The sequence below is a fragment of the Apodemus sylvaticus genome, chromosome 7 (assembly GCF_947179515.1).
Source record: "Apodemus sylvaticus chromosome 7, mApoSyl1.1, whole genome shotgun sequence".
In the NCBI taxonomy this organism is placed as follows: Eukaryota; Metazoa; Chordata; class Mammalia; order Rodentia; family Muridae; genus Apodemus; species Apodemus sylvaticus.
Window position 1 is genome coordinate 13,633,951 of NC_067478.1, and position 242,500 is coordinate 13,876,450.

General features: G+C 44.1%; 5 protein-coding genes, 2 non-coding genes and 1 pseudogene across 20 annotated transcripts in view; 3 read left to right on the forward strand and 5 right to left on the reverse strand.

The window, feature by feature from the left end:
* Scap (SREBF chaperone) overlaps positions 1 to 33,864 on the reverse strand; it is a 52,825-nt gene extending 18,961 nt beyond the window's left edge. The window contains exons 1-3 of one of the 2 annotated variants that reach the window (XM_052187136.1): positions 33,809 to 33,864; positions 12,801 to 13,019; positions 820 to 949 (exon numbers count right to left, since the gene is read on the reverse strand). In XM_052187136.1, the coding sequence (XP_052043096.1) occupies positions 820 to 949; positions 12,801 to 12,922 (252 nt within the window). In that variant the 5' untranslated portion in view covers positions 12,923 to 13,019; positions 33,809 to 33,864. The other variant, XM_052187135.1, reaches the window with a different exon arrangement.
* A 9,597-nt stretch (positions 33,865 to 43,461) lies between these two features.
* Positions 43,462 to 59,481, reverse strand: Elp6 (elongator acetyltransferase complex subunit 6). Its single transcript, XM_052187137.1, has 7 exons — positions 59,325 to 59,481; positions 55,097 to 55,175; positions 53,229 to 53,299; positions 51,722 to 51,840; positions 49,802 to 50,003; positions 46,144 to 46,290; positions 43,462 to 43,988 (listed from the first exon to the last, which is right to left on the reverse strand). The coding sequence occupies exons 1-7, from the start codon at positions 59,376 to 59,378 to the stop codon at positions 43,863 to 43,865; spliced, it is 798 nt and encodes a 265-aa protein (XP_052043097.1). The 5' UTR covers positions 59,379 to 59,481; the 3' UTR covers positions 43,462 to 43,862.
* LOC127688482 (tropomyosin beta chain-like) lies at positions 56,160 to 56,988 on the forward strand (annotated as a pseudogene).
* A 17,717-nt stretch (positions 59,482 to 77,198) lies between the features above and the next one.
* LOC127690244 (U6 spliceosomal RNA) lies at positions 77,199 to 77,305 on the reverse strand. Its single transcript, XR_007978984.1, has one exon. It is a non-coding gene; the product is annotated as a U6 spliceosomal RNA (small nuclear RNA).
* A 21,820-nt stretch (positions 77,306 to 99,125) lies between these two features.
* Positions 99,126 to 112,531, reverse strand: Cspg5 (chondroitin sulfate proteoglycan 5). 2 transcript variants are annotated; one of them, XM_052187139.1, is made up of 5 exons: positions 112,251 to 112,531; positions 110,566 to 111,658; positions 107,091 to 107,279; positions 105,025 to 105,100; positions 99,126 to 99,696 (listed from the first exon to the last, which is right to left on the reverse strand). In XM_052187139.1, the coding sequence occupies exons 1-5, from the start codon at positions 112,345 to 112,347 to the stop codon at positions 99,535 to 99,537; spliced, it is 1,617 nt and encodes a 538-aa protein (XP_052043099.1). In that variant the 5' UTR covers positions 112,348 to 112,531; the 3' UTR covers positions 99,126 to 99,534. The 2 variants fall into 2 exon arrangements, with proteins under 2 accessions (XP_052043099.1, XP_052043098.1); XM_052187138.1 differs by having other exon boundaries at positions 104,944 to 105,100.
* Positions 112,532 to 118,242: 5,711 nt separating this feature from the next.
* On the reverse strand, positions 118,243 to 215,621 carry Smarcc1 (SWI/SNF related, matrix associated, actin dependent regulator of chromatin subfamily c member 1). 2 transcript variants are annotated; one of them, XM_052187141.1, is made up of 28 exons: positions 215,322 to 215,621; positions 211,925 to 212,044; positions 207,264 to 207,349; positions 201,763 to 201,844; positions 198,608 to 198,700; positions 197,050 to 197,119; positions 193,807 to 193,876; positions 189,194 to 189,269; positions 187,043 to 187,168; positions 184,298 to 184,419; positions 182,143 to 182,267; positions 181,061 to 181,120; positions 176,461 to 176,498; positions 172,420 to 172,541; positions 171,190 to 171,261; positions 168,741 to 168,854; positions 167,784 to 167,937; positions 167,198 to 167,311; positions 164,104 to 164,163; positions 158,754 to 159,012; positions 157,236 to 157,397; positions 151,327 to 151,382; positions 149,366 to 149,480; positions 147,710 to 147,861; positions 139,948 to 140,082; positions 133,314 to 133,575; positions 122,687 to 122,863; positions 118,243 to 120,566 (listed from the first exon to the last, which is right to left on the reverse strand). In XM_052187141.1, exons 1-28 carry the CDS (start codon positions 215,511 to 215,513, stop codon positions 120,472 to 120,474), a joined length of 3,309 nt encoding a protein of 1,102 aa, XP_052043101.1. In that variant the 5' UTR covers positions 215,514 to 215,621; the 3' UTR covers positions 118,243 to 120,471. The 2 variants fall into 2 exon arrangements, with proteins under 2 accessions (XP_052043101.1, XP_052043100.1); XM_052187140.1 differs by having other exon boundaries at positions 147,710 to 147,864.
* Positions 215,622 to 227,249: 11,628 nt separating this feature from the next.
* LOC127690345 (small nucleolar RNA SNORA43) lies at positions 227,250 to 227,387 on the forward strand. The gene has a single exon (XR_007979066.1). It is a non-coding gene; the product is annotated as a small nucleolar RNA SNORA43 (small nucleolar RNA).
* Positions 227,388 to 231,702: 4,315 nt separating this feature from the next.
* The window catches only part of Dhx30 (DExH-box helicase 30), a 31,031-nt gene continuing 20,233 nt past the window's right edge, over positions 231,703 to 242,500 (forward strand). For 2 of the 11 annotated variants that reach the window (XM_052187143.1, XM_052187152.1), the window contains exons 1-7: positions 231,724 to 231,794; positions 232,166 to 232,254; positions 232,373 to 232,486; positions 233,519 to 233,610; positions 233,939 to 234,064; positions 236,110 to 236,164; positions 240,637 to 240,732. In XM_052187143.1, the coding sequence (XP_052043103.1) occupies positions 234,023 to 234,064; positions 236,110 to 236,164; positions 240,637 to 240,732 (193 nt within the window). In that variant the 5' untranslated portion in view covers positions 231,724 to 231,794; positions 232,166 to 232,254; positions 232,373 to 232,486; positions 233,519 to 233,610; positions 233,939 to 234,022. Of the gene's footprint in view, positions 231,795 to 232,165; positions 232,255 to 232,372; positions 232,487 to 233,518; positions 233,611 to 233,938; positions 234,065 to 236,044; positions 236,165 to 240,636; positions 240,733 to 241,830; positions 241,860 to 242,500 lie in introns of those variants that run through there. The other 9 variants (XM_052187153.1, XM_052187154.1, XM_052187150.1 and 6 more) reach the window with 8 other exon arrangements.

The following is a 242,500-nucleotide window of genomic DNA, read 5'->3' on the forward strand; positions in this document are numbered from 1 at the left end:
GGTGCTATCCTGAGAGGTGGAGAAGAGGCACTCGCCCCAACCTTTGCTTTTCCTCAACAAACTAAGCACGCCTGGCACCAGCTTATGGAGCCAAAGAACCAGACGAGGAGCTAGGCACACTGGCCTGGCACGGTAGGTAAGACCCAAACACGAGCCCTCAAGCTTCTGCGCTTCACATAGCAAGTATAGACACCACAGTGAGTGGGGTTCCAAGTCTCGGCCTTCAAGTAGACTCATATCAATGCTCAGCTCAGAGCTCCTCAGAGCCAGTAGGGCTGGGGGGCAAAGAGTCCTAACCCAGTACTGACCCTCATAAGCTAAGTAACTGAGGCACTCAAGTACTTGGGCTTCAACTTTCCTTCTAGTTTAAAAAACAACAACAATAATAACAAAAACCAAACTTTACTTTTAAAACTACCTGACTGGATTATGAATATTGGAAAAAAAGTACTTACTGATCTGAGAAAATTAGGCTCAGCCTGGGGATGCGCTGCTGTTCGCATGACTACCTAGGACCAAAGACTAGATGACCTGTCAGCTGGTCTCTGCACATGGTGTGTGAGCAGGCCCGGTATGACCCCAGGTCCAGCTAGTCACACCCTCGTTTTTTCTAGGACACCCACATTTCTGTGTCATTGTTTTCTTTCAATAAAGGTTACTCATTAAGTGCACAACTAGACACTTCGGTGCCTTTGTTAAGCAGGTAAGCACATGAGCTCACTAGTCTGAAGCTGACCACTCTCGCGGTCACTTGCAGAGTCTGCCTCCACCAATCAGCTCTCTGCTTGGGCTCTCCTCAGTGAGGAGCCGAGCACCTACCCACTCCGGCTGCTCACTGGGCTCTCCTTGTTTGTGGTCAGAGTCCGCAGGCGGGGGCGAGTAACCCTTCACAGGCGTGGAGAATTCCACGGGTCCCGTTCCAGGCAAGGGGAGCTTCAGCAGCGGGTAGCTGGGGGGAAGGAAAAGGAGAGAAAGAATGAGGACATCTGAGAGGCAGGGTCTGTGAGACGGTAGCAACACAGGAGCCACTGCAATTTCAAGTGCATCCCCTCTGCCAGAACTGTGTAAAAACATATCATTCACCACAGAATTTCAGAGCTGAAATTCAGACATCATGGAGACCAGAATTTTTAAACATATTTCAGCCACAAAACAAAGAAACCTAACTAGTATAACAGGCTGGTTGGCTGTTCTCTGAGACTTTAGACAAGACTCTAAAAACAAAGTCTTATCAATCAGACAGAGGATTAAAACTAGGGGAGAGGACACCAATTCAGGTTCAGACAGTGAGGAACTGCTCTATTTGAAGGGACAAATCATAAAGGTTGTGAGGCTGGGGATCACACAGGCCACATGGAGCAGAAGTTAACGGGTCCATCACATGTAAAAAAACTGTCCTCATGTCAGCAAGATATGTAATACATGCATATTTTGTTTATTTTGTTTCATGTATCACTTAAGTTTTTTTTAAGATTCAGACATAAACTGTGTAAGAGAGTGGCAAATTTGAGGCCTTCGTGTGGTAAAATGATGAGTCGGTACCCTGAAAACAAGACAACAGACAAAAGAAGAAGCGACCTACAAACAGTACGACACATGCACCTCAGGTGTACAGTTTTCATCTGCGCATAAACCTGTAGGTAATCACCACCTAGGTCAAGCTACAGAACATGTGCAGAACCTCAGAAGACAGCCCTGAACACAAGCCGTCAACACACCCTCTCCACAGGCAGTGCTGCAGTCTCTCCTGCTACAGAGTCATTTTGCTTTTCTTTTGTTTGTTGTGCTGAGACTCGTTCATTGATGTGCAGCCACACATCGACCACAGTTTTCTCTTTTATTTTTTACATCCATTTGTTTATTTAGTGTAGGGGTGCACCGTCCAGGCATGTGTTGAGGTCAGAGGACAGCTTGCAGAAGCTGGCGCTTTCGACCCTGTACTACGTGGACTCCAGGGACTGAACTCGAGCTGTCAGGCTTAGCAGCAAGCACCCTTACCACTGAGCCATCTTGTCAGCCCAGCTTTGCCTATTTTTGAGCGTAATATAAAGTAAATTATCTATCCTATTTATGTACTTTATTGTAAATGGTTCAATATATGTAAGTATCTGGTATATTCATATATGTTAGTACATGCAGAGCCACTAACTCTTTGTTTTTGGTTTTTTGAAGCAGGGTTTCTCTGTAGCCCTGGCTGTCCTGGAACTCTCTGTGTAGACCAGGCTAGCCTCAAACTTAGAGATCCACTTGCCCCTGCCTCCTGAGTGCTGGGGTTGGAAGCAAGTGCCACTGCTGCCCGGCAGTGAGGCTCTCCTGTTTATGCACACATATTAGAGCTGGAGATGGGGTCAGTGGGGAAGTGCTTGCCGAGCATCTCCAAGGCCTGTGTTCAACACCAGCATTACAATAACACCCCGACATCACGGGTCTGTAGCATCCCACTTAATGAATGTATTATAGTACACGGTGTCTACTTCTCTGCCAAGGGACACTTGGCTGTTTACAGTTGAGTTATTGAGAATAAAGCTATGAAGACTGGAGAGATGGCTCAACAGTAAGGATGTTTTCTGCTTCCCAAGGATCCGAGTTCAGTCCTGGCACTTACTGGAGCATGTGCGTCTGGAACTTTCACTCAGGGGGTTTTCTGGCTTCCTTTGGCACTCAAACATGTCGCAATCACTCATGCAGACAAACATATAAAAATAAAAATTCTGTAAATAAAAAAATCTAGAGGTAATCGTATAGCTTCAGAGGAAGGAAGAGAGGGAGGGAGAGAGGGAAGAAGGAAGAAAGGAAGGAAATAAATTATAATCATTGGTTATTTGAGACTCAGTCTTCCTATGAAGTCCAAGCTGGCCTTGAAGCCACATCCTTTAGCCTTCCAGACGCTGGGATTTCTGGGTGTGTAGCTGGGATTTCTGGGTGTGTAGCTGGGATTTCTGGGTGTGTAGCTGGGATTTCTGGGTGTGTAGCTGGGATTTCTGGGTGTGTAGCTGGGATTTCTGGGTGTGTAGCTGGGATTTCTGGGTGTGAAGCACCCTGCCTGCTTGGATGGGTGGTCTGGGTTGTTTCATGTGATGCTGATGTTGTCTGTAGTTCTTGAGTTTTGGTTTACACACATATATTTTTCCATCTACTTTTAATTTCAGGCGATGAAGGCAGAAGCCCAGGGGACAAGGTAAATATAATAATAATGGAACCTCTTACATGAGGCTTAATACACGAGGCTAGAAATGATTTTTTAAAGACTTATTTCTATTTTGTGCACATGTGTATTTTATTTTGCCAGCATGTTTGTCTGTGCACCCCATGCACAAAGTGCCTGCAGAAGCCAGAGGTCACGAGATTCGCTGAAACTGGAGTTACACATGATAGGTGTGGCCATGTGCGTGTGGGAACCAAGTCTTGTCCTCTGGAAGAGTAGCAAGTTCTCCTAACTGCTGGGCCATCTCTCTAGCCCCGTGCCAGGAACTATTCTAAGCATTTAAAGTGTATTAGCTATATGAATACTTCTCTGTAGGAGGCAAGCACCATGATCCATAATAAATGGAAGTCTCAATTTAAAGAGAAGACAAAGAACGATTAAGTTATCATTCAGCTACCAACCAATCCCAAACCAAGTAGTGAGCCTCAAAATGATACACCATTTAAATGGAACTATAAACAAAGACAATATGAAAGCATATTTGGGGTTGAGTGTGATACCAGATGCTTGCAATCCCAATACTTGGGAAGCCAGATTATAAATTTGAGGCCAGCCTAGGCCACATGGTAAGCTCCAAGACAGCTTAGGATACACAGAATGACCTGTGTCAAAGACACAAATGAGGAGGAACGCATCTTTGGGAAATGAAGACTGCTTTCCTTTCCAGCTGCTATGCTACGTCCAAGACATGCCTAACCTAGGGGTGTGCGACTGGCAAGAGTGACATTTCCTTGGCAGAGAAATCTGCACGCTTGCTTCCGCTTCCTTTCTGGACATGGCTTCCTGACCACTCAGGTCTGGCAGTTGTGTTACCACTAATGGGCAACCGGACTGGTTGTTTTCTCAGTAATCATTCTTTCAACAAATATTTGAGCATGAACTCAGGGCCAGACATTGTGCAAGGCCCAGAGATGCACAAGGTAGACAAGATCTCTGCTCTCAAAATTTACATTGCAGTCAGAGAGCAAAACCAGGCCAGGTGGGCTTCAGATGACATTAAGCAAGAGGGAAAGAGACTCACTCAGGAAGCAGGGAAGACCTCAAGCAACACCTGAGGGTTTATGTGCAGATTCAGAGCTGAGATTAGGGCCAGGTTACTCCATGCTATAAACTTCCCTGACAACTTCCTGTTAACTTGATTTCTACACTCATCATTGTGCCTGTCCATCACCTAACCACCACAGTCCTATAGGTTACCAATCTCATGGTCACCTTAGACTCAAGGGTCATCCTTTCAGGGGCACCTTAGCCGGTGAGTTTGTCCATTTGTTAGTTTCTCTTGGGCACCCTGGCAGTCAGGATGCCTCAGCCTTGCCTCTCTGGCCTGAGTGACACACTTTGTTGTCTCCCGTGTGTGAAGCCCGTGCTCTGCCTGTAGGTACCCAGGAACAGGCTTTCCAAGCACTGCTTCCTCTCAGATCTAGGCATTTCCCTACCAGTGTAAGGTGACAGGGCCACCCAGGGAAGAACTGAGACCCAAGGAAGACCTGCTCACAGATTATTGTATTTTTGGTGTACTGTAATTTTTTTCTGAATATTTGAGATAGGGTTTCTCTCTGTAGCCCTGGCTGTCCTGGGATTCACTCTGTAGACCAGGCTGGCCTCGAACTCAGATCCGCCTGCTCCTGCTGCTCCCTCCCGAGTGCTGGGGTTAAGGGTGTGCACCAGCACCGCCGGGTATCTAGTAAGTTTCTAAGCCTCTGTTTTTGTTTGGCAGTGTGCTGTGATTTTTATTTCCATAATCTCAAGGCATTCTCTAATGTCTCATTTCTTTGGCTCGATAGTTTTGATTTCTACAGATCTATGAATTTTCCTGTTTCCTTCTGCTGCTGATCTTATTTTGACTTTCCGAGGCCTCGCACCTGTGGCAACAGGTGCATTCTGGCTGCTGGGTGGGCGCTGTCTATGCTTACTGCTCTAACAGTTGTCTTGAGCCTGTTTCCTTAGTGACCTTAGCTGGTTGTTGCTTTTTATAGTTTGAGGTTTTTTGTTTATTTCGAGGTAAATCTCATGTAACCTAGGCTGGCCTTGAATTTATTACACAGTTGAGGATGCCTTAATCCTTGGGATTACAGACATGCACACACCTGGCTCCTGTCTGGATGTCATATCCTTTACTGAAGTAGATTGAAATTGCCACCATTACTGTAAACAGTCTGTCTGGGGTTCTGTGGTCTGCTGTGTGTGCTGACAGCTATTATATCATCCTTTCATAGAACGTTACCACTTTTTTTTTTTTTAAGATTTATTTATTTATTATATGTAAGTACACTGTAGCTGTTTTCAGACACGGGAAGAGGGCCTCAGATCTCTTTTCGGGTGGTTGTGAGCCACCATGTGGTTGCTGGGATTTGAACTCATGACCTTTGGAAGAGCAGTCGGTGCTCTTACCCACTGAGCCATCTCTCCAGCCCCAGAACGTTACCACTTTTATGTCCCTTGCCTTTTATAACTTTGAAGTTTGTTGTATGATTAAAGCCCTTCTGGGTCTCCTTCAGTTACTATTTGCATGTGATATCTCTTTCTAGCATAGCATTTTCTGTCTCTTTGTGATCTTATATTTAAACTATAGTGCCTATCCATAAGGTAACTTTTTATTTTTAATTTTTATTTATCTATAAGGTATTTTTATTTTAAATTTTTTCAAGATCTTATTTATTTTTATGTATGAATGTTTGTGTGAACATATATTTTGTTTGTATTTCTGTGCACCACAGGTGAGTGCTGGGAATTGAACCCAGATCCTCTGGAAGAGCAAGCCAGTGCTCTTAGCCACTGAGCCATCTCTTCAGCTTCCAGGCAATTTATTTTTATCTTATGTATGTGTTGTTTTGCCTGCATGTGTGTCTACACATCACACATGTGCAGTCCTCATGAAGACCAGAAGAAAAGAGAATGTTAGACCCCTTATTACAGACGGCTGTGAGCTGCCTCGTGGGTGCTGGGAACTAAACCTTGGTGCTCTGGAAGGGCAGCCAGTGCTCTAAAGTGCTGAGCCATTGCTGCAGCTCCTACAGGGCTGTGTAAAGTGCCCTGGAGACAGCAGTCAGACAACTCTTTGTGTTTAATCTACCAGTCCCGCCTCCTTTTTAAAACTGATTTTATTTTTTTAATCATTTTTATTTTATGCACATTGGTGTTTTGGCTGTATGTATGTCTATATTAAGGTGCCAGATTCCCTAAAACTGGAGTTAAAGACAGTGATAGGCTGCAATGTGGGTGCTGGGAATTGAACCCAGATCCTCCAGAAGAGGAGCCAGTGCTCTTAAGCACTGAGCCATCTGTCTAGTTCCCAGTCCTTCCTTTTAATAAGAAAGCTTAATTGATTTCATTTAATGAGATTACTCATAAAGAATATACTTAGGCCATTTCATTGTTTATTTTCTATATATTACTTGGTTTTTGTTCCTTAATTCTTCCATTATTAACTTTTTGCCTTAAAAATTATTTAACTGCACAGTGCTAGCACACTCTGGAATCCATGGGGAGACAAAGGCAGGTGGATCTCTGAGTTAAATGCCAGCCTAGTCTACAGAGTGAGTACCAGGACAACCATGTCACACTGAGAAAATCTTCCTTGAGAAAATACTATTTAGTCACTGACTTTCAGAGTAAGCCATTCTGATTCCCTTCTTTCCTTTTTTATAGATGTTCATTTGGACTGAAGGGGGTTGAGAAAGGGTCTCATAGCCCAAGTTGGTCTCAAAATTGCCACATAGCTGAGGATGGTGCTGAATTTTTTTCCCAAGATTTACTTTTATTTGATGTGCATGGACTTTTTTGCTTGTATATAGATCTGTATAGCACATATGTGCAGGCCTGAAGAGCAGGTAAGACAGCATCAGATCTCCCAATACCTGAATTACAGACAAACAACTGTTAGTTGCCACATGGGTGCTGGGAACCAACCCGGGTCCTCTATAAGAACAACTACTTTTAAGCACTGACCCATCTCTTCAAACCGTGGTCTTGAATTCTTGATCCTCCTATCTCCACCTCCTGAGTGTAGGGGATTATGGGTATACACCATCACCATATCCAGCTCAAAAGGCTTTAGCATTTGTAGACTGGAGACTGAACCCTGTTCCTTTCACATGCCTCTACCTGAGCAACGTCCTTCTCTCCTCATCTGTTTACAAGTTGTTAGGAGTCACCTAGAGACTTACAATCAGCATTTTAAGTATATAATGGCCTACTCTGAATGATGTTTTATAGCTCTACATTTATTTGTGTGTGTACCCCACATTGCGTGTGTATGTGTAGGTATAAGTCAGAGAACAACCTGTAGGAGGTGGCTCTTTTTCTTCTACCACGTGGGTCATGGGGATTAAATAGGGAGTAAATTCAGGATATTAGAGTTGGTGGCAAACACCACTACCTGTGGAGTCATTTTGCCAGCCCAGAATAGTGTCTGTCTGTGTTTTGAGAGAGGCTCTCTCTACAGAACTCTGTCTCCCAAGTGCTGGTACTGAAAGAGTATACCGTACACCCAGGCAATAATAATACTTTAAAACAGGGATTCAATAGCAGATATGGCGGGCATAAGAAAATATCACCTGACTTAAAGGTGAAATAACTGAAATCAGCACAAGTAAGGCATTCCCTGCACTTTTGTTTATCTAAAAACTGTCTTTGCCTCTCCTTCACTGTTGCCATGGCAACTGACTTGAGCCTTGCCCAAGGTAGAACAGGGGTCAACGCTAAGCTATATCCTCAGTCCTCTTTTACCTTTTATTTTGAAACAGGGTCTCACTAAGTTTCCCAGGCTGGCCTTGAACTTTTGATATTCTATCAGCCCAACTAGACTCCCTGATTGTAGAGTTCAAACCTCTTCCTTGTATATAAGCAGTTTTGGACTAACGTTCAAACTCCTCTGTGAGGCTTACAGTGTCCTATTAGTACCTGAGCCTCCCCCATCCCCCCCTTTTTTTAAAGACTTATTTATTTCATGTATATGGGTACATTGTCACAGTCTTCAGACACACCAGAAGAAGGTATCAGATCCCATTACAGATGGTTGTGAGCCACCATGTGGTTGCTGGGAATTGAACTCAGGACCTCTGCAAGAGCAGTCAGTGCTCTTAACTGCTGAGCGCCTACCTCCTCACTCGACCCATTCTCACTCTCCAACTATCTCTATTGAGATTAGGAGACACTGGAGACACCGCAGCCAAGAAACAGGTCAAAGAAGATGTCACATGATACACCTTCCTAGAGATAAAAAAGCTGGGAGATTCATGTTCTCATTCTAGTTTTTTGTTTGTCTTTGTTTTTCAAGTCAGGGCTTCTCTATGTAGTCTTGACTATCCTGGAACTTACTCTGTAGACCAGGCTGGCCTTGAACAAGAGATCTATCTACCTGCCTCTGCCTCCCAAGTGCTGGGATTAAGGTTGTGTGGCACCAGTGCTTAACCATCTAGTATTTTAAAGTAACTAAAATTCATTTTTTGCACAGGCGTCTGCCTGCCTATGTGTCTGCAGGGCTTGCATGCCAGGTGTTCACAGAACAGAAGAGAAGAGGCCCTGCAGCTGGAGTCACAGATGGCTGTGGACCGCCACGTGAGTAACAGGAATCAAACCTGGGTCCTCCGGAAGAGCGGCCAGTGCTCTTAAGTGCTGACCTTTTGCTTTTGTTTATGAGACAGGTCTCACTGCACAGCCCTGGGTGGCCTGGAACTTGCTATGCAGATCAGGCTGGCCTTGACCCACCTACCTCTGCCTCCTGGGCACTGTGACTGCCAAGTGTGACCCCAAACCCAGCTCACTAACTCACCCCCCACTTCCCAGGGTGAATGATATGAGGCCAGGAGAGCCGGGGAGGAAAGCCTGAGGGTTTTCCTCCAGCTTTACCGATCACCTTGAGTAAACTGTGCGTGACAAAGCAGTCTGTGATTTCCTACAAGCTTTGGCGAGTTGTTGTGGCTGTTTTTGTTTTTTTGTTTTTGTTTTTAACAGAGTCTGTAACACCAGAAGAAGAGGAGATTCTTGCTTTGAATGTTCAACTGGGCAGTGTCAGGGAATGGTCTAAGGAACTGGCCTCTGGGCCCCTCCAGAGTTCAGGCTTTAGAGCAGAGGTCAGGGAGCTTTGAAACTTTGATCTCAGCCACTCTGGCTGACCTAACCAAGAGCACGGACAGGCTTAAGTTACTCTGATTTTCTTTTCTTATTGTGAAAAGACCATAGACAAAGGCAAGCTGTTACATAGCTCATTGTGTGACCACAAAGGTAATCACAGAACCTGAGGTGTGGATGGAAAGGGACCAAACGGTTGAGTACAGGTCACTACAGCTGAGATACACAGCCCAGCTGAAGGGACCAGTAACTCTCTGAAAGGAAGAGCAAGAGGGAAAGGGACCAAATCGGTTCTCACATTCCTGAAAGACTGCCATCCTCAGGGGGTTAATATGCCTTCATCGTGATGCCAAATTCCTCTCTGAGTGGATTCTATGTCATGTACCCTTTCCTGCCTATGAGTGTGCATACACACACACACACACACACACAGGGAAGGTCTAAGGTAAAGTTTGCCTCGGAGCTAGGCCACCCCCTTGGGTCCTAGTAGCCTAACCTCTAGGAAATATAACTACAACTTTGCTACAATGTCTATTTGCTACAAGTTTCATCAGCTTTTCCCAGGGGAAGGAGTTAACATTTACTACCTTTAGGAGTCAGGCAGGCGAGAACTTACCAAAGCCACTCACAAGGCTCAGCACTCAGGCTATTTGAAGGAGTAGCCTCAGCTCTCCATCACTGACACCTCAGCACCAGCTTAGAGAAGAAAGTCAGAGCCTGGTGCTGTCTGAGCAGCCTGGCTCCTGTAGACACAGCCTCTCAGCCTCAATGCCCTTCAACCAGATGGAGAAAGGTGCATTCGTAAGCCCTCATTAGTCACCACCCCTGAGTCCTGCTCTGTGCCTTTTAGAGGGGACTTGGTGATGAACAGGTAAACACAGCTGCACTCTCTAGCTCAGGTAGCTGCGGGATCTCAGCAGGGAGAGTAAGCGCAGCTCCTTTGGGGCCTAACAAACCTCATCTAAGGAACAAAGAGCAACAGTTAGGGGAGCCTGCCTATCTAGCAGGATCACTAAGTGCTGGCTGCTTCCTCCAGGCACCTCAAGGCTTTGACAGAAAGGGAGTTGTTCAACAGAAAAACTCCCCAGAATAGAAAATGACATTGAGACTCCTGTCTCCAGCCTATATGCAGCAGACGATGGCCTTTTTGGACATCAGTGAGATGAGAGGCCTTTGGTCCTGTGGAGGCTCGATGCCCCAGTGTAGGGGAATGCCAGGACAGGGAAGTGGAGGTGGGTGGGTTGGTGAGTAGGGGTAGCGGGGATGGGATAGGGGAGGTTGGGGGGAAACCAGGAAAGGGGATAACATTTGAAATGTAAATAAAGAAAATATCTAATTAAAAAAAAAAAAGAAAAAGAAAATGACACCGGGCTTTGTGTGCCTAGGTCCAAGAGCTCAATGAGTTCCTGTCAGGGAGAAGGGACAGACATAAGGTCATGTCCGTGTCATGGCTCAGACAAAGTGGACTATCTCCAAATTCCTACATGGCACCCCAGGAAACTGACTACAAAGCCACTCCTGGAGTGCGTCCTATACTACACGGGTGAAGAAGCCACCATTCATCCCCCACTTCCCAAGGTGAACAATATGAGGCTTGGCAGTGTGTCACTGCCAATGTAAAAATAGACACCACCAGCAGTCCACTGAACTTCTGATTCTCAAGCTCCCCTTCCGGTATCAGTATAAGAAATTGCCCAGGACTTCAAAACAGATCTGTGCTTCCAGAGTAGAGATCCTAGCGCTTGACAGGTCTATCTGGTTAGCCTTTCAAAGGCACCAGCCTGTGAGCTATTCATGCGAAATGTGTTAAGATGACAAAAGACATTCAGTTAAGGCTGTTGAGATGGCTCAGTGGGCAGGACACCTGCTGAAGGATGGACTTGACTCCATCTATCAGGCCCACATAGTGCACAAAGTTTTCTTCTGACTTCTACACAAGCATACAAACTGAAAAAATAAGAATGTAGTGAACACTTTCTACAAATACCCCAGTAGCTTGCAATACAAATAGAGAAGCTGCTGAAGGGCCCACAGAAGTAGTTCGTCCTCAAAAAATAGTTTTTGGGGGCTTAGTATGGTGGCACATACCTTTAGTCTCCATACTAGAGAGGCAGGGGCAGGCGATCTCGGTGAGTTCTAGGCTAGCCTGGTCCTTGTAGAGGTCCAGGCACATACAAAAGCTTAGTGCTTCCCAGTGTGTAATCCCCAGGCTTGGGGACCTGTCACAGCAGCAAGCTTTTAGGTTCACCAAAAACCTCATCAATGAAAGCCCACTGGGTTTAGCCCACCTTCCATATGATTCTGAGACTGAGACTGAGACTCAGGCTGAGAACCTGCCGTATCCTGTAAGATTCCATACAGTTTTGATACCACCATATGTCTCAAAACCTGCCCAACCTCTAAACAAGACCTAGAGAAGTAACCACTGAAGAGGTCAGTTAACAGAGAATTTTGACTTTTTGCTTGTTTTTTTTTTTTTTTAAAACAAAACAAAACAAAACTAGCCAGCATTTCTCACAGTACTCCTAATTCATCATGGGGCATGTGTGTTTTATAATATGCAATCCAGTCAGGTAGATCTTAGACACCAATGGATACTGAGTCAGAATGAAAAGAGGCAGGCAGGCAACAGAGACAGTGGCACAGACACAGCGTGTCACTAAACTCCGACACCCTTTGTGGAATGAAGAGATAACTGGACCGTTTCCTAAGTATTGTGAGGACAAGTGAGAAATTTAATTATATTCCTGACTTGGCACCAGGGAGGAAGCTCTCATGAATGATACTCATCTTTCTTACCGTAAGTTAGTGGAACATCTGGGATCATTTATAACAGATCAGAACAGGAGGGTCAGTCTCGAGCCAGACTTAGATCATAGCACTGTATACAGTGAATCTGGAAAACTTTTTTTTCCATGCTAGGAACTGAACCTAGAGCTTTGAGCACACCAGACAAAGCTCCACCATTGAACCACACCCAGGCCTGCAAAATACATCTTTTTTTCTAGAGAAAATGATATTAAGGTGCGTTCTTCACAGGGCTGAGAATGTCATATGGTTCAGAAGACCACCTTACATCAAGCCCCTCGTTGTACAAAATCATAATCAGCCTTCAGGCTTCTACGAGGCCTGTGAAAGACAGGCAAGAGACACAAGTATCCATGGCTTTTACTACAGACCTTGCCACACTGCAGGCCCCAAGAAGTACCAAGGAATCAGAGGGCGGCTGTACATGAACATGGGAAAGTGACAAGACAAGCAAGTCTTCTGAGCCAGCTTATAGGTGTCCAAGGAGCTGTTCAAACAAGCCCACACTGCCTTGCAGTGCTCAGACTCTTACTATTAACTGACACTGAAGGGAAAATGCCTTAGAACTCTCCTATGCAGCTCCAGGGAGTATCCTCACTAAGTCCCCTCTACATAAAAACACCCAGCATCTAAGAGCTCCACCACAGTTAGGTTTAGTGACATCTACTGTCACCCCACACTGTTCTACCACATAAGGGGCAAACTGAAAACATACCAGCAGGCTAAGATGCAGAGTCCTGTGAAGAGGATGATGGGAATGGGATAGGATGCACAGAGCAGCCCATGGTTGTAGAAGGCCTGAGATATCTTCTCACGAAGCCTTTCAGTCAGGGTCATCCTCAGCTAAGTCACCTTGTTGCCATCCCGGGAAGTGACCATGGATCAGCCCGGAAGATGCTGGATACCACTGACAACAGACATCATCTGCAGGCACCTGACCAGAAAGGAGAAAAGTAAAGTAACATTAAGGACTTGGGGAATAGAGAGATGGCTCAGCAGTTAAGAGCACTGGCTTCTCTTCCAGAGGACCTGTGTTCAATTCTTGGACCCAAATGGAAGCTCACTCCAATTGCAGGGGATCCAAGACCCTAACACAGACACACATGCGAGCAAACTGCCAATGCACGTAAAAAAAAAAAAAGTACTTGGTTCTATACACCAGGACTGCCAGGGCGTCGGGGCAGTTATGTGGCTAGAGACTGGTTTCAGAATATGTAGGGTCTAGAGATGGGAGTCTCAATATAGGCATATGTACACATACAACCTTGGTTCCTTTGCAAGTGACTGCTCTCTTGATGCAGGACATAGCTCTCTGTAGGTACTAAGGGAAAGGAGCTCATGGTAAAAACAGCAAGTTCCTCATTTACTGTTGCAGTGAGAACAGAAGCTAGTGTTAAAAAGCAAATTAAAGGTTAGCACAGCAAGATCTGGAACAGTGAGGAAGTTAAGTAAGTGGGCTTATAGCTGGGTATGAGATAACCAATCTAGACAGATAAGAGATGGGGCTCTTGGCCAGCTTTCCACCCCAAGCCCTGGAGCAATTGAGAAATACAAGTGGGGGGGGGCACGCCTTTAGTCCCAGCACTTGGGAGGCAGAGGCAGGCGGATTTCTGAGTTTGAGGCCAGCCTGGTCTACAGAGTAAGTTCCAGGACAGCCAGGGCTATACAGAGAAATCCTGTCTCGAGAGAGAGAGAGAGAGAGAGAGAGAGAGAGAGAGAGAGAGAGAGAGAGAGAGAGAGAGAGAGAGAGAGAGAGACATACATGTAAAACACCACGATCCTTCCAAATGTCTTGTTTCTAATGTAGCTAATCATAAAAACAGACTACATTTTAAGTAAGGATGGCTTCTAACAAGAAGACCCTGCCCAGATCACCTCAGAGCACCCCACAGACAAGGAGCTAAACACTAAGAAAGACTGCAGCTCCAACTGGTGGCTGGGATAAGAAGCAACACTCTGCCATCCCCTAAATGTGAAGTCACAGCTTAGTTAACAGTGCTTAAGACATCTGTGAGGGTGGAGGGTGGGAACGCAGGCTAAGTGACTAGCAGGAAGCAGTCATTCAGCCTGAGTAACTGAGAGCTGCTGATGGCCAGGGCGGGGCTTCGGTGGCTCCCGACTAAGAGCAGCACGTGTACAGTGACTGCACACCTACCTCCAGGTTGGGCCAGGGGGACACTGTGGCTCCACCCCCAGAGAACTAGCCAATCTCACAGCAGTTCTTTTGGCCTTCATCTAGTCTTCCTCATAGCCCTGTAAAGCTTTACTATGAAGTTCAGTGGCTTCTTCCTTTCTTGAAAACCCTTCCCTCTTTCAGAAGTTTCTATCACTTTTCCTAATTTCTCATATTTCTTCAATTTCTTACTTTTCTGTAATAATTGCTAATAAAGCTTGTTTCTACTTTGCAAACTCCGAGTCCACCTCTTTAATTTTCAACAGTGTGAGACAAAGAACTTGGAGCCACTGTCTCAAGTGATCTTTAGTAGCTGTTGAATGTCCGGCATCACAGGTCACTGGGTCACAAACAACATGGCTGTGGGGTTCTGTGGCTCCCAGACACTGAATCTTTCAGTCTAACCAAACAAGCCCAGGAGCTTCCCGTCTAGCCCAGAGTTCTTAATTCTCAACCGTTTTCCATATTAGGAGTTTTGATTTTGCTTTTTCAGACGCTCAGTATCAAACCCAGGGCCTTACAAGTGCTCAGCAAATGCTACCCATGACCCACACCTCCCAGCCCCACATTAGGCATTTGTAAAAGACCACTCCCCAAGGGCATATGCAAGCATGCCTATACAACAGACAGCACCTTCAGCTGCTCTGCCAAATGGGTGTTCTGAACATCTCCCTGTCCTCTTCTGTGCACAGGCCAGAGAGAGAAAGCCTTAGAAAAACCTTGGCAAAGAAATGCACACCCCCAAAACACATTCCTGAACAGATTACTAATAAAGACTGTTCAGTAGGATCTGTCCTCAACATAAAACACCAAAAAGCTTAGGACCCTGAAATAACAGCCATCAAACTAAACTTACTCAAAGGCAGTGGCACTGGCTTGCAGTCTCCGTTCTTGGTTCCACAGTTGCTCCTTAGGAGCAAGAGCAGATAAATCCTACTGCTCCTGCCTGCTGTCAGCTGTCTGCTTTTAAAGTGACAGCAGCCCACTGGACCTCACAGGCTCCTACTAGGTCCACAGGGTCTGCCTAAGAGTCAAAGTCCACCACCTTGACTCAGGCCATACCAGCTGGGCCTCACTCTGTGGACACTAGCTTCTGAACACAACGAAGGAGGAACTGGCTATTACTGGCAGTTCGTATTCACCCCACAGAGATTGTTGCTCCCCAGATCCCCAGGCTGTTTTGGCTTCAGTCCTTTCTGAAGACTGGCTCATCAACTTTTTTTTCCAGTCTATTAGCCACCCCACAACCTTCCAATAAGTCCTCTTTCTCATCCTAACTTAAAGTTAATTTGCTGCTTGCTACAAATTTTAAACCAATCAAAATAGAAAATTCTTACAGAAAGTCAAAGCATTTAGAATTCTCTTCTTAGTATAGTTCTCTTGTGGGTTTACAGTTCAAGTTCATGTCTGTTCCACATTGCTGTTTCCTTGGTCTGTGCAGTTGGGAACTTGCTCAGACATGTGTCTGGGCCTGATTATGCTCCCTGATGACAACCCAGGCTATTAGGATAACACCTCAAGTGCCACAACCAGAAATCAGAAGCCAAAGGAGCCAAACTGTAACTATCTCACAAATCAAAGGGATGGCCACCATGCCTTCTCCTGTCCCGGAAGCACTACTTAAGGACACACTGAGTTTCTAGTCTAGGAGCCTTCTCTAAAGGGATAAAATGAAGTAAGTCTCTGTAAGTCTCTTTACTTGGGAGTGAATGGAGGCAGCAGGTGAGTGCTGCTGAGAGCAGAAAAAAAGTGCTCACAAGAGCTCCACTATCAAGTGGCTTACCCTTACATGACAGTCACTGACGTCTCCAGCAAAGGACCTGTTCAACGGTGGGGCACATGCAGAGACCCTGGGGAAGCAACTTCTTGAACAGCACAGAGACGTACACCTGTCAGGATGCACTAGCAGGGGGCTCCCTGGAGACAGGCTACCTTACCTAGCTGCCCCAATCTCCTCCCTTAAATGTTTCCCAAGACCAAACCCTCCTGGATATTCTACTTCTAACCCTTGTCTCCTTCTGTGGCCTCTCTTCTACACACATCAGCTACCCAGGAAAGGGACCTGCCTCTGCAGTGCAGTCTTAGGTTAGTGAGATAAACACTAAAGCTGACATTCTCTGCCATTCTGGAGCCAATACAAGTCTCACTGGCATCATTCACACTAACTGCTAATTCTCAGACACCTGGAAGACAAACCTGAGTTCTAGCTCATGGCAGTCCCCCTGCCTGAACCTAAGGAGAGGAGAGGCCATGCATCTTGACTACTCAGCAGAAATGTTAACACAAAGCTATTCCAAAGCAAAATGTTCCCAATCTGAACCAATAACCTGTTTTTCCTACATTGCCCCAGAGTTACAGGTTGCTTCAGATAAAAATCTACAGCTCTTCTCCCTGAATTTAAAGAGACAGTCTTGCCCTGGGGGCCTAAGTAGACCATGTTACATAAAAACTTAAAAAAAAAAAAAAAAAAAAAAAAAAAAAAAAGGCTGGGCATGGTGGCACAAGCCTTTAATCAGGAGGCAGAGGCATATGGATCTCTGAGCTCCATTTCTGAGAAGATACTTCTCTGAGAGAAACCAGACTGGCCTCGTCTAACAGAGCAAGTTCCAGAAAGGCTAGGATTACACAAAGAAGCCCTGTTTTGAAAACAAAACAAGACAACAACAAAAAAACATAAACAATTCTGCCTGTGCCTTTGGGGAAGACCATATATATAAGCAAAACTAAAGGAGCCTGTTATTAGAAGCCCAAATTAGAGTTGTTTATGTAAAGAAAAAAGACAGTGCTAGCCCAGGACAGAACTGCCCAGGAGGCCCTAAGACGAGCAACCGAGATCAAGTCACACTGAGGGCTCAGAAGACAGAGTGCCCTATGGAAAGGGTAAGGGTGTGAGCAGAGCGCAGAGACAGGACGCCCCTGAACTCATCCCATTACCAGCCTTTACCACTATCTAACCCCTGAACATCCCCTTACTCCTAGGGAAAACCCTGTGCCTATCTGCTTTGTCCCCTTAGCACTTCCTTCCTGACACCCACCAAGCCACTGCCAGTCCCCACACATTCACCTGTTCTAGACATTTCAAACAATGAGAACATCCAGTGTCTATTTGTGAATGGCTTCTTCCATCCAGGGTTTTCAAGGCTGAACAATGCTATTAAATTATCACGAGTCCATTCAGTTTTAGTTGAGTAATACATCACTAAACGCAGAAGTCGCATATTGCTCATCCATTCAGCAGTTAACAGACCCGAGGTAGTTCCAGCCTCTTCCCCACCCCAGCTATTGTGAATAGTACACTAATGAGTATTATTTCATGCTTGTTGTTTGTTTGTTTTTTGGATTTGGCTTTTTCGAGACAGGGTTTCTCTGTGTAGCCCTGGCTGTCCTGGAACTCACTCTGTAGACCAGGCTGGCCTCGAACTCAGAAATCCGCCTGCCTCTGCCTCCCAGAGTGCTGGGATTACAGGCGTGCGCCACCACCGCCTTGCTCTTTCATGCTTTTTAAAAACTGAATTTAATTTGGGGGAGTATATTGGTTTTTAGAAATGGTGCTACTTGGTTATAATGTAATTTTCTCCTAAAATGTGTATGTTTTACATTAAATCTGTGTGGTCTATCCGAGCTCATTTTGGATAAGATGTAAAGTTTAAATCTAGGTTCACTTACTCATTTTCTCTCTGTCTCTGTCTCTCTGTCTCCCTCCCTCCCTCCCTCCAACTCCTCACGAGGATAGCAATTTACTTTATCATCTGTTGAAGACTTCCTCCTTTCCCATTGAATTGCCTTGGCAGCCTGGCTAAAAGATCAGTCAGATATATGGGCAATAGTCTATTTTCAAGAGGCAGAAGCCAGCCAAGGCTACACAGAGAAACCCTCTCTCTGGGGAAAAAAAATCAAGAGGCAGAAGCAAGATTTTTTGGGTAAGTTCAAGGCCAGCCTGAGCAACATAAGGATCTGCCGTACTGCCTGCCTCCCACCAGCTGGCTGTTCCAACATCTACTCTCTTCTCCACTACATCTACCTACCGGCTTCTCTGCTTCTCCAGTGATCTGCTCTTCATTACTACAACTATCAGGTTTTTTGCTTGTTTGTTCATTTTCTGAGGCAGGATCTTGCTGCATTGCTTTGCGGGGCTGGTAGCCCAGGTTTGCCTCTAACTCACCTTCCAAGTGTGAGGATTAAAGGCGTGTTCCACCAAGCCAGATGCAACTATCAAATCTTGAAAGGGATAGTGGTTCTTCACATTCTCCTGTCTATTTTTGGCAATGCTGGGATTGAACCCAGGACCTTGGCCATACCAAGCAAGGATCCTACCACTGAGCTACAGCCCCAGTTTTGGTTTATCTGAGGCAGTGTCTTGCCATATAGATCACACTGGCCTTGAACTCTTAATCCTCCTGGCTTTGTTTATCTCTCTTTGCTTAAAGCACATTCTTTTAGCTATTTTAGCTTGTTTGCCTCTTCAAACATTAGTATGTTTTGGAATAATTTTGTCAACAGTTTATATCCATGAAAATAATTTCATCATTTTTTTTTCCAAGATAGGGTCTCATTAAGAAGCCCAGATTGGCCTTGAATTCTCAATCCTCCTGCCTCAGCCTTCCAGGTGCTGTGATTATAGGCCTCATGCCACTGTGCTTGGCTTACAGGACTTTTTTTAGGTTTTATTTTTAGTCACGTGTGTATGTATGTGTTGGGGGTTACATGTATGCACGTGTAGTTACCCATGCAGCCTCGCAGCATCAGAGCCACCTAACTCTGGTGCTAGGAACTGAGCTCTGGTCCCCTGGAAAAGCAGTACGTGCTCATAAGCACTGAGCCTCAGATTTGGGTACAAGTTGTATTAAAGCTGTACATCATTTTGGGAGGAGCTAACATAGTCACTACATTGAGACTTCAAATCCAAGTGCTTCTCCATTGGTATTTGTTTCCTTTCTTTAGCATTGGGTAGTTTCTAGCACACAGGATTTATACAATTCCTGTATATATATTTTTTAGATTTACACCTAATATATCTTTCTTTTAGCAACCGCAATTACAATTTGGTTTGCATCACTTGTATATACTGGCTCTTCTATGATGACCTTTTAAAAACTGGGTGCATGCCACAACATGTGTGGTTAAAGGACAAGTCTGTTCCATAACAAAAACATTTTAAAGCATTATAATCTTATTATTATAAAAATGATGTTTTACGGGCTGGCCAGGGGAGAATACTTGCACGGTCCTTGCGATGATGATGATGATGATGATGATGATGATGAGTTAGATCCTGGGATACTACAAGGTGGCAAGAGAAAACTAAATCCAAAGAGATGTCCTCTAGCCTTCATTCAGACTTACACTCACATGCATTCCTGTGCTTGCTCAAGAACAAGTGTATACACACATTCACACAGGCATACATATGCATGCATACACACACACACACACACATGCACACGCACACCTGTGTACACAATTTTTAGGAAATGTTGTTGAGCATGATGGCTCATGCCTATAGCTCTACACTTGGGAAGATGGTGGTGGAAGATGAGCTCTAGGTCACTTTCTAACTGCACACAGAATTTGAGACCAACCTGGGCTACATAAGATGAAAAAAGAAAAGGGAGAAAAGGAAGGAGAAAGGGAAGGGAGGAAAGAGAAGATTGTTTAACTGTATAAACCTATGTTCCCAATCTTATGAAAAGAAAACTTTAAATTTCAAAATATGGACAGGACTTATTCCTGGGTAGCGAGTGAGTGATTTTTATTTTGTTTCTTGAGTCCATATCTTCTCCCCAAAGTAACTTAATACAGAGCAGCAGCAGCAGCAGCAGCATAGTAACAGTAGTAAAGTCAGAATAACAGAGCTGCAGTGCCCGGGCTGCCGCTGCTTATTAGGTGATTATCCTGCACCAAGTACCAATGGAAGCATGGTACACACACTGTTTTCTTGGTTCATCCCATTAGCTAGGTCAAAACAGAGCCAGATGGGTTAGACCCAAGATCCACCTGACTGTCTCCATAGTGGTAGAATTACAAGCACTAACACCCAGCTTTTTTACATGGGGCTAGACCTCAGGTTCCCATTCTTATACAAGTACTTTACCAACTGACCTGAGTCCCTCCCCTAGTTTTAATTCCGTTTATTTCACTATCTATATCATTTCAGCTATGTAACCACACACACCCCTGAGTAAAATTTACATGTTGCAAAATCAAGCACGGAAAATACTGGGCAGAACCCTACAGAACCCAATGAATAGCAGAATAACTCAACAGTGGCATCCTAACTGCAGACAGCACCATCTCACCATATTCAGTGTCAATCAGCAAACTCAGATATCTGCAATTTTCCTAGAAGGCACTTAGAGATAATAGAGACCAATTTTTTGTTTATTTGATTTTTTTAAAAAAAGATCTATTTATTTATTATATAGTACGCTGTATCTGTCTTCAGACACCCATACAAGGGCATCAGATGTCATTACAAATGATTGTGAGCCATCATGCGGTTGCTGGGATTTAAACTCAGGACCTTTGGAAGAGTAGTCAGTGCTCTTAACTGCTGAGCCATCTCTCCAGCCCTTATTTGTTTTTTTTTTGTTTGTTTGTTTGTTTTTAGCACTATTTGGTCTTGAATGTGTCTCAAAGGCCCATGTCTTAGTCTGAGGACAGTGCTATTAGGAAGTGATGTAACCTTTAAGAGATGGGGTCTAATGGAAAGTCTTCCAGTCACTGGGGCAGGTTCTTGAAGGACATCGTGGGACCCTGGCCTCTCTTGATTTTCTTTTGTTTCTTGGTAATAAACAGGTGTGTTCTTGCACATGCTTCCACTATGATATGCTGCCTCTTTACAAGCCACAAAGCAACTCAACTGTGAAATGGGACCAGTCAAAATGGGGGTGGAACATGGTGGCTGGTGACTGTAACCCCAGTACTTAAAGAGGCTGGACCAGAATGATCCAGAGCTACTGAATGAGACTGGGGGGGGGGGGGGACACTACTTTCGACTTATAAGAACCCTGATCTTCTGGGCAGGGTAGCCACACTCATTATACTCCCTGTACTAGAGAAATTTACTTCTGTAGAATGCTCAGCTGTTTTTACTCTTTCTCTCTACTGCTATGGTTTATGAGGCCACATGAACCTTCCTGATTCTGTCCTCTGCAGCCTCATTTCCACCAAGGCCTTGCCCATTCTGGTCTCTCCAATGCTCTGTCTTCTCTTTATAGGCTGGCTCTTTTACATTTACCAGGTCTCAGGTCATTATGCCAGAACAGCTCACCTGACCACATGGTCTCCATACAACTGCATACACCTCCAGTTCTCACAAAGCCTATTCTCTTTCTGACATTTTAAACTGTAATTATGAGTGCTCTGTGCCCTGACAAGACTATAAGAAATTCCTGTCCATGACTGTACACCAGTGTCTAGAACAATTCTTGGTACAATAAGAACTTACTGTGCTAAATGGTACACAGCTATAATCCCAGCATTTTGAACGTAGGAGGAGGATCAGGAGTCCAAGGGCCAGCCTCAGTTCAAAGCCAGCCTCAGTTACACACTAAGTTCAAGGCCAGCCTGGGCTATGTGGGAACCTGTCTCAAAAAACAAAAAACAAACAAACAAAAAAAGCCAAAATGGGACACAGGGATAAAGATGTATAATACCAGCACCTAGAGGTGGACTCAGGAGAATAAGGAGTTCAAGACCAGCCTCCTCTATCTAGTCAATTTCAGGCTAGTCTGGTAGGTTATATGAGACAATGTCTCAAACTGAGACAAAGGCTTAAAAACTTGCTAGCTAGTGGTCTGTGATGGTGCACACCTTTAGTCATAGCACTCAGGAGGCAGAAACAAGAGGAAGATCTCAAGTCAGCAAGGTCTACAGAGTAAATTCCAAGGCAGCCAAGAATATACAGAGAAACTGTCTTGAAGAAACAAAAAATCAAAAACAAATAACAGCAACAATAAAAGACCTTTCTGGATAACAAATGAACCAAAACAAGCAACAATCAGATACTAATTATCCAGACTTTCACCACAAACCTGCATCTCACCTCCCAGAGTGACACAAAGCCGACCAGAAGCTCTGGCAGCAGACAGGCACCAATACCTTTTTAGAATAAAGTAAAAAGTAAGGAACAGTGAGATGGCTGGGTGGGAAAAGTATCTGGCATACAAGCTTGACTGAGTTCTATCCTCAGAACCCTCCCCCTCTGTGGAAGGAGAAAGCCAGCTATCAAAAACTATCCTCTGACCTCCACATATGCACTATGGGGTGCGCACACACGCACATGCATGCATATACACACACACACACACACACTACAATAAATTGAATAAACAAACTAATAGAGGGAGTGCTTCATGCATCCGGGTGAAGCTGGGACAAATGTCCCAACCTAAAATCCCCTTCCCCTGGTTTTTTGTTTTTTGGTTTTTTGGTTTTTTCAAGACAGGGTTTCTCTGTGTAGCCCTGGCTGTCCTGGAGCTCACTCTGTAGACAAGGCTGGCCTCAAATGCAGAAATCCAACTGCCTCTGCCTCCCAAGTGCTGGGATTAAAGGCGTGCGCCACCACTGCCTGACGGGTATTTTTAAAATTTATGAGTACTCAAGAGTATCACATGATCAGCACAGGAGATGGACACGGACACAGACACAGAGCATGGATCAAATGAGGAGGTCAGAAGTCAACTCTGGAATCAGTTCTGCCCTTTCACCTTTGTGTGGGTCCTCAGGCTTGTGAGGCCAGTGCCTTACCCACCAAGCCATCTGCTGTCCACACTTCGTTTACTCCTTCCCTGTATCAATGACATTTTAGAGAATGGTCCCTAATCCAACAGCAGCACCCAAGAGCTTCTCAAAAAGGTAAATCACAGCGGGGGTGGTGGCGCACGCCTGTAATCCCAGCACTCTGGGAGGCAGAGGCAGGTGGATTTCTAAGTTTGAGGCCAGCCTGGTCTACAGAGTGAGCTCCAGGACAGCCAGGGCTATACAGAGAAATCCTGTCTCGAAAAAACCAAATCCAAAAAACCAAAAAAAAAAAAAAAAAAAAAAAAAGGCGCATGCCTGTAATCCCAGCAATTTGGGAAACAGAGGCAGGCAGATTTCTGAGTTTGAGGCCAGCCTGGTCTACAGAGTGAGTTCCAGAACAGCCAGGGCTACACAGAGAAACCCTGTCTCGGGGGGGGGGGGGGGGGGGGGGGGGAAGGTAAATCACTGGGCCTACCTGTATCTGGTGAGAGTCAGAAAAGTCTAAGAAAGGCCCAACCACATGCTCTTGGGGAAACACTGCCCATCAATCTGAGAGACCTAGAGTTGCCAAACTAAGTCTGACGAAAACATCTTTACCATATACTAACTGGCAAATAGGGCAGCAAAATCTCTACAACCCCCATCCTTCACAATTCTAATGGTTATTAATTTTGCTGTCCAAATTTGCACGGCATCTGGCTCATTTTCCAACCATAACAGTAGGGATCTGCTTATGTCAGACACCCTGTATACAAAAGCTTTAAATGTCTGTCTACTGGCTGCACATCTTTTTGATGAGGTCACACTTTTTATTACATGTTCAAAATATACTGAAACCCCTATGTCAGATCCCTTAGAATTGGAGCTATGGATGGTTATGAGTCACTAAGTAGCTGGGACTCGAACCTGCACCCTATGCAAAACCAGTAAGTACTCTTAACTGCCGAGCCATCTCTCCAGCCCCAATATTCTAAAAGGGAAAAACTGTGGTGCAGAAGAGGAGAGCCACATAGCAAACCCTGAAGCGTCAAACCAGGAAGTGATTTGGCTTTAAGAACAACTTGCTTCTACGGTTTGGCTGGCCACAGCCCAGAGACTTGTCTCTCAGGCTGGCTCTGCTCACTTCTGTGACTCCCCTGGGGAGGTACTTGGGGTTCCTGGCACCTCTGACTGCCTGGGGTCCCCACTGCAGCTCTAGCCCCACTCGCAGCTATACTCACTGCACCCTCAACGACAGCCATGGGGTCCTGACCTGACACACGCTCCTTGGTCTTTCATGCTTTCCTGTTTCGTTATTATTTGGGGGTTTATGGGCTTTTGGATTGTTTATTTGTTTGTTTGTTTGTTTTGAGACAGGGTTTCACTGTGCAGCCCTGGCTGTCCTGGAACTCAGAGATCTGCCTGCCTCTGCCTCTAAGTACTGGGATTAAAGGAGCAATGGCTCAATGGATAAAGGCTCTTCCTGCCAAGATGATGACCAGAGTTCAGTCCCTGGGAGCCACATGGTGAAAGGTGAGAACTGATTCCCACAAACTGTCCTCTGATTTCTATGGCAAGAACCCACAAAATAAGCAAAGAAAAGAAAAAAAGAAAAATTCAGGTGGAAGCCTCCACTACCCCCATGACTCATATTCTACATTTCTGAAAAACTATATCACATGGGTATCACCATGTAATCTGCCAACTCAAGCATTTGCTAGGGCCCCTCAAACCACGGCTGCAGTGACCTGTAACTGAGCCCAAGTAAAACTCTAGGCGGGCTGGAGAGATGGCTCAGCTGGTAAGAGCACCGACTGCTCTTTCAAAGGTCATGAGTTCAAATCCCAGCATCCACATGGTGGCTCACAACCATCCATAAAGAGATCTGACACCCTCTAATGGCGGCTGAAGATAGCTACAGTGTACTTACATATAATAAATAAATAAATAAATAACTCTAGGCAACCCTGTGCAGTAGGGCGTCCCAGTGCTCTCATCTCAAAGCAGTCTCTCAAACGAGCTACAACCTTTACATTCTTTTTTTTTTTTTTTTTTTTTTTTTTTTTTTTGGTTTTTTGAGACAGGGTTTTCTCTGTGTGGTCCTGGCTGTCCTGGAACTCACTCTGTAGACCAGGATGGCCTCGAACTCAGAAATTCATCTGCCTCTGCCTCCCAGAGTGCTGGGATTACCAGCGTGCGCCACCACCGCCCGGCTAAAATCTTTACATTCTTGATGCTATCGGTGGAATCTGGACAGTTTCTGAGATGTTCTCAGTGTGCCTTTGCTACTGCTTGGCTGCAACGTATTCTATCTGGCTTCTTTAACAGTCCTAACTGCTGCAGTAGCCAGGCTGTCCTGTTCTTTCCCTGAGTATACTACAAGGTTTGCAAACCCTTCTGTTCTGCTTACCCTCCCACGCGCCACTATAAACCACCCTAGCTGAATTCTGCAGTGCCTCGAAACTCTCTCACCAGATAAATTAATCTTATTACCTTGGAAAATTTTTAACTTTTTCTTTGAAAATTTCACATATGTATCTAATGCATCCTGTTCTTCTTACCCCACACTCTCCTCCCCTACACACCACACACCTATGGACCACCTTCCCTCTGCCTTTTTTTTTTTTTTTTTGAGACAGCATTTCCTACAATAGCCTCACACTTGCTAAGTACCTGATGGTGACCCTGAACTTCTGATCCCCCAGTCTTCACCTCCTGATCCCTGGAATGACAGGCATTTGCCACCATAATCAATCTATGTAGTTTGGGGATCAAATCCAGGACTCTGAGCTTGCTAGCCAAGTGTTCAACAAGTTGAGTTACATCTCCTGTCACTAATCTATCATCCTCAAACTTAGTCTCACAAAAACCTCAGAACCACACAAAACAGAAATAATTCCTTTTTTTCTTCTGGTACAAAGACGGAACCTAGGCACCACGGCACTAGACCACTAAGCCAATTCCAAGTCCTCTCTTTACTTCTTTAAAAGACTTGAGACAGAATCTTAGTGAGTTGCCTAGGCAGGTAATGAACTTGCCATCCTCCTGCCTCAGCCTTCCTCAGGAGCTGGGACTATAAGCCTGCACCAGGCCTGGACAAAATGTAGACATTTTCTGCTAGAATGTTGCATAAACGACTTCTAGTCTAATCTCAACAGAGTCCTTGCGCCTACCCAAAATCTCCCATCACAGTCCTTACTATCTATATTTCTATCAGTATTTTCGCATGTGCTCCTATTAGAATCACCGGCTAAGTTCTGTAGACAGCACTATAGGACTTCCCTAGCACACAGCTCCAAATCTTTTTTTCTTTTTCTTTTTCTCTTTCTTTTCTTTTCTTTTCTTTCTTTTCTTTTCTTTTTTGTTTTGTTTTTGTTTTTTGCACTATCCTGGAACTCACTCTATAGAACGGGCTGGCCTTGAACTCAAAGATCCACCAGCCTCTGGGATTCTGGGATAAAAGGCAAGCATCACCACGATTGCTAGCTCCTGCATATCAGTTCCAAAGGCTTCATACCCAGAAGGCATGGGGTCACAGCAACTATGTTTAAGTAACAGTGAAAATGGGTTCTAGAGAAATGAGGTTGTAACAAAATATGGACATAAAGGAATCATTTATTTCTGCTCAGTTTCAGAGGTCTTAGTCTGGAATGTCAGAGAAGGAAGGAACACTGTAGTTTCATCATGTTGACCAAGAAGCAGAGAGAAAGAAGAAGATGCCTGACGTAGCAGGCTTTCTCCTTTTCCGCTTTGGATTCAGCTGGGGCCCTGTCTTCCCCAGCCAGCCCCTAGTTGATCCTTACTGGAAAGAAACCTCACAGACACAGGCAGAGGTGTTTTACTAACCCAGGTACCTGCCTCACTCCAAATGGACAAAATTAGCCCATCCTGTAACTGAAAAGGAAAGGGCGTATGTTTTGTTTTGTTTGCATTTTTATTATTGCAGATGCTGCTACATCCTAGAAAATCCAATAAAATCAACTGAAATCTTTTACAGTTGATAAAAGAATCACATAAGTCAGTGAGAACTGACATTTAGGAGCTCCATGCCAGGGCTGGCACGATGGTTCTGCCGTGCGCTTGCTTGCCACTAAGCCGGTGACCTGAGTTGGCTTTCACCTGGTGAAGAGAGAAATTGTCCTCTGACCTACACTCAGCAATGGCAGCACATGTGAGTGTGCACCCACAGGGCAAATCAGCAAATTTTAAAAATAAATCAATGCTTTCACATCTACAAGTACATGTGGCCAAGTATACCACATATAGAACATGACGAGAAATTTTAAGCATCTGAGAGAGAGATGGCTTGTTCAACAACAGGTATTCTGCAAATAGATACACATCTGGAAAAAATTAAGTTCAAACTACAGTTCACACTAAAATGAACCCCAAGTGTATAACAGATATAAAGGCAAAAATATATAAAATACCTAATGATAATTTTAAATATATATCTACAAGACAGGTCTAGCAAGACAGCCCAGTGGGTAAGGCACTTGCCTGATGACCTGAGTCTGAGCCCCAGAACACACTTCAAAGATAGAAAGAAGCCAGACCATGGTGGTACACACCTTTAATTCTAGCATTTGGAAGACAGAGGCAGGTGATGTCTATGAGTTCAAGGCCAGCTTGGTATAATGAGTTCCAGGCCAGCCAAGGAACCCTAACTCAAAAAAACAAAAAACAAACAAACGAAAAAAAAACAACAAAAAAACAAAAAACACACACAAAAAAACAACTCTGTTTGTCTGTATAGGCATAAAATAACCCTGAACGGACACATGAGAAAGGCATTCCGTCACTAGGGAGAAGATCTGTAACAGGAGCAGGACAGAAGAAACACTTTCCTGTGCACACTTTTTTTTAAAAAAAAGATTTATTTATTATTATATCTAAGTGCACTGTAGCTGTCTTCAGAGACACCAGAAGGTGTCAGATGTCATTACAAATGGTTGTGAAACACCATGTGGTTGCTGGGATTTGAACTCAGGACCTTCGGAAGAGCAGTCAGTGCTCTTAATTGCTGAGCCATCTCTCCAGCCCCTGCCTGTGCACACTCTTACAACTTTGAAATTTTATGTTCTGTAAATAAATCTCTGCATTTTAAAAGCTAAGGTTGTAAACTAATGAAGGAAGCTTTCCTGTGGGTGCAGCGGCCTCCACCTGAGCTCTGCAGCTGATTGGCAGCTCTGGGCGCTTTTAGACCTCGTCGGCACCGTTTACTGCCTGCCATCCTCAAGAAGAAGGTCATGGCAGAGGCACCTTGTGCGCCCTGGGTGCACCTGGTACCTCTTTTGGACTAGGGTGGAAAGTCACTGCAGCTTTGTCCACCGAGATAAACTAGTCCATCAGGGCAAAGAATTAATCTTTGGGGGGGGGGGGGTTGTATTTTTAAGTTATTTTGCAAAGCAGCAATTTGGGCAAGAATGCTTCTTTTTTTTTTCTTTCTTTTTTTTTTTTTTTTTGGTTTTTTGGATTTGGTTTTTTTGGAGACAGGGTTTCTCTGTGTAGCCCTGGCTGTCCTGGAACTCACTCTGTAGACCAGGTGGGCCTCGAACTCAGAAATCCGCCTGCCTCTGCCTCCCAGAGTGCTGGGATTACAGGTGTGAGCCACCACCGCCTGGTGCAAGAATGCTTCTTGAAGCTTCAAAACAAGGCAAATAAAGTGGAGGAATTTTAAACAGACCAAGCTAACTGTACTGAGAATAGAAAGGAATTTCCTTTTATTTTACTCAGTGAATGAAGTGGATTTCAGGGACTCTGAAGCACAAACACTAAAGAGGATGATTTCCCACATTCTAGAGCCATGCACAGCAGCACCTCCACTAAAGGAAGAACTAATCCATTGATTATGATTGATCCATTGATTGTGATGGTTGTCATAGCCAGATACGTCATCTCCTCAATCAAGTAACAAGGGTCCATTTTTTATTCCTTTGTGACCAAATCAATAATTATTAGTAAGATGACTGAACTGACTTACCACTGCTAATGAGGAAAAACTCTATTCCAATGGTTTAGATGTCCCCTTAGATGTGTGTGTATGCATCTGCATATGTGCATGAGGACATGCATTCAGGTGCACGAGGAGCAAAGTCCAAGGAGGTGCAGTGTCCAAGCCCCTGGAATTGTAGCTGTGAGTACCTGATGTGGACACTGAGACCTGAACTCTGACCCTCTACAAGAGCAACAAGTCCTCTTAAGCACTGAGCGGTCTCTCCTGCTCCCAGAGAATCTATTTTAAAGCCAGAAAAACCACCCAGCCAGGTCCTTATGGTGCCTCAGCGTCAGCTCATGCTAGCAGAAGCAAGGCCACCCCCAACCCCACACACATAGCAACATAATCAAGCCCACTAGCTGAGGTCCTCTAGCCTGACTTCCTGATGGTAACAAGCTCTGATAGAAGACACCAGGACTCTAGACAACTTATATAACCGAATCCCAAAATGGAAGATGTGATGAGTCCTTGTCATTACCACTTCAAGATTCCTTACTACAAATGGTGTGTGGAAGGAACGGTCCGTTCTAACCACAAAGAGCTGTCTCCGAGTGGAGAGTGACTTGGAAGACACAGAGCAGCAGCTCGCCTGGCGTCCCTTTCTCGGGGCTGGAGTCCTCAGAGCTCTCAGCACCGCCGCTGCAGAGTACAGTGGCCCTTTCCAGTAACATCCGTAGGAGAAGACTCCATAGCACACATGTGGAGGGCAGAGGGCAGCTCTACGGAGTCAGTTCTCTTGCTTTACTTTGAGGTGGAGTCTGGAGTCAAACTCAGGCCACCAGATTTGTGGACAAGTGCTTTTACTCTCTGAGCCTCTTCTAGTCTAGCCTCTTCTTTTCATTTCTTTCTTTCTTTCTTTTTTTTTTTTTTTTTACAATTTTGGGTTTTTTGAGTCAAGTATGATGGCACATGCCTTTAATCCTACTCAGAAGGCACAGACATGCAGATCCCTGAGTTCAAGACCAGCCTGGCCGGGCGGTGGTGGCGTACACCTGTGGTGCCAGCACTCTGGGAGGCAGAGACAGAAGCAGAGGCAGGTGGATTTCTAAGAAACCCTGTCTTGAAAAAACCAAATCCAAAAAACCAAAAGCCAAAAAAACCAAAAAAAAAAAAAAAAAAGGCCAGCCTGGTCTACAGAGTGAGTGCCAGGACAGCCAGGCTAGCCAGGCTATACAGAGAAACACTGTATTGAAAAACTAAACAAAACAAAAAAAATTTTTTTCTAATTGTGAGTGTTGGAATCAAACTCAGGTCCCTTTCAAGAACACAGGACAGCCAGGGGAAAAAAAGGGGGGGGGGGGGAATATCTGTAATTCATTTATCTAGCAGAGGATTAACATCTAGAATATATAAAGAACTCTTATGACCCAACAAGAGAAATCAGCACAGTTCCAAGCCACACAGAGGGCTGCAGAGCTGTGCCAGTAGCTGAGAGTGCGTACTGCTGAGTCCCCACGCTACATCAGACAGCTTACAAACACCGACCTATAGCTCCAGCTCTAGCGTCTCGCCTCCTTGAGCCTCTGTACTACGAGAACATACCCACATACAGACAAACACCTACATGTAATTAAAAACAGTATAAATAAGCCCAGGGGGTGGAGAGGTGACTCAGCAGTTGAGGGCGCTGGCTGCTCTTCCAGAGGACCCCGGTGTGTCTCCAGCACCCACACGACGGTTCACAACCACCTGTGACTCTAGTTCCTAAAGATGCAGCAGCCCCTCTGCCTCCTCAGGCACTGCATGTATGTGGTGCACAAACATACAAACAGGGAATACACCCATGTACATAAAACTCACACATTTTAGTGTCTAAAGGGGATCCTGTAGCCAATCTCCTATAGATACTGATAGACAACTGTATATCCAAATAGCATGCAAAAAATATGCACTGAACTAAAAGTAAGAATTCAAAGATCTATCTGTGCACTGTGCTCCTCCTGGTCCTGGTCATCAGCCTTTTTACTAGGACTAACTGTATACTCCTGTTCCTGACATCACCATTCCTAATCGCCAAACGGTAGAAACAGCTCCAATCTTCACTGAAAGATAGATTTCTTTTAAAATGTGTAGATATAGAGCAGCATCCTTAATCCCAGCACTCGGGAAGCAGAGGCAGGTAGATCTCTGAGTTCCAGGTCAGCCCTGGCTATAAATAGAAACCCTTGAAAAAAACCTGGCTAGCTGGGCAATGGTGATGCATGCCTGTAATCCCAGCACTCTGGGAGGCAGAGGCAGGCAGATTTCTGCGTTCGAGGCCAGCCTGGTCTACACAGTGAGTTCCAGGACAGCCAGGGCTACACAGAGAAACCCTGTCTCCAAAAAACCAAATCCAAAAAACCAAAAAAAAAAAAAAAAAGTGGCTATACAAACAAAATAATGTAATAAACAATAACATGAATGATCCTTCAAAACAAGGTGAAAGGAACCAGACACAAAAGAAAGACACAGGCTGGAGAGAAGGCTCCGCAGTTAAAGGCACTTGTTCTTGCAGACCATCAGGGTTTGGTTTCCAGCACACACATATGGAAATAGGGAAAACATCCCTAATTTCAGTTCTCAGGGATCTGACACCCTCTTCTGACCTCTGAGGGCACCGTATACATATGGCACACATACAAGCATGCAATCAAAACACTCATACACATCAAACAAAATAAAGTAAGATAATCTACAAAATATAGTGACAGCTCCCCTCAGACGAGAGGATTATCACAAGCAAGCTCACTCTCGGAAACAAAGTATGACAGAGGTTGCCTGCAGTAGGTGACATGGGAAATATGGACGTCTAATGGGGACGGTTTCTGCCTGCAATAATTGAGAAGTTCTGGAAATGGGTAATAATGGCAGCTAGACAACACTGTGAGTATATTTAATATCCCTGAGTGCTCTAGTTAATCATTAAAACTGTAAATTTTATGTTATGTATTATTTTCTACCAATTAAAATAAAAATTAGAAAAGTCTAGCAAGCCGAGTGGGGAAGAGGGATGAGACACGCCATCTTGGATTCAGCTCCGTGACACAGGCGCTTCCTCTACCATACCACCTCCTCAACCACCTCCCATTTGTCAACAGAACAATAGAGAGACTATGAAGCCAGCAGGCACATCTGCAGGAAGGCACGAACTGTTGTCCGCCACACACAAGTTTGCACACAGGCGCAGCCCCTGACCGGCCACTGGGAAAACTTGCCTGAGATTCACCCACAAAGGAGTTACCACTGTCGCCTGTCTTGCCTGTCCATTATGGAACTTCAGATAAGCTAACACTGGAGCCCAACAGCCGAGCCTTGACAAATTCCATTAAATATTACCCACAAGTATCACTTTAGGTGGCTAAAGTCATTTAGATCTTGTTTCCTTAGCCAACTCAGGACAGTAGTAAGTCAGCAGCTCATATGACAAAATCTGGAAGACATGGTTTGAAGGTCTGACTCTCCGTATACGAGCTGGACGACCCTGGACACTGGTTCAGTGGGAGAGATAACGAAAACCACATACACAGTACTTCTCGCAGCCAACAAATGGATGCTGACTGTCAGAGTAAGCAGACAGCACATGAATTCTAGGCTCCCTGAGATGACGGTCTGAACTGATCCTGAACTATGGCAACCCTAACCAGCCACATCAACAAATATAACCGTACGGCAGGCACAGTTCCTGTCCCAACTGGGCAGTTAGGCAGCTTATATATGACCTCGGGCAAATCACGGTTTTTATGGTTCTGTGTTCTAGCCACAAACTAAGAATAAAGTTTTTGGACCCACCTCAGGACAGTAATCTAAACTGGTGCTAGGGTTCCCAAGCCAGAGCTTATAAAGCACATGGAAACATCTGGAGAGGTACTGTCTCTCCCCCTCCCCTGACCCCCACCACAGTAACAAGAGAGAGAGAGAGAGAGAGTATTCAACAACAAAGGAGTTTTAAGAAAGTGAAAACCAGCTCTGACCAAAGAATGAGTGCTGCGCAGGAGCAGGAGCAGACACATCTGTTATCCCACATATTCAGGAAACTGAGGCAGGAGGATGAAACTGTGGTCCTTCTGCGCAACGAAGCCCAACTCAAAATAAAAAGCCACAGGTGTTGCCCAGTGGTAGACTACTGCCAGAACCCCACTCCCACCCCTCACCCGCCGCCGCCTGTGGCTCACTGCCCTCCATCTGCACAACTTTCGGTGATGCAGTGTGGACCCGGGGCTCCCTGCAGCTTGCACTATCACATTATAAGCCTGATGCAACAAAACCGCCTGGAAGTAAAATAAACACGAGCAAAGTTTAGGTTTAAGCAACACATAAAACCAGAAACCGAGCACGCCCAGCAGAGAGAGTCTACTTGCTGCCTGGCTATCGGATCTTCGGAAAGAGGCAGGACTGAGTCACCCTGGGAACCCCAGGCAACCCCAAAGCAGGTTCCAGCGGCTAGGCTGCCGGAGCTCACCGAGCCTGAACCCATCGCGACCCAGGCCCGGGCGGGGGGCGCGGTCGGGAAGGGGACGCGCAGCGGTCCGGCCCCTGCTCCAGACTGCGGTCTCCGGAGCCGCCCTCGGGCTGCTGGACAGCGCCCACGCCCGCGCGCCCCTGCCCGGGCTCGCCCGCATCCCGGAACTCCCGGGCACGAGCGGCGCGAGGCCGGCGCCGGGGCCCTGCCGCACCGAGCCGACGCGCGCTGAGGTACCTGTGGCGGCGCCGCAGCTCCCGGGCGGCGGCGACCGAGCGGCGGAGAGCGGCCTGCGCGCTCCTGGCCCGCGGTCCAGTGTTTGGAGCCCGCCTTCTCCCACCCGGCTGCCCGGCGCCCGCGCAGCTCCCCGCCCCTTCACCTCTCAACTCCTACCTTTCCCCTCCCGCTCCGCCGCCCTCCACACGTGCTCCCAGCGGCGTGCGCATGCGTAGTCCGGCAGTGCCGGCGGCTCGGGTTCGCCCCCTGGTGGTGCCCTGCCACACAACTGCGGGAGGAAGTACTGGAGCTGGCTGTGGACTGGAAAAAGGTGGCTAGCAACACTTCGGAGTTTTGACAGCAGCACGGTCCCCCAGAAAGTGATCAAGAACGTCTACAAGAGCTCATGTTCCAAGCTTTATAATGCCAAAGGATTAGAAACGGGGCTGGGTGTGTAGCTCAGTGGTAGAACACTTGCCTGGGACTCTCTCGGGGGCCCTGGGTTTGATCCACAGCAAATGTATGCAGCTGATGAATTAAGTACAGGAGCCTCCTACACCAAGAATGTTTAATGAGCACTTACTGACAATGAAAGCTAATTCAAAACCAAGCCGGAGTATAATTCCATTTTTGTTAAAAATACAACGCATGGGGTAAAATGGAAGGTATATACTCAGTGTTTATTCCTGCGTGGAGGAATTACGGGTGTTCGCGATTCTTCCACCTTCTGACCTGCCACCATTGGACTTGCACGTGTAACAGATTATGCTGAGTGATTGCCCTGGTAAGTGCTGAGTCAAGCATATGCTGTGTGTCCCCTCATTTGGCCTTGAAAATAGAGGAGACTCACAGAAGGGGAAAGTGAGGCAGGTCCCAGGCACCAGCAGCAGCCCCAGCCCTGGCTGCATTGCTTCCATTTGTCCTTAGGCCCACCGATGGACAGATCGTGACCACACCCCCAACACCCAGCTCTTGGCCCTCTGAGTGTGGCAGGGCAGAGTCGCCACCTACCCCCATCTTGCTACCTTAAACATGCTTCTCCTGATTCACCGTTGCTCACTCTCAAGGCATACCTAACAGACCCCGTTCCTGCCCTCAAGGGCACCAGTGGTGGGGGAAGAGAAAACCAAAGCAGATGAGGTGGCCGCTTCAGCCTTTGGAATAAGATGACGGTTATTCTATAAAGCATGTTTCCAGCAGGGATGTGGCTCAGTTGATATACTCCGTGCCCAGCAAACACAAGGCCTTGGGTTTGAGCCTTAGCACCTAGTAACCTGGCAGTGGTGGCTCACACCTGTGTCAGCCCTTAGGACAGACAGGCAGGAGGAACAGAAGTCCAAGGTTCCTAAATTGAGGCCAGTGTGGCACACAAGTCCAGTCCCCACAAAGATGAGGACCCACTGGTGGGACACTTGCCTAGCATCAAGGCCTTGAGCTCAAATCCCTGTAATAAATTTTAATGTTTTTACCTGGTGTACCTGCTCTGATTCTTGGAGAAGGACATGGAAATGCAAACTCTTTGTTCCCCGAGTTGATTTTTTTTAAAAAGAGGTATTTATCGTTTTCTGTGTATGAGTGTTTCCCCTGCTGGTATGCCTTTGTACCATATATGTTCCTGGTTCCCTTAGGAGGGCTTCGACTCCCTCTAACACTGGAGTTACAGACACTTGTGAGCCACCGTGAAGTTGCTGGAAAGAACTCCTATCCTCTGATAGAGCAATGAGTGTCTTTTACCACGGAGCCGTCTCTCTGACCCCACCTCACCTCCAGGTTGATTAGGGCTTTATCATAGCACAGAGAAGCAAGCTGAAACACCTGAACAGATGGCAAAGGCCTGTGATCCCAGCACTCAGGAGTCTGGGGCAGAACCGATGGGAGCTCATCATAAGTTCCAGGGCTATAGAATTCAAAGGCTACCTAGTCTTAAAAATTGAATAAAAGATTTTTCTCTCTCTTTTTTTCTTTTCTTCTTTTTTCTTTTCTTCTTTTTTCCCCCCAGAAATGATAACCATCAGTAGAAAGCAGGGCAGGGAAGCTTTTCTCCCCCTCATCCTCAGATCACCTCCTCTGAGCCTTATCCTTTCAAGCACCACGCTGCCCTCTCGGAGGCCTGGGGTGGGGATCTCCCTCTCTGTCCCTGGTTTCTCCAGCTCTCGCCGGTCTCTGTCTTCTGTTTTGCTTTGTGTGCTCAGTTGAGCCCAAGTCATCTGGTGTGTGAATGCTCTCTGACTGAACCGCTTAGCTTTTCAGGGCTGGTCCCTTGCAGTTCTGGAAACCCAAGTCCCAGGCCTCAACTGTGAGAAATGCTTTTCCGCTTGTTTTCATTTTTATCAAAGGCAGTCTTGCCCTCCAAGGACTAATATTCCATAAATCTCCCCACCTTGTGAAACTTTTACGTAGAGAATTAAAATCTTTTAATCCTCTCCATCTGGTAAAACTTTTATTTTCACAATACAGACACACACACACACACACACACACAAGTTCTTGAATGTGATAGCCAGGAACAGAGAACCCTTTCCCCTTTTCTTAATTTCCTTTACACGTAGTCTTTTAAAAGTAGTTAACCTCAAAAGACTCTGGGGTTGGACTTCAGCCAATGGGGAAAAGACAGTCACCACCTGCATTCGAATAAAAACCAAGCACACTTCCTGCCCTGGTACACTCGCCAGCCCATCCTCTTTTTGTGAAAAGAAATTGCCTTGCCGAGTTATTTTCACTCTGTCCATGTGTCTTTGTTCAACACCAAGTATTTTTGTTTCCAACCCCCTGACTGGTGGACAAGCTCTCTACATCCCCTGCCACCCCTGAACCCTGGGCCAGCAGGACTGTCTACTTTCCAGAGAGGAAACTGCTGTCACTACCACACCCTGCCCTTTCCCCACCCAACCTTTTGAGGTATGTTGCCATGGCTAGCCTGGGACTCACAATTACACCAGGCAGTCCCAGACAAGGAATCTATCAAGAGATACAAAGTAGTTTTTCTGCACAGCTGCTGACTCCTGTCCTAGGCCTTGGGTCTGTTACGTAGCACTGGGGTGGAAAGTGGTTTTTCCTAAGACTGCCTGAGACGTCAAGGTTGGGTCTATTAGTCACACAGGCAGGCAGGGCAGCCACAGAGCCCACAGCCTGAGGACAGACACAGGCAAGAGATTCTGCATTAAGACTTTCTGAGGAATGAGGGGAAAGGAGCATCAGTGTGGAAGGGAGTGAACTATGTCTCCCCATATGCTGACAGAGCACACACACACACACACACACACACACACACACAATTATATTTTAAGAGCACTTGCTGCTTCCACTAAGCCACCTCTCTAGCTCCTTTTGTTATTTTTAAAGATCTTATTTTAGCCATATGTAGTTTAATCCCAGAACTTCAAAGGCAGAGGCAGGCAGATCTCTGAGGTGGAGAGACCAGACCAACTCCATCTTTGAGAAACTGACCTAAAGTTGAACTTGCTAACCACCAAGCCTGCACCTAGCACTGGTCCCCAGGTCACTCCCTAACAACCACCAATCAGCAGGAAAGCAGAAGTTACAGTTGCACCTAAAATATATACTTATGAAAGTTTAAGGTTTGGCTCCCAGCACCAGTCAATCATTTTAAAGGGCAACAAATTCTATAACAGCCTCCACTCTGCAACCAGATGTGTGCCAAGCTGGATACCCCCTTGCTTGTTTACTTGCCTCATAAATGCTTGCTTGACACTGGGCTCGGGTTTCACTCTCCTGTCCTGCTGTATCAGTGACAAGGACAATGACGATGGTGTGACCCAAGCTCAAGCCTGAATAAAGACCTTAATGAGATTGCATCAGAATCTGCTCCTTGATGGTCTTTTAGGGCTCACGAAATGAGCACAACAGGAGGCCAGCCTAGTCTACATAGGGAGCTTCAGGCTAGCCTCTGACCAAAAGCCAAAAGCACCCCCCCCCAAAAAAAGTATTACAATTTCAAAGCATAAAAAATATTGAAATTTTTTTTCCTTAAGTGTTTAATTATCTGCTTGCATGTGTGTCTATAGAAGGCTATGAATACATGCGCCTGCTGAGGTCTGAAGAGAATGTCTGTCTCATCCCTGGAGCTGGAGTTAGTCAGTTATGAACAGCCAGGTATGAGAGCTATAGATGAAACTCAAGTTCTCTACAGAGCAATCCAAGCTCTTCACTGCTGCGCCATCTCCCAGCCCCTGGCTCCATTTATCTGAAATTGGATCTATAGAGACATTCGGAAGATTAATAGCTGTTTTTTAAAAACTTGAATTTGTCTTGTTTGCTTATCTGTTTGTTTGGTTGCTTGGTTAGTTGCTGATGATTGGTTGGTTGGTTGGTTGGTTGAGACTGATTGAACCCTGGTTAACCTTGAACTGGCATCTAGCTTGCCTCTGCCTCCTGTGAGTGGGAATTTAGGCATGAATCATTATGCTTGGCGATCCATTTTATTGCTTATGCATTTCCAATCAACTCCAGCTAATCTGATTATAGTTAGTGCATATAACAGTTCAGCCAAAGTTCAACCTGACTTCAGGTTGGTCTCCAGGAGAAACAAATCCAAGTTTTTAAAAGCTAAATGGAAGTTGGGTTGTGGTGGTACATGCCTTTAATCCCAACATTTAGGTCTCTGAGTTCAAGGCCAGCATGGTCTACAGAGCAAGTTCCAGGATGGCCAGGGCTATACAAAGAAGCCTAGTCTCAAAAAACAAACAAAAAGCCAACAGTTACTAAATGTAACAAGAAATCATCAAAAATTTAACAATCCCAGTAGTTACATTTCTCTCCTGTGCCTAGTGTTACATTTGATCTCAATTAACAATCTCAGAACAATCTTCAAAGTTAGAGAATAAGTCTATCTAACAAATGCAGATATCTACCTCTAAAGCAGTGGTTCTCCTCTCAACCTGTGGGTTGTGACCCCTTTGGAAGTTGCATATTGGATATTTACATTATGATTCATAACAGTAACAAAATTACAATTATGAAATAGCAAGGAAATAATTTCATGGTTGGAGATCACCACAACATAAGAAAGTGTATCAAAGAGTCACAGCAGTAGGAAGGTTGAGAATCTTGGCTCTGAAGAGAACGTGAGCTAGATAGACATGAGGATGCAAAAGATTCTAGTACTTAGAAGGCAAAGGCCAGCCTGGTTTACATAGTGAGTTCTACAAGGGCTATATCATGAGACTCTGCCTTTTAAAAAGAAAAAAATATGATTGCAGTTGGCAACATGATTAAGCAAAAATGGCTGTTTGGTTTCAATTCCATTTCCAATATAAGCTACAGCTCTGCGGCTGAGAATCTATTTAACCTCAGGAATTCTCAGACTACAAGCCAAGCCCCAGGACATGATGAACACTGCCCTCTGAGGCTTTTGAAAGAAATTAAATCAGAACACGAACACATAAAATGCCTCGATTCCGGTAAGTGGCAGTCACTGTAATTACTGTCACAGTCACTTAACATATTCAAACCTTCAGTGCCACATTGTTGGTGTTCATTTGGTGTCCGTATTTTCTAGCAGGATTTCACCATCTGACGCACAGCAAGGATACAATACAATAATTTCCAGTCTGTGATCCCAGCAGTCAGTCAGTAGAGGCAGGAGGATCACTGTAAATTCAAGGCCATTCAGACTATATAGCTCTCTAGGGCTATAGCTCCTTGGTAGAATGCTGCCTAGCACTGTGAGGGCCTAGGTTCAATCACCAGAACTGCACAAATAAACAACTAAAAATACTGCTCTTCCAGAGGACCCAGGGTCATTTCCTAGCATCCACATGGTGGCTCATAACCATCACCACATCCCAGTGCCAGGGAATCCAACACCCTCTTCTGGCCTCTGACACATCAAGCATGCACAAAGTATACACACATACATGGACTTATATAAGTACACTGTAGCTATCTTCAGACACACCAGGATATGGCATCAGATCTCATTATGGATGGTTGTGAGCCACCATGTAGTTGCTGGGATTTGAACTCAGGACCTCTGAAGAGCAGTCAGTGCTCTTAACCACTGAGCCATCTCTCCAGCCCAAAAAGGAACTTTTTAAATGAGGGAAGTAAGGTCTAGAGAGGTTAAATGAACTCCCATTTCCTACTCCCAGACCCCAAATATGACTAATCCATTGTCTGTCTCTATAGATCCTATCTTTCTGGACATTTCAGAGAGATGGAATCAGGGCCTACAAGATGCCTCACCAGTTAAGAGCTCATGTTGCTCTTACAGGAGACCTGAGTTTCGTTTAGAGCATCCACCTCAGACTGCTCCCGTCTGACTATAACCCCTGCCAAGGGATGACTTAAACACCCTTTCCTGGCTTTAGCAGACACCTGCACATAACACACGTGCCTACGGACAATTATGAGATAAAAGAAAATCTTTTGAGTTTTTATTTATTTGAGATTACAATATATGTTTTGGTTTTCTGACGCAGGGTTTCACTGTATGGCTTAGGCTGGCCTAAAGCTCACTAGATCAGTCCAAACCTAACAGATCTGCCTACCTCTGCCTCCCAAAGGCTTGCACCACCATGCCCAACTTGAAATAAGCTATTTTAAAATAATAAAATAAGCTACAGAGGCGGCTCAGTGGTTAAGAGCACTCGCTGCTCTTGCACAGAACCCAGGTTTGTCCATGGCTTATAACCATCTGCAACTCCAGCTACAGGGAACTCAAGCCCCTCTTCTGCCTCTGCTAGCACTAGGCGCTTACATTAAATCACATAGCTGGATATGCACACAACTTTCATCCCAACAACTGGGAGACAGAGGCAGGTGGACCTCTGTGAGTTTGAGACCAGTCTGGTCTAAATAGAGAATCCCAGACAAGCAGAGGCGACATCCTAAGACTCTGACAATAAATAAGCAAGCAAATGAATGGGATGAGAGCTGAGTGACGTGAGCCTGTTAGTCTGGCGTTCAAGAGACTGGACACAGGATTGAGATTTTGAGACCATGGACGATATGGTGAAATCAAAGCCATCCATGACTCCATGGAAAGAAACTGTCTCAAAACCAAAAGAAATAAGTAAAAATTGTCTATAATCCCAAGCTTGATTCAAGAGGCTGGGATAAGAGCGCTGTTATGAATTTAAGGCCAGCCTGGGCTACAGAATAAGATCCTGTGTGTAAACCAAAGCAGCTTTCTCTTTAGCTGCCAGGACCTTGCACATATTCCCTGAAAAATGGAGTATCTTCAAGGGATGCTGATTATTGCAGGGGCGTCTGTCCACATGCTTGCTACAATACGCCACTTCCACTTGAGACAAGCCGACCACACCACTGAGCTTCTCCAGCAGTCAGGGTGATGATGGAGTCTTGTTGAGAGCACGGCCTTTGTGTGCTGTGGTGAGGAGCTTTGGTGACATACTTCTGAGGCACAAGTATCTGGCTGGTAGGGAAAGCTGTCCAGCCCTGCTTTTCCTCACCTGTGGTGGTTTGAATAAGAATGGCCCCACAGGCCCAAGTATTTGATTGCTTGGTCACCAGAGAGTAGAACTGTTTGAAAGGATTAGAAGGATTAGGGGGCGTGGCCTTATTGAAAGAAGTGTCACTGGGGGTGAGCTTTGAGGTTTCAAAGCTTTGGGGTTCCTCCCTTTCCCACCCTACCTCCCTATATCCCTCTCCCTTCTACTCACCCCTTGAACACACATGCACATGCACACACCCACCCACACACATGCACACACACACACACACCACTTTGCCCGTGGATTAAGATTTAGCTCTCAGCTCCAGAGCCAAGCATGCCACCATGCTCCAGGATAAGAGAATAAGCCAGTGAAACTATAAGCAAGCCCCCAGAAAGCACGTTCTTTTATAAGAATTGCCTTGGTCAGCTGGGCAGTGGTGGTGCACACCTGTAATCCCAGCACTCTGGGAGGCAGAGGCAGGCAGATTTCTGAATTTGAGACCAGCCTGGTCTACAGAGTGAGTTCCAGGACATCCAGAGAAACCCTGTCTCAGAAAAAAAAAACAACAAAAACAACAACAACAACAACAAAAAAAACAAACCAAGAGTTGCCTTGGTCATAGTGTCTCTTCACCACGGCAACAGAAGAGGGACTACAGACAGCAGGAACCACAACAAGCAGGCCAGTGAGAACACAGAGGAGGCCACAGAGGCAGCTCACCAGGTGCTTGCTGCCAAGCTCAGCAACTAAGTCTGGATCGGTGAAACCCACAAGATGGAAGGAGAAAACTGACTCCTGACAATGTTCCCTGTCCACCACCCCATGTGTGACACACACACACACACACACACACACACATACACACATACACATGTATATACACATACATATATACACACATATACACAAACACACATACACATATGCACACACATATACATGCACACACATACACATATATACACATATATACACCATACACACAATACACACACAATACACACACACACACACACACACACACACACACACACGAAGTAAATGTAAGTAAATGTAATAACTGTTTCTGTTTTGAGACACTCTGTAGCCCTGGTTGGCCTAGAACTTATTGTGTAGACCAGGTTGGCCTCAAACTCATAATCTCTATCTCATTCTGCCTTGGGGTTAAAGGTATATAGCCCACACCAGCTTTATGAAAACACTCACGTCTAACACACAGGGCAAGGGAAAAGAGGGTGAAGAGGAGCCGGACGGTGGTGGCGCACGCCTGTAATCCCAGCACTTGGGAGGCAGAGGCAGGCGGATTTCTGAGTTTGAGGCCAGCCTGGTCTACAGAGTGAATTTCAGGGCAGCCAGGGCTACACAGAGAAACCCTGTCTCGAGGAAAAAACAAAACAAAACAAAAGGTGAAGAGGTATACTACTTTCACCTTTCAATGTTATTTTGAACTAGTTTTTAAATTAATAATTATATAAAGACTATGGCCATGATTTAGTCACAGAGCACTTGTCTAACGTGTGCGAAGCTGTGAGTTCAACACAGGAACACACACACAGTCTATAAAATTTTTAGTTTTATTAGTAGATTCATTTACATGTAAAAACAACACACTAATTTTAAGAGAATACTCCTTGTATTGCCTCTGAGGTGACCTTTACTAAGGAGCTAGTGTGACCAGTGGTCATCTCAGGATGCTGGGATAAAGATTCCTTTCTCTTATCTAGATGTGCTACTATAACCTTTAATCCCAGTATTCTGGAGGCAGAGGCAGGGGAATCTCTGTGAGCTTGAGGCCAACCTAGTCTCCATAGCGAGTTCCAGGCCAGCAAGGGCTACATAGAAGAGACCTTGTCTAAAATTGCCTTCCAACACTCACTCACACACATACACACACACACACACACACGCACACGCACACGCACACGCACACGCACACGCACACGCACACGCACACGCACACGCACACGCACCAAAACATTGAAATACTGGTTCCGAGGCCTCCCTCCTCTTGCCTCCACTGTCTTCAGAAGTGCATACCAGTAACTCACCAAGGCCCTTCTAACCAGGCAGCAAAGACACTTCCTTATTCTTCTCCCCTGTGCCTTCCTCACTCAGGGTGCCAATGCCATGCTCTCGATGGTTAGGACTCCGGCATATAGCCAGGCTGCAGGTTTACACCTTCAGTGTGTGAGGGGCGGGGACCTGCCGCGGTCTCCATGAACGCAGGCCCCGCAGGCCACGCAGGCCGGCAGGTATGACTTTGGACTCCAGCTCCAGCTCAATGGTCCTCAGCCTGCTCTAAGCCTCGACTGTCCTCACCTCCTTTCCAAGCCCATCGCCTCACTGGACTTCAAGGAAAAGCCCCTTTGTGGAAGGGAAGTGAGACACAAAAACGACAGCCTCCAGGAAGCCTGCTGTGGGAACCTTCTTTATTCCAGTCATCGCTGTCCCTGCTGTCAGCCAGGGTGGCTGCATTCAGGACAACTTCCTGACTGCCTCCTCCTCCCTACAGTGGCTCTTAATGGCACAGCCTCCAAAACAGGCAGGTGAGGCCGAAGTCCCATGGGACGCCCCAAAGGACCGCCCCAAGGACCGCTCTGCTGGGGTTCACCACCTCTCTGCATTTCCGTTTCCGAGCAGAGCCCTGGGGAGGGCGATGTGGGCACACCGTCTCAGCACCATCCTCCCTGGTCACAGCGGAGCTGCACTCAAGCCTGAAGAGTGTGCCCAAGGTCTGAAGGACCATTCTGCCCGCATGCTGTATCCTCCACACCCAAAACTGTCCAAAGTCACTTTAGTTGTCCCAAATCAGGTCACAGAACAGCAGGAGACAGTCCTTTGGCAAAAAAGGACACGTTCTTATCCTGTATCTTGTATTGGTAAGTAAGACTTCGAGCCCGCTGGGCTGTGGGCCGCGGCCTCCTCCAGAGGATGCTCAGCTGTGGGAGAGAGAGAAGGATTAAGGAAGAGGCAGCCACCAAGGACCTGCTCCACAGTGAATCCAACTGGGTCTCCTGGTCACCTTCCGCAGAAGCTTCCACGATAGCTCAGGCAAACGTGCCGTATGGTAATGAGACCTTCTACAGTAAATGTCATCAAGGCTTGCCTCTCTGTTTCGGCAGCCATATTGCTTGCTTCTCAAAGGAAAAAGGTCGACAAAGTCCACCGCTTCCCTCCCTCCTTCCTATTTAGCTTTATCCTTGAGCACTGGGTTTGAACCTGGGGCGCTGTACTGGCTACTCACTTGCTTTAACACTAAGCTATACAGAGATCAGCAGCTACTTTGGTTTTTTCCAGACAGGGTGTAGCCCTGTGTAGCCCTGGCTGTCCTGGAACTCACTCTGTAGACCAGGCTGGCCTCGAACTCAGAAATCCGCCTGCCTCTGCCCTCCCAGAGTGCTGGGATTACAGGCGTGCGCCACCACAGCCCGGCTCAGCAACTACTCTTTAGTCTTTAAAAAATATATTACTTTTATTTTATGTGCATGGATGTATGTTTCTCTGCATGTGGACCATGTGAGTGCCTGGTGTCCACAGAAACTAGAGGGCATGTTAGATGCCCTGGAACTGGAGTTGCAGATGGACGAGCCACCACGTGGTGGCCTCCTGAAAGAGCAGCAAAGGCTTGTGACTGCCATCTCTCCAGTGCATGCGTTAGTCTCCTCGCTAAGCGTGGCTTTGTTAGCAACACTGATTCTGAATATCAACATATTCCCCGGGGAGGTGACGGCACATATTTTTAATCCCAGCACTCAGGAGGCAGAGGAAGGAGTTCAGGGCCAGCCTGGTCTACAGAATAAGTTCCATGACAGCCAGAGCTACACAGAGAAGCCCTGTCTTGAAAAACAGTAGCAAGGTCTCTCAGTGGTTAAGAGCACTGGCTGCTCTTCCAGAGGTCCTGAGTTCAATTCCCAGAAAACACATGGTGACGGTTTATTATTTGTAATAGGATCTGATATCCTCTTCTGGTGTGTCTGAAAACAGCTATAGTGTGCTCATATAAATAAATAAATACATACATACATACATACATATATAACAGAGAAAAACAAAACACACATTAAAAAGTCAGAGGGCAACTGCGGGAGTCCTCCGCTCCCTTCATCGTGTAGACTCTGAATCCAGCTCAAATTGTCTGACTCCACAGCAAGCACCTTTACCTGCTGAGCCATCTTGTGAGTCCCCAAGTCTTTATTTTTTAAAGGAATTGAACAGAATATGCAAATACTATAAGAATAAATAATATAAGAATTAGTATAAGAAAGGAATTCTATTATTACAGTATGGCTATAATCCATTCTAGACAAAAGTCTCCTTTTCTTTTTTTTTTTAATTTTTTTTATTTTATATATGTGAGTACGAGTACTGTCGCTGTCTTCAGACACACAAAAAGAGGGCATCAGATCCCATTACAGATGGTTCTGAGCCACCATGTGGTTGCTGGGAATTGAACTCAGGACCTCTGGAAGAACAGTCAGCACTCTTAACCGTTGAGCCATCTCTCCAGTCCCTAACGTCTCCTTTTCAGATCACCACTTTGGTCATAAAAGGTCCAAAAGTTTTTTAGGAATAAAAGTTTTCAATTCCCTGGAAAGCATACTGGACTCCTCAGAAGACTCCACTGACAGCCCTGACTTAGGGAGGCAGCTCCTGGGACACCTACGTGGAGGTAGCAAGGCCACAAGAGAGCTGGTCTCCAAAATTCAAGGTCTCACTAAATAATAATGAAACGACACAGCAGCCAATTGTACTAATATCACTGCTTTGCCCTTACCAATCACATTAGAGGTCACCTAACCCTTCTGGAAAATTCCCCTAGCCCTGCATAAAAAAACCCCACAAGTTCCTCTAATGGTCCCCATTTTGATGGTGACCCCTGCATGCTGGTAATTTCCACAGGATAAACTCTCTTTGCCTTTGCATACTATTTAAGTCTGGGGTCTTCCTACAATGACTCTCGGATCCTAACACTCACATATGAGACCACCAGAAAAAAACATTTTCTGCTCCAGGAGTCTCTGTGCGTGCACACAACTGGACATCCACGATCCGCCATCTCCCCAAAGCAGCCCATTGTTCAGCCTGTGCACCTACCTGCCCATGCACGTCCTTGCAGAATCCAGTCGCCAGGCCCTCGGCCCGCAGGATCAGGTGGCTTTGATGACAGAGGCCATTCAGCAGGATGTCATTCCCCTCATCCTCAGTACCCTCAGTGTCATGCACCAGGGCTACCACGTTCCCCTGCGTCACATACAAGAAGGAAACCCAGTCTTTAACAAATGGATCCCGGGTCAGAGAACACCAGGCTTTCCATGTCTCCATGCCCGTCTCTGTGTATCCCCCGAGATCTCCTTCCCTGCTGCTGCGCCAAGAGTTTCTTCATAAGACAGAGCCCCAAGGGGCTCCAGGACCCTAATTCCAATCGGCTACTGCACTTTCACCTGCAAGTCCAACCTAAACGCCCAACTCATTTCACCTAAAACCAACCTCATTCGTCCTAGGAGCTCCATCTCTGTTCCTGAGGATCGTGCCACCAGGGGCTAGCAAGACAGCTCAGCAGGTAAAAGCACTTGCCATCAATCCTGATGATCTAAGTTAATCCACAGACCTCACAGAACAGCAGGACAGAGGGGACACCTGAAAGTTGTCTGTGGCATGTGCCCTCCACCACCAAATTCAGTATCTTAAAATTTCATTTAGCAGGACAGTGGTGGTGCATATCTTTAATTCCAGCACTCAGGAGGCAGAGGCAGGTGGATTTCTGAGTTTGAGGCTACTCTGGTCTACAGACAACCTGGGCTGCACAGAGAAACTCTGCCTCGGGAGAAAAAAAAAATTTTTTTTTCACTTAATTGCCACCATTCTGCCAGTCAACGGTTCCTGAGAACTCACTGTATTCCAGATAATACCGGATGGAAAAGAGAGCTAGGCTCTAGAGGCAGAAAGGTGCTGCTAATCTAGGGTGACAAGTCCAGCAGAGAGAGAGGCATGGGGTAGGAAGTTCACAAAGGAGAGACAAGGAGGACATGTTGACCTGAGACCTGATGGCCAAGCAAAATTAACCAAACAAACGGACGGTCTACCCCACTGAGGGGGGCATCCTGGGGTATACAGTTCAGCCGGAGAATCTACCCCACCAAGAGGGGGCATCCTGGGGGCATCAGTGGGAGAGTACTCACAAGGATGCCTAAGGCCCGGGGTTTGGTCTTTGGAACCATAGAGGGGGAAAGTGAAAGGTTGAGATTAAAGGTACAGCTTAATTGATGATGTGTTCAGCATATACAAGGTCCTGAGTTCAAGTCCCTGGACCGCTAGGGGCCAGAGAAACAGCTCAGTAGTAAAATGCACCTTCATACAGAGGCAGATGTGAGCTAGGTACGGAGCCCACACCTCTTATCCTAGTACTCAAGAAACAGAGGCATCCTGGTCTACACAGTGAGTTTCCAGGATAGCCAGGCTACATAGTAATACCTTGTTTTTAAAAGTAGGGGGAAGGGGGATGGCAGCTGGAGAGATGGTTCAGTTGTTAAGAGCACTGACTGCTCTTCCAGAGGTCCTGAGTTCAATTCCCAGCAACCACATGGTGGCTCACAACCATCTGTGATGAGATCTGATACTCTGTTCTGGAGTGTCTGTAAACAGTCTCAGTGCACTCATATAAACAAACAAACAAATAAAAAAACTTTAAAAAAAAGAGCACTAATTGCTCTTCCAGAGAACCCAGGTTCAATTCTCAGCACCCACAAGGTGGTTCATGTATGTCTGTGCCTCAGACCCCAGGGGATCCAGTACTCTCTTCCAGCCTCCATGGGCGCCAAGGTACTAGGATACAAAAAGAATTCTTAAGTTATGAGGGCTAGAGATGGCTCAGCAGATAAAAGTATATAACTGATCTCGCAGAGGACCCAAGTTCAGTTCTGAACATTTCATGTTAGACAGCTTATGAAGGCATGGAACTCCATCTCTTCTGGTCTTCAAAATTATCTATGCAACATGTACGTACACATACCTACACACAATTTAAAAGAATCTTAGGCCAGGCCATAGAGGTGCATGCCTATAATCCCAACACTGGGGAGGCAGAGACAGGAAGAGCTCTATGAGTTCAAGTTCAGCCTAGACTATAGAGTGAGTGGCAGAGAAGGCAAGGTTACAGAAAGAAATTGTCGAGGCTGGAGAGATGGCTCAGCAGGTACGAGCACTGAACTGCTTTTCCAAAGGTCCTGAGTTCAATTCTCAGCACCCGCATGGTGGCTCACAACCTTCCGTAAAAAGGTTGACATATCTGATGCCCTCTTCTGGTGCATCTGAAGACAGCTGCAGTATACTCACATATAATAATAAATAAAACTTTAAAAAAGAAAAAGAAATTGTCTCAAAAAACTAAGTAAATAAACAAACAAACAAACAAGAAAATCTTTAAAAAAATAAACAAAAGGACAGACTTGAGAGGTCAGCGTGGTGTACAAATTTTGTCTAGTAGGTGGTCTTCAAGCCCACTGCCTTTTCTTCTTTCAAGGGAGGCTCTCAAGCCTCCCTATCCCTCCCTTCCTTGTCCCTCTATCTCTGGATCCTGGTTCTGTGACTGTAGCCAAGACGGTCTCAGCAGTTGTCTGACCATAGCTTCCAGGCAGGACTGCGTTACACGATTGGCAACACTCCTGCTACTGCATCTAACTCCTCTCCACCGACGCTCTGCACCCTGAGTCTGGCCCCTCCACACAACACCCATTAGTTCCTGTAGCCCGTGTCCTCACCCACTGAAGAGGAGGCTCTGTGGGCCAGGGGCTGCAGGAGACAGCCAGCTCACTCCACTCACTGTCCTGTTTTGTTGAGTCGTGGTCTTGCTACATCATCCCGGCTGGCCTGGAGCTCTGGCCCAGGCAGACCTCAGACCTGGAGTTATAAGGATTATAAGCATCAGCTGCCACATTCAGCCTGTTATTTTGCTCTCTTAATTTTTTTTTTTTTTTTTTGGTTAGTTTGTGTAGGGGGTGTGAGAGGGCGCTGCTGCAGGCACACAGCGCACGTGTGCTGGACAATTCTGTGACGTGTCCTGTCCTTTCACCTTTATGTGTGCTCTGTGGCTCACACTCAGGTCACTAGGCTCGTGTAGCCAGCACTTTTGCCTGGCCTAAAACTCACTACCTTCTTTCAACAATGTCCCAAGTGCATGGTTACAGACGTGTGACATCATGACAGCTGCTGCACACACGTGAGAGACAACCACTGCCCTACCACACCATTTTAAAAAATGTTCCGGCGAAAGGTTTAAGGTTCAGTCCTCAGAACTTTCACCCATAAGGGAAGAAAATATAAAGCGGTCATGAGTCATGACTTCAGCTAATCTTCACGCCTCACTGAGGAACCCACAGGGCACATGGGCAGGGACTCCGGCACTGTCTCCCGGTGCTACTCATGCTTTAATTGAGAGGTTCATCATTTAGCATTGCCAAGTAGGGTAAAGCAGAATGGGTGGAACAAAGAACTTCCGAGATTACCAGAGGAAAGGGAAACTTTCTTTTTTTGGTTTTTCGAGACAGGGTTTCTCTGTGTAGCGCTGGCTGTCCTGGGCTCACTCTGTAGACCAGGCTGGCCTCAAACTCAGAAATCTGCCTGCCTCTGCCTCCCAAATGCTGGGATTACAGGTGTGTGCCACCACGCCCAGCTGGAAAGGAAAACTCAAAGTGGACAGACAGAGAAGGCAGAGCACAGTCTGGGCTCTCGGGGACCACCGCAGTCGCGTTCGTACCTTCAGTTCGCAGCACACGGTGGCTCTGCAGTACTGCATGAAGTCCAGCACAGCTACTGGCCCCACGCCCAGGCTCAGCAGCACACTGAGGTTGTCCACCAACAGCACTGGGTACTTCCAGGGGGACTCCCCACCGTCCACAGGCTTCAGGGTGTCCTTTACAAATGTATACAGCGACTGCAGGTTCCCTGCACCAGCCTCCCTGGAAACGCAGGAAAAAGCCACCAAAGCTTTTGTCAGTCTCTCTCGACAAATGTGGTGGGGATGTCTTGTTTTATTTTGAGACAGTGTCTCATGAACTCCGAGTTGGCCTTGAACTCAGTATGTAGCCCAGGATGACCTTGATTTTCTGATCTTTCTGCTTCTATGTCCCAAGTGCTCTCTAGCATGTATGACGGCTGGTTTGACAGAGTGCTGGGTGTCAAACACCGGGCTTCATGCACACTAGGCAAACACTACCAACTGAGCTACAGCCCCGGCTCTCCTCTCCTGTCCGAGTGTGACACTTTAAACTGACCTGGAATTCATTATCCTATTGTTCCCACCTCCCGAGTGCTAGGATTACAGGCATGTACTGCCATGCCCAGCTCTACAAATGTTTATCTGGGACAAAGTGGCACCAAGGAAGGCTGGAGAAGGCAAAGAACTGTATGACAGTCTTTGTCAATCTAGAAAAGAACACACACACACACACACACACACACACACACACACACAAAGTAAATTTTACTTAACTCCGAATCAAGTATTTTCTATGGCCTACCAGGTACTAAGGTAAAATGTAGGGGCTACAAAAATTGAACAAGTCTTGAGTTCGTGGAGAGACATGATAAACCCAGTATGGTGGTCCATAGCTATAGTCCCAACTACCACAGAGGCAGAAGAATAGAAATCTGGAGGCCAGCCTGGGGAAGGCAGTGAGTCTGTCTCAAAAGAAAGACTTAAAAGACTAATAATAATAAAGTAAAGAGAACCACACAGCCCCTCAACCCAGGCGCTGAGGCACCTAGATGAACAGGCCAAAGAGGCCTCCTCTGCAGATCCTGAGCTGAGAGGAACTCAAGCATCTCGGTGAGGGGCGTGGCCTATGGGTTGCTGGTATACACGCAGAACTGACATATTTCAGACACACGGGGACTCACCTACCCCCACCTTCCCTGGGGCCGTTGCAAGCTGTCATTTCCCAGCACTGTGAGGAGCTGTGGGGCACAGTGCCCAGGACAACCACCTTCTCCCTTGGCAATGGAGAACAGCTCCCCACACGCTGGGATCAGGTGTAACCAGCCCCTGCAGTCAGACGACAAAACCTAGGCCAGGGTGCTAGGGGATATGCCACACACACAGACCATTCTAGCCACTGCAAAAGGGTGTCTGGAAAAGTAGGGCGGTGGGGACTCCTTTGTGAAAGAGAAAGAATAGCAGCCAATTATGGGGCTGATGTTCAGACAGGCCATGGGGCACAGCGTAGCCAGGCTCACACCTGGGACAATTTCCTGTGGCTGGAGTTAAAAAGCCACGCAGAGATATTTAGGCCTGCGGGTCATTTTTCACCCCGGTCTGTTGCTATAAAGTCAAATATCCAGGGACAATCAATGACAAACAAATATGACTATGTTCCAATAAAATTAAAACAACAGGTTTTTAATCCTTAGTTTCTATATAAAGGCAAGAAAGAGCAAAAGTAGGCGCACGTGGAGTCTGTGCCGCCATCAGAAGCAGCAGCAGAGCAGGTTACCGCCACCCTCCCAGCAATCAGTGCGTTCCACAGCTCTGGGGACCACCACAGACCATCGGGTTCATGATGGCAGCCAAGGGCTGTCTGACACAATGGAACATGGGGGAAGGGTCTGACCCGTGAAGCCACTTCTGCCTTCCAACACAACACAGCCGCCCTTTTCTTTCCCCACCCCAGGTTCTGACCTGAGAAACTGCAGGGGGTGAGGCTCATCCTGAGAGTGGAAGAGGACTTCCAGAGAGGACTTGAGGCCCTCCAGGAACACAAGCTGCCCTCGATCCCGAGCCGCAGTCAAGCTGACACCCTAGACAGACGAAGAGCAAAGTGACTACACACCGGCTAATAAGAGGGTACAAGACATATGCCGAACCCTGCTGAAGTGTTCCTGTGTCTTCCCACTCTGCTTTCTGATATTTCCAACAAGGACTTGGGCATCCTCCCAAGCAGGCTTCCACCAAAAATGCAGTAGAACATGACATTGACCTTTTTTTTTTTTTTCAAGACGGAGTTTCTCTGTGTATCGATAGCTGTCCTGGAACTAGATTTGTAGACCAGGCTAGCCTGTCTCTGCTTCCTGAATGCTGAGATTATTTTTACTTTTTAGTTATGTTTAAATGTCTCTGTATGCACGTGCAGCTGCCGCAGGAGGTTGTAAACTGCCTGGCAGGGGTGCTGGGAACCTAACTAGATCCTCCGCAAGAGCACTGACCACCGAGGCACCTCTGCAGACCCAACCCTGATCTTTTGTTCTGCCTTTACCTCCTGGTGCTGGGATGAGAGGCGCGAGCCACCAGTTTGGGCAGTGCAGTGCTTCAAACCAATAACTGATGCTCTAGAGGAGAGACTCCTGTTTTGTTTTGGTTTTTTCTGTTGGTGGGTTGGTTATTTGAAGCCCTGACTGTCCTAGATCTCACTCTGTAGACTCAGCTGCCCTTAAACTCACAGAGATCCACCTGCCCCTGCCTCCTGAGTGCTGGGATTAAACTCAGCTAGGCAAGAAGACCTTAACTGGCCACAATCAGGAGAAGGGTTTGAGTCACTGACAACTACAAACGCTAGGTCTAGATCAACACACTTCAATAAAACATGCCCAGATTCCGCTTTAATCCTTTGGAAAAGGGGTTCAGGGACCCAAGATATCCTCCGTCCTTCCTGTTAGATTCTCCACAACCCAAATAAAAAAGCCCAGCCCAGCTGCAGCCAGGCAGTGGTGGTATGCACCTTTAATCCCAGCACTCAGGAGACAGAAGCAGGGGGATCTCTTGAGTTTGAGGCCAACCTGGCCTACAGAGTGAGTTCTAAGACAGTCAAGGTTGCACAGAGAAACTTTGTTGAGAAAAAAAGCAAAAATAAAAACCAAAAACAAACAAAAGGGAATGAAAGAGAAAGAAAGAAAGAAAGAAAGAAAGAAAGAAAGAAAGAAAGAAAGAAAGAAAGAAAGAAAGAAGAGAGAGAGAGAGAGAGAGAGAGAGAGAAGGAGGGGAAAGGAAGGGAGGGGAGAGGAGGAGAGGAGAGGGGAGAAAAGGGTGGAAGGGAAGGGGAGAGGAAGGGGGAGGGGAGGGGAGGGGAAGGAAGGGAAGAGAAGGGAAGGGAAGGGAAGAGAAGAGGAGGGAAGGGAAAAAGAAAATCCCAGCCCATGCATGACACATGCTCCTTTGAAGGGATGTTACCACAGAGGGCTGAAACACTTACCAGTTTCTGTCCCACAATATTGTAATGGCTGAAGGACTGGACAAATGCCACAAAGCAGACTTTACAATTAGCTAAAAAACAAAATAAATTGAGTTTTTAAACAAGTCCTCTACTTACAAGCAGACACAAACACTTCAAATCTCTGGAAAGAGGAACACTAAGGAAGGCTTAGACGAGCCGTGTACTCTGATGTGACTGTGCACCCCCATCCTCTCTCTACGACACAGAGTCTCAGGTAGCACAAGCCGGTCTTCAACCCCCATATAACCCAGGACAATACTGAACTCTATGTTTGGTTTTGTTTTGGTTTGGTTTTTGAGATGGGGTTTTTCTGTAGCCCTGGCTATGATACTGGAAACTCACCCCTGGGCTTTATGTATATTAAGCAAACATTCTACAAACGGAGCTATGACCCCAAGCCCCTAAGATGCATTAAACAAGTTACCGTGTGTACATGTAATGAGTATGCACAGAAGCCAGAGAACAAGTCTGTGAGTCGGTCCGTCCTTCCACCTGCACAGGTTCCAAACACCAAACTTGGGTTGCCACGCCTGTGTGACAAGTTCTTTTACCCACTGAACCATGTTCCCAAGCCAAAATGTCCTCTTCCCCTTTGTTCTCTAGAACTGGGGATTAAACCCAGTCCCACCACTAAGTCACAGCCCCAGATTTTGTTTGGTTATTTTGTTTGTTTGTTTGTTTGTTTACTTGGGGGAAGGAGGGCTGTACATGTTTGGTTACTTTATTGTTTATTTACGTGGGGGAAGAAGAACCCCTGGTGTGAATATGAAAGACAGAGGACAACTTGTGGGAATGAGCTCTTCCCTCTACCATGTGGGGGCTGGGACTGAGCTCAGGTCATCAGGCCAGTGCAGTCAACACTGTTTACCACCTGAGCTATCTCCCTGGCCTCTCCATACTCTGTGTGTGTGTGTTCATTCATGTTTGTGTGACTCTGTGCATGTGTGTTGTGATGGTTCGTATATATGCTTGCCCCTGGGAGTGGCACTATTTGGAAGTGGGGGTTTGTTGAAGTAGATGTTTCACTGACCCTCCCCCAGCTGCCTGGAAGCCAGTCTTCTCCTAGCAGCCTTCAGATGAAGATGTAGAACTTTCAGTTCCTCCAGCACTGAGCTGCCTGGATGCTGCCACGTTCCCACCTTGATGATACTGGACTGAACCTCTGAACCTGGAAGCCAGTCCCAATTAAATGTCCTTTATAAGACTTGCCTTGGTCATGGTGTCTGTTCACAGCAGGAAAACCCTGACTAAGACTTGTGGAGGCCAGAGATCAGCATCAGGTGTCACGCTCAACCGTGCCCCACCTTATTTATGGAGACAGATCTCTCACTGAAGTGAAGCTCACTGACTCAGCTGGGCTGGCCACTGAGCTTCCAGGAATCTACCTGACTCTCTCTCTCTCTCTTTAGTACTGTGGTTACAGGTCGGGACTGCTGGAGATCTGAACTCAGGTCCTCAAGCACCCTACCAAATGCACTTACCTCCACAGCTCCTAGGTTCTTTTTGTTTTGTTTTGTTTTGTTTTTTGGATTTGGTTTTTTCGAGACAGGGTTTCTCTGTATAGCCCTGGATGTCCTGGAATTCACTCTGTAGACCAGGCTGGCCTCGAACTCAGAAATCCACCTGCCTCTGCCTCCCAAGGGCTGGGATTACAGGCGTGCGCCACCACTGCCCGGCTAGACAATTACTTATTTTTGTTTTATTTTAATGTTACAGATGGTTGTGAGCCACCATGTGGGTGCTGGGGATTAAACCTGAGTCCTCTGGGAGAGTAGCTGGTGCTCTGACCCACGGAGCCATCTTTCCAGCGCTGGGGCTCCTTTTTGGTACACCAGGGAGTCACATACCCTTCAGGTAGAAGGAGAGGAAGTGATGCACAAGGAAGCTGCCGTCTGTCTTGGCGTCACAGAGAAGAGTCAGTTTCCCCTGAAAGTAGAGAAGAGCATAAGGTAAGTTAGACCCCTGTAAAGGGGGGAGCCCCGCCAGAGAAAGCAAGTCAGTTCTGCACATTTCAGTGTTTGTTAATGACATGTATACTAAATTAAATCAAAGATGAATAAACTCAGGACCGAGGAGATGACTTGGTAGATAAATCACTTGCTGTGCAATAATGAGAACCCGAGTTTGAATTCCCGGAACTCGAGTAACGTCAGACCCAGCAGTAGATCACTGTAAGCTCAGAGAGCTTATGCACAGATGGCCAGTTAGTGTATGCAGTGAACAACAGGCTCAAAACAAAGTAAAAGGAATGACTACCACATGCACACCAGGGCATGCATGCAACTATATTCACACACACACACACACACACACACACACACACACAGGAACACACGCATACACATGATAATTAAAAACTGAAGAAAATCAAGGCTGGAGAGATGCCTTACAGCTAAGGGTATAATCTACTCTTACAAGGGACAGCATTTGCATCAGGCAGCTCATGCTGTCTGCAACTCTTACCTCCAGAAAGACCCAACGTCTCTAACCTCTATAGACACCTGTGCTCACATGCAGACAAACATGGGTATACATAATTAAAAATGAAAAAAACAGCCAGGCAGTGATGGTGGCACATGCCTTTAATCCCAGCACTTGGGAGGCAGAGGCAGGCGGATTTCTGAGTTTGAAGCCAGCCTGGTCTATAGAGTGAGTTCCAGAACAGCCAGGGCTACACAGAGAAACCCTGTCTCAAAACAAACAAACAAACAAATAAAAAAACAAAAAAAATCCAAAACAACAAAAAAAGAAAATCAATAATTAGAATCATGAGAGAGCAAAGTCGTGAGCCCTGCTAGACATGCTAATCACACACAGCTCAGCCTCTTAAATCAAAGTAGGAAAGAGGCCACGTATTCAGTGCTCACAACCAGCCCAGGTTACCCAGTCCTCACAGCCTGCCCACCCAACATGGAGGCCATCAAAAAGAAGATGCGGATGCTGAAACTGGACAAGGAGAATACCATCACCTTGCTGAGCAGACAGGCCAACGAGAAGCAAGCTGAGGAGCGATGCGGGCAGCTGGATGAGAGCAGCAGGCCTTCCGGAAGAAGCGAAAGGGGACGGGGGGTGAGGTGGGAGACTCCGAGTCTGTGAACAACACCCAGGAGAAAGTGGAGCAGGATGAGAAGGCCACTGAGCAGGAAGCAGATGTGGCCTCCCTGACGCCCCGCTCAGCTCCTAGAGGGGGATCCGGCACAGCGGCCACTGCCACAGCCCCGCCAAAGCTAGAAGGGACTGGGAAAGTGGCAGATGAGAGCGAGAGAGGAAGGCCATTGAAAGCTGGGCTACGAAAGATGAAGACAAGATAGGAGATGCAAGAGGTTCAGCTGAGGGAGGCCAAAGTCCACCACAGAGGTCCCTGGCTGCAAATATGAGGAGGTAGCCAGGAAGCTGGCGATCCTCAAAGGAGAGCTGGGGCGCTCAGAGGAGAGCTGAGGAGACAGGGAGTCAAGCCTGGCACCTGCAGGAGGAGTCTTGAACCCTGAACCAGACCCTCAAAGCGCTGATAGCCTCAGAGGAGTATTCCACCAAGGAGGGCAAGCACAAAGAAGAGATGGAACTTGTGGAGGAGGCGCTGAGGAGGCTGAGGCCCCAGCAGAGTGTGCTGAAACACCTGTGGCAAAGTTGGAGAAAACCATTGATAACCTGGAAGAGATTTGGCTAAGCACCGTGGAAGAGGATGTAGAGACTTCACCAGACCTGGAACCAGACCCTTCTGGAACTCAATGACCTGTAAGGGCTGGTCCTGCTCCTACCACACTATAATTGTACTGAATTGATGTTACTGGCAAAAAGAAAGGTAGGAAGGAAGGAAGGAAGGAAGGAAGGAAGGAAGGAAGGAAGGAAGGAAGGAAGGAAGGAAGGAAGGAAGGAAAAGAAAGAAAGAAAGAAAGAAAGAAAGAAGGAAGGAAGGAAGGAAGGAAAGAAAGAAAGAAAGAAAGAAAGAAAGAAAGAAAGAAAGAAAGAAAGAAAGAAAGAAAGAAAGAAAGAAAGAAAGATTGATTCTTTTTGTCTCACTGCTGCTTGGCTTAGTAACTCAGGAACCAGTCTTAAGGAGAATTAGATTTAAAGAAAGTATGCCTTTATCTCTAGTTTCCAAAGGGTAGAAAGGGCCTTCAGAAAAGGCCTTCCATCCAGAACTTGGAAGGCTGAGGCAACAGAATTGAGTCAAAGGCCAGACTGAGCAGAGTGTGGTCCCTTGCATCCCAGCACCTGAGTCAGAGGGCGGCCAGACTCTGAGTTTGAGACTAGTCTAGTCTAGTCTAGTCTACACAGTTGAGTTTCAAGCCAGGCAGGGCTACACAGTCATAAGAAACAAAAGAGAAAACAAAGCACACACACACACACACACACACAAAAAAGCCAGCCCGATATGTTCAGTCAGACCATCTCAAAACAGAGTTATTTTGTTCTGTTTGTTGTGAGGCAGGAACTCACCCTATCGTCCTGGCTGGCCTGGAACCCACAGAGCTCTGCCTGTCTCGGGCCACTGCTACCACACACCTAACTGTAAGATGTTTTAAGTAAAGCCTGGCAGTGGTGGTGCACGCCTTTAATCCCAGAACTCTGGGAGGCAGAGGCAGGCGGATTTCTGAGTTCAAGGCCAGCCTGGTCTACAGAGTGAGTTCCAGGACAGCCAGGGCTATACAGGGAAACCCTGTCTTGAAAAACCAAACCCCAAAAAACAACAACAGCAAAAAAGATGTTTTAAGCAGTCTTTGGCCCCAAGATCCTCCCTGGTGTCAATTTGTAGCAGTGAATGAGGAGGGGGAAATGGTTTTTGTTTTGGGTTTTTGGATGTGGTACATGGGCATGTGTGTGTGGGCATGTATGTGCGGGCACACATGTGGGGAGACTTGAAGTTGGTGCTAGGTGTCTTCTCCAGCCCTTTTCCATTTTTCCAATTTATCAAGGTGGGGACTCTTGATGACTACGCGATTTCAGCTAATGCAGCCAGCTGGCTTGCCCCAGGGATCCCATCTCTGCCCCTTTAGTGTCCTCTTGCCTACCTGGCTTTGACACAGGTTCTTGGAACCCAAACTCCACCTCTATACTTAGTGCCAATCCCTTGATCCACTGTTCTGTCCCCTAGCCCAATTCTTGACAAGGCCTCTGATAACAAAGATCTCCCAGTGGCTGTGGTTCAGTCTGGATTCTTATCACAGAGACCGCTGGGAAGCCCTATGAAGATGGTCTCTGCATGATCTAGCTACCTGCTGTAGTTCTGTAAGTAAGAGAGAACATCAGGTCAAGGGCAGTCACATGCCACCTCAATGCTGCACCAACTTAGAGAAAACCTGCCTAATGTCTCTGGGTTTCAGTTGTTTTACCCCCTCATATAAAATGCCAAATCACACTGCCTGACCTTGAAACACCTTTCCTACACAGTGTGGTCAATTCCTCTTGTCACTCTGGGCGTGGGAAATGCCGTAGCAACTCGAAAAGTAGCCAGAACTGGAGGCCTGAACAGTCAATCACTGTTGGGCAAAGAAAATCCACAAGGATCTATTTAAAGCTTTCCACATATGGTACATTTGCTGCAAATTACAGAACAAGCCAGGTATACTCCTGGGAGAGGTAACTCCTATGTGAAAACGTAAAAGACGTCGAGGTTCTGTGGAGAGTGAAGAGGCTGAGAAAAACAAGAGTGGACGGAATATGCTGAAGGCTTAACGCAACCAGATGTTGAACTGTGAACAGTTCTTAGACGGCATCAAAACAAGGAAGAATGCAAGCAGTGTTCCGTGCAACCTGTAAAATGTTCCAGGGTGGAAGGAAATTCAGTGCAGGTAAGAGGCTATGCTCTAGGGCCTGCTCTGCAACCATCTCTGGGCGCCAGTGTGGCACAGTGTACATGGTCCTGGGGGCTGGAAATGAATTCGCAAGATGGTCCAGAAACCCATCTTCCAAAGGCTCAGTCATGCAATTACACCCTCAGCCAGCCCTCTCCAGACTACAACTCCCAGATGCCCTCAGTTTACGGCAGACGCGCCTCCTCCACCACGCAGCGTCCCGGATGCAATCCTGCACGCTCCCGGGGCCTGCCCTCTTCCGGTCCGCGCGACATCTTACCTGTTCGGTCCTGTCTGGGGTGATGCTGAGAAGGTTGTTGAGTTCCGGGAACATTGTGAACTGGGATAAAAATTATGGTTCTACAGAAAGAATGAAGGCACAGGAACAACACCCACAAGACCCTGCTCCCGCGCGAGAGAAAGTGCGCATGCGTGATCTCGCTGCTAAATTCCCCGCGTCAGCCAATCAGGCTTGGGGTTGTGATGCTGCTGCGCAAGCGCATGAGCACATATACCCGTAAAGCTTGGCTATAGAGCGAACCCTCATTCGGGCAATGGACCATTGTGCTGGGCTCAGTAGGTGCGGATTCACGATTTAGCACGAGCGGGCGAGCTTTCTCTTTTCATTGCTCCCCCTCCCTCCGTCTTCCTAGTGTATTGCTCACAAACTTGGGCTATATACATGGAATATATTATAGGGAAATGCTGGCAAGATCTCCGCAAAAAGCGGAAACAAAACTGACTGGCACAGATTTATATCCTGACGAGTTTGTTTGTTTGTTTTTGCATAAAAGCAAAAACCAGGTGGCTCGGAAAAAAAAGCCAGGGAGCTAAAGAGATGGCCCGGGTAATTAAGCGCTCTAGTTCCTCCCTCGGAAGACCACCCACATTGGGTTGCTCCCGACGCCTTCTTCTGGTCTCTGCATTACAAGCACACACAGCATACACAGAAAACTTAAGGGGACCCAGCAGATTTTAGAGGACCCTAATTTGAGCCTTATTATCCGCTTGGCAGTTTATAACCGTCTGTAACTACAGTCCCAGGGAATCTGATCCCCTCTCCTGTCCTCCAGGGGCAGCAAGCATAAAGGTGCACGCATACATGCAAATAAAACATTCATATGCATAGTTTTATTTTAAATGAACAAGGCCCTTCCTTGGCCTTCTGCGGGGGCGAGGGGGGTGAAGAAAAAGGACAAAAAAGCTAGAGGGCTACAGGTCAGTCGAAGAGTGCTTTCCTAGCATCATAAAACACGTGTTGCCAACATCTGTGATCTCAGTGCTCCAGAGGCTCAGGCAGGAGGATTGCCAGCAAGTTTGGGGTTTATGAAACTACCTCTAAAAAATAAAAATAATGGAAGTGGGCATTATGGGGGACACACCTTTAATCCTAGTCTTCAGGCAGCAGAGGCAGGCAGATCTCTGAGTTCGAGGCCAGCCTAATCTACAGATCAAATTCCAGGATAGCCAGATCTACATAGAAACTCTGTCTCAGCCAGGCGGTGGTGGCACACGCCTTTAATCCCAGCTCTTGGGAGGCAGAGGCAGGGGGATTTCTGAGTTCGAGGCCAGCCTGGTCTACAGAGTGAGTTCCAGGACAGCCGGAGCTACACAGAGAAACCCTGTCTCGGAAAAAAAACAAAAAACAAAAACAAAAAACAAAAAAAAAAAAAAGAAAGAAAGAAAAACCCTGTCTCAATAAATAGATAAATAAATAAACAAACAATAAAATAAAATAATGGAATATATAGAGGTTATATACAGAAACATATATGTATGTAATAACATGGCAAAAAAGCAGCTATGAATGGTGAAAGAGAGCCAGGAGAGGAATATGGAAGGGTTTGGAGGAAGAAAAGGGAAGGGGGTGGTGTAATTATAATCTTGAAAGGCGAAATTAGAAAGGAATAAAAGGAAACACTACAGTACCCATTCTCGGTAGGCACTGTAGAGAAAAGCAAGCTGGATAGGAGTGCTGAAATTAAAGCAGTTGTCAGAGGTTCCTTCACTAAGAAATTGTGGTTAGGGCTGGAGAGCCGGCTCCAGTAGTTTCCAGGGTCAGAGCACTACTCACTCTTCCAAAGGACCCAAGTTCAATTCCCAACACCCACATGGCAGCTCACGACTGTCTGTCATCCCTAATCCAGGTGTTTGGGTGTCCTCTTCTAGCTATTTTAAGCACTAGTCATGTAAGCAAAACACCCATTTATATATATTTTTTTTTCTTGAGACAAGAGTCTATGTAGTCCTGGCTATCCTGAAACTTGCTAGGTACACCAGGCTGGCCTGTGATTTCTGGGTGCTAGAATTAAAGGCATGTATCACTATGGTATGCTGGGAATCTGCCTGTGTGCCTATCCTCATGGTGTGTATAGAGAAGCTCTTCTTCCTGGAATGATTCTTCCCCCAAGGGATCTAGCTGACGTGAAGCTACTCCAGGTCTTTGATTCAGTTCTCACTTTATCTTGGTGGACCTCCCTGAGGGTCCAGCTTAAATCAAGTAGTTTTGTTCTAACCTAAGGAGTCCCTCAGATCGTAAGGGAAAAAAAAATCATTAACCAGTGTCAAGCTTCCCGTATTTGCAGTGCCTGAACTATCAGGCTTAGGGCCTGTTGCCAAAAGAGGGTTAAGAGGATTTGGGAAAGGTGTGTAGAGTTTAAGTGAAATTTCCTTTTTTCCCCTGGGGGTTTGTTTGTTTGTTTCTTTATATTTAATCAGGTAAAATGTAAATGAAGCAATGTTTTTCTATAAACTCAAAACTAAACACAGCTGTGTGGGAAAGGGTCAGTAATTGGCCTAGATATTTTTGCAAAAACTACAAGATTAAGATAAGGGACGGGATGACCGCTCTGAAGCTCTGCACATGGGATGGGAGTCAAGGCTGACCTCTCTGAATCAAGGTGAGTTAGGTCTTACAGCTAAACATGGGCTCTTTGAGCAGGGCCTAGTGGAGCACACTTTGAATCCTAGTACTCGGGAGGCAGAGGCAGGAGGATCTCTTGTGAGTTTGAGGCCAGCCTGGTCTACAGAGTGAGTTCCAGGACAGCCAGGGCTACTAGGCAAGATCTTGTGTCAAAGGAACAAAACAAAAGGGCTGTTTGGATTTACAGGTAGTGAGAAAGAAAAGCAACCGCTGGGGCTGAGACAGCTCCTCAGGTAAAAGGGCATGCAAGGCCGATGCCCTGAGTTTGAGCCCCAGATCAACAAAGGAAAGGGGATTTGGTTTCTGAAAGTTGTCCACAAGTATGCCATGGCACAAGGGCACCCACATTCACATTTTCGCAAACAATAATAAATGACGCTTGTGATTAAAAGATTTATTTTATCTCATACGTGTGGGTATTTTGCCCACATGGATGCCTAATGCCTTTGAAGTCCAGAAGAGGAGTGTGGAGCCCTGGGCCTGGAGTTAGGTGGCTGTGAGCACCACGTGGTAACCCCTTGTTCTTAACCCCTGAGCCGCCTCTCCAGCCCAGAGAGAGAGAGACAGACAGAGAGAGACAGACAGAGAGACAGACAGAGAGAGAGACAGACAGAGACAGACAGAGAGAGAGAGAACACTGACCCCAGGAGTTGGCCTGATGCTCACAGCTATGTGTCTGTTTTGTTGAACATAAATACTATCACAAACTATCAAACTAATCTACCGGTTTTTGTTTGTTTTGTTCTTTTTTTTCTTGTTTTGTTTATTTATTTTTATTTATTTTATGTACATGAGTACACCATCACTGTCTTCAGACACACACCAGAAGAGGGCATTGGATCCCATTACAGATGGTTGTGAGCCACCATGTTGTTGCTGGGAATTGAACTCAGGACCTCTGGAAGAGCAGTCAGTGCACTTAACCGCTGAGCTGTCTCTCCGGCCCCTTTTCTCTTGTTTTTAGAAGTTGTATTTTTATATTTTTAATTATGTGTATGGCTATGCACACATAAGTGCCAGCACCCTCAGGAACAAGAGTCGGAGTCCCTGGGGCTGGAGTTACGGGCAGTTGTGAGCCCCACAGTGTGGGTGCCAGGAGCTGAGCCCCGGTCCTCTGTAAGAGCAGTGCTCTCTTCTAACTGATAGACCATCCCTGCAGCCTTGCTCGTGTTCTCCTTTTACTTATTTCTTGGCTTTTGGAGGCTTCGTTGACGTGGCTGATTTGTTACTCATTATGTAGCTCAGACTGGCCTTGGACTCGCAACCATACAACCCGAGTGCACCCTGTACTTTCTCCGCCCAGCCCCTCTCTCGTGTTCCATGCATTGAGGTTTTCTTAAATATTTTGTAGTTCCAATGTTCATGACTTTCACAGATTTGTCAAGTTTATTTGTATTTCTAGGCTATCATAAATGTGTGTTTGTTTGTTTGTTTGTTTGGGGACAAGGTCTCACTGTGTAGCCCTGGCTGGCTTGGAACGTTTATATAGTGTAGACCAGGACCTCATAAAGAGCCACCTATCCCCAACTCCTGAGAGTTGGGATTACGATGTCCTACCATAAGTAGTACTCTTTATTTTCAATTTCTTTTACGTCATCAACAATACACAAAATACAATTGCCTTCATTTTTGTTTTTGAGACGGTCTCACCAAGTAGCTCTGGTTAGCCCGGAAATTGTTATGTAAGCCAGGACAGCCTTGAATTTCCCTGCTTCTTCACCTCTAGTACAGTGACTAAATGAATTTGATTCTAGGCCTGGCACAATTGCGATGATGATGATGATGATGGTGGTGGTGGTGGTGGTGGTGATGTGGGTGTGTGCCACCAAGTGCATGTGAAGGTCACAGGACGACTTGATTCTCTCAGCTCTCTCCTACCTTTCCATGGGTTTGGGAATTAAACTCATGTCACCAGACTTTCATTGTAAATATCTCTATCCAGTGAGCCACCTCTCCAGCTCTGTTTTGATCTTTGTATGTGTGCTGCTTGGGAGTCTCACCTATGCTAGGCAAGTGCATCCCCGGTTACAGTTCATTGGTGTATTTTGATTTACCCCTCATCCTTGCTAAACCCACTAATTCCTGTAGCTTTTAAAAGATTCCATTGAATTTTCTGAGTAAATGACCATCGTGTCAGTGAGTAGAATAATTTTATCTCTTTCTTTCTCTCCTAGGTACCTTTTATTTGTTTTCTGACTTAAGGACACATTCTTATCTTGTTTCTTATTTTAAGGGAAAACTGTTAGTTTTTCATCATGAAATATGATGTTAATTGAAGGCTTTTCATGGCTTCAGTTTATTAGGTTGAAAGAATGTCCTCCTAGTTCTGCCCCTTTGGTCTTTTTGGGCTTCTTTCCCTGGCCTTGGGGAGCATCTTCATATTCTGAACCCTTGAGGGTGACCCTCTGCAGACTCCAGGTTCTCTCTGTGTCCCAATGTCTTCTCTGGTATGATGTCCTAAGAACTCTAAGTGTCAGCTGGGCAGCAATGGCACAAGCCTTTAATCCCTGCACTCAGGAGGTAGAGGCAGGAGGATCCCCAAGTTGGAGTCCAGTCTGGTCTACAGAGTGAGTTCCCAGAGAGCCATAGCTGGACAGAGAAATCTTGTCTGGAAAAAGAAAAAACACAAAACAAACAAACAAAAACAAATGTCTTCGTGTCCCTGTCCCCTTAGCTCCAGTCTTCTGGGGGTGGGACAGGGAGCTCAGCAATTCAGACACTAGCTGTTTCCCAAGGGTGGAAGCTCAGTTCCCAGCACTCACACCTGCATGGGACACCTCCTCCAGGGGATCTGATGCTCTTTTCTGGCCTCTTCAAATGTCTATACACACAGCAGACACGTTGACATATGCAGACATATTAAACAATAACAATGGGGGCTGGAGAGTTGGCTCAGTGGTTAAGAGCACTGACTGCTCTTCCAGAGGTCCTGAGTTCAAATCCCAGCAACCACATGGTGGCTCACAACAATCTCTAATGGGATCCGATGACCTCTTCTGGTGTGTCTGAAAATAGCTACAGTGTACTTACATATAACAATAAATACATCTTTGGGCCAGAGCCAGCAGAGATCCTAAGTTCAGTTCCCAGCAACCACATGATGGCTCACAACCATCTACACTGCTACAGTGTACACAAATACATTAAATATATAAATAAATCTTTTAAAAATAATAAATGGGCCCAGGTGACAGTGACACACACATACAAACACACACACACTTTTAATCCTGGTACTCAGGAGGCAGAGGTAGGCAGATCTATGTGTTTGAGACCAGCCTGGTCTAGAGAACAAGTTTTAGAACAGCCAGGGCTGTTCTAAAAAACAGAAAGAGAAAACAGAAAGAGAAATGTTGTCTCAAAAAAAACCTCAAAAAATAAATAATGATGATGATGGTAATGATGATGATTAAGGAGACGGCGCAAGGTATAAGAGCTGGATGCTCTTCCAATAAGACGAGCATTCACATGATGTCCAGGGGCTCTGACACTCCTGGTGTCTCCTTTTCTGCTCTCCACAGGCATCAGGCACACATGTGGTACACATACTTAGATATGGGCAAAATACTCATACACATAAAACATTAAATCTTAGCCGGGCGTGGTGGCGCACGCCTGTAATCCCAGCACTTGGGAGGCAGAGGCAGGTGGATTTCTGAGTTCGAGGCCAGCCTGGTCTACAGAGTGAGTTCCAGGACAGCCAGGACTATACAGAGAAACCCTGTCTCGAAAAACCAAAAACAAAACAAAAAAAACAACAACAACAACAACAACAAAAAAAAAACCATTAAATCTTCAAAAAACACAATAGCCAAGAATGCCTTTAACCCTAGCAGTGGAGAGGTAGCACCAGGTGGATCCCTGTGAGTTTCAGAACATCCTGGTCTACATAGAGCGACAGATCAGCTGGAGATACACAATGAGACCTGCTCATGTTGGAAAGAATGAGGAGAAGGAAGAGGGGGAGCGGGAGGAGCAGGAGGAGTAGGAGGAGCAGGAAAAGCATGAGCAGGAGGACTACTAACAAAACCGTTCCAGGCCTTGGGCCTTCTCAACTCAAAGCCTTTCGTCTCAGGACTGTGCCCTTGGATTCACCTCTCTGACAAACACTCGGTGTTGTCACTGTCACGTTGTTTGCCTCCTGGGCACAGCATTTGCTTCTGCCATCTGTCTGGGATGGAGCTGAAGGTGAACTTATAAACCACAGCTGGCTAAGGGAAAGAACTGGAAGTTGGGCCATTTCTTACATGCCACCAGAGGGCAGCAGACACTGGCTAATGCTGCCGGGTTAACAGATCCTGAGACTTGGTTAAACAGATGTCATGTGCAGCTGGGGGCTGAGGGAACCACACAGCTCTCTTAGCACTCGCCTCTTTTTAAATAAATATTTGTGTGTGTGTGTGTGTGTGTGTGTTATGTGTACATGTACACACATGCACGGGAACAGGCTTTCTGAGAGACCAGAAGCATCAGTAAATGTATACAGGCTGTTTAGAGCCACCTGAAACCACGGTGCTGGGAACTGAGCCTGAATCCATGGGACAAGTACTACATGCTCTTAGCCATTTCTCCAGCCCTTTAGCTCTCCTATTAAGAACCTGAGGCAGGGTCTGGAGAGATGGCTCAGTGGTTAAGAGCACTAGCTGCGATTCCAAAGGTCCTGAGTTCAACTCCCAGCAACCACATGGTGGCTCACAACCATCCATAATGGGGTCTGACTCCGTCTTCTGACACGCAAGTGTACATACAGATAGAGCACTCATGTACACAGAATAAATAAAAATCTTTAAAAAAAGAAGAAGAAGAAGAAGCAGCTGAGGCAGGAGGATCTTTGTGAGTTCCAGGCCAGCTGACACACCAGTGTGCCAGGGTCTGTCTCAACCCACAATTGCCCATGCCTTTGCAGAAGCCAAGGACGTCAGGTGGCCTCCGGTCTGGTGCCTGCTGTCCTGCAGCTCACCTGTTCTTTTCAGGGTCACATGACCTTTTCGTTGGCCACACTGCTTGTCTTAAGCCTTTTTCCTCATAGGGCTAGCTTCCATCAACTCCTTTAGTCTAGTCCACAGGCCCTTGCTGAGTACACTCCATGATAGGCACGGAGTTACCCAGCAGCATCTATGGGGATATCGATCACCAAACAACCTTCAACTCTTAGTTTCCTAAAGCTCCCCACAGACACATATCACCCGAGAGCATGCTTTCCATCTGGTAACTGAGTGGGCTGTGGGTACAGGATTGACTATTCCCACTCCATGTGGATCCTGATAGAATATCATAGCTCCAGAAACCCTTTCTGAAGCTGTGTTGGGTTCCCATCACTTCCACATTCTTTCTGCATCCAGGGCCACCTCTAACCCCTTTCCTTCACAGATGTTGGCCCCATGCTCTCTCTCTCAGCATTTTTTTTTAAAATTTATTTCTTTAATGTATGTGAGCACACTGTAGCTGTTTTCAGACACACCAGAAGAGGGCATCTGATCCCATTATGGATGCCATGTGGTTGTTTGGAGTTGAACTCAGGACCTCTGGAAGAGCAGTCAGTGCTCTTAACCACTAAGCCATCTTTCCAGCCCCCTTTGGCATTGTCTAATAGATAACCTAACCTGCAACGCCCACTGCTCATGTTATTTATATCCACAGAAATTATCACCACCCAACCCACAGTTTGGATCAGTTCCACTGCCCTTCTTCCCTGCAACACAAGCTGGACGAGGGCATGGATTTTCATTTTAATGTGTGTGTGTGTGTGTGTCTGTGTGTGTGTGTTTCCGGGGGAGGGGTGTTTTGCCTGCATGCATGATCTTGTATGATGTATGCACCTGATGTCTTCAGAGGCCAGAAGAATGTATTAGATCTCCTGATTTCCTAGAGTTACAAATGGCTGTGAGCTGCCCTGTGGGTGCTGGGAATAGAACCTGGGTCTTCTGGAAGAGTAGCTTCTCAACAATCTCTAGTCCCAGAGATTTTTTTAAAAGACTTATTTTTATTATTTTAAATGATGTATAAGTGTGTGGATTTTTATTGCTGTCTTGAAGAGACTCCATGAGCATGACGACTTTTATAAAGGAAATCATCTAATTGGGGTGCTTTATAGTTCAGCGGTTTAGTTCGTTATCAGCACTACAGAAAGCATGGTGGGACATAGACACGGTGCTGGAGAAGGTGCTAGGAGTTCTACATCCGGGTCCTCAGGCAGCAGGAAGCATGCCATTGGGCCTGGCTTAGGCTTCTGAAACCTCAGAGCTCATCCCCAGTGACACAGGGCCTCCATCAAGGCCACACCCACTCCAACAAGGCCACACCTCCAATAATGCCGTTCCCAAGTCTAAGGAGCCTTTTCCAGTCAAACCTGCTGAGCATCTCACTAGCCTAGGACCTTGGTGTTTTTGTTTGTTTCTTTGTTTGTTTCTTTCTTTGTTTGTTTCTTTGTTTGTTTGTTTGGTTGGTTGGTTTTTTGGATTTGGTTTTTTCGAGACAGGGTTTCTCTATAGCCCTGGTTGTCCTGGAACTCACTCTGTAGACCAGGCTGGCCTCGAACTCAGAAATCCACCTGCCTCTGCCTCCCAGAATGCTGGGATTACAGGCGTGTGCCACCATTGCTCGGCTTGTTTGTTTGTTTTTAAGACAAGGCAGCTTACCGGAGTCAGTTGTCTCCTTTTATGATGAAGGTAGGTCCTGGGAAATCCGACTCTGGCCGTGAGGCTTGGCAGCAGGCACCTTTATCCACTGAGCCATCTTGCCAGTTGAGACGGAGTTTCTAACAGGATCTTAGGCTTGCCAATTAGCGTAGGCTGGCTGAAGAGAACTCCGCTTACCCAGCACTGTGGTCACGTGAACGCTGGGGCTCGAACTCAGGTCCCTCATTCCTGCAAAGCAAGCAAGCTGTCTCTCCAGCCCTGGAATGCTTTCCCTACCTTTTTTGTCACATGTGGCGGCAGCGGCAGATAGCCCTCAAAGAGGTACTGTCTGCTGCAGCCTGGGGGCTCACTGCACGCATGCTGACCGGAGAGGCAGAACACACAGTCACTGCTGAGATGAGAAGAGGGTCTGAGGTAGTGTGGATCGGAAACAAAGGCAGGGACTTGTGTGTCCTGCTGCAGAGGAGATGGGAGAAACGGAGTGGTTGTGTTGTTCCGAGGGCCTTGAAGCCAGCAGCGGGCGGTCTACCTTGCTTGAGAAGAGGTGGAACCGGAAGCCAGGAGGCTCTGACTCCTGCCTGGCAGTGGAGAACAGTGAAATGTTCAGAAAACCACAGAATGAATCTTAAGAAGCACTTGGAAGGCTGTGAGTGGCGTTCATTAGTGGCCAGCGGAGGTCAGGGAGGAAAGGCACAAGTGAGCCAGTGAGTTTGAGACCTGCAGAGTAAGCCCACCCACCCACTCATGCTCGCAGGGAAGGTGGGAGGGAGGCTTCACTGCGCTGGCTGAGAGGAGCGAGCTTCGCTTGCTTGGGTCTCGTCTGTAAGGCAAGAGTGTTGCTCTGTAACGTGCCCGTTAGCTTTGGGGTGCTGCCCTGCCCGGTTCTGGCTAAAATGGAGTACCCTCATCTGACTCCTCAACACCACGCAAGGACAAAGCACATCTTCCATCTGGGCTGCCCTTTGCGGGGTTTATGGGGCCACAAGAAAGAGGAGCCATTATGTACAGTTTCAACTGCCACCTGGGTCCCTGAGAAGAAAGGCTGGCTTTGTGCAGACAGGGAAGTCAGGGCTGAGATGAGACCTTGAGAAAGGAGGCTATGAATGGGCTTTTCGGAAGCAGGGCTCTGGGGAGCTTGTGGCCACTGGCCCAGGCGCGGTGGAGGCAGGAGGGGCCGGCAGCTGCCAGAGCATTTCGAAGAACAGTGCTATCTAACATCAGATGCTTCTTAAGCCCTTCTGCGCTGTGAGCCTGCCACCACTCTAAGCCTTGAAATAAAGCACGGCATCTGTAGAGGCCTCTTAGGAGGAGTTTGGACATTTGGAGGCAGAAGCTGGTAAGGGAGCTGAAGGCTTTGGCTATCTTGATAAGAGGCCATGATGACACTTCATAGGGGCTTTTCTGACTCCTGAAATAGTTCTGTCAGAACATTTTCATGGTCTATTGTCTTTTTTTTTTCTTTCTCAAAGTCTAGGTGTTATTAAGCTATGTCTAGATAGCATTTGACCATATCAGACTCCCAGGCTTGGGGAAAAGCTTCTGGTAAGCCCCTCCTGCTTCTGTTAGCTTGGTTGACCCAGGACTTTCTGTGTTGACATGGTGGAAGACCAGAAAAGTTTTTGAAACTTGAGCTACAAGAGTTGTGTTTTCTATAACCTCAAAGCGTTTCTACAAAGTATGGAAATATGAAAATACAAATTCTGTTTCCAGGGTCAATGATGGCCACCTAGCAATTCAACATCTTATACAATGGTGCACACCTGTAATCCCAGCACTTGGGAGGCAGAGGCAGGCGGATTTCTGAGTTCTAGGCCAGCCTGGTCTACATGAATGAGTTCCAGGACAGCCAGGGCTACACAGAGAAACCCTATCTCGGGGGGGGGGGGGGGGGGGCGGAAACAAAACAAAACAAATACAATGGTAGTGAGCCACCATGTCATTGCTGGGAATCAAACTCAGAACCTCTGGAAGAGCAGTCGGTGCTCCTAAAGTCTGAGCCGTCTCTCCAGCCCCCATTCCACTTACTTTTAATAGTCAAAAAGTGTATCACATGTGTGCATAATTACTCCCCACTCAACCTCATGACAATTAGAAAAGCCTGGTCTTGGGGTGTAGCTCAGTTGGTAGACCACTAGCTGAGCATGTAAGAGACTTCCTGGTTTGATTCTCAGTTCGCCACAAAAACTGAATTTAGCACTGGGCACATGTAATCCCAGTACATGGATGCTGAAGGCAGGAAGATCTTTTAGCAACGTAGTGAGTCTGAGGCCAACTTATGCTAGATGAAGTCCCGTCAAAAGAAATAAAGACATCTATCTATTCTCTTGAAATAGGCAATGGTTCTCAACCTTCCTAATGCTGTGACCCTCATTCCCTCATGTTGTGGTGACCCCCCCACACAACTATAATGCTATTTTGTTATTTCTTCATATCTGTAATTTTGCTTCTATTATGAATCATAATGTCAATATAATGCCATATCTGATATGTAGGATTTCTGATATGAGACCCCCCCAAAGGGGTCAAGACTCAAGACCTGATGGTTGAGAACTGCTGACCTTAAGACCTAAGGTCATAGAGCAAATAAAATATTATTAATTCAGGAAAATCTATTTAAATTTACTAAAACAAGCAAACCAATCAAAGTTGTGGGATTTCATCATTTAGTTTTTTTTATTGCTGTTATTTTGTTTTTGTTTTTCAAGACAGGGTTTCTCTGTGTAGCCCTGGCTGTCCTGGAACTCACTCTGTAGACCAGGCTGGCCTCAAACTCAGAAATCCACCTGCCTTTGCCTCCCAAGTGCTGGGATTACAGGCATGCGCCACCACCACCTGGCTTCGTCATTTAGTATAATGTTGGTAGATTGTCTCAAAACAAAAAACAAACAAACAAAACACACACACACACAAAAAAAAAAACACTCCAGGGTCTCATTGTGTCACCCTGGCTGGCCTAGAACTTGCTAGGTAGACAGACCAGTCTAGCTTTGAACTCACAGAGATCAGCCTACCTCTGCCTCCTGAGTGCTGGGGTTAAAGGTATGTGCCCACATGCCCAGCACAGTTGGTTTATTGAGACAAGATCTTACATAGATCAGGAATGGCCTCGAGTTCACTATATAGCAGAAGGTGGGCTTTGAAATATCTTTTAATTTCATATTTTAATTTTACCTACATATTTATTCATGGGAATGGCTGTGAGCATGCTCCTGCCAAGGGCGTGTGTGTGTGTGTGTGTGTGTGTGTGTGTGTGTGTGTGTGTGTGTGTGTGTGGAGGAGAGAGACTAGCTTGCTCTCCTCACCATCATCTGAGGATCAGAGGAGAACCACAGGTGCTGTCTGCCTTTGAGACAGAGTCTCTCGCTGCCTGGAACTTCACCGGGTGGGTCAGGCTAGCTGGCCAGTGAGCCCCAGGAGCCCCTTATTTCTCCCTTGCTTCTTGCCAGCACTGGGATTACAAAGCATATCCCACCATGCCTGGCTTTTTGTGTAGGTTCTGGAGTCTCCACTCCAGACTGGTATGGTGAAGAATACAGGGCTTAGCCTGCTACAGTAGCATACATCTTTAATTCCAGAGATAGAGACTGGCAGATCTCTGAGTTCAGGGTTGGCCTGGTCTACACAGTGAACTCCAGTCCAGTCAGGGATACATAGAGAGAGGACCTGTCCCAAAAAACAAACACAAAATTGAATCAGGGTCCTCCCAACTCCCGCCCAATGCACTGTCTTCCAGGGACTTCCAGGTTAAGTGCTCTTAAGAGCTGAGCTATGTCTTCAACCTCAAGAGAGGTTTTAGCATATATTAGGAACAGGTGTTAGCCTGGCGGTGGTGATTACATGCCTGTAATCCCAGCACTCTGGGAGGCAGAGGCAGGCAGATTTCTGAGTTCGAGACCAGCCTGGTCTACAGAGTGAGTTCCAGTACAGCCAGGGCTACACAGAGAAACCATGTCTCGGAAAAAGGCAAAACAAAACAAAAGGTATTTCTAGGTATAATCTAGATATAAAAACAGAGTGTGCCAGCAGGCCAGACAACAATCCACGTTTTTGTCTCACAACTTCACATTGACACCTCATTGAAAGATTATGAATAGACACATGTCACACACACACCACACACACCACACACACACACACACACACACACACACATTTCATTAATGGAGACTGAGTCGGGGATTCCCCCATGCTAAACAAAGGCCCTAGGGTTGAGCTGCTGAGCTATTCCTAACCTTTCTTTTAACTTGTTATTTTGGAAAAGAGTCTCAGTATGTTGTCTAGGTAGGCCTTGAACCTGTGGTCCTCCTCAGCCTTCTGAGTAGCTTGGATTACAGACTGCACCACAGTGTGGCTACATTCTCTAAGTGCTTAGATTAAAGCAGGGCAGAGGAGACACAAGTGATCTCTGAAGCTGTGTGGGAAAGGCAATCAATTCTGCTTGGTGCTCTCAGATGCATCAAGGTGGAGCCCTGGTGGCTTGGAGAAAAGTCTGGCCTTGAATCTGCTCTGCCAGAGAGATCTCTGTAAAGACCCTGGGGAGAAGTGAGAGATACCGAGGATCTCTACTGTGCTGATTGCCAGTCCCTGGTCTTGTGATCTTCAAAGTGAGGATCCCAGTACCATTTCTCCCGTGATCACAGTCTCGGGGAGATTCCCCAGCTGAGGTTCCCCACAGGGCACTAGGATGGGTAAGAACTGGTTGTTGTGTTTGAGCCAACATGTCTGGGAGTTGTGTCTTATGTAGCCATAGAAACTAAAGCCTTTTGTTTGCCCTGTCTCAGACTTCCAGCTGTGCAGTCACCTATGACCCCTATAACAGCTTCTCCGCTTGGTTTCTTTGTAAGCATTTCTCACCTGACAGCACTATACAGTCCAGGTTCACTGCTGAGTCCCCAGTGTATACATTGTTTTGAACAGAATTTGTTAACCACAAGAAGGATCAACCCTAAGGTCTGGTCCCTGGTTAGAGAGTGGACACGAAGCATCAGGGGATTTAAATTCCTGTGTGTCTCCTTCCTCCCTCCGTCCCTCCTGTGTTAAGCATGTACTCTATCACTGAGACGTACTTCATATTACTTTCTTTAAAAACGAAAACAAGGGACTGGAGAGGTGGTTCAGCAGTTAAGAGCACTGACCGCTCTTCCGAAGATCCTGAGTTCAAATCCCAGCAATCACATGGTGGCTCACAACCATCTGTAATGGGATCCGATGCCCTCCTCTGGTGCGTCTGAAGACAGTGACAGTGTACTCCTATACATAAAAATAAAAATCTTAAAAAAAAAAAATCAGTAGTTCAGATCCCAGAAAAATTAAAGTTTAAGAAAAAAACTAAAGCAAATATAAAAGATGGTAATTAATTATTTTATTTATGTATCATTGTTATAGGACTGGAGAGATGACTCAGTGGTTACAGGTGCTTGCCAGTAAGCATTCTGACCTGGAATTAGATCCATAGATACTATACAGAAGAAGAAGAAGAGAACTCACCCCTGAAAATAGTCCTCAGATCTCTGCATAAGGGCTGTGATACTCACAAACACATGTACACGTAAACAAACAGATAAATGAAACCTTGCAAAATGAGGTGTGGTGATCCAGCAATCAGGAAATGAAGGCCAGAGGATCAGGGCTTCAAGTTCATTCTGGGTTACATATAGTAAGTTTGAGAGGCAAGCCTGGGCTATTTGAGATCCTGTAACAAGTCCAGGGTGGTGGCATACATTTAATCCCAACACTAGGGAGGCAGAGGCAGGTGGATCTCTGTAAGTCTGAGGTCAGCCTGGTCTAAAAGTGAGTTCCAGAACACTCAGGTCTACACAGAGAAACCTTTTCTCAGAGAAAACAACAATGACCAGGCATAGTTTCTCATACCTTTAATCCCAGTATTCAGGAGGCAGAGGCTGGTAGATCTAGCCTGGTCTACAGAATGAGTTCCAGGACAGTCAGCTCTACAGAGAAATCCTATCTCAAACCACAACAACAGCAACCTCCCCCAAACAAAAACAAACAACAACAACAACCACCCCGACAAAACAACAACCAGAATAACAAAATCTTTTTGTAGCATAATCTTCTGTACTTCTACCATAAAAATTTTATATAAGATTTGTATGAGGCTGTCCATAACATTTGTTTGTAGTAGATAAAAAGTGGAAGCAAATCAAATATTTGTCAATTGCTTCCCAGAGCTGTGGATACTCAGCAATAAATGGTGCATCCAACACTCACAGCCATTACGCAGAGAGAGATTACCCATAAGCACACGCGGTATCGTTCTAGTGTTGAGAGCCGCTAGGATAGGTAGCGCGCCCACGCCCACGGAGGACACAGATCACCCGCGTACCAGGCAGGGGACAAAGGCCGCTCCAGGCAGCCACAGTTCCTTCCCTTCCTCGTTCTGGTCCCCTCTCAGGTACTCAAGGTACAGAGGTTTCCCAATCCCATTCTGTAACTCATCTTTCCGGGACAAACATTCAGAAGAAGGAACAGTGGCAACATGCCTCCATCTGCCCAGATATGTCAGAACTCTGATTCCCTCGTGAGCCACTGTTGACTCGGGGAATTTCCTGCCAGTGTGTAAATGGATGTTTTATGGCAAGGAGAGGTTGACCCCCTGGGCCCTGAAGCTTTGGCCTTAGACAGAGGTGGTAGGGGCTAGATGCCTTTATCCATCGCTGATGGGGGCAGGGCTCCCTGCTTCCCCAAAGAGACCAGAGGTCAGACCCTCCCCATTTACTTGGGTTTTGCAAGCCAATGAAAATTTAGTCCTAGGAATAAAAGCCCCTTGTCCAGAGTTCTGAGCCTAATCCTCTTACATATCCCGAGCGGAAAGCCGGAGCGGGTGGCAGAAGGGACCGTCTGATTCCCTGGCAAACTAGCCCTTTGTCCCACACTCTGGTGCCAACTGCATCTCATCACAGAGAACTGCTGCCGTGCCAAGCTGCCCCGCCACCAAGGATGCTCGTCCCCCAGTCCCTGCTGCTGACGCGGTCAGAGTGTGCGCTCTGGATCACGGCTTGAATGGCACAGGTGGGTCTGAGGACTCTTCTCGTCCCAAGAGAGAGCCATGGGATACCTCAGGGGCCCAGCCACACCCAGTGTGTCCTGGCCAAGGCTTCTGCCTCCCTCTCCTGGAACCCGGGGTTTTTTCTTTAAGCAACAAAGGAAGCTAAGTTGAATTGGGTGCTCATAGGGTCCCTCTTGTCTCATTGATTCCTTTAGGAAACTCCAATAAAACCCTGCTTATGACGGAGTCTGGCAGGTCCCATCAAGGGGACAGACATCCCTGTAGCACGTAGAAATACCACAGTTCCATTGTGGCCACAAAGAGACCCACTTCCCTGCCAGACCCTAGGGAGCCAAGTTACAGGGTGTTGGTAGGTAGACAGGAGAGGCCAGGGGGCTTGGTTGGAGTGTAGAGGGGGAGGGGCGAGTGGGATGTAGCATCCTGAGGCCCTGCCCGGAGCAGCCTGCATGGAAAGTAAAGTAAGCATGAAGCACCTCAGGCCTACACATCTGAAATGGGGTGTAAGTCGCCAGGGGTCAGGCTTCAGGAGGCCTGGGACAAGCCAGTGTATTTAGTGAAGGAGGAGTTAAGTCAATGAATTAAAGGGAAAATAAAGTCAATGAATTAAAAGGAAAATAAAGGGGCTGGTGACATGGCTCAGCGGTTAAGAGTACTGACTGCTCTTCCAGAGGTCCTGAGTTCAATTCCCAGCAACCACATGGTGGCTCACAACCATCTGTAATGAGATCTGATGCCCTCTTCTGGTGTGTCTGAAGGCAGCTACAGTGTACTTACATATAATAATAAAGAAATCTTTTTTTTAACAATTTATTTATTTATTTATTTATTTATTTATTTATGGTTTTTTGGATTTGGTTTTTTTTTTCGAGACAGGGTTTCTCTGTATAGCTCTGGCTGTCCTGGAACTCACTCTGTAGACCAGGCTGGCCTTGAACTCAGAAATCCACCTGCCTCTGCCTCCCAGAGTGCTGGGATTACAGGCGTGTGCCACCACTGCCCAGCTATAAATAAATCTTTTAAAAAAAGATAAATATGAGACACTCACTTAAAATCCAGCACTCCAGAGGAGGGGACAGGAGGAGGGAGGGTCAATAGTTCAGAGTCACCCTTGGCTACATGGCAAGTCTAAGATCAACCTAGGTAGGTTACATGAGACTGTCTCAAAAAAACCAAGCAACCAAACAACAACAACAAACTATTTAAACTTGTTTTCCAGTTCCAAAGGCATTGGGAGCCACCGGTCACTGTGACTACAAGGTCCAAGTCTTCATACCTCATACATTCAGTACTCAAATAGCACAGAAAAGGCATCAACCTTGGGAACCTACATAGCCAAGGGTTTCTCTCAGGCTTTGCTGCCCACAGGCCAAGGCTGGGGCTACATCTCCAGTTCAGGCTCTAAGTGAGGACCCAGTGAATCCATGGAACTGGACAGTTCTAGGGTAGAAGGAAAGGTTTATCAGGGATCAAACTGCCAAGGGCAACTCTCAGAGGGCAGAGAGAAGCAAATGTCAGAGAAGCAAGGAGATTGTTTGTTTGTTTGTTTGTTTGTTTGTTTTTGTTTAAAAAATTACGGAACACTCCATAAATTTGCATGTCATCCTTGCGCTGGGGCCATGCTAATCTCCTCTGTGTCGTTCCAATTTTAGTATACGTGCTGCCGAGGCGAGCACAAGCAAGTGGACTTTATGACAGCAGGTTGGGGATCATGCTCATGGGCTGGAATGACCGGGAACTAGATGCTCTTACCCGAGGGAGCAGATTAAGGGAGGGAGGTCTTGGTAAACAGAATCAGGTTTCTGAGATTTCTGAGGAATGCTGAATTTAGGCTTCTGTTTGCCTGATAACTACCCTGTTTATTGTTTACAGCACAGCTGTAGCCATTTTGTTCCATGCCCACCAACAATTTCTTATTGTTGCTGTATGATGGTCTGCCAGTCACTGACACAGAAAAATGACTTGTCTCAGAGCAGGGCCAAGCTGACCACCTACCCCGTTATGTTTGGTATGAGGTTTGTTAATCTTACGACATTCCACAACTATAAACTTCATGTAGGACCCATCAAACTCAAGGCCAATATGAACTGTTATGTCTAAAGTGGCTTGAGGCGGGCAGCATTTCCTGTACCTGCGTACGAGCTCACTCTGGCTTTTGTGTTGTTTTCTGTTCCCCCTTTATAAGACATCCCTGAGAACAAACTGATACCACAAGATTAGGCCCCAAGCCATTTTTGTGGCCCTGATTGATTAGTCTTGGGATGTGTGTTCAATAAACTACTCTTGCTTAACTGTGAGATATGTAGCGTGTAACTATTAAAAATAATCCATGCTAATTATTAAAAAAATCCATGCTCGGACTCCCCACCCCCAAGCTGCCCAAGCTGTCTGCCCAATTTCGCTTGTGTTCCCAGTCATCCATCCCCTGGGGCTCATCTGCCAAGACTTGCTCTAAACCTGAGCTCTGAATAAAGAAAACTCCAGAGGCTTGTAATTTATCAGTCAGAATTATGACAGTAAATTCTCAGTCCCCAAAATGTACACACAAAGAACTCAGAACTGAACTGATATAAACACAAGCTGCACCTAGAAGGGCAAATGCTCCCTACATTACTCTATTGTCCTTCTCTGATATCCGTAGCTACCCGTGACTCTTTCAAGCCACATGGACCAGGTTCATCTTCCTCTCCTAAAGGTTCTAGCTTGTCTCCTCTTCTCTGTCTCTCCTCTCTGTCTCTCTGTCTCCCTCTCTCTGTCCCCTCTCTAAACCTTTCAACCTGCTTCCTTTTCCACTGCCCAATCACCTGCCCTTGCCTGCGTACAGACAACAGTCTATAGAGTCAGTATGTGTACGGCTTGTGTGGCAATTCCTGAACCCCAACATTTAGGTCATTGTCACTAGCAATGCCATTTTGGGGCCTACATTGGACCTAAAGCTGGCTCTATCTAGCTCATGCTCCCAAAGGTTCCCAGGCTCCTGAGAAGGCCGATGGAAAAGGCATCTGCCTGCCAATGTGAAGACAGATGCTCTTTGACCGTGTCTCACTGATTGCAGATGGCTAGGGGTCTGTGCTATTTCTATAAATAAAATGAGACAAAATATTTTTTTGAGCTAGCTATGGTGGCACATACTCTCAGCACCCAGAGGCAGAAGCAGAAGGATGAGGAGGGCAAGACCAGCCTGGTCTATAAAGTAAGAAATTGCTTCATGAAGCATCCAGGCATGGCAATGAAACCTTTCATTCTAGCGCTGGAAAGGCAGAGGCCAGCGGATCTCCGGGAGTTCAAGGCTAGCCTGGCCTACATAGGAAATCCCAGGCCAGCTAAGGCTATATAGTGAGCCTCTGTTTCAAAAGAAAAACAAAAATCCAATAGAATAAACAAAAAAACGAAAAACAAACAAAACCAAAAACAACCAACAAAGCGAGATGGTGGGTGTCTTAGTCAGGATTCTATTCCTGCACAAACATCATGAGCAAGAAGCAAGTCGGGGAGGAAAGAGTTTATGCTGCATACACTTCCACATTGCTGTTCATCACCAAAGGAAGTCAGGATTGGAATTCAAGCAGGTTGGGAATCAGGAGCTGATGCAGAGGCCATGGAGGGATGTTTCTTACTGGCTTGCTTCCCCTGACTTGCTCAGCCTGCTCTCTTATAGAACCCAAAACTACCAGCCCAGAGATGGTACCACCCACAAGGGGCCCTCCCTGCTTGGTCAATAATTGAGAAAATACTCCACAGCTGGATCTCATGGAGGCATTTCCCCAATTGAAGCTCCTTTCTATGTGATAACTCCAGCCCGTGTCAAGTTGACACACAAAATCAGCCAGTACAGTGGGGCTACACACCTTTAATCCCAGCACTTGGGAGGCAGAGGCAGGTGAATCTATAATTTATTTCACTTTGGTCGATGTCAAGTTCCTGGCAGGTGGCATGGCACCTCAATAAGGCTTTCTACACTTGCCCCAGCAAAACGCCATCCAACTGACTTTCCAAAGAAACCTTAAGTTTCCACTTCACCCACAAACTCCTTCAGACCCTCTTTACCACAGAGGAACGGGACCACATTGGATGGGAGGTCCACAAATTAGTTCCAGGAAATAATTGTAGATACTCTGAGGACCCTTGAGATCACTGACAGCGCGTTTCCAGCCTAGACTGGCACCCCAATACCTGAAGGTATGGAGGCACTCAAAAGTTATCACCAGGTTTTAATGGGGGGTCTCAAATGCTGGATTGACCCACTATTACTCTGTCTGACTTAACCACCCGAGTATCCTTTACTCCCAGGACCTCTTTGAACCCTGCCGCACTGCTCCTTAACCCAGCCCTGGAAAATTTCACCAGTACATGGCTGGAAACCCTGCAACACATACATGGGGCACAGCCATAATCCACCAACCCTGGCCCAATGTGGACATCACCACGTTCACTGACAGAGCAGGTTCATGGAAGATGGTACCAGGTATGCAGAGGGGCAGTGGTGGACTTGAACAAGCCATTATGGGCGTTTCCCCTCCCAAGTGGGACGTGATCCCAGAGGGCAGAGCTAATAGTTCTCACTGAGGTGCTTAAATTAGGTAAGGACAAAATGCCTAGTATCTACACTGACAGTCAATATGCATTAGCCATTGGGTATGTTCATGGAGCAATATACCATGACAGGGGACTGTTAACTGCTGAAGGAAAAACAATTAAAAATAAGAAATCTGAAACCTCCTGGCTGCCCTCTGGCTCCCAAAGAAATTGGCCATTATACATTGTCCTAAACATCAAAAGGGACAAACCCCAGAGGGCCGCAGAAATTGAAAATCAGACCTGAAGGCTGAATGGCAGCCAAGCAGCCTCTCCCACATTTGCCAGTGGCCCTCCCAGACCCACGCCTGCCTGAGCAACCCAAAGAGAACAATCAGGGCCATCAACTCCTGCCCCACACCAAGGACTGACGGTGACACACAGCAGGTGGAAGGAAGATTCTACTAGTGGGCAGAATTTTGATCACAAAACTCCACACCTACACACACACCTGGGAATAAATTTTAAAAAAAAAAGGAGCTGATACCTCCAAGTTATATATCCCAGGCCTGACTAAGGAATCACAGGATATTGCCACCAAATGCCATTCTTGTCAACTGACAAGCCTGGATCCTAGAACTATGTTTGCCACAAAGAAAAGCGGTACCTCACCAGGAGTCTATTGGGGAATGGACTTCACAGAGGTAAGACCAAGGAAATTCAGTTACAAATATCTTTTATAGATACCTTCTCCAAATGGACTGGGGCATTTCCAATCAAAAGGGAAACAGTGCAAACAGTAAATAAAAAACTCAGAAGAATTGACTCCTCAGTTAGGGACTTCAACAATGCTGGGCCAGACAATGGTCCAGCATTCATCTCTCAGGTCAGTCGAACCTTGTCTAAGGCATTGGTGATAAACTGGAAACTTCCTGGTGCATTTTGTCCCCAGAGTTCAGGTCAGGTAGAAAGGATGAACTGTGCCCTTAAAGAGACCTTGACTAAATTGACCCTGAAAACTAGCAATTACTGGGTAGCCCTCCCTCCCTTCATCCTTCTTAGGGTTAGAAATACCATTACATAGATGGAGTCATGCCCTATAAATTACGTTTGGGAGGCCCCCTCCCACCCTCCCAAAGGTCAAAGCTGAAATCTCTAACCATGATATTCCTAAATCAATCCAAAAGCACTCAAGGGGATCCAAACTGGTCTCAACACTTCAACACCCAAACGTTTGAACTAGACACCCTTACCCCCACCCCTACCCTGTCATCCCCTTTTTGGTCCCAGCCCAGTGACCTGACTCTGGTCAAGAGATAGCAAAAAGGTGATCTTGGGACCACACTGGAAAGGACCACACTTCCATGATCCTGACCACCCCGATGGTCGTAAGAGTGGACGGGATCTGAACTTGGATTCATCACTTCCATCTGAAATTTGCCCCCTAACAACACCAGGACCTGGACCAGTGATGGGTCACTTGGGGAAGGGAGTATTTGGGAGCAGACACAGAAAAGAACAGACACTGACCAGAGCTGAGAAAGGGTTAAATTAAAAAAGGAGCTAAGACTGCCCCAGAAAAAGGCCTAAGCTTTAAACTATATTAGAAATCTCATGTCTTTCTTCTTCTTCTTCTTCTTTTTATCGATATTTTCTTTATTTACATTTCAAATGTTATCCCCTTTCTCAGTCCCCTCCCCAAACCCCCATCTATCCACCCCCCTGCTTCTATGAGGGTGTTCCCCCACCCACCCACCCACTCCTGCCTCCCTGCCCTCGCATTCCCCTACCCTGGGGCATCTAGCCTTCCCAGGACCAAGGGCTTCTTCTCCCAATGATGCCCGACAAGGCCATCCTTTGCTACATATCTACATATGTGACTGGAGCCATGGGTCCCTCCATGTGATCATAAATCTCATGTTTTATTTATACATCTGGCTGGTTGTGTAAGACCCTGACTCTTGGTCAGTGGTACTTACTTCGAGATGCCCCCAAGTGAGACACTGAAATGCAGATCATTGCAAAAGCAAGAGGTTTATTTTTTGGTGTATCAGGGTCAACCATCAATTAGTACCTCAAGTCTAGTGACAGCTCATGAGGTTTTTTTTTTTTTGTTGTTTTTTGTTTTTGTTTTTGTTTGTTTATTGTTTTTGTTTTTGGAGACAGAATTTCATTGTATAAACCAGGTTTGCTCTGAATTCACAGAAATATACTTGCCTTGACCTCTTGAATGCTAGGGCTGAAGGTACGTGCCACTATGCCAAAAGTAGATTTTAAAATAGAAATTTCAAAGCATTGGAGAGACAGCTCAGTCAAAAGAGTGTGAGGATCTGAGTTTGAGTTCTAGAACTCAGATAAGACCTCAGCAGGTAAAGGTGCTTGCTGCCAAGCTTCAGGACCTGAGTTCAATCCCCAGGACCGTACAGGAGAGAACTCTCACCTGCAACTTGTCCTCTGCATCCACAAGTGTGCTGTGGCACATGGGTGCACATGCACCTGCACACATAATGCAATATAAATAATGTAACAAAATTTGAGTATATTAGAGGACACATTTAAGTTATATGCAGATACTACCATGCTTTCTTTTGTGTGTATGAGTGTTTTGCCTGTATGCACATACTCCACATACATACCTGGTGCCTGAGAAGGTCAGAAGAAGGAATCAAATCCCAGGCATGTACCTGGTGCATATGTATGCATACAGGCAAAACACTTATGGACATTTTTTTAAATAGAGAGGGGAAAAAAAAGAGCCAGGAACTTCACAGTTTACAAAGGGCTGCTCGCACTCCAAGCTCCCTGCCACCATTAGCTGCCTCTGGGCATCATTAACTAACAAGCACTCTGGGGACAGAGCTGGAGAGGAATGTGACACCAGGTGAACCAGCCAGGCTCTGGGGCTTGCAGATATAAACTGAACAAAGGGACAGGTGACAGGTGGCAGGCAGCACTTACAATGACCTCACAAGTGATTGTAGAAGACAGTTTGGGTCTTGAAAATGATCTTAATGTATTAGAAATAAGATGTTTGGTTTTCATAGGCCAAGTCCCAGCCTTGGACCTCAAAGCCCCACAGAACAAAGAGAACAGTACTTCTATGACATTGGCGACTCCGTGGGTATCAGCTCAGATGGAGGCAATAAAGATGCCACCACCCAGCCGCGGTTGTTTAATGATTGGTGTCCTAGGGCCAAGCTCACTGAGGGACACCTAGGATGCTCAGGGGACAGTAGAGTTGTCCCCCGAGCAACAGCCCTGGATGGCATAAGAAAGCAGGCTGACTAAGTCATAGGAAGCAAGTCGATAAACAGCATTCACCCAAGGTCCCTGCCTCAGGTCCTGCCTCCAGGTTCCTGACAGGTTCACGTTCCAGGTCGTGCCTTCCCACTGTGATGGACTGTAACCTGTAAGTTGGTGTTGGTCTTGCTGTTTTGTCATAGCAATAGAGAAACCAAACTAGGACATCCACCCACACCCACATAATTAAAAACAAAATAACACTCCCCTCCCCCCCACAAACACACACACAGAGTTTTCCAAGTCATTGTGAAGGTTTTGGTAGAAGTTTGTTGTGTTGAGATATTCCTTGTTAACTTTCAGACATCAACCTCCATATGCATTCCAGTGGTTTTTGTTTTTGTTTTCTATAAGTATCCGGGAGGGCCACATGCTCCTCTGAGCTCAGAAATCAGAGTACTGCAACCTCGTTTGAATTCAAAGTACATGAGGACACTTAAGATATTGCAGGGGTCAGTAGAGTTGTCCCCTGAGCAATAGTTGGTACTTAGCCAGGAGACATCCTTGTTTAAGAACAGGGTAGAGAGATGGCTCAGTGGCTAAGAGCTGTTGCAAGCAGTGTGGCCTGGGTGTGCACCCCCAGTACCACATGACAAGGTGTGGCGCTGCCCACCTGAATCCCCAGCACCACATGACAAGGTGTGGCGCTGCCAACCTGAATCCTGACACTTGGAGGTGAGGCAGTCAGAACTCTTTTACTTTAAGGCCAGCCTGGTCTACCTAGTAAGTTCCAGGACAGCCAGGACTTTGTAGTGAGACTCTGTCTCAAGAAAAAAAAAAGCCAAGGATGGTTATGAAAGTCTGTTAGCCCAGTGCTGTGAGAAGTTGGGACAGGAGGATTGCCGGCACTTGCTAGACAGGCAGTTTAATCAAAATAGTAAGTTCTAGGTTTAGTGAGAGGCCATGTCTCAAAGGAGTAAGGTAGAGTGACAGAGTAGGATCCCCTTCTGGATTTTGTACATGTACACACATGTGCACATGAAAACACACACACACATATGTACACATACATATACATCTCACACAAACATGTCACAATAGAAATAAAAAAACCTGGGCTTTGGATGGATGACACTGGTCATTTTTGCTAGAGTAAGTCCAACTGAAGCAGGCTCATGAATGTTGGGGACTTCACGGCAGTGATGTGAACCACGAACAGGTGAGCAGGACCAGCTCATCCTTGCTCTGAGAGGCTCTTGGGGTCTGGAGGGTGGACGACATGATGTCAGGCACTCTGAAATGAAGCCCCGATGGCTTCTGACACTCAGTTGTACAGGAAGGGAAAGGTAAGGGGCAGTGCCTAGGGGACACAAGTCTGCTCTGTTTGGACATGGTCACCTCTGGCTTGTAGGTTTGCAGGGACTCTGGAGTATGTGACGGTTTTCACATGGATAAATCTTGATGAACACCAAAAGCCAGAGTCCTGTGTCTAGGGTTTGGCAGGGCCTGGGTGGCCAAGGGAGGAGAGGGAAAGTCCTTTTTCCTGTGGGAACTCGTTCTAGTTGCCAATGAGTAGTGAGCAGAGCTGTGTCATTCGTCTTTCTGAAGGTTACTCCTGGCAACCTAGCTTGGCCTTGTTGTGGCCTTGGGCGAGGACCCAGACTGCCCCAGGGTTTCTGTAGAATAAGAGTGAACTCCTGCCCAGGCTGGCCCCAGAACCAGCTGCACCAGAAGCATGCTGTCCTCCTTGAGAGGGTGAAACTGTCGCCAGAGTAAAGACAAGTGGGACCCAGGGTCTGCTGCCTCCCAGGAGAGGGCCAATTAGAGCAGCGAGCGGTTCCCACCAGAGCTCTGGCTGACCCTCAAAGCCAGCCACGTGGACAGGCCCCAGAAGGCTGTGTGATTAACAGCAGAAACCCAGCCACCCGCTGGGCCTGGCCTCCAAAACATCAAATGAACACCAAGACTGCCAAGAAGGAAGGCCAGCTCTGTCTGCTCAGGGGACCCAGCTGCGGCAGCACGCAGCAGGAGAAGAGTGAGCCCAAACAACGGGCTCTGGAGACCTCAGCACAGGCCTCCGCCTGGAGCCCAAGGGAAGGGGATCATCGGAGACCCAGGAAAGAGATGACCCACAGGTCCCTAGCACTGCCTCGCAAGGAAGGCTCAGCCTTCTTCCAGGATAGGGGTGATGGGTGCCAACAAGCAAATCTCTGCCTGAAATTCATCTGTTCATTCGTTCATTGATTCATTAATTCATTAATTCATTCCACAAAGACTGCCACCTACTGAATACCTAGTGAAGAATTCAATCTCAAAAACCATTCTTCTATGGAAATCAGCTGGAAAGCAGATTAGATTAAACAGTGAGGAAAACAACCAGAAAGAGGCAATGGGGGTTTATGGGTACCAACCTGAACCCCAGTTCTGAGACAGGGTCTCAGGCACCCAAGGCTGACTTCAGTCTAGCTCTGGAACTGAAGATTACTTCGAACTTCTGATCCATCAGTCCCTACCCACTGAGTGCTGGGATTATAGGCTCATGTCGCATGCACAGTTGATGCTATGGTAGGGATGGAACCTGGGGCTTCGTGCCAGGCAAGCGATCCTCCGTTCTCGGCCATGTGCCCCCTGAATGAGATGAAGGTCTCTCTCCTTCCCTCAGCTGGTCTCAAACTCCAAGGTCAACGGCTCTTTCTGCCTCAGTGCCCTGGGTAATGAGGATTGCTAAGCATGAGTTACTGTGTCTGGCTCACAAGAAACTGTCTATGTTTGCCTGGCTTCTTCCTCTGTAAGGTAGGGGTGATTAAAGTACTTGTCACACTCAGTCAGTAGGTAAAAGGGCTAAATGAGTTAGTAGTTGCAGATTATTCTAAATTGTGTCTGCCATATAGTAAAGATTCTATTTACTACGTGTTAATATTTGTTAAAATGTTTTAAAAGGACTTTAGAGCTGGGTAGATGGCTTAGCGGGTGAACTGCCTGCTGGGCAGGCGTGCAGGTGTCAGTTCAGATCCCCAGCACCCACATAAAGTCTGGGTGTGGGGTCTCACATCTATAGCTACAGGAATAGGCATCTGGCCAGCTTGTTTAGCTAAAACAGCAGGCCCAGGTTCAGTAAGACATCTGTCCCAAAAATAAGGTGAAGAAGGACATCGGGCATGGACACATTGACATCTAGCTTCCGTGTGTTCACTGAGGGGAGAGCCTCACACATACACAAGCACACCACACAAACACACACAGGCACACGCAGACATCCAGTACTGATAAAGTACTGGGAAGGAATCTGGTTGGGGGGAGGGGTGGGGTGGCTAAAGAGAAGGCTCAGTACTTGAGAGCCCTGGTCGCTCTTCCAGAGGATCCAGGGTCCACTGCCAGCACCCACGGGGCAGCTCCCAAGGCGCTGTAGCTCTAGTTCTAGGGGGTCTGACACCCCCTTCCGGCCTGCTCCGGCACTGCATGCATGTGGTGCACAGACTCTTGTCACAAAACACCCTACACTTAAAAGTAGACTAAAGTTTAAAGAAGCATCTGCTTGGGAGAGCCTATGAGTAGCAGAGGGAACCTGAGACTCATGGTAGTTAAGATGACGTAGCGTCAAGTAATAAGAAACCTGGGAACAGGGCTGGTTGGACTCATTTCTCATTTAAGAACAGGGCTACTTAATTATGTTTATGGCAAATCACTAGACGAGCTGGCTGTGGGACAGCTCAGTGGGTAAAGGCTTTTGACATCAAACCTGAGTTCAATCCCTGGGAGTCACGTTGTAGGAGAGAGCAGACTCCGCAGGTTGTCCTGGGACATCTACTTGTATGTATGTGCGCATGCAAACATGCACACACATAAATAAATATAATTAAAAAAAATTAAAAGATCTAAACCAAATCACTGGCAAGATATGGAGAACTGCCTCCATGGCCCATGGACAATCAGATGCTGACAAGAAATGGGGGCATAATCTCTAGAGCTATGCTATGCAATATGGGAGCTGCCATCTGCACGTGTAGGTGTAATTTAAGTAAAACTATTTACAGTCCAGGCCTGGGCATGGTTGAGCATGCCTATAGTCCTAGAATAGGGTGACAGAAACAGGAGGTTCAGGGATTCAAGACCGTCTTAGACTACGCAGTGATTGATGACCTGAATCTAAATAAATAAATACACAAATTCAGTTGCTCAATTGCAATAGTCACATTTTAAATGTTCAGACCTGGGCTGCGGCTGTAGCTCAGTTGCTAGAGTATACAGGAAGTTCTGGGCTCCATCCCCAGAACCTCATAAGCCAGATGTCAGCAGTACATTCTTTAATTCCTGTATGGGGGGTGGGGGAGGCAGAGACAGGAGGATCAGAAGTTCGAGAACACCCTCTGCTACATAGGGAGGTTTGAAGCCAGCCTTGGCTACCTGAGATCCTGTTTCAAAAACACCAAATGCTCAAGCTGTTGAGGCAAAGCTGATGAACTGAAAGCATCAGCGCGTAACAGTCCCTCCCATGCCTCTCAGAAAGAGAACTTGGCCAGAGGTGTTCTAGGTTAGCAGTTTGTTTGTTACTCTTTGTGAGTAACTTTCAAACTTCACACCTGATCTTTGTCAGAAAACTGAGAAACAATAACTTTCAAACCCACAGTGGAAAAATGTGGAATGATTTAAAAATACCATTGGTGTGTGTGTGTGGGGGGGGGGGGGGGCTGGAGAGATAGCTTAGCCATTAAGAGCACTGGCTGATCATCCAGAGGTCCTGAGTTCAATTCCTAGCAACCACATGGTGCCTGGCAACTATCTGTAATGGGGTTCAATGTTCTCTCTTCTGGTGTGCATGAATAATATATTTTTTAAAAAATACCATTTCCTTCCTTTTCTATTCTGTCTCTTCTTCCCCTCCTTCCTCCTTCCCTCCTTCCCTTCTCTCTCTCCCTTTCTCGTTCTTTTCTTTTTTTCTTTCTTTCTTTCTTTCTTTTTTTTTTTTTTCCGAGACAGGGTTTCTCTGTGTAGCCCTGGTCGTCCTGGAACTCACTTTGTAGACCTGGCTGGCCTCGAACTCAGAAATCTACCTGCCTCTGCCTCCCAAGTTCTGAGGTTAAAGGCCTGCGCCACCACCGCCCAGCCTCCCTTTCTCTTTCTTTCTTCCTTTCTTTCTTGCACCACAGCAAGAGTATGCATATCAGAGGACAAGCCCCGGGAGCAGGCTCTCTCCATTGGAAGCTTCTCAGCGCTCAGGCTCAAGTCCTCAGGCTTGGAGGCAAGGACCTTTACCCACCGAGCAATCCTACCCAATGACAACATTTAAAACATGGAATTAAGGAAATCAATCCAAGAAATGTTGTAAGAGAGAGGAAGATTAGGAGCCCAGAAGATAAAGTGCATAGCAAGATGAGTATGCAAATCCAAATCTATTAGTGGCATAATATTAATGATGGAATGTTTCCATTAAACAAAAAAATATTTCCACACCAGTAAAACCAGCCATATGTTGTTTACAAGAAAAATGTCTGCAGTAAAAAGATCCAGGAAGGGCTGAAAGTTTAAAAAAAAAAAAGACTAGAGGAATATACACGTGCAGACACTAACCATAGGAAAGCTGATGTAGCCATAGCAACTGGAGATAAAATGGGCAAAGCCACGATGCTTGACAGTTTTTGGTTGCTGAGATCAAACACCTGAGAAAAAGGAAGAAAAAAACTGGGGATGTGGCTCAGTCGGTAGAGTACTTGCACAAGGTCGGTACTCAACACTGCACCTGCTGGGCGTGGTGCCGCACACCTGCTTCCAGCACTCAGAAAATAGTGGCATGGGGATCCCAGTTCCTGGTCACCCCTAGCTACGAGTCAGGCTTGAGGCCAGCCTATGCTACATGAGACCTTGCCTGTTTCAACTACGGTGGCAGTGCTGTCCCGAGGAGACGGCTCAGTTGGTAAAGTGCTTGTTACATAATCATGAAGACCCAAGTTCAATTTCTGGCACCATCTAAAAGCCAAGTACTGTGGTATTCACCGGTATATCAGCCTTTGGAATGCAGAGACAGGAGAATTCCCGGGGCTGGCCGGCCAGCTGATAAATAAGGTGGAGAACAGTCAAAGAAAACTCGACATACGTATGCACGCACGTGCATGTGCGCCTGTATTCATACATGCTCATATACGAGTGGACGCCCACAAAGCAACTTCTTTCATGGTTTCAGAGCTTCCGGTCTGTGACCTGGAAGTGTGGTGGAAGGGCAGGAGTGGAGGCGTGGCTGAGCTGCCCATTGGACGGCAGCCAGGAAGAGGCAAGAAGAGGGCAGAGGGTATACCTTTCAGAAGCTCACCCCAGAAGGTACTTCCTCTAAGTCCCAACCTAGGGCTGGGCAGGTGGTTCAGAGGTTAAATCTTCTTGTAGAGGATTGGAGCTAGGGTCCCAGCAGTCACATTGAGGGGCTCACAAGGCTGCTCTCCACCTTTCTACCACCTTCTAGTATTTTCACTAAATTAAGACTACTGGGGCCAGAGAGATGGTTCAGTGGTTAAGAGCACTGGCTGTTCGTCCAGAAGTCTGGGTTCAATTCCCAGAACCCATATGTCAGTTCATTATCATCTGTAACTCCAGGCCCCCACAGACAGGAGGCATGCACATACTGACCACATTGTGTGAGACACAACTTCATAGAATTAGGGTTGGTTAGATGGCCTAGTGCATACAGGTGCTTCGTGTTAAACACCACAACTTAGGTTCAATCCCCAGGTCCCATACGGTGGATGGAAAGAACCAACTCCCACAAAATGCTCACCACATGTGTGCTCCCAAATAAATAAGTGTAACATAAACATTTTTTTAAGAGTTATTTATTTATTAATTGTAAGTACACCCTCTTCTGGTGCATCTGAAGACAGCTACAGTGCACTCATATAAAGTAAATAAATCTTTTTTTTAAAAGATGTATTTATTTATTGTTATATGTAAGTACACTGTAGCTGTCTTCAGACACACCAGAAGAGGGCATCTGATTTCATTACGAATGGTTGTGAGCCACCATGTGGTTGCTGGGACCTTCGGAAGAGCAGTTAGTGTTCTTACCCGCTGAGCCATCTCTCCAGCCCTGTAAATAAATCTTTGAAAAAAAAATCATTAAGGGCTGGAGAGATGGCTCCGTGGTTAAGAGCACCGACTGCTCTTCCAGAAGTCCTGAGTTCAATTCCCAACAACCACATGGTGGCTCACATCTGTAATGGGGTCTGATGCCCTCTTCTGGTGTGTCTAAAGAGAGCAATGGCGTACTCATATACATAAAATAAATAAATAAATCTAAAAAAAATCACTGAATAAAGCAAACTAGGCAAATCCACCATCATAGTGATTCTATTTATTTTTTATTTACTTATTTTAATTTTGTTTTTATTTATGTGATTGTGTGTGTCTCTATGGGTGGAAGTCATGTGTGTGAAAGTACCCTTGGAGGCCAGGATGGAGCATCGGATCTCAGAGCTGATGTTCCAGGGAGGTGTAAGCTGCCCAACATGTGAACTGAACTCAGGTCCTCTGCAAGAGCAGCAAGCACTGCACCATCTCTCCAGCCCCCATCATGGTGATTTTAAATCCATATCTTCTACAATCAATACAAAAATTAAGCTAAGAGCCATATATATATATATATATATATATATATATATATATATATATATATATATATATATATATATATCATGGTTAACTACCATGACTTACCTGGCTGAGTCATGTGGGACACAGAACTCCAAACTGCATTTTTCTCATTACAAGTCACAGAGGATGTTGTTTTACTACAGCCCTATAATATCAACAAAGCCAGTGTTAAAAGCTTTAAAGAGTTGAAATTAGAGAGAGTATGTTTTTGTTTTGTCTTAGGACAGTCTTACTATGTAGTTCTAACGGCCCTAGAACTAGCTATGTAGATGAGGCTGGCCTTGAACTTACAGAGATATACCTAACTCTGGCTCCTGTGTTGGGGTTAACGATGCATTCCATCTTGTACTGTGAGAGTACGGTCTTTAATCAAGATATAAAATCTACCACACCCAGTGTGGCGATGCATGCTTTTAATTCCAACACTGAGAGCTGGAGGCAGGAGGAGCAGGAGTTCAAGGTCAGCCTAGGCTCCTGGTTGGAGATTTGGCTCAGCAAAGAGCACTTGTTGCTCTTGCAGATGACACAGGTTCAGTTCCCAGCACCCACATTAGGTGGCTCATAATCACCCCTCCCCAGTTCTCGAAGATCTGATGCCTTCTTCTGGCTTCCATGCATTGTGTGTGTGTGTGTGTCCTTTCTCAAAGAACAACACAAGTTAGCTAGAACATAATCAGTTACAAACTCAGACAACTCATAGCTCTGGAGGGAAAAAAAGCACATACCTAATAAACAGAGGATCAAAGAAAAACTAAATAACAAAGTGCTTTATTTTAAAATTCATGGAGGGCTGGAGAGATGGCTCAGTGGTTAAGAGCACTGACTGCTCTTCCAGAGGTCCTGAGTTCAGTACCCAGCAACCACATGGTGGCTCACAATCATTTGTAATAGGATCTGATGATGTCTTCTGGTGTGTCTGAAGACAGTGTACTCATATACATAAAAACAAATCTTAAAAAAAAAAACCTAGTGGACGAGCTGGGGCTGTGTCTCTGTCATATTGTTACAATGCTTGCTCATTTGCTTGTCCAGAATGGGACTCTGGGTCTAATCCCCACTAGCGGAAGTACAATGAGGATAATGTTTCACATTCACAAGGATGACTAGAATAAGAATGACAGTAGGCTGGAGAGATAATGGCTTAGCAGGTAAGAGCACTGACTGCTCTTCCAGGGGTCCTGATTTCAAATCCCAGCAACCACACGGTGGCTCACAACCATCCACAAAGAGACCTGACACCCTCTTCTGGTGCATTTGAATACAGCTATAGTGTACTTACATATAATAATAAATAAATCTTTAAAAAAGAAAAAGAAAAAAAGATACACAGTAACTATTGTTTGGTAGGTGAAGTTAGGACACTAATACACTGCTGGTAGGGACATGAAATAGTGCTTCCATTTTGAGAACTGTCTAGCTGTTGCTCCCAATGTCAAACATTGGTGCAACCGCAGACTCACTCACAAGGTAACTTCCCTAGGGACGTTCTACAGCCGCAGAACTTGGGCCTCTTGCTGAGGCTCCTTGTTCAGTCCCCAGCACTGCAAGAATAAAATCAGAACAAAAGCACTGCATGTGAATGCTCACAGTAGCATCATTCAAAATTGTCCCAAAGTGGAAGCAGCCTGTGGTGGCTTGCATAGGCAGGGCTCCCACAGATTCGTGCATTTGAATGCTTGGCCCATAGAGAATAACATAGGTGGTGTGGCCTTAGGGAGCAGGGGCCGCAGTGAGGGCTCAGCAGTCAAGAGTGTTCTGTTCCTACAGAGGATCAGAGTTGTTTCTAACTCCTACATGAGGCAGCCCACAGCTACCTGTAACTCTAGGAGTCAACACCCTCCTGGGCTCCCATGGCACTGCACTAAAGCACAGCACATATCCATGCATACACATGTAACTGAATATATAATCTTTAAAAAAGGAGAAAGACTTGGAGGCCAACCTGACCTTGGTATTTTTGTTCTGTCTCTGATCCTCCTGTGTCCACCTCCCAAACGCTGGGACTATAGGCATGCTCCCCCATGCCCAGTTTTATGCAGTGCTGGGGATCGAACCTGGGTCTCATTCATGTTTGGCGAGCATTCTACCAACTGAGACTGAGCCCCTCTGACAATGTTTTTGGGGAAAAAATGAATTTTTTTTTACATGGTGAGTTGATATTTTAAGGTAAATTATGTCCTTAAAAGATATATTCTAGGGCTGGAAAGGTGGCTCAGTGGATAAAGCCTGCTGACCTGAGTTTGATCCCCAGAATCCCCAGAATAGAGGGAGGAACTGACTCCGGGAAGTTATCCTGTGACCTCCATGGGCTGCTACACACATATGCACACTCAGGGCACATGCATCAAGCATACGCGCGCACACACACACACACACATACACACAAACACTCGCATGATTGCACACATGTACACACACACAAATGTAAAAATAAAAAGCGATGTCAGAGCAGCTTCTGGTAGCTCTGAAAACTTGTTCTCTGGCTGCTTTGTTTTCTGCCCAGCATCCACCTTGAACACACATGAACACGGGCTTACTGGAAACAGAGTCTGTAATAGCTCGTTCTGCATTCCAGTGAGCAGAAGGAATTTCCGTCCACCACGGCGTAGAAGCGTAAGCGTAGGAGCACACGGTACTGTTCTGGTATTGGACCAAGAGCCAGCGGTGGATATGACCTTCAAGGGCCACCCGACCAGCCCGGCTGCACCTCTCAAGGGCTCCATGGACCCATGGTGACTGTCTCCCACATTCCAGGCTCTTTTTCTTTGTTGTGGCGTGTGTTTGTGGGTATGGATGCCTGTGGATGCAGCTGCTGAAGCCACAGGTCCGTCCTTCAGGTGTCTTCTCTACCGCTCTTCCTCTTTGTTTGACACTGTGTCTCCCACGGAGCCTAGAAACTCACTGAGACCCTGGGATCCTCCGGGTTGTGCCTCTCCTCTGCACGCTGAAAATGTGCACTCCCCACAGGGAGAAATCACCCCCACTCACTCAGGAAAGTAAGGAGACAGTTCTTTCAGCTCTTTACTGAGGCTCTCTGTGAGGCTGCCTGTGCCTGCTGCTCAAAGGTGAGCTAGCCATGAATAGAAGAGACTTCATTAACTTGTGGTCACTGTAGGCTCATGCGTTCCCCAAGTACTGTCATCCTTAAAGCGCTTTCAGGTCCCTCCCTCCCTCCCTTCCTTCCCTGGAACTCATTCTGTAGACCAGGCTGGCCTGGAACTAACAGAGATCCACCTTCTTTTGCCTCCCAAGTGCTAGGATGAAAGGTGTGTCCCACTACTGCTGACACACACACACTCTCTCTCTTTCTCTCTCTCTCTCTCTCTCTCTCTCTCTCTCTCTCTCTCTTCCTTTTTTGAGGCAGGGTCTCTCTATGTAGTCCTAGAATTCATTATGTAGACCAGGTTGGCCTTGAACTCATAGAAATCTACCTGTCTCTGCCTCCAGAGTGCTGGGACTAAAGGAATGCATGTCACTCTGAATAATTTATGTGTGTGCTGGGCCCCAAACTCGGATCCTCCTGCTCACACAGCTAGCATGTTCCCTACAGCCATCTCCCAACCCCAGCCCGTCTGTTAAAAAATTGATTATTGTTGTGTGGTTGTGTGTGTCCATTATACACCAGTGTGGACAACCGTGCTGTTACAGCACAACTGTGGAGGTCAGAGGACAACTCTGTGGGACTGGTTCTCTATTTCCACCTTTGCGTGAGTTTTAGGAATTGAACCCAAATTGCCAGGCTTGTCCAGGGAGCTCCGTTACTGGAGTGAGCCAGCTCAGAGAGAAGGTTCAGGACAGGCTCCAGTGTGGAACCCAGAGAACAGAGAGAAGCGGGTGCTGTCTGAAAATGCTGGGATGAAGTGTAGCTGTCCCATGACTTAAGTAAGCTCTGTGCGTGGGCATGGATTCCCCAGAGACGGAGCTGGCCACCTTTGGATCACAATCATTAAGCGACACAAAAACCTTGGCAGGAAAAAAAGGCAGGCACAGATAGAAATCAATACATCCGACTCCAACACTCAGTCCCTTCCTTGCCACACAGACTCCTGGCAGCAGCGTGTGGTGGCCCTCGGGAACAGGCCTCTACTGTTTCCTGATTCCACTTCAATCTGGCCCTCCTGAGGACACAGCCAGGTCTTTGAGACACATTTCCTAATATGGTCATGGGAAAAGCACAACAAAACGCAGTACTTACAAAGTCTGGATTTTGACTCACAAGGTTCTTTTACATACACTTTCTTGTCATTAACTTGTTTCTTTGTGAAAGAAACCAGAGGTGTTTAGCCTCAGAAGGAAGGTCCTCTAGTTCAGAGACTACTCCATAAATAAATCCCAGACAAGCCACACTGGTTGCACACCCATACCCACCCTGGCCCAACCCAATTAGAGAAGAAATATGGTCAAGAAATTGTTACATTCGATACACAGTGCTATCTGGTAACGACAGCAGACTTCACAGAACTCTATCTGGGCAGGAGTTCAAGTTGGGAACACAGGACTTCTGTTGCTGGTCAATAGGAAACTAGGTAATTGGACCACCTCTTCCTCTAAACACAAAACCGCACACCAACAGCAGATGAGTATCAAAGAGCAAACAGGGTGCTACAGAGATCCCAGGCTGACATCCAGAGAGGTCAGGTACCAGACAGGTGGACTTGGTCATCAGGCCTGCCCGTGGGGGTCATAAGGTGGCTGGCACAACCCAGAGGTTTTCTGAAAGTATTGCAGGGCCGCCAAGATCAGCAGTTGAACTCAGAGTCTATGAAAGGTAGAGTGCCGGTCAAAGTCTGTTTAAGGGAGACTGCAAAGACCAGTCCCCGAGGGCTAAAGAGTTACCCAAGATAATCTTGCATAGTCTGATTGGCTTCTTAAAACACACCCACCGGGATTTAATGTGAGCCCACTGGGTATCTCAACAGAAGTGACCAAAGAGCCAGGAAGCAACCCTCCCAGGTCTAAAGATGTTTTAATCAGTTTTTCAAATGCAGTGTCTATCATTAAATAAAAAGTAAGGCTGAGTGTGGTAGTGTACACTGCACTGCTAGTACTTGTTTCTATTTGTTTGCATTTATTGTGAGAAAAGGTCTCATGTAGCCCAGGCTGGCTCACTATGTAGCTTAGGATGGCTTCAAACTTCTGAGCTTCCTGCTTCCTTCTGCTTTGTGATAGGATTATAAGGACCTGACACACATAGCTCACAAGGTATTTAGAATTGCACCCTAAGCTTTGTATATGATATAAAAGAACAATGTATTCCACCATCAACATCACCAGCCCTATAATCAGGAGTTCTAGTCTAGTCTGGGCTGCATGAGACCCTGTCTCAAAACAGAGACAAAACCAGATGAAATAGAAGCAAGTAGAAAACCTTAAAATGTATCTGACAGGAGAAACCAAGGAGAAACAACCAGAAGTAGCAACAGAAATACACTTCCAGTAGCTGAAGTCAGATTGAATACAGGCAAGAAGTTCTAGAAAATTCCACTTGTCAATAAGCTTGTCTGTTTAAACTGTTCATTTTCTTAAATTTGTCTCCATTCAGTGCCTGAATCGATTGGCAGCTGGTCTTCACTCGCGCCAGCCTCTGTCAGCTTTTGAAGTGTTGGGGACTGAACCCAGGGTCTGGTGTGCACTCAGCACGTGTCCCGCTGACCTGTATCCCTGCCTCCTTTCACTGCTCACGAGGGTTTCACTAGGTTGCCTAGGCTGGCCTTGAGCTCGCTCAGTAGCCCACGAAGCTCTGGGCCGTGTGATCCTTCCTCTCCTTCTGCTTACTAAGGAGCTGAGATTACAGGCCTGTGCCTGTAGCCTGGACTCCAGTTAAGTTCTTAAGAAGCAAATCAGACTGACCAGCCCTGTGATGACTGAGTCTTTGCCATTTGTCCTAAGGGGCCCTTTTCAGTCCTGTTACCTGAACTCCTTCCCACACAATCTGTTTAGACAGTGCTGCTTTCCTCAATGGCTTACCTCTGCCTTGGTGTGTGTGTGTGGGGGGGGGGGGGGGGCTCTTCTCTTGTTCCACTCTGACAAATGTCTCCTATTCCTCAAAGTCTACTACTCACAGCGACTGATTGGCTCTGCAGCAAGCCCCTTTACCCACTGAGCTGTCTCACTGGCCCTTCGAAGTCCACTTTGAATCTCTTTCCTGAACTCTTCCCAAGAGTCTCTATTACAGGCAGACACATTGTTTCCTGCTAGACTGGCTGGCCAGTTTGCCTCTGGGACTGTCTCCTCAGGAGGTTACAGAACCACTCCCATGCCTAGCTGTTTACATTGGTGCTAGGGATTTGAACTCAGGTCTTCATGTTTGTGCAGCAAGCACTTTACCAACTGATCGCAACTTCCCAAAGTAGAGATCTTGTTAATTTTTCATTGTTAATTTCATTCATGCTGCTCAGAACAAACAAGGCTTATTTAAGAAAGAATAAGTAGTTTTGTTCAGTTTATTTGTTTTGTTTTGTTTTGTGTTTGAGACAGGGTTTCACTATGCAGTATAGGCTTAGCCTGGAAATCTGGCTAAGTGTTAGGATTACAGGTATGTGCTGGGATCAAAGGCTTGCAACACTATGCATGACTATATGCAGTCTTCAACAGTAGATGGAGCAGAACGCTATGGATTAAACTGTCCCTCTCCCCACAAAAAAGGTCATATACTGAATCCTCAACTTCCAAAGTGAAGGTAGTTGGAGGAAAAGCTGTTAAAGAGATATATAGGGTTAAATCCAGTGTTCACAGAGGGCCTCATTCCCCTAAAGTCTGTCTTTAAAAGAACAGAAAGATCCAGGTATGTTCAGACACTCATGTAATCCCAGCACTTGGGAAGTAGAAGATCAAGAGTTCCAAGCTGACCCTAGCAGGCTTCTACATGAGACCCTATCTCAAAAAACAAAACAAAGACGGAAGAAAGATATGAGTGACATTTCCCTCTGCTGCTAAGATTCCTCCCAGGGAAATGTAAGCAGTATATATCCCTCCTAAGGCCTGGAGGTCAAACCATGGGATAGATCCTTCCAAGTTCAGTTAGGGAAACCCAGTGAGATTATGGGGCTCTTGGCTATGGAGCAGGGTTGAGGAACTGGAGTGGGGGTGTCCCCCCACATTCCCCCTACTGGCATAGATGGAGCCCCTTCCCCTATTCCCGCCGCCATATATACTCTAGTCCCTCCCTGACACTGTGTGCAATTAGGGCAGAGTTGCATACAAGAGGCAGCAGTTAGCGGCTGTGCCGCTCCGCCTCTCTGGTGGATATAAACTGACAGTAAGCCCATCTGGGATGCTCTTTTTTGAATGGACACAGCTGAACTCGTAAAATGATGGCTATTTGGCTTGGAGGATGGTCCTGTGCTATTTCCTCTTTTCGAGCATGTTCTTCAAGATGGCCAGGGAGGGAGTGGGGTGGGGTGCAGAGAACACAGCTGTCTGTGAGCAAGCCAGGAGAAGAGGCCTCAAGGGACACCAATTCTTTTGGCACCTTCACCCTTGGACCTATGAGAAGCACACCCCTGCTGTCCGAGGTATGTCTGACCTCTTTGCTATGGCAGCCGAAGATGAGGCACTGTTTGAAAAATTTCAAACATTTCATTTTTTTAAAAAATATATTTAAGCTAGGCGGCAGTGGCGCGTGCCTTGAATTCCAGCAGTCCAGGTTAATCCAGGGTTTGGGAGGCAGAGGCAGGAGGATCTCTGAGCTGGAGGCCAGCCTGGACTACAGAGCGAGTTCCAGGACAGACAGGGCTACACAGAGAAAGCCTATCTAGGGAAAAAAAAGTATTTATTTTATGTGTATAAGCATTGCGCTTGCTTGCATGAGCACCATGTAGATGTCTGGCGCTGGACGAGGGCAGAATAAGGGCACAGTCTTGTGGAACCCCGTTACTGATGGCTATGAACCTTTTTTGGGAGGTTAGGGAGTTGGGGAGGGGAGCTGAACGAACCCTGGTGAAGTCTCAGAACTGACAACATCGAGCGGACCAGAGGCCACGGCACTAAGGAAGTGGACAGCTTTTTTTTTTTTTTTTTTTTTTTTCCACGTGGGATTTTATTTAAGATAGGGAAGGGGTAGCGGGCGGGAAGGAAGGGGAGAAGAGAAGAGGATGGACAGCTTTTTAAAAAGTTTTATTTCAAGAACCTTGTGGTTTGTTTTTGTTTTTGTTTTTGTGTTTTTTAACTTGGTATTCCAAAAAAAGGACGGGTCAAAGTACAAAACAAAAAGTCAGCTGAGTGCCAGCAGAGGTTTAGAAATCACAGCTGTGGAAGCAACGCAGACAAGAACCACCCAACATATGCAATCTATATGCAATGTATGCAATCTATATGCAACAATGTATGCCACCCTGCTCGGTTTCTTTGCTTATTTTAAGTGTTTCCCCCTCCTACAAAACACATCGGAGCATGCCATGAGATCAGAAAAAGAAAAGCTTAACAAATGGTTAGGAGCCGCTGACTGCGAGAGGAGACAGCAGTCCTTCCCTCCCCTCCCCCCTCCCCTCCCCCCTCGTCTCCTCTCACTCTCATCTCAGGTCAAGTTGTTCTGGAGACAGTTCACCTCTAAGTCATCCTGGTCGCCTTTGCCACCCTCAAGTTTGGGTGACATGGAGTTCTGGATGTTAAAGGACTCTTCCTCCTTCAGGCGGGACTTGAGAGCTTCCTGGACTTTGTGAGGAGCACTGGAGTCGTCCTGGAAGAGGAGAGAGTTGGGGAGGGGGGTTGTTCAGAAGAAAGACAACATATAAAGGATCAAAGCAATCGGGCCAGGCTTTCCTAGGTGGCTGGGGCCAAGTCAGTGATGCTAAGTTTGGAATAAGCCGGAAGGTCTGGAGAGTGCGGCCTCTGAGGAAGCTTGCTCCTTAGATCCTGACTGGAAGTTCACAGTGATCATCCATCAGTAGGGAAGTGGGGGCAGGAGAGCTGGAGATTCATAGCTAGCCATGGCTACGCAGCAAGTTCAAGATCAGTCTGTACTGTGCAAAGAGGCCGACAGAGTAATCAGATTGTGAATAAGGTTACTCAGAGCCATTCAACCTACTCACAAAGAGAGGTGGGGAAGAAACTGGTCCATTTACTTACTTATCTATGGACACGATCTTACTACGTAGATAGTCCTGGCTGGCCTGGAACTTATTATGTAGACCAGGCTAGTTTCAAAATCACAAAGATCTAACTGGTACTAACAGCTAGTGTTGGCATAAAAGGTGTACACTGCTGTACCTGGCTATTTCTTTTATACAGATTTTCCCAGTAAAGATTTCACATTAATTTTAATCATGTGCATGTGTGTTCATCCATGCATCTGTGTGTGGGTATGTGTGCCTGAGTGGAGGTGACTGCAGAAGTCAGAAGCCTCGGGTTCCCCTGAAACTCGAGTTAATGGCAGTTGTGAGCTGCCTAATATGGGGGCTGGGGAATCGAACTTGGGTCTTTCCTGTCCAAGAAACAGATCCTTTAAATACTTGACTAAGGACCCAAAGTCTCATGAGGATAACTGTTCTCACAGGAAGCTCTGGTGAGGGAAGATGACTTGTCGGCCAGTGTCCCCAATGGGCAGACACAGGTCTAGGGTGACTTCTCCTATAATCAACAAGAAGATAAAGATGTGGCTTGAGACCATCAGAGCTGACCTGCTGGAGACACTAACTCCAAAGGCACTGCTCAAGCCAGGCCACAGTGCCTCCAGCCACCTCAGCTGCTGCTCCGTCACCCATATTCAAGCTGGTGGTTCAGAATGCACCGGTGTCCAGAACAGGCACCTGACCTTGAGCTGCATTTGCCCCGTAGGGACATACAGGAAGCCCACCCCAGCACAGGCCTCTGACTCCACATTCTGAGCTGTCAGAGGCTGCTGAGGCAACCCCTGCGTCACCCCTTCCCATAAAGAGCCCTGGAGGGAGGATGGCAGTCAGGGGGACCCTCGCTCAGCACCAGCTCCCTGGTGCTCCAGCCCTTTTACCGGTCCAGACTGATGACTAAACAGACAGTATCATGGTCACCAAGAATGGTAGAGGTGGGTCTGCCCACACTCTCTGGGCCCCTCAGGTGACATAAACTCACATGCACATTTTTTTTGTTGTTTTGTTTGGTTTTTTTTGGTTTTTTTTTTTTTGTTTGTTTGTTTTTTTTGATTTTTTGGTTTTTTTCGAGACAGGGTTTCTCTGTATAGCACTGGCTGTCCTGGAACTCACTCTGTAGACCAGGCTGGCCTCGAACTCAGAAATTTGCCTGCCTCTGCCTCCCAGAGTGCTGGGATTACAGGAGTGCGCCCGGCTCACATGCACTTTTTAAAGGGAAAAGAATACACTCATCTCGCTAGATAGCTTTTTATTTTTTAATGACTTTTTTGTTTTGTTTTAAGATAGGGTCTTGCTGTGGCCCTGGCTGTCCTGGAACTCACTATGTAGGACCAGATGGCCTAGAACTCACAGAGAGAGATCCACCTGCCTCTGCCACCTGAGTGCTGGAATCAGAGGTATGCAGCATCACCCCCAGATTAGTTTTTTGAAGATATTTCCTTAGTTATCTGTATGTGTCTATGGATACACCATGCTGTATGTGACGGACAGAGAGGGCACTACAGTTCCTCAGTTATCACTCTCCACCTATTTTTTTGGGGGGGGACAGGTACTAAACCCAGGGCTCCTGTTTTCTCAGCTAAGGTAGAAGGCAGCCAGTCCCAGCCATCTTCCTGTCTCTGCCTCCCTTGGCGCTGTGATTGCAGGTATGCATGACTGCAGGTGTGCGTGACTGCAGGTGTAGGATTGCAGGTGTGGGATTTCAGGTGTGGGATTTCAGGTGTGACTGCAGGTGTGTATGACTGCAGGTGTGTATGACTGCAGGTGTGCATGACTGCAGGTGTGCATGACTTCATGTGTGGGTGACTGCAGGTGTGCATGACTGCAGGTGTGCATGACTGCAGGTGTGCATGACTTCATGTGTGGGTGACTGCAGGTGTGTGTGACTGCAGGTGTGCATGACTGCAGGTGTGCATGACTGCAGGTGTGCATGACTGCAGGTGTAGGATTGCAGGTGTGGGATTTCAGGTGTGGGATTTCAGGTGTGACTGCAGGTGTATGTGACTGCAGGTGTGTATGACTGCAGGTGTGTATGACTGCAGGTGTGCATGACTGCAGGTGTGCATGACTGCAGGCATACTCTGCTTGCTGGAGGGGTACAGGAGTAAGAACTCCAGTCCTCAGGACTGTGCATCAAGCTCTGAACTCCCAAGCCAGCTCTCTAGCTCTTGTTTGTTAAAGTCTGAAGTGAATTAATTGCTGATTATATGTATGCACATGGGGTGCAGTGCCACAGTGCTCAGGTGGAGGTCAGAGACAACTTGTTGGACTTGGTTCTCTTTTTCAACCACATGGTTTCTGGGGGTCAAATCCAGATCATCAGTCTTGAGGACGAGCACCTTCACTTGCTGAGACATTATGCCAGCCCTGTTTGGTTTTGAGACTGGGTCTCATGCAGGCTAAACTGCTCTGGAACTTAGGTGGCCAAGAATAAACTTGAGATCCTAATATTCTTGTTTTTATGTTTCAAATTTCAGAATTGCACCATGCTAGACTTTCTAAAGACAATTCTTACTTTTTTTTTGCCTGCTTATTTCTTAGTTTTTGAGATAAGTCTTACTCAAGACCATATCTTAGTTCGAGATAGGGGCGGGAGATACAGCTCAATGCTTGCCTGGAATGTAGGAGACCCTTCCCACAAAAGGAAGGCTGGTCTGAAAAGCCGAGGAACACACAGTAGGGCCAGAAAAGCACAGCAGGCCTGCAGTGCCCTCTCCTCTTATAAGAACCAGGCTTCAGGTTCCTTGAGAGACCCTCTTGCCTCCAACACACACTCTTTGGGGTAAAGGAGAAAGTGACTTTTAGAAGTTTAACGTCACAAAGGTGGGTAAGCCACCCCAGGACTCAGGGACTGCCAGCCAGTCCTGGTGACTCAGGCCTGGGATCCCATCTACTCGGAGGGCTGGGGTAGGAGGACAGTAAATTCAAAGCCAGTCTAAGTTCCAGAGAAAATTGCCATCACGGCTGGGAGCTGGGAAGCGGGTCCTGAAGGTGTGGAGCAGAGGAACCCAACAGGGATCTCAAATAAGCTGTAACCCTCTGAAGAGGAGACAGGGGAGGGAGTATCCAACCCAAGGTGGGGTTCCCTCAGCCCAACTGTCTCCCCTAGAGTTTATCCTGTTAAGTCCAAGGTCACCGAAGCCACAGCAGACAGGCCATCTGTCTTTGAGTTGGCAGATGTACCTGGCCATGAGGGAACAGGACAGAAACTTGGCACACATCCGGAGAACCACTGTGGACCCCTGTTTCCAGTGCTCCACCCCAGCCATATGGACACTCTATGCCCAGGAGTAATACGGGCTTGGGCCTGGCTCAGATGCAAACCTCTAAGGGATGGGCAATCTGGAAAGCAGGAAAGATCTAAGCAAGAGACAAAAGTGCTAAGGAGGATTATGAGTAAAAAGATAAACAGAACTCCTGGAAACTCTCTGCAGTCTTCAGAGGACCTAGGTATCCCCTCTGGTTAGAAGGTAAGGAACAAAGGTAGCTGGGGACTAGGCAATCTGCCTGTGGGTTTCGGGTGACTTTATTCAAAAGCTGCTTGGACCTTCCCACGTGCTCTCTAACACCACATGGACAGAATGTGATCCCTGGAATTCGTGTGGTGGAAGGAGAGAACTAACTCCCTCAAGTTATCCGCTGACCTGCCCTATGAGATTGTATACACACCTAGACACATGCAGAGAGAAGATGACACTCAGGCTCAGGGGAGGATGAGGTGTGTGTGTGTGTGTGTGACTGACAGCCATCCTCAGCCCTCTTTTTAGCAGGGTCCAAGGCAGCTGACCCACTCTTTGCTGTGATGGAACTCACTGCAGAGTCCAGCCACGAGCTGCTCTGCGCAGGGTCATGTGGACACTCGACTCTAGGAGGAGCTGTCTCCTTACCACCACATTCAGGGCAAGGAGTCGGTGACTCTGAAATGCCTGAAGAAGCAAACCTTCCCGAGGCTGGTTCCAAGACCAAGCAGGACCAGCTCCATATTGGTCACATCTGCTGCCCCATGCATACAAGATGGTGGGTCCAGCTGAGGAAACCGCGAGAGCCTGCACAGACCCTCCCTCTCGTGAGAGCCAGAAGCCCTGACTGAGTGCACCTCACAGACTAAGCTGCCTTCCCGGAGCTTTTGGTGCCTGGTTTGTTTTTTTCTTTTTTGTTTTTTGCTTTTTTTTTCCCCCTTTGGATTTGTTTTTTTTTTTTTTTGTTTGTTTGTTTGTTTGTTTGTTTTTTTGAGACAGGGTTTCTCTGTATAGCCCTGGCTGTCCTGGAACTCACTCTGTAGACCAGACTGGCCTTGAACTCAGAAATCTGCCTGCCTCTGCCTCCCAGAGTGCTGGGATTACAGGCGTGCGCCACCACCCAGCGATGCCCTGCACATTTAATGTCAGTCACATAGTGAGCATCTGTCTTGGGAAAACAAACAAACGAACAAAACAAGACACCACCCCCACCTACACGTGGATCAGAATTATCATTAGACTAAGGATTCTAACAGTTTCTGTGTTCTTCTTGGCCTCACGGAGCGTGTGTGAGTCTTCTAGCTGTTAGGGGCCTCAGAAAGTACCAAGTGGCAGGTTTCTTGGTCTATCCCCAGGAGCAATCTCCATTTGTTTCAGTAACCACCAGGAAATCCTACAGCACAGGTGAAGCTTCAAGTCATAAGCCAGTCTAGAAGACTCTAATGCCTGTAACTCAGACTGTCAGAATCAACGCACCATTCCCTGTACCACTGGGCTGCCCTCAAAGCTGTCTGGTAACTACCTACTCTGAGACAGGGCAAGGGGACAAGGGACGGTGGGGTGGGGGGAGAGGAAGGGGCAGGGGCATGCAAAAGGCGAGATGTGAGGAAGATAAGTTACCTGACAGACAATGTTATCATAGTGAGCCAAGGCACGGGCATGGGGGGAGGAGACACAGGGAGTGTCGCAAAGTTTCCTTACATTTGGATGAGAGCCCTCGGCAATGGTGGAGAGGGAGAAGTTATCATTGTGGAGCTCAGATGGGGTCCGAAATTTGCTGGAGAGACAGGAGAGGGAAGGGAAAATGTAAGTCAAGTCATCGTTGCAAAATCCCAGCCATGGTGCCTCAGCTTCAAGATCAGATATTGAACCATAACATGAATACAGCAAGGTGCCCAGGGACTTGACTCACCCCTGTGAATAAACTTCAGCCACTTAAATCGATCCAATACTTTCTTATCCCCTGGGATTTTTAACTGGAAGTAGCACACTGGGACTTTAAAGAACTGCCAACAATATGAACAACTATGACCGTGTTTGTGCACACCAGGCAATTACAACTGCATCGAGACAACCATCTGGCCAACAGTGATTTCACAATGCCAGCAATTGTAAGACACAATCCAATTTCAGAGATGCTAATATGTGAGAGAAAATATGTATCTTAGAATCAATACATGTTGCGCTATCTGCAGGACTGAGTGTACGTGGTGGCATCCTCAGAGCAGTCACGCTCCGTCTCAGGCAGCCACCACCACCAGCTGCCCTGACTGAAGTGGTCCTATGTCCCCGCTCCCTGCACAAGCGTTGCTTTGGTGTAGCCATGGGATGAGGAGCGAATTCAACCGTTGTGGTTTGTATCACTCCAGAGCAAGCACGTGCACCGATTTATGTCCCTGCCTCGATGCACAGGGACAATAGATGAGGGGCCCTTTCAGTCCTATGGTGGTTAGTTGGAAGGTCACAGGGATGCCACTGTCTGCACACTGCATCTCTTTACCCAGCACAGGACAACACATGGTGTTTTGTCTTTTTCCCAGGACCCAGGGAAAGCCCTCCCTACATTCCCTGTAGGGAGTCTCCTGCCAGCGGGATTACCATCTATCGGAAGATGAGAGGAAGCTGAGACGAGGCTGTATAAATTCTCTTGGGTCTGGGGGCTAGTCTCCTTTTGAGACCCCTGTGACACTTTAAAGAGGTTTTACTTTGCTTCGTCATCAGAGGAGTCTTGTCCTAGTGCATAAGGTTGCACGTTGGGTGGTCAAGGTGTGGACTTAAGGTAAATGTGGGTCATCACTCAGATACACAGCTGGCACAATGAAAGAGTCAAAAATGAGACCCTGTATTCCTGCGTGGTCCTTAAAATACACAGTACAGGGAGTTAACTCTGACCACTTGTCAATGCCAAATGCTATTCTGTTTGGAGCACGGACTGACCAGGGTCTGTGTGGCATGCGTATGCGAGTGTGCATGCCCCCACCCGCATGCATGTAAATGGGTACATCTTAATTACGAGGAAAGGGACCACTGCAGACTGGCGCTCACCCTCAAAAGGTGACCAGTGGACTAGTGCATGGGGCATAGCTCAAATGGACAAAAGGTCCCAGGTAGCTCAGGCTAGCCTCAACCTCCCTATGTAGCTGAGGATGACCTTGTATCACTGGCCATCTGGCTTCTGCCTTTTCTGAGTGCTGGGATATGCAGTCGCACCCGTTTATGTGGGCGAAGGATCAAACGGTAGTTTTGAGCACCAGAGGCAGGCGTCCTATCAACTAAGTTAGCTCCCTAGCCTAAGAGGGTAGCTTTTAAAAGGCAATTCAGGGTAGCCTAACATCTACCTCCTCGGTATCTACCGAGGAGGGGGGAGCTGATATTAAATGATATCAGATTTAAAAGGGGTAGAGTTACTCTATACTGATTTGTGCAGAAAACCCTGGCACTGACCACTGGGTGCCAAAGATCAGGGAAGGAGGCATAGGCAGGCAGAGCCAGCAGAGTGAGTACAGTAACTCACTTAGGGCGTGGTGTATCCTGGAAGCCCTCTCGTTAGCACTCTCTTTCCTGGGTTCCTAGGTGCTGGAACACGGCTGATAGTTACACAGCCCCAAAACATTACCTAGCGTGTTCTATATAAGAAATAGATAAACTTAAGTGAACTTTTAGAGTGATCCTAAGGGCTAGAGACGAGGGGCCAAACGGCCCCCTGCCCTGAGAACTCTGGGGCGGGGCCATGCCTCTTCTGACAAGGGCTGCAGGCACAGACTTACTTGGTCCTTCGCAGCTTGGTATTCTCTGTCTTGAGCAGATAGAGCTTCTTGGCAAAGAACACAGTCATCATGAACAGGAGCAGAAGCACGAGTGCGGCCGAGCCGACGGCCACACACATCACCTGGAAGTCGGTGATGATGGACTCACAGCGCATCCCCTTGTGCCAGATGTAGTCCTGGGTGTTACACCTGCGAGGACACAGAGGCACTCGGGTGACGGGGGCAGGCAGTCCTGGCCACAGCAAGGGCCCGACTCTGCTGCCGACAGCACTCCACTCAATAGCCTGCTCCGAGGACTGCCTGCGGGACTGCAGCAGCCCCAGTCTGAACAGACCTCATCCCCGTTTTCTCCCCAGTGTCAGTTACAGGTGTTCTATGAAATGGGCCAGGTGTTCCAAAGTCTGTGATATAAATGAAGTGGACAAAGCAGAGAAACTGACTTGCTAGTGACAGGACAGGAACAGATCCCCGAGCTCTTACCTTACAGAGATGCCTAGAATTCTGCCCACCCTGGCATTGGGTGCAAGATAGATGGTGGTGTGATTCAAGGTGAAATACTGGAACCTGCCCCGCAGGTGGGAGTCTCTGTCCCATCTAGTTCCTATGACTCTGAAAAGACCGACCTGACAGGCAGAGATGGGTGGATATCCCCTTCTTACCCCTGCAAAGGTTCTGCCCCTAAACCTTCTTAGGGCTGTGAGAACCCCCAGCCAGCAGAGTGAGAATCACCCCCTCAGGGTGGGTTTTCGTTCTTTTGTTGAGTGACTTTCTCTTGCCCTTGGGGACATTCCCAGGCTCCAACTCTTCCAATGACATTGCTGTTTCCATGGGAACCAGGCTGCTTCAAAGAGAGAGACATGGAAGGATACAGAGGCAGGCAAAGGAGGGAGGACATGAACCCCGGGTGAGTGACAGACTAGAGAAAGGGGCCCAGAGACGAGGAAATTATGTGCTAGCCAAATGGCTCCCTCACACCCAAAACAGGGTGGGGAAATGTGCCTAATAAGGAAGTTTTGTTTTCCAGCTGAATCTCTCTGCGATGGGAGGTGCAGACAATCCGTCTGAGGTTGCCAGGGAATGCAGACCCCTCTATGTTGGGGGACCTCTCACCCAGTGTTCTAGAAAAGTCCTGCCTTAGCTCAAATCCTCTCCCTGCAGGGTGATGGTGACAAAGGCATGCTGCAGTCTGCAACCAAAGACTCAGCAGTCTTCTGTGAGTAGAATGTAAAGCAGTCTGCCTGTAGCCGCCAGGCCTGGGTGTGCAAAGCTAAAGAGGGGCGCGGGTGGGGCGGTCTGTGTGATCTTGGGTAGGAGCTGAGTAAGAGGAATCGGCCATGTGGAGAAGGCCCCCTGTTGGACAAAGCAGCTTCGAGGACTGCCCAGGAGGACAATCTTCCTCCTACTGGAGAATTCCCTGAGAGCGCCAGGTTCTGAATGGTGCTCCCTCAGGTCTCCAGAGGCTCTGGATTTCACACTGTGGTGGGAAGATCACTTTGAAGGTAAAAAAATGTCAGCCTCCAGTAGACTGAAAGGTGATTTTGCAGAGACTGCTATTCCCAGCCTGAAGTCATGGCCACAGTTCCCCAGATTAAAGAGAGGACAAACTTCACAGGGTCTTTTTACAGTTTTTGCAGTCTTTAACTAACCGGCAAGCTCTTCCTAAGACTACTGTAATTTCGTTTTGAGTCAGGATCTCATGTAGCTCCTGGTGGCTTCACACTGGAGATGTAGCGTACGCTAGCCTTGAACTTCTATTTCCTTTGCCTCTGCTTCCCCAGTGCTGGGATCACAGGCATTAGTTACAATGTTCCTCCGTCACCATAGTTTTTTGATTAAAGAAATCACTGTTGGGAATGGCTGGCCAACTCCAACCAGAACTATGTGGTCGGATCCTCTGTGGAGGATCCTAGTGTTATCTAGGAAATGACATCAGACAGAACTGGGACTCAGGCTTCAATGCCAAGGTGCTACCTTAAAATCTTAAGTACAGGCTGGGCGGTGGTGGTGCACACCTGTAATCCCAGCACTCTGGGAGGCAGAAGCAGGAGGATTTCTGAGTTCGAGGCCAGCCTGGTCTACAGAGTGAGCTCCAGGACAGCCAGGGCTACACAGAGAAACCCTGTCTCGAAAATAACCAAATTAAAAAAAAATTAAGTATTTCTAACAGGAACATAAACATGGAGACATTTAAAACTGGGTGTGACTTAGGCATGTGATCCTAGCACTTGGGAGGTGGAGGCAGGAGGTTGGGAGTTCAAGGTCCACATAGTCTACATAAGACCCTGTGTTTTAAAAACAACAAGAAAGGGCTGGGCATAGTGGTGTACACCTAAAACCCAACATTCAGAGTCATACAGACCTCTATGAATTTGAGGCCAGCTTTGTCTATGAAGTGGCCCCAGCCAGGGCCATACAGTGAAACCCTGTTTCAAAGTAGTGTATAAAAATAAAAACAAAGGGGGAAAAAAGGCTAGTGGTGGCGCACGCCTTTAATCTCAGCACTCGGGAGGCAGAGGCAGGCAGAGCTCTGAGTTTGAGGTCAGCATGGTCTTCAGAGCCAGTTCCAGTACAGTCAGGGATATATTGAGAGGAACCCTGTCTTGAAAAAAAAAAAAAAAAGGAAGGAAGGAAGGAGATCTGTAGAGGCCAGACATGCTCCTCAGAAGCCAGTGAGAACAAGCCTGCTCTGCTCCTCTTGTAAAGCACCGCCCAGAGCACCCTTGGTCTTATCTTCCTTATGTCACGTTCTCCATCTAAAATCTGTCCCTGTGACTGCATTCCCAGAGTGAGGTGACCGAGAAATTACTGATGAGGTGTGCGATCACCTTCAGACAGCTTCCTCGGTGATCTCTAAACATTTATCTCTGAAGACATTATGGACTTACTATCCCAGGACAGGTGGGCGGTCACCAATGGAAGGAAGCTGCTGCCCAACACCAAAAGTGTGGCAAGGTTTTCTGAAAAGTTTTGGCTTGACCTCACCTGTGTGACTGCTTTTGGGGCTGGCCTACAGGTGCACATTGACTTTACACGCCAACATCCCCTTCAGAGACACAGGGGTCTCTGGCTAAATACAGCCTGGCAGGAACACTTAGGAGCCATTTTAACTTCCCAGCGGGGTCCTCCCTACACTGGTATGGATGCTTTCCACAACCCTAGGAGAAATCCCTTCACTTAGCCTTTAAAGACAAAATATTACTTCTGTGTCCTGGTGGAAAGATCACAAATAGCTCCCCCCTCCCTTTTTTGACTATGTAGCCCATGTTGGCTTCAGATTTACAATTGTCCTGCCTTAGCCTCCCCAGTGTGAGATTACTGGTGTCTACCCAACATGCCTGGCTCTTAGCAAACCTGGGAATCCTGTGATGTACCTCATCTGGGAAGCCATGTCTCTCAAATGCCCATTGGCTGAGTCTGCCCCGGTTACATTGCTTAGACCCTGTTTTACCAGCCCTTCAACATCCGACTCCCTTACCTGCAGAAAGCTCCTATGTTCTCCACCAGGTAGCACTGGCCGCCATTGTGACAGTAACTCGGGAAGAGGTCACAGACTGACCGGCAGGAGCCATTGTGCCTGACGAAGCCAACTCGGCACTCTGTGCCATTTTCGCCTGAGGCCAGGTCCTTGCCTGGATCTCCGGGGCGGGGCCTAAGAGAGATGCTGCTGCCAGGTACCACCCCCAGAGTATGCTGTGGAGGAACGACATGCCACTGATTGGTGGGCTGTCCTGTCCCAGGCCCCACACCAGGCTTTTGAGAGGGCAGGAGAAGGCCATTTTCATCTTCCAGGTCTCCACCTCCTACTGCATCCTTATCATCCTCTTCCTCCTCCTCTTCCAAATCATCATAGAAGGATGTGGTGGGGTAGAAATCAGACTCATCAAAGGGGGTGAAGTCATCATATAAATCAAGCAGGCTCCAGGAAGGGGTCTCTCCTTCAGTATCGGGGTGATTTTCTGAGGTTCCTGGTGACCCTGGGAAGCTGCCCAAGTCTGCACCACGACCCTCACTATCCAATCCTTCAAAGTAATCAATGTCAATAATATCTGAGGCTGGTTGGGTCTCTAGTGTGCCTTGAAGGGGAAAAGTGGGCTCTGGTGTGCTGCCTCCCAGGTTCAGCCAAACCTCCAAGGGGATCTCCTTAGGGAGTTCAGGGCCTAGATTAGGCTTATCACGGAGAGTCGGGGAGGGAGGTCCACTGGCCTCAGTAGCCTCAGGGACTGCAGGGGGCATTGTAGATGACCCAAGGGCCTCATCAGGAGCCTGGAGCGTAGTTGGAAGGGTCTGGGCATCGCCACTGCCAGCCTCTGCAGTCACTCCACCCAGGCCTGGGCCATCTGCTTCTAGCCAGGCAGTGCCAGTCACTGCAGCCGATGCCTCTAGTGCCTCCTCTGGCCCGACCCCAGGGCCCACCGCAGCCAGTTCACTGCCCTGCTCTGTCCACGAGGTCTCATCTTCCCCAGCTGCTGGCAGGCCGGCTTCCTCCCGCGTGTCATTGGCACGCGACTCCCATGCAAGGCCGCTCCTCACCAGCTCTTCAGCCTCGATCGCACTGCCTGCTTCCCGTGCTGTGGGAGGGAGGGCAAGGGGCAGGGTGTCAAGGTGGCATGTCGGAGTGAGAGGCTGAGGGAGATCTTGTAGACCTAGGTCCACCCTGGGACATTGCTTCGGTTTCTATGGCCACGCCCCATTTTTAAGGCCCGCCCCTGAGTCTGCCTCCCAAGCTTGGTAAATACACATTGCCTATGGTTTCCCGCCCCAAATAGCACCCGCAGTCTGTGAGACGAGGTCAGGGTACTCCCCCAACTTTGGATCATCCTTGCCTCATCTTCCGGACCCCGCCCCGTCCCGCAGCCTCGCCCACAAATCGCATCTAGGCCCCCGCCCCCGATCAGACCCCGCCCCTACCTCAAGACCCCACCCCCACCCTAGCCCACCCTGCTGTCTGCTCACAGGCTGCTCCCCGCTGGCCTGTGTCCTCCACCTACTACAGGTCCTCTCCTCCTCCCCTTTCCCGCCTGCTCCCAGGCTGCAGGCCAGGCGGTGCCCCGCCCCCTTGTCAGGGCTTGGGGACTCCACCTGGACCTGAAGCCAGCGAGACCCTGGCATGGGGTGGGGCGCAAGGGGCTGGCTGGGGTCGCGGTCCGAGTGGGTACCTACCCGGTACGGCCCCAGTGATGAGCACCAGCGTGACCCCCAGAAGCAGCAGCACTGGCGGCGGCCCCCAGTCCGGGCCCCCGCCTCCAGCTCGGCCCATTGCGCTGAGCCCCGGCCGCTGTGCGCGGTGCGCCCGGCTTGGCTGCACCCTCGGCTTGCCTGGCCGCTGCGCCTGCCGCCCGTCTGCGGCCGCCTCAGCCCACGGTGGGCAGCATGAGCCGCCGCATGCCGCCGTCAGCCGCTGTCCTCCGAGCGCCGCGCCTCCCCGCCTCCCGCGCTGCCGCTGCCGCTTGCCGCTGCCGCGCTCGGCGCCGCCCCCACTCCGCCCGCCCCGCAGCACGTCGCGTTGACGCCGGCCCCTCTCGGTCCTCCTCGCCAGGGGACAGTCAAGCCCCTCTGGCACCGGACGTAGAGAGCGATGTACGAGCGGAGCGCGAGGGCGGCAGCAGAGCCACGGGGGGAAGCCGACAGGTGCACCGGGGGGCAGCCCACGGGGCCCGCCTGCGCTCCCAATGCTGAGATCGCTGGGCCGGGGACCTGCGAGGAACCCACCCGCCACGCGCGCGCTGGGGAGGCGGGGACGTCGCGGGCTCCGACACCCGCAGGCTAGGGGCGGGGCTCGGAAGGGCCACAGGGGGCGGAAGCCCGCGCCCCCAATGTGGAAAGAGCAGGAGCAGAGCCCGGAGAACAGACTCTCGGGTGCCAATCCAGTGTTCGGTGCCGGGAAGGTTCTCCAGCCCGTACCTAAGTCTTCACGAGAGCAGGGAGAACGTCGACAGAGCCTGGCAAGGAGGCGAATACCACGGCCTAGGCTCTAATCGGATCAGACCTAATCCGTCCACAGCCAAAGCCATTAGTTTAAATCTTGCACAGCCAGGTCCACCCAACGTCTTATCGGTCAAGGGGTGAGACCGGTCCCCAGTATCTAGACTCCACCTTGCCTTCTCTAAAAAATCCAGGGCGGCCTTCCGCAGGTGCCCAGTACTACCCAAACCCAAGTTCCTGGTTAGATCAAGAGGTCTAGATCTCCGCCAGGTGCACACGGAATGTGGAGAGAGGTCTCTGTTCCTAACCCAGGTTCACTGCTTACTGGGAGACTGTTGGAGAGGAGGCAGAACTACAGCTTGGTCACCTGGTCTTCCCCGCCTCCAAATAGCCTACTGCTTGATGTTTTATTATCGACCTAAATGATCACGTTCAGCTCAGTCTAAGGGCAAGGACGATATTGGTGTTGACAGTCTTGTTTCTGTCAGAGACCAAATATGAACAAGATGGAGAGCCATCATTTAATCTGTCTCTCACCTATCTTCTAGTGGGGTTGCCTTTTCTCTCACAAGTATGGCTGCAGCCTAGAGTCTCCTCCAGGCTGACACAATTCCAGCAGTTTTATATCCTGGCTCAGAGGTGACTCTGTAAGGCCTGTATGGCATCTGTGGACCTGACCCACTTGTCCTACTTTGGAGTTCCAGTCAAATGGGGGATTGCTCACCCAGAAATACCTTCTCTCTTCAGTAGTTGTCAAAAGTGGATGTTGGTGGAAGTTCTATCTCCTCCTAGAGTGGGTTGGCACGGGAGATCCTATGTAAGTCCTTTCATGTTTAGGACATGGTCACAATAAAAGTGTTTTTTCTTACTGATGGTAAAACAAGAGTTAGGGAGGGCACTTGCCTAAAATGAGTGAGAGTTCAGGTTCAATTCCTATTACTGAAAAATAATTGTATTTGCTGGTTATGGTAGCTCATGTCTGTAATACCTGTCTAAACCAACTAACCAACCAAATCCCTATAGCTACCCTATTTCCTATCTGTAACTTCCTTTTAAATTCTGTTTGTTTTGATCAGTAAAACAAACAAGTGCAGAATGTGCAATATTTCCTTCCTCAACTATCTTTTCCCTTCCCCGGAGAGAAATTCTGCTACCATTTTGTTCAATTTTGTTTAAGTTGCCCAAAATTGAACCCAGGGCCTTGTGTGTGCAAGTAAAGTGATGTCAATGAGCTGTATCTCCAGCACCAATTTGGTATTAAACAAACAAGCAAGCAAACAAACCTGCTGCTTGCTTGCTCCTCCCTAGGGCTGAGAGCAGAGAAATTGGGCAACGCCTATAAATCCAATGCTGAAAGCTCATTCTGTGGTGAGAAAGTCAAGACGTAGCATCAAGTCTGTGAGACCCTGGAGTTAAGTCAGTAGAGACTGCAGCATTAAAGGATCTGGCAAGCAGTGTCCAATGTGTGGTAAGTGTGTGCAGGAAGGCCAAGGAAACTTAAGATATGGTACAGGAACTAGGCGAGGAACCCACTGCTGCCTATCCACAGCCTCCACACATCTTCTATTCACATCAAGGGCCATTCGTGCGCCACACATGCTTTGAAAGGCACTGGCTTCTTTATGCCTGTTTCCTACTGTGTTTTGGCAATTTGTCTCCAAAGCTAAGCCAAAGAGCACTGCCACAAGTGCTGCACACGTGCAGAGAAGACCCTGCTCCCTGCAGGCTGTCATCACTGCCCCCATCACCACGGCCCACACAGAATGTGGGCTGGAGAGAGAATATCAGTTTGACTTTAAGTCCTTAGTATAAACACCAACATACTGAAATTCCGGCTTGTCTTTTTAAAAGTTGTATTCATGTGAATATGGAGGCTTCTCATTTCACTCTTTAAAATTAATTTTTGTGTACATGGGTGTTTTGCCTGCAAGTATTTGCACAACACCCACACCTGGTATCCAAAAAGTCGGAAAAGTCTATCAGATGCCCTAAACTGTTGTTACTAACCGTCGTGAGCCACCGTGTGTGCTCTACAGACCCTCACTTCCTTTCTCGCATCTCAGAAGAGGGCCTAGGATGCAGAGCAGGGCAACAGAAGCCTTACCTCCTTACCCAGCCCAGCCTCCACTTTCACATGGGTATTTAATGCTATGTCCTACAACCCCTTGGGACCTTCCCTCATAACTTAGGTCAGCAACAATCTTTATAGAACTGAAGTGAACCTTAAATTCCTAGACCTCCACCTCTCACATGCCAGGTTACAGGCATGCCACTATGCCTGTTGCCATACTATTAGCAATGGCCATCAGAGTGACCGAGCTTCTGGTCCCAGACATGGGGACAAACTGTTCCTTTTTTGGAGGGTGGGGTGCATAATGGGTTACTAGGCCTAGGCCTCCTCACACCCTTCATGGTAGGAAGAGAGGGCTAAAGGGCCTGTGTTGATATTGACTTCCTCATGGAGATCAAGCGTTCTCATTTCAGAAAAGGGTATCACAAGTCTGGGGGTGGTCATTTTGCCAGGCGTTATTATGATGCAAAGGGATTTTGAATTTATTAACTCCAAAGCCAGATCAATTGGGAGAAAACACTCTTAACTAGAATGCAGAAGACACCTACTGCTTAGGCTGAGGGCTAAAGACTTCTTAAGGACCCTTTAGATGTTGCAGAGTAAGATAACTCTTAGCTGGGTAGCACATGGTCAGTAGATGCCAGAAAATCAGAAGCTGAAGGCGGTCCTGGGACATATGAAGGCCTGTTTCAACTAACTGCAAGTGAGCAGACATGGAGAGGGATGCTACAATCCAGATGGCTACCAGAGGTTTGTCAGTGTCAAGGCCAAGCCAGATACAAGATCTCAACCTGTCAAAATCCCTGAGAGCTACACTTCTGCCCCATTTAGGAGAGAAGAGCATAGGCCACCAGGGACCCGGGAGATCTTTTCTCTACTGTCAGGTGCCTATAGGTGCTGTCACTACTTTGCTAAGGACTTCACAAACTACCTTTAGGGCAGGTTATTTCTCCTATAAAGGGCAAAGCTTGGGGGCTGGAGAGGTGGCTCAGCGGTTAAGAGCACTGACTGCTCTTCCAAAGGTCCTGAGTTCAAATCCCAGCAACCACATGGTGGCTCACAACCATCCGTAACGAGTTCAGACATGCCCTTGTCTGGAGTGTCTGAAGACAGCTACAGTGTATTCACATATGATAAATAAATAAATCTTGAAAAAAAAAAAAAGGGCAAAGCTACGGCCAGCACAGGTTACATTGCTGCTCTCCACGAAGCTACAAGAGCATTCAAACATTTCTGGGAGGCACAATGGTTAAGGATTACCTCCAATTTCTGCATAGCAGAAAAAGCAAACACAGGAACCCTCTGGACCTTTTTCACCCCTGGTTTTCCCAGGGGGTCACAACAGAGTCGGCTGGTCCCAGAAGGTACAAGGGTATTAATTGTAATGGGTTTACTGAATTTTTCCTCTCATTAGCCACCCCTACACTCTCTGGAAAGGGTTTCTCTGTGTAGTTCTGGCTATCCTCAGAGATCTGCCTGCCTTTGGCTTCCCAGTGCTGGGATTAAAGTATTACCACTAGTGGCCTTCAGTCCTTTGGGGAGGGAAGGGGCCTATGGGACTTTTGGGGTATGGGGGGCCAGAAAAGGGAAAATCATTTGAAATGTAAAAAAAAAAAAAAAAAAAAAAAAAAAAAAAAAATATATATATATATATATATATATATATATATATCGAATAAAAAATGTTAAAAAAAAAAAGAAAGAAAGAAAGAAAGAAAATATAAAGGCTATAAAAGAAATCTACCATGCCTACCATGCCAACCATGCCTGGCCCCCATTACCCCTTCTTCATTTTGCTTTTTCTCAGATGGGCTTTGTCTGTGTAGCCTTGGCTGTTCTGGAACTGACTCTAGATCAGGCTGGCTTCAAACTCAGAGATTTGCCTGCCTCTACATTCCTGCTAAGATTAAAGGCACCACAACCTGGCCCATTAGCCATCCTTTATGGCAGCCTGGTCAGATCTCTGCCCGGGGGTCAGGAGTAAAACCCTCCCCCACCTCACTATACATCCCTAAGATAGAGATATATGTTCCCAGAATAAAGTCTATCCCCCTCAACCCTCAGGATATCACAGGCAGCACATCAGAAACCATGTTACAGGGGTTGGGGATTTAGCTCAGTAGTAGAGTGCTTGCCAAGCGCAAGGCCCTGGGTTCAGTCCTCAGCTCTGTTTAAAAAAAAAAAAAAAAAAGAAAGAAAGAAAAAGAAAAAAAAGAAACCATGTTGCACCTCCCACTAGGAACTGAATTCAGGATATACAGAGATTGTAGGCTTCTCAGTTCAGACTTTGCGCATTGTTTCTCAGTTTTTTTCCAGGAAAAAAAAAGTAATTTCTTTTGGTTAGATCTTGCTTATACCAATATACCCTCCCTGTCTTCAGGAACATTACTTTCATTTCCTTCAAGGATGTTTGCCCTATGTGAAATGCTGGTATTTAGTAACTGTTTTACATCCTGGTGGCTGTGATATAATTGTATGTAAGGTTATACACCTCAAACATAGCAGGATCTCCTATTTTTATTGGATAAAACGTTTTGAGAAGGATTTGTAGAGTTTTGTACTACCACACAACCTTTTTAAGGAGAAAAAAAAATTAAAGCCAGATGTGGTGGCACTTGTTTTTAATTCTAGTACTTGAGAAGCAGGTGGATGTCTGTTAGTGCAAGACCAGACTGATCTGTACAGTGAGTTCCAGACTGTATAGTAAGACTCTATCTTAAAAATAAGACCCATAGAACTATGCATGTATGCATACTAGTGTGCATGTGAAGGCCAGAGAACAACTTTTGGGAGTCAGCTCTCTCCCACCAGGTGGGTAGCCAGGGAACAGAACTTATGTCATCAGGCTTGGTTGCAAACACCGTTTATTGGCTGATAAAAGATCTAGCTACATCTAAGTGTTACCTGACCAACTCTTTGGCTCACTATACCTGTGTGGAGACACCAAGACATTAGGTTACCTTCCTTCTGGAGAGCTTCTACACATCTTTCTTTGAATGAAGGGGAAGGTATTCATTCAATACTGAAGCACCTTGTAAAGGTTCAGTCTACTAGGCCCCGAGTAATGGAATTTTAAAAGCTAACCAGGACCACGTGAGACTGAGTACTCTTTCTTTATAGGACACACTGAAATGAATGGATGAATGCAGAGAATGGGACTGAATTCATAAATGGTATTTCATTTATTCAATGAAGAAGAGGGACATTAAGCCACTTTCATTCATTTTCTCCCAAACTCTCAAAAAACTCCCTTCCCTCATTAAAACAAAACCTAAAGGAAAAAACAACAAAACCCAAAAACCCACACTAAGAAACACATTTGTACAAAAACCACACAGTATCCAAGCCCACCCCTCACAAAACTGGATGGGTGTTATTACAGGAGTGATATCCGACTGACAGTCATGAAAAGAGCTGTGTTAAACTCAGGTTCTGTAGATTATCAACAATGTAAAGAAATCCCCACTTGCATCTCTCAAACTGTAAAGTGATCGCATTGCAGACCTCAGGACAGGGACGACCACAATGTTTCCCAGAGTCCTATCTTCTAGGCTTCCAAGGAGAAGGCAAGTGTTGGGTCAACTTACTTTGGGAGAATTTGGGACCCTGCCACCTTCAAAAGACACTGGGGTCTTCCTGGAGGCAAATGAGAAAGCTCCCAAGGAACAAGCTCCTTTCTGTTTCTACTCCAAAACTCTGGGGTACAAGGAAGGAAAAGGGTTTCTTTAGCTCTAGCACCCCAGGACTCTGGCAGTGACCGGGGCTCCTGGTTAGAGGCAAACAAACCCAGGAGTCTCAAAAGCAAATCTCAACCGTGGTTTTTGTTATTAAGAAATGCCTACCTACACCTCTCACACATAAAACTTTAAAACACACAGAAAATACACCCATAAGATGTTCTACTTTGCATTCTCAAGAATGAGACTGCCACCGGAAGTTCTGCCAAAAACACCCTTTTGCTACTAATGGAAAGACGGGAGGGAGGAAAGAAGCCGACAAACCAAACCTATCTAATTGTTCATCAGCAGGGTAGATACAGGGGTAGATACAAGCTCACATTAAGGCATTTTTTTTGTGGCTCTTCCTGTGGGGTGGCACCCCAAACCTTAAAGCCTAGCGCTTTGGAGCCAAGTGAGGTCCTTGTGCCATCAGCACAGTCTCCATAACCCTGTGGCAGAGGCAATGTGAGGTCTCAGAAGAAGGTACAGGAGGCTGCTGATCATATGTGGGCATGCCCACTCCTGCTCTGTCTCAGTACCGTGTAAGAAATCCCATTTACCCTGGCTACAGCAGGAGGTAGTGTAGGGCTCTGTACCCCACCACCCTAACCAAGTTGCATGAGATAAAATGTTTTAACATAATCTACTTATTTTACATTTTTCCCCTTTCTTATTCGAGGAAGGTTTAAAAAGCATGTAACATTTGTCTGGATTTGGGGCTGAGGGTAGAGCTTGTGTATTTGGGGAGGGTAGGAAGGTTTGGATAGGATTCTTAAAGGTGTGTAGTTAGGACCCCAGATCCTTCATTTTTCTTTGTTAGACTGGGAAAAACTAGCAAATGCCTCTCCAAATCCTAACTTTTAAAGCTCACAATGCCCTTAGGAAAACAAACATCTAGTTCTAGTACTGCAGATCTTCTGCACAGAAAACCAGAATGGTCTGAGAGGGAAGAAGTGGGCTTGTTGTGGTATCTGTGCTCTTCACTATCACATACTAGGTACAGTGGTATGTTCTGGGCAGAGTGGAGTCCTTCATGGTCCTCATCAGGAAATTAAATCAAAAGGACACCCCTCCATCCCCAGCTCTTCTCATTTTGGTGCACGTATGTGTGACAAGTCTCAGGAACTTTACCAGTAGCACCACTCTTAGCTCAGATAAGCAGAAATAAGGTCACTTATAATGCCTTAAGGTTTGTTCCTCTGTGGCTATCTCTTTCTGCCCATTACCATTTTTTGGTTTCTATTAACTTAGTATACTTTCCTTAAAAACAACCATAACAGAGGAAGGAAGGACAATAATTATAGAGGATTACACATTGAAGCCGTAGACAAAGGAGAGAGAGAGAGAGAGAGAGAGAGAGAGCGAGAGAGAGAGAGAGAGCGAGAGAGAGAGAGAGAGAACGAACTAATGTCAATAGGACCTGCAGACCATTTGCTAACATCTGTCACAGTGGGACAGGGAGACACATGGAACACTAGTCACCACAGGCTTTCTGAGATCAACTAAGGACCTGACACAGGAAGTATTGGGGAGTGGAGAGACATGAGACTTATGCCTGGGGCTGTGAAGGAAAAAAAATCCTGCAAGAAAACCAAGGAAGCCGAGACACAAGTCTTGCCATCCCCATTTCAGCTTGTGGTGGCTGTGGAGGCTCCCTGTGTCTTCCAAGCTAGGGAGTGGCCGAGGCTGGTGGGCCTGGAGCAGGAGGTGGAGGGACCCCATCTGCAGGTGGAGGCGGCGGCTGCTGCTGTGGTGGAGGAGGATCTGCAAACACAGTCAAGGTAACTCGTCATTGCTGGCAGCACAGGGAGGGCTGGGAAAGTCCACTTAATGGAAAGGTTTTTCTTTTCTTTTCTTTTCTTTTTTGCCATGTAGCTTAGGCTGTTCTGGAACTTGCTGTGTAGACCAGACTAGCTTCAAATTCAGAGATCTGCCTGCCTCAGCCATTATGCTAGCATTAAAGACATGTGCCACCATCCTTAGGAAGTAACTTTGTTTGCAACAGGCAAGCAACACTGGTTCACAGGCTTGCTACCTGAGGTCAAGTGCACAGAAGCCAACTGTTGCTCACGCTGCTTACCCTAACCTAAGAGAAAGGAGGGGAAGTGATGGGATTCACCCGCCCTTCTCCAAGGACCACTCATTTCAAGAATCACTCCAGACATTTTTTAAAAGAACTTAATTATATTTCCATTTTATTGTATTCTAATGGTTTTCTCGACTAATTGTGTTTCTTCATTAAATAATTAGAGCCTTCATTGGCTAGCTGTGTATCTCTTTCTTTATTCTGTGGTGTGTTTCCTAGCTGGGCACAGGAGAGATATCAGTAACTTCTCGCTGACTGTTTCTAACAGAGCCAAAGAACCCCACTGAGGCAGCTGCGGACAAGCTGGGTACTCTTAGGAGGCCTTCAACCACCATCCTTGGATTTCTGGCCCAAACTAGGTCAGGTCCTGAAGGGAACAATTAGCCTGAGTGTCTGGGGTTCTTTTCTGTTTCAACTCTAGCTGCTTTCGTGTACAAAGGAACCCTAGAGATCATTTAATCCAAGATGTTAAAACCTCTAGATCTTGCTAGAAATGAAAACATATCAAATAATTAAAGCCCAGCTACACTAATCAGGAATTCGCCCATCTATATTCCCAAGGTTTTTATGAAACCTCTACAGCTTTTAAAGGCATTCTGACTCCAATCCTCTCGTCCCTTTGGGATCTCTGAGTAGAAGACACCAAGTTCTGAGGACAGGAAGCTACTCATGCAGTGTGGCTGTCCAGAGTCCAGGAGCCAAGTCCGAAGCCCGGATTCTCTAAAGACCACTCCTCTGTGCATGGGCTCCACATGTACTCTCAAGGTACTCCTTCGAGGCCCCTTCATACTAGAATCCTAGCATCAAAACCAAGCAGACCAGTGATAAAGTCCGAAGTCAGATGATGAAGAGATGGCAACCTGGGTCTGCTCTCTGGGAAGCCAATTCTGTCCTGCCTGGGAAGATGACTTGGGAAGCATTTTGTTAACCACTCTACTATGTTATCTGACTATAAGCTCAAGTAAAATAATTTTTCATATGGGCCAGATTCTATAAATTCAGTTAATCTAAGACTCTTCAGTCTATTGACTCTGTCTCAGCCTCTGGGATTCACATGTTTCTCTGCATGGAGCCACATTCCCTGCAACAAGTCTCTTGGAATATTACAGTGCATTCCAAGGATTATGAAGTTCCCTGTTATAGCTGTTCCGTGTGTGTGTGTGTGTGTGTGTGTGTGTGTGTGGAAAGAGCATGTGTTAAAATTAAAAGACAACTTGTCTTTCCTCCACAGTACAGGTCCCCAGGGAACAAACGGATGTCAGGTTTGGCTGCAAGAGCGTTCACCTGCTGAGACATCCTACCAGTTATAGCTACTGTATATATGTATGTACATGTTATATCACACCACACACACACACGCACACGCACACGCACACATACACACACACACCCCAGGATGGCCTTATACCAGTCTCTCCTGAGTACTAGGATTAAAGGAGTGTACCCTTTAATTGGACTAAGTCTGGTCCAATTTCTTTTTTTCCCCCCTACTTACCACCTTTAACCCTACAGCATAAAAGTTCTTGTAGGGGAAATAACAGCCAAGAACTATGCATGCCAGTTGAGATTTAAACTATTCAGGTTTAATCATGAGTGACAGAAACCAGTGGCTTACCCACAGATCTCAGTACTGGGTATACAATCTGAGTTTCACACCAAAATGTTTTCTCCCACAACTTACTGTTGCAGGCTAGACTGTCTATGGGGCTTGCTACATCTCATGAAGAAAGCCTTTCTTCCTCATCTGTAGCTTCCAAAACAGGATGCTGGGGGAATGTCTTCCCACTGTGCTACTTACACATGCCATTTGGTGCTGTGAGGGGCACCCGGGGTCCTACGATGTTCCCGGGCATTGGAGGCATACCGGGAGGGGCAGGGCCACTCCCAGTAGGGTGGATGTTGGCTGCTACAGTGGGTATCATGCGGCCTGGCATAGGCTGCCCTGCCATCATGGAGCCAGGGCCTGGTATCTGACCTGTGGAAAGAGATTCACAGTATTGTAAGTATACATGTGCTGGGGGTGGTGTAGGTAGGAACCAACTCAATGTCTATGATTGTAAAATATATACCAATAAAGATTTATTTAGCATATGGATATACTGGCACAAACATGCCATGGAACCAGTATGGAGGCTAGAGAACTTTTAGGAGCAAGTTGTGTGTGTGAGCTCTGAGGCCTGAACTTAGATAGCCAGACTTGAGGGCAAGTACCCTCACTATCTCACTGACCTGATGATCAGCTATTCATTCAAGAGGAAAGTTCACTGACTGACTTATCAACCTTAGTATAGGAATGGTAGTTACTATTAAGAATGAATTACCTGGCTGAGGACATGTCAAAATTCGATCATGAATAGGACCAGCAAGAACCCTTCCCTCAGGCTGGAGATGGCTCAGTGGTTAAGAGCACTGACTGCTCTTCTGAAGGTCCTGAATTCAAATCTCAGCAACCACATGGTGGCTCACAACCACCTGAAATGAGATCTGATGCCCTCTTCGTGTGTCTGAAGACAGCTACAGTTTACTCATGTACATGAAATAAATAAATATTAAAAAAAGAACACTTCCCTCATATCTAAGAGGTTGAGAGTTCAATCCCTAGTACCACATAAACTGTTGTGGTATATCCTTATAATGCTAGGTGCTGGGAGGTTACCCCAGCTAGACAGAATGGGCGTGAAGCCAATCTACAATAATACACGCGTCCATTGCAAACAGCAAGCAAACAGCGAATGAGTGTGATTTTGAGAAAGCATCATGCAAAGAATAGATTCACTCTGTTACTCTAAATGAGCAGTGGCTTATCACGTCACGTCACGTCACGTCACATCCAATGCCTGGCACAGACCAGAGATCAGAAAGGACTTTCAAAGGAAATCAGTTCCATTTGGAATTTCAAAGTTCTACCTCTCCCTGACCTGGAGGATGCCCTAGGGAATCCATGAAGCACAGACCTGGTAAAATCACAGGTGGGGTTGGGCTGAGGTGGGAGAATAAGATAAATGCCAATGTCATCTCTTCCCAGTGTCCTTACATTGATGACGGGAGACAGAACAAATAATGTCACTGATTTACGTGCATACAGATACATTTTTCTTTGAACTCAAAGGTACAGAACTCTAGTTCAGAGAGGAACACTTCTGGTCCTATGATAAAGGGAAACCAGCTTTAGAGTAACACAGTCCTTATCCATCTCCATGCTGCTGCTTCTATAAGTACAGCTATGACAGAGCCTTAGAAAGATGACAGGAGTCTATGAGCCTCATTGTCACAAAGAAGACAGAGCCATCATGAGGTAATGACATAACGCACAACTGTATTAGTATCATTTAACACAGTTTAGTTCTGAAAGTAAGGTCTGCTGAATCCATGGACCTAGTCAAGGGCCAAGAGAACAACATCCACAGGCAAAGTACAGAACAATAGCCAGGACCTCTTCACCTATTCAGGCAGGCCTTGAACTCATGATGATCCTCCAGCCTCAGCCATCTGAATGATAGAATTACAGCTATATGCCTCTATGCATGGCTTCAAAGCTTTCTTTATGGACAAAGAAGGGGAAATCATATAATATATTCAAACTATATAAATCAAGGTTCAGGTCTCTTCTCATGTAATACTCTGCCTAAATGAAACACTTTATAAGAAAGTCCTCATTCTATCACATCTATAAGATTTCTATTTATCGATTTGTTCATTGATTTAAGATAGGGTCTCACTATGTAACCCCAGGTGGCCTAGAACTGATGAGACAGAACACACTGGCCTTGAGTTCAGAGGCCTTCCAGAATCTTCTTCCTGTTACCAAAGCTCCTTCCTTCAGTCTTTTTTCTTTTTGGTTTTTTGGATTTTGGTTTTTTCTCGGTATAGCCCTGGCTGTCCTGGAACTCACTCTGTAGACCAGGCTAGCCTCGAACTCAGAAATCCACCTGCCTCTGCCTCCTAGAGTGCTGGGATTACAGGCGTGTGCCCCCACCGCCCAGCTTCTTCAGTCTTTTTAAAGCACCTTTTCCCAATGGAACATCAATAACCCCCAATTTTGAAATAAAAAATGTGTAAGTATTGGAAATTGTCTTTAAATTCTTTTATTTTTTCTTTCATATGCATTGGTGTTTTGTTTGCATTTATATGTGTGTGAGGATAACAGATTCCCTGAAACTGGAGTAAGAGACAGTTGTAAACTCTATGTGGGTGATGGGAATTGAACCTGAGTCCTCTGGAAGAACAGTCAGGGTTCTTAATCACTGAGCCATCTCTCCAGCTCCTGGAAATGTCTAAAAATTCACATTTGGACAACTGAAAAAAATGTGCAACAACTCTTTTCAAGTGTTGGGTTGATATTCAGTGGGTAGCAGTCTGGCTGGCAGCTCAGGTGTGACTGTGGACTGACAGGAGATCATTAAATCTCCTGAGAGGTCCTAGATCTAGTAACAAATATCTAAGAAAGAGCACAGGAAGATGGTGAGGTAGAATCACAGAGGGCTGCAGGCAGAGCAACCATTGGAACGTAGAAGAAACCCTCATAGGGAACATGGCAGGGCTGGGTGCCAGAACCTAGTCTTCAGGCAGTGAGAGTAAATTTCTATGTTTTAGAGACAGGGTCTCATATGTCTTCCAGGCTAGACCCATGTTCTCTTTGGAGCTGAGCAAAGGAGACTTAAACTGATATTCCTGATTCGACTTTTTGAGTGCTGAAATTACAAGTGTGGGTTTTTATATGTGTTTTGATGCCTGCTTTTAATAGTGTTAGATATTACATTGAAGTCTTCATACACATTCAGCGAGCCCTCTACTAATTATATCTGGTTATATCTCTAGCCCCAGGAAATGTGTGATAAATTTATTATGATGGCTCAGAAATCTAATTCATGAAACATATGCTACTATGTTCCAGCATTTTGAGAGCTTTAACAGCACAACTGATCCAATCTCAGTAAGATTGTTTTGCCTGCTAAAGAAAGGGGAAAGGTTCAGTGAGTTGCTACCTGAGCAATAGAAAGCAGGAGATGAGGAGCTGGGTCTGAGGATACACTGTGCCCGGCAACAGACTTAGACCACTGCACACGTGAACCAGGGCCAGCCCACTTACAGCCTGAGCTGAGACAATGAAATCTGAAATCTGAGAAATAATCTCTCTTCTACTGCCAGAGATAGGATTATGAAGCCATCCTCATTGGAAGTGGGTGGCAGCAAAAAAAAGGGAAAGGTTAGAGTGAAACAATTACTTCTGCTTCTGAGATTCAACTAGACAGGATGGCCAGCAAACCCTAGGGATTCCGTCTGCACCTGCCTAGCCCTGGAACTGCAAGCGTGTGATGCCAGACGAGGCAGTTACATAAATACTAGAACCAAAGGAGGTCCTCATACTTGCATTAGCAAGCAGTTTACAAACCAAGCCATCTCCACAGCTCCAGAAAGGTGATGTAGAAAACATCAAATTTGAATAGGAATTAAGAGGACTGGAATGAAGAAAAAAAAAAAAAATCAATGGTTTGTCTACCTGATATCTAAAGATCCTTTTCTTTGCAGGTGGGCTACTTGACACAAGTATCATTACTTCAAAAAACAAACAAACAAAAAAAAAAAAACAGTCAATAAATTCTTGCTAATTCTTACAAGCTCGAAGTACAACTCACATAAACCTGAAATACCAAGACATTGCTAAGCAAAATGTGTACATAGTCCATTAAAACACACACACACACACACACACACACACACACACACACTTCAATTTCTGAGGTGGGAGGAGGACAACAAAGAGGTGAGAGGAGGGGGTGGGGTAGAGGGAGGACAGACAGCGAGCGAGCTTCAGAGCAGCACCGGCACAGCACAGGATGGTGGGAGTCTGACCTACATACAAACAGTTTTTAAACAGCAGGCATCTGAAGCCTGGGAAATGGAAAGGTTTGCTAAAATTAGGTTTAGCTAGTAGAAAAACCCTCTCACTCCCATGTTTATTAGATCCTGTACTAAAGCCTTACACCTATCATGTCTAATGGGATATTAGCTAAGGATCTTCTTTTTATTCATTCAAAGAGTAAGGTGAGAAAAGACAGGTAGGAGAGGGAACCTCGAACATCTAGTCTTAAGCTGTGTGCCAGCCATCCACTTCTATGTGCAGACACCCTCTGGCTGAGGCCCCAGAAGGGAAGCAACACAACTGGGGCCAAGCGAGCAGAGCCCAGGATCCTCAGAGGTGTCTTCTCCATTAGCAAGGTTGGGGAAAGGCAAGAGCCTGAGCAAGGAAGACCGCGGACTAGAGGCAGCTGCTTCTGGGCCACATTGAGAGGATTTTGGTTTTTATTTCAAGGAAACTTAACATAATAAGCCAAGTGCCTCACCTGAAAGAAATGTCTGACGTTTGTTACTGAAATAACATTTTATAGAAATAACACCTTCTCACCAAACTACACTCATTATTTTCTTTTTAGATGCTATAGATGGAATACAGGGCCTTGGGCATGTTAGGCAGGTGTGCCTGCCACCTGGGCCACATGCACTGGTCACCTAACAGGCCACACTGGTCTGTAGGTTGTCCATGTATTTGTGAATCCCACAAAGTCAAACAGTTGGCAACACCAACAACTGGTTCAGTTAAGACTGCAGCTGGGCCGATGGGTGCACCAGCGAGTAAGGGGCCTACTGTGAGGCCTGATGGCTAAGATCCACACCTGTAAGCCACATATGGTGCAGAGAACGACCTTTAAGACACATGAAAATAAAAAAATCTTTTAACAACTGATATAGTATTGTAGTGTATTACAGGCAGAAGCAGTTATGTTTTTGTTAAGATTTTTCTTTTCTTAACAAATAGCCTACTGACTTAAAAAATATATAGTAATATATTTTTATTTTATGTTCATGATTTTGTCTCCACACATGTCTGTGTAAAGATGCCAGAAGCCCTGGAACTGGAGTTACAGAAAGGTAGAAGTTGCAATGTGTATGTTGGAAACTGAACCTGGGTCCTCTGGGAGAGCAGCCAGTGCTCTTAACCACCAAACCATCTTTCCAGCCCCAGCGGTTAAGTTGAGAAACTGTCAGGTACCATTTTACAGCTTAAGGGGAGATGGTGAACTGCATCATACTGTCTCTTTTAACAAATTCAGCAAACGTAAGATAAGGTAAAAATAGATGTGCTAACTGTACAGCAGAAGATACTTTGGGGTGGAGAGATAGCTCAGTGTTTAAGAGCGCACACTCCTCCAGGGAACCCAAGCACAGTTGCTAGCAGCATGCCTGGTGGCCCGTAACTGCCTTTTACTACAGTTGAAGAGTAACCAAAGCCTTTGGCTCCAGCCTCCAAGGGTACATGCGTTCACTCTAACACCTGCACACACAGACTTAGAGACACACATAATCAAATATAATGAAAATCAGGGATGGAGATGACTTAGCAGTTAAAAGAACTAGTCTATTCTCCAGAGGACCTGGGTTTGATTCCTAACACCCACTTGTTGGCTCACAACCACCCATAACTCCAGTTCCAGGAGATGCAAGGCTCTCCCTCTCTGGCTTCTATGGGCACAAGGCACACAAGTGATACATACATATTGATCAAATCTCCAGACATACAAAATAATAAAAGCAATAAAAATAAATAAAATAAAAATAAATATTATGCTACATGCTACTACATATAATTTATTTTTTTGTTTATTTGTTATTAAAAAAAACATCTTGGGACACCCCACCCCCATGTTTTCTGGGGATACAAGATTACATATGCAATCAGTATAGAGGTGCAGCTGCTACTGGATAACCGGCCTTCCATTGTATATGTGTGTGTGTGTATGCCCATCCGTCCGATCTTCAGAACCTAGAGATTCTGCTTTTCAGCTATACCGCCACCCACCAAGCCCCAGCGAGCCTTCTGTCCCTGTCCCCCACAGTGATAGGGTTAGAGGTTTACAAAAGAGCACACTTGGCTTCTGTAGGTGTTGGGACCTGACCTGGGTTATTCATGGTTGCATAGGAAGTAAGCTTCCTCTAAAAAGCTTCATGAATTAATCACTCAGCAACAAATCTGTCTTGACTTCTTTCTCCCACAGTTATCAGACATAAAGTTTTCCTGCCTATTCGCAACACATAAATTCTGGCCAAAATCAAACACTCCCCTGTTACCTGACCTCAGGTCCTAATGTAAATGCTGTGTGATCTGATTATTTTTGTCTTTTTCTGCGCTGGGAAGTTACATTCCTATTAGGAAGCACAGGTTTGAACGTTCTGCCTTCTGAATGATCAGACCTTACCATTATTAGTAGTAGCACTGGTGAGAAAGGTCACTATGAAGTCACCGCTGGCCTGGAATTTGCTATGTAGCCCAGAGTGGCAATCTACCTGACTGTTATGGATCATTGTACCCAGCTCACCTGTAAACTTTTCTAAAACTCAGAAAGTGTTAGTTGAAAGCGTATTTTTGTTAACTAACCTAGTGTTGCTGGGATAAACTATGAGCAAAGCACACTTGGAGAAGAAAATAGTTATTTCAACAGGAATCATTGCAGTAGTTCAATGCCGAATCCTGAAGCAGAAACCATGGAGGAATGTTGCTAACAGGCTTGCTCTCGGGGCCTGCTCAGCTAGTGTTCTTGTACATCCAGGGACCACCTGCCCAAACAACGGTGCTGCCCAGTGGGCTAAGTCCTTCTATATCAGCCAGCAAGCAAGACAATGCACCACAGGCCGAGGCCGGCCTACAAGCCAATAGGATCTAAGCAATTCCTCAACTGAAAGTCCCTCTTCTAAAGTGACTGTAGTTTGTCATGTTGATGATAAAAAACAAGACAGTACAGACTTGCTTACAAGTATCAAGTGGTATCACTGACAAATCAGAGAGAGAAGACAGTCTTTACATCACGAGCTTCATTTGAAAGGCACTGATATAGTCTGGCAGAGGCAGACAGACCTTTTTGAGTTTGAGGCCAGCTGGGGCTATACTTTGAGAACCTGACCAAATCAAATTAGTAAAACAGCAGAAGTGGAATGACTGAGTACAAACTCACCAGCTTGTTGCCTTCTTTTTTATTTTTGTTTGAAGATGCAGTCGGTGCTCTTAACTGCTAAGCCATCTCTCCAGTCCTCACTTTTTCCTGTTTAACCTTGGCCATCATGGAACCCACTCTGTAGACCAGGCTGGCCTCAAACTCAATCCATCTGCCTCTACGCTGGGATTAAAGGCTTGTGCCACCAATCAGCTTCCTTTTCTAATTTAAAGACAAGTCTTACTTACCTGACCTTAAATTTATAGTGAATCTTCAGTCTATCTCCTGAGTTCTGGGGATTATAGGTGCACACGATCCAACCTGGCTGGCTCTGTCTGTCCTTCCATTTTGAAATTAATTTACTATGTACTAGCACAGAACTTGTAACAAAAAACTTGTTTCCTAAATACAGGGATTGTAGGCACACTACCAACTTTGAAAGCTGTTATTAATTTTACCAGAGATTTAAAAAGCCATAAAACAAAACAAATCCAAAACATAAAAGCCAAACTAACCCACCAAACAGAAAATTACTATACTCATATGATGAGAGTTTAAAGAGACCCAAAGTTCTGGAAACATTTTGGCATCATCTACTAATATGATCATATGCATATTTTATAACAATTCTCAATCCATACATACAATATGTGTACAATAGAAACGTGTGCAGATGCTAGCTAAAAAATATGCTTCTGTTTCTTGACAACTGAATTAGCTATTCATAAGATTTAAGTTTGAAAAGCAATCCAACTTCAGGGAAAGAATTCACAACTTAAGAGTGGGAAGAGATGAACACTGCAGAGTGAACAGAAGGACAAGGTCACTCAGAAGAGCATATGCACATTGTAAACGTTATTAAGAAAGCCAGATGAAAATCACAATGATTATAACCAATAAACTATGTTTGGAAGTCCTGAGAGATGTATCTTGGGAGGGCCAGGGAGGAAGAACATGGGAGACTGCTACAGGGGTTATAATCCCTATTAAACTCATCAAGGTCACACAATTTGTATGTTCTCTCAAATATATACTACTTTATATCTTAATATTTTATGTGATTTGTATGAATGCAGGGATAAGCATTAAACAACAAGAATGTAGGGGGTCAGGGGTCAGAAGACAACTTTTATGAACCTTACTGAACCACTGTATAGCTGTGTGTTTGTTTGTACAAACTTACATAAAAATAGCTTGGCACAAATTAATAAAATAGCCTCTCTCATGATGAATGATCCTTTCCATTACATATGTGATGTAGAAAATCCAATTTTGATGAGAAAGTGAAACAAAAGCGACCTATGTCTTGTAAAAGTGATTTTATCAACACACTTGCTGGTACTTCCTCACTAGGACGAGCTGCTTCTAAGTCCCCTGTTACTGCCTCTCAGCCACCGGCAGCCTGTTGTGATTCCTGGCTCTACTGAGGCGAGGCAGCCTTGCCTTGGATCAGGTGGTCAACTGCACAGCAAGTTCACCAAGGGATAGACTGATGTGGGCGGGACAGGACAGTGCAACACAAGGTGCAGCGGAGACTATGGCCCAGCATAGCACCTACATTTTGAAATAATCACTGTGCTTGGAAAGTGACGTTGCAGTCCTGTTGAGGATATGCATATTTTAAAAACCTATCACTGGACAAAATGAAGCTCTTTCTCTTTTTTTTTTTTTTAAAAGATTTTATTTATTACTATTATACCTAAGTACACAGTTGCTGTCTTCAGACACACCAGAAGAGGCTGTCAGATCTCATTATGGATGGTGGATGGTTGTGAGTCACCATGTGGTTGCTGGGATTTGAACTCAGGACCTTTGGGAGAGTAGTCAGTGCTCTTACCTGCAGAGCCATCTCACCAGCCCCAAAATGAAGCTCTCATACAGAGACTCTAAGATTCATTGAAGTGTTCAGAGAGGTGGAAAGTATCCTGTGGTGTGAGCATGTTAGATTTCAAAAATGATCTCCAGAAAAATATTAAAATCAAATGAAAAACCTGATTATGATGACAACAGTGTCCCTAATATAAATTTTCAGGTGTTAGTGCCCACATATGAAAAGTCAAAATTTTCCCATAGTTATTACAGGGTCTTAAATTCTTATATGCAAGAGATGTTTTGGCTGCATGTATGTCTGTGTAAGAGTCTGGAAATGAATCTGAGTGTTCTTTAGAGTATTAGGCGAGTTCATGGTGGTATGGACATAGACTAACCTGGGTTCTCTGCAAGATCAACTAGTGCTCTTAACAACTGAGCCATCATCCCCCAGTCCCATTTGCTTGTTTTTCTTTTTTTTTTTCTTTTGGTTTTTTTGGATTTATTATTTTTTTTCCGAGACAGGGTTTCTCTGTGTAGCCCTGGCTGTCCTCGAACTCAGAGATCTGCCTGCCTCTACCTGCCAGAGTGCTGGGATTACAGGCGTGCGCCACCACCGCCCGGCTCATTTGCTCGTTTTTGAGTCAGGGCCTCACTACATAGCCCTGGCTGTCCTCGAACTTACTAATGTAGACAAAATTAGCCTTGGATTCAGAAATCTTCCTGCCTCTGCCTTGTGGGTGCTGGGATTGCAAACCTGTATGACCACACCCAGTTCTGCCTACCTTTTTTTAAAGTTAAAACCAGTAAAATTATCCAAAGTATACTTTGGCCTGTCAATAAGATTCATATTGACAATATAAGCTGTTAGAAGACAAGTGTATTCAGCTATGGCTTCTACAAGCAAAAATGATTGGTAACTTCTAGAAGAGCATTCAGAAATCTGTTCTATGAAGAACTCATGTGTTAGGGTTTTCTGAGGCTTCAAAAAAAATCTTCCTGTTTATCTTCAATTGCTTCTTTTGAATATGTTGGAGAGAAGATTTGCATTTCATTTCAAGAAGCTCTGAATCTAGGAACCATTTATGATTGAGGTAAATAAAAAGTACACTTGTAAAAATGAAAATGGTATCCAATTATCTCATATCCATGAGAATATATTAAAAATGGTAGAAAGGTAAATGAGTCATGAAAAGTTCATTGTGTCTTACAAGTTTCCTTGAAAAGATGCAGTATATGCAGTGTCTAAATATATTTTTCCTAACCTGGTGCTAGGGCTTAGTAGACAGGGTCTTATTATGTACACAGACTGACCTGGAACTCATCATCTGTCTTATGAACTTTAAAACAAGTGGCATGCTCACCATGCCTAGCATATAGTTAAATTATTAAGAAACTCTGGGATACAATGCTGATTCAGAGGCTGACATACCCAATGAAAAGGCATCGTATAGAGAGGATATTGGAAATAACTGGCTAGATTTATGTGATGGTAACAAAAGAACTCACTTGCCTATGATTTTGTAGATGAAAATGAAAAATTCCAAAAGGTTTTTTGAGAAATGATTTTGTGGCATGTTCCATGGTAAAATGGACGTATGTGTCCTGTTAGTAAAGCTTTCCTCTTACCTGGTTGGGGAGGATGTGGTGGTGGCATCTGATGGTGCATCAGGGGGTATGGAGGGGGCTGTTGATGAGGCATCATGCCAGGGTGGCCTGTTGCCCCAAGTGGGGCCACCCCAGGTCCTCCCGAGTGCTGGTGAGCCTGCTGAAGTGGCTGGCCATGCTGCTGCTGCTCCATTTGCTGCCGAGCACGGAGTTCAGCATACTTCAGTTGTTCCATGTGGAAGTTCTGGCGCTCGGTAAGCAACTGCTGTCTCTGTTGCTCTAGCTGTAATAAAGTAGGAAAAAAAAACCCGCTACCAAGAGGCTTCTCAGGATTGTGTGACAAGAAGAACATTTATTTGATGTCTGAGTTCCAAACACACCATGCTGCAAAAGACCCCGTACCAGGAATGCTCCTATATTTAGTCTAAAATAGGTTTTTCCTTGTACAGTATTGGGGCAACTGCCCTTTGGCCCTACTTTTTCTTTTGACAGACTGGGACGTTATCTCCTCCTTCATTATCATCTTTATCAACTTATTATTATCACTAATAGTATGAGACTAATTATTATGAGTAATATTAGAGACAGTATGCAGTAGCGATGTTGTTTAGGATGCCAGTGCATTCCTGGGCTCAAATGATCCTCTTTTCTTTTCTAAACTTTCAAATAGCTATGACAGAGCTGTCTGCCCCTGTCTAGGTAAGCCTGTAGCTTTTATTTCATTTATTTACTGGAAGACAAGAGCCTCATAGGATGCACTGCTGACCAGAACTCTGCCTGCCCCTGCCTCCCAAGTGTTGGGGTTAAAGCATGCCTAATCAGGCTGCCAAAGGTTCAAGTACTTCCCTATATTTTAAAAAAAAAGTTTGCTACTTGCTCCCCCTAGGTGGTGTGTAAAGCTTGTTCAGGCTGCCTGGTGCTTCCTTCTGAATGTGATGCCTTTGGTCACTGTCTATTCTAGAATATAAAATGTCACAGAGGCCACATAACCTTAGGTACACACATATTTTTCGTTTTTCTATATGGAACGTTTGAATGGTATGGCAAAGCAAATCTAAGCTAAAATTATACCAAGTGACAAATTCACATATTTTGACTGATTAAATGAAAATTTTTTTATGCAACGTGAGAAATATAAGCATTTCAATACTGAGGGCTAGAAAATGGCATATAGTTCACTGGTAAAGCATGTGCATAAAGCCCTGGGCTCAGAGCCAAACGCCACAAAAAGGAATATATAAAATTGGGGCTCAGGCATTAAGTCCACCGACTGCTCTTCCAGAGGTCCTGAATTCAATTCCCAGCAACCACATGGTGACACACAACCATCTATAATGGGATCTGATGCCCACTTCTGGTGTGTCTGAGGACACCTACAGTGTAGTATACTCATGTACATCAAATAAATAATTAAAGAAAGAAAGAAAGAAAGAAAGAAAGAAAGAAAGAAAGAAAGAAAGAAAGAAAGAAAGAAAGAACGAATGAACATTAAGAAAAATAGCTCGGAAGCCCGGCGGTGGTGGCGCACGCCTGTAATCCCAGCACTCTGGGAGGCAGAGGCAGGCGGATTTCTGAGTTCGAGGACAGCCTGGTCTACAGAGTGAGTTCCAGGAAAGCCAGGGCTATACAAGAGAAACCCTGTCTCGAACCCCCCCCCCCCAAAAAAAACCCAAAAAAAACCTCCCAAAACAACAACAACAACAACAAAAAAGTACCTTACCAGGTGAATTATGCTACTGCTCAGTGAAACAACAAAGTCATTTTGATTACAAGTAGAAATGGTACTGTCATATTAAATTATTGTAATTTCAGTTGTTTTAAACATTTTCAACACAGCTGGTACAAATCAATTGCATGTAAGGCTCACATTTTACCTCTGTTGGCTATCACTATTTTCAGCCACTCAAATGTAATGTAAAGCAAATGGAAGCTTTTGGCTTTTGGGAGGAGCCAGTTCTGTGAATAAAGACTAAACACAATAAAGCAAAAACTCGGATGAATAAGCATGCCGATTACCTTACAAATATTGTCAGAGGTGATCTACTTTGGTAGAGGGAGCAGCAGGGGGAGGCCTGATGGATGAAATGTCACAGGAGAGCTAAGTGGGAGGGAAGAGGAAGACAGGTGGAGGTGGAAGATACTCAAGACCACATCCTGAGAGCTGGTCAGATGGTTTGCAGAGTAAGATAGAGCTGTCTTGTAAGGTTCCTGCCTGTTTGGATGTTCTTACACAAGAAAGGATCTAAGATGTAAATATGGAGAGAATTCTCAAAAAGTTCAACTTTGGATGATTAAGTACTGACCAAACAATAAAAGAACAGCTTGGGGTTGACCATAGCCTTGCTTGTATGTTTCTTCGTATTCTCTTCAGAAAGCTAAGGATTTTGCAATCTCCTGAGGTCAAACACAGGCTACCAGAAATGAATCTCTTAGCCTTGAGTCACTGTTCTACACAGCTTACCTTGTAGACCTGATGTGATTTAAGAACTACAGAAAGGCCGGGCGGTGGTGGCACACGCCTGTAATCCCAGCACTCTAGGAGGCAGAGGCAGGCAGATTTCTGAGATCTAGGCCAGCCTGGTCTATAGAGTGAGTTCCAGTACAGCCAGGGCTACACAGAGAAACCCTGTCTCAAAAAACCCAAAATCCAAAATCCAAAAACCAAAATCAAACAAACAAACAAACAAAAAACCTATAGAAAGTAGGTATAGATTGGCTTTGTAAATAAGCTGCAATACTAAGGGTGAGCTTCTGTTGTCTCTAATCTGTGGTCTCACCCTGTTTTGTCTTCTTAACTAGCATTTCTTGGTAGCTTAGGTTCATGGATGGATTCAATGTAAGAAGCAAAACCAGCCAAACAAACAAATAAGCCTCTTAGGAAAGAAAAATGAGAAGAAATAAGTCAAAAATGGTAGAATGTGTCTATAGTCCTAGTTCTTGATATTTAAGTAGGGGAATTACCAGTTTGAAGATAGCATGTAGATTCTGAAACAAAACACATTATCCCTACCAGAAAAACAGAATCATCTACCCTCAATCATACTAATTATTTGTAGACATTGTTGTCTTTTTTTTTTTTTTTAAAAAGGTGGGGCAGGGTTGGGTGTGAGGAACACGGTTTCTGACTGGTTCTTTTTTATAACCCAGGTTACGACTGTGCACCCCCCCCCCCAAAAAAAAAACTTAGAACAATGTCCTGGACTCACCCTTTTTGGCAGGTTAAAATAGAAAAAGTAATTAAAAGGAAGTAATTATGTAGCAAAAAAAGTAAGTAAAAAAGGCAAGTGATTAAATACACATGCATACACCTGAAAAGAAAACCCAGTTTAAAGCCAAAGTTTTAATGTAGGACAAGTGAGTCCCCTGAGGTGAGAGTCAGGATCCAGATCACAGTTCCCAACTGACTCCAGATGGCTCTGGACTCCCAAATGCCCTAGGCACATGTCTGTTATAGTAGGGCGGAAGCAGCAGATTTTAAAAAGTTAATATATCCGGACCCCACCAAGTATCCCCGACACGTCACTTTTTAAAATCAAATCAAATTTAAAGACTATACATGCATAAACCTACATAGATAGGTACCTACTATTTGATAAAGGTGCCAAGACAAAAGAGAGAAAAGAGAAAAAATTATTCAAGTAGTTCTGGGGAAACTAGACTTCCAGACATAGAAGAACCAATCGTTAACCTCTCTTCTTCACTGTTTAAAAAAAAAAAACAAAAAAAACCCCGAAAGGGTAAGTTTGAGTTAGACTAGAAGCTCAGCTAAGCATGGTGCTGCATGTCTAATCCCAGCACTTAATAAAGAGGTAGACAGATCTCAAATCCAAGGTCAGCCTGTTCTGAACAGTAAATCCCAGGACAAGACAGGGCTATACACACACAAAAATCTTATCTTGAAACCCCACCACCAAAAGGTTTGAAACTCATCCATTGTAAAATGAAAGTAAGATACAAACATGGCCAAGTGTGGCAGCTCATGAGTCTAGTCCAGCACTGAAGAAGCTTCGGGGCAAATGAAGGGCCAAGAGCTTGGGATTAGCTGTCACTACAGAATGAGCCCTATCTCAAAACATAAACAAACAAAAACATTGCCCAAAGAGGGCATTCCCAGCAATGTGAGGCTCAGCCTCTATGGATACCTGAATTTAATCTGCCTCCCCATTTCCTAGGAATATAGACAAAAACAACACAAATTACTCATGTAAGTAAAGAGTTAGTGAACCTGTCAACTTTCTCCGTGACACAGATGAGGGTTAGTTATCTTTGTACAGCGCCATCCAAGGGGAGCCCACATCAGAACATTCTTCAGCGTTCAGATACTCAACAAACTCACAGCTGCAAGGGCATCCCAAGCTCAGACAGAGCTCTTCTCCCTGCCTCTATTTGGGTAAAGCCAGAGAAGGGGGTGAAAAAGATGGTGGGGGAACTCTGACAAAACTCCATCCACATGTACTGTCCAGTACTCAAGTATCAGCTGAGAAGTCCCAGAACTGGAGTTAACAAGCAGTTTATGTGTCAATACTTGGTGACAGAAAAGGAGATTAACAGATGAAAAAAATCAAGTTAAAGAAATACACAGCCCCCCACCAAGGGAAAAAAAAAAGAAAAGAAAAGAAATACACAGCTAGCCTGTTACCCTGAAGAGAAAAGAAAACCACTATACTTTGTTGTCTCCTTGTGTCTTTCAAGCTGGGTCTACACCATTTTGATTTTGGACTTGCTACTATGCTTTAGAAAGGAACCTGTGGGCCAGGGGTGGGTACACCTTTAATCCCAGCACTTGGGGCAGAGGCAGGTGGATTCTGTGAGTTTGAGGCCAGTCTAGTCTACAGAGTGAGTTACAGGATAGCCAGGGCCACACAGAGAAACCATGTCTCAGAAAAAATAAAGAAAGGAATATGTGACTGATGTATGGATTTCTAAGTCACACAGACACAAACAATGCAATGGAATGGTGTCCAAGCCAAAAATAGGTTAAATTGTTAAGGGCAACATAAACAAATTAAATTATGGGAAATAATAAGGAAAAAAAGGGGCTGGAGAGATGGCTCACTGGTTAAGTATACTGACTCTTCTTCCAGAGGCTCTAGGTTCTATTGCCAACACCAAAATGGCAGCTCACAACCATCTGCAAGTCAAGTTCCAGGGAATGATCCATCACTCTCTTCTGGTCTCTCTGGGCACATCATGAACACAGTGCAGACATACATTTGACAAAACACCCATTCACATTAAGAGGGGAAAAAAACCTTAATAGGTTAGAAAAAAAAAAAAGGAAAGAAAAGAAAAGTTAAACATAACTCCTCTGGAGACTGAAATCTTTTAAAATTTACAATCTGCTAGTAAAGATATCCTGTTAGCTTTACCTTCAAAAATACAACTGGAAAATTACTACTTTCCTTATTTGGAAAGCTTCTGGTCTAAGATTACTGTCTCACAAGGGCTCCTTTTCATTCTACCTCCATTTTTCTAGTGTGGTGTCGCCACTATACAAAACAGCAGACAAAGCAATTCCTCCTGAACACTACCTGGACTCTGACCCAGTCCCCGGCTCATCCTCGTGGTCACTCCTCACATTTTTCAAAGGGAAACAAGTAATATCTGAACAGGACACTTTGCTTCCATCCTCAATAGTGTGGCGCACAACTTCTTTAAGTCTTCAGAAGAAAAACAAGCAACTTCACAGTCATTTAATTCTAAAGTAAAAAATTTTAAATCATTTACTGCTACTTAAATAAATGAAACAAATTATGTTATAAAAAGAAAAAGTCTTAAAGCAACCGTATTGGGGAAGCTGAGAAGGAATGAGCCCTAAAAGGAAGCACACAGACCCACTAGTTTTCCAGTGTCAGAGTCCTATTGCACAGGAGAAATGGGTCACAAGTCTATACAACTCTGAGACTTTTGGTTAAAACAAGATAATAATGGCTGATTTGTCCCTATGTCATAAAACAGCAGATAAATACATATTTGACATCCCACTCTATGGTCCACGAGAGGCTCCACAGTAGCCTGCCTGGGCTCCAGGCCTGCCTTTGGGAAGGATCAGCACTGACTGATCAGCATCACTGTTGGAGTCTTCAGTACGGACAATTAAAATAATGAGTATGTTTATGTTTCTAGATCTGTTAATGACTTTTCAGAAGATAAATTAGAATATGAATTCACCTACACAGGGACTGATACAACTATCAAATTCACAAGCCTACTAATACACGGTGGCACACGGACTTGCTCAGGTGCAGACTGTGTGTATCAAGGCATTCATGTACATTCACAGGGAAGCAGCTTTGGCAAATGCTGCTTGAGGTTCAACCTCGGCCTAATTCCAGCTACCAGTCAACCTACAGAAGAGGGAAGAAGGAGCGACAGAGATGAAGTCAAAGGTCAAATATAAGGAGGACATTGAAGAAAATGGGACTGAATATTAAAAGCACGAAAATCTGGAAAAGAAAATCCTGAACCAGACAGTGAGTTTATAAGGTTTTACTTCAGCAACACATAGGCAATCAGTATAAGAATCAACTTTTTATAAAAGGGAAATTTTAATGAGAAGTATGTTCACAGCTAAGACATACAAAGAGTTAACTTTTCCCTCTGAAGGGCATGTCAGCGCTACTCTTCAACCCCCCTCACCAATCCCCTTACTCACAGCCTCCTTCTCTCTGTCCATGATAGTCTCCAGCTCTTCAAAGTGCCGGAGCTTGATCTCCAGTTTCTTCATCTGCGTCTCAACCAGGAGAGCCACCAAGGACTTGATCTTCCTTTCCTCGACAGCCGCCAGGTGCTAAGGGTCAAGACCACTCCAATTATTTTTTAAAAAGTGTTAGCTGGGCGGTGATGGTGCACGCCAGTAATCCCAGCACTCTAGGAGGCAGAGGCAGGCAGATTTCTCCTGGTCTACAGAGTGAGTTCCAGGACAGCCAGGAGTATACAGAGAAACCCTGTCTCGAAAAAAAAACCAAATCCAAAAAACAAAACAAAACAAAATGAAACAAAACAAGAAATAAGAGGAAATCCCTCTCAAGGCACACTCTTCCATTAAAAGAGCCTAACAAGAAGAGGCTATGCAGTACAGGCTGCCTATCTAAACAGCGATTCTGTGACATACATATATAATATAGCTGTAGATTTGTTGTTTTTGCAGGACAAGCTGTCCTGAAACTCACTAGACTAGGCTGCCCTATAACACACAGACATTTACCTTCTTCTAATTCCCAAGTGCTGAAATTAAAAGTGTGCATTGCTATGCCCACCAGAACAAAGACTCTTGAGAAGCTATACCTACCTACATACCCGAGCTGAGACCCTGGATGAGCTAAAAAGAGCATCCAAGACATTTCCCTCCTATCTGTTCTCACTGTCCTGCACGTGCTATGAAAGATAAGCATTTTTTTCTTTAGCACCCAACACCCTGATGCAAAACATTCCTATGCTAAGCAAATGGTGTGGGGTGAAAAAGTATTTCCTCCTAAGCTTTAAGATAGCATCCAGAGCTGTCCGTACAAACATAGGAGCAGAAAGGAAGTCACTCTGGAGGATGGCTGAATGACTGCACCGCCTGAGCACAACAGGAGCTGGACTACCGACTATTAAACAGTCAGAGAATAAAGTAAAGTACCACATTACCATACTCGGTCAGACTCCCACCACCTTCAATCATCAGCCTACAACAAATTCTAAAGCATATTTTGCCATCTCTTTATCATTACAAGATAAGTTTGTATGCTTAACTATACACAAAATTGAATAATATGTAGGGAAGGCTCTCTAACCTCGTAATTTCCTATAGAACCTAAGAGTTAATATGCATTTAAGACAGACTTTGTTTTTGTTTGTTTGATTGGTTGGGTTTTTTTTTTTTTTTTTTTTTTTGGATTTGGTTTTTTCAAGACAGGGTTTCTCTGTATAGCCCTGGCTGTCCTGGAACTCACTCTGTAGACCAGGCTGGGATTGCAGGCGTGTACCACCACTGCCCAACTAAGACAGACTTCTTAAATCTGAGATTTGATAGCTTTAATTACTGTTCTTTAAAGACTATTATATTGGTTTCTTGAGACAGGGTTTCTCTGTGTAGCCCTGACCATTGTGAAAATCACTGTGTAGACTAGGACACCCTAGAATTCTGAGATTCACTTGTTTCTGCTCTGAATGCTGGGACTAAAGATGTTTACCATACACCCAGCTGATCATTTCTTCAACAAAAAATTGTGTGTATGCACGCAAATGTCTGCTTCTGTGTGCATTATGCATTAGTGCAGATGAAGGCATCAGATCTTCAGAGTTACAGGCATTGGTTTGCCACCCAAAGTGGGTACTGGGAGCTAAACTTAGGTCCTCTACAAGAACAGTAAGTGTTATTAATCACTAGATAATCTCTCTGGACTTAACTGCATTTCTTTTGCAGATAACAACAATCCAGTCTCATGTACAAGTGATGGAGAATTTCCTAAAGAGTTAAGAAATTCAAGTAAAAACTGATGTTACATTGCTGTAGCAGTGCACTTAAATGTTTTAAGACATATACCAATGACCCAAATGCACTTTAAAACATCTCAAGCTCCTTATCATTTTGAATATTATGTAATTTATGCTTTGATTTAAATATAACTTTTATTATTGAGTGGGTATCTATGATGGTAGGTGCCTGAGTACCAGAGTAGATTATGGAGGTCAGATTTAGGAAGTTCTCTTTTAAAAAGGGACAGGACTGCAAATTCTTTTTAATCTTAGAGGTTGGTAATGTCTATTTTTGAAATAAATTAACAACCAAAAAACAAACAAAAAACGCCCCAAAACAACAAAACAAACAAAAAACCCCATGTATATGATGCAAAATTGAAAAGTTACAAAAAGATATCAATAAAATGGCGTTTCCTCCCTAGGTCTGTCATACAGCCACCAGCAACCCTTCCTACCAGAGAACTAGTATCACTAACTTCTAGTCTCATTCTTACTGAAAACTATAGGTTTTAGAAGAAAATATTCTGTCTTCTTGAGATTTACATAGGAATTGGAGGCATCTCCATATATTACTAAATAGAAAACGTTAAAAGACTTCTTGCAAAAACAGCAGCTCACCCATGCACAAGCAGAAAAATCTCAATATTCCATATAACAAGGAACAAGTTATAAAGGAAAAAAAAACCACTCCATTTAAAATGATTTTTGGTTCTTTGTGTAGGGTCAAAGCTTGACTACTGGTCGTACAACTATTCATAATTGTTCTGCTCATGTTTGGGCAGTCATATTGGTAAAATTAGGTTCTAACATAGGAAAGGTTACATTTAGAAATATACATGCATATATGTAGATGCAAGCAATAAGAATAAAGAAGAGCCGGGCAGTGGTGGCACACGCCTGTAATCCCAGCACTCTGGGAGGCAGAGACAGAGGCAGGCGGATGTCTGAGTTCGAGGCCAGCCTGGTCTACAGAGTAAGTTCCAGGATAGTCAGGGCTACACAGAGAAACCCTGTCTCGAAAAAAACAAATCAAAAAAAAAAAAAAAAAAAAAAAAAAAAAGAGGTACAATATCTTAAAAAAAACCAAACAGGCCGGACGGTGGTGGCGCACGCCTGTTATCCCAGCACTCTGGGAGGTAGAAGCAGATGGATTTCTGAGTTCGAGGCCAGCCTGGTCTACAGAGTGAGTTCCAGGAAAGCCAGGGCTACACAGAAAAACCCTGTCTCAAAAAAACCAAATCAAAAAAAAAAAAAAAAAAAAAAAACCAAACAAACAGGTTTTTGAAGAGTTAAAGAGTATACCTTCAGAAACCTGAGGCAGGAGAAAAGTCACGTTGGAGGGATGAACGGCAGCTAGCAAACGCAGTGCAATGAACACATCTTTCTGCCGCCAAGAACTGAAAAAGCTTTCCTTTCTGTGCTTGCTAATGAAAATGAAGGACATGCTCTAGATGTTGTAGGGAAAAAAGTCCTATTACTCGGGCTGCTCATTTAAGACAAACATGGTAACAGTGTGACCAAGGGCTCCACAGAGGGATCAGAAGAAGCACCAAACTATTCAAGAATAAAACCTGGTGAGTAGATTAGGGTCATGTCCACAAAAGAGATATGAATGCAAGAAAACCTACAAAAGAATAAGAAGGAGAATGAAATGGACTTAGTCTGGAGCTTGGTTCCCAGTGTGCACATGTCATCCCTGTGACCCTACAGAAGGAAGGTGACTAACTGCAAACAGAGTGGCCAACAGACCAAGCTTTGCTTTGTCACCCATGCACAGCAGTGTTAAACATCCAAAGCTCAACCTGTTTAAGTATATTCAGGCAACACCTGTGACATAAGCAGCAGCAATGATATATGTTTAAGGGGTGAGAAAATGTCTGCCTGGTGACCAGTTTCCATGAACACAAATCCATGTTTGCCATTTTAGTCTGAGTAGTCACAGAATTAGGTTTTATTAAATTTTCTTAAATTCTCTCACATTCTTTTTTTTTTTTTTTAAGATTTATTTATTTATGTAAGTACACTGTAGCTGTCTTCAGACACACCAGCAGAGTGCATGAAAATTTAGGATTTCTTAGGAAGAAATCCAAAGCAAATAGATAGTGATTTTAAGAATGTGAGAGGTGGCTGGAGAGATGGTTCAGTGGTTAAGAGCACTGACTGCTCTTCCAGAAGTCATGAGTTCAAATCCCAGTAACCACATGGCGGCTCACAACCATATCTAATGAGATCGGATGCACTCTGCTGGTGTGTCTGAAGACAGCTACAGTGTACTTACATAAATAAATAAATCTTAAAAAAAAAAAAAAGAATGTGAGAGAATTTAAGAAAATTTAATAAAACAAATATATTACTTCTAAAAAACAATATACCCTGAATTTGAGGTTTCTAGTTTATCTCAAAAATTAACTATCAGGTCTCCCTTCGGGTCTTCCTTCTTTCCAAGTGTCAATACCCAGAGGATGGACACCCAGAGCACCTATCCATGTGTAACATGTGTAACATGCCTGCACACAGCAGGCACACAGCCCTACTGCAGGTGTGGCCCAGCACGGCTCATCAGTAGATAAAAAAGCAAAACCGGGGATGTTCCTGAAGGTTCCACACGGCAATGAGGGTGTTGATGAGCCAGAAGTAACCGTCTGTTCTGGAGCTTGATGCCGAGACTCTAATTACCTCTGCATGTGAGGGCGACAAACACTGAACAACAAAGCTGTTATAGACACAGCAGAACAAAGTAAGAGTTAAGAGAAACATGGAGTGCTCGGTGAAGCTTTGCTAATTATAGTAATTTAAGTGAATTCTTTGCCCCCTGATTACTATGCAGCACAAAAATGACTATGTGCTGTGAGCTCTATCAGACCCAGCTATAAGGCAGTAAACTCAAACATGAAAGCTAGACAGCAGAAAATTTGCACCATTCTCACACATTTAAAGGGAAACTAGCTTAATATTGACTGCGGACCTGGGGAAGCAGGAGCAGGTGGAACTTTGAGTGGAAGTCAGCCTGGAGAGAGACTCTGAATTGCAGAATAAAGAAAGAACAAAAACTAATGAAAAACCAAGCAAGTCTTCTTTAATCTGCATGTTCAGGAGAAGTGAGATTTAAAACCTTATTGCTAATATGAAATTATATTTATATTAAGAAAAAGGACAAAAAGGGCCTGTGAAATGATTCGCTGGGTGAAGTGTATTTGATGGTCTGATCTTGATACACAGGACCTATATGAAGAAGGTAGAGAACCAGTTCTGTAACGACACCTTCATCTGACCCTCACATGCATTAAACATAAGGGACATGTGGAAGCTCCTGGAGGCCATAACCATGTATTTCTGGAGCGGATAGTGCAGATCATTTATGAACACTTCAGAGCTGAAGGCTTATCTGTCCTATTTATTTCACTGTACATACTTAAAAGAGATGACTCAATAGTGAAGAGTGCTGGCTGCTCTTGCAGAGGACTTAAATTTGATGGCAAGTGCCCACAGAGCAGGTCACCACCATTCAGTTCTAGATATCTGGGAGCCAGATATCCTGCCCTAGTTTCAGCAAGCCCCAGGCACAAGCATGATACAGATGTACACCCAGGCAAAACACCCACACCCATGAAAAATCCAATCCGAGGGGGCTGGAGAGGTGGCTCAGTGGTTAAGAGCACAGCCTGCTCTTCTGAAGGCTTTGAGTTCAAATCCCAGCAACCACATGGTGGCTCGCAACCATCCGTAACAAGATCTGATGCCCTCTTCTGGAGTGTCTGAAGACCACTACAGTGTACTTATTGTATAATAATAAATAAATAAAATCTTAAAAAAAAAAAAGAAAAGAAAAGAAAAGAAAAATCCAATCCGAACCGAACCGAACCGAACCAAGTCAAGCCAAGCCAAGCCAAGCCAAATCAGTTGTTTAGAGAGCTCACTCAGCAGTTAAGATTGTGTACTCTTTTTCCAGAGGGTCTAATTTAATTTCCAGCATCCACAGCAGGTAGCTCAGAACTATCTATCTCCCACTTCAGAAGAGATAAATGTGAGACATGAAGTGCTTGAGACATACACTCACACAGATACACACATATACATGATTTTAAAATTAAAAACAAACAAAAGTTAATAAAAACAAACACAAAAGAGCATGTCAGTTGCATTGTGGGTAATGGGATAGTGGAAAGGGGAAGGACTAGGAGAGGACTATCTAACAGTGGCTGATCCCTAGGCACAAGAATGAAAGGGCTATTACAGACTGGTACCAGAAAAGTGAGGGAAAAACAAAGACCAAGGAATCAAAGATCAGCAAAGGTAACAAACAGGTCTGAAGACTAAGGGGGGAGGGAAGCTCTTGTAGCATCTAAGATAAGACAGTCCTCAGTGATATTATGTACGATTAAGAATTCACACACATCTGAGCATTATGGAGTACATATAATCCCAACATTCAGAGGCAAGTGGATCACCAAGGCTACATAGTGATATCCTGTCTCAAAATAACACAAACAAACAAAAAACACAGTTCAGAGGCAAGGGGATGGTGTGTCAGTAATATGAGAGGAAGGCATGAAAGAGGAAACTTTACAATGAAGGGACAAAATCAGAGAAGAGGGAAACAATAACCTCACCTACATTAGTACTATTACATAAGACCATGCCTCAAATCTCACAAGAAGGCTAGGCATGGTGTGCACACCTTTAATCCCATAATAGAGAGGTAGAGTCAGGTTGGGCTAAAATGGATAAGAGAAAAGCATACAGATTAAAAAGTATCTTTGAGCACAGCATGGTCATGCACAGTCCCAGTGCTTAGGAGGCAGAAACAGATGGATCTCTGTGAGTTCAAGGCCAGTCTGGATTATATAAGAGAGTCCAGGACAACCAGGGCTCTATTACACAGAGAAACTCTATCTCGGAAAAAAAAAAAACAAAAACCATAAAAAGGTATCTTTGAAAAATATGTGCAAGAATATGCAGGAGGTACAGGTGTTAGAGCAAAGGCTGATGTATGCCTGGGCTGACTGTGCACTGCTGTGGCTTGTGAGGATGTCTTGGGGAAGACCTCCTCCAGGATTTATATCCTTCTGGGTCAGGGAAGCACAAACTCCAAACAATGATTCTATGTTTTAAATTGGTTTAGCTGGAAATTAGCTATGAATCATACCTTACAGCTTCAACAGATTAAGTATTCACACCAGCAGAGTGGTTTGAAGGACCATGAAAGAACACCTATATCCACACATGAGGAAATGCCCAAGAGATTTGATTAGGAATGCTCCAGAAACTACTGGTTCTTGAAATCTGGTAAATTATAATGGAAGGAAACCACTCAGGAAGAATGGATGCAAAATTTAAAAAATTTCATATGTTCATCTTTAGAATGTTTTAAAATGCTAAATTAACACGAAGCGTGGGAAAATAACATTTTCCTGTCTTTTTAAATATGCAGTGCAGCCAATACTCTGTTATAAATAGAAAAAAAACACCCCCAGAAAAGCTGGCAAATTCAAGAAGAAAAAGCTATTTTAGGTTCTCTCTTTTCAGTCTGTAATGTCAGGATGAAGTATTTATACAAAAATGATTTTATCTTAAAAATCATAAATATTTCAATCTGGTAAAAATTATTTGCAACACTGGTTCCACAGACAGTTTTCACAGACAAATTAAAAATGAAAAGATAAATGAGATAGACTCTTAAGGGGAAATCAAATTGTGCCCTCGACTGGTGGCCTTCACAACGCTGAAGACAACAATGAATGAAAACCCATCACCCACAGGACCGGATCTCCTCTCAACACCGCTCGAACTCTCACTCATTCCGCCCGGGGATTTCTTAACCTAGAAATGCCATTCAAGCACACAGTCATCCTGCTGGGAGGCAGGCTCTTCATACTAAGTGTTCCCAATTAACTACAAACAATATGACCATTCATGGCTTAGGAGCAAGGGAAGGGGCTGTTGGGGCGAACCTTGGCTTTGGTAGCAGCTGAGGCCAGAGCAGCTGCTGCGGCTGTGGCAACGTTTCCTTCAGAAATCTCATGTTCCACTTTCTTCTTCCCGGGATCGCTTTCTCTGTCTTTACACGGATCAGTGAGCTCTTTGTTCTCTTCAGCTTCCTTTTCTTCTGAAAATTATTTTTAAAAAAGCTTTATTAGGATGTAACTGCCTCAGTGACCCATCTTAACCACTTCTACCATATGATAAACTAGGGCTGGTGTTATAGACTCCAATGCACTCTTAAACAGTTAAAGAGTTTCAGGGAATCACCCCCTGCATTTAGGTCCGCATCCGTGGGGATATTTTGGAAGTGGCACACTTTGTCTTAGTTGTCATTTTTTTCAGGACAGTTCTTTTGGATATAAAAGGTAACCTGGGGGAAACATATAGCTTAAGACTCATATCTGTTCAATAAGCAACAGAATGACCTGAGGACGACCCCATAAGTGAACAAAATAAGACAGGGAAATAGTACACTACAAATCTGAGGCAGACATGATGGGATGGTTACTGCAACAGACACAATAAAGTGGCATACTGTGAGTTCGAGCTCAGCTTGGCCTAGAGAGTGAGCTCCAGGACAGCCAGGGCTACACAGAGAAACCCTGTCAAAAACAAACAAACAAACAAACAAACAAACAAACAGCATATTGTGTACAAACAGAGTGACATGACACCCTTCTAAAAGAACAAGGGAAATAATAAATACGAAAGAATAGAAGACAGACACAAACACGGACCAAAGGACAAGGGAATCTAAATGTCAGTGAACAATCTGCTTAACTGCCAATAAGTGAAAAGTCAGGTTCTCTAGAGGCTGAGACTAAAGGATAGCAAGTACAAAGACTGCCTAGATTATAGATTTCATTTAAGCTTAGCTTGGTCAACTCAGTAATTCCCAGCCTCAAAAATGAAACAAGAAACAAACCACCAAGCAGGACCATGAATTTGGCCCAGTGGTACAGTCTGTGAACTCCCCCTACACCCTAAATCCAAAGTAAATAAAAAACATCAGCATAGTGGCAAAAGCCTGCAGTACTGCTACTTGGGAAGAAGTGGCAGGATGATGAGGGGTTCAATACGAGCATCAGCTACAAAGCAAGATTCAAGTCAGTTTGGGCTATTGGAGCGAAGATCTCGAAACAACAGTCACAGGACTGTCATAAAGTGGTCAAGAGCACTCACTGGCAGCCCTCCCAGGACTATAGTTCCACTCTCAGCACCTGAATAACTGTCGAGAACTCTAGTCCCAAATGTCCAACACTCACTTCTGGCCTCTGAGGGCAATGCAAACAGACATGCGCAATGTGGTACACAGACACGCACACAGGAAAAACACACACACACAGGAAATCAAGTAAGTCTCAAGAACAAACATACATAGGAAGTTGATGCCTAAGATCTCTATGAGTTTGAGGCCAAGCTGGGCTATACAGTGAGACACTGTCAAACAAGCGTAAAAACAAACAATCCTACAAACACCACTAACAATTTAAAAAAAGTTCTTAAAAAAATAATAAAACATTCTAAAAGAAGGAGAGGGTATTTCTGTATTAACGATCAGAATGTCTCTACTGCCTTTGTAAAGTTAAAGGATTAACACTAAACCCTGCTCTGGCCCAAGTCACCTGGCTTGACATCCTCACTGACGTCACTATCTTGTTCCTTCTCACTGTTTTTTTCATTCTCTCGATCTTGTATTTTATCACCTTCATCTGATTCATTTTCCACTTTGTTTTCTGCCTGAAAGTCATAAAACAAGAGAGCAGGGGTAAGTGAGCAGCTTGTCGGGACTAGAACCATCTGAAGCCAACAACATGTTTCATAGTTCATGGCAAGTAACAGATTAAGTATGGAAGGGCCTGGTAAGGCAGACCTAAAGAGACTAATCCTGAGATACATATTTGTAACCCATTGGAAACCTGGGTCTTCATGAGATGATACAACTCAAGAACCTGATGCTTCTACAATCTATGCTCCTGAGACCAGGTTTACAATACACAAGGAATATCAGAGTAGCTAAACGATATTATTTATTGATTAAATTAAAAAAAAGTAAGAACTACACACATGCACACACAGTAAGTTTTCTGTCCCCCCATTTTCATATATGACATACATGTATGTGCATGCATGTTTGTAGAACATATGCACAGAGGCCTGTGTTTGACATCAATAATCAACTCCAATCACTTTTCCATCTTATTCAATGAAGCTGGGTATCTTAAAAGTCATTTTGCTTGGGGATCCAATCTCTGCCCTCTGAGGCTAAAACTACAGGCAGGCTACAGGCACTGGACATTTATAAGGGTTCTGGTGATCCAAGGTACAAGTGTGATCACTCTAGCCCTCAATCAGTTGTTTTAAAGGGCTGAAAGCACTTGATGTCCACTGGCAGAGGAACCCTGATAAAATAAATGATTTGTGGAGCCACTTACTGATGGCTTCAGTAACACTGTAACAACACAGGAAAAGTGATTTGCTTTGATGACTGAAAACCAACTCAACAATTCCACATTTGAGTATTTTCCAATTTCTGTGACCTTAGACTACAGCACACAATCCATAAAGGTCTATCAAATCACACTATCGCTGACTTGATGAGGCCATTTCAATAGTTAAACTGGAGAGGCCGGAGAGATGGTTCAACAGTCAAGGGCATTGACTATTCTACAGAAGACCCAGGAGAAATTCCTAGCAGCCACACTGTAGCTCACACCAACCTGTAATCCTATACTAGGGAAGCCCTCTGCTAGCTTCCTGAGGAACCAGGCACGCAAGTGGTGCAGATGTACATGTAAGCAAAACACATACACATCAACTAAGAGTAGATAAAATAAATAAAAGCAGGGTGAAAGGGTTCAGCCCCGAGAAGACACACAGAGGTGAGGAACCTGTGAGTTTGAGGAACAGTGATCTACAATAGTCAGTTCCAGTCCATTAGAATTTCAGTCAAACTGTGTCTCAACATAAACACAACACAAAACAAAAGAATTAAATGAAATCACAAATGTAAAATGTCTGTGTGATGTCTGGAACACTGCAGGAACTGTAACAGTGTGGTAAATGTAGTCTGCCCTTATCTATGTAACTTCACACTACCACAGGTATTCAAGACCGTAATCCCACTCAGGTGCATTCACACACTGATTCCAGACCCTCCCATTCAGTCGCTACCCTTCTTTTTGCTCTTTAAAACCTAACTCAAATGTCATCTTATCATCAATTGTTTTCTAAGTATTCTTCTGTTGGCAGCTAACTCTCTTAGGAAATCATTTAGTATTCTGAAATTCTCCTCTGCAGCAAATGTAAACCAAGTCCTACAGTTTATTATTCACAAAAACAAACCTTTGTGTTCATACTCCCAACTGTGCCTGAATATGGCACAGAAGAGGTTGGGCTATACGGAGGGAGCTAGTGAATACTAATAGTGGACACAGTGAACACTAACCTCTGCTAGACTGTAACTTAAGTAAAACCTGCTGGGACTCACCCTGAAGGTGACTTGACACATCACAAAATCTAAAAACCAGCACAGCCAGAGGGTGTTGTATTACTTTTGGGGAAGAGACATCTGAATAGCCTTTACCTTTTCAGGCTGCTGACCATCAGGATCTGTCTCCATCTTCTCTTCTTCAGATCCGTCTACAAGTGAAAGAATAAAAATAATATGGAAATAGGTAAAAATCAGTGTATTGTAGAGCATCTGAAATATTTTTCAATGTGATATAATTAATCAGTTAACCTGGTTTAAAAAGAAGTCGGACATAAATAGCACATAGTTTACAAGTAAGTAAAAAGGGTATAAGAGTACTACTGTCAAAATAAATGCTGTCAAAACAGGGCAGTGGTTAAGCAAGGAAGGGATAAGTAGATGACATACCAGGGTTAACAGGGCTGAAATGATGTTTCCATTTTTTTCTTGAACTAGTGATATTGATCATAATGATTTTTACTTGAGAAAAAGCACTATGCTCACATGGATTTTCTGTATATAATGATATATTTTCTGTATATAGTAATAATTGGAAATTATTATTATGAGTAAATGTGACTCATTTTATCTAGCAGATATTTAATGTGCGCATAATCAGTAAGGCAGTGTAGAAACATTGCTTAGTCCTGTATTAGCTGAAACTGTAAGAGGACCTAACTGCCCAGTGAGAGCAAAAGTCAAACTAGTCTGCCATAGTGCACAAGGGTGTGACCTGCCTCAGCCACAGATGTACAAAGGACGAAGGAACCATGAAAAAGAGAACGTATTAGCAGTATTAGGGAGACTATGTAATTGTGTATAAATGGTCCCAATTCAAGAGATGAAAAAAGGGTGATACCGTTGCTCTAGACTACCTAGGAAATACCTAGGATAGTTTAACAGGAAGGAGCTATGAGAATCTTTATTTTATATAACATGGTTTTTTAAAAATAACAATTTTGCTGTTAGAATTTAAGAAGAATATGATCTGAAGTCAATCTCTGGGATTGGGCATAGTAGAAAGAGGCAGATAATGTTATAGGGAAGAAATATTGTTTAAAACAAAAAAGCCAGTCAAACACTTGGTTTTTTGAAACATGGTCTCCCTGTACAGCCCTGGCTGTTCTCGACCTCCATCTATAGATCAGGCCGGCCTTCAACTCAGATCTGCCTGCCACTACTGACCAGCTTAGGTAAAAACTCTTAAACAGGGGTTGGGGATTTAGCTCAGTGGTAGAGCGCTTGCCTAGCAAGCACAAGGCCCTGGGTTCGGTCCTCAGCCCTGTTTAAAAAAAAACAAAAACAAAAACAAAAAACAAAAAACAAAAAACAAAAAAAACTCTTAAACAAGTCGGGTGGTGGTAGCGGCAGTGGCGCAAGCCTTTAATCCCAGCACTTGGGAGGCAGAGGCAGGCAGATTTCTGAGTTCGAGGCCAGCCTGGTCTACAAAGTTAGTTCCAGGACAGCCAGGGCTACACAGAGAAACCCTGTCTGGAAACAAACAAAACAAAACAAAACAAAACAAAACAAAACAAAAACCTCTTAAACACTCCACAGATTAAAATTTTATATTATGTTACTGTAAATGCAAGTATTTATCATCAATAAGAAGATTTTAGCGCTTTAAACTGGATAAAATTAAACTGGATAAAAGTGCTCAAAGCTATTAATTAGGAAAACAATTGTATGGTTTTCGAACATGAATCCACCTTTTTTTCTAGAATAATGGTCACATAGCAGCTACCTTTCCAAAGGCAGAAGCACACAGTGCCAGAAGTAGCACCAGATCATGCAACCTCTAGGAGCAGGACTTGAATGGAGATATCGCATCAACAGGTAATCGCCATTAAAAAGCTAAATCATGGTGTAACCGATGTCAAAGAAGAACAGAGAGAGTACCCTCTGATCTCTACACAGGGCTGCCCAGAGCCGTAGTTAGGATGGTTCCAATACAATGTCCAGCCCATAGGAAGAGCACGAATTTGGACTTAGGGGGTTATTTATTTGTGCTCTTTGTTTCTTAAAGAACAGGATCTGACTATGTAGCCACAGCTGGCCTAGAAGTTGACTATGTAGCCAGTCTGGCCAAAAAACACATTTTCTTGTCTGCCTCCTTAGCACTGAGATTAAAGGTATGCTACACTGAGATCAGCTAGGGATCTCAGTGAAATGAGGACATAAAGATGGGAGTGAGATATGTTTAGGGTAGGGGAACTGGATTTGAAGTGGCTAAAAACTTCGAGTTAAAAGAAAATAAGTATGTAATAGTAATGTAAAAAAGACAATAGAGAATAACCACAAAAGATACCTAATGGTGTTACAGCATAAATAAAACAAGAAAATATGAAGTTAACTCAATTAAAAAGTAATCACTGCATGTTCAAAAGGACAAGCTAGGCTCAAAAGCATGCACAGCTCCAGGTCGAGGTAATCCAACGTCTACTTCTGTTGTTTGAGGGCATGAGGCATGCAGGAGGTGCACATACAGATATATAAACAAAATCCCCTAAGTAAAATAAATGTAAATGAAACAATAAAACAAAAGTCTCCAAGAAAGCCAGGTTTATGTGTATACCTTTAATTGCAGCATTAGAGAGGGAGAAGCAGAGAGCTCTGTGGGTTTCAAGTCTTTTCTCAAAAATCCAAAAAGCAATGAGTAACAAAATGATAGAAACCACATGCCAAACAGTTAATAAAGCATTCGTATAGAAGATAAGGAGAAATGAGAACCAAAAGGAGCCAAAATTAGCTCCTTCATGGACTGGCCCCACAGTGGGGCCTAGAGGCGGGAAGCTCAGAGTGACCTTCCATATCACTGATCAGCAGGGACTCTCACACCAGCCAGTGCTTCACGTCCAAGTACAAACTGTCACACACGCTTTAGAAAAGCTACGTATCCTAAAACACTGCTAACCACACACAGGACTTGTTTACATCCAAATTTACAATGAGAAAGATGTGCAAGGTTGGAGAATGTCAGCGTTCCAGAATAAATCTGATGAAAAAAAGCATCGAGGGCAAAGCTAGTGATATGTGTCCAAAAGATATGCCCAGCTACACTGTGGTGAAGGATCTGGACCAGAACTCCGTGAAGCATGGAACAGTGTACACAGACACTTTAAGTAATGAACAGAGGCAATGACTCAAGGTGTACATTAAGGATGCGTACCCAAACTGGACTGTAATCATACAGAAAATATTTCGTAGGATTAAACAGCTGTTTGGATCTTATAACACATGGATAAATTGGAAAACAAAATACATAGCATAATAAATTCTCAAAAGTCTAAATATGCTATATTTTACAATATCTAAAACCCAGTAAAATCATACTTAACATATGTTGTTTAACTGCATCTATGTGATGAAAGTAATTTAAAAGTATATAGAACTCCACTTAAGATACAGGATTTCTAATCCTAAGAGTGGACAGTGAGATGAAATGGGAGGAAGAGAATGATCAGTAATGCTCTGATCTTAGTTCAGATTTTAGAATGGAGCTTTCAGCATGGGGTGCCAGACCACACCTATAATCACAGCACTCCAGAAGCAGACCCAGAGACAGGTGGATCTGTCTGTGTATCATGTGTGCTGTGCATTGGTGCTGCAGTAGAGACGAGGGTATCTGAGTTATGGACAACTGTGAGCCTCTAGGGGAGTGCTGGGAATCATACAATGGTCCTCTGAATCGTGGGGACATCTCTGTAGCGCTGAAACTATCAATGCTAGAGCGGATACAGACTCCATCTGTTACCATTTGATGGTGCTGATAGAGCCTAAGGTTGAAAATCCTTTGGCTCACAGTGTAGGATGACACATATATGCAGAGTTATGAAAATAATTAGAATGCATAAGAATTTTAAGCATTGAGGATGGAGAGATGGCCCAGCAGGTAAGTGCACCGACAGCGCTTCTGAAGGTCCTGAGTTCAACTCCCAGCAAACACACGGTGGCTCACAACAACTGGAAAGAGATCTGACTCCCTCTTCTGGAGTGTCTGAAGACAGACAGCTAGTGTACTCACATATAATAAATAAATAAATCTCTTTTTAAAAAAAAGGATTTTAAGCTTTGAGACGGGATCTCACCATGAAGTCCAGGCTGGGCTGGAACTCAAGAGGTCTGCCTCAGCCTCCTAAATGCTAGAATCACAGATATGTGCCACCAAGTCCCACTATAATGAATTTTCAGAATTTATTTAGACAAGAAGGCGTACAGCATAATCTGGGAAGTAGTTGCTAAAATCATTCTAAAAATAATGTGGCTAGCAAAATAAGGATGGAATGGGAAGAGAATCAGAAATCATTCTGTAAGGAGCTGAAGGAGCTGTAAACATTAGAACAGAGAGACTCAGACTCTTGTATGTGCTCTGAATAGTAATGAGCTATCAGTTGTCAGTATGGAATCAGCTTTGTGGTTATCCACTAGGAACCCTCTAACTTCTGCATGGAATTTGTAAACCACCCAGAGTTAATTCTACATGTTATCTTACTTGATACAACTACTTCATAGCAAGATCTATGTGTATATTTATCAACATAAAAAAAGTATCTAATTAGACACAACAGACCTAAAAAGGCAATTATAGGTTATATTACAGATAAATATTCCATTACTTGCCAAGCAGAAAGAGAATGATCAGAAAGTCACTTAAATCTTATCCGGTCCTTAACGGTTACAGGGCCAATTATGACTATCTGGAAGACATTTAGACTGGGCTAGCTTCAAACTCACAATCATCTACCTGCCTCTGCCTTGAGTGCTGGCACTAACAGTATACACACCTAGCTTGGAAACTAGTCCTTCACCCTTATAAATGGATCCATTTGGCTTCTTGTCCACGTGAAGACAGATTCACGACTTACACAAGATTGTTCAGGAGTTCAGTGAACAATCTGCTAATTGACAGTCTTCCTGTTCATCCTGTTTGTGAAAAAACAACTCAACATGCTGAAGATTCTCTAACAAATAAAGCTGCAAATAGTCTGAGACCAAGACCATAAACAGGATTCACAGTAAGATGTCTAACAGACCAGAAAGACCTTCAGTGCCCACTGACTGCATGCTCATTCCATCCTTTTGATGAAAGTTGGGACCTTCAAAAAGGACTGCACCTGGTAAGAGAGGCACCAGGAAGCCTGGCTCAGGCCTTCAGCCCCGCCCTGCGCGTGGGAGGAACAGTGATACAGTGCTGCTGTATTCCTGCCACAGAGAAATGTTAAAGATGGATGCTTGGGGCAAAGAAGAGATGGCTGAGTGGTTAAAAGTACTGCTCACTCTTTCAAAGTATGGGAGTTTAGTTCCCAACACCCACACTGGGCAGCTCAAATCAACTTCCAATGCCTATTCCAAGGGATCCTATATGCTCTTTCTGAAATCTAGTGCACTCACTTACTCACATAAACATAAATGTACATAAAAAATACTTATTTTTAAAAAACTGATCTTCATTCTATTATGTTAGTTACTGAAGAAAAACATTCTTATCTCTACAAAACACATGCAAACTACTTCAGGTCCACAAAACCATGCTGCCTACAATTTAATTTAAAATAATTAAACAAAAATAATTTAAAAACTAAATGTTATTTACTTAGATATATACATATTATACTGAGGCCTTAGATTAACAGTAGGCTACATGATAGTAATGGGAAAAAAATATTTGGCCTTCTGGCCTCCGCCTACACATGGTTACAAGGATGTACTAACACCACACATATCACATACACACATACATATACACACACCAACTTTGATCTATTATTATCAGCCATAAGTACTTAGTAACTGATATTGTTTGGTTACCAGGCAGACACTGTTTTTAGCTCTTGCTTTCTCTGCACCACGCCCCTCTTGTCCACCCAATAAAAATGTGAAGAGAAAAATATCATATCCTAAAATTAAGAGGCATGTTATATTGATCGTCTTGATTGCTTATGTGTAAGCAAACCCCGTAATTTTGCACACTGACAGGAAAGGCAAGCATCTATAAAGCGCGTGCTCACGCAGTAGTGGCTCACCAAGCTTCTCTGGCTCGTCAGGCCCTGTGCCAGCAATACAGCTGCTCTCCAAGCCATAGGTGGGATCCACCTTCCCAGAGGCTCTTGCGGCTTCCTGTACTTTTTTGACATGTGCTTCAACCAATTCCAAGGGCACTTCTTCTCGGACACGGGAAAACTCCTCTGAATCAAGAAAACGAAGGAAACGCGTTAGTTTCTCATAGATATCTGCTCCTGTGTGACTTAGATAATTCGGCACAAAAGCATCAGTCTGGTTACAGTTGAGCTCATAGGGCCAAGTATACAAAGAATCAATGCAATCACTTCTTCAGTATTTTATCCAAAACGTTGTAGTACCTTCTTCATTAGACTTTAAGAAGGTGTTTACTGATCTAATAGTCACAACTAAAATTTCAGTCCGGATTTTACCACTCTGGTGGCGAGACTGGTAACTCTAAAAACACCAAGGATCAAACAACCTTAGAAATATAAATCCTGTTACATAAAAAAGACGTCTGGGTGGAATTAATATATAGCAAATATATTAAGCAGCTTCCGCTCTACAGCTCCACCAATAGCCTAATGAACGCACCACTTACTTTATTTTATGCATGAGTGTAACAATGGGATGTCCATATGGATGTACACTGGTGGTCCAAGCTCAACCTCATGCTCCTGATTCTTTTGCCTTTTGCTTCCAAAACCTGCGATTTCATAGGTGTATACCAACATATCTAGATGCTCCTCTAATTCACATATAGTCTCTAGGCCAGCAGCGTTGCTCAGTCAGAATGGACATTTGTGGCCAGGCTTACAATACAATGCATGAGGCACACTTAGTAGGAGAGAACTCACCCTCTCCCACTGCTAATCCTCTGACCTCCCGAGATATACCAAGGTAAGTGATCTCTCTCTCCCTCTCTCTTCTTCTCCCTCCCTCTCTCTCTCTCTCTCCCTTTCTCTCCCTTTCTCTCTCTCTCTCTCTCTCTCTCTCTCTCTCTCTCTCTCTCTCTCTCACACACACACACACACACACACTACTTTAAAAAGTGAAAGTAAAACAAATGTTCTTACAAACTGTATTTTCATACATTAATTTTTATGAAGCACATTATCCTCAGGGCTTGTTTATGTGATTTATAAAAGAGAAATATGAATTAACACAGCTGATATTCTTAAAAACATTTGCATATTTGTGCTGGATGAGTTTGTGTCTGGGTTAAGTCTGCTTGGCTCAATCCAGGAGGCATGTGTATAGACTAGAGGTTGACATCAACAAAGATCCTATCAGTTCTCCCTTCATCTTATCTCTGACAGGATGACTAGTGAGACCATCTATTTGTCTCCCAGTAGAGATGCTATAAGCATATATTGAAACTTGCAATTGTTACATGAGCTTTGGAGATCCAAACCCAAGTCCTCAGGCTTGCATGGCATACAATTTATACACCTGAGACAAATCTTGAGCTCATGGCTAATATTTAAACGAGGCCAGACGTTAGTGCTCGAGAGGAAGGCGTTTCCACAGGAAGCACATACCCAAAGCCGCTTTTGCTGCAGCAGATGCTACACGAGGATCAACAACAGATGCTAGAAAGGCAACAGTGCTCATCACAGGGTTGCCTGACTGGCTGAAAGGGACAGGCTGGTAAGCTAGTGGCCCAAGAGAAGCATCTGAATTTTCAAGATATGGGTCCTCAATGGGAAGCCTCAAAAAGTGGAGGATGCATTCGTCCTGAGTACGACTTCCAACATGTTCTGAGACTTTATTCCAATCATCCTTGTACATCTCCAGCGCCTAAGTTAAGACAGAAACAGATCATTACTATCAAATAACAAGGAAGTAATACAGCAAAGAAGAAAAGTGAAGCTGGTGCTTCCATGTCCCTTCTGTGTGACAGGGCCTCACTATGTGAAACAGACTGGTCCACTAATCCTGGCTCACGGGCTCCAGAGTGCTATGTGCAGCATGCGAAACCAGGCTTATGAAGATTCAGCTAATAATATTTCTGAAAAATTTTTGATAGTGATCTGGTTGTGATAGCACATGCCTTTCAATCCTAACCTTCTCTGTACATTGAAACAGAAGTTTTGAAGCTAACAAAGTGGACAAGATCCTATTTCAAACTAATAACATAAATGATTATTTGTACCTTAAAAAGATAACTGAGCCAGGTGGTGGTGGCACATGCCTGTAATCCCAGCACTCTGGGAGGCAGAGGCAGGTGGATTTCTGAGTTCGAGGCCAGCCTGGTCTACAGAGTGAGTTCCAGGATAGCCAGGACCACACAGAGAAACCCTGTCTTGAAAAAAACCAAAACAAACCAAAACAAATCTGAAAAAGGTAATATGACAGTTGTCCTTATAATAAGTCGTCAATCAGGCAGCAAAAAAATTAATAGAATACTTACACATTATAAAACCCTTTAATTGGATTAATATTGTTTACAAAAAAAAAAGGCTACCAAAGACCCTACTCTGGGGAGTAGCTGATTACTACTAAATATCAAATTATGGGCTAAAAGTGTAACAGAAAACAAAAACAATGCTTTTATTTCTCTAATAGCATTAGACAGTTTTAAATTTGAAAAATATTTGGAAAGGTATTAAAACAAAAACAAAATTGAGTAAATTATGTATAAGATCAACATGACGCAAAAAAATCAAAGTGAGAGAATGCAAAGACAGACAGAAAGAAAGGAAAAAAGGAAAGAGACAAACATAGTTACTTCATTAGATGACATTCTGTCATCAATTCTTTTGAGCTGAAGTCACTATTAGTAGCTTACACAATGAGAGCAGACTCCAATGTTGTCCGGCACCCTACATACATGATATACACATACAAACACATCAAAGTCTAAAAGACAGTGTGTGTGTGTGTATATATATGTACATATTTCTTTTTTTTAAAAGATTTATTTTATGAGTACACTGTAGCTGTCTTCAGACACACCAGAAGACAGCATCAGATCCCATTACAGATGGTTATAGGCTACCATAATAAAAATTGAGACTAACAGTAAAAGATTGAGAGGACAGAATACACTGAGTCATAAAATTTTGACTTCCTAAAAATCCTTCAAAACACCAAAAAAAAATAAATAAATAAATAAATATATATGGTTAAATACAGAAAACATAAAGTAAAAAAATATAAATATAATGACCAAAATAACTTGTCTTAACCTTTTGGGGCTTCCTAATTGCTATTTCCATCTGGTGGCATGATTTCATAACATGCTTTTGGGGGGGGCATGTGGGGAGTGGGTAGAAAGGAGGGGATCTGGGATTAGAAACAGGACTTTGAGTGTGTCCTAGGTGAAAGTTTTTTCTTGCTGAATTACAAATCTAGAAAATGTTTAAGTTAAACAAGTTTTCTTTCCTACCTTCATTGATTTCACGTTTCATCAATATATAATCAAAACAACCACACTTCCTCGTTGTCAGGCTGAAGGGTTACCCAGAACCCAAAACACCATTTGAAGTTGTTTCTCAGATGTACAGTTAACTTGGTACTAGAACCACCTCAACCTTGTGCGCCCATGCTGTTCCAAGCAGCTACCCTGTGTCTAATTCTGCACAGGAACTCTCCTGCATGTGTGTTATACAACTTTACAGGCATATTTTTGGTCTTGTGTTTCTCACTTGTGATTTCCTTAATGAAAAGGAATTGTCCAGTCATCTTTACCTATAGTAACTGTCATAGTGCTGAATCAAAGTGCCAACAAAAATTTATAAATGACCACAAGAACCTAGATTAATGTACAAAAGAAATCTAGTTTTCCTATTAACACGCCAATAATGCAACATTATATTCAGGGAGAAATTTTTTTCCTATCAGTAGAACTGGAGATCCAACAAGCTACCACTGAACTACTCAAATAATTAAAAAAGAAACTATTATCTGCTCTGTTGGTTGAATAGCTTGGTTGAATAGCTTTGGCTCCCATAGACACGTGTTGGAATGCTCGGCCCATAGCGAGTAGCACTACTGAGGTGTGGGTCACTGTGGAGGCAGGCTTTGAGTGTCCAGGGTTACAGCTAGTCCTAGTGTGGTAGTCTATCTACGGCTGTTGCGTGAAGACAGAGAACTCAGCTCCTTCTCCAGCACCTTGTGTGCCCAGCATGCCACCATGCTTCCCATTGTGACAATAATGGACTTAAACCTTGAAAACCTTAAGCCAGCTCCAATTCAACATTTTCCCCTATAAGAGTTGCTCAGGCATGGTGTCTCTTCACAGCAATAGAAACTCTAATATATCTGCCAAAGATCAACTAGGTTCTTATTTGAAGACCCAATGGGCAAACTTTCATAAAAACAAGTTTTAAAATGGAAGATTTACTCACACAGTGCAGAAGAAAATTTGACAAGGTATTACCCGAATTGTATATAATTTTGATGTTTCTAATCAAGCTTTTCCATTTTGACCTTACACAATAACAAACAAACAAAAACCATAGGGGCCAGAGAACAGTTAATAGCACTGACTACTATTCTAGAGGACCTGGGATTGATTCACACAGTACAACATGGCAGCTCACACCTGCCTATAAATCCAGTTCCAGGGTTTCTGATACCCTAATATAGACACACATGCAAGCAAAATATCAATAAACATTAAAACAATAACAAAAGCAAACATAGTACCTTGAATTTCCTTTTTTTTTTTTTTAATTATTGGTTTTTTCGAGACAGGGTTTCTCTGTATAGCCCTGGCTATCCTGGAACTCACTCTGTAGACAAGGCTGGCCTTGAACTCAGAAATAAGCCTGCCTCTGCCTCCCAGAGTGCTGGGATTACAGGCATGCACCACTACCACCCAGCAGTAGCTTGAATTTCTAAAAGATATTTATTGCAAATTATATTCTTTTTTCTCCTATACAGACATTCTATCTTTGGTTATTTTAAATCTTGGTATTATAATTCTAATATTTCTTATAAAAAAGATAAATATAAATAAAGGCATTAATCTTCCATATTTACCAAGGAATTATGCTTTAATAAAGGAACTTAATTTAAAAATAAAAGTGAGGCTGAATATGGTGGGACATGGCTTTACACCTAGGATCCAGGAAGCAGAGACAGACAGATATCTGACTTTGAGAACAAAAATGGTATACATAGTGGGCTTAAGGACAGCCAGCAAAATAAATAAATAAATAAAACTTAAAAAAAAAAAAAAAAAAAAAAAAACGGCTGGGCGGGGTGGTACACGCCTGTGGATTTCCAAAAGAACAGTCAGGGCTATGAAAAGAGACATGAACTCAAAACAAACCAACAATGGTAGTCTCAAAAATAAACAGAAATATTTTTAGAAATAAGCCCCAATAAAACAACTACATTTATCCATTAGGGACAAATCTAAATCTTGTTTACTTATAATTCAATTCCTATTATTTGTTTGTTTAGTGTTCTGAAGCCTATCTTGGGGACGTGTGAATAGGACGCCTATGTATGTGTGTAGAGACAGACATCAGTTGGGTTATATACCCCAGTATTGGTCTCCACCTGATTTGGACACAGGGCATCTCTTTAAGCTGAAACTCACTGAGCAGCTAGAATGCATGAACATCAATCAAACTGCATAAGAAATCCAGTTACCTGGCTCAGCTGGTTACAGAACTTGCAGCCATGCACTTGAGTTCTAGCCTTGTAACCATAAGGGGTAAAGGAAGAACTGCCTCCCATGATATCTTTATGGCTCCCACACATGTGAAACACACTAACAAAAACAAAGCCCCTAGCTACCTCCTTTCTTTCTCCTACTGTTGGGATTATTGAAGAATGCTGCCACCAGCCCTTCTATTTAAAATTGTCTTACCTGATGGTCTACATCAGAGAAATGAATTTTCTAACAGTTCTGAAGGCCGGAAGGACTAGATTCTCACTGTGTACACCAAAGGCCAAAGTGTAAATATGAAAGGACAGACAGAAACTTGCATGGGTTCTGAGGCAAAGCATCCTATACAGTCTAAGTGGTCCAGCCTCTTGAATGCTGGGACTACAGATGTGCAACACCATAAAACGGTTCTCTGTGTGTGCATGTACACGTGTGTGTACACATGCAAGATGCTTTTTTCAATGAAGTTGTCCTATCTAATCATAGAAGGCAAAGGCCTTGTAATCTTCAAATGCTAGGATTAGAGGGTGTATACCTGAGAAACCTGCCTTTTAAGCTAGTGTTTGCGCTACATAGACTGCTTTTATGGATGGTGTTAATAGTAAACAATGCTGCTGAACCTTATTTCTTCTTAGGTAAGGAATCAACATAAACATGTTGATAATCCCTGCCTCCTGCCTAGAAGAAAAGGCAACCCCAGCATAGGATTCACCTGCAGCAAAGAAAATGTAGTACTGTTTTCAGATACAGCAGTTCTCTTCAGCATGCTCTGGGCAGACTGTAGCTCGGAAATTCTTCCCTCAATCTGTATCTACTACCTACTCATACTGTTGGTTGTGAGCCTGTCCTTTAATGTGTGAGCCATCTCTCCAGCCCCATACACTAATCTTAAAGGTAGATATGGAGGTCATTTTCAACATCAGTGTGCAGACGGAAGTGCTGCATTTTCACATGCAGTACAATAATTTATCCTCAAGGCACAAATACCAAGCTATGCTTGCTTGTGAGATGGAGCACACACTCTTACTAAATTATCATCCATGACTGATATGGCTACTCAAGAGTTCTGACTGTGAGGTGGGACTGTACAAAGAGCCACCCGCTTAACACCAATACAAAAAAGCTAGACTATAAAAGCTTTATAATAACAAAACTCCCCCAAAAGTATCTTTTTCAATTTATAATTGAGAGGGAACAAAAAATAGAGCAAGAAGAAACTTGCATGCATAAGTTGTGAGTAAGGGCACCATCACTGGTCAGCTTACCTCTAGGAGAAGAAGGGTCTCCTGTTCTGTCCACTCCCTTCCGGCACTAGCACCTTTACTCTAAATAAACAAAGTCAAGATTATTTACTAGTCACAAACATGCAGACGGCGCTCGGGCAGGATTTCATTACGCTCACAGAACTGTTTTATCCAGACCACCAAGGAGTTCCCAACAAATAAACATTCAAAAACTCCAACTTCAACAGAAGGGCTGGCATGATTCAATATCTTGTTTTCTCATTAGTCATGAGAACTACTTATGCCTTATTTCAACTTTGGAAGATAGATATACAATTTTAAAGTGCATTAATAAGATAAATCATTGGCCAGGCAGCAGTGGTGCACACCTTTAATCCCAGCACTTGGGAGGCAGAGGCAGGCAAATTTCTGAGTTTGAGGCTAGGCTGGTCTACTGAGTGAGTTCCAGGACAGCCAGGGCTATATAGAGAAACCCTGTCTCGAAAAACAAAAACAACCCAGCCCTCAAATAACCCCAAAAAAGCTAAGTCATTTATAATTATACAAAACCATCCTATGAACAGGCCAGACGGCTAAGAGGGTGAAGACTATTCCTTCCAGAAGTATGAGGTGTAAAGAGAACAATGTTGAGCAGTCTTTGTTCCTTGGTGTTGTTGAGGATGTTACTTAGTGTTTCTTAGTCTCACACTCAGGACAACAGCCTGTCAGGTGCTGGCACAGCGAGCTTGAGGATGCACAATACTTTCGAGGAATGGATTTTGTCTTACAATATTCTACTGATTGAAGAAACCAAAATTTTTACCAAACCAAACAAAAAATGTATTACATGTTGTTAATTTTACACACAGTTCTATGGTTGTTCCTGTAGTTTTGTTTTTATGTCCAAGGACACTAGGTACAAGTACTGCTCACCATATACAAGCAAAGATTGTTTCTGTTATAGAACATATATATAATCGTTTTACCAATTATACTTCTTTAAATAGTTAAGACTTAGAACATTAACTTATAACTTGTCAGTGTATTTTCAATTAATATTTTTGCATATCATATAAAATGTGGAAGCATTCATAGCATGTACTTGCTTTTCCATATCCTGGTCTTTGTGCTGTCTATGGCTATGGTCTCACACAGCATGGAACCAAACACCTTACTGTTGCTATGTTTATTTTGTGAAAAGATCAATGCTGTGTCACTGCACAGAACTAAAAAAATGTTCTGTATTCAATTCATGTATCAGCCTTTCAAGTACACATTCTCATTTATTTTAGTTATAAAATTATTTGGTAAATTATAATTGAAGGGAATACTCTTCCACATGGTAGCTCTTAAGTGATTGTAATGCCACTTTGATCTAATGATCTCTTCTAGACTCCACAGCAACCACAGAAACATAGAGCAAAAATGTGCAGACACTAAGGCACATAAAATAAATAGGGCTGGAGAGATGGCAGAACAGTAACAGGACTCTTGAGCACACAGCTTCAATTCCCAACACACACATAGCTCACAACCATCTTCTAGCTGCAGTTCCAGAGTACCCAGAATCCCTTCTGGTCTCTGTAAGCACAATGAAAGCCTGGAGTACAAAGAAGCACAAAGACAGGAATGCAGGCCAAACTCCCATACATATAAACTGCTAAAAATTTAAAACTCAAATAAATAAAAAAAATCTGAGTAATCTGGCATGAAGGCTACCCAATACAGGAGTAGTACCAACAGTTAAGAAAAAGGAAGCTCAAATGAAGGTAGTAGTGAGAAACAGGCTGAGAAGAAGGATCTCGAAAGAAAGGGATATTTGGGACACTGTCCTGCAGTAAGCCACTGCTGACTCGTGGGAAGTCTATCTGAGCTCTTTTCTTTTCAACCTCAGGAATTTTGTGTGGTCTTTGGTACTTGCTAGTGAAAATTTACACTTAACATCTAAAAACATCTTATTAAATCCGTGGATTACTTAATACATATTTCCAAATTTGTTTTTATTACTTTACAATATAATAGTATTTGTCCTTAGACTTCTAATCCTGATATAACATCAAGCATGTTTTATGCTTTTGAATATAATTTATTTAAAAGAATTATTTTATTTTATGTATGTGAGTAAAATGTTGCTGTCTTCAGACACAGCAGAAATGGGAATCAGATCCCGTTACAGATAGTTGTGAACCACCGTGTGGTTGCTGTGATTTGAACTCAGGACCTCTAGAGGAGCAGTTGGTGCCCTTACCCTCTGAGCTATCTCCCCAGCCCTCTTTCTTAGTTATTTATCTTTGTCCTTGCTTTGCTTTTATCATAGTTTTAAAACTGTGTTTATTGGTTGCAACTACTGTGGAATGCTAAGCCACCTTGCCACCCTCTGAATGTAAATATTTTTATTACTTCTAAATATTATTAGCCATTACAAAGTCAACGTATCAATCCTATTCCTCTACTCTTTTCTCTTTCACTCACTCATATAAGTGAATATTTTTGACTACTGACAGGTTTCCAGTACGTTGTTCTTATTGCTTAACCTGCTTTGTCATCTGAATGGTTTGTTGAATCACCACAAATGCTCACAAGGATATTTCAGGATTCATTCTTTCTTTCTTTCTTTCTTTCTTTCTTTCTTTCTTTCTTTCTTTCTTTCTTTCTTTCTTTCTTTCTTTCTTTCTTTCTTCTCTCTCTCTCTCTCTCTCTCTCTCTCTCTCTCTCTCTCTCTCTCTCTCTCTCTCTCTCTCTTTCTTTCTTTCTTTCTGGGTTTTTCGAAACAGGATTTCTCTAGGTAACCCTTTGGTATTTCCAGACAGGGTTTCTCTATGTAGCCCTGGCTGGCCTTAAACTCAGAAATCCAACTTAGACTGACTCTCAAGTGCTGGGATTAAAGGCATGCGTCACCACTGCCCAGCTACATGATTCTTACTATATATTTTAACTTACTTTTCAAATTCTACTACCCTTACAAAACCCTGTTCATAGTTACTTAAATATCTATCTGCTAATGATATAAGTGACTGCTGAAAGGCCACCAGACCTGAGCAGAAACCTTGTTGTCTCCCTGACAGAGACTGGATTTACTATAAGACAAAAAAGACATGCAAGCAGGTGGCCGACGTTGGTTTAGAAAGGTCTTTACCTTTGCCAGTGTTTTCTTGGAGTAGATGTCAGTTCGAAGACCAAAGTTCTGCAAATCAATTGGTTTTTCCTTGTTCTTCTCAGGAAAATTTAACATCTGTTGAGCAGCAGGGATCTGTGAAGCAGATGACAAAATGACTGTGCTTACTGTTTAAATGCAAAGGTGTACAAGTTTTTAAAACTTATTTCAGATTAGCTGATTCTCTTAATCAGCTGGTCATGGTGGCACAGGCCTTTGATCCAGAGGCAGGTGGATCTTAATGAATTTGAGGTCGGTCTAGTCTATAGTGTGAGGTTCAGGAGAGTCTGAATTACATAGTGAGCTCTCAAAAATGATAATTTAACAAAATAACCGCTTTCAGAAAGTTTCCTCAAATAGAACAAAAAACTATAAGTATATCTCCATGGTAAACTGTCAATAAAGTCAAGATGAAAGCCTTAGAATGGGTGGCAGAAGATTACATTAAACATTACGTACACATTAGGAGAGAGGAGAGACAAGACGAGCATTCTGAAGCCTATGGGAAGACAGCAGCAGGAGGACAGGGGTTGGCAGGTGGCCTCCAGTGCTGTCAGCACTAACTTACCTGAGGTGACCGAAGATGCAGGGGCACAAGCCCGGAGGGTGTGTCAGCTAACACATTGAAATGAGGAGTGGGAGGAGGCCCCATTGCCATGGGACGACTTTCTGGATCAACTTGATAGTTAACAAGACCCCACTGCTCTAAGAAGGCATGAACCCTAAAAGATGAAAACTTTTTAAAATTACAATCCAGTGATTCATTCCCATCTGTGAAACCACAATCGTGCAATTAAGAAACAAAATGGAAGGAAGAAAAGATATTCTCTGCAGGCTGCAAACACCTTACCACAGTATTAGGGATAATACACAACCTGAACACACTGTCAAGTAATGAGTATGGGAGTTTGTCTCTTATCTCAGAGGGGGTACTACTGGGTCGCTCTGGTGCCTCAGTATAAAGAACAGGCTGTCCTTGAAACCACAAACCTCTGCTTGCCTGTCATCCAAGAGCTGGGATTAAAGGCATATACCACCATGGCCGTAAAATAATAGTTCTTTTAATACAGAAAATATAGAATAATTTCGCTCTGGCCCATGATGAAAGAAACAATTCTCTCTCTGACCCAACACAGAGAAGAAAACCCAAATTTAAATCTGTTCGAGGATGGTATATATACTCCCACCCAAATCCATTGTCACCATAAAATAAAAGATATAACCTATGAAACACGGATTATGGAAAAAATACAGAGTCCCTGTCAGTACAATGCAGAGCACCCAGTTAAACTGGTCACAAAGGAAGGTAAGCTCTTAGTGAATATGCAGTTCCGTCCCCAGCGCTCACATCAGGCTGCTCCTAAGTGCCTCTGGTACCCGCTCCTCCAGACTGCAAGCTCACGCTTGGCACACGTGATACAAGTAAACAGAAATAATAAAAACCTTAAATGCAAAACTGGCAAGATATAAAGCAGGAATGCATCTCTAAGCAGCTATAGCACAAGATGGAAGTCAAACACTTTACCTCATCACAGCACACACATCTCCAGTGAGGTTTCGCCGACAAGCAGTGCTGGTTAAATATTCTTGAGGGTTTAGACGATATGTATCAATCATAAAATTTCGATATGCCAAGTATCTAAAATACAAGGGCAAAATTTATAATGCAGACGTACATCTTTGGATAAACTATTACTAAAGCCCAAACTAAAAATGCTTGACAACCTTAGCCCCCACCCCCAAAAGATACTACGATGCAACAACATTGACAACGTATCAAATAACAGCAACTCAAATTCAGAATGAGTAGATGGAAAACAAGTATACAGCACACTGAAACAGCATAAGGTAACTTCAACATCTGGTCTCCGTTGCTAAGCAATGTTCTCATACTGTGTGCAAAGTAGATTACCTAATACTCCAAATCACTCTACAAAGTCCATCTGTCCATTTACTCAAGGACACTGACACTCAAAAGATTATAAGACCTGTCTTGGGGGCTAAAGAGATGGCTCGATGATTAAGAGCACTGACTGCTCTTCTGAAGGTCCTGAGTTCAAATCCCAGCAAGCACACAGTTGCTCACAACCATCTGTAATGGGATCTGAGGCCCTCTTCTGGTGTGTCTGAAGACAGCTATAGTGTACTTAGACATAATAATAAAAATCTTAAAAAAAGAGCAGTCTTGGACTGAGGGCTAGACAATTGTTGGTAGAAGCCAAAACTCAAAACCTATGCTCAGTGCTCTCAATTTCTGAATACTCTCACTTCTCACCAAAGAACTTTGCTGTGACACAGCAATGTGCTTTAGTCAGACTACAACCACAGAAATCAATTCAGGGTAAGACATGTGCATAAAGAAAACAGGAAAGTTGTGACTCCGTGTTGAAGCAGATTCTACAGCATACTGGCGCATTTCTGCCACAAATTTGTCTAACACAGGGTTAAGAATCATGGCTTCTACCAACAATTTTTTGACAAAAAGCAAAAGAAAAGTCTGAAAACACACCAGGGCAGCTACATAAGAGCAAAAAGGTTACTGAACAAGCATGGGCAGATAAAAATAACTCAGTTACAAGATTAAAAGGCTAAAATAGAAATTTTAAAGAGATAACTCCCCAAATCCTTACATATTTAAAAACGTGGAAAAAAATCATTCTGGGTTTTGAGAGTCCAGTCTGGATTTAGGTGGCTCTGATACAGTGTTACTGTTAGAAAGTTAGAGAGTGCTATCTCTGACATCAAGACACAGAATCACAAATTACCATAAAAAAATATAATGAATATATTTATTGTTGCCTATGCTGAACTTTACACAGAATGCTATTTAAGTCCGTTCTCCTCTAAAACATGGTAACCACAACACCATCTTATTATGGCACTACACATAAGCAATGGAAACAGATTAATGTTCCATGAAACGACAGCTGTGGATTACTTGCAGAGGTGAGAGTTTTGAGAAACAGTCAAGACCTAGGCCTGATGGTACACTTTGATCCCAGCACTCAGGAAATAGGAATGCAGATAACTGTGAGTTCTAGGCTAGCCTGATCTACATAGCAAGACCCTATTTAAAAAAAAAAAAAAAAAAAAAAACAAAGGAGAATTTCCATAAATACATATAACAACAGGTCACAAAGAATAGACAGACTTCCTGATTAGCAAACTCTTCCAGTTTATTTCCAATTCCAATTTAAAAGCAAATGCTTTAGAAAATATAACTTAGTTCAAGTACATCTGAGTAATCCTATAACAAGCTTGTAGTTAATAATTTATCATGAAGATAAAGATTTATTCCCTGACACATATGAGAAGGTCTGTAAATCCTAACACACATAAAAATAATTAAAACCTGTTATAAGAAACCTCTACTAAACAACATTTATTACATTCAACATTTAAGTGCTAGGACTAACATACACATAATCTCAAATTTAAGGACAAAGAACTAGCTGGGCAGTGGTGGTGCATGGTTTTAATCCCAGCACATGGGAGGCAGAGGCAGGCTGATTTCTGAGTTTGAGGCCAGCCTGGTCTCCAGAGTGAGTTCCAGAACAGCCAGGGCTACACAGAGAAACCCTGTCCTGAAAAAACAAAACAAACAAATGAACAAACAAACAAACCTAAAAAATTACTTTGACGTTAAGACAGTGCAAAAATGAGTAATTTTTTAGGGGTACTCAATATTTGCAAATTAAAAGAAACAAAAAGCAATAACCACCACGTGGGAATTGTACTTTTAGAATCAGGAGAGGGGAGAAGGCACACTGGCTAACAGGACTTGCTGCTGGTCCTGCAGATGACCCAGGTTTGCTCAAAACCTTCTATAGCTCCAGCTTCAAGAGCTCTCTTCTGGCCTTCACAAGTACTGCACACACGTGGCTCACATACACATGCAGGCAAAAACACACATCAAACTAAACCAACGAATCCATGCTATGAACATAAAAAGATTTATAAATCACTGGACTCACATTTCAGGAGTCTTGGATTTGTTTTTTCCATTGAAAAACTCAGGAAGAGCACGCCGTTCAATCACATGAATACTGAAGGAAAAGAGGGAAGCGGATTGTTTTTTAAAGAGCATTAAAACCTATGAGCACTATACATTCATTCACTTTTCAAAGGAAAATTAATGAATTGCCTATGGCTAAAATTGGATTTACTAGACAACTTTTTTTTATGTATAAGAGGAAAACAAAACAGTTAAAGCTTTATCAAGTACTGAAGTTTTTTATTCTCTTAACCTACTTAAAAAATTCTACTGGGAACATTGGTTCAAGTCTGTAATGCCAACAACTGATACAGTCAAGACTGACTAAAGCCTGGTGTTAGCACAGGGCATAGTGCAAGACCCAGTCTCAAAAGAGCAAAAACTAGTGGGGATGATAAAAATTATAAATGTTACCACAGATCATGGCTCAGCGGTTAAGAGCAGGGCTGACCAAAGCGAGCAAAGGTCCTGAGTTCAAATTCCCATCAACCACAAGATGGCTCACAATCATCAGTACAGCTACAGTGTACTCACACACATAAAATAAACAAACAAACAAACAAATAAATAAATCTTAAAAAAATAAAATAGCCAGGCAGTGTTGGCGTATGCCTTTAATCCCAGCACTTGGGAGGCAGACGCAGGCAGATTTCAGAGTTCGAGAGCAGCCTGATTTCCAGAGTGAGTTCAAGGACATCCAGGGCTACACAGAGAAATACTGTCTCGAAAAACCAATAAACAAACAAATAAATGATAAATGTCAGCGCTCATTTTCATAACACTAGGACAATAAAAAGGCTCAAAATGAAAAGACTTTTGGAAACTGGATAGCAAAAAATTAGACTAGTGAGTCAGCCAAGCATTAAAATTTAAAATAGCCATTCAGATTCCTAAACATTAGGCTGTTCATCTAGTGGTAATCCACAACCATAGCAATATTTCACTGCTATCTCATAACTGTAATTTTGCTATATCAACTATAATATAAATATCTGATATGCAACCCCCAAAGGGAACACAACTCATAGGTTGAGCACCATTGCATGGTAAAGAGAATAAATACCCAAGGCAACAACACAATGTTTTTAAAAAAAAATCTGACCATGTTGTTTATTGGGGAAACTGAGAAGATGGTAAAATAGCACACCTGATGTGAAGTAAGTATTTCTACCCCTTTAGTACCATGCTTCAGGTGGAAAAGCCTACTCACCAATTATAATCAAACCAGGATGCATAGCTGGGAATAATGATGTGATTGGTCTGCTCTGTCACATTGTCTTCACCGGGGTCAGCTGAGCGACTCGGATCACCTTTGCTGGGATCTTCATCTTCCTATAAAAAAGTGAACGTGTTGTTCCCAGAGAACAGACAAATCACATACATGATCTAGGTCAAATAAAGGTAATTGATCCAATTTGAAGGACTAAGAAAACAATCCTCAAGCATAAACATTTATTTCTAATGGTATAGAAGAGAAGAACTGAATGGTTTTTTTCTCTGTGTAGCCCTGGCTGTCCTGGAACTCACTCTGTAGACCAGGCTGGCCTCGAAATCAGAAACTGGCCTGCCTCTGCCTCCCAGAGTGCTAGGATTACAGGTGTGCGCCACCACAGCCCGGCTTAATCTTTTTTTTTTTTTTTTAACCTTTTAATCGTTATTTTAAGTGTATGCTGGCATGTTAGACAATGCATGCAGTGTCTAGCTGGGTGACAGGAGTTTTGAGTGTTATCCCATGGGATAACCCTGAATCCTCTGGAAGAGCAGCCAGTGCTCTTACCCCCTGGGGTGACTCTGAAGCCCTTCACAATAGTGATCAAAATTGTAACCATACAGTTTCATGATTAAAAAATCTCAACTACCAGTTTTCACATTATTAGCAAAAATGGGAAGGATACTAATATAATATAGATCAATTTTATTCCTAATACTAAACATGAATATCTATTAATAGCCCTATATACCTTAATTCGTTTATTCCTCATAATGATGTAAGAGTTAAAGTAGCAACTATTTATATTTCTATAAAAACAAAATACACAGAACTACTAAGTTATAAACATATCACAAATCCAGGAATTGCAGCTGAAGGACCTATACTAGAAGTTATTTGGGTATTAACAATGACAGGCAGTGGTGGTGCAGGCCGTTAATCCCAGCACTCTGGGAGGCAGAGGCAGGCAGGTTTCTGAGTTTGAGGTATTTTGTGACACTATATTCCTTTTTTCTTATTACCAGGAGTGGAAGGTGCGGAGGTCAGAGGTAACAGTTTACAAAAAGTAAATTAAGATCAGTTTTTAAATGGGTATGAAATTACAAAGACGGTGGTATATTAAGCCGTTTATTCTAGCACCCATGAAGCAGAGGCAGATGGATCTCTGTGCGTTAGGAGTCAATCCAGTGCACAGAGAGAATTTCAGGACTGCCAGGGTTGTTACACAGAGAAACCCTGTCTTAAAAAACATAAATAAATGAATGAATGAATGAATGAATGAATGGATGGATGAATAAATAACATTTGAGGTAAAAGCAAAAGCACTTGCCAGTACTTAAATGCTGGAGAAATAATACATATTCATTCACAAAGCTGATTTCTTAAAATAAGGAAGTTAATGAAATAGTCTCAGTATTAATGTGCTGGTATTGAAGTTTGGTTAAATTATGTCTGATGAATCAATTATGACCTAAGTTTTTTTCCTTGGAGCAAGGAAAAAAAGCCTAAAACCAAGAGTTTGAGTCCTAGAAGCCTGACGGTGGAAAAAGAGAATCTACTCATGAAAGTTGTTCTCTAATGTACAGACACACATGACATGGCAGACATGAGTATACAGAGGCAGAAAATGTAATAAAAAATTAGAATTTGCTTAAGAAAAACCAATGATTGCAATAATCCCAATCAGAAAACAAAAGGTTATTGAAGTACCCACTGATTTTTTTGGAAGGGGGAGAATTCCTTCACCATGTAGGCTGGGATGTCCTGGAACCTCAGTATGTATGCCAGGCTAGCCCTGACTCTGCCAAGACCAGTGCGTATCTGACTCTTTTTTTTATTTTTTTTTTTATTTTTTATTTTTGGCTTTTCAAGACAGGGTTTCTCTGTGTAACCCTGGCTGTCCTGAAACTGGTAGACCAGGCTGGCCTCGAACTCAGAAATCTGCCTGCCTCTGTCTCCCAAGTGCTGGGATTAAAGGCGTGTGCCACCACCGCTCGGCCATATCTGACTCTTTTAAATTTAAATTACATGATTTTGGTATGGTAATATCACCTAGAAAACCTGTGCTCAGGATGTGGGATGAATCCAATGTAAGCCTGAGCCACACAGGAAATAAGAAAAAGCCCATAACACACAAGAATCTGTTTTTCAAAAACAAACCCTATTGGGCCTTTAATCCCAGCACGTGGGAGGCAGATTGGGATCTCTGTGAGTTCCAGCCCAGTCTACAGTGAGTTTGAGGACAGATAGAGCTTTGTACAGATCCTGCCTCAAAACACAGAATAACCAATCAACAAAAAAAAAAAAAAAAAAAAACAATCCACCTATCAAAAAATAGTTAAGTTTACTACATTATGACTTGTTTAAATCTTCCCATAAATGCATAAAACAAAAATATGTAATGTCAAACATTTCTATTACAAATAGATTTAGTAAGTAAAAAATCATTCCAAGAAATGTACAGTCTAACTCTACTTACTACCAGGCATAGAGACACACGCCTTTAGCTATTGCACTTGTAGAAGCAGATGAAACTCTTATGAATTCTAGGCTAGCCAGGGATGAAATGTGAAATGCTATCTCGAAAAAGTAAAACCAGTAATAAAATATTATTATGACCATTAACAGTGAAACCTACGAGGGGAACTGAAATGAAATCCATGCAGTTTTTTTAAAAAAGCCAGCCCTACTTCTCATCTAATGCCTTTAGGATTTAGTGACCAGTCTCTACACTAGACCTGATGGAACGAAAGCAGGAACTTAGAAAGCAGAGGCAAAGAGAGACAAAGGCCGCAGTGGTTAAAAGCACTTCGTAATACAGTACAGAACCTAGGTTCGGTGACCAGCACCCATGTCAGGCAGCTCACAACAAACTCCAAAGGGTCAATCCATCTTCTTCTAGCCTCCATGAGCAATTGCACACAATATAGCATACTGCCACAAGCCTTTAATCCCAGCACTTGGGGGCAGACTCAGGTGGGTTTCTGAGTTCAGGCCAGCCTGGTCTACAGAATGAGTTCCAGGACAGCCAGGGCTAGAGAGAGAAACCCTGTCTCGAAAAAAACAAACAAACAAACAAAAAACCAAAAAAAAAAAAGCACATTGCCTGGTAAGTGTGATGAACAGTCGACCTCAGCTGCAATCTACATTACACCCCTACAAACAGAAACGTGACAGTCAAGGCAAGACATGCTTTGGTACTAATCTGAACTGACAGACAACCAGGATCAACAGTCAACTATGATTGCTACTTTGTAAATAGGGGAGAGCATGGACCTGACATTATACCCTAAGAGGTGATCTTGGAAAATGCTAAGGTTGTTTTCAATAAGATTTCTGACTAAAAAAGACAAGTATGGCCAGGATACTCCTAGCACTCTGAGGCAGAGGCAGGCGGATCTATGAGTTCCAGACCAGCCTTGTCTACAAAGCAAGTTCACAAACAGGCAGGGCTAAATGTACAAGCACCATCTCAAAACAAAACAAAACAAAATAAAACAAAACAACAACAAAAATAAAAACAAAAAGCCACCCCCCCAAAACAACAAAAACAAAATTATCATTGCCCAATATAATGATTATCACAGAGTATGAAATGTGACTGGATTGAGAAAATGTAACCGGCTGTGGTAGCTAATGACAGCAATCTTGGCGTCCTGAAAGACCGCCATGGGGTTCAAGGCAAGGGCAACTAAGCAAGCTTGAAACTGACAAAAACACCAAACCAAACCAAACCCACCAAACCCAAGGAGGTACAATAGTGCATGCACAAGGTTAGCCTATTCAGAAGATCAGGCCAGCCTGATCAGGACTGGGGATCAGGTGATAGGCACTAGCCTAGGAAATATACAAGCCCTCAGGTACAGTCGGGTGATGACAGCAGGCAGAGGGACTGGGTAATCAATGGTTCAAGGACATCTTGGGACACAGGTCAATTGGGGGGCCAATCAGAACACATACAATTTTGCTTTTGTTCAGTGCACATGACTGAAATAATCATCATGACTTAAATAATCATCTCAGGCCTAAATAAACTTTTACCTTTCCTCCTGTTGTAACTGCTTCTTCATCCTGCTCATCTGTAAAATCAAAACAAACAAGTTGTTTTAATGATCACTCATTGTTATTTGAGTTATGCAGAATCTTTATACTTTACAAATCTATGCTTGACAGAGAAAATAAATAATAGGTCATTACTAAAACAAATTCACAATGAACTGGTCATTTTATACAAATGTATGAAGACAGAAGGTCAAACCAACTTTTAAATAATTGGTAAGTTCATAACTTCTACAGTTATAATAATAGTGTGGCATTAGGGATCTTACTGATAACAAGATCTTGTAAGAGATCTGAATAAAGAACCAGTCTCCGGAGGATGGGTAAAGCAGAGAAAAAGTATTAATGACTAAATGAGACATGGTGGCCCAGGTCTCTAATCCCAGCATTATGAAGAGTTGGGAAGATTCTAAATGTGAGGCTAGTGTGGGCTACTCAGCTGAAAAATCACATGCCTACTGAGAACAGCAGCTCTATGGCCTAAGAGTTGATTATAGGCTAAGAAAAACCTATAGAAAATGCAATTGGGGAAATGAAGAGATGTAAAGAACTTTGCATAATTGCAGAAGGCCTAGTTTCAGTTCCCAGCACCCAGATGGTAGATCACAACTATCCATTAATCCTTTTCTAACCTCAAGGGCACTGCACACACATGGTCTATACCAATAAATGTAAATCAAATATTTATCAATAATAACAAAAAATTTCTTTTTTAAATTTTAAATGAAGGCAGAAGTTGGTGGTGCACACCTTTAATCCCAGCACTTGGGAGAAAGGGGGAGGAAGATTTCTGAATTCTGGACCAGCCTGGTCTACAGAGCAAAGAACAGCAATGAGATCATGTACAAAATCCCTTAAATAAAAATGACACTAAAATATAAAAAGGAAATGCACAAAAGGATCTGATGTAGCCAGGCATGGGAACTCACGCCTTTAACCACAACAAAAGGGAAACAGAAGCTGGCCAATTTCTTGTGAGTTCAAGGCCAGTCAAGGACAATCATTGATAACAGTGATACCCTGTTTCAAAAAACAAAACAAAAACAAAAACAAACAAACAAACAAACAAACAAAAACCCAGGACTGGAGAGATGGCTCAGTGTGGTTAAGAGGACAGACAGGGTTTAGAGCACCAACTACTCTTCCAGAGGTCCTGAGTTCAATTCCCAAGAACCACATGGTGGCTCACAACCATCTGTAATGGGATCCAATTCCATCTTACACCGTGTCTAAAGAGAGCTTCTGTGTACTCGTATGCATAAAATAAATAATTAAAAAAAAAACACCACCAAAACAAAACAAATAAAAGCAAAGTGATGGTGGCAAACACCCTGATTCCCAGCACTGGGAAGGCAGAGGCAGGTGGATCTTTAAGTTACAGGCCAGCATGGTCTACCAGAGCAAGTTCCAGAATGGTCAGGGACAAAAGGAAAAACCTTCTCTCAAGGGGGGAAAAAGAGCTGATGTCACAAAGAAAACACACACACCACACACCCACACACCCACACACCCACACACCCACACACACACACATCCCTGAAATTAAACCATGCCCTATTTATAGTAAAGTAGTAAAGACAATACGCGGAAACAACATGAATCACTGATGATGAACACAGAACAAAACCAAAACATGGGGTAAGCCAATTAATAGCAGAACACAAGATACTTAGCAAATCAGAAAAAAAAATATTAGTATTCTAATCATAACATTTATTTCTTTAGTAAAACAGAGCAAGAGGGGTTTAATAGTACATGTATATATATATATGACTAATATCCAGAAGATATCTAGACAATGCAGAAAAGGGAAGGAGAGGGGAGGGGAGGAGAGGGGAGGGAAAGGGGAGAGAAGAGGAGAAGAGGAGAGGAGAGAGGAGAGAGAAGAGAGAAGAGAGGAGAGGAGAGGAAGGAAAAGTATAGTATCTGTTCTGAACTGGCAACTTAAGGCTGGAGAGATGGCTCAGTGGTTAAAAGCAGTCACTGCTCTTCTGAGGGTCCTGAGTTCAAATCCCAGCAACCACATGGTTGCTCACAACCATCTGTAAGGAGATCTGAAGCCCTCTTCTGGAGTGTCTGAAGACAACTACAGTGTACTCACATATAATAAATAAATAAATCTTAAAAAAAATGCAACTTAAGCTTGGAGTTAAGTTCAGTGACCGAGTAGGTGCCTCACATGCACATGGGTTTAAGCCACTCCTACCCCTTCCAGAAAACCAAAAGCTTTCCAATCTTTGACACATTTGAGTAACTAAGACAGTCTTGACCTCAGATGAGAGACATCCTTATCTTGGTTCCTAATTCATGCTATTCAAAAGCTGTACTGTGGTTCTGAGTGGGCAAACCACTCCACTTTGCTTTGTTTTTTCTTTTTTCCAATTCCTCAAGCATAAAAGAAATAATATAAATTTATATAACTACGTAGCACAAGGGAACTAAACAGCTAACAACTCTGGAAACAAAAAGGCATACTAGGCAGGCGGATTTCTGAGTTCAAGGCCAGCCTGGTCTACAGAGTGAGTTCCAGGACAGCCAGGGCTACACAGAGAAACCCTGTCTCGAAGGAAAAAAAAAAGGTACACTTGAGGGCTGGGAGAGATGGCAGATGGCTCAGAGGTTAAGAGCACTCAGAACATGTGGGTTATATTCGAAGCAACTACACAGCATCTTACAATAGTCTGCAACTCTAGTCCCAGGGAATCTGACAGGCTCTCTTTAAGTCTGAGGGCACTGGACAAATATGTACAGACATACATTGGTACACATCAATAAAAATAATTAAACTTGAGAAAAATACACTTGATAGGTCACAAACCCTCGGTGTCAAGGTTCACATTACAACTGAGACAGAAATGAAGCAGGACAGCAATAGTCAAAGACCCCGAGTCCACTGGAGAGCAGCAGCACCCTCAGCCATGGCGTCTAAGTGAAGTGGTAGGGTCTAATACAAGTGTACAGTACGTATTAAGAAAATTAGGGCAATTGGTGTTACTATTTCTTTTCTAACTGTGTTCAGAGCCTTTAGAATCGTCTCTTCACATAGGAAACTCCAGTATGTATGCTCTGGAATAAAGATTTATATCAGTCAGGCATGATGGCCACACCTTTAATCACAGTGGTCAAGAGGCAAAGGCTGGCAAATCTGAGTTTGAAGCCTTGCCTATTCTATATTTTGAGTTTCAGGACAGCCAGGGTTAAACAGAGAAACCCTGACCCAAAACAAATAAACAACAACACAACAAAAAAACCAACAACAAAAAAACTGTAAGGGGGATGGTAATACACCTTTAAACATACAAACTGGACGAGTTTCAAGCCAACATGGTATACACAAGTGAGTTCCAGGCCACCCAGAATACATGAATACCATGACTAAGACAAACAAACAAACAAACATATAAAAATAAATTACAAGTTACCATCATTGCTAGGCAGATTTTCACAGTGATGAACATCCAGTTTTATAACCTTCCATATTGTTCATGCAACAGGGAGAAACAAAAGTCTACTTATAATTAGGTTTTCTTTCTCTGGCCTTTGAATTAGTACTTATCAGTTGTGAAAGAGAAAAATATATGGAAGGCAAAATAACAATTAAGATATGATAATAACATCAAAATAAACTGGAAAGATTGTCATACTATGTACTTGTCTTCTATGATATGCTGTCATTAGAAATGCTCCATCTAGCCGGGCAGAGGTGGTGGCGCACGCCTGTAATCCCAGCACTCTGGGAAGCAAAGGCAGGTGGATTTCTGAGTTCGAGGCCAGCCTGGTCTACAGAGTGAGTTCCAGGACAGCCAGGGCTATACAGAGAAACCCTGTCTCAAAAAAATACCAAATTAAAAAAAAAAAAAATAGAGCCGTGTACCACTGTGGAGTAATGTGGAAACCCAGCACAAACAGATGAAATGAAAGGGCTGGGGAGAAGGTCCACAGCCACAGCACTGACACGCTCAGGCTAATTCCCCGAGTTCCACTATGAGAGAGGAGTGCAATCCCAAGGACCGTCATCTGCCTCAACACATGAACTGCCACATTGATCATGCAAGTACATCATAAGCTGAATAATAAATGAGAACTTTAAATTTTGTTCAAAGAGAATGGTGTTAGGGGACACAAAGTCTTTTAGCCCAGACTATCCTGGAACTCAATAAATAGTTCAAGGCTAGCCTTAAATTTATAATGAATAAGTATTATGAATACCCTTGAACCTCTAATAATCAAACACCTGCACAACAAACACTACAAAATATTAGAGGGACACTGAACACCATATTTTAATTAGAACTATTTCTGTAAAACTCAGTTGATAACTATTTTCAAGTGCAAGAACAATACTGCCAAGTAAATAGTACTCTGTGAGAAAACACCACGCACTGTGAGCTACAAGTCACTGCAAGGAATGCAAACAATGGCATGACAGGACACCAAAGCTGGACAGTACAGAAGGCAAGTGGTTAACCTTGAGGAGCACCTAACAAAGCAAACGAAAGTAGCAGTCTGAAGTACTGTGAACAACACAGTATTTAAGGAGCTGACACAGTCAGAAAAGAGCATTTGTATCTGTAGTCTTTACCTAGATCTGCCACCGTGCCTCCTTTAACAGGTGTGTTTTCACTGTCCTTCTTTGGGTTTACTAGAAAGGGAAAAAACACCAGAATCATGTGTTAGAAGAAACAGTCACACTAACTTTAACAATATACAGTGAGGAGCTCAGGAGATGGCTACTCAGTTAAGGGAAAAGTGGATTACAGTAACTCCAATCCCAAGGGATATGACCCACAAACTAAACAAAGTTAAAGATGACAACAGGATAGAACATGAATAAATGGGTGCACATCACAGGCCAGTGGAGCGCCATTCTCACCTTTATGTAAAACCTCAAGACACAAAACCAACTGCCCAATCTGCAATCAGTCAATTAGCAATGTAATTCTATTCCACAAATGCAGAAAAGTTAACTGGTCAACAAAGGAGGGAGGAGGAGAATGCGGTGCTATCTCTTCTTCCAAATTTGTGTAGTAAACATTAGGACTATCATCTATTTTATGTTACTATTTTTAAAAAATAATTTGGGGAGATGAGACTGAAGATAAGCACAACATGTAGTAGGCAAGCACTCTCCCACAAAACTGTATTCCCAGCACTTATTTTAATTTTAGTTTTCAAAACAAGCATGAAGATCAGGCTTCCTCAAATATAGGATATTGCTACCAAAGACTCCTGAGGACTTGGATTACAACCACTATACAAAGGACAATTTAAAATATATGTACCTGTTTGATAGGTGTGTTTTCTCAATAACGAAATCATATATGCACACACAAACCATAAAATGGCCCAGAAGTAAAATGTGAAAGAATGTTTAAAAACTGCTAAAGGGAAAATCTATTCTTATTGGAAAATTAAGAACTATATATCATGGGCATTATGGTAGAAGCCTTTAATCCTAGCACTTGGGAGGTAGAGATGGACATAGTCAGATCTCTGTGAGTTCCAGGCTAGCCTGGATCTACATGTGAGTTTCAGGACAGCCAAAGCTATATGGAGATGCTATTTCAAAAAACTAAAAGAAAAAGCTATATTCAGAACATGACAATGCTCGTTTTTATGGTGAAATGATATTGAACACCAGGTTTGCTGCAAAAGCACACCAACCGTTCTTAGGGAGAACCACTTCCTCTATATTCGGTACAGGTGTTGGGTCTTCCATGTCCTTGGTAAGATCTTCTTGCTCATCTTCTTCCTTCTGACTTCTACGCTTACCATAAAGGCTGGCTTGTCTAAGATATATGGACACAAAAGGGGCAATTAGAAATATTTTTTGGAAAATGTTTCAAGTTCTAAGTTATTATTTATATTCAGAAACACATGAAAAATAAAAATAGTCAAAGAAATTAGACACTTGACCCAAGTAATATCAAATGAGCCTCAAACTGAGTGATTAGTACATAAAATAGGACAGTCATCCTACTATTCATATGAGGAGTCTGAATTAGTATAGTAAAATAACTTTTGCTACGGAAACACAGCATTCAATCAGCCTACACATGATAAAATGAAAAGGCAGGAGAATCCCCCAGAGTACAAGGCGAGCCTGATTTACCTAACCAATTCCAGCACTGGCAAGACTACACAAACCTTGTCTCGGAAGGAAGGAAGGAAGGAAGGAAGGAAGGAAGGAAGGAAGGAAGGAAGGAAGGAAGGAAGGAAGGAAGGAAGGAGAGAGAGAGAATTCATGCCGGAAAAAGGGAAGACGGTGGCAGAGCCGGATAGACACAAAGGGCACAGGAGTGCTGTTGACTGCTTTCCTCAACCAGCCCTCTTGTATTCCTATGACACCCAGCACTATCCAGTCCAAAGCTGCTGCCACATACAGTGAGTTGAGTTCTCCCACATCAATCATCAATCAAGAAACTGTGAACCACAGGCTTGCTCGCAAGTTAGGGACCTATTAATCAAGGTTTCTTCTTCTCAAACGAATCTAGTTTGTTTTATGCAGAGGCAGGTAGATGTCTTTGAGTGTGAGGCTAGTCTGTTTACCCAGTGAGGTTCAGGACTACATAGAGACACTACCTCAAAAACAAAAACACAACAAAGCAGCAGGGGCTGGGCAGTGGGGGCCCATGTTCCTAGTGAAGAGGCAGGGAAGCTGTGTGCGTCAACAGATGAAGTTTCAGGACATACACAGAGCAACCATCTCAAATCACTCCCCAAAGTTCAATCACAAAACCAACAAAAAACCAAACCAAAGCTAAACAACAAAATAACAAAAAACAAAAAAAAGCAGAAAACAGAAAACCACTACCAACAACCAAGCAAACAAAATAGGCCCACCTTTAATCCCAGCATTCAAGAAGCAGAGGCAGGAGGATCTCTGCAACTAAAGCTACAGTTCCAAGACAGCCAGGGCTACATGACAAACCCTGACTTGAAAAAAAAAAAAAAAAAAAAACCAAAAACCAAAAACATACAAAGAACAAAATAAAAAAATGTATATTTTAAAGTAGGCAAGTCTAAAATTACAAATATCTATTTATAATAACAGAATTCAAATATTACCCACACTGTGAGTATAAACTTCAGGCATTGTATAAAGCATTAAAGTTTCATTTTATATTATCAGTAGTCTATTCAATCACAAATCCAAATTTGTTGCTCCAAGGGTCAGGCTAGTCAAAACATGCAGTAGATCAACAGTTCCAGGCTCTAACGCTCTGTCAGTCAGTTCAATCACATACAGGAGAGGAAATCAAATCCAATAGAGACAATAGATGTGCCTTGGAATTGAGCTCAGGCTATCCTACAACATATTTCCTAGATTAGACTAGCGTCAACCCTGGAGCAGGACTGTCACCCGTCTCCTAAATGGCAAGATCACAGACATGTGCTCACTCACGGCTCGGGACAGGGTTCCTGAGACACCAAGCTTTCTGCCTTTTCAACATGCACTTACCTGGGAAAGTGCTGTATTCAAGGAGTTTTGAAAAAGATTTATTTGTCTTATATATATGATGAGTACACAGTTTGTTACTCTCTTCAGACACACTAGAAGAGGGCATTAGATCTCATTATAGATGGTTGTGAGCCACTATGTGGTTACTGGTAATTGAACTCAAGACCTCTCTTTCCAGTCCGAAATAAAAAAATTTAATGTAATGAACACAAGTTTAAAAGAAAAGCTATCAGGACAAAAAGCTTCAAAGTCAAAAGGATGACTGATTTCTGCAAAATATCCAACATGAATATAATACCTAGGAAAGCCATTCTAAGTTTCTCTCCTTGACTTCTGATCACGCTACAAACATCTTACCCTTTCTTTCCACTCTTCTTCCGGGATTCTGTGGGTGTGGGAGGAGGAGGAGAAGGGGAATGTTTCCTCTTCCGAGCATTGGCAGATGCTTTTCTATCTCTCCTTTCTGGACTTCTGACTGGCTAGGAAGAAGAAAACGAAAATAATTATCAGGCAAATTTATCAACTCTTCAGCTTCTACAAACCCATGTCCAAAGGTAACTTTCCATACATATATTACCAAATTTCCTACAAAAGAGCAAATGAAGCCACAAAAATATGCACCAGTACCAGCAATGAAGAAACAGTCTTGACCATCTAGGCCAGCCATACTCAACCTGTAAGTTGTAATCTCTTTGCAGGGTTTAACAACCGCTTCATAGGAGTTGCCTAAGAACTTCAAAACCAGATAACTTTATACTACAATTCATAACAAAACAAGTAAAACACTAAACACTAGCAAAACTAGAGTTAAGTAGCAATGAGGACTGGAGAGATGGCTCAGCGGTTAAGAGCATTGACTGCTCTTCCAGAGGTCGTGAGTTCGATTCCCAGCAACCACATGGTGACTCACAACCATCTGCAATGGGGGTCCGATGCCCCCTTCTGGTATGTCTGAAGACAGCTACAGTGTACATACATACATTAAATAAATAAATACATACATAAATACATAAATAGCAATGAATATAATTTGATGGATTGGGGAGTCACTACAACATGAGGAATTGTATTAAAGGGGCCACAGGGTTGAGATCTACTATCTTAGCAATACAGCAAAACTGAAATGTTAATCCTAATCCTACATATCCTTAAAATCACTACAATAAAGACACAGTGGAGCCCTGAAAAACAAAGGTTACTGTTCAACATTTGTGCTCTCAGATAGAAAAGCATTTCAGGGGCTGGAGAGATGGCTCAGCGGTTAAGAGCACTGACTACTCTTCCAAAGGTCCTGAGTTCAAATCCCAGCACCCACATGGTGGCTCACAACCATCTGTAATGAGATCTGATGCCCTCTTCTGGTTGTCTGAAGGCAGCTACAGTGTACTTACATATAACAATAAATAAAATCTTAAAAAAAAAAAAAAAAAAAGAAAAGCATTTCTGGAACTACTAATATATGACACATGTACTGAAATAAGATATCACAAGTCAAATGACCCTGTCAAAAGTGGCATTTATAAAGTACCCCAGCCAGGCAGTGGTGGCGCACGCCTGTAATCCCAGCACTTGGGAGGCAGAGGCAGGCGGATTTATGAGTTCGAGGCCAGCCTGGTCTACAGAGTGAATTCCAAGACAGCCAGAGCTATACAGAGAAATCTTGTCTTGAAAAAATCCAAAAATAAAAATAAAAAAATAAAAAAATAAAAAAAATTAAAAAAAATTTTAAAAAGCACAAGTGTAAAAACACGAAACCTATTTTCAGATAATGGTTTAACATATATACTTGCACATATAGACATAAATATAAATACCAAAGAAAACATAAAACAAAAAAGAGCGACCCAAGCTTGGTGAAATATACTTTTATTTCCAACACTGGGAAGGCTGAGATTGGTACCGCCAATTTAGGTCAGCCTGAGCTACATATTAAGTTACAGACTACAATTATCTAAAACAATGACAAAAAACAAAACAGAAAGGAAATTTACAAAGCAAAACAACTTTAGCTGTCATAAATGAAAATGATCTTAGAATCACAGTTACAAAAGGCTATCTTCTTGGTCCAAATTCTTACTCTAGTGACTTATGTAACCAAAAATCTGTGAGATTTTGTTTGTAGAGGCAAGGTCTCACTATGTAACTGCCTCGCCTGAAATTGCTATGCAGACCAGGCTGACCTCAAAACCACACAGACCTATCTTCCTGCCTCCCATGAGAGCAGGGATTCACGGCAGGCACCATCACCATTCCTGGCAAAATAGCGCTTTCTATGGAATCCTGAGTAAATAGCCAGGACTTGAACTTCATTTAATCAAGAAATGTTTAGGGCAGCATATAAAATAATGTTTCATTGTCATATCGTCTAACAAATAAGGGCTTGGACTTACTTAATAGTAAAAAAAACAATAAATACTAAATCCCCTATTGTTAGAAAACACTGCAGCATTTTAATTCTCAAAATATTTTAAGACTACTATTTGAGTATTGTGTTTACACTGAAGTTATTATAATATTAAATAAAGAAATTGGTTTTCCTAAGAAAAACTGGAAGATAAGTGGTATTATTTAAAATATTATTACTTTGCTGGTTAAGTCTTAAAATGCATTTAAAAATTAAAACAAGGGGTTGGTATCCACATGGCAGCTCACAACTACCTGTAACTCTAGTTCTAGGGGATCTAGAACCCTCACATAGACATACATGTGAGAAGATCACTAATGCACATAAAATAAAAATAGGTAAAAACAAAAACAAAGAGCTGGTAAGACACAGTGGTGAAGAGCACAGCTGCTGCAATGTGATTCCCAGCACACCATACTGTGCCATCCAGACACCACACATCACATAGTGTACACATAGACTCCTAACACCCATATACATAAAACAATTAAAAATCAGCTCTAGAATTAGCATACCACGAGGCTCATTTCACTAAGGTTTCGAGTCCTCTCTCTAGGAAGATGCCAACAGATGGTTGTTAAGTCACTCAATAGGTTATATATGTACTTCTTAGGTGATGGCCCACAGTGTGTATGAGTCAGATTATTAAGAAAGAAAATAATCACAAAAAGCAAAAGAAATAGTGCCAAGTGAAATACCTCTTCATTCTTTGTTGGAATTCGTTGACGAAAACTCACTGGCTTTCTGTTCTCATCCACTTCATAATCCTCTTCATTCATCCATTCATTGAAAACATCAGTGTCCAAAATCCATTTTACATGAACCTAGAACCATATCAATGGGGCACAATTATGATTCAGCATTAGAATATTTCGTCATCTTAGTTACACATAAAGGCACAGAGGGGAAGGGGCAGAGAGTGCTTGGTTGCAATGAAATGAGAGGCACAAAGCCGGGCAGTGGTGGCGCACGCATATAATCCCAGCACTTGGGAGGCAAGCGGATTTCTGAGTTCAAGGCCAGCTTGGTCTACAGAATGAGTTCCAGGACAGCCAGGGCTACACAGAGAAACCCTGTCTCGAAAAAAACCAAAAAGAAATGAGAGGCACAATTAGGAATTGCAACTATAACGCTTCCTTCAACACTGAAAATAAGTTGTGATATAGCAGCCAATAGAAAACTGGATGGTTTTGTGTCAGGCACTTTACCAGGGGAGACAACAACCTCTTTGTAGGATATCAACAACAAACATGATCCCACCAAAGTTCAATTTGGGGAACCAATGAGTTTATTGGGCCTGCTTAAAGAGCACTGGTGTCAGCTGGACAATGGTAGCATACTCCTTTAATCCCAGCACTTCTGGAGGCAGAGGCAGGTGGATTTTTGAGGTCAATCTAGTCTACAGAGTGAGTTCCAGGACAGCCAGGCCTACACAGAGAAACCCTGTCTCAAAAAACAGAGAGAGAGAGAGAGAGAGAGAGAGAGAGAGACAGAGACAGAGACAGAGACAGAGAGGGAGAGAGAGACAGAGAGAGAGAGAGAGAGAGAGAGAGAGAGAGAGAGAGAGAAAGAAGAAAAATTTAAAGAGCATGGGTGTCCCCTAAAATGCTATACCAACAAAACCACCACTAAATAAGCAAGCCCTTCCACTAATCTTGCAGTCCACATTGTTTCAAGATCATAAGGACATGTGCGATCTCTCGCAGCCCTTTTTCTTTTTAAAAGAACTTTTAAATTTTTCTGGGGCTGGAGAAATGGCTCAGCAGTTAAGAGGCCTGGCTCCTGAATTCAATTCCCAGCAACAACATGGTGGCTCACAACCATTTATAATCAGATCTGATGCCCTTTCTGGCAGATAGAGCACTCTTAAGATAAATCTTAAAAAAAAATTTTTTTCCTCTAGGCAAAGGTCAGCAATGAACATCATTAACTGTGAACAAACAAATGTCCAGTTCACTGCAACGTTTGAAAGACAGCTCTTACCAGTTGGTGGTAGTGCTCGCCTTTAATCCTAGAACTTGGGAGGCAGAGGCAGATGGATCTCTGTGAGTTTGAAGCCAGTCTGGCCTACAAAGCGAGTTCCATGACAGCCAGGGCTACACAGAGAAATCCTGAGTGAATAAAACAAAATCAGTAAAACAAAGAGTTTATTATGGATTATAATTCCAGAGTGCGACATGTTTGTAATAGTGGTTCAGTTATGGTGGGAGGAACAGAGTTGACAGAGTTATACTTTCTCAAGACCTCTACATACAGGTTGAACATGACACCCCATTTCTCATACTGCGGCTTGGCACTGGTTCTTCTCAAGCACTGCACACATGAAGACCTTAATACAAACAATGTTGTCGGGCTCATGGATATGTTCTTGAGTTGAAGACATTAAAAGGAGAACTCCATTATACATTTTTTTAAAAAAATGTAGTTGTATCTGGGCATGGGCTAACTCTTGAATACCAACGGGACTGAGGCAGGATGACCATTACAAAATCAAGGCCAGCAGTGACTGCAGAGTAATCTCAGGGACAGCATGAGCCAGAGTAGAAACAGCTTTCCAAATACAAATTAATTTATTGTAGAGAATGACAAGGTATGTAAAAATTTATTTGTATTATTTATTTATGTTTATTATGTATTTTGCCTACACATATGACTATTCATGATACGTGTGCCTAGTCAATAATTTCCTAGGACAGGGACTCTCTAAATGGCTGTTGTTTTACAACTCAGTGTGTAGACCATGCTGGCCTTGAATTCAGAGATCTGCCAGCTTCTGCCTCCTAGTGCTGGGGTTAAAGGCATGCACCACTATGCCCAGCCACGAAGATTTCATTTTACAGATCCATTACCTTCCATGGTTTTTCTGGGATTGGTGCATCTTCAATTTCAGCATCAACATCATTGCTGTGGACCCAAGTGTCATAGCTATAAAGCAAATTAAATAAGCAATCAAATTAGAGCCAAGTCTATTGATTAGAAAGAGGGGCCAATCACTAAAGATATTGTTACAAATATTAAAAACTTTTAGTAAACTGATGTTCAAGAATCACGGATAAAAGAATTTGCCATACAAGCCTAACTGAGTCCAATTCCGAGAACTCATATACAAGTAGAAGAACTGACTTTAAACAGTATCCTTGGACTTCCACATGTGCAATGGCATGAGGGTACCTACTCAGACACATATTATATATACACACAGTGCATTACACAATATTTTTGTTTCAACACTGTCAATAAAACTGAACCAAGCCAAAAATTACCTGAATTAGTTAAAAATAATTCTAAATAAATGCTGCTCAGTGCTCAAAATAACCCTTAAAACTCAGCCTTCCTTCTTGCCATTCCTATCACCGGGTATTTGTTCTCTCATACCCAGCCCTCAGCCCATTGCTAACTTGTAGTTTCAGTCATATTAAACATCATAATTAACACAAACATTAAATATTAACATTCTCTGATATTAAAGAATGCAGGCGTGTCTTAAAAAAAAAAACTTCGCTTCTTGGTGATCTCATTCAGGTTTTCAGAGTCACACTACACTTACTACGTATTACATCCGTACCTTAAGTGAATCTAAAACTCGAAATCCAGCAGGCAGTTCTACTTTGCCAATCTCACGTGTGGTAACTGTTCCAAACCAAGCACCCTCCCACACATGCCTTCTCTCCACTGTTCTCCTTCCCCCACACTCATTTCTTACCCTATCCACTGCTTTCCCAAGAACTGAGTTTTTCACAGAATAATCTTTTCAAAAGTCAGCGCAACATTCTACAATTCAAAAATTTCCAACGTCTCTCTGCTGTTTGGTTTTTGTTTATTTAAGACAATTTTAACACAAGAAAGTATCATCTGGAATGAGGGAACCTCAATTTAAAAAATACCTCTGTCATACTGGCATATAGGAAAGGTGGCAACATGTTTTCTTGATTAGCAGGTAATGTAGAAAACCAGCCTGCTGTGAGGGGCACCACCACTGGGCAGGTAGGTCTAGGCTGCATGACAAAGCCTGCGGCCAGTAGCCGGCACTCCTTCATGGTCTCTGCTTCAGTCTCTACCTCCATGTTCCTACTGTGGCTTCACCTTCAATAATGGAACCAAATAAGCATTTCCTTGCCAAGTTGCTCTTGGCCAAGGATATAAAGGGACTGCAACATAAAAAAACTAGGACAGACTCCAAACTACTAAAATTGAAAGTCCTCACAAAAACATTGGTTTCTGTGTTGGTCAGGGCTTCTCCTGCAATGATGAAAGCACCAAGACCAAAAAGCTGGCCAGACAGTGGTGGCACATGCCTGTAATCTTAGCACTTGGAAAGCAGAGGAATTCGGATTTCTGAGTTTGAGGCCAGCCTGGTCTACAGAGTGAGTTCCAGGACAGCCAGGGTTACACAGAGAAACTCTGTCTCAGCTGCATGGTGGTGGCGCACGCCTGTAATCCCAGCACTCTAGGAGGCAGAGGCAGGCAGATTTCTGAGTTCTTCTAGGCTAGCCTGGTCTACAGAGTGAGTTCCAGGACAGCCAGGGCTACACAGAGAAACCCTGTCTCGAAAAAAACCAAAACCAAATCCAAAAAAGGAAGAAAGAAAGAAAGAAAGAAAGAAAGAAAGAAAGAAAGAAAGAAAGAAAGAAAGAAAGAAACAAACAAACAAACAAACAAACAAACAAACAAACAAACCCTGGAGAGGGAGGGAGAGGGAGAGGGAGGGGGGGGAGAGAGAGAGAGAGAAAGAGAGAGAGACCAAAAAGCAGGTTGGGGAGGGAAGAATTTATTCAGCTAACACTTCCAGATCATAACTCTGGAGGAAGTGGAGGAAGTCAGAACAGGAACACAAGCTGGGCTGGAAGCTGGAGCAGGAGCTGATGCAGAGGGTGCTGCTTCCCGGCTGGCTTTCCGTGGCTCAACCTGCTGACTGAGAGAACACAGGACTGCCGGTCCAGGATGGCATCAGTCACAGGACGCACTCTTTCACACTGATCACTAACTGAAAACATTGCCTTACAGCTAGATCTCATGGAGACACGGAGACCCTCAACTGAGGGTCTTTTCCCTCTGATGACTCCAGATGGGGTCAAGCAGACATAAAACCAGCCAATTCATTTGCCAAGGTCTCACAATCCCGCCTTCCTCTAGGTTCCCATATTGCCTTCTCACTTATCTCTAAGGTTACTGGATTCAGTGGCATCTTCCACATATGCCACGAAGTGCATGCACTTCACATCTGATGCTCCTTACAGGCTGGAACGTTCACCGCTGCCACAATATCCACAGAAATCATCTCTTCTCAACCTTCCTAGTATACTCTCATCAACAAGCAACACCCAGTGTTATAATCATTAAAGCCATTCCAAAAATTATAAATATGAAAGGGTCTACTAAATGAAAAGATTGTTAAAAGTTACTATACTGTCCAAAAAATTTTAACACCAAGTAAAATGACCAATGTATAAGGCCTTGAGTTTTATCTCTAACTTGACATGAACCCGAAAACCTAGTGACACTATTTGTATGGAAGCCATTATTGTGGGTTAAGTTCAAAAGTGTCTGAACCCAGCAGCCCTCTATCTTGAGTGCTTCTGTGTATATGCAATGTACACAGACATCCATCGGCACATTGCCTCACAAATTTGCTAAATAGTTAAATGTAAGATAAAGAGGGAAAGCCTCCTGGTCAATTAATATACTAAGCAAAGGCGAGCCTAATGAGGGGAAAAAGTAATTTTATAATCTATCAATGTTTAGTTTTGATTGTAAAGTATTAATAAATGGATTTCAGGGGACAGGCCACAGTTACTAGCAAAAATTAAAATGGGATCAAGCCTTGAGAAGGAAGGACCTGAATCATTTTTTACATTAGAACATTAGATGCTGGGCAGGTAGTCTTGACAAAACAATGTAAGAATTTGTTTTTTGGCTCCTGGGTTTGAGAGTCCAGTACACAATCATTTGGATGGAAGGACAGAGGTCAAAGCGGCTGGAATATGTGGTAGAGGCGTATTCACAAGGACAGAGACAGGACAAAGAGAACCAGACAGAAACCAGGCAAATTCTTCAAATGAATACCAACTGCCCACCTCCTAAAGGATCCATTGAACTGGCAATATACACTACATACTGAGAACCAAGTATTTGTCAACACATGAGACTGTGAAGAACATCTCAGATTAAAATCCATACTAACTGTCAATCCTATAGTTATATAGCCTGCCTTAAACTTGAGGCTCAATCTAGGCATTTTTTTCCTGATAGCTACAATGGAATCAGAAAGCTTTAATTAAAAAAAAAAAAAAAAGAGGTAGCATTGGCTAGAAAGATGGCTCAGCTGTTGAGAGCACTGTTTGCTCTTCTAGAAGTCCTGAGTTCAATTCTCAGCAACCAATGATGGCTCATAAATATTTGTAATGGTATGTGATTCCCTCTGTTTTTTTTTTTTTTTCAGCTTTTTGCATTTGGTTTTTTTGAGACAGGGTTTCTCTGTGTAGCCCTGGCTGTCCTGGAACTCACTCTGTAGACCAGGCTGGCCTAGAACTCAGAAATCCGCCTGCCTCTCAGAGTGCTGGGATTACAGGCGTGCACCACCACGGCCCGGCCTTGTGATGCCCTCTTCTGGTGCACATGAAAACAGAATACTCGCTGGGCGGCGGCGGCACACACCTGTAATCCCAGCACTCTGAGAGGCAGAGGCAGGCGGATTTCTGAGTTTGAGGCCAGCCTGGTCTACAGAGTGAGTTCCAGGACAACCAGGGCTACACAGAAAAACCCTGTCTCGAAACAAACAAACAAGCAAACAAACAAACAAAAACCCAAAGAATATCACACTACATTTCATAAGTATATTATTACATGTATATATTTCAACGTTAAACAGCTTTAATACTTAAAAAGATAAAGTTACTTCATATGCAAAGCATTTAAGCCTTAGCATGTGTAAAGACCTTCATTCAATCCCTCACCAACTCCTGGGGAAGTAAGGGAAAAACAGACAGAATATAAAAAGGGAATAGGCATGGTGATGTAATGCTGTTAATTCCAGCACTGAAGAGACAGTAGTAGATAGCTTTATTGAGTCTGGCGTCAGCCTAGGCTACATGGTAAGCTGCAGGTGAACCAGGACTACATAGTGGGAACCTGTTTAAGGAGGTTTATAAGTAATATAAATTTTAAATAAAAAATAAAGAGAAAGATGGAAATGTGGAAATGAAGCTGGGTGGTGGCAGTACTTGCTTCTAATTCCAGCACCTGGGAGGCAAAAGCAGAGGCAGGCAGATCTCTGTGAGTTGAGGCCATCCTGGTCTACAGAGTGAGTTCTAGGACAGTTAAACATACACAGAAAAACCTTCTTAAAAAACAAACAAACAAACAAAAAACAAACGAACAAACAAAGGGATGGGAATGCTCCCAGCCTGTAGGCATGTGCAGTTATCAAGGCAGAGGTGAACAACCACAAGGACAGTTAGGATACCTGTCTGGATAGAAGCCCCAGTGCACCAGCACCTGCTTGTCTCGCCTCATCACTGGCCTCAGCCACTCCTCTGAAAGAAAAAACAGCAACATAGGACTTCAATTTAGTTAGGATTAAAAAATATATATTCAATTTTATGTATGTGCCAAGTGTCATACATATATATATATACATACAACATATGTGCAGGAGCCAGAGGCCAGACAAGGTGTCAGATGGCCGGAAATTGCAGTTTTGGACAGCTGAGAATATATTTGTAGTTACTGGGACCTAAACCCTGGTCATCTACAAAAATAGCTAAGTGCTCCAAATTTTAAGTTTTCAAACTGAAAACCACTTGTCAGAATAAAAGGGACCTTTCTGAAGCTGGAGCAATGGCCACCAAAGTTCAGATCCCAGTACTTAGATAAAAAGCTTGGCGGCAGGAGGGATGGGTCAGCAATCGAGAATACATGTTGAGTTTGCAAATAACCCAGGCTCAATTCCCAGCACACAAAAACTAGCTCACAACCACAACCCAAGTTTCAAGGAAGACAACAAGCACATACAAGATGTACCCAGATGCACACATTCATATACAAAAAGTAAAATAACTAAATCTAACCTAGGAAGTAATAACATTAAGGTGAGTGTGGAGGTGCATATGCATTCCCAGTACTGGGTGCAGAGAGGCAGACCTCTGAAGCTCACTGTTCAGCTCAGCTTGACAACTAAACATGGAGCTGTAAGTTCATTATGAAAAACTAATTCAAAATAGTGAAGGGACTGAGGGGGCAGCGCAAGGGACAAGAGCAGTTCCCAGCATTGCCATCAGGCGGCTCAAGACAATCCCATGTAATTCAGCTCTATGGGACCTAACAACCTCTTCTTCTGGCCTCTAAAGGTACCTGTATTCACTTGTACATATCTCCATACAGACATAAACAATTAAAAATAAATCCCGGGCTGGTGAGATGGCTCAGTGGGTAAGAGCACTGACTGTTCTTCTAAAGGTCCTGAGTTCAAATCCCAGCAACAACATGGTGGCTCACAACCATCCATAATGAGATCTGATGCCCTCTTCTGGAGTGTCTGAAAAGAGCTACAGTGTACTTACATATAATAAATAAATCTTTAAAAAAAAAAAAAAAAAAAATCCCGAGGGTCAGGCGGTGGTGGCACATGCCTTTAATGCCAGCCCTTGAGAGACTGAGGCAGATGGATGTGAGATGTAGGTCAGCACAATTTAAAGCGCTAGTACTAGGACCGCCAAAGTTACACAAATACTGCCTCGAAAAACAAACAAACAAACAAACAAACATAAATGTAAATTTATGTTTTTTTAAAAAAACTTTAAAAACAATTAAGGAGAGTGATCACAACTCTGTCTACCTCTGCCTGCTATGAGCACACATGTTTACCAGCAACTTCCTCTCAGTATGAGCCAACGACAGGTCCAAAAGCAATGGACAAACTAATCACAGACAACATGTGGGTACCAGGGATGGCATTCAGGTACCAACCTTGGCCAACAAATGCCTTAAACCCTGAACCACCAACGAACCTCTGGGCTCTCTAAAACTAGTATAAATTGAAATTGCCTAAGGAGCCCTGAATTTATCCCCAAAGCTTATGCCAGCCTGGTCAAAAGCATGAGTTGCAGGATAGTCAAGGTCACACAGAGAAACTAAAGTAGGAAAACAAAACAAAACAAAAACAAACAAAACAAAAAGCCCAAGAAAAAAATTTAAAATACCAAGTTCCAGGATAGCCTCTCTAAGGAAAGACCTCATCTTGAAACAAGCAAACAAAAAAAAAAAAAAAAAAAAAAGAAAATATTTAAAAAAACAAAAACAAAAAGCCCTAACATATTAAGAAACAGAAAAAACAATCGATGAAAAAATTTAACCATTTCCTCTTTCTTTTCTTGTTTATTATTTTTAGGTGTCTTGTGTAGCCCTAGCCATCCTGTAACTCTAACCACATGCTTGCCTCTACCTCCAAAGTGCTGAGATTAAATAAAGGTGTGTACCACCACTGCCCAGCAAATTAACTGTTTACTAATAGATGTATTCAAACACAAAATGATAGAAGCTGATGATAGATCACTTGAAATATCAAATCAAAGGGAGGAAACAAAACAAGGTGGTTATGTCTCTGGGATTCATGAATACTTTGAACAGATCAATAACCCTACAAAACACTGGGCGGTGGTGGCGCATACCTTTAATCCCAGCACTTGGGAGGCAGAGGCAGGTGGATTTCTGAGTTGGAGGCCAGCCTGGTCTACCAAGTGAGTTCCAGGACAGCCAGGGCTATACAGAGAAACCCTGTCTCGGAAAACAAACAAAACAAAAAAACAAAACAAAAAAAAACCTACAAAGCAGCAGCATTTGGAAGGTTGGGGCAGAAGAATTTCAATTCAATGCTAGCTGAATTGAGCTGTGTTAAAAAAAAAAATCCCACCACTTTAACATTAAGGGTGCAGACTTAAGGCTGGAAATTTTGGGGCCAATGAGATGGCTCAGCTAATCCACACTGTTGCCAAAGCAGCTGACTTCAATTTGAATCTCAGGACCCTATATGCACAAAACCAATTCACATTAGCTGTATGTCCTCTGGCCTCTACAAGCTCACTGTGGCACAAGGGTTCCCAAATGTATACACATTAACACACCAAACAAATTTAAACACTGAGAGAGAAAAAAAATAAGTTGGGGTGCGTCCTGGAGAGGGAAGAGCTGGGAACGTTGCTCAGTGGGTCAGGGTCCTCGTCCTATACCCAAGAGCACATACTCTCAACTTGGGGAGCTGGGGCATACAGGTCTCAAGTTTAAGGGACTCCTGGCTACACAAACAGTTCAAGGGCAGCCTGAGGTATTTGGAACCTTGCCTCTATTTAGACAGATCTCTAACCAGAGTTTACTGAACTCTGTGATAGTCAATAATCGTCTGCCTCAGATATTCCTGTATTTTTAGCAGTTCTCAGCAAACATCAACAATGTAAAACTGGTGCTACATCTGAAAGAAAAAATCTAACTGGTTAGAATACTGAACAGCACAGGTTAAGTCTCACTTTTTAAAAGAATCAAGTGATCCAATCTCAGAGTAATATACCAGCCAAGTAATACATTAAAGAAAACAAAGAATTCAACATTAAATGATGGTGTACTTATTAAGACACTTTTTAGAAGAAGAGTACATTATTTATACCCTACGGTACAATGTATGTGTTAAGGAGCTTAAAACCACCAGCTAACTTACCATCCTCTTGTGAGGAAGGATATGGATAAATATGGTGGGAAGCTTTCGACTTCTCATCAGTAAATGTCCCCTGCAAAGCAAATAAATAGGAAACATAAAAATAAGGTACATGGCAACCATGAGGTGTGGACACGTACTATCTAAGAAAAAAAATTTTTTTAAAAATCATTTTTGTCAAGAAGAGATAATGAGCCGGACGTAGTGGCGCACGCCTGTAATCCCAGCATTTGGGAGGCAGAGGCAGGATTTCTGAGTTCGAGGCCAGCATGGTCTAGAGTGAGTTCCAGGACAGCCAGGACTACACAGAGAAACCCTGTCTCAAGTGTTTCAAATGTCTAAATTTTTCAAAAAGATTTGGGAATATCTATATATTCTTTATCAACTATCACTGATCCAAAACCAAGAAATTCTCTAAAAAAAAATCAAACTTATTGAGAACATTTTAGCATTCAAAATATTGTACCTTAACGATCAATACGCATGCCTCAAGTTCTTAAAATTATTTCCCAATCATCATAAACAATGAGCATGGGAACACAACATTAAGAGTAACTATAATGTGTACTCACCTTGAAAGAGTATAAGGCTTTAGCCAGACCTAGAACCTAAGAACTTGGGAAAACAGGAGGCTAGTGAATTAAAGGCCATCTTTTTTTTCTTTCTTCTTTTTTTCTTTTCTTCGAGACAGGGTTTCTCTGTGTGGCCCTGGCTGTCCTGGAACTCACTCTGTAGACCAGGCTGGCCTTGATCTCAGAAATCCACCTGCCTCTGTCTCACAAGTGCTGGGATTAAAGGCATGCGCCACTATTGCCCGGCATTAAAGGCCATCTTTAAATATACTAAGTTTAAAGCTATCCTAAGCTACTTGAGACTGTCTCACAAAAACAAACAGTAAAAGAAAAACCGCCAAGTTACAAGTGTGCAGCCCCTGCTGGTCTCATACTCTCTGCCGTCCTGCCCTACCGCCCAGCACCATCATCATTAACTGACATGACGTCTGGCACAGACACTGGGGCTGCATCAATGACAGGTGGACCGTGTACATTGTTGCTGTCACTTTAGGTCAGTGTTGCAACATTGCTAAGAAAATTAAGGGTAAAAATATGGCTAGGTTAAAGACTACTAAATATATCTTAAAAACAAAAACAAAATGAAAAACCCCTCAAAACAATTTAAACTAACAACTGTTCATTCTTGATACTACACAAACAAGAAAAAGTCAAATATTCAATTTTAAGTAGACACTCAAAGTATCCTCTAGGATGCTAGGATTACAGGCGTGCGCCACCACCGCCCAGCTTGGGTTTTTTTTTGTTTTTTTTTATTTGTTTGTTTTTGTTTTTTTGGTGAGTTTGTACTCTTAACCAGAGTAATCTCTCTAGCATCACAATTTTTAAAAAAGATTTATTTTATGTAAGTGAATGTTTTGCCTGTATTTGTCTTTCTACTACATGTTCCTGATGCCTACAGAAGTCAGCAGAGACCTGAACTACAGGTAGACCTGAACTACAGGTAGAGCTACAGATTACCACCACACTAAAGCAATCATGTCTCTTACCTGATGCCGTTTGATGATATCTTTCAACTTGTTAGCCAACTTCAAATCAATGTCTGGAATGAGGTAGATGTTGGGTCTAGTCAGACAGTTGTTCTGAGAAAACAAAAAGACAGACTTTGAAATTCAAATGGTCTTCAGATGATGTCCACTGACTGTTCATCATTCTAATAGCTTATTTATTTTAATTGTATGTGGAGATGTGTATACCATGGCACATATGTAGTCATCAGACAAGTATGCAGAAATTCTCTTTCTGCCATGTAGGTCATCAAATGCCTTTACCCACTGAGCCACCGCACAGGTCATACTGATCATTCCTCATCTCAATGGCTAAAGTTGATATTTAAACTTACATTTCTTTTTTTTTTTTAAGATTGATTGATTGATTGAACATATGAGGACACTGTAGCCGTCCTCAGATACACCAGAAGAGGACATCAGATCCCATTACAGGTGGTTGTGAGCTACTATGTGGTTGCTGGAAATTTAACTCAGAACCTCTGGGCAGAGTGGTTAGTGCTCTTAACCATCTCTTCTCCAGCCCCCAAACCTACACTTTCTTAACATACAAAAACAACCTATTTGGTTTTTTGGGAAAGTGAGGGTGGGGTGTGGTGAGACAGGGTTTTTCTATGTAGCCATAGATTTCTCTCTGTAGACCAGACTGACCTCAAACTCAGAGAACTGAGTTTGAGTTTGAGGCAGATCTTCCTCTGCCTCCTTGACTGCCGAGATTAAAGGGGTATACCCCCATGCCTGGCCATATCATACTCAATATGATAGTCTTATCTCAAAATAAAACTGAGATGGCTCAGCAGGCTACTTAAAATCATCCCCAGATCCCTTCTGCAGCTAAACAAAGACTGTTGAGAATCATTTGAATGAAATTATTGCTAAAATACAGTAAGGTCAGTGACAGTAGGCCTTTAATCATGACATTCAGGAAGCAGAAGAAGGCTGATTGATCTCTGTTGAGTTCCGAGTCACCTGGAGCTACATGGTGAGACCCTATCTCAACCCTCGCACCACAATGCAGGGAGAGGGAGGAAGGTTCAAAGGTTCAGAGAGTGAAGTGCTGAATAAGCATAAGGAGTTGGTTCTCAATGTCCAGGGCTCACACAGAAGCTAAGAGTGACAGCACACATCTGTAGTCCAAACTCATGTCTCCAATGGGAAAGAGACAAGCTATCATCCCAGGAGCTAACCAAAAGCTAACCACGGAGCCACCCACCATGCACTAACCAAAACAGCTATAGTCCAGGTTCAGTGAGAGATTCTTTTTCAAAAAGGTGAGGTAGAGAAACATGGCAGCCAGGTGGTGGTGGCACACGCCTTTAATCCCAGCACTTGGGAGGCAGATGTAGGCGGATTTCTGAGTTCGAGGCCAGCCTGGTCTACAGAGTGAATTACAGGACAGCCAGGGCTACACAGAGAAACCTGTCTTGAAAAAAAGCAAAAACAAAACAAAGAGAGAAACATCGCAATGGTAAAGAGCACCAGCTGTTCTTCCACAAGATTTAGGTTCAACAGTCAGTACCCACGAGACAGCTCACCCCAGTTACAGGAAATCAGGGCCCTCTTCTGACCTCTGTATACACTGCACATACATGATACACACAGACAACACTCATACATAAACTAAGATTTTGTAATCAGAGCTAGTGTAGTATGGTGATAATGCGTGCTGTGTAAGCCCATGGACCTGATTTCAATCCCCAGCACCACGAGAGTGGGGAGAAAGAACATACTCCACCAGCTGTTCTCTCCCCTCTACATACATGCCATGACACATGAGGCCATAATTACACATTATGCAGACACATAAAAGTAATCAATTTCAAACCAGGTGGTGGTGGCACACACCTTTCATCCCAGCAATTGGGAGGCAGAGGCAAGCAGATCTCTGAGTTTAAAGCCAACCTAGTCTTCAGTGAGTTCCAGGACAGCCTGGACAGAGAGAAACTGTCTCCAAGTCAAAACACAAACAAACTACTCCAGCAACACCAGCAAACTGTGAGGTGGAAATGTGTGTCACTGGCACAGTGCATGCCTAGCTCATGCTCTAGGTTCCATACTTAGCACCATAACCCCCAACAAAAGGAAAAAACAAAACCTCAGAAACAGAAATTTAAGCATTCTTACATTCAAATTATAATCCAGCTGAGAGGAAAGTAGGTATTTATTATACAAACATAAAAGAAATCCAAAGACTCCATAATAAAGTCACCATTAGGAAGAGTGCTTGTGCCAGGTGGTGGTGGCGCAGGCCTTTAATCCCAGCACTTGGGAGGCAGAGGCAGGCGGATTTCTGAGTTCTAGGCCAGCCTGGTCTACAGAGTGAGTTCCAGGACAGCCAGGACTACATAGAGAAACCCTGTCTCAAAAAATCCAAATCCAAAAAAACAAAAAAAAATAAAGGAAGAGTGCTTATAGTACGGAGAAGCAGAACAAAGCAACAGGCTATGGTAGTACATGCACCTGTCTTCCTCAGCACTCGGGAAGCAGAGACAAGAGGATCTCAATGCTCTATGGCTCCACGGGGAGAAAAATGACTCAAGTAATAAATGAAGTAAATAAAGAGAAATATCACAAATGCCTTTAATCCAGCACTCAGGAGGTAGAAAGAAGAATCTCTTTGAGTTCAAGGGCAGCCTGCTCTACATAGTGAGTTCCAGGACAGCCTAATTCTAGTTTACATAGTGAGTTTCAGGAAAGTCAGGACTAAAAGAGACACTGTCTCAAAAGAAAGAAAAGAAACATTTTGGTCTGGAGTGGGGGAGGGGAGGAGAAAAGAAACATTTTGGTCTGACATTTATCAGTCTTAAATGACCAGATCAATTACAGCTCTAATCCCAATACACAAAAACAATTATTTAAAAAAATAAAATTATGTATTTCAACAAAATCCATCCCTTTGCAATCTAATAAAGAGTTTTAGAATTAGAAATAAGTATATTAGCGGTTGAAATAAACTTTTAAGTTGAGATAGTGACTTTTAAATCTAAATTTAGAATTAGGGACTACTGAGGCAGAAATTATAGACTGACCTGGAATTAAAAGAGCTCTATCCACAACATGACAAATGAGAAAGAGCCAAACCGCAGACCTAGGAGAGCAGCGGGAGAGGGACAACAAGGCCTACATCTCCAACTTACCTGTACCAAAGTTTTCTCAATGTTCATGAACATTTCAACATTACGATCCATTCGGGATGGATTTTGAAGATCAAATCTCCGCCTAAGAGAGAGAAAAAAAAAGCTTTACTAAGTTTTATCTTCAGTTTTAAACAAGTGAATACTGCATTGGGGAATTTCACTTAAATGAATTTAAAAGGCTTAGATACTAAGCTAGTCCCAAAGATGACTCATCCACAGAATCCAGAGTGGAAGAAAAGAACAGATGCCCAAGGTGTCCTCTAACCTACACAGACACATACATACACATACCTTAAAAAAATAAAAAAATAAAAAAAAAAAAAGGTTAAATTTTCTTTCTTTCTTTTTTTTTTTGAGACAGGGTTTCTCTGTAAAGCCCTGGATGTCCTCGACTCAGAAATCCGCCTGCCTCTGCCTCCCAGAGTGCTAGGATTACAGGCATGGCGGCAGTTAAATTTTAAGAACATACAACAGTCAAAACAAAGTACCAATGTTATGAATTCCTGTTTTCTTTCAGTTTAAGATATATTACATGATATAGAAAAGTAGTTCAAAAGGCTGGGGACATAGTTTGTGATAGAATGCTTGCCTAGCAGATAAAAGGGACTGGATTCACCCCCCAAGTACTGCAAGGGAAGAAATGTAAATTCCACAGATTTAACACAGGAATCACATATAAACAAAGATAAGTTTACTCACCACACACACAGGAGCAGACACACACACACACAGTTTACAGCTGGCAAAATGGCTCAGCAGTGAAGATGCTAATTGCTGAGCCATTTTGCTGACAACCTGAGTTCCATGCCTAGCATCCTCAGGGTACATGAACTGACTACAAAGTTGTCTTCTACATGGATGATGCCTGTGCTCATGAACACATACATGAGAATTTTAGTTACTGTGCTGCCAGGCATGGTGGTACATGCCTGTATTCACAATACTAAGAAGGCAGAGGCATGTAAATCTATGAGTTTCAGGCCAGCTAATACTACAAACCCCCCCCAAAAAAAACAAAAACAAACAAACAAAAAAACCAAACGCTATCTCAGAAAAACAAAAAGAACTTTTAGTTATTAAGACAACAAGTCTGACCACACAAATGGGTGCCACAGCACGTGTGTGGAAGTCAGAGAAAGAAAAAATGGCTCACAACTGTGCAAAGGAAGATGAAAGCTGTGCTAATCTCTTTAGCCTACTTAAGCACCCACATGGTGGCTCACCACTGCCTATAACTACAGCTCCAAGGATCTGGTACTCTCTTCAGGTCTCTATAAGCACTACAGTCACATGTACATATACCCCCAGAGACCTACATATATAAAACCCCAAAATAAATACACATATATAAATAAAAAATAAAATGTTAATTTTTCAATAAACCATGTTAAAATTACATATTCTAAATTCCAAAACATATATGCATCTCCTGTGCTTGAAGTCTGCAGTCTTAAGCCAGGAAACACCTACCATAAAAGTAATAGCCGGGCGGTGGTGGCGCACGCCTGTAATCCCAGCACTCTGGGAGGCAGAGGCAGGTGGATTTCTGAGTTCGAGGCCATCTTGGTCTACAGAGTGAGTTCCAGGACAGCCAGGGCTATAGAGAGAAACCGTGTCTCGAAAAAACAAAAACCAAAAAAAAAAAAAAAAAAAGACTCATAAAGATCCTACAGTTAAGCTTTATAAGGCAAAACACAAACTCACTAGGATTGGTGGTGGTGGAGATCAAAATCAGTAAGGAATTTCCAATGCTAGTGATAAGGTATGAGACCTTAAAATCCAAAGTATGGGTTAATATCAGAAACAGCCTAGAAACACATCCTAGAAACAGGTATTCCCACAGGGAGAAAGACAGATCTATCATACTTAAGCACACAGAAAGTTACTTTCAGCTATAGGTATGAATTTAAGAATAAGAACGTTGTTTTGAATCTTTATTACACTGTATTTTAAAGCCTAGATTAAATAAGAAAGCAACTTTTTTGTTGTTGTTGTTTTTTTTTCGAGACAGGGTTTCTCTGTGTAGCCCTGGCTGTCCTGGAACTCACTCTGTAGACCAGGCTGGCCTCGAACTCAGAGATCTGCCTGCCTCTGCCTCCCAGAGTGTTGGGATTACAGGCGTGAGCCACCACTGCCCGGCAGAAAGCAACATTTAAAGTAATCTATTTAGCAGACACATTCCTCATAATTTAAAAGATCTATCCAACTATCTCGGTGCTAGAAGAACAAGTTGCAGATGTTTTTCTGGCGACAAACTTTGTATGTTCCAATCTGGACTCAAAAACACCATTTGGCTGAGGAGTCCTAAACTCCTGACCATCCTGCCTTGTATTCCTCATGCTGATATTATAAACCAGAATGGTGGCAGAAATCTTTGAGCATTTTTTTAAAAATACAGATTGCATATCTGATGAGGTTAGTATAAAGAGTCTGTTATGAAGAACTGAAATAAAAATTTAAAATGGGAAGTGACCTGAATGTAAAGAGCATACAAATGGCCAACATGCCAAAAGCTTGATCTCCCTATCCATCAAGGAAGTACCACTCAAACTACAGCAACACTTCATCCCATCTGCCCTAGTTAGCATCAGCTGTCATTTAAGAAATCTCAATTCAGAGATGGCCCAAATCAGATTAGCCCATGGCAATGTCTGTGAACACTTTTTAGATTAATGATTGATATGGGAAGGCTGGCTTTTGTTCCTGCCCTGACTTCCCTCACTGAAAGACTGTGATCTAGAAGTATAAACCAAACAAACCTTTTCCTGCCTAAGTCCATTCTGCCTAGAGTAGTTAATCACAGTATGGTGGGTGAAGGAGAAAGGCCCCCACAGGCTATATCTGAATTCTTGGTCCCCAGCTAGTAAAATGACTTTGTTGGAGAGGGCATGCCATTGGGTGTATGTGTGTGTTTTAAGGTTTTAAAAGACTACACCAGGCCCAATGATTCTGTGCCAGCTGCGTGACAATCAGGATGTAAGATATTCAGCTAGAGAACCTTGTCTGTCTACTTCCCATGATAAGCATGAAAACCCCTATTCAAATGTTTTCTATAGAGTTGCCTTAGACATGGTATCTCTTAATAGTCATATAATGAATGGTAACTAAGACACAGCAACAGAATGAAACTAGAACATCTTAGTTACAAAGATTATAAAAGAAAAAAAAAAAAGCCAGGCAGTGGTGGCGCATGCCTTTAATCCCAGCACTTGGGAGGCAAAGGCAGGTGGATTTCTAAGTTTGAGGCCAGCCTGGTCTATAGAGTGAGTTCCAGGATAGCCAGGGCTATACAACCTGTCTTTTTTTTTTTTTAAAGATTTATTTATTTATTATATGCAAGTATACCATAGCTGTCTTTAGACATCAGATCTCTTTACGGATGGTTGTGAGCCACCATGTGGGTGCTGGGACCTGAACTCATTACCTTTGGAAGAACAGTCGGTGCTCTTACCCACTGAGCCATCTCTCCAGCCCACAACCTGTCTTAAAAATCAAAAACAAACCAAAGAGAAAAAAGAAAGAAAAAAGAAAAAAATGGGATGCTTGAGAAACAGAATTCTTAATTATTGGCAGAAATGTTATTGAGGCTGAATCTAGTTCAAGACTACATCCCAACTTTTCAAGACAGAGCCATGTTGGTTTAAGTTCAATGCCTAGTCTACAAAGAGTGTATGTATGAGTGAGTGAGTGTGTGAGTGTGTGTGTGTGCGCGCGCGTGCAGATGTATGTGTGTTAAACTAGCAACTTTAAAAATCTATTTTTTAAGCAGAGAGGGGAAAGCCGTGTGGCTTAGCAATAGAGTACTAGGCATGCATGCTACAGCAGTAAAGAGAAAAGGATGCAATGAATTCATCAATTATTCAAAGTAGCGTATGTTTTAGCTTGGTTCAAGGTTAAAGTCTGTCATCAGGGAAAACAATGCAGGAACTGAAGCTGAGACCACGGTTTGTTCCCTATAGCTTTAGTTTGCTTTCTTATTTTTTTGACACCTCTGAACTGCCCCCAAAGTGGGCTGGGCCTTTCCACATCAATTAGAAAAAAAAAATGTCCTACAGGCTTAGGTCAATAAAATAGGGGTATTTTATCACTGAAGGTTTCTTCTTTTCAGATAACTCTAGCTTGTGTCAGGTTGACAAAAAAGAAAAAAACAAAAAACAAAAACCAACAGTCGGGCAGCGGTGATGGTAAATGCCTTTAATCCAAGAACTTGGCAGGCAGAGGCAGGTGGATTTCTCTGAGTTCGAGGCCAGCCTGGTTTACAGAGCGAGTTCCAGGACAACCAGGGCTGTACAGAGAAACCCTGTCTCAAAAAACCAAAAAGAGAAAAAAAAAAAAGTCAACTTAAAAGAAAATCAAGTTACTAAGAAATTTTGCTACATCCAGAAATATCAACCTCTCATTATTCCAATTCTGAAAATAAGTTGTACAACTCTTCATAAATATGCAATTTAAATTACCAAGGATTCCCACTCAACCAGTATGGTCTACATCGTGGGTTTTAGGATAGCTAAGGCTACTAGAGACCCCATCTCAAAACAACAACAAAAATTAAACAACAAAACTATCATTAGTGTGTGTGCGTGCATGCAAATAATTTCCTTGTGGCTAGGAACAAACTCTCAGCATGCACAAAGCCCCTCAATTCAATCTCTAGTACCCAAAACATACTATTTCCCTAAATAAGAAGTTTTGTTTTTTTTCTGAGGGGGTTATTCAGAGATCTACTGGCTCTGTCTCAAGTGCTGGGATGAAAGGTTCAACCTACCACACCTGATTGAAACTACAATCCTGAGGAAAAAAAGTCTTCAAAAAACTGAAAAAGTGAAAATGTATTAAGAAAAAAAAAAAAAGGCCTTACCTTGCCATAACACAAATATCCTCACAGAATCCTCTACATAAAGAGTATGACTTCACACATGTGTCATCACATCAATATCCTCACAGAATCCTCTACATAAAGAGTATGACTTCACACATGTGTCATCACATCAATATCCTCACAGAATCCTCTACATAAAGAGTATGACTTCACACATGTGTCATCACATCAATATCCTCACAGAATCCTCTACATAAAGAGTATGACTTCACACATGTGTCATCACATCAATATCCTCACAGAATCCTCTACATAAAGAGTATGACTTCACATCATGTGTCATCACATCAATATCCTCACAGAATCCTCTACATAAAGAGTATGACTTCACATCATGTGTCATTACATCAATGTCCTCACAGAATCCTCTACATAAAGAGTATGACTTCACATCATGTGTCATCACATCAATATCCTCACAGAATCCTCTACATAAAGAGTATGACTTCACATCATGTGTCATCACATCAATATCCTCACAGAATCCTCTACATAAAGAGTATGACTTCACATCATGTGTCATCACATCAATATCCTCACAGAATCCTCTACATAAAAAGAGTATGACTTCACATCATGTGTCACCATCACATCAAAACAGGAAAAGGAATTAAAAACTTACCAGCCCTGTTCATTTTTGTACTTGTAAGCAGCCCCAAGAATGTGACACAAGGTGCCTCCAGCTTTGAAATCCATGAAACATTTTGCCTAAAGAACCACAAATTGCACAAAAGAATAAGAAAAAGTTCCGACATCATCATTCATGTTATACTTAAAACTTAAAAACTCCTATCTGTTAAGAAAATGTTCTACCAGTCAACTAACTATACTGGCAGGCCTCCTTTCTAAGTCTGGTTTTCAGATACCCTGGGCTAATCTCAAGGTCACTTAGAAACCCAAGGAAGCCTTAAAACTTTTACTTCAGCCACCTAGTAACCTGGATTATAAACTTCAACCACAAGGTCTAGCTCAGTGCTATTTTTTACTTTTATTTATTTGTCCATTGTTGTTGTGTTGAGACAGGATTTTTCTGTGTAGCCATGGCTATCTTGGAACTCACTCTGTAGACCACACTGGCCTAAAATACAGAAACTCGCCTGCCACTGCCTAGCTTCTTTTTTTAAAAAAAACAGGCTCTCACATAGCTCATGTCGGCCTCAAATGAGCAATGCAGCTGAGACTTGACTTTCAACTTCTATCTTTCTGCAGCCATTTCATAGGTACTGAAGGGACATAGAAATGAGCTACCACAACAAGCTAGAAAGAAGCTTTTTTTTCACCTTTAAAATTTTATTTACAACTGGCCAGTGAGAAGTCCTATTTCAAATATCAGAAAATAAATAAAATCGCATATATTAGGTTGGAACAATGGCTCAACAGTCACTACTTTTGAAATTACCAATGCCCAAGTGGCAACTCACAACTAAAACTCCAATCCTAGGGGGGTCTGAGGCTCTCCTCTGACTTCTATAAATCCTGCAATCAAGCACACAAACCTACACACAGATATATAAAATAATTTTAAAAAATTTAAATCTTTAAAAATAAATAAATAGCTGGTAGGAGGGATACCTTTAAACCCAAACCCAGCACTCAAGGCTGAAGCAAGATCTGAAGCCAGCCTGATTTACAGAGTTCCCAGACAGCCAGGGCTACAAAACAGAAACTACGTTTCAGAAAATAAAGTATTGACGCTGTTAACTGTCTTTCTCATGCAATTTCCTTTTACAGAATCACAAATCAGAAAAATCTTTCATTTGAGAAAATGTTGATTTTTGAGAGGAAGAGGAACACACCTGATCACCTGGCCCTAAGCCATGAATTATTTTTAATTATGGTTTATGATTAAAAATATTCTCTAACCAGTCAACCCTTAGTAAACAATGGCATAGTTCCCGGGAGTGAAGATCCCATGTCTAAAGCACCCTGCAATGTCATTTTGGGTGATGATACTTACATGTTTACAATTAAGAATAACAAAAGAACAAAAACCATATTTTAAAAAAAAAAAAAAATACCTTCTTTGTTTTTGTTTCTAAGACAGGGTCTTGCTGCATAGCTCTGGCTGTCCTGGAACTCACTATATAGACCAGGCTGACCCTGAATTCGGAGACCCAACTGCCTCAGCCCCCCAAGTGCTGGGATTAAAGGTGTGTATCTTTATACCAGACTATAAAAAAACCAAAACCGAATAAAAAACTTCATTCTAGAATAGCCAGAACTGGAGACTGTCTCAGAAACAAAAAGTACTTTATATATGCACATATTTTACTCTAAATCATGTGACATTTGATAAACTATAGTGAATATTATGTTGCTGTATATATTTTAGACTTATTGTATATATATGGCATTTTGTCTGGATATTTGCACATGCACTATGTGCATACCACACATAGATGGAATTTTTTTTTGTTTTTTAGATTTGTTTTTTTTGAGACAGGGTTTCTCTGTATAGCCCTGGCTGTCCTGGAACTCACTCTGTAGACCAGGCTGGCCTCGAACTCAGAAATCTGCCTGCCTCTGCCTCCTAGAGTACTGGGATTACAGGCGTGCGCCACCACCGCCTACATACCACACATAGAAACACACATATATACATAAATAAAAATTCAAAGTATAGAAATTTAAACATTTTTATTAGCACGGTGACACAAAATTTTTTAAAGATTTATTTCATGTATGAGCATACTGTTACTGTCTTCAAACATACCAGGAGAGGGCATCAAATCCCATTACAGATGGCTGTGAGCCATCACGCAGTTGCTGGGAATTAAACACAGGACCTCTGGAAGTGCAGCCAGTGCTCTTAATCACCAAACCATCTCTCTACTCATGGTGACAAGCTGGGCGGTAGTGGCACACACCTTTAATCCCAACACTTGGAAGGCAGAGGCAAGAGGATCTCTGAGTTCGAGGTCAGCCTGGTCTACAGAGTGAGTTCCAGGAGAAACCCTGTCTCAAAAAAAAAAAAAAAAGAGGTAGAGAGACAGAGGCAGAATCTTTGAGCTCATGGCCAGCCTGGTTGACAGAGTGCATTAAAGGACAGCCAAGGCTACAAAGAGAAACTCTATCTCAAAAAAAGGCCAAACAAAACAAGCATACGCATATGCACACATGCACGAATGTGCACGAATGCACACAACAAAGGTTGGAGAGATGGCTCAGTGGTTAAGAGCACTCACTGTTCTTCCGGAGGTCCTGAGCTCAATTCCCAGCAAGCACATGGTGGCTCACAATCACCTGTCATGAGATCAGACGCCCTCTTCTGGTGTATGTCTAAAGACAGCTACAGTGTACTTAGATATTTATAATAATAAATCTTGAATGAAAGGAATGAAGGAAGGAAGGGATGAAGGAAGAAAGAAAAAAGATTTTTAATTGACAAAATATGTATTTATCAGCTGGAAATGGTGGTGTATGACTCTAATTTCAGCACTTGGGATTCAGAGGCAGGCAGATTTCTGTGAGTTGGAGGTCTACAAAGTGAGCCCAGAACAGTCAGTGCTGGTAACATTGAGAAATCCTGCCTTGAAAAGCAAAACGAACCCAACCCTGTATTTACGTATTTTGTGGGAGGGGCACAAGTGCTCTAGCACAAGGCAAACATAAAGCTCCATTTCCTTTCTCTGTGCAGCTTCCAAAGATGGAGCTCTGGCTATTGAGCAGGGAAGCAAGTGCTTTTTTTCATCTGCTCAGCCACCTCATTGTCCCTTGATATAATTTTAGAAGTATAGAAATTATCACAGACCTTTAGTGTGAACCAATCAAATAAGACTGTTACAGAGCCGGGCGGTGGTGGCGCACGCCTGTAATCCCAGCACTCTGGGAGGTAGAGGCAGGCGGCTTTCTGAGTTCGAGGCCAGCCTGGTCTACCAACTGAGTTCCAAGACAGCCAGGGCTACACAGAGAAACCCTGTCTCGGAAAAAAAAAAAAAAAAAACAAATCCAAAAAACCAAAAAAAAAAAAAAAAAAACCAAAAAAAAAAAAAAAAAGACTGTTACAGAACTTGCCTAGTACACAGAAGGCCCTAGGTTCAAAGACCAGAAAGAAAACAAAGTCTCCAATTCTGTGTAAGCTGCTTTGCTGTGGCTCTCCACTAGAGCACTAGAGTTATCTGACTCCTGAGGACACTCATCCTGTTCATTGTTTTCTTTTCACATACCTCATGTGGTAGAGAAGACAGCAAGTCAGCGTGCTTACCACCAAGCCTGATGACTTAAGTTTATTCCGTGACCCACATGGTGGAAAAATACGACTCCTGGGAATTGGCCTGACCTTTACAAGCATGCTATGTCAGACATGTGTCCATACACATAAAAGCATACAAGTAAATAAATTTAAAATTTTAATTAGGGGCTAGAGAGACAGCTCAGCTGTTAAGCACACTGACTGCTCTTCCAGAGGTCCTGAGTTCAAATCCCAGCAACCACGTGGTGGCTCATAACCATCTATAATGGGATCTGATGCCTTCTTCTGGTGTGTCTGAAGATAGCTACAGTGTACTCACATTAAACAACTCTTTAAGCTGGGCAGTGGTGGCGCATGCCTGTAATCCCAGAACTTGGGAGGCAGAGGCAGGAGGATTTCTGAGTTGGAGGCCAGCCTGGTCTACAGAGTGAGTTCCAGGACAGTCAGGACTACACAGAGAAACCCTGTCTCAAAAAAAAAAAAAATTCCAAAAATAACCCCAAAAAATTTTAATTAACACACACACACACAACAGACAAGTATCAGTATAGATAGCACAGTAGAAAGCAACCATAGCAGAAAAATATTACTTGAGATTGTTGCTGCAGAATATAAAAGACATTAAATGGCACAGCCCAAAAGAATCCCACCACTAAACTGAGTATGACAGCACATGCCTGTAATCCCAGCTCAAGAAGTGAAGGCTACGCTGGTCGGTGGTGGCACATGCCTGTAATCCCAGCACTCTGGGAGGTAGAGGCAGGCGGATTTCTGAGTTCTAGGCCAACCTGGTCTACAGAGTGAGTTCCAGGACAGGCAGGGCTATACAGAGGAATCCTGTCTGGAAAATACCAAATCAAAAAAAAGAAGTGAAGGCTAAAGGAACAGTTCACAGCCAGTCTCTAAAACGGCTCCAGACAGTCCTGGGCTCTGTGAGATGATGTCTCAAAAAACAAACAAACAAAAACGTCCTCTGTACAACTTGTTCCCCATCCCCTATATTGCCTGGCAATAGTAAGGGAAATCAACTAAAAGTGAGACCTAAAAGGACAGAAACTGAAGATGCCTGCATAACAAGCTCATGCACTTACAGGTAGTTTGGTGAAAGCTGGGTTGGTGACATGCTTCCCAAAAGCATCTTCTTGGAACTGTAGAAGCTGCACCACCAGTCCAGCCAGTGTTTTATTGGTAGGAGCATCTGCATGAACATACTGCAAGATAAAGAAAGACACGGATTTAAAACCTGGCACAGCTAATGCTGAAGAGAAAGCTACATTACCTTAGTTCCTAATACCTACTAAGTAATGGCACTGTACCACCACATTTTAGATGTATAAAGTTCATTCTCCACTGTAAAGAATCATAAAAATAATGCATGTACATACTTAAACGCAGATCGTAAATGCTAAAGAGAAGGCTCAGCAATTAAGACAAGATGCTCTTACCAGCACCCAAATGGCAGTTCAGAAATGTCTGTAACTCCAGTTGGAGATTCCAGGACTGAGGTACCAGTCATATATGGAGTACACAGACATACATGCAGGAATAAGACGCATAAACACCCACACAAAGAAGACAAACCAGGCTGGAGAGATGGCTCAGTGGTTAAGAGTACTCACTGAGCCTGTCAGTGGTGGCGCACGCCTGTGATCCAAGTGTGCACTTGGGAGGCAGAGGCAGGTGATTTCTGAGTTCCAAAGCCAGCCTTGTCTTCAGAGTGAGTTCCAGGACAACCAGGTTTACAGAGAAACCCTGTCTCAAAAAACAAAACAAAATAAAACAAACAAGAGTACCCACTGTTCTTCCAAAAGACCCAGATTCAATTACCAGCACATGGCAGCTCACGTCTGTATTTACAGTACCAGAGTACCCAACACCCTCACAGAGACATACATGCAGATTAAACAATGCACATAAAGTAAAAATAGATAAATCATTTAAAAAAAAGCATACCAATGGCAAAGACAGGAAGTAGCTTGAGGACAAGTAAAGTGTAACTACTGAACTGACTGCAAAGCCTCTGACAGAGCCGGAGGGATGGATGGCTCAGCACCGGGGTGCACGGCTGCTCTTCCAGACTATCTAGGTTTGACTCCCAGCACTCACGTGGCAGCTCACAACCATGCTAATTCCAGTTCCAGATGATCCAAAGCTCTCTTCTAGCTTATACAAACACCAGGCATGTACAAAGACATGCATACAGGCAAAATACCCACACATATAAACTAAAAATAAATTTTAACTTTTCTTTACTTGAGCCCACTATTGGTAGCTCATCCTCATAATCCTGAAACTCTAGACTTGAAAGGAGGATCCGCAAGGAACTGAAGGCCGTCCAGGCCCACCAAGGGAGTTCTGGAGCTTCTGAGTACAGTGATTTTTGGTTTTGTTTTGTTTTTTGAAGTAAAGTCTTATGTGGGTCAGGCAGAAAGAAAAGAGACCTCCCATGTCTCAGTGGTTTCATATTAATTGCTGATATTTAAATTTCTGTTCTAGTGCTGAAGATGGCTCAGAAGAATGCTTGCGGCTCTTCCCAAAGACCAGAGTTCAGGTCCCAGTGCCCATATCATGCAGTTGACAACTGCCTTTACATTTGGTCCCAAGGAATTTGATGCCCTCTTCTGGCCTCTGTGGACATTCACATGCATGTCACACACACAAAAAGAAACCTCTAAGTTTATATGTTCTAAATACCGTAAAATGCAATAGAAATTAGTAAGCCAGTGCAGTGGCACATGCCTATAAGACAGGCAGGCAGCTCTTTCTTTCTTTCTTTTTTTTTTTTTTTGGTTTTTCGAGACAGGGTTTCTCTGTATAGCCTCACTCTGGAGACCAGGCTGGCCTAGAACTCAGAAATCCGCCTGCCTCTGCCTCCCAAGTGCATCCTGGTGGTGGTGCACCGCCACCACCACCACCACCGGCCTTAGGCAGCTCTTTCTAAGTTTGAGGTCAATCTGGTCTAAATAGTGAGAACTGTTCAGAAACAGGAGAGCAGGGAGAGGAGGAAGAGGACAAAGTGTAGGGTCCACCAAGCAGAAATAGTCAACTCTATTCTGACTTCAAAGCCTTAAAGACATGATCCCTTCTGAAAACACCAAAGTATTTCCAAAGCAACCTAAGACCCCTGTCGAACACAAAGAGGCTTCACTAAGCTGCAGACACTGAATGAAATGGTTCAAATTACTTTGTCCTTATTCAGTTTAAGACAGGGTCCCATATTGGTACTCTAGGCTTGCCTCTAGGATGGCCTTGAACTTTTGAGCTCACACCTCTCAAAAGACTGCAGCAGAGCCTGGCTTTAATGTGGTGCTGGGGTTCAAACTCTGGACCCAACCCATGCTAAACAAACACTGTACAAACCAATTTAAGTCCCCAGATCCTAGTTTAACTTTGTATTCATTCAACAAACACTAAACAACTATTAAGCAACAAGAGACAGTTAAATGTCAACTATGAGCCAGAACAGAGTTGCATCTTCGGGCTTGCAAATCTTAACGCCCATTCTGGGTCCTCAATGGGGTAACTACCACTACTACCAAATTTTAAGAGTACAGGAAGTGCTTTAGATGTTTCACCATATCAACTAAGGGAGTCATTCTTCAACATTTATATAAATGTGAAATTTTACTAGAGGTATTATTGGGAACAGTGAGGTGAATACACATGGGTAAAAACACTTGTCATGATCCTCCCATCCTAAGTTCAACTCCTGGTATGGTGTTAGAGAAGAATCAATGTGCTTAAGTTGACATGCAAACAGGAGTTGGATGTACCCCTCCAAAATAGATGTAATTTTTAAAAGTATTAGCAAAGGGTTAATTCCCAACTTCGTAAAACAACTGACTCAGCAGAATTTGGATTCTAAAGTACGGGAAACAGGAGGAATTTAAAAAAAAATTAACATTACAAAAAAAGTAGAGATGATATAAACTGAGCTCTCGCTTATACTCACATCCTTACACATTACCTAAAGTACAATGAAGTGAAAAAACACTTTTAAATGGTCCTGTATCAATCCTACAATGCAAGGTTTAAACCTACATTAATCCACAAGGCCAGTCATCCAAGGTCCCCTACTAATCCACACAGGGAAGCAAGCCCTTAGTTACCTAACCGCTTAACAACTGGTCTCTAAACAAAACTTCAAGATACTTTTATTAGGATGGGCTTTGTTCACACACCTAAGGCAGCTAACAAAAGAACAGAAACACACGCTCTGCGACTCTGCCCAGCTCCAACTCTTCTGTACATAACAGCAAGAGAACTGAGGCTTCCCACGGGAGTGCGTGTGCCCCAGAGAGCCAGCAGCTGGGCCAGGTCGCCGCGTGCCGAGTGGCCCGCGGGGGCGTGGCAAGCACCAAGCCGGCCTTTGTTGTCCCTCGTGGCGCGCGGGGGGGGGGAGGGGCGGACCGAGGCATGCGAAGCCGGCAGCCACCATCAGCCCCCGTCGCGTGGCTCCACGGTCCCCACGGGCGCGCGCGAACCCACCTTCTTGTAGTGCTTGCCCAGCCAGACTCGCACCGAATCTAGCTGGGACACCGTGTCCGGGCTCTCCCAAAACTTGCTGGCCGGGCCCCCGTCCTTCCTCCGGTACACGGCCAGCCCTGAGGCCGCCGCCGCACCCCCTGCACCCACGGCGCCTGCTGCTGCTCCCGGACCACCACCCGCTGTCGCGGCCATAGTCACCGTCCGTCGTGTCTACCGCCCGGCCTAGCCTGGCCCTCGCGGCGTTTCCCGTTCGCACCCGCGCGCGCGCGCGCAGATGCCACCTCTTCCTCCTGGCCCCGCCCAGTCAACTCTCTTCCGGCGCTGAGGTGCGGCCACGCCCCTTCTGGACCCTGGAGCAGCAACGGACGGGCGGTGAAAGCGGGCTTACGCATGCGCAGCATGCTGGTCGTCCGCTACCGGGAGAGGCTGCCCGCCTTTTCCTCTGGTCTCCCAGCGCCCCAGCCTCTGCTCTTGATGGACGCTACGAAAGACTCTCCCAGGCTTCCTTCATCTATTCGTTAAGCGGTCAACGACCTCAAGGAGGTTCTGTATCTCTGCTTGAGAAAGCCGTCCAGAGTGTGCAGCGCGAGCTGAAGGGTCCACCCTGAACGCTAGTAAGCAATTCCTGCTACGCCCAGAGACTGCGTCGGTTTTTTGGAAACCTGCATTAAAGACCCAATCTTGCTTGGGGCTTCGGCTTCACACACATTCGGGCCTTTATTAATGTTTCTCGAACCACATCAGATAGTTTCTGCCTGGTCGGCCTAACTCCAGCCACTTCTGCGACCTCGACATTATCTTCCTTTGTGATATTCGTACTTCGGGAACTCTCAAATTCATCAATTTAAAAGTATTCCAGAAAACCAGTCCCTGAGTGAACAGGTGATCACAATCGCCCAACGGTTTTGTTATAGCTCTCTTCTGGTGTTTTTATTATATCATTGGCGTTGGGAACAAGATGTTTTATCTACATTTGATGAATGGTCTATATAAAGGCTGAAAGTTTACATTGTAAACAATGTGACTGGCTATATTGGATACGTGAACATCACAATATATGATCCCAAAGCCAAGTGAGGAGGTGTGATGAGTTTGTAGACACTAAAAAAAAAAAAATTAAAAAATAATAAAAAAAAAAAAATAAAAAAAAACAGAGCTAGCCTGGAAGTGGTGGTGCACACACCTTTAATCCCACGAGGTAGAAACAGGAGGTTCTCTGAGTTCCAGGCCTGCCTGATGTACGTACAGTTTGAAATCTAGGACAGCCATGGCTATAGAGAAACCCTGTCTGAACAAACAGATGTCTGTCTCAGACTATGTATTTGGCTCAGTTCTCAAAAGCCTGGCAACCTGAGTTGGAACCCAGAACATACATAAAAGTGGAAGGAGAAATTCTTGGCAAAGTTATACCCTGACCTTCAGACTGAGTACTGTGGCACACATCACCCATTCCTACTTCTGGGTGGTAGTAATCCCAGCACTCAGGAGGTAGCTGAGTTTTAGGCCAGCTCGTTAACATGGTGAGTTCCAAGACTACATACAAAGACCCTATCTGAACAACAAAACGGACCAAGGCAGTGAAATGGCTCAGTGGGTAATGCCAATAGAGACAACCTTAGTTAAATTCTGGAACTGGAACAATGGAAGGAAAGAAGCAACCAACTCCAACTTGCTTGTCCTCTGACCTCCACAGGCAGCCTGGGATGACATGTTTGTCATGGCATACCCATACACATAGCCATGTAAATGCATAAATGCAATTTAAAAGTTCTTTTAAAAAGCAAAAGGGCAGCCGGGTAGTGGTGGCACGCGCACCTTTAATCCTAGCACTTGGGAGGCAGAGGCAGGCGGATTTCTAAGTTCTAGGCCAGCCTGGTCTACAGAGTGAGTTCCAGGACAGCTGGGGATACACAGAGAAACAGAAAGAAAAAAAAAAAAAAAAGAGTAGTCTTCTACCAGAGGACCTGGTTCAAATCCTAGCATCTAAACAGTGGCTCATAACTGTAACTCCAATTCCAGGGGTTCTGACCCACACTATGCAGGCAACACAGCCATTCATACCTACATGTATGTATATATGGGAAAGCACAGACCTTGGTATACAGAGCTGTAACCCCGATTACTCTTGAGGCTGAAGTAACAGGATTGAAGGCTGCAGTGCATCTTGAGCCACAAAGCGAGTTCAAGGTCAATGCAGGAAAATTACTACAACCTTGTCTCCAAGTCAAAAGTGAAATCCAGGTGTAGCAAGAGGTGCGTGTGACAGAAAGATCACTGAAATTAAGTTGAAGGCTGGCTGTGGCTGCATGGTGTTACCCAGGCTAATTTAAATAACCATTAGGGAGGGTGTTGTAGAGAGATGGCTCAAGGCTAAAGGTTCTTGCTGCCATATCTGATGACCTGAGTCCCTAGGACCCACAAGGTGGAAGGAAAGACAGTCTCCCTCAAGTGTACCAGCACCTATGCTAACATGCATATAGAATCATGAACATTCACATCTACATACATTTAATAAAATCTATTTTCTAGGAAGTAGAGTATGTTGGTATATGCCTGTAATCTCAGCACTGGAGAACTGGAGGCAGAAGGATGAGGCATTCAAGACCAACCTAGAGCACACAGCTGGTGTAAGGCCAGCCTAGCACATGGAACCCAGAGAGAGGTTCCAAGGTGTCTGATTAGGCACAGTGTTATGATGTAGCACAACATGAAGGTCCTCGTGACACAGAACTCCAGAGAAACCAGGAATGTTAAGCACAAAAGATTGTCTTTTCAATGGGAAAAATGTAAATATTCTTTCATACAGAAATCTGGTAATTGGAGGTGGTTAATAGCTTGGTGATTGGGGCTAGAGAGATGGCTCAGTAGTTAAAAGCACTGATTGTTCTTCCAGAGGTCCTGAGTTCAATTCCCAGTAGTCACATGGTGACTCACAACCATCTGTAATGGGCATCCACATACATGAAATAAATGAATAAATTTTAAAACAAATTAGCTTGGTGATCTACATTATGTGTGGGGTGAGGCCATATCAAGCTCCGACAAACAGGACTGGATGTGGCTAGTAATTTAAATAACCCTTACAGGCAAGGGCTCCTCATACCACCAGGGCCAGAGATACCTAATAGGCTAAGTGACCCTTACATTATCTGTATAACCAGAAGCTTCCCCAAAGCTCCCACAACCAGGACCAGAGTTGTTAATAGACCAAATGACCTCTATGCTATCTGTATGACTGTGACTAGGTTAATCCCTTTTTTAGACTCTTAAGCTAGTATAGGTAGCCTATCTCTAGAACCTATCTTCTTGGAAGAAATTATGTATACCCTTGGTTCATTTCACTGTAATTATGCTTCCTGGCTATGGTGGTTTAAATAGGTTTGGCCCCCATAGATTCATGTCTTTGAATGTTTGCTCCATCAGTAAAGAGTGGCAGGCACTATTAGGTGTGGCCTTATTGGAGGCACTGTGTCATATTCTCAGCTCCTTCTCCAATACCATGTCTGCCTGCACGCTGCCATGCTTCCCACCATGGATAATGGACTGAACTTCTGAAACTGTAAGCCAGCCCCAATTAAATATTTTCTTTTATAAGAATTGTCACGGCCAGGGTTGGAGAGATGTTTCAGCATTTAAGAACACTGGCTACTTTTCCAGAGGTCCTGAGTTCAATTCTGAGCAACCACATAGTAGCTCACAACCACCTGTAATGGGATCTGATGCCACCTTTTAGTATGTCTGAAGTCAGCGACAATGTACGCCCACACATAAAATGAATAGATCTTTTTAAAAAAAGGTTTTGCTTTTTTTATTTGTTTTGTTTTGTTTTTTTGGTTTTTCAAGACAGGGTTTTTCTTTGTAGTCCTGAAACTCACTCTGTAGACCAGGCTGGCCTTGAACTCAGAAATCTGCCTGCCTCTGCCTCCCAAGTGCTGGGATTACAGGTGTGTGCCACCACAGCCGGCTAAAAAAAAAGTTCAAGAAGCCAGGAAGTGGTGTCGCATGCCTGTCCAGCACTCAGGAGGCAGAGGCAGGCGGATTTCCGAGTTCGAGGCCAGCCTGGTCTACAGAGTGAGTTCCAGGACAGTCAGAACTATACAGAGAAACCCTGTCTCGGGAAAAAAAAAAAAACAAAAAACAAAAAAAAAAGTTTGTTTTAAGAATTATCATGGTAATAATGTCTTTTCACAGCAATGGAAACTCTAAGACACTTGTGCAGTGGGATTGTATTACATCTGGAATCTTATTTCCAAATTATACTATGTTTCTCTTCTTTTTTTAATCTTTTTAATATTTATTTATCTATTTATTCATTTATTTATTTTCAAAACGGAGGCGGTCCTCGTGGCGGACCAGATCCGACCCCCTCTCCTTCACCGCTCTGGACGACCGGTCCGCACGTGCGCACACACATGGGAGACCCGGGAGAGGACGCAAGACAAGTTGAAGCGAGCGAGCTCGGGAAATGACAGCCATTCCTCCTTGTCTTTTCCGTTAATGATCCTTCTGCAGGTTCACCTACGGAAGGAAACCTTGTTACGACTTTTACTTCCTCTAGATAGTCAAGTTCGACCGTTTTCTCAGCACTCCGCCAGGGCCGTGGGCCGAGGACCTCACTAAACCATCCAATCAGTAGTAGCGATGGGCAGTGTGTACAAAGGGCAGGGACTTAACGCAAGCTTATGACCCACATTCCTCGTTCATGGGGAATAATTCCAATCCCCCGATCCTCATCACGAATGGGGTTCAACCGATTACCCGCGCCTGCCGGCGTAGGGTAGGCACACGCTGAGCCAGTCAGTGTAGCGCGCATGCAGTACCCCCAGACATCTAAGGGCATCACAGACCTGTTATTGCTCAATCTCGAGTGGCTGAACGCCACTTGTCCCTCTAAGAAGTTGGGGGATGCCGACCGCTCGGGGGTCTTGTAACTAGTTAGCATGCCAGAGTCTCATTCGTTATCGGAATTAACCAGACAAATCGCTCCACCAACTAAGAAAGGCCATGCACCACCACCCACGGAATCAAGAAAGAGCTATCAATCTGTCAATCCTGTCCGTGTCCGGGACTATGTTTTTCAAAAAAATTTTTAAAGATTTATTTATTGTTAAATCTAAGTACACTGTAGCTGTCTTCAGACACACCAGAAGAGGGCAACAGATTTCATTATGGATGGTTGTGAGCCACCATGAGGTTGCTGGGATTTGAACTCAGGACCTTCTAAGGAGCAGTCAATGCTCTTAACCACTGAGCCATCTCTCCAGCCCTATGTTTGTCAATTTATTCAGAATGAACCACACAGCACCAGACTCTATGAAGTCTTGATCTAGCTTGACTAAATTAATGTGATCAAGTTTTCATTCTTACTGCTTTCCAGTTGAATTCCCTGACTGCTTTGTCCACCTGCAGGGTCCCTTTCAGTATTATAATGCAAGTACTAGGTAGGTTGAGGAATGAAGTTTGTGAGTTCAAGGTCAGCTTGAGTTGCATATATGATAAGACCTTGTCTCAGGGCTTGAGAAATGGCTTGGTAGTGAAGAATACTTGTCATTCTTGCAGAGGACTCAAGTTTAATTCCCAGCATTCACATGGTGATTCAGTCATCCATAATTCCAGGTCCAGGGGATCAAATGCTCTCTTCTAAGCTCCTTGACCTCCAAGCATGTGGTATACATAATGCCAGAAAACACACTAATAAATACATCTAAAATAAATCTTAAAAAAATAAAATCAAAAAATAAAAAACAAAAATAAAAAAAAATGCTGGGAAGTGGTGGCACACGCCTGTAATTCCAGCACTCTGGGAGGCGGAGGCAGGCAGATTTTTGAGTTCGAGGCCAGCTTGGTCTACAGAGTGAGTTCCAGGACAGCCAGGGCTATACAGAGAAACCCTGTCTCAAAAATAAAATAAAATAAAATAAAATAAATAAATAAATAAATAAATAAAACCTTGTCTCACATGATAGTGATGATGTATGCCTTTACATCTAGTACTTAGAAGGCAGAGGCAGGCAGGTATCTATGAATTGAGGCCAGACTTACCTACAGAGCTAGTGCCAGGGCAGCCAGGGCTACACAAAGAAACCCTATTTCCAAAAAATTAAAGAACCCAACCTTGAGCTGGGCGGTGGTGGCACACTGGATCCCAGCACTTGGGAGGCAGAGGCAGGTGGATTTCTGAGTTTGAGGCCAGCCTGGTCTACAGAGTGAGTTACAGGACAGCCAGGGTTACACAGAGAAACCCTGTCTCAGGGAAAAAAAAAAAAAAAGAAGAAGACTTCAACCTTCAACCCCATCTTCCCCCACATAAGAGTGAAAATTTGCCAAAATAATTTGAAGACAAGATACCAAAGTACATGCTAAATACTGTACCTTAAAACAAAGATACTTGGGCTGGAGAGATGTGTCGGAGATTAAGAGCACTGACTGCTCTTCCAGAGGTCCTGAGTTCAATTCCCAGCAACCAAATAGGGGCTCACAACCATCTGTAATGGGATCCAATGCCCTCTTCTGGTGTGTCTGAAGACAGCAACAGTGTACTCATATACATAATTCTTGAAAAACCAAAAACCAAAAACAAACCCAGAGGTACTAAACCAGCTGGAAGACTCTCTGGATCAAGGTGAGTGCTGCTAAGCCGAACAATCTGAGTTCAATCCTTGCATCCCTAATGGTGGAAGCTGAAAACTAACTCCTGACATCTGACCTCCACAAGATCACAGAAGTGTGCACGTGCTAAAGCAATATAATTTTTTGTTGTTTTGGATTAAAAGCATAAGGCACCATGCCAAGCCAAATAAAAGCAATTTTAAAGAACGATATTTAGGCTGGAGGTATAACTTAGTGGTAGAGTGCATGCCACAAACCATGAGTCCCTAGATTCAATCCCCAACAATGCCAAAAAGGAAGCTCTAAATACATTCATGGGTACATTCCCATATGTGATGGTTAGCCTTAATTGTCAATGTCCCATAACTTACAGTAACTTGGAACTGTCTACCCTAGGCAGTGGAAATCCTTAAGTGCATAACAGTACAGAAACCAAGGTCCTGAGCACAAGGTAGCAAGTATAAATTCATTCTCTTTATCTTTGGCAGCTATCTCAAACTGCTAGTACTGTGGTTTCCCTTTAACAACAGACACTACTCCCAAAAACCAGACATGAACTGGGTATTGTTAGCTAGAATAACCCTTTTCTTCTCTAAATTGGTGTGTGTGTGTGTGTACCTATTTTATCACAGCAACATGAATGAAACTAAGTGTATCCCTGTTTTCTATAATTTAGCTACAAGTATGGGCATAAAACTGTAATTGCGTAATTATGGAAAGATTGTGAATCCAGCCTGACCTTCGTAAAGATAAAAGTAAAAAATTTAATAATTATGGAAGACTACCAGTGTGATAACTGCTAAGGTTGCTGATGCCCTGAATTCAATTTCTAAAATCCATATAGAAGAGAACTGACTCTTTGAGTTCCCTCAGATACCCACATGTGCCACATCACGAAAGGTGCATGCCTACATATTTACACATTCAAAAAGAAAACAAAATAAAAAGGCTGACAGTGCTGGGCAGTGGTGGCACATGTCTTTAATCCCAGCACTTGGGAAGCAGAGGCAATGGATTTCTGAGTTCGAGGCCAGCCTGGTCTACAGAGTAAATTCCAGGACAGCCAGGGTTATACAGAGAAACCCTGTCTCGGAAAAAAACAAACAGCCAGGCAGTGGTGGCACCTGCCTGTAATCCCAGCAGTCTGGGAGGCAGAGGCAGGTGGATTTCTGAGTTCGAGGCCAGCCTGATCTACAGAGTGAGTTCCAGGACAGCCAGGGCTATACAGAGAAACACGACTTGAAAAAAACAAATCCAAAAAAACCAAACCAACCAACCAACCAAACAAACAAAACAACAACAAAACGGCTGACAGCCCTTAAAACAGTGTGTTTGTAAGTATATACACATATACGCATACACAAACCCCAGAAAATTAAAACTAGAATTATTAAGAGTGACCCTTAGAAGTCAGGCGGTGGTGGTGCACGCCTGTAATCCCAGCACTCTGGGAGGCAGAGGCAGGTGGATCTCTGAGTTCGAGGCCAGCCTGGTCTACAGAGTGAGTTGCAGGACAGCCAGGGCTATGCAGAAAAACCCTGTCTCGAAAAAACCAAAAAAAAAAAAAAAAAAAGAAAAAAAAAAAAGAAAAAAGAAAAGTATGACCCTTAGAGAAATTGTCACTTCTAAAAAAAGAAAGACTGATCAAGATCAAGGTTGGAGAGATGACCCAGTGGTTCAGAGCAATTGCTGCTCTTTCAGGGAACCAGGGTTTAGTGGCTAGCACTGAATATGGGGTGGCCTACAACTGTGTTTAACTCTAGTCCAAAGGATCTAATACTCTCTTCTGGACTTTACATACATCTATATGCCCTAGGTACACATATATTCTTACTAAAGTATACACATATATAAAATTATAAAATTTAGAAATAAGAAATAAATTACTACAAATTTTATTTAGGAAAAGAAGCCGAAGCAGCCAGGTACCTTTCCCCCATGATCCCAGTATTTGGAAGATAGAGGCAGGCAGATCTTTGTGAGTTCAAGACTAGCCTGGTATACAGAACACGTTTTGGGACAGCCAAGGTTACAGTCAGAGGAATACAATAATGAACACTGTTTTCCTTCAGCAGTTAATAGAACTGCATTTCCCATTCACAAATGGAACGAAGTGTTCATTGCCCCTCTAGCTTATGGTTAAGAGCAAGTACATAACCAAGTATTTTCTTATTTATTTATTTATTTATATGAGTACATTGCAACTGTCTTCAGACACACCAGAAGAGGGCATCAGAGCCCATTACAGATGATTGTGAGCCACCTTATGGTCGTTGGGAATTGAACTCAGGACCTCTGGAAGAGCAGTGCTCTTAACTGTTGATCCATCTCTCCAGCCCCAAATATTTTCTTGACAGGCTGGGCACCAAGTACCCTGAATGAATGACATAAGCATTAAAATGTAAACTTTTTTTTTTTTTTTTTTTTTGTATGTCAAGTCAGGGTTTCCCTATGTAGCATCAGCTGTCCTGAAACTCGCTCTGTAGAGCAGGCTGGCCTCGAACTCAGAGATCCTCCTGCTCTTTCTGCCTCCCAAGTGCTAGGATTAAAGTCACATGGTACCACCACCCCAGATAATATTTTTCTTAAAACAGAGTATTATTTTGTTACCAAGGCTGGCTTAAATTCCTGGCTCAAGTGTCCTCTCACCTTGGCCTTTGAAATAACTGCTACTACTATAGGGAAATTACTATTGCATCTTGTTCATAAATACCCAGGTTTTTGATTGTTTGTTGGCTACTTGCTTGGTTAGTTTTGTGTATGTGTGTATTATGTGTTTTGGCATGAACATACATGACACACGTACAAGACAACTTTGTGAAGTTAGTTTTCCCTTTTTACCTTCACATAGCATCCAGGGATTTAATTCAGGTCACTGGGATGGTTCTGAACGTATCTGTACCCTGAGCCATCTCACTGGCCCATACATATGTTTTGATAACAATATGTCCTCTTACTCAACTTATCATTTTTACCATGTTTTTCACTTTCTCCTTTTGTCTCCTCTACTATAGTCTATTCAAATTTATGTCTTTTTTTTCATTTAGTCTTATCATTGTGTGTGCACATGATATGTGTGCATGAGTGGGAGGGCCATGGTGTGCGTGTAAAATGACATCTTTGTAGAGCTGGTTCTCTCCTTCCACATTTATATGTGTCCCAGCGACTGAACTCAGATCACCAGAATTGTCCAGTCAGAACAACTGCCCACTGAGCTGTGAGTTTGAGGACAGCGTGGTTTACATTGTGAGTTATAGTGTAGACAGGTCTATACAGTGAGACAGTATTTGAAAAGAAAAAAAAAAGTGATACCAAGTAGGCAGAGTTAGAAATAATCCTTGCACTGGGCAGAGGTGGCACACGCCTTTAATCCCAGCACTTGGGAGGCAGAGGCAGGCGGATGGATTTCTGAGTTCGAGGCCAGCCTGGTCTACAGAGTGAGTTCCAGGATAGCCAGGCCTACACAGAGAAACCCTGTCTCGAAAACAAACAAACAAGAAATAACTCTTGCAGTTGAGTCCAGCTTGATCTTATTGTGTAAGAAACCAAGGCAACAGGACATTTTCCCATCTGTGCACTGATGAAGGGGCTGAATCACCGGGCCTGACCTCATTATAGCATCATGTACAGTGTGGGTTTGCAGTCTTACCTCCTTTCTGGGCTTTCACAGAGTATCACTGGAAGAAATACCTTGGAAGAGAGAATCGACCATCACGATTTGGGAGGGGAAAGAGTCATCTTACTCGTATGAGCATGCCTCCTACTTATGAAAATGCACACAGGCATTATGATGCACATTTTGCAGGAGGTCAAGACTTGGGATGGCTCACTCCTTATGCCATGAATGTTCCGGGGACAAAACTTAGGTTGCCAAGCTTGGCCACCTGCTCAGCAGTCTCAACTCTTTCTTCTAAGTTCATAATACAGAACTCACATGCTGTTCTGCCTTGGGGTGGCTCTCTCTTTGGAGTATTGTTTTTGCATAGCTTTGCAACTAAATTTCTGCTTAAACTGCGACTCAATTCTTTTGGCTATTGCACTGGGGTCTCTTCACTTAGTCCTAGAGCTCATGAGTCCATGAACTCACAGAGCAGAGGGCTGGGACCAGAGGTGTGTGTCACCATGCCTGGCAAGCTTTTCTCATACTTGATTCTCTGCAGCTTCACCAGGCTGAGCCCGAATGAGTATTCATTTTCACGTACCCTGCACATCATTGACTGTGCATGTCTGTTCTGAGAACTTGTGCTTTTGTTTTGAACATATGCAAACACCATGTTAAATCCACTATTGCTCTACCTGCCAGTCCTATATATTTTTTTGTGTGTATGTGTGTGTGTATGTGTGTTTGTTTTTGTGAGACAGGGTTTCTCTGTGTAGCCCTGGCTGTCCTGGAACTCTCTCTGTAGACCAGGCTGGCCTCGAACTCAGAAATCCACCTGCCTCTGCTTCCCAGAGTGCTGGGATTACAGGCGTGCACCACCACTGCCCGGCTCTATTTTTTTTTTTTTTAAGATTTATTTATTATATGTAAGTACACTGTTGCTGTGTTCAGACATCCCAGAAGAGGGCATCAGATCTCATTAAAGATGGTTGCCAGCCACCATGTGGTTGCTGGGATTTGAACTCAGGACCTCTGGAAGAGCAGTCAGTGCTCTTAACCGCTGAGCCATCTCTCCAACCCCCTATTTTTTTTTTTAAGGTAGTGTCTGACGTTGTTGCCCAGTTACACATCCAGAAATAAGCAGAGGCAATTTGTGCCCACAACCCATAGAGTAGCATGTCTGAAGGAGTGGGCGACCTGCCCTCATGTATGTAGTATAGATAACTGGGAATGGGGAACACATATTCCTCTACGAGTGAAAATGGCAACAAAACAGAAACCACAACCCTCTGTGCTTCCAACCTGTCATTCATTTAAAGCACGAAGGCCTGAGAAACGGCTCCATGGGTGGGTTCTTCTCACACAAGCCTTATGACTTGAGCTCATCACTGGAACCCCCATGAAGGTGGAAAGAAAGAACGAGCCCCACAGTTTGTTCTTGAAGCTCCACAGTATGCTGTAGCATGTGCATATCTCCTCCAACCCCCACATATTATACATGTATACCACAGCAGGTTTGTTTGTTTTGGTTTTTTGAGACAGGGTTTCTCTGTGTAGCTGTGTAGCCCTGGCTGTCCTGGAACTCACTCTGTAGACCAGGCTGGCCTTGGAACTCAGAAATCCCCCTGCCTCTGCCTCCCAAGTGCTGGGATTACAGGCGTGTGCCATCATCTCCTGGCAGCAGTTTTTAAAAATACAAAAGCAGCAGCCTTCCAGATACTGTTCTGGATCTGTCAGCACTGCAGGAACAGCTGCTGGGCTCTGTCAGTGACAATGGGACAAAGAGCAAGGGGCTATTTCTATACTCAGTGTTCAGAAGGCAGTAAGCACTAAGAATGGTTTATAGCCTGACGTTTCATGGGGGTGGGATGAAGGAAACAGGCAGGTATCACATGTCTACTTCCAGCACCAGGGAGGCAGAAGGTAGGTATACCACATCCCATTCAGCTTGGGTCCTGGAACCCTGACTAGGAGCAGGGCAGAAATGAAAATAGACATACACACTTAGGTGCAGCAAAGTTGAGATGAGGCAGGGTTCTAGAACCTCAGCATGTATATTAGGTACAGCATAGGGGGGATGGGTTGGCTAATCTTGGCAGGAGGTCTCTGAGGCTATAAAACATCCAGGGGAAGCTGCAGTTGCTAGTCTTTGCACACACTGGACATTGTTCATACACACTCACACTTGGTTCCTTGAAGAAAGCTTTAGCATTTCTTTTGGGCCTTCACTCAGGTAAGGTTCTGCCACTTCCATGGGGCTGAGGCTTGGAGCCCTTGCCTGAGTCAACAGTACAAACTTACTCAGGTCTTCTTCTATTCCCTACACAGGAAGATCTCTAAGTTCAAGGTCAGCCTCGTCTACCATGCAGTGATTGATATACCTTGTCTCAGAATCAAAAGGGCTGGGGAGTGTGGCTGGGTGACTAGGGCACACAAGTAGCTTGACTGAGATTCTGGGGTAATCTCTAGCCTGAAGAGAAGGGAGGTGGTGGAGGAAAGGGGCAGGTGTGGTGATGCCTCTGTACCTCTATAGCTCAACCAATCTAAAGGCTGAGACTGCAGTCTAACCAGCCTGCATTTCTTAAGAGGCTGCTAGTGTAGTTCAGTAAAAAGTGTATGCTGAAGGCCACCACGAAGAAAGAAAGACCAGGGGAATCTTTTTTTTTGGTTTTTTGGATTTGGTTTTTTTCGAGACAGGGTTTCTCTGTGTAGCCTTGGCTGTCCTGGAACTCACTCTGTAGACCAGGCTGGCCTCTAACTCAGAAATCCGCCTGCCTCTGCCTCCCAGAGTGCTGGGATTACAGGCGTGTGTCACCACCGCCCGGCTAGGGGGAATCTCTTAATGTGACATTCCCAACCTTTTTTTTTTTTTTTTTTAAAGTGTGTGTGTGTGTGTGTACAGAGTACAGGTGCCAGAGGAAAGGGTGTCAGATTCCCTGGACTTGGAGTCAGAGGTAATTGAAATGCTTGACCTGAGTTCTGGGAAGGGAAGTAGGGTCCTCTGCAAGTGCAGTATGTGTCCTGAACTCTGAGCCAACTCTCTAGATCTTACTTCTGGTTTGCTTGTTTTTTTCACTTTCGAGACAGTCTCCCCATGTATCCCTGGCTAGTCAGACATCTGTCTGTCTCTGCCTCCCAAGCATGGGAATTAAAGGTATGAGACACTAGGCCTGATTTATTTTTAATTATTTTGTGTTTGACTTTTGTTGTTGTTGTTGTTGTTGTTTTTCCAAGACAGGGTTTCTCTGTGTAGCTCTGGCTGTCTTGGAACTTACTCTGTAGACCAGGCTGGCCTCAAACTCAGATACCCACCTGCCTCTGCCACCTCCCAGTGCTGGAACTAAAGGTATGCATCACCACCAGCTTATTTTTTTTCTAATTCTTTGTTTTTTGTTTTTGTTTTTTTTAGATTTATCATTTTATTTTACTTATATATGTGAGTTCACTGTTGCTGTCTTCAGACACACCAGAAGAGGGTATCAGATCCCATTACAGATGGCTGTGAGCCACCATGTGGTTGCTGGGAATTGAACTCAGGACCTCTGGAAGAGCAGTCAGTGCTCTTAATGACTGAGCCATCTCTCCAGCCCTTTTTTCTGACACACACACACACACACACACACACACACACTCTCTCTCTCTCTCTCTCTCTCTCTCTCTTTGGTTTGTTTTTTTTTTTTTTTTCTGAGACAGGGTTTCTCTGTATAGCCCTGGCTGTTCTGGAACTCACTCTGTAGACCAGGCTGGCCTCAAACTCAGAAATCTGCCTGCCTCTGCCTCCCAGAGTGCTGGGATTACAGACGTGTGCCACCACCGCCCGGCTGCATTTCTAATTCTTAAATATCAAAGTTATTGCTGGGAGTGGTGGCACGGGGCTTTAATCCTAGCACTGTGGAGGCAGGGGTAGGAAGATCTCTGATTTTAAGATCAACCTAGTCTAGAAATGGAGTTCCAGGTCAGTCAGGGCTGTTACACAGAGAAACCTTGTTTCAAAAAACCCAAACCAGTCGGGCAGTGGTGGCAAGTTTTAATCCTAGCACTTGGAAGGCAGAGGCTGGCAGATTTCTGAGTTTGAGGCCAGTCTGGTCTACGGTGAGTTCCAGGACAGCCAGGTCTACACAGAGAAACCCTGTCTTGAAAAACAAAGCAAAACCAAACCAAAAAAATTATGAGTATTATTTGTGTGTGTGTGTGAGTGGGTGGGTGTGTGCACTACAGCGCAAGATCACGTACATGGAGATCAAAGGACAATTTCCCTAATTTGGTTCTTTCCTTTTCCTATGTGGGCTCTGGTGATTGTCTTGTTGGCCTATTTATATATATATATATATGTATATGTATATATATATATGTATATATATTTGATATTTATATATTTTCTGTGTATAAATACTTGCCTGACTTTATGTCTAGTCTAGGCAGCACAGCACTGACAGAGGCAGGAGCATTAGATCCCTTGGGCCTGGAGCTACAGAGGGTTGTTAGCTTCAATGTGGATGCTAGGAATTGGACCTGGGTCTTCTCGAAGAGCAAATGCTCTGAACTGCTGAGCCACCTCTCCAGCAGTTTCATTGTTGGGACAGTGACTCTCAATGTAACCCAGGCTGCCCTCAAATTTGTAGCAAACGGGGGTTGAACCACTACCACACTCAGAAACTTTGTCTGATCTATTTTCCTGTAAAAGCCTACACATTTATTTAACCTGCTGGTCATAGTGAGCCATGTTCTTGCACATTGTCCCTCAGCAATATGCAAGCCTTCTCTAGAGTCCTGGTAGCGCTTCACACCTTTCTAGCATCTATCTTTTTCCTTTGGCTCCACACTTTGTCAGCTTTTCTACTAGATACTAAAGCTTCCTGGGACCAGGGTCATATAGTCTACACACCTGCCTATAAATAGCAGTCTCTCAGGTTACCAGCACAAGGATTTGTTTGCTTGTTCCAGATGCAGTCCCAGGTAACTGCAGGCCTAATTATGTAACCGAGGCTTGCCTTGCACATCCTTCCCACTTCCTAAGTGTTGGGATTCCAAGTGTGTACCAAACATATTGGGCACTGCAGGCATTTCTATGTTTTGTTTTCAAGAAGTAATTGTTTCGCCTAGTCTCCTAGCCTTCTGTGCAATGTAGTGGGAGAATAACAACTAGTACACTTTCCTTTCTTCCTCTTCTTTCCTTCTTCATTTGAGACAGGGTCTATGTAGCTCTGACCGGCCTGGAACTATTCAGATGCGAGATCTGCATGCCTCTGCCTCCAGCGTGCTAAGATTAAAAGCACATGCTACCTGCCTTTCTTGCTATGCAATCCAGATTGGCTTTTTTGGGGGTGGGTGGGGGGTGGGTTTCAAGACAGGGTTTCTCTGTGTAGCCCTGGCTGTCCCGAACTCATTCTGTAGACCAAGCTGGCCTCAAACTCAGAAATCAGCCTGCCTGTGCCTCCCAAGTGCTGGGATTAAAGGCATGCGCCACCTCCCCCCCCACCCCCGCTCTTAGCCTATTTTAAATGACGAGCTATTGTATTAGTTCTCTAAATACCACGAAATATTGTCTTTCCAGTTGTGAATTACCGAACAACGCCACTGGGTTTCCTCTATCGAAGGCAGATTTCATTGAACGCATGCTTCATTCTGTTCAGAGTATAAACAGGGAAACCCCCTTTCCTCGCTGAGAGGCGATGTGGCCTAGGCTCGTAGTCGACTCTCACCACACACCCCTTAAACTAGCTGCAAGCGCTACCCTGTTTTTTGCCTGGTTTATGTCTCTGTGAGGCAAAATCGCTCACCTCCCTAAAAGTGCAGAAGACCAAGGGGAGACGCAGGAGAGAAAAGTCGCAACACAGAGCTGCTGCTGGGGATGGCTAGACAATCAGAGATGGCCATCTGTCCCCAGCTCCAGCCGGCTCCCACGGCACGGGCAGGCTACGCACCTCCCCGTCCGCTCCGCCGGAAGTCCCGCCTGCGTCTGGGGCGACTGCCGCGCGCCCTCCGGCCAGGCTCAGACTGACCGTCTCGCGCTGTGAGCTCAGGAACACTAGAGACAACTTAGGCAGCCAAACGCCCCGCGAGCCCCAAGGAAGCGGCACCCCTCAGAGGTGGCCAGGCGAAAGGCGCAGGCCGAACAGCGCCGGGGCCGCAGGTGGGACTTCCGCCTCGGGACCCGGAAGGGACCGCGCCATCGCTGGTGGGAGTTGTAGTCCGGCCGTAGTTGGGGGGGCCCGCGGCTCATGCGCCGTGCACCGAGGCTTGTTTCACATCTGTAACAACAGGTGAATTGGGCTTTTTATTCTACCCTTTCGCGCCCCTTGAAGCAGCCTGACACGGTCGGGGGTGGTCGGCGCGAGGAGGGGTCCCGAGTCCGGCCGTCGGCCTGGCTGAGAGTGGAAAGGAGGAGCTGGCGAGCCCGAGGAGCAGGCCGGGCATCCTAGGCCTGCCCGGGAAGCCGGCCCGGCCGAGCCTTGGGCAGCCAGGCCTCGGCCTGCCGTTGCCATGGAGCCGGGGCGGGGCGGGGGCCAGACCGGTCCGCCGGGGCGGGCCTCGCTGCCAGGGGCTCCGCGGAGGCCGAGAGAGGCGGCTTCATTGGCTCGACGACGCCTTCGCCTCAGGGGATGCTCGGTTTTTTTTTTTTTTTTTTTCCCAGGCTGGGCCCGAAGGAAGTCTCAGGAGTGCCGGAGACCTTTGTCTGCCCCTCCTCCCACTGTGCGGTCAGGACCGTTCCTCCAAAGGGAGGTCTTGATGCATTTTTTACTCTTCTGGTTTGCCTCATTTTGCACCGACCTTGTCAGTGGGGGAGGCTAAGGGGTGAGGTGTTCTTTGTTTGCTGGTAGTGACTTGTCCCATTTTGCAGGGGAAGACCTAATGCATGGTGGGTCCTTTGTTTGCAGTGAAGTGGAGTCCCAGGGGTCTTCAGAACCCTCAAGCCAAGAGTACGGCGTCGTTGCGCTTTCTAGATAGTCCTTGTGTAAGCAACATTGGTCTTTAAGTTGTGGCTTTCCAATGCAGAGACTGTTCATCTTACAACCCCCAGTTCATGGGTACTTGGCATGCATTGTGGCAAATAGACTGCTGCCGTCCACTTTGCAAGGCTTCAGCTTGTTTGTGGATGCAACCTACTGGGCAAAGTAAAATTACACGTTTTCTGATGATTTTCCTTGCAATGGTTCTTGGAAGACAGTGACCCCACTGCCATGCAACTCTTGATTACATCTTAGAATTTATACTTAAATCTCAGAGTCTGACATTTCCTGGCAGGAAGACTCTTTGCTGATTTTATCATATATTATTATCTAGATGTATGATAATGCATTTTACTTGTACATTTATATATTCTTTGCCAAAGTTTCTATCTATGCGGGCATACCCCACCTGACACCCAAAGATCATAACTTTTCAATATTTTAATTTATGAAGCTATAGTCCAAAAAGTTTGATTCCCTTGGTCTTTTGAAGACTGTACATGATACATGCAGAATACAGGTTGATGTGTAAGAAAAGTAGTGTAATATAAACATGTAAACCATGGCGTCAGAATTCCATTCGGTCCAGATGCTATGGGATCCTGGGTAAATTATATATCAGTGTTTCAGTTTCTTTCTCTAGGAGAGGATATTTTTCGTAGAGTAGCTTCAGGAATTATATGAGGTCAAGTCTATGGGCATTCTTTGTAAACTGTGAAAATGTTTTTGAGATTTTTTTGATGTTATAATTTTCTCAGTCTGGAAATACCATTTTAGATAGATTGGTATTATAGCCATTATGGGATTAGAAAAGTGAAGAGGCTTTTGCTCTGAGCTTCGAGAAAATGTTAACATTTTGTTATGGGTGTTCTGTGGCACAATTCACATTTGGTGGGTCTAGAATGGGTCAGGGGCCTCTTGAGTGTGGCTATTGTGTCAAAACTTGTTAAAGTTAGTACATTGATTTCTGTGATTGGTATCATTTTGCTTCTGAGTGAAGGTTGCCACTCCAGTGAGCCTACCTTATTATTTTCCAGGAGGCCCAGCCTCGTGATGAGGAATAGCAAGGAGAGAATTCAGCTCCAGTTCAAAAGCCTGCAAAATCTGAGCCCTTCACTGCTTTTCTAAGGTAAGGTGACTTAGCCCTGCTCATAGATGCTCGTGGTGTGCATTTTACTCAGCCCCACCATAAAGCATGTAGCTCTTTTAGAAGTATTGTTTATTATTATTGGCTTGAAGACATCACGTAAGCGGTCTACTAGAAGTTGTGTTTCCGCACAAAAGAAATTTTGACTTACTAGAATTTTATGTATCTATAAATTATATTAGACTGAATCAATTATTTTTAAAAACATTGCCACATTATAAGAGAAGCATGTTTCTTTTGGATCTCTGTGAAATGTTCTAGAACATGATAAAATAAATGATTTGATATCTTGAATCTCATATTTTTTGAGATGAAGACAGGAAAAGACTGTGGTATATGAAACTTTGTTGACAAGAGAGGATCCAGAGACTTAAAAAGCAAAACTCTGCTAGGCATGGTGACTCCTGTCTGTAATTCCAGCACTTGGCAGCCTAAGGTAAGAGGGTTTCTTTGAGTTCAATCACAGTCTGAGCTACAGAGTGAGTTCTAGGCCAGACTGGATAACAGAGTGAAACTTTATCTAAAAAAACCTCCAGAAACCTAATTTAAAACAAAAACCCAAGTCTTTTTACATGCAGATTAACTTAAAATTTCCTAGCAAGAAAGTATTGCTTATGGGCTTAGTGGTAAATCAATTGCTTAGCATGAACAAGGCCTTGATTGTAATTCCTAATACCAAAACAAAATAATAAAACAAAACAAAAAAAACCCAAAAACCAAACAAATCCTAAAACACTCAGGTCTTCTTTAAAATTAGGATCCCAAACTATTTTTTTTTTAATTTGTGTAGATGGTGTTGATAGGATGTAACTTCTCTGAGTAAGTGATGTTGTTATTAATTTTATATTAAAGTTTTCTCTCTGGAGTGCACCATATCTTATTAGTTGAAATTTCCAGCATCCCTGGGGAAGAGGAGGTCGTATTGTGGACTTGTACGATCAAGCCCTTTATTGCCCACATTCCCACACGTTGTGAATGAAAGGGACCGGCAGTCGGGAACTGGAACGGGGGCCTCCTAGGCTCCTAGCAATGTTAGACAGTAACCTGATGTACAGAAACATTATATAGAGTTTTCAAAACTAAATTTAGTAAGGGTTACTGGACCTAATCCTATTCCAGAAGTGCTATTGTTAAGAAGATCTCTAAGTATGAGTTTGAGTGTTTTACAAAACAATATTACAAAATTATAAGTGTTACTTTCTCTGTACTCTCTAAATAGATTCCTCAGTTAATAGGCATGGTGGCACACACTTGTCGTTCTTTGACTTGGAAGGCAGATGGAGGAGGATCAGAGTTCAGAAAGTGAAGCAAATTAACAAAAAAAAAAAAAAATGTAAGGATGAATGTACCAATCGGTAGAATGTACCAAAACCCTGAGTATGGGGTGTATGCCTGGAATACCAGTGCTCAGGGAGCTAAAATAGTTTGAGCTAGTCTGGACTCTATAGTAAAACCCTGTCTCAGGAATAAAAGAAGACATCAAGACTTCTGGCCAGTAGCTGTGCTGTACTGTAGTATTTATAACTTATTATTAATAACACCATTATTACTTAGAAATTATTATTACAGTAACAATTATTACATAGAAATTTACCATGCATTTCAAAGACACTTCCCAATAAAATACTTTTAAATTATGAAATTTTAATATATGGTCATTCTTTATCCTGAATTCTCAGTCAGTTCTCATTCTGAATTAGATTTTTTTTCTCTTTCTTTTTTTTAAAGATTTATTTATTATTTATATGTAAGTACACTGTAGCTGTCTTCAGACACACCAGAAGAGGGTGTCAGATCTCATTATGGATGGTTGTCAGCTACCATGTGGTTGCTGGGATTTGAACTCAGGACCTCTGGAAGAGCAGTCAGTGATCTTAACCGCTGCACCATCTCTCCAGCCCCTGAATTAGATTTTCTAAAACCATAGTAAGCAGTCATTAGGCAGTCCTTAGTCCTTGTTTTGATGGTCCATATGGAATTTAGTTTCTTCTTGGAAAGCCCAAGAAAATCTCCATGTGTTGTTTGTAACTGGGTGGAGCTGTGTCTTGCCACGTTTATTGCTTTCTTGTTTAATAAGCTTCTGGAGTTTTGGAAGAGCAAAAGGACAAAGCTATCAGTTAGAAAGCATCAAGGACAGAGTGCAGAACTGGCCTTCTCATCCTTTTTTTTTTTTGTCCTGATTTTCTAAGACTGGGTTTCTCTCTGCAGCTCTGGCTGTCCTGGAACTAACTCTATAGACCAAGCTGGCCTTGAACTCACAGAGATCCACCAGCCTCTTCCTCCAGAGTGCTGGGATGAGCGGTGCATTCTATCACCACCTGGCTTGGCCTTGAATCCCTCCTGGGGAGTGGTGGTGGGGCTCGCTGGTGCCCAGCTCCAGCCCCTTGTCTTCTGGATAATGTCTGTGCTCTTGCAGTCTTTGCAGATTCTTGAACCAGGAATAGTAATCAACATTCATGGCCTTTTGACCCTCCTTCTCAGGATTCCAGCTTTCTCTCTTGGCCAGAAATGTTCAGCCTGGACTCATTCAGAAAAGGTAAGAATGGATCTGTACACAATTCTGTGCCTGTCTTCTGTGTGACAGAAGGCATTAGGAAGGTTGTGAGCCTGCCTCTGCACTGTAGTCCTGTGACCCTCGGGTAATTTGCATAGCCCTTTTCCTTGCCTGCCTTAGCTCAGAGTGCTGTGTCTCTTGCCCTAGGTCTTGTTTCCCCAACTCTCCTTCCTGCCCGTTCACTGCTTATCAAAATGCTTCCTGTTTTTCTCTTCTCCTTTTTTATTTTATTTTTTTTTTATCTGTGTGTATGTGTGTGTCTATGTGCCTGTGTGTCTGTGTGTCTGTCATAGCTGTCCTGTAGACCAAGCTGCCTTCCCCGCCCTGAGACAGGGTTTCTCTGTGTAGCCCTGGCTGTCCCGGAACTCACTTTGTAGACCAGGCTGTCCTGGAACTCAGAAATCCGCCTGCCTCTGCCTCCGCCTCCCAAGTGCTGGGATTAAAGGCGTGCGGTTTTTTTTTTTTAATTTTTTAATTTTTTAATTTTTTAATTTTTTCCATTTTTGGACCAGGCTACTTTAAACTCACAGAGATCTGTGAATCTCTGCCTTCTGAGTACTGGGATTAAAGGTGTGTTCCACTGACTAAAATTTTTAAATCATATTTACTTATTTGTATATGTGAATGTTTGTGTATAAAATGTTTGAGTATAAAAGCTGACCAAGGTTCTGACATGAGCATGTTTCACAAGTAGAGCCAGGATAGAATTTCCATAATTGCTTATTAAATAGATCCTTCCCATTGTGTCTACTCTCTTTTTGGGGTTTGTTTTTTTTTTTTGGATTTGGTTTTTGCTTTTTTGAGACAGGGTTTCTCTGTGTAGTCTTGGCTGTCCTGGAACTCACTCTGTAGACCAGGCTGGCCTCGAACTCAGAAATCCGCCTGCCTCTGCCTCCCAGAGTGCTGGGATTACGGGCATGCACCACTACTGCCAGGCGTGTCTACTCTCTTATGTTCATAAAGGCAAGGGAGCTCTAAACAAGCGGTGGCCTATATACCCCACAGATTAGGACCCCGAGGATAGCCACATGTGCCAGGGCTGTGGACAGCTTCTTGCCTCTTTGATTGTCTTCTGTTATTCCTAAAAAACTAAGGAAAAAACTAGACTGAAAAAACTGATTTGCTTCTTTTTTATTTTTATTTTTTTTTGAGATGGAGGGTGTGATAAGTAGAAAGATTATAACGGAGATTACTGTAGACAGCACATTATTTTTTGAGCTGAAAACCTAGTGTCACTTAATTACTTTGTGTCTCTTTACTAACTTGTGGGTTTTGTTGTCCACTCACTTAAAAAGGGCCGTTGACTTAGGTTCTTTTGTGGTAGGAATATCTGAAAGAACAGTACAGGTTTTCTAAAGAGAGGAAGTGTTATTTAGTGCTCCTTTTCTTTAGAGGGAGTCACAGGTCAGACTGGCCTCAAACTCACTACATAGCCTTGGATGTCTTGAACTCCCCATTCCCCTGCTACCACGTGGTTTATTCTGTGCTAGGGATAGATCCCAGAGCTTTGTACGTGACAGGCACTCTACCAGCTACGCTAGACTGTTAACAGAATTACACGATAGGCCCCAGTCAGCACGGGGTCAAGATTGCTTAGATTTACTTGGGCTGAGTGGGCAGTACATGTTTTTAATCCCAGTACTTGGGAGGCAGAAACAGATCTCAGTGAGTTGCAAGGCAGCCAGCACTTCACAGACAGAAAACAAAACAACAAATTAATTTGTCTTGACTTTTTAGACCAAGGCTTGATTGATGGGTGACATCCTTTTGTTATTGTTCTTGTTTTCTTTGAAACAGGGTTTCTCTGTGTAGCCCTGGCTGTCCTGGAACTCACTCTGTGGACCAGGCTGTCTTCAAACTCAGAAATCCGCCTGTCTCTGCCTCCCAAGTGCTGTAATTATAGGTTGTGTGCCACCACAATCTAACCTAAGGGGTGACAGTTTTACTGCTGTCTTGTACAGGGCAGGGTGGCCTCAACAGAAAACCTGGACCTAGATTTCTGGTTTACATGATGGTTCTATACTCACTGGCTAGCTGGAGGCTAGCTTCCAGCTCAGGCTGGAAGACTGAGCTTTTCTGTGCCCTACTTCTTTATTATTTCAGTGGATGAAATGAGCACCTTTCTCCCAGGATCCCAAGGGTCAGCTGAGTTAACACATGTAGAGACCTTGAAGCAGGCCCTGACTCCTTATGAAGGAGCAATTCATGTTATCACTAAGTAGCTGCAGGATATACTATGGTCTAATATTGGATCTTGCTTTCTAACCAAGGGAGTGTTAAACATATCTACCAATAGTCTTTTTGTTTTGTTCTGTTCTATTTTATTTTATATGAAACAACGTCTTGATAGTATTCCAGATTGTCTCTGAACTCTCTGTGTTGTAGTCCAAGCTGGTCTTCCTCGCTCTGCAAATTTTTGCCTTTTCTTGCGTACTGAATATCTGACTCGTTTCTCTGCTGTCCTGTCACAGAATGAGGACTCAAACACTAAGCTCAGACTTACATAGTTAGCACATAACTTTTTTTTTAAAGATTTATTTATTTATTATATATGAGTACACTGCAGCTGTCTTCAGACAGACCAGAAGAGGGCATCGGATCTCATTCCAGATGGTTGTGAGCCATCATGTAGTTGCTGGGATTTGAACTCAGGACCTCTGGAAGAGCAGTCAGTGCTCTTCACTGCTGAGCCATCTCTCCAGCTCCCCTTTGTTTGTTTGTTTGTTTTTTTTTTTAATGTGGTATTTGGGAGAATGTGTGAAGACTCTTGAGATAGGAATGGAGAAGTTAGCTAATCATTTCTTTTGTTTGTTTGTTTGTTTGTTTTTTGTTTTTTGGATTTGGTTTTTTCAAGACAGGGTTTTTCTGTGTGGCCCTGGCTGACCTGAAACTCTATAGACCAGGCTGGCCTCGAACTCAGAAATCAGCCTGCCTCTGCCTCCGAGAGTGCTGGGATTACAGGCGTGCGCCACCACTGCCTGGCTAGCTAATCATTTCTAACCTTACCATCAAGACAGAGCAGAAATCAATTCAAAATTAAACCTTAATCTAGAAAGCCTATGTGCATTTCATGTGTAACACTGTATGTATTTCCTGTAAAAACCACACACCTCTAGTGTCTTCAGACTTACTGGAGAAGTAGAACATGATTGGAGCGCATTGTGTGCATGTATGAAGCATCAAAGAACCAATACACATAGGAACAAAAAAGACGTAGCACACATATAGACCTTGGACCAGGGTAAGTACAGTAGTATGACCAGAGGGTGACACATGGTGTGTGCATGGTAGGCTGCTCTGGACCACTGCAGCAGGCAGCTAGTGGGCTGCTCAGCCTGTATCCTGTCTACTCTGATGGAAGCAGGCTTGCTGAGGCAGTGTGGGGGCCCCCAAAGTACGGGGGGCTACTTAACTTTACTTCAGGTATCTCAAAAGTTTGGAGCTTATTATAAAAGTAATTTGTGGCCAAGTGTGTTGGCTTATGCCTTTAATCCCAGCACTTGGGAGGCAGAGGCAGCTGGATTTCTGTGAGTTCCAGGCCAGTTATAGCTATTATAGTGAAACCCTGTTACAACAATAACAGGTAATATGTAGACTGAAAAGATGGCTTAGGAGGTAAAAAGATGCTGGTTGTCAAGGTTGAGCGCCTGAGTCTGATCCCAGAACTTGAGGTAGAAGGAAAGAACGGGCTACAGAGAGTTCTCTGACTGTGACGTGCAGGTTATACACATACACTGATACACGCCATAGTAGGATAGGAGTTAGTGACGTTTATAGGTCCTTGTTACGGAGGATTTAGTCTCTTAAATGCAACATTTGGCGTGACAAGTTTATCACTTTAACATTTCAAATTATAATTTTATTTATTTGTGTTCTGTGGCATACTTCTAGAGGTCAGAGTCAGTTCTCTCTTTCCTCTGTGTGAATCTGGGGATTGAACCCATGTCATCGTGTCTACAGATCTAGTTCTTAGGACAGCCAGGGCTACACAAAGAAACCCTGTCTCCAACAACAACAACAACAAAAAACTAAAACAAAGTATATAGGTTGTCTGTTAAGACTCGTAGAGAGGCCAGATGTGACATAGACCTGTGATTCCAGCACTTGAGCCTAAGAGTTCAAATTATCTTTGGTTACATGATGAGTTCAAGCCTGGGCTATTTGATATGCTCTTTCAGAAAAACGAAACCAAGCAATCATAAGCTTCATAAAGGGTAGATGTAGTCTGAGGGCCTCTAGAGAGTCAGAAGGGAGCTTCTTCAATGATGTTTCTGCTGTGCCCATAAGCCAGTTACTGTTCTGTTGCATAGCATTGCTGCTCTGGTCCTCAGAACCTGGGATTGGCTCTCCAATATTTAGCTAAGATCCACTTGGATTCTCAAGGTGAATTAGCTCAGTAGTGTGCTCTGTGAAGGCTGAGAACATGTCACCCTGTATGTTTTCTCTTTCCCCAGATCGGACCCAGCACAGGCAGCGTCAGTGCAAGCTTCCCCCACCCCGCCTTCCACCCATGTGTGTCAACCCTGCCCCTGGAGGGACCATCTCTCGAGGTAAGAGAGGAGGAATCTTGCCTCCAATAAGAGCTTAGTCTGGGGTGGGTAGGTGGCAGTGGAAACACTGTCCTGAGGGCATGCTTCTGGAAAGTGAGTCACGAGGGTGGACTTGGCAGAGAAGACAGACTCCAAGTGAGAAAATATTTGCAATAGGTTTTTCAAGGTCCTTGGTTATGCACCGTGGACACTACAGTCTCCATGGACCTCTATGTGTGGTTTGAAAGGAATGTTAGGATGAGTTAAGTTGTTGAGCACCAGATGGAGAAGCTTTTAGGCTAGTAGGAATTCCTGGGCTCTTCTTGTTCAGAGAGTAGATGCTTGAAACAGAGCCCTGACCCAGCCTGCTGCCCTTAGTCTTGGATGCTTGCATACACACTATCTTCCCCACTATCTCAAAACACTTTACTATCATTAAAGTCTACCTGATAATTCTTTGGCAATATGACATTTTTCCCCTTTTTTTGTTTATTTTCTATATTTTTTATTTATATTTCAAATGATTTTCCTTTTCCCATTTCCCCCCATATATATATTTTTGATACAGAAGAATATCTCAATATCCAGATGAATGATGGTTCACCTCAGGTCAACATGTACCTGTGGATGGGGACAACAGTCAGAGCACAGGAGCATCTTTTCTTTCCCTCAGACTTAAGTCTTTTCTCCACTTGCCAAGACCATCATTCCTGGTGACTTTTTGTCTTAGCAGGCTCTCTTCCCTGCTGGGACCGCCTGTTCAAATCCCTCTGCCTACTGGAAAGAACAGTATTTTAGGTCACAGAGTCTTTGCTACATCTGGAATGAGCCTGCCTAGTCTCTTTCTATATAGCACCTTGAAGGTCAAGAGCTTAGAAAAGGCATGGGGAGTGGCTTCTGTGGCCTGTGCTGCTACCGTGTGTCCAGGCAGTTTCCAGTTCATTGCCCTCCACTCTCCCATGGCCCTGACTTCTGGCAGCTGTGTAGTAGAAGCACATACTTGCAACCCCTCTGACAGCCTGACTTAGGTTTTAAAGAAATGCCTTCCCTACCATTGCTAAAACAAGAGTTGATTGCCCTTTTTTTTTTCTTTCTTAAAATGCCCTGTAACTCGAAAAGGCTGAACGTTAACATTTCCAACATGGCAGGTGAGTGGCTCTGAGAGTGTTAGATTGCTGTGGCTAAGCTCAAAGACTGTTTGTTTAGGTTAACTAGGAGTCAGGTAGGCCGTGCCTCTGTGAATGCCAAGAAGTATACTATGCTCTTGGGATAGAAAACTTCCCCGTGTGGTTACCCATAGGTGCTGCACACTCCTTCTCTTGCTGTGCCTCCAGAAGTCATCCATAGGGTGTGCAGAAGACATCTTGATGTGCATATACAGTTAAGCTTTCTTTCTCCCATGCTGCTTCTGTTTCCTGTGTGTGTGTGCACAATGATGGTGGTGGTATTAGGAAGGTCCTAAACATCAGGCCTTACAGATACAACACCACACTTTACCACTGAGCTATACTCCCCACCCCCCTTCTTTTTCCTTTGAGATGGAGTCTTAGAGTATTGCACAGGTGGCTTTGAAGTTCTAGCTCAAGCAAGCCTCTTTCCTTTGCTTCCCAGTAGGTGGGTTATAGGTAATGCACCTGGCACTGTAGATGCCTCATTGGAACTTCTGCCCTTAAGAAGGAGCTGTGAAAGCCAGATGTGGGCATAACACCTGTAACCCAAGGAAAACAGGAGGATCAGGAGTTCAGGACCAGACTTGGCTATAGTAGCACACAATACTTTATCTCCCCGT

Bases quoted from the DNA above. Each gene is read 5' to 3' on its own strand.
- Elp6 (XM_052187137.1), bottom strand. From the start codon at position 59,378: ATGTTCCCGGAACTCAACAACCTTCTCAGCATCACCCCAGACAGGACC. The intron at 55,176-59,324 runs GTAAGATGTCGC...CTCTACTTTCAG, and splicing joins CCCCAGACAGGACCGAACAG to GGGAAACTGACTCTTCTCTG. The intron at 51,841-53,228 runs GTAAGTGTTTCA...TCGTCTGTCTAG, and splicing joins ATATTGTGGGACAGAAACTG to GGTGTCAGCTTGACTGCGGC.
- Cspg5 (XM_052187138.1), bottom strand. From the start codon at position 112,347: ATGGGCCGAGCTGGAGGCGGGGGCCCGGACTGGGGGCCGCCGCCAGTG. The intron at 111,659-112,250 runs GTAGGTACCCAC...TCCCTCCCACAG, and splicing joins CATCACTGGGGCCGTACCGG to CACGGGAAGCAGGCAGTGCG. The intron at 99,697-104,943 runs GTAACTTATCTT...CTCCTCTTCCAG, and splicing joins ATGATAACATTGTCTGTCAG to GACGACTCCAGTGCTCCTCA.
- Smarcc1 (XM_052187140.1), bottom strand. From the start codon at position 215,513: ATGGCCGCGACAGCGGGTGGTGGTCCGGGAGCAGCAGCAGGCGCCGTG. The intron at 181,121-182,142 runs GTTGGTGTGCTT...TTCCCTTTCTAG, and splicing joins AGTGGTTCTCCCTAAGAACG to TAAACCCAAAGAAGGACAGT. The intron at 172,542-176,460 runs GTAAAAGTTTAT...ACTTTTTTATAG, and splicing joins CAGTTACAACAGGAGGAAAG to GAAGATGAAGATCCCAGCAA.